General features: G+C 38.7%; 1 protein-coding gene and 1 long non-coding RNA gene across 27 annotated transcripts; both read right to left on the reverse strand.

Annotated features, from left to right (window-relative positions):
- Positions 1 to 46013: 46013 nt before the first annotated feature.
- Positions 46014 to 96825, reverse strand: LOC104153111 (uncharacterized). 2 transcript variants are annotated; one of them, XR_696148.2, is made up of 5 exons: positions 96465 to 96825; positions 55001 to 55160; positions 50113 to 50241; positions 48541 to 48622; positions 47628 to 47924 (listed from the first exon to the last, which is right to left on the reverse strand). It is a non-coding gene; the product is annotated as an uncharacterized lncRNA (long non-coding RNA). The 2 variants fall into 2 exon arrangements; XR_696146.2 differs by lacking the exon at positions 48541 to 48622 and having other exon boundaries at positions 46014 to 47924.
- Positions 96826 to 106884: 10059 nt separating this feature from the next.
- Positions 106885 to 236110, reverse strand: EPB41L2 (erythrocyte membrane protein band 4.1 like 2). 25 transcript variants are annotated; one of them, XM_068938292.1, is made up of 23 exons: positions 235974 to 236110; positions 231880 to 231961; positions 186512 to 186997; positions 185313 to 185525; positions 166775 to 166879; positions 160294 to 160336; positions 154590 to 154665; positions 152577 to 152795; positions 151242 to 151329; positions 149504 to 149656; positions 147735 to 147832; positions 142533 to 142705; positions 138272 to 138453; positions 133775 to 133837; positions 130823 to 130969; positions 126247 to 126375; positions 125077 to 125130; positions 124307 to 124867; positions 122191 to 122313; positions 121527 to 121625; positions 119447 to 119527; positions 116770 to 116906; positions 106885 to 108149 (listed from the first exon to the last, which is right to left on the reverse strand). In XM_068938292.1, the coding sequence occupies exons 3-22, from the start codon at positions 186980 to 186982 to the stop codon at positions 116799 to 116801; spliced, it is 3186 nt and encodes a 1061-aa protein (XP_068794393.1). In that variant the 5' UTR covers positions 186983 to 186997; positions 231880 to 231961; positions 235974 to 236110; the 3' UTR covers positions 106885 to 108149; positions 116770 to 116798. The 25 variants fall into 25 exon arrangements, with proteins under 25 accessions (XP_068794393.1, XP_068794395.1, XP_068794397.1 ...); XM_068938294.1 differs by lacking the exon at positions 126247 to 126375 and adding an exon at positions 129356 to 129460; XM_068938296.1 differs by lacking the exon at positions 133775 to 133837 and adding an exon at positions 134031 to 134063.
- Between the last annotated feature and the right edge of the window lie 8879 nt (positions 236111 to 244989).

Consider the following 244989-nt stretch of genomic DNA (forward strand, 5'->3'; position numbering starts at 1 on the left):
CAGGAGTGAGTGAGCTGTGTAAACTAGACATTTTTACAAACTGTGGGCTTTATCATGGGAGGAAGCTGAGCTACTTTTGCCAGACCCAAGAACTGCAGGTCCATCATCCTATGGCTACTCTTTCAGGATCTTGATATTAAAAAAACAGTGATGGTAAAACCTGAAAACCAGTGTACACTTCATGAACTAGAACGCTCCTTTGATTCTCTGCTTTTTGGCGAGCCTAAGCCCTAGTTTTATATTAATGCCTCTAGGGCAGGAGGGGTTGGCAGCACTCTGTCCTCATGCTGATTATGGTGCACAGGCTTCATATTTTGATGCTTCTGGAAGCTTTTGTTCCAGTGTGTTTCAAGCAAAGGAAGAGTTGCTTTGAAGTATCTGCTACAGATACCAAATTATTTCTCAATGCAGTCACCCATCACTGTTCCTCAAGCTGCCCAGTGCACCAGGAGTCATCACATATGTCCTCTGATATCAGCATGACAACCTGAAAAGGAAACCACATCAACCTCTTCAAAGTGCTAATTAAAACTGACGAAGAATACAGGCTGAAGAATACAGGCTATTTGCTGGAATTTGCTAATGTGAAACAGTAACACTTTCGGCGCAAAAGAAATTGAGCAGATAATGTAACTATTGAAAGAACCTGAGAGCTGCACTCGCTCTGTGTTATAACATCTGCCCAAGCTGAGGGAAGGCAGGGAGAAGTTTTGCATGGATGTTCAAAGTACCTGCTGGTTCCTGGTCTGAAACCGCCAGGTGTGGCTCAAAGGTAATGAATACATAGCAAACAGAAATGAGGCTCCTTCAGGAAACAAGAAGAGAACTAGTTTTTAGAAAACACTTTACTTTCTGTGAGGTATGCAGTCGCAGGCCAAATCTTAAATCACACAAATACCAACCTGAAAAAAACAACATAAAATATTGTCCAAAGAGAAAAAGAAAGTGAGCAAGCAGCAGTGGTTTGGAGATAAGTATGTAGAAAAACTAGGCACATAAATAGAGCTTTCAGCAAGACTGGAGAGCTAAGATGGGCTCAACTGCATGTGCTTGAGGCAGCTGGACAACTAATCTCCGAGAAACGTGGGCTGGAACAGACCAGGCATGGTGTTTAACACTTTTCCTCCGCTTGCTCTGTGTCTGGGTAAGTGAATAACACTTCCACCTGGCAGAAGCTGTTGTGATCTGCTCTAACCAGCTGCTGGTTGCAGACATGCAGAGAGGAGAGAGTCACGGCAGACACAGCTGGGGCAAGGCACAGCTGGGCTCTGCACACTTCCGTGGCGGCAATGGGGAAGGCACCCTGCAGGGACCTGCAGGTGCCTTGGCTGTGGGCTGCCTGCCTGGCAAATTATGGGCTGGTACCAGGGGTGTGGGACCTGGTATGGGATGTGGGAGCCTGGGGAGCCCAGCTAACCCAGGGAGAACCATCGAGCTCCTGCAGGGGAAATGTCTGTGCAGGAAGCGCCCTTGAGAAAGGTGGCATACAAAAAGAAAGAATGAGAGAAATCAGCCCATCCTTTCAACAGGAGGTCCCTCATGTTTACTTTCATCTAAGAAAGCTATCTTAGGACAAGATAAAGACAAGCTCTCTAAAGAAACACACTGTTTCATTTTCAAGGCTAAACACTGTGTATGTATGTACCAGAACAAAACTAAGAATTTAGAAAAGCAAGTATTTGACATTTAGGGGAAGCCTGCACAACCTTATTTCACTTACTGCCTATGAATTATGATACATTTTTATAGTATACTTTTTTAAACGTCCCTCCTATTCAGCACAAGGTTCTTATGCTGCCTGCAGCTTTGCAGTGTTTTGTTTTCATCTTGTTTTCCAGCATGCAGCTCACCAAATGCTACTTACCGTATACTATCTATACCCTCCTTGAAAGTTAGAATTAGTAATGTCTCTGTAGGCTTTTCTGTACTTCTCCCCACTATAGTGTCTGAATACTTCATAGACCTGAATGCATTTCTGCGACATCCAGGTGAGATAAGAGGGAATTGTTATTTCATTTTTAAAATTGAGAACCAGTACACCATAATTAGTTTCCAAGGAGGATTTAGGGTGTAATTTGTAGCGTCTATTTTTTAAATACCTTGCTATTTTGTTCCTGAGCAAAGAACCCGGTGAGCTGACTGAGGGAGTATGCTGACATGAAGGGTGTAGATTCAGTGCTTTTTTTCCAAAAGTGAGAGGCCTCCATTCTCCTCAAGATTCACAGCCATTGAATCTCTGGGATTAAATGATAGAGCACAGGGATGATGGAGTCGGTGCCATTCTTGCTGTGCTCTGTCCATAGGTAGTATCTTTTGTCTAGATTACAGAAAACAAATTCAAATCCTTCTTCTGCCTCACGGGATTTAATTTGTGCAATCCAAATTGGGCCTGACAAGATCGAAATTGAAAAAAAAAAAATACCATATCATGAAACCACTAGGTATTGCAATGCTTGTAAAATTTTTGGAGAAGGGGTTTCAGAAAATGTCTCTTCTCTCCTCACTTCCCTGCTGCTCTCCTACTGCTCTCTTCTTGCTGTGGAGCTGGGACCTGCTCTGTGGTTTTTACAGAACCGGGTTTGCTACAAACCTCTGCTCTCCTTCATCTCCTCAAAGGCATAGGATTTTCAAACTGAGCAGAGACCTCTCCTGGGACCCTGACTGGCTCCGTGCACTGTGGATTCAGGGGAAGACAGTCGGGTGTTGTGACTGTACGGGGAACACTCCCTTCCTTTCCAGGGTGCAATATGGAGAAGCAACGGGTTGAGGTTGGGAGCCCTGTGGGTTTGGGCAGTGCAGTGCTGGTCTGAGACCCTAAAGCAGGGCATTAGACTAGCATTGATGACATTTCAATGCCACAGCAATACTGACACGCAATAAGCCTGTTATTATCAAACACAGTTATACTAAGGGTATTGGTATATTGTCCACCATTAATCTGAGCACTACATCTTCAACCTCAAAGAATCTCATACTTTAAACCATGGGATTTAAGGCATTCTTGGCTGGAGAGCTCTCAGTCTTTTCTTATGAAGCTCACTTTGTATAAATACCTCTTCACCAGAGCAGGTGAAGGGGTACCTGCTTTAATACCTACCTTTTCTGTCTCCCTGACGCTCAGCCTTCCTCGCCCATTTTAAGAAGTTTTGAATCAGTTAAGCCTGTTTTGTGAATCCAGCTGAGGCTAACCTACGGGGAGGGAATCAAGCAACTTTGAGCTATCAAGATGTGAGTGATTCTCTGCATATATGTAATAAAAAGTAAGGGGCCTTGCTATCCGTTATATGCTATACTTGTAGATGGCTTTTTGTACATTCCCCTTATGAATATGGGCCAAAGATTTTGACGTCAAGAGAATGTACTGGATGACCAGTCTGTATTACCTAGAATCTGCTTTTTTAGCAGTGCTTGGCATTACACATTGACTACTAGCTCCCATTGACATCACATCACCCTAATGTGCAAACCAGGAAAAAACACAGTGAAATAAGTGGAGTTACAGGTGGAGATGAAAAGAAAAACAAGCAATTGGGAGTCTCATGCAAATTCTCACAAATAAGTCCAGCTGATGATTTCAGAGACAAAAATAGATGTGTGAAAAATTACTTTCAATGTAAGCTAAAGCTCCCAGGTATGCAAATGGAGAGTCCCATACTGCCCCGCACTGTTTATTGCATAGCAAAGATCTTGTCTGTATAGTGAATTGGAGTTTTAGAACATGTAGTGATGAAGATTCTTGAAGAAGATACTTGAAAAAGAATAAACTAAAATCAAAAGGAAAGAGTACAGCATGAGTACAAGTCTGAGACTAGGACCATGGTAATATGAGGTGTGTCAAGCAACTGAGAAAAGGGCCCTAATTTTAAAAGACAGTTGTAAAAAATAGAATCTGAAGATTTTCTGCAGACTATTATGTTACATGGCGTTAGGCTCATCCCCTGCACAAAGTGTCCTTGGGATCTTGGCTGAAGGAAGACTCAAAACAACATTTTAAAAAAGCCGTCAGTGAAGAAAATGCCACTTGCTCTGCAATTTTCCAATTGCCCCTTTACATCAGTGCTTTTTGACTGGAATAAAAATGGTTTCACTGGTAGAAGTATGCTACAACTGATGGAGGGAGCCTCCTGGAAAAAATAACTGGTAAAACTGTTTGGAAACTTATGTATTTCCATGACAGGCTTATACAGCAAAAAGTGAGGTGCAACTATAGCAGTACAGGCTCAAGTGTTTTATTTCCTAGGCACAACATGGAAATACAAATAGAGCAGACAAGCCTGCGGCAAAGTAATACAGTCTTGTTAGAGTGTAAAAATAGCAAAAGTGATCATCTGAAAATAGCATCTTCTTACTTCTCCAAGTTGTTCTATGTGTGTTTTCTGCTGATTTCAGTGACACTTTATAAAGTTTTTTATTTTGTTTTGTTTTTCAACAATGCAGAGCATGGACAGCAACATGAGCACAAACTTGTCTATCACCCATCAGTAATACTTCAATCATGGATGTAGACAGATGTATTTTCTACCAAGGCCTGGGGAAGAGATAGATAAATAGAAAGAGATAGACCAGTATCACCCTCTGGGCCTGCACTTGGCTGCTTCTGACCAACGTTTGGTCAGGAGTTGTGGTCTCCTCAGACCTGAGGTTCACACATGATAATTGCATCAAGAGGAATCAGGTTAGTAAAACCTACTCCTTAAACTGCTTGAACTAGTTTATTTTGACTGAAGTAAATTAAGGTGTGCTTACACAAGCAGTTCAGACAACAAGTCTTACGGGCAGTAATATCTAGTAGAGGACCAGTGACAGGAGAAATGAGAGCTAAGTGGCTCTTCCACTTCTACCACTACCACAGCTGGATTCAGAAGAGAATATCTGCTCACAGCCAAGTCACCTAGTGCACGGTTGCATGGTTAGTTATGTCACTTTCAGAAAGACGTGTGCCTTAAGATCCTGAGCGAGGGTTTTAAGACTATCAATTAATCAGTTTGGGGAGATATTTTCACACAATTATACTTGAGTCACTGAATAACAGAAAATCCATCTCCTCATACGTCATTTTTACAGCACAAATCTGCATTTCACTACCATGAGAAATGTTCAGAGAGCTAATGTGGTGTGACAGCAGTGCAAATGAAATTAATCTGCAAACTGAGCTCGTAGCTTGAGGTTGACAAGAATTTCTTCCCAGCTGGAAATCTCTTAGGGAGAGCTTCACAGCTCACTGGGTCAGCAGCATGCCCTATTAAGCATCACTGACTGATATCAGTGAAGGCTTATCAATCACCAGAGTCCCAGAGACTGCAAAGAAATTAGGTATGGTGCAATACAGCATAGAAAACAAAATCCTTAGGGGATTTTCTATACCTTCCAATCTGCTTTGCTTTGTAGCGAAACTTTAAAAGGAGTTGAGAGAAAAAGTGTAAGGAAAAAAAGGTCAGAGTCCAAAGGGATGAGGGTGCATTATTGCCTCTTCTCTCTCCTGATTCCTTCCATAACTCTGCAGGAAAGTGCTAACACACGCAGATTATCAGAACAACTGCTCTGTAATTGCAGCTGCAAAAGCCAAGACAGCTTCCTTTGGTCTGAAATGCCCACCTTCCACCTGTGCTATGGACAGATGTGGCTAGAAACTTGTCCTGCTTTCAAACATTGAGCTGAAATCAGGATATACTGCTGTGATGCCCTCGCCATTTCACGTAACCATAATGATTAAAGTTAACATAAAACCCTGCCATCTATTGATTGAAGATGATGAAGATGCTTTTTCTCCTGATCTCACAGATAAGCTATCAACAATGAGACAATGACTTTGGCTTCTGTGATAGCAACAAGTTAGGACCATTTAATTTCCTAGATAAGAAGTTGTTTTCACGCTTAAGTGCACTCTCACGTATTGATTACTTTATTCTTTGCAAAGTATAATTTAGATAGAAAACTAAAATGAAAAGAAACCAAAAACTAAAAGTTTCCCAAGTGTAAAACAAAATCTATCCTTTCATCTTTTTAGTCTTTTAAAGTCTTACTTTCATACTTCTCAGAAAGTTAACTGGAAGTCAAAAAACAAAACACTTCAACTAATGAAAGATTCTAAGTGTATAGCAATGAAACATTAATCGCATGTTTAGAAAAGGTCAGAAGTCTTAAACCCCCAGATTAGCTAACAGTTTCTTGCTTGTAAAGGAATTTTATGGACCTTATTATACATGAGTTTGCATACCTGTAGTATCGACTTTTAATATCAGATTCATTCCTACATGAATAGGAATGTGAACTCCTAAGATCCAAATGTCAGGGCAATGCCATTCTGTACCAGTGACAACAGCTTCTTAGGGAAGATTAAGCTCTACTCCATGTCAGCAAGCAGAATGACCGCTGACCTGTTAGCAAGTTAGTTTACAGGCAGCCTAATGGCTAGGCAGGCTATCTATCAAGAATCACATTTAACAACTGAGAAAACATGCTGAGTGAAAGAGAGTACATTCTGATGTCAGTAAATGACTCAGCATATTATAAATCACAGAATCACAGAATCGTTTAGGTTGGAAGGGACCTCTGGAGATCATCTAGTCCAACCTCCCTGTTCAAGCAGGGTAATAGCTTCCCAATCACTGCTTGGGCAAGACTTTCTTATCTACAAAGTGTATGCTGTGCATACTGACATAGCTGCATATCTTTGAAGCCCATAACATACCATTTTATCATTCTAAAACCAAAAAACAAGTAGGAGTCTTTGAAAAAAAATGATAAAAATTAGGTCTGATAGAAATGGATGGACCTCAACTGGTTTAATCTTTGTATAGAGAGTAAATTTTTAATGCCATTCCTAGTTTCAGTTTGAATTTTATTCTTCAGAATATTTTCAATAATATCAATATACTCAAAATTGAAATGATTTGTAATTTAATTCAGCTGGGAGGGAAGAAATCTTTAAAAAATGTCAGTTTTTTCATGGTAAAGATGAAGCATGTTTTGAAGATCAGTCTAGAAAACCTGAGTAAATAAGCACCTTGAAGTATCCAACTATTCCTTTTAACTTCAGTGTTATTTTTAAATGTATCCTCTTTCCATGAAGGAGGTAGGCTGTGTGAGTATTAACGCAGGTAGCATAAGCAGATGCAGGTACCTGAGATCGTTCTGGTCCCGTACCAAATACGCAAGTCCATCCATTTCAAGAACGGGCACACAGTCTCATCATTTGAAGCATGTTACTTCTATGCTTGATATCGTGCAATGACAGCAGCTCTCTCAATGGTTTTGGTGACAAGGCAAAGAGGTGTCTCTCCTTCACAGCACACAGAGAATGGAACAGGAACTGAACTGACTCCCCTCAAATTTTCACAACAATCATCACTTCAGAAAGTTTTGACCAGATTTTCTGAAGCAACCCAACAAGACTGTGCTTTTAAATTCAACTCCAAATGAGCTCACTTCAAGAAACTATGAGCAAGTAAATAACAGAAGTTAAAATTCACGTGACTGCCTGATAAAATAATGCATAATTGCCATGAGTAAAGCAGCTGCTCTGAGCATTCATTTTATGTAATTTAGAAAATTTATAAATGTCTTTTTAAAAGTCTCCCTTTTTTTCCTAGAAATATGTAATCAAGAAATACTTAAACATGTAGCTTCAAGCGTGACGTTACCTTTTGCTCCATTTATACTTACTGCTTTGCAGAGATTCTTTCTAAAATGTGCACATGCTTTCTGGTAAGCATTGCAGAAGCACTTGACATTTGAAAAGTTCTTCCAAATAGATTCACGTTTGATAAAGTACATTTTTAAAAGGATAATTAAATTTAAAATATTCTTAGGAACTATTCTCCCATTTTTCATAGTTCTCTTTAGACATTAGAATCTCATTTACCTCTTCACAATAAAGGTGATATAGCATTTCTACATATAGCCGTACATTTCAGTTTATTAAGACTAGATTTCCTGGTGTACTGAAGGCATAATTTGTTATAATCAAAACACAGCCATGATCTCACCTATTTCTATCACTTATAACTGATTTAGAAAAAGCAGTTGGAAATTAATGGTTGGCTGTCTAGGACTGGAATCCCAAGCCTTTGGTGTCTGGTCAGCTTGGATACGTGTAGGAAGCAGCAGTAGTGATATCGCATAATTACACCTGGAAAAAAAGGCCAAGTATATGTATTTACATATGGGATTCCCAGCCTGACTAGTATGTCTGCAGTGCTCTGCTCAGGTCCTCTTGCAGAGCAAGCGGATAGATATAGCCTGTTTACTTTCAAAAATTGCAGAAATGCAGCATTTCCACTGCATTCCAGGTCACGCATTCTTGTACAAGAATTCACAAGTTTTGGATGTGGGAACGTGTTAAAATTCACAGTAAAGATGTACTATTCATCTTTGCCTATTGTTCCCTCAATCCTTTGTTAAAAACTATTTGAGAATAAAGAGAAAAATCTAAAGCCTTTGAATTTTGCTTCAAGATGACAATAGAAATTATGAGAAGCGTTTGAATTTCAGTCACTTTGGCATAAATCTGGAAAAACTTCACTGACTAATGGAATTACAGTGGATTTATATCAGCATAATTGAGTGGAATCCGGTCCTGTGCATTACAACGTAGGCTGATCTTTTTTTCCTAAGTAATACATTAAGGCTCACTCAATTACACTGTAACAGTATACTGAGTATTTTCCTCTTTCTAAAAAGAATTAATGGCAAGTAAACTTGCATGCATTGCAAATCAATAACAGTTAATAAAAGTCTGGTACAAGAAGGTCATTCACTGTCTCTTTGGCAATTATTTGTAACTGGTTGATAACGCTAATACCAAGTGAAATGTTCCAAGATACAGTCTGGGTGAAAATATTAGTCTGTACTGAACAGAATTATTAGACTGTCCATCATTATGTCTTCAGATGGGTTTATTACATTTTATGCATGCACGCTTGTTATGTAGCATTTAGCTGGAAGCTTTCTTTGGGCAGTATTGAGAACGAGATCTGCGCTGCAATGGTCACTTCACCCGCACAGTGAAATACAGAAGTAAGAAGACAACAGAGCAAGAGGAAGAGAATTAAAAATACTTGAAGTATTTCTTGATAAAGGGGTGCCAAATGTTAAAACTGTAATTCTTTGAACTTTACCTGTCCTGTTCCAGGGACATATTAAATACTCTGACTGAATCATCTGCTATCCTGCACATATAAATTATTGAACGAATTTTTAAATATTAGTCCCTATTAACTATTTAACACAAAATAATATATGCATGTAGGGCATATATACAAGAAAATTTAAGAAAAATCAGTATTTTCACTGAAATTTATACTACACAAAAGTATTGGTCAATTATTGTACATGTGTATGTAATTTCATTAAAAGCTGCTCTGCGTCTTTCAGGATAAGCATAAAAAGATCTATTTCTGCTCTAGCCTAGCATTTTCTCTGAAGATCTTTTATTAAACTGTTAATTATTTCTAACCGAAAGCATCAACATGTCGTAAAGCATTTATCCTCCGCTGAGATCTGGCCTATACAATCTCTCATTTACAGTGAATGAAACCTTAAAACCAGTTATGTAAATACAAATGCAGAGGACTGGCTCCTAAAACTTACTCTTTTACTCACTTTAAAATCTTCATTCAAAGACAGGATGTGGCTTGGTATAAGAATCATTTCATGACTACTGATTGCAAATGCACGGACATAGGCGCACATTTCTGAAAATGTATCCGTTGAAGTTTTTCCTCACTGACTGAGTCAAGGCATTAGCCAGTGTGTGTCGCCCTAGGAAATTTTAGAGTTTAGTTGGAAGAAAAAAATCTCCAAATGAAAACTCTGACTGAGAAGTGTAGCCTTTGGATAATTTCCAGCTTGCTTTCTTTTTCAGCAAAAAGTTAGATGTGGAAAAATGTGGAAATTCCTCTTGGTTTGCCATTAGTCAGCAGAACGATTAACAGAAGTAGTCTCAATCCAACCTGTGTCACATCAACAAATGTATTCCCAACACCACATGGAAGCAGAAGAAGTGACAGTATTATCTATCTCAAATAGGAGAATACCTTGATTTATGTACTTAACTATACATTCATGTACAAATATTTTAGTGTATATACCTTCCTGCACCTAAAGTGATACTTATATCTGGGCCAAGTGGGATCTAGCCCCTGCACCAGAACTTAGAAAAGTGTGGTACAAGACAAACTGTAGGCTGAATTTTATTGCACTGAATATTTGAATGCACATGTAATCCTCTGGCAAGCTCCAGTCTCAGAACTGGATGGCATTTCTAAGGTGTAAAAAAACTATTGAAGCAGCCCCCAAAGAAAACCTCAAAACCTCTCCACAGGCACTGATGTCAAAGTTGTGGGAATCCTGTGTGCCCAAGCAATCCAAAGACTGTGAAGAACACACATACGCAAGGAACAGATTTGATAATAGACTGCAGTTCCTGGGAGCCTAGACAAAACCTTAAAATTGCAAAACTTGTACGATGTGGCAACAGAAGGCAGTCTTTTTTTATTCATAGGAGGAACTTCTTCTTCCATACCTGCATGACAAATGAAATGCAAAGGAAAAAATAAGATTACTAAGGATTAAAAGAGTAGCCTGAAAGTCTTGTCAAAATACACAGTTCACAAATGGCTTCTGCAGTGGTTGAACCATGAACTCAACCTTCAGCTTCCTCTGAGAGATACGTAGAGAAAGCCTCAGAACTAGTAAGAGTGTGATCTCAAACACAGACACACACACACACAGGATGATAATTTCTTAAACATCATACAGATGACAGGGATGAAGATAATTTATTCTACCAAAGTTGGCTCTGCATTGTAATTTCCAGTCTGAAAAATACACAGAAGTAATCTACATATCCTCAAATATCCTTAACATGCATGTTTAATAAACAACTTGTTTTCTAACCAGTGTTTCTGATACACCAATGCAGTTATTGTAGCATCTTGTGCAAGAATAGTAAAAGGAAATAAACATATTTTAGATGTATTTCACCTTTTTGATAGGAGTAAATTAAAAAATTATTTGAGTACTAGTCGATGATATAGTATTTCAGATGTAGCTGCTGGAGCCCCTGTGTCTGTTTTAGGCTTTTCACTAATGCTCATTTCTGTAGCTTACTTTGCAAGCTCGTCAGCTGTGAATCAGAGTGCTTTAATTTTTTAAAATACTGCTCTGTGTAAGTGGATACTGATGATTCTGTTTGATGATCCTGTTTAATCAGTGTCCAAATGTTACAGACACAGGATAAATTCTAGGAGCTTTTCTAAATGTTGTGGTTTGATGAGAGATTTCACTCCTGAGCAGGAGCTATATCAGCAAACTGGCTAGTAGCTTTCTTAATCTTCTATGTCCTGATACTGTGGGGGAGCCATTCTGGATTGGGAAAAAGCACACCAACTCCTTTTGCCTGTGCAGCGTCCTTGAGATTAATCCATCCACTCACCTGCTTCTTTGTAGTCATTTCATGTCTTTTTCAGGTCCTTCCCTTGGGTGCATCACCTAACCAATACATGGTCTGCGGAAGTTGTTCCCAGTGGCCCACAAAAACTTGTACACTTTTCCCTTCAATTTATCAGATCCACAGTAAACTCAATAGCATGTCAGAGATGCTGTTGAAAATTTGAGCTGTAAGTGGTATCAATTCAGATTATAGAGATAGCATATTGGTAAATTAATAGTAAATAATAACACTGGTCTTATTATATATCACATTGAATTGAAAATGTCTGGTTTGAACTACCCCAGCTATGAATCACTAAGTGGTATAGCTGTTCTCATTCAAAAAAACAATCTGTAAATGCATATGCTGCTGACTTACCTTCTGGACAGTATTTCATAGCTACACTATAATTGCAAGACAGTTTTAATAACACTTCTGGGAGCCACAGTAAATGTTTAACCTGTAAATCTCACTATATAATATCTATGATGCAGTTACTGTTTTGAGAGATCCCCAAGACACACTTACTCTGACTTCAGGTAGATAAACCAACTAGGACATTGCAGCTGCCTATAATAAGGCAAAATAAACAGCTGAGCTCTTCTTGTATAGGGTTGCCTGTTTGTTCTAGATACTTGCCTGATCAACTCACCAGTGCAGATATCCCTGGACCACTTGGCTCTGGCCAGTCCCTAACCAGGTTCTTGTAAGAAATAATTTTGGTATGAACAATTCATGTAAAACTACAGGTACCATATGGCCACTGCACAATAATTGTAACTCCAGGCAGTGCTATTACAATGCACAGCTATCTTAAATAGTTAAGAGCAATTGCCATATTTTCTGAACTGTTTCTCTCCAGAGGGAATACAAATGAAGCACCAGTGGTAATTAACAAGACTTCCGTTAGTGAAATTCTGTTTCAGCTGTAACTCATTGGGTCCCTCCTGCAAAGGGAAGCTGTTTCACAGCCAGATCTGCAGCAAACAATACTATACTAAACACCCTGAATTAAAGTGCCAGTTGTCTTAATCGCAAAAGCACCGGTATAACTCCTGAGTATTCCAACAGGCCTATTGAACAGCAGCTTTTCTAATGCAAAGTCATTTCTTTTGCAGTCATGCGAGGTCTTAGTAAGAACAACACATACAGACTAAAATTCGAATCAACTATTTGTGTGGAGAAAGACTTGTTTCCATCTGATTATCAGCAAATATGCATTTCCATAACTTTATCCGTTAGCCTAATTATGTTACACAAACTGACCTTGTGTGCAAGTGCAATATCCTGAATATTTTCTTTTTCAGGATTCCTCTTCTGCTTCCACAGAATGAATCAAGGCCACTGAATTGGCTTCATTCTTTATAGCTGCTCATAAAAGTGTGGGCATACTATGAAATATGTGTGGGATTACAGGTTATTCTTGCCTGTATGTGTGTATCCTATCAGCCATTCCAGAGACTAAAATAATTTCAAAAAGACTAAACAAAGTTGTTGTTTGGGGAAAATTTTTGGCTTAGAATTTCTTTTAAATTGCAGTCAGGATGTTTGCAAACTTTCCACGTACCGCAGAGGGCACATTCGGGTGAAATCAGGCATAAGAAACTGTATTTCCACATAAATAAATTGCAGACAGGTCAAAGAGAATATTTGCCTTGAAGTACATGAGTCAAACTTCCTGTCACTCTCACAGCAACGTAATAATGCACTTCTATAAATATCAGGAAAGGAAACTTCAGCACAAGGTCCAGCAAGCACAGAAGTTCTTGTCTTTTTGTTTCCATCGCTTTTTGTAATTGTTTACTTTCACTTTTTTTTTTTTAAGTTTACACACTTGGATTCTACTGTGTGTCAGATTTCTAGAAAAGGGCTTTTCGTGAACACTGCCTTCATCCAGGGGCCACATAACTCCAGGTCATACAGGTGATTTTAACAAAGATGTCTAATGTAGCAAAACAACTGCTGAAATAAATGTAATAGCCATTACTAACAGTGGACAAGAGCCTTGTTCAGGGAAACAAGGGAGGGGACACTTTCTGTACTGTACAGTGTTGCAGATAGACAAACTAGAATAAGGTTGTGGTGATCAGTGAACTACAAGAGACCCCCACGTCCTGGCTGTTTCACTCCCCCAACAGTTGTCTTGGACTTGTACAAGACAGATAATTAACCAAAGAGTGCTCCACAACAGAAGCGTCGTCCTGGGAGCATCTGACTTCAAGACCAATGCAACCACTGTGACCACTATGAGCAATAAAAGGCTTGAATGTAATATACATCAGAGAAGACCTCTGGAATCTATGAATAACTTCTGACACTTTGATATTCTTCATGGATTATGAGTTTTAATTTTCATAATGGTGATTAAGTGACACAAACAAGCTCATTGTCTTCCACTGTCCCTCATAGGCAGCTATTTTCAGTCTTCATCAGCCCCTGTTAGGATCTAACTGTGGCAGTGCTGTGGCAGTGGACTCAATGGCCAAAGCTGCCCAACAGGCTCACTGTTGCAATCCCTCTGCCTCTCAGAGCTTCATCCTCATCTTCCTGAGATGCTGAAGTTTATATCTCTTTGCAGCCCCAGATACTGCCATTGTTAAAGGACGAGACCTGAAATGAGGAGGACTGCACTGTCGCTTGGGAGTATCCTGCAAGCTAGCTCTGGCGCAGTAAAAGCTACAGCATTAGTATGATGCTCCACCTAGATGTCATCTCAGCAAGGCTAATTAACCTAGGCAGATTGCTGCGTTAATGTTGCTGTACTAATTTTGGTGCCCGAGGTAGCTTAGATGTGCTTCCAAGGCACAGAATTATGTTGTGCAGACATACCCAGTGAAGAAGAAAAGAGAAAATATATGAGAAGAAAAAAGAATTATGAGGGATGAAGGAGCATTTTGCTTCCAAATGCCATGATCAATATCACTCAACGGAACAAAGAACAAGAAATACAGTCTTCCATTTTCAAACTCACCACACTTTCCAGGCAGACAAACGACTGTGTCACTCAATAGAACTGCAAACAGCAGCACTTCCTAAAGGTGGGGGAAGAATGAGTTTGGAAGGGAGACAACATTTCAAACCGGTTGAATCAGACTGAGGGCAAGATATGACCTTCAGGAAAAGATTTTTATAAACAGGTTCTTCTCTCGGCAAGAAAAAAAATTAAACTTTTTCTTTATTATGGCTGAGCAGTAGACTTCCACAAAAAAACAAAAATATACCTTTACACCTCTAGAATCACAGTTGAAGTTGATCTTTCTTCCTAAAACTAACAGCAGAATGTGACAATTGGGATTTTTCAAACAAAGAACTAAACTGCTAGTTTTTATCTGGTGTCTATTTTTCACTTTGTGTAGCAAAAAAATTACTCTTGAGATGGAACGATTACACCACAAGGAATAAGCAATTGATAAAAAATGCACTTCACTTTCCAGAACTATGTGTTACAGTGAAAGAGCATTCAAACTGAGTTTTGAATGGTATAATCTGTCAAAAAATTCAGGGCCTGATGATGCAACTGCTTACTCATTTTAGCAAACCCACCTGCAGATTTTACCTGCAGATTGAGAAGTGGGCTTTTAATTCCTGAAAATGAGATCTGGAATAAAGAAGCTTAGAGTTTTTACTATCATTATCCAGGAACAATTATTCCTTTCCTTTCTTAACATGGTCTGGTGTGTGATTTGATAAAGATCTAGGGGGAAACATTTTTCTTTATGAAAATTTTGCCAGTAAATACTGCTTGATTTGTAGACTACTTAGCATTTTCAAGGTATTCATTTTTATACATAATGAGTTAGATTGTAGCAGAGTAATGTCTGGGTTAGAGCAGCTATTATGCATTAAATTACAGATTACCTGTATTTTTGGATAATACAGACATTTTTTCTTTTTTTAACATTGTTTCAATCCATCTGAAATCCATTTCAAAACTGCTTTGCAATCCATTGTTTCTATCTACTCATTAACTAGAAAACTTTATCAAATATTTCATAAAAAGATTAACATTCCTGAGAGTCCATTTCTTTTCCATCCTAATCCTGTATAAGCCTTAACTATGGAACTTACACTCTTAATTCCTTTTTGCTTAGACTGTCCAGGTAATGCTAGTAATGAATGATGACTATTTATTAATATAAATATTTTGCACTTCAATAACACCTTCCGCTGAAAGATATTACTCCCTCATTTTAAGTTCAATATTACACTTGTCATAGGGAGTAAGTGCAAAAAGGGGCTTTCAGAAACTGATCTCTGTAAAAAAGGAAAAAATCTACAAAACCAGAAATCAGACCATTTTATTTACAGTGCTTTGCTTTAACTGAATTGAAATGCTTTCACACTATTTTAAATGCACACATGCTCAGTCATTATTATTTTCCTTGTTCCACCTGCTCTGAAATCTTAAAAAGTAAGAAAATAAAGATTTCTGTACTAGTTCTGAACATGAACTTTAGACTAAAAATGAATATATGAACCCTTCACGCCATACAGAACACTATTTTCTTTTGTTTTGGGAATGAGCTAATTCTTTTTTGTTTTAACTTTCATTTCATGGGCTATGCATCAAGCTTCCAATCACATCACTTCTTTAACTTGCTTGCTCTATGAAGGCTATAGAAAGTCTTGAAAACAGAGATTGGTCATCAAAAGTGTATAGAAGTTAACTAAGCTTTCCAGTACCTTATGAACTTTTAAGTAATGCAGAAAAAGGATTTTTTCTGTTTTTATAAAATTAAGGCACATTTAAGGTTCATTTAAAATACATTTTGATTCTAGAACTATTCCTTGGAGGAAGACTGTCCCCTGTTCCAACAACAAAATGCAGTGAATTTATTCAAAATGCCTAAGGGTGTGGCTACACAATTCTTTGGCAGGATTACGGCCTTAAAAATGCTGGATAACTGAAAGCAGCCTTGGAAAAATCCTAGCAAGATTAACTGGAATTAATATTGACATTAAAAAACGGAATAGTTTGAAAGAGGGAAATGCCAGGCAAGAAGAAATCTCAGGACAGCAGCAAAACTCCCCAGATGACATTGCAAAAATTTCCACCTGAAATTTCAAACCACAGAGTGGGGTTTTCTCATTCTCATATTCTTAAAAAGCAGTAATATTTATTCATCCCCAATTTGCTTTGGAATGGGGTATTAAATGAACATCTACAAATATCAGGATGACATATTTAGTAAGTCTGCAACAATAAAAATTGCAGCCTAAGTGCTGGACTGAATATAGACCAAGCTACATCACTCATGCTGTTGCAAGCAGCATACTGTGGGCAATAGCAACATCCACTCACATTATTTAGTGCCCATATACAATTAAGGAACTCATTTTAGTTTTCAAATATTATTTGATTTGTTGATGATTTAATCCTGAAATAAACTTTCTTTCATTTTCTCCAGGCTATAGAGAACTTCACTTGTAATTATTTTTCCTCTTACAAGATGGCCACAGCTATTTATTTGGGTCTGTTGTGTCTATCTGTGTTTTTTCGTAACAGTTGCATTCTATCAGAGGAAACTCTGCCTCTGGTAAGAATAGTAAGGAACTTACAGATGACTGTTCTTTGATCCATAATCCCTGTAAGCAAAGGATGCTGGTCAAATGCACCATTCATAGAATACATGTCAATATAAAAGCTGAACAGAAGAATGGAATAGAATTTATAGTTATAAAGAAATATGCAGACCAAATTTCAACACAAATGACCAGCCTGGAAGTAACAAAACTAAAAATCTGAAGAAAACCTTCAGTGCAGGGTTAAGTTTATGCGGTATAGCTCCTAATATTAATTCCAGGTATGAGTCTTAACAGGACCAAGATCTGAAATAATTCCTACTTTCCTGAAGCATTGATGCTGTCTGCATTTTACATATCCATATTTATTCGCTCTACCTATTAGTGCATTCTTATATCCCTGATTAATTGTTAATTTACTGCGCAAGTATATCTAACTAACTACAAACCATATACCTAAAAATCACACTCTGTATTCCATTCTTCCTTTGATGATTCCAGGATGTGACTATGTTTCTCCTATGGGTCCAGAACACATTTTAAATTAGTTTCTCTGCAAATCTTACTGTCTTATTTATCATTCTGACCACAGAAGTTATATCTGTAGATCAGGAGCTAGATTCATCCCAACACAGTAGCAAAGTGACCACGCATATTTAGTATCACAAAAATTCTGAGCACGGATGTATCCTCAGACCACACTGCTTTTACTATGAATTAAACTCAGTTCATAATGAGTTCAGGATCTCCAGAAAAAAAAATTTAGGACTGATGTAGGCCTACTTTAGTTTTCAAAACAATTGCTTAATCAATTTTATTTTCATAAAGTAATGCACACCTCATATCAAGTATTTATACAGCAGTACTACAAAGATATGTACAAATGCCATGCAGTGAGTGGATGGTCAGTAACAAACAGCCTACTGGTCCCCTGAGAAACAAATAACAAAGCCATGGGAGAAGATAAAGCCAACAAAACAGGACGAGTGCTGAGCGTACAAAGAGATGTAAGCATAAGAGCTTTAAAGTGTATTGTGCAACTGGATACTCAGAAATGTGTTAGCAATGAAGAGGGAAGGAAATGGCCACTAAAGGTGGCTGTTGAGGCAGAATAGGCAGTATGAAAGGAGCGATAACGAAGCCAAGGCAAAATGAGAATTGGGAAGATTTTGAGAGGCTCAAAAGAGGAATTTGGCACTCATCTCCCACTGGTTTTCTGTAGAAAATAGATGTCTTAATCTCTTTTTGTTGCACTGAAAGTACCCACACCTTGTCCAGGGCTACCATACATCTGGGTTTCCCTGAATATGTTCTCTTTTTCAACCCAGAAATTTTGTTCACATAAAAAAGTGGGCTTTGGCCACTTGTCTGAAAATTCCCAATGTCCGGCAGCCCTGATGAAGGAGTAGCTTTGGCCAGGCTCCAGACATCTGGAAATCTCAAGCAGACAGACACTACACATGCATAGATGAAGAGCAAAAACGCTTCAGAGTTTAATGTGTTCTGGATGCACTGAACTCACTGCACAATGCTGTCTGGCACATGTATATTCGTTTATATTTAAATAATATGAACAGATACATGAAATCACTACTTTCATATTAATGAAGTACAATAGAGGTTTTATTGAGGTAAACATGGGAATATATACATATTTTAGGGACTAGGCGATCCTCTAATAAGCAAGAAAAAGGATAAAGAAATCTGTTTGTCAGCCCTGTAATATGCACAGTGAAAATGAACTAGATTTCTAAAATGCAAATGAGGAAAGAGGACCATTATCCTGCTTTGATTACAGTCAGTAGTAAGACTCCCATTGAGTTAAGCTGACTAGCTGCAGTTCAAGGAAGTCAGTACTACTCCTACTAATATCAGAGGAAAAGATCGTTAATATCGGTTTCAGTGATGAAGAAGGAAGATGGGTAAGCTGAGGAAGACTATACTTTTGCTCATGATTGCCCTGAGCATCTATATTCATCAGTCCTGTCAATCTGTCAAGCAGAACCTGAACCAAATTGTCCATTTGGTTGGCCAATCATTCATTAGCAGCGAGCGTTTGCAAACCAAGAAGATTTGACATCAAGAAAAAGAAAGTTGGAGATGGTCAGTCAAATGATAAGAACCACCCAAGGGAATAAAGAAAATGAGCAGATAGCAGGTTATATGCAGGAGGCATAAGAAAGTTGTGGGAAAGACAGAAATTGCTCAGGGGATGAGACAGAAACAACACTCAGCCAAGCAGGGGAGTGCATGTTCTCAAGTCTCCAAAATGTTCTTGGCAGGCCTGGAACAAGCCACCTGTTTCCTTTTTTTTCAGTCTCTCTCTCTCTCCTTTTTTAAAGTTTCCTTTCTGTCTATCTTTGCTGTTTTTTATCAACATAGAGACTCATTCACACTGTTTATTTTCAATATACATTTGCAGAACGCATCATTCTTGGATGGCACCTTGCAGAAACAGCTACACACACACACACACATACACACACACACACACACACACACACACACACACACACACACACACTCTCACACTCACACTCACACACATATATATTTATTGCAGCCCAGTTCGTTTTTAAAATACCTTACTTGCTAACCTGGGAGTGTTAGAATGAAAAGAATAGGCAGAGGGGAAACCTGGGACCTGTGTTTCCAAGGGCTGCTTTTTATCAAGAAGGATAGTTGGACATTTCTTTTAAGATATGTTCAGGTTAGGGACAGTTGGGTCATTGTGAAGAGGTAAATGCAGTTAAAAGCTCTCTCGTATGCCATTAGATCAGTTAGAAAGGCAATTGTAGTTTGATTCCTTGGCTCTTGGTAGAAATGTTCAGTGAAGCGTGATGTAGAAATTCAAGAGATGTTTTCAGAAGGTTCAATCCCAGATGTGACAATTGCAAAAGAAGACTAATCTCAAACTCTAATGACAAGAAAACTCAAACTAAGAGAAAATATTAGTTGATCTTGACTGCAGCCTCCTTTAAGCTTCCTCTGTAGACTTATTTCATATAAATATATTTCCAGATCAGTTCACAAGGGTATAATGGCTTACCACTTCTCATGCTTTTCATTCAGTAAATATGTTTGGGGTCCCAGAAGTGCTTTCCAAGTGGGATAAAGAATTTATAGAAGAACAATGTTTTTGAGATTGTGCCTTTAGCCAGGAAAAGATAGAATTACAAGATAGCAGTGTGGTGACCTTGACTACCAGGAGGTGCTGAGTTCAAAACCATTCTTACGTCCTCTAAGGCTTTAGGACAGTTCCCTGAAGCCTCTAATTTGCTCTGGCCTCAATTGTACAGCATGAACCATAGTGAGAACATGGGAGTTCCAGCCTGTAGAAGGTACATTTTAACTTGTCGTGTCCTTTTAAATCTGGCCATATTACTAACGCTCCTCTGGCACAGAATTTGGGCAAGAAAATGTTCATTGTCTAGTCAAGGAAAGAGGGCTGAGCAAGAGTGAATAAAGTGGAGGAGGTCGGTCCCACAGAGCCTCAGGGCATGGGAGGTGGAAACAAGCTATTTTAACCAAGACAGCCTTCCGGTGCTGCCCAAATTACCCCCGGGAGCCCCAGCAGCCCCTGGGGCAGTACAGAAATGGGATATTGTCATGGTTTACTCAAGCAGCACTGCTAGGGATAGAGCAGGGCAGTGACAGAGCTGGGGAAGGGAAGCAGCCCAGCCACAGTAGGGCTGACCTCCCCACCGTCCCCTCCCGCATGGGGCTGGCACACGGTCCCCAGCTGCCTCTGCACACAGACCAAGGCAAATCTCCTCAAACTGACCTGTTCCTCTGGACGTTGAAAAGGCTCGCCTACTGCTTTCTGTGGATATTTTCATCCTGAATGGAGAAATGTACCCATTTGCACCCACCAGTACACCAGTCCCTGGGTGTAGTTAAGAGCCTGTTCAAGCTTTGCTTTAAACAGTGCAATAAATTAGCACAGCTGTTTGTTTCAAAACAGCCTGTTTACTTGCCCAAATGTGACTGTGTAAAGATTACAGGTAATCAAAACATCTAAAAATAGAATGAGTGTGAGGGTAGGAAACAATCAAAAAGTGCTGCATGACTCTGTGCTGCCCATTCCTACTACCTCTGAACCATATTATGCTGGTCCTGCTTCCACCTTGCCACCCTCATTGCTGAACTGCTCTCAAAGGGAAGGCTTGACATCAAAATCAACATATCCCCTTTTTATTCTTTTGATGAGAGCAGTGGAAACAGCCCTGGAGCCTGCCAGTCTGTCCCTGCCGTGGTGGCCACGGCGGTGCTGTGTGAAGATGAGGAGCGATTCCCAACTCTGCAGACATCTGCTGTGTTTCAGGCACACGCAGGAAGGTTAGCCTGAAGGGTCCTGTGATCATAGTACAGAGTCAAGTTTTTCATATTTATCACTGCAGCTCTTCAAGAAATCAGATCGATATTAATTCTCAGCAAGTCTATAACCTTTCATTGTTGGATTATGGGCAAAGTGGTTAAGTTAAAAGGAGATTAATTGAAATGAACAGGATTAATTCAGGTCTGACATAAGATGCACTGTTAGGAAAAGTCTGGAATGTGTCCAGTGATTGAGCATTGGCTGAATCTGATACCGGCTTCGATCTCTTTAATCTAGAAAGAAGCACCCTGACTCCAGGCCCCTGACAGGGGCTGTGACGGAGCTTTGCCTCGGTAGCAATCTTCCAGCACAACGTGAAAAACTGGGAGAGGCTCTTAACATAGGCTGTAAGATGGGATCCTGGCAAGGATGAGAAAAGAGTAGCAGGTTAAGGAAGGCTATGGCACCTCAGCTGAAGAGACTTCAAACAGTGCTGCTGGCCTTAGAAACCTAATGAATTTCTAGTTTAAATTCTCAGGGCTTTCAAGATTTCTCAGGCCTAGCTTAATTTCTCAGGCTTTATCTAGATGATATCTTTTATTCATATGATAGGGCATCCCCAGATCGGAAGGGTACAAAAGTAGTTTAAAGGCCGCTCTAGCTCCTGGGATGTGAGCACTGAGCTACATCTCCGATGGTCTCAGCATACGTTTCCTTTCCCATGTTTCATGTTTTAAAAGCTAGGCAATGTGCAGTGTGAACTCAACTTTCTGCCTGGCTGTGCCATTGTGAAGTCGGATGCAAAAAGTGATTAAATAAGAAGATACTACAGATTTTGTGTCAGATTGGAAGCTAGCAAAAAAGTTTGTGGAAAATATTTTGTAAACAGTATATCTGGTTGTTTTAACTTTCCCTTAAAAACTCAACACACCTACCATACTTCTGAAAAATAACACCTATCACAGTTGTACCTTTTTTTTTCCTTTCAATTTAATCACATCTTATTCTCCCCCACCTCATTAGCAGCGCAATGCTTGTATGTCCTGTAAGAATACTTGTCATAAACATAATCTGGGAATTTCTTCCAAGGAGAAACTTGCTTCATTATCACCATAACCAAAACATAGGACAACAGTTAAAATGAGTGGCTGCCTGGGCACTTCTGATGCAAGTAAGTGAGCAGGTTCTAATTCCCTTGAAGCCTTCTGGTTGAATTTATCTCATCTAACTTTGGCCATTCAAAAGTCAAACCATTTGTAGAACCTAATTTTCTAGGACATCCTCGTTGATTCAGTGGTGGTGGAAGGAGAGGGAGAGATATCTTAAAAGGGTGGTATTTTAGACATTGATTTTAGGGATGTATGGTACCCCTTGGAGCGGTATCTGTCTCTTTCCATTGGCTATAGAGGACCTTACAAAATAAACAGTCTAAAATGTAGGCCTTTGATCCGACCAAAATTTACATGAATAACAATATTGTTTCTTTATTTCCCTTCTTCCCCCTGAATCAACTTGAACTACACCTACACTTTCTAAATTTCATTTTCTTTTTTTCTTTAGGAATTGCTCCACAGATTGAATGTTTCTTGTATTAGATGCTAGATTTGTACCTAGTAGATCTAGGGCATTTGAAGAACTTGTGGTTCAGTGGGGAGATCACATGGCCTTTGGCCCATGCGAAAAGAAGTAATAATTCCTTTGCCTTGCGTGTTCATTAGCAGAACAAACACGAGAAGTAACCTACGCCCAGCCAGGGCTGCAGTAAGTCTGCAAGGAAGGCATGAAGGATGAGGAAGGACAAGAATTCAGTCACACCTGTTTCAGGACAACCACTTCCGCACACTTCTTCCGGCTTAATCTGTCTTTCCATTCTGATAGATTCTTCTGCTCTCTAATCAACTGACTGTTTTTAACTTTCAGGGGTTGCTTTAGTCTCCCATTCTCTACACAGGCCAGGCAAAACCTTGTAGACCAAGGAAAACAGTTCAGTATTTTTAAAACAATAAAATTATTGAGAAATTCAATTCTGTTATTAACAATTAATTTTCAAATAAATATCCAAGATGCAGATGACCTTATTTAGAGTTATAAATTTTATCTACATTGCATAAAACTTCTAATAATATTGACAAGATATTACTGTGATGTGAACCATATAAGATGAAGAATATCTGATTTACATGAGTAAACTGAGGTATGGAGGAGTTAAGTGACATCATCACTCATTCAAGGCAACATACAAATAACCTAGAAATAGCTCCAATACTGAATTAAAAATGTACATAACTTAAACTTTTGCTTCAGTAGGACCGTTCACATGCTTGAAGGTCAGCAATGTACACAAGAGTATCCTGGCTCAGAATCACAATGATGGGTGTATGAAGTGGTCATCCTAAAATTAACAAAGGAGAAAAACACATGTTTAGCAAGCAAGAGCCATATTTTTTAAACACAAGATAAAAGTCGCCTTACATTGCACAGAGGACAAACTGAACCTCAGCTAATTTTCATTCAATTAACAGTGCAAAGATAGTAGCAAGGCCTTGTAAATACATGACAATCAACTACGCTAAACTAGGCAAAGCACAGGGATGGCACAAATTGTGCTTTGAATATCAAATACCACCCAAAGGAAAACACAGGTCAGTCTTCATGACAGTTAAAAAAAGAGGGTCAGTGTCAACTGGAGTAAGGGCAAGAGGTGACTAATAACGACCTTTTCTCTGTTTGAGACAGCAGTACTCCCTCGCTGACATTCAATGAGCTGAACCTACATGATAGGAGGGAGCAGCAGTAGCAAAGTCTCAGCAGTGGTATCATGAGACAACTTTGGCAACAGACCTAATCTGCATTCAGAGGAAAAGTGCCTCAATTCACTTGTATAGACACTGCACCATCAGTAACCGCAGCATGTGGCTCGCCATGAATTCCTCTTCTTCGCCTTTGCCCAAGCTTGGGCAGACAACATAAGCCCTTACCTATATGTCCAAGCTCATCATAAGACTCATAAGGAAGGTACAAAAATGCTAACCCAGCATTGTGGTGAGGATGAAAAGGTAGTGAAATAACATTTCATGTGGAAATTTTTCTTCCACTGTTAAAACTGCATTATTCTAGTTAAGAGAAAATACTAGGAAAAGATGGGATAAGATCAAGACATCTGAAAGTAACAGTGAACTTCACTCTGGACTCCTGAAGTATTTGCAAATGCTGATGAATTCAGTCTTACGGCATAGTTCCGTCAAGTCAGTACTATCCTTATTTTACACATGAGAGAACAAAGATAAAGAGACTTTGGGGGTATTATGTTTTGCCATGCTCAAGACTGTCTTTGGATAAAATGGATCTTAGAAGATTTTCTACAATGCACAACCAAAGCACTTTCAGTCACTGAATTTTGGCACTTAAAACTTATTTTAATACAGTAGGTAACTAAATCAACAACAGTATATGGAGGTATATTTCAACAACATCTTTGTTGAAAATAACATCCATTTTACAATTTGCATGTGGTTTCGTATGAATGAAAGTGAAATTTGTTTTAGAAAGTGAATTTTAAAAGGCAAAATTTGTTACTTGTATTACCACAGAAGGTAATCCCTGCCTTCAAACTCTTTAAAACCCAGTGAGAAGACAAGAGACTGATGGAAAAGTACAGATTGGTGAGGAAAAAGAAATAGTAAAATAATACTGGTCAGCATGTCAGAGAGAGACCTCAGCATATCATTCACTCACATCCTGAATCCCTAAATCCTGTGAATTGTGCATTTAGCCTGACTTGGGACTCTGCACATAAAGAAAGGCAGAAGAATCTGGTTGGAAGCTCGTAACGCTTTTCTTTCCTTCTCCTTTAAAACACTTTGAGAGTCTATCATGACAGAAAACAACCCAAACACTAGAGCAATTCATGCCTTGAAAGCTTCAGATGCTAATCATGGTTTCATTAAAAGTATGTCAGTGATATGGGGTTTCAACCAGAATTAGTGTGATGATTTCATGTTAATGGGTATTTAAGTAAAATGTAAGACATTAGTCAAAGATTAGACAAATATATGCTAAATTATTGTGATATATGTATAACTGAAAAGAAGTGTTCAAAAGTAAAGAGATTTCTTTCTCAGAAGAACAAAAATCAAAACGTAGACCAAGATAGATTCAAGGTAAAAAAATGTCTGAAGCTGCTGAATGACTGCTTTTATTTTCTATCTGTATTTTTTTCTTCTCCTGTGGGAAATAAGCAATTTTACTGGAACAAATATTTAGAACCAGTAATTTGGTGCTCTAGACTGAGGATCCAAACGGCAATCAGTCAGAGTAACTCTGGTACCTGCAAAACCAGGAATTACCTTCCAAGTTAGAATAACTTGTTGTAAGTCCTCTGTATTAAAGCCTAAAACTTTTAAACATATCTGTGATGAGCAGTATACCAGTGAAATCTGATTTAAAGTTAAGTTCATGTATCAGGTGTTTCAGGAGCAGTGAAAAGAAAGAAATCAGATAATGCAAAGCAGAATAATAATTTTGGACATATCCTATAGCGCCGTTGGCTGTTTCTGTACCAGGAGAAAGATCAAACTCAAACTTAAATTATTCCTCTGTGGATTCAACTCTTTTTGCTGGAAGGCAGATGAGCGGCAGTCTTGGCCCCATGTCCCTCTGATCCCCGAGGGCCAGAACGGGCTACTGAGGGTTGTAAAAAGCTGAAGCAGAATAGAACAGCTTGAGACTTGTTCTGTCTTGTGTAAGACAAAGATCACCTTTGAATCACAGAGCCATAAAAAGAGTTTCAACCTACTTCTGCCTTTCTTAGCTTTCTCGTCTTACGACACAGCCTATTTGGGCCCAAAGTGAAGTCATTCTAGAAAGGAAAAGCTATCTCCCGAAGGCTCCGCATAGCCTTGGGCACTGAAAGCATGCTGGAAAAAGAGTGGCATGAGAGAGGAGATATTTATAACGCTACCTTTATCAGCTTCCAAGCCTCTGCCTAAGCCTCAAACAGAGAAACAAGGTAGTGGGATGTGAAGCTAACGCCCTTGGTGTGCTGCTGGCCCCCACCCTGTGCCTACCAGCACGTAGGTGACCACGCGTTTCCTGGCCATTGCTTCCCATACCCATGCAGGGAGAGAAACTGAAAAACTTGCATCTTATTTTTCATGCAGGTTGTTTCATTTTTGCCATAGAAGAATGCCTTGATCAGCTGTTTTTTTCCCATGTCTGCACTTTGCTGCACTTTAAAGATTTCCGGTAGCTTCCCAGCTTCCCAAAGAGACCGGTCACAGAGGCCTTTTTTTCAGCAAGTCTGGGCTCTCTCCTCATCCTGGACACAAACATTGCTCTCCCATTCTCATTTTTAAGGGTGCCACTTTCTTGTCAGAAATCCAAACCCGTCCTTGGTTTTGTGATTTGATCTCCTTTTTGTAATAGACGTTTTCCATGCTGTCCATTAAAATCTATGATCCATCCCTAGTTTATTGTCTAGTGGCTTCCTGACAAATTTGCTTGCTGCCTTAGTAGAAATGGTGTGGAAGCCCCTCAGCCACTTGTGAGCCCACTTGTGGTGAACAGCTCCAAAGCCTTTCATTAGCAAATCTATGGTAGGTGGAGAACTTGAGGCCTTACTTCTACCATTGTGAAATATCTTCAAGAAAAATAAGATTCAGTGTCACTACTGAGAACACAGGGTATTTTCTGAACACTGTCTAAACTCCATTGCTAAATTCATGAATCCACTTCAGGCAAATTAATGGCTGCTATTTTGTTTACCGAGCTTGAAAGGACTGAGAGCCTGCAGCGACACACTAGATTGTGTCGATCTCATTAGCATTTCATTAGTCCTCTAGTTCTTCTCATTAAAATCTCAACCTCTTGTTAATTTCTCTGCCTCTTTCCTGAGAGAAGCAGGAAGGATCAGCTGCAGAGAGTTAATGGAGTTAAGCATTTTCCTTATTTCCAAGGTACGCTTGCTATGGGCACTTGCTGAGCCCTGTCAAGCTGATATTTTTAATAATACACTATGTTCTTATTAGTCCTCATGTCTGTGAATCACATTGAGCTGGAAGAAATTTCCAGCAGTTGTAGGCTCCATGCACAGCTTGGTATAACTTCCCTAGCAACAGGGATCTAACGTGACATGGGTTTGTGAAAAATTTATGCCTCTAAAATCCTGCCTGACCTTTCGAAACTTTTGTGTGTCTTAGTGTGACAAGCACAGGGCTGCGCTGGCTCCTGAGAGACCCATCCTGCTCAAATACAGCAATAGGAGTCTTGCCCTCCGTTTCGGCTGCAGTGACGTGAGCAATCTGCTATTGCATACCAGATGGCAATAGACTCTGTTGCTCTTCTGATTTCTGGAAGTATATAAGAAACAGGCTTTGTTCTGATGTCCCCATTTCCCACAAACCAGGTATGAAAGCTTGTTTTCATAAGCCCTACAGCTTCTTCACCTGGACATATTAGAATATTTAGAGAGGCAGTACAATTCATCCACTGCCTATTGTGAAGTGTACAATAACCAAAGTCCCCCTCAAAAAAGTCATTTCAATAAACAGAAGATAAACATTTTCCCAGAAAGGGGAGACACAATATGAGGGAAGCAGCCTTTCTCTCTTCTTTATGATGTTGTCTGAATATCTGGAAGTTCAGGCAAAATTTTATAAAAGCAAGAATATTTTGGAGTCTTTTTGTAGCAATGTAAAATGTCTGTTAAGACTGAATTTGGAAAAAGAAGCATTTTAAAAGGATTTAAAAATGATTAGCAGAGTTCCTTACTTTGGCAAACATTTCTTACGGCTCATAAGCCTGCTATCTTTGCTGAATTTTCTGTAAGAAAGTATAGTGAGTGGTATTTTGCAAGTTTTGTAATAAATCGCCATCTGGTTGGTACTGAACAACAAGTTTAATGAAGAAAGATCGCTTCAGACTTGTTCTCTGGAGAAGAACGATAGATCATTATCTAGCATATTTCACACTAGGAATAATTTGTGGAGTTATGAGAACAATTTTCCTTAAATCTCTCAGAGTTGCAAGCTCTTTAGTCTGTAAGAGAGCCAGTTACAAATAATCAGTGAATACGTCATCACAGGCTATTTTTCTTACTCCTTATTTTGATGACAAAATGCTTGCAACCTCTACCCTAGGTCTGTTAAATGTGAACTCTCTGGAGTAAAACTGTTTATATCTTGTGAGAATAGATTTTGGTACAAAAAGATCCTGATTTCTAATAGCATTTTAAAGTGTTTCTACAATCACATTAACCAAAACAATAAGACTCCCATGTCTATGTTTGTAAATAATCGTAAAAAACAGGTATTTATATTACTCAGTAGGGAGTCATACCATAAATGTGTACAAGTTCAAAAGACAGGAAATTGCAAGAGAATAATGACATTTAACATCAGACAATTAAACATCTATCGGCATTTGCATTTTTTTCTTTGGTCTGCTACAAAGGATTTGGAGATATACATGAAATTTGTCTAGAAACACTGACATATTGGAATCAGTTCAAGTTGCTATTGCTAGAAAATGGGGAACATAATTCTTCTAAGTTTCTGATAGTCATTCCATCATTCTTTATAAGAAGGTCATTTTTCCCCAAGTGAGCAATGTTTTAATTCACAGACTGCCACTGATTTCATATTTCTGTATAAATAAAAGACATATTGCACTTGAAGGCAGAGATGAAAATACCTGCATGACAGCATCTGACAGAATGGTAGGAAAAGCCATGAATGTTTCAAAAAAGTCTACAGCTGAATGTGGGCAATTGAAGGGTAGTCGGAATTTTTTTTATATATCGATATATGGATATATATGTATAGAAATATAAAGGCAGCCCTTTGTGCACTCCAAATGATACAGAAATGTTCCTGTGACACTGAAAATAACAGCCGAGACAGTGGCAAACTGGTGTTCTTTGGAGCCAGCCATATATCCACTTATTTTGTTAAAAATAGCTTGTCAAATTAGTGCCAGCTGATTTTTAATCCTACAACATTTGCAAGGTTAATAACCACTATGGTTCTATCTATTTGTTGGATAAGACATTCAAATCCCTTCTTATACGATCTAGTAGTCCCTTTCATGGAGTTGTTCCATCCACTCCAAACTACTTAAGTGCCTAGTCTCAAGTCCACTGAAGTAATTGCAAAGAACTTTTTTAACTTCAGCAGGATTCGAAACAAGTCTGGAGCAAGTAATCATCTGCAAATGGTTCATAGTCTGACCCACAGAATTCATTTAGCATTCAGCTTAATGGGGTATTTAATTAAAAAGCTCCATTAAGGTTTAAAATAAGGAATATTTATTGTTAACTGGCTGGATTTCATCTGAACATATACAAAGTCAAGATCTGGAGAGTATTTGACTATTGTCTGTATTGGCTAATAACTAAGCCTAAAGATCATCTTTTTTCTTGATGTATGCCTAAAACATCAAAAACCTCATCAGACAGTCCAGAAATACTCATCTACATAAATCTTTTTATGTGGCATAATTTTCATGACAGTCCTCAGCAATTTATTGTGGTGCTTTGATTAAAGATGTTGTATGCTGGAAAAAAAAAAAAAGATATATGGTGTTTGCAACCTTCCCTTCTGTTTTTCAAGATTTATAAATTAGCTTTCCTGTCTATAGTGAGCGCAAGTGCTATCCCAGGGAGATCCCCTTGGTTTCAGCAGGGCAGCAGAGACGTACACAGCTAAACAGCAGCCTGCCTGATCAGGCCAGGCACCCTTACCACCATGTCTCAGCAGCCCTGTGACTTCCCAGGCTGAAGAGAAAAAGAAGAAAATTGGACCAAAGGGGCCACAGACGCAGGCAGGGTTTGCCTGCCCAGACGTGCAGAACTTCAGCCTCTCCCAGGACTCTTACCATCTTTGTGTTGGGTACTTCTAGTAGGAAGAGTGGTCCCAGTTTAAAATGTGGGACTGAACCCCATCAAGCTAGCGACTTCCTGGGTCATGGCTGAGTGCTGTAGGCACTAGAAAAATACATAAAAGCAGACCCGAGTGGTAGCAGCAGCTCTTCAGGTCGTATTTTGAATGAAAACAGCTGCAGTTGATGGGCCTGAGGTACTACCTAACACTTCCATGATGTGTGCTCTATGCATAGCTACCAGATAGGGTTTCAGAGCAGGTGGGGTAGGGTAGGGTTTCAGGTTTCAGTTTGTCAGTCATAAATTGGCATAGGAGTGAAATAAGCACTGAGGAACTCCGCAGTACTAACACAGAGGCACTTCTGGGCAGCACACTGGACTCCAAGAGAAGTTTTCCGGTATTTGCAGGGCTGAGGGGGTGAGGCATGAGTCCTGGGGACTGTCCTGCCTGTCGGACTAACCTCTGCCTATGTCCCACTTGTAGCACTCTTGTACCTGAATGAGTTGCTAAATTTGAAGAATGCCTCCAGTTTTCAAAGAACAAGGATTTTTCCACCTTTCATGCTATTCTTCCTGTGTGCTCTGCTTGATAAATATAATTGTTCTTTGGCAAAGCTGCTACAAATCACAAAAGGCAGAAAGCTGAAAGCCTGACCATTAATGAAACCAGTTCATTGATTTCTGGTGGTACATAGTGTTCCCAAATGCAATTAATTTATATGAACAGTACAATGGATTTTGTTCTCTAATCTTATTCTGTTGTTTCATGAAAGGCTAATGTGATAGAATAGATGGGAGCAGTGCTCATATGAGGAACAATGTTTCCATTTCTGAGTATTTTATGTCATCACCACAGACATAATGTAGGTTCTAATAAATAGAAGCAGCTACAGTCCATTTAAAATGCTTCTTCTGCTGTTGAGTTAGTTGCTTAATTAAGAACTAGCTTGTTTTTTCTGTTACGATATAGTACTTAATGACACTTACCAAGGCTTCTTTTCCAACCATACTGAACTGGAAAGCTTGTTCAGTTAACTGTAACTCAATCAACCTGACCACTTCACTGGGAGAGCTCCTGGGGATCTGGTTTTAATCTAATGACAGCAAAATGGCAATAACAGAGGCTTAATTAAGATAACATTAGCATAAGCTCCACTTAAGCAGAATATCTTTTCATATAGCATTACCACTGTAAGTGGTGCTTCAGCAGGCGTGAACTCAAAGCTTCAGTCTACGCTGCCACGTAAAGTTTCAGTTCCGTCCAAAATAGGAAGAAAGCTAAACAAAAGAAGATGGCAATTAATGTGTCTTTTTTGCCTTTGTATTTCTTTAATCCTCATGTTTGCCATATTCACAGAATCACAGAATGGTTGAGGTTGGAAGGGGCCTCTGGAGATCATCTAGTCCAACCTCCCTGCTCAAGCAGGGACCTCTAGAGCATATTGCCCAGGATGACATCCAGACGGGTTTTGAATATCTCCAGGGAAGGAGACTCCACTACCTCTCTGGGCAACCTGTTCCAATGCTCTGTCACCCTCACAGTGAAGAAGTTTTTTCAGATACTTGTACACATTGATCAGATCGCCTCTCAGTCTTCTCTTCTCTAGGCTGAACAGGCCCAGCTCTCTCAGCCTTTCCTCATAGGAGAGATGCTGCAGTCCCCTCATCATCTTTGTAGCCCTCCGCTGGACTCTCTCCAGGAGTGCCATGTCTCTCTTGTACTGGGGAGCCCAGAACTGGACACTGTACTCCAGGTGAGGCCTCCCCAGGGCTGAGGAGAGGGGCAGGATCACCTCCCTCCACCTGCTGCCAACACTCTGCCTCATGCACCCCAGGATCCCACTGGGCTTCTTGGCCACAAGGACACACTGCTGGCTCCTGCTTAACTTGTTGTCCACCAGCACTCCCAGGTCCTTCTCTGCAGAGCTGCTTTCCAGCAGGTCAACCCCCAGCCTGGACTGCTGCCTGGGGTTATTCCTGCCTAGGTGCAGGACCTTGCACTTGCCTTGGTTGAACTTCAGGCCCAACTCTCCAGCCTGTCCAGGTCCCTCTGAAGGGCAGCACAGTCTTCTGGTATGTCAGCCACTCCTCCCAGTTTAGTATCATCAGCAAACTTGCTGAGGGTGCACTCTGTCCCTTCCTCCAGGTCATGGAGGAATACATTGAACAAGACTGGAGCCAGGACTGACCCCTGGGGGACACCGCTAGCTACAGGCCTCCAACTAGACTCTGCGCCATTCACCGCAACCCTCTGAGCTCGGCCATCCAGCCAGTTCTCAATCCACCTCACCCTCCACTCATCTAGCCCACACTTCCTGAGCTTACCTAGGAGGATGTGATGGGAGACAGTGTCCAAAGCCTTGCTCAAGTCCAGGTAGACAACATCCGCTGCTCTCCCCTCATCTACCCAGCCAGTCATTCCATCCGAGAAGGCTATCAGATTGGTCAAGCACGATTTCCCTTGGGTGAATCCGTGCTGACTACTCCTGATCACCTTCTTGTCCTCCACATGCTTAGTGATGACCTCCAGGAGGAGCTGTTCCATCACCTTTCCAGGGATGGAGGTGAGGCTGACAGGCCTGTAGTTTCCTGGCTCCTCCTTCTTGCCCTTTTGGAAGACTGAGGTGACACTGGCTTTCTTCCAGTCCTCAGGCACCTCTCCTGATCTCCAGGACCTTTCTGAGATGATGGAGAGTGGCCTAGCGATAACATCCGCCAGCTCCCTCCGCACTCGTGGGTGCATCCCATCAGGGCCCATGGATTTATGGATGTCAAGTTTGGACAAAAGATCTCTAACCCGATCCTCCTCAACCAAGGGAGAGTCTTCCCTTCTCCAGCCTTCCTCTCTTGTCCCCAGGGTCTGGAATTCCTGAGGGCTGGCCTTAGCAGTGAAGACCGAAGCAAAGGCAGCATTCAATAACTCTGCCTTCTCTGTATCCTTCGTCACCTGGGCACCCGCCCCATTCAGCAGCGGGCCAGCATTTTCCCTAGTCTTCCTTTTGCTATGGATGTATTTGAAGAAGGCCTTCTTGTTGTCCTTGACATCCCTTGCCAGATTTAATTCCAACTGGGCCTTAGCCTTCCTTGTCGCATCCCTGCACGCTCTGACAACGTCCCTGTATTCCTCCCAAGTGGCCTGTCCCCTTTTCCACATTCTGTAGACTTCCTTTTTCTGCTGGAGTTTTGCCAGGAGTTATATTAAGACTTTTTAGATTGTGTTTAAATAACCTCATTCTTAGCAGTCATGACACAACAGCTGGTTTTAGAACAATAAGCCGTGAGCCAAGGTGACAACAAGGAAAGGTTATGTTATTGTAGTAAACTGAAGCACTTCAGTTCAGTGTTACAGGTAGGATCTCACAGTGGTTAATTAAGGAGGGAACTCACTAATTTGAGGGGGTTTTTTTGTTTTGTTAAACTTCCACACACCTATGTTTCAAAATTAGTTATTAGAGCTGATACTACCATAAGATGCTATACATTTCCACTGCATTAGGGAACCCCTCTCAACTCAGACTCAACTCTCAGCATTCATTCACAAACAGGCGTACTCCCAAATCTGCGGCTTACCTATACATTCTTGTCCATCTACAGACACAGTCCTCCTGCAGGAGCTACCTGCACATGAAAGATACTACACCAAAAGCAACATCTGCCTTTGGAAATCTCCCTTGGGCTGATGAAGAGGGATGAAACCATTTCCCTGTGTCTATCCCCTCATGGATCCCTCTCCTCCAGATAGATCCCAGGCTAGCAGAGGTCTCAGAAAGACATTTCAGCAAAGGCAGCTGCCTTCCACTTTCATGCAGCAGCCGTAAATAGTATGTGAAAGCGGGAATGAAGGTGCATTACTATGGTCAAGAATTTGTGTCAAATGTAGGATTGGATAGTCTGTTTTCTAATCCATGTTCCTTCCCCAAAGCAAGATCAATCGCACCTAAAACATTCTGGACAAATGTTCATCTAACCTGTTTTTTAGAACTATCATTAATGGAGATTTTATAATCTTCCTCAGCAAACCACTTCACTGCTTAATTTTCCTAAAATAAAAGTTAAGTTATATTATTGTTACTGTAATGACTCCGATTCTCTGATCATGCAACAAGTTATCTGATAATTGACCCCAGGCTGAGAACCTCCGCTGGAGAGCTCGTAGTACAAAAGGAATCGTACCTAGAGATTTAATTTTAAGAATTCTTCCTTTCTTTAAGTCTTATACAAAAGACTGATCCGAAACAAACCTTAGGGACTTTTTTTTTCTTACCCCCAGATAGTGCTTCAGAGATTTGGAATCTCATAAGCTTCACTTCATTTTGAGCAATGCTGCAGCTTAGGTGGGCAACAAGGTGGAAAGCAAAGGAAAGGAAAAGTATGTGGACTTACAATGTGCCCACCAAATGACTTCAAACAGAATTTAGAATTTAACACTAATGCTTCAGTTTTCTAACAGAAAAAAGACAGAACCAAATGAAAAAGGCATAGAAAAAGTAATATATGTCAAAAGTAAAGAAGAGGGGGCTTAAGGCAGCACAGAATGGGACATGGAAACATGAGAGAAACAGAAGAGTCACAACAAGAAGGGAGAAAGTAAGGGACACAAGCCAGGGATCTCAAGAAAGAACGCATACAGTGTCCCTGATGAAAAAGAGAGGCAAGCACTGAAGAAGAACAGCAGGTTTGTAAACCACATGAAATTCACTTTTGCGCTGGTGGTTATCAAAAGCTTTGTATACTACTGCTGGGATTTGAAATTCCTCAGAAAACAACTTGAGAATCAAGGATGGAAAAAATATTATAAAAATATCGCCTAAATGTTTTCTATATAAAAGCTACGTATTTTATAATTGCTGGAGAATCATGCAAAGATGTTGAGGTAAAAGGAGATTCAATGGTTTCTAAGGAAATGTGTGGCAGAATCAGAAACTCTCAACTTCCAATATTGTGTTCCTTCTAAAAGACCACAATGCTATTTTCATTTAGTCAGTAGGCTCTTTTTCCATAAATTTCAATAGGACAAGATGAGATCCTAGGATGAACACATATGAAAACACAGGCCATATCCTATGCGTATGCTTTCTATAAGATTAGAAATTCAGGGAAATTACAATTAAATGTGATTAACATTGCATTGGCAATAGAGTGATCTTTGTAAGCATTACCCACATCTGTCTTCTACCTCATGGTTATCTCAGTCAGATAATAGGACTTACATGCCAAAGACTGAAGAGTCTTTTAATTCTCAGTGGGAGATTTTCATCTCAAAAATCAAATCAGAAGCTCCACTGATTCTAATATAAAGTGTTGAAGGAAAGCGTCTGCAGTGTTTCTGCTCAAAATAAGCCACTTCAGGACATTTAAGAGGGTCCACATTTAAGGTTCATTTTGCCTTCTTGTGCTTAGCCGTGATGAAATAAATAGCAATTTGAAAATGAAAGGCAGAAGGAACCACGGGCACAGGAAAGTGAATTACAGCACTACTGCCCAAGTACAGCTCAGACAGAGACAGTAAAGATTCAGTACCACATAGGGAAGTTTGAAGCAGGTAAACAGAGCAGATACAAAAGTGGATGCGAAAAACTTTACCTCTTATTAAAGCTTAGAGGATAAATGCTTTTGCTCAAATGAATGAGTCTTTGGAAAAGGGAGCATGAGGCACAGGAGATAGTCACTGAAACAACTCCAGCTAGAAAGAGAAATAAAATGTTGGAAGGGAAAGAGAGGCCCTTGTGTGTCATTCTGCTCCGTTGAAACGTTCCCCTGAGCACAAAGGTTTAGCCGCATGGAATGGGTCCCCTCTGCTCTCCGTAGAACTGTTTTTGTCTATACCCACTGAGGATACGGCCCACACTTTTTTTTTCTTTTTTAATAACTGCTATCTTTTTTCCTGTGGTTTCTAGCAGTGGCATACAGCTGGCTCTCAGGCCACAATGTTCCTCAGCACTCACACGTTTTGTTGAGCCCTCAGAAAAACTAGGAATAGGAATTCCAGTTCCTAGCAGCTTTGGTAATTATCTGTTAACTATTTTTGCCCTTCGTAATTTACAGTGGTTACTGCTAAAGATTTTTGACCGCCAGCATTAATCTTTATGTATATAGGTAACTTTATTAGATCCAGAGAAGCACTTTGTAAAATGAATAAATGTTGACATTTTCATAGTCATTTTCATAGATTTGAATGTGCAGCTCATGATAGAATTTTGTTCTCAAATATTTTAATATTTCATTTTCCTCCTTTTTCATTCCTGGAGACCATCTTATGCAAGTCATCTAGGAGCCAGAAGCAAACTCATTGTTTTCATTACTGAGGAAAGTAGGCTTTCCCCTGTTTTGATTTTCTTTTCCTTCTTTGTGAGATAACTTGAGAAGAGTTCACACTGGAGTCATAAGATGACATAGGCAAAGTCAAGCTGTGTAAGCAGTGTCTTTGCGTAATTCCGCAAAAAATGCCTGCAATCTACTCCCATTGTAGCCTACTGGCAAAACTCCCATTCACCTCAAAAGAAGTGGCTTGGAAAACCAGAATTGTCCACTTTTTTTATGGCCAAAATGTCTAGTAAAAAAAAAAAACACATCTCCTGAGCCAAAAAAGCTATTAGCTGATTAATTTTTTAAAGGATTTTCATTTTGTCAAAATTGATGCAATTTTCTTCATTAATTTTATAAACCAGCTGTAAAAAGAAGAACCAGAAAATGCTTACCACTATAACGTGTTTGTAATATCACTTTCATCTTAGGTAAGTGTATTGCAAAGGACATTTGTGCTTTCACCCAGCAAAGGGGTCAGGTAGAGATGCAGTATGGTGCTCACATAAATGCAGTTACCCTGCTCTGCCAGCGCTCTGCGGCATGCACCACATGCCAAAGGGGAGGATGAGAAGAGACTTCTTTTCTTCTCCAGGCCTTTACCTCCCTGTGATGCACGCAGACGCAGGTGCCACAGGCTTGTGGCAGTGCCCAGCTGCCCTGGTTAGGCCGGTATCCTGACAGGTCTCACATCACTCTTCTTATTGCTTATATAGAAATGTATAAAACTAGATCAAAACATTAACTAAAAAGCGAGTGAAGTGCACTAGAAACTGAAAAACTGCTTTTGTCATAAAGGCCGAGGCTAAATTGCTGGCATCACTCTAAAGAGCTTAGCTTTAATCTCCACCGCCATCAGCAATACAGCTCACTAGAGTCAAAGAGAATTACTAAAACGGATCACTGAGGGTAGTCAAGGGAATAGAGTGCGCTGGGTATATATATTACCCTTCTCCTGTTTCTTGGCTTAGCCTTTGTTAGAATAGCTGATGGCTGGTTTGGAGAGGTTTGATTAAGTATGATGAAGAATGAAAGATCAATATTAGAATAGCAGATATTATTTGTTTCCTGGGTAGGAGAGAACATAAGGCTTTCAGGGAACATTGCCATTAGGCTGCAGACTGCTCAGGCATACTTTTTATTTTGTAATTTTTGCAAGCTTACATAGCTGTTTGATAACTTTGTCTCCTGGCATACATATGAAAAACAGAGCAAATACCTGAATTAGGTCAGTCCATTCTGCCACCCAAATATGTAAAATGTAGAAGAATTACAAATGTGGCCCAGACTCTGAACGGCCATAAATCAGTGTGATCTCACTAACATGAAGACCACTGCCATCACATCAGCTGCTATAAATTACCTTAACTCAGCAGACATCAGTCTTCAGCCCCATTTCATATCTGCCCAGTCTATCGACACATCAGTCTCTTTGCTGTTCGTTCTGGGCTAATGAATATAGCACTACAGCAGGGCAAGCAGCACCATATGTCTTACCACATATGTTTGCTAGATTAAATGGATGAAATCACTGGCTACAATCACAAACTGTGCGCACTTGTTTAGAATGAGCAGGTCTCATATGCCTTTGTGTAGAGGAGGCCCACCAGAGTGCTGTGTGCTCGGACAGAGGGACCAGATTCAAGTGTAGCTCAGCTAGGCTGGAGGCCTCCCTGGGGCATTGATCAATGTGTGTTGCTCCCACTAAGGCTTGCCAAGGCATTGACCCAACAGTGTGGTCTTGTCAGGGTGGGAAGCGGGAAACACTGGACCAGGCACAATTTGATCCAGATAAGGCTGGAATAAGCAGCTGTGGTGGCATCTCTGGTAAACAAGGATTCCGATGGAATGCAATATACTGTGTTGTCTGATCCTGGTATAAAAAAAGTCAAGACATGGCGATGACTGCAGTAGGTTAAGGGAACACCATTTAGTGTTATATCAACGATATTGTCACAGGAACAGGCTTTAACTCCTGATCTGATAATTATTAGGCTAAATATTGTGGCTCTGGCTTGTATGCAATAATCCTGGCTAAAATGTTGGCACCAAACCAAGCCTATGGCCATTAATTGAGAACAGTCTAAATGATGAGATCTCTTGAGTGCAAATTATCTCGCATTGCAGTTCTTGAAATGTCCCATGCCTCAGCAGCACCTTACAAGGACAGCATCAGAAATGATGAGGACTACGGTGGTTACTGGCTTGGTGACCATTAACAGCATGGATGATATAGGTGAATGTTCTCCGGTATGTAATGTTGCATAGTAACATACATGGATATAGCTGTGGATATATTTAAAGAAAATCATGATCTTGTCACTGATATTTCAGGACCAGATACGGAGACTAAATGTTGCAAATTATTTATCCAGCTCTATTGCACAGCCGTGAAAACAGCAATGAAATATTTGCTGAGTTAAAACTCTTGTACAATGCATCAGCAATTCTTACAGTACAACTAAAGACAAGAAGACATTTCCTTTAAATCAGCCATATTACGTGGGATTTTTTTTTTTAAGTACCTCCTGAGATAAACGTTTCCTTATGTTATCCCCTAGGAAAATTTCTTGACTAGATGGACCATCAGCCTCACTTAGTCTACCACTGTTCACAGTGTTTCGCTGTGCATCTTTCCCTCTGGGCCGACTGCATGTGCTGTGACCTGAACTGAAAGCCATGGCAACATGCTCACTTAAGTCACGAAGGCCATTGCAATACATAAAAAATACACGCAACTCAAAAAATCCCCAAAGGGTATATGAGGAGATCCCTTCTAAAACATTTTTAGGTATGTGTATGTTCACAGTCAATGAGATGTTAATAACAAAACTCAGTGCTATAAAAGAAACATACACGCTAAGTGCTACCATTTTGATATAGCTTACAGTGCAGATCAAAATAACTTTTCATAGGTATGCTCATTTCTTGGCCTATTAGATTGTCTGCCTTACTCAGATTTGTTTCAATAACTATGCTTTATTTTGACATTTTTAAAGATTTTTATGACATTTAGCATATTATTTGATCTTCTGCATTACAAGCTGTCACTGAAGATGTGCTGTGCAATAAAGTTACATCTAAGGCGACAGACAGGAGGATTTCTTTTTTTTTTTTTTTAACCTGTAAACTTCAGTTTTATGTAAATCCTGTTTCTCAGTGCCTAAAAGTCATGTCGACAGATAGCTGCTGTAAATGTATGGCAATTTTTTTAGATTTTTCCTTGGCCTATAATGGCTACTCATACAAAAAGTGTTAGCTGGAGGCAGCTTTTACTTTCCACTAAATATCCAAGATCACTGTTGGGTTTTCCTGACAGTTTTCAATTTGGAAATGTAAAGTGCAAAAGTGTTTGCCCATCTTTCTGGTATGTAATGAACACCTAAATGCCTTCCTTGTTTTTTAACCTTAATAGTGTATAAGCTTTTCTTCTTGAGACAGAAGGTTAAAGGCTTGATCCAAGGTCTGTTCAAATGGATGAAGAGGCTCATTACTTTCATCGGGCTTTGGATCAGACTGTAGAATAGCATTTGGCCTGCTACGAAGCAGCTATCAATGTCTGACCATCAATCTGGCAAGCCATGTTTTTCTTTCATAACTGGCCATAAGGTGCCTTCCCTCTAAATAACATATGTAATTTTCAGAAGGCAGTGTATCCACTTATTCTGGCCACTCTGGGTTCTCAGATGGACCTACTGGCCATGTCTCTGCATTGTATGGACATTGTACATAACAATTGTAAACAACTGGCACATGGGTTTTGTTCCATGCTGCTGCTGATTCTTAGCGCAGATATCGTCTTGAAAGATAAGTTTAAATTTGCAGTAATGAGGCTTCATAAAATAAGAATTTGGATGTATAGCAACTGTAAATTTTCCTTTTGCAGTTTGTCAGTTTCATTGTTCCTATCTCATTTTTATAATTCTCACTCCTTCTGTTAACAACATGCCTGTACCTCTCTTAGCAAGCTTTGTATCTTGCTTAAAATACCCTTTTCACCTGAAAAATTTAACCTAAGCTTTTCTTGAACCAGTTGACGGTTATTAATAAAACTTTATTGGATAACAAACAGATTGGCCTCCATTTTCCATATAACCACTTTCTATGTAAGAAAGCTATTCCCTCTCAATTTTCCTCTCTCCATTCTAAGGTGAGCCTTTCTCAGTACAGCTGTCTGTCCCTCAAACTAATGCATCTGATTATCCAAATCTTTTATCACAGTTGTCATTCTCCTATCAAGTCTCTCCAACCTAGCTGTCATTTAAGAAAAAAGGACACTCAGTTTTGGGCAACTCATAATGAAAGAACTGATTAGAGAATAAAACTAGATCAGACAGGAAACTCTTTTCCAAAAGTTTCCAAGCTTGAAGGAGAAGAATATGCTGTTGTGAATCCCAATGAAACCAAGAATGATGAAAATACCAGAAATAAGAGGCTGCTTGATGTTCAAAGCAGTATGGGACATGTGAAAGACCCATGTTGCAGACCAAATCCTGACTATTTTAGATGAGGACTTTCCAAGGTACTTACCTGAAACCTAGATCACCAGGCTTTTGTCAGTTTTAGAGTCTGGTCTCTCACCAAGACCTAGATCTTACTAATTTTCCAAATAAATCCATGAGATACATTTTCACAAAACAGCTTGATACTGTAGTATTAACATAAGAACAACAACAGCAGCAATAATACCAATTCTCAGGGTGTCTCTCTGAAATATCTACAGCTCTCGTTAAAATAGACTATTAGAAGACAAAAATCCAACACTTTGCAATGAAATTCTCTTTCACACAGATGACTCCCAAAACACAATCTTATGCCCTCATTTCAGGACTTAAAAGGGATTTAATATACTAGAAAAAGAGCCGTAGACAAGATGAAATACAGCTGCTCAAGAAGCAGACTTCCCTAAACAACTCAACGTACCTTATTTAGGCAGCTACAGCTCAACAGCTGGCTGCAGCTTGCATGAGGGAGTTGGAGGGTTGCGGAGGGATGAGTCCTCCCTCTTTCTTTCCCCTGTCTGTGGCGGAGGGGTATATGCAGAGGCTGTTCTTAGTGAAGTTTCAGCTGTTTGCAGGGACGGTGATATATCCCCAGATCTGGCTACTCCAGCTGCTGAGGCTGGACCTTAGGATAATATATATAAGTCCCTGAAATGGGGTGAATGTCACCATTTATAGGCCCTGCTGAGAGTTTTCAGGGTCGCCATGTCTGCATCAGCTTGTTTTTATTAGTTCTTCATAAGATTTGATGACTACTTTAGCTGAGGTATCTGAGGTCCAAGTTGCTCTCCTACTGGAGATATAAAATTTCACGCCGATTTGATGAAAAAACTTAAGAACCTGCATTATAAAAGAACGTTGCTGAATCTTTAATTCCATGACAATACAAATTCAAAGCATCCAAGGTGGGGTAGGGAGAAAGACAGGGAGAAAATATGAAAGATATCTACGAAGACTATAGCACTGCACTGCAGAGCTATCAGAAATTGACAAAGTATGTGTCATATTTATTCAAGCACTCCTATGTTTTTGGTCTTTTTTGGAAGGTGAAAAAAAGTTTGCCCTTTGTTCATCAGGCAATCCTCCAGAAAGAAATGCAGGCAGGTTGAAAGGCAGCTGGCAGTAAAGGAGGTCATTACCATCACCTCCAGAAAAGCTGGAAGTGGGGGTACCTCCCATGCTGATTCAAAGCCAGATTGCTCTCAGCTCCCCCTCCTCCATGACTGTTGCTGGGACTCAGGGCCTTTAACTCCAAATAGGTGCAAGTATAATGTGAAGCATCTTACAACAGAAATCCTTTTTGAAAAACAGCAAAGATAGTTTGGCCTGATATTTGGATAAATGTGGTAGATGAATGCCACCATTGTGAAATTAAACAACATAAAAAAGGAAAAAAAAATGCGTAATTATGCACAAAAGATATACCCAAAAGATTATCATGGAAGCCAAGGTTATTTTAAGAACAGAACTTCCTTGTGATCTTCTTGAGTTATTATTAGGTCTAACCACAGAAAGAAAAGGCAGGTCAGAAGTAGTGTAATTGGGTACATATGAGTAGCTGCACGTTCAATAGCTGTGAACTTAAATCAGTTCTCTTAGTAACCTAGAGTAATTAGGGTAATTGAATATGCAGTTTATTTATGAAAACAGGATCCAAAATGGCTGTTCCTCGTGGATTTTGAAGGAGATACTGTACATGGGAAGGAAGCATTCCAGGTTAGACTCATATCTAACTGCACTGGGCTGTATTAATTTTTGTTTTGATTTTAATTACTTTTATCTGAGAAAGAATACTCTTGGGATGACTGAAGGAGCTAAAGTGTTTCTGTAAGCAAGAGAAGGGTGAACATTTATATTAGGGTATCAATCTTTGAGAAGGAATCACAAAATCTAGACCCACTCTTTCACCCTTATCTCCCCAAGATTATGTCAAGACTGGACAAAAGTTGTGCACTTATATATATTTTCCAAAAGACATCATATATTGGTATTGAATCAGTACAACATATTACATAGCTCCTTCTGGTGCAGAGTACTGGCTTGTCACATCAGGCTATCTTTTCTTCTTTTTTCCAGTTGCCAAAGAGCTTTACTTTCGGTTCAAAGAACACTTTCCTAAATTGGTAACATCAGTGATTTCCACAGATTTTTCCCTCAGTATGTTCAGTTGCCGGAGACAAAAGGATCAAACACAGTTATGACTAAGAGAAGGTTTCCAGGAAGCAATTTTCTCTGAGCACTGGGGGCCAGACTAGAAATAAGTTAAGCATCCCTGTTGTAACACATTAAAAGGATAAGATTACATTGATTTTCAGAAGGCCATCTATACGGCAGACAAAACAGTCCCTGGGGTCCCTGCTTTAGAAAGCAAAATTAATTAAATAATTAAAAGAAGCCTCAGTTTGTGTTTGATTGTCTTTAGCAACATCCTGTGTAAATAATTCACATCTGGCTGGTGGAGAAGTATAGGTCACAAGGGATAGTTTTTACTCATAGTGAAACATCCCCTAATCAATCATCCTTCAGCTTCTGCTTTTTTTCAGACCAGGGTTTTCCTGAGCCTGTTGTGGTTTGTCTATTTAGTCACCTGCAATGGATTTCTTCCAATTGTCTGTCCAGTCTCCCCCAGAAGCCCTGTAAACTTCTTGCACCCATACCTCACTTGGCAGGGACTCCTTCAGGGCTGCTACGTGTTGCATGAAGAACAGTCTTATTTTTTGGTTTTGAATCTCCTTCCTGTTGGATTCATTTGATGGCCTCCAGTTCTCGGACACAAAAGACAGCAAACAATTGACCTCTATCTTTATTCTCCATGGCATTCATAATTTTGCAGACCTCTCTCATGTCCTCCTCAAGTTTATCCTCCTTTTCATCCCAGATGACTCAATCATTTCTCATATGGAAACTGTTTATTTCTTCTGATCATCCTTTCTGCCTTTCGCTGAACCTTTTCGAGTTCTTCTGTATCATGAGATGAGGGGACCAAAGCTGCCTACCTTATTCATCATGTGAGAGAAGCTTGAATTTATGCAACGGCAGAACGATGTTTTCCTCTTTGTTCACTATTTCTTTCCTAATAATTCCTAATACTTGATTAGCTTTCCAGACGACTATTGAGCACCGAACTGATGTTTTCATGGAGCAATTCATCATAATGAGTACATTTTTTATCTCAGAGTCCCCATGAATCTATTCCCAAGGGCTGCAAGACTACTGTACTGTTTCTGGGCAACTGCTAACCCTTTCCCTTCTGGCATATATTTTATGAGGTCTCTTGCATTGGAGCGAGAGAGATGGAGATTTTGCATTCGTGTGAATATGAGCGAAAAGTTTTTGCATGGAAAGGACTGTTCTGCTAGAAACTTCATTCTCATTCTAATACTGAGGACTGAATTCCATATTTTTCATATATTTCTATTTTTTCATACTGTTCCTTATAAGCTGTTTCTTTTTTCATCAGCTATTCTACAGACTAAAGTTATATCATCTCTTTTCTTGTTCTGCTTTTACCTGCAATTTAAGGAAATACTGCTGGAGCTAAGTAAATATCTTATCATTTGTTCTGCATTACTCAGCCATTAGGTCATGAAGAATTAAATTCCTTACAAAACGCCAATATTCCTTCCAATACACAATTTAAATCCTCATGAATATATCCTAGAGCAGAGTCAGCTGAAAGTATCTATGCTGCCAAGAGTAGAATGGGAAGATACTGATGTATTTGGCAGTCAGTCTTTATTTCATCCTCTAAGCTTCTTAAGGTATCCCTGTTTCTTCTCTCTGAAGAAATTTCAGAGAGATTAATGCAGGTAAAAACACTATCTCTCATTTGCAATTTTTAAAAAATATATTGAAATTGGTTCAGTGATGTCATTTCTAGTGCAAAATTTCTACAAATTTCCCTTGTAGCACGTCTTGCAAATGCTTCCCTTTCTAAAAGATACAATCATCCTTTTTAGTCCTTAAAGAATTAAGGTAACTTTTTAGATAAAAAATGTTCAACTTCCCTGCCTGTATGAAGCCATGCGGAGAACAGATAAACTGCCAAAGTACATCAGTCCTACAACTCCATTATATCAAAAATAAATAGCACCATCTTTCAGATTTCTCAAAACTTAGCAAAGATCCATACTTGGATGAAGCCTGAAAACAGGTAAAATAGGGGAAATTCTAATAGGAAGGGAAACCTGTGGAACAGTTTGTCTCTTCTATGATATCCCTTGTTATCAAAGGTGCCTGTATGTAGGCATATAGAAGTTTCAAAACTGATCAAAACTGGTAGCTTTCACCAGTTCCTAAGAGTTATGTAATCGATACTAAAAGAGCATTTAAATCTAAGTCTTCCTGACTTCCCCGGAATTTGTGCATAGGCTTCTCAGAAACTAAGGACTATTTCAGTTGTCTAATTGTCTGCATTGCAAAGTAATAGAAACAAAACAGTTTTCTCAACAACGCATACAAATTTTTGGCAGTCAAGTGCACTGTGCTGCTACAATGCACCAAAGCAAAAGTCTGTACAGTTTCACAGAGATCAGAAGAAATCATTGTGTCACCGACTCTGACCACCTCTGCAGCAAATCTTAGCCAGTCATCATTTCACTCGGTCATCATTTTCCCAAATCTCTTAATTAGTGTTTGTCCAGCCTGTCTACCTGAGAGGCACTGAAACTCCAATATAACTTCAGCTCCTGATAAAGTGGTTCTTATTCAGCTTTTCTTCATTACATAATATAAACCTCTGGCACTCACAATTTTCTTGTGAGAGTAAGCCTTCCACTATTATTTAGTTACCAATAACTCTTATTGAAAAACCAACAAACAAACAAACTACATAGGTTGAGGCCTGAGATCCTGCTAAGGAATTTCTTTGGCTTTTAGTTAACTTTTGTAGCTCCTCTATGCATCCTCTCCGATTTGCAAGATCACCTTCTAGAATATGTACAGCGGAAGTGAGCACAGTACCTCAGCATCAGTCTTACCAGTGCTGTATGTGGAGGTATAATAACTTTCCTACCCCTGTTTACAGATCCAAGGATCACAGTCAGACTGAATCCAGTATGAATTTGCATGATGATTTACTTATATTCACAGTAATGAATAACTTCAGAGAAGACAAGGATAAAATCAAAGTGCATTCCCATTCCCAGTCATCTGCAGCTTATAAACAAGTCCCGAGGATTTCACAAGGCCAAGTCTTCTTCTAATCAAGCATCACAGATTATGAAAACAATCACTTTACTTAAATTAGGGGACAAGAAATTCTGTGTATTTTGTATTTCAGTTATCTTTCTGAAAGCAGCCTTGCTTTCCCCTACAGACTGTTGTGGCACATTTGCTGTTAACTGTGCAGCAGCAAGTTGCCTGTAAATTTCCTGCCCTAAAATTTAAACAAAGACAGGATCTGCAGTGAAGGATTAGTGTACCACTCACTGCTTGTCCTGGTTGTTTTCCCATACAATATAACTTCACCATATCAAGCAGTGGAGGAGTTTGAGGGACTGATTCACTAGGGTCCCCATCTTGCATCAGTAAAGTCAGCAGTGGAAGAAATCCCACAGCGTTAAATGCAGTTTGTAAAACGCATAAAGTCGTGTTTTCCCATTGAGGTTAAATCGCTATAAAACAGAATGGTAACTTTTCCTTGCAGTGAGGCTCGCTATCTGCCCGTGTCACAGACAATGTCACCTTCTAGCAAGATAACTGTCTCCCACAATAAGAGTCAGAAATACCCTAGCTTTCAAGCACGTTTTGGAATTAATGGGAGGTAAAAAATGTCTCCTTCCAAATAGGTTTTCAGATATGCTGATTAGCATGAGCATGATTTTCTTTTAAGTGAAAAGTCTGATGTTCCCCTCATTCATAGAATTTGCACTAGATAGATGTGCCCAACAGGAGACAGAAAGGGGGGAAAACAGTCAGCTGAAGACGTTTGTGAACTGTGGAACAAATACTTGACAGATCCATTTAAAGGACAAGGAATGGAAAGGCTGCTTTGCAGATAAATTTCTTGATGAGTTTTTTTTTAATGGTTTGTAAGGAAATATGACTGTCTGTAATTTACAGCGTTTCATTATGAAATATTTCTGAGTATGTAATGAATATCTGCCATGCCTAAATATCCTCAGAGTGTCACTCCACAGTCCTCCCACGCACATCACTTCAGTTCAAGGCAATAGCGTGGCAAAATTTCCATCAGCTCCAGTAGGAAAGCAGCTCACAAAAGAACAGAGGATTTGACCTCAAGAGTGTAAGTATTGTGGGAAATCTAAATGATTTCTCCCATATTCCTGTACACTGCAAGTAGCCTGTAAGGACAAATGCCAGTTATTTGCATCAAGTTTATTACAAAAGAGAGCCAAGTAAATGCTAAAGCATATTTTACACCCTGTTTATCCTCTTTTCTTTAGATAAACCAAAATAAATTTTGTTATGGGACACCGGTTTTGAACTCTTTTCTTCAGTTCACAAAAGGGCTTCATATTTTGATAGAATTCAGGATTTTTCTTCTCATTCTATCAACACACACTGTAGGCTTGCACCCATATGCAAGAATTTGTGGTGCAAATGCACTCTTTGGACTCCACTGGAGCTGGTAAGGGGTAAAAGGAACAAAGATGAGGAAAATTGAGATGGGGACACAGCAGTAAAAATGTGGCTTTTTTTTTTTTTTAAGTGGAGCTGAGAAAGACAGTCTTGTGACTCTGTCAGACTTGTTATTGTCTCTTTGTCTACAAAGATTGATTACATTTGCCATGTGTCCCAAAGCAAAAATATACCATGAATTACGGTGGGGAAAAGTAGAACATTCAGACAAGAGAAGATACGGGTGAACTCAGGTTTCAAACCCCTCTGCCTACTTCTGTATAGTTTCAGATTATTTGGATTCAGGAATCATCTGTTTCTCCATAAGACAGGACGAAAGTTTGGGACTTCTTGCACCTGCTGGTTTGGGTCTTGTCCACTTCCAACCTAGACGGATTGAAGAGCAAAAAGCAAAGAATTTAAACATTGGTTTCAGCAATGCCCAGAGATAAAGGTTCATATTTCAGCTGTAACAATCCATCACCATCTCACACACACACACACACACACACACACACACACACACACACACACACACACACACACAAAAAGGACTGTAAGTACAACTCATGCTAATATAATAATTGCATTCTAAGAAGGGCTTTAGTGTAATGCAAGGCACAAATAAATAGACTTTGATCTGAACAGTCTGGACTATAATATATAAATTGTGGGATATAAATCCCATCCCCAGTTAGAGAGAAAACCCTTCCATAAATGGAGGGGAGGCAAATATGAAGCTTTCCAGTTGTCCAGTGTGTGGGTTTCTCAAAGCACTACAAACTCAAAGCTGAAATCTACAGTGCTCTGTATCTTCGATAATAGCTCTGCTAGTAACATTGTGATCTAGAAAAAATGACAAGGAATAAAAATTACATTGAGTTCAGCCCAGCCCTAAAGCAAGAGAAAACTTGTCTTGGACACTATAAATGAGATATATACCTATCTACTGGAACTTTAATGTTTTTACAGCAAAAACCACAGTGCTGGAAACAACAGATACCTGAGGAGTAAGGCAATAATTACAAAATAGTATAATTCCCGTTTCTGAAAATCCCTGGAGCACAATGTCCCATTAACGCAGCCTGAAATTACAAGATATGAAAACAGTTTTCATTTCTCTCCAGAAGGTTTATTTCTCTTACCACCCAGACGTATAACATTACTTAAAAAAAGAAAAAAACCCAAACCAAAAAATACCAACACAAAGTTTGCCACCACCTACTCACCCTGACATAAAATAACAAGAAAGGAGCTTTGTGTATGACTTAACATGGAAATAACCATAGAGCAAACGCAATATGGGAAAACAAGATTTCCAAGACAAATGAATAGAAGTCAAGATTCTTGGCTACTGTCAGTTCTGCAGTAACTTTGCATGTTCTTGGCTAAAATACAGACTCAGGACCACTCAGGAGTCCATAGTGTTTCAGTCAAAGGTCTGCCTACAGCCTATTATCAGAGGAAGATATTAAGGAAAGTAGCATATCTTAGAGAAGTAGGATGTTTACAGAGTAACACAGCCACCACCCAGCCTCTAGCTAGCCCTTTTTTGGGGACTTCCTGAAATGGAGATTGTATCAAGGTTATTGCATTTAACAGCCTCTGAGAAACCCTCTTCCATCAGTTTCACTAATCTTTTCTTATGAGCCCATTTAATCTCTTGGCCTCCAAAACCTCCTGCGGCAAGGAGCTGGCAATTTAGCAATACTGTACGGAAAATGTTTCCTTCTCTTTCTTTTAAATTTGCTTCCACACTCTTTAATTTGATACTTCCTTAACTTTGCACTGTGACAAACAGTGCATGGTTGTTTCCTGTTGACATTCTTCATACCAGTCCTGCCTTTACAAACCTCTGACAGATACCCTCTTTGTCATCTTTTCTAAGATGAAAAGATCAAATCTCTCCAACACAGAAGACATGCCCTACCTCCGATCACTATTATCATCCTCTCTATACTTTTCCTCTGTCTTCTCAGAAATGGAAGTGACTAGAATTGCACACAACACTCAAAGAGTGGGAAATACAAGAGATTTCTACACCGGCATAGAGCTGGCTCTCCATTTCTGCCTCTTTTCTTTTCCTAATGATTAAAAGGATTGTGGTTACCATTTTGGCTACTGCTGAGTAATGAGCTGATGCTTTCAGAAGCTTCCACAAGAACTACGATCCCTTTTCTGCCTGGTAATAACCGACAAGTTCTGTCATCACAAACACATCAATTCCCCCTCCACCTACATCACTTTATATTTGATCTGGCATTTTTTTATCCAGTCATTCAGTATCATGTGATTTTTCTTAGGCAGTTTACAATCAGTTTCAATTCTGATTACTTTGATTTTTCCATAGTCAGAAAATGTTATCATGTGTCTATTCATTCCCTCTTCAAGAGCACTTGCAAGTCACAAAAGTCTCTCTTAAAGTCATTATCTGACTCCTCTATGCCTCTACAAATATCTGGTTTTTATATTATTATGGTGTCACCTAGATTTGCTGGTATGGAATTCAGACTTAGTGATCTCTACTTTCTCAGATTAATGGCTGTTTTAAAATATTCACCTGTGTGCCACCTACCATTCCTTTCCGATTGGAACTCCTGATGCCTTTGGAATCAGTGACGTTTTGATACTGCTTTTGGTAGACGTGGGATTAAGAAATAAAGTTCTCCTTGCATCTTCATTTTTCATCTGTTAATTGGATGCTCTGTAGATAATAATGTGAGGTGTAATGAACGATTGTAAGTTCACAGCAATTACTTACAGCATTTGCTAAGCTCACACAGCTTCACACAGCTATCAATCGGCTGGAAAAAATGTATCCTATGTTAATGTGTTTTCTATAGTAATTCTGTCTAGAGACTGCTCCATCATTTCTGGCTGTAGTGTTAAAGAAGGGCTGCACCTGTTTCCACCTCTTGTTTGAATACACTGCAATGGAGCAAAGGTGACTAGTCTTAGTTTCTGAAGATGATACGCTGCTGCTGATACCTATTCAGGATAATGATGGATTTGGGCTACAGCAGAGTGGAGGCAATCTGGTCATTTTATTTTCTTGAAATTTTTAGGAGGCAGTTCAGCAAATTAGCACCATTAGCAAAAAAGAGGAATGGAGTTCGCAAGCAAAAATCTTTTTTTGGTGGTCTACTGCCATTATCCTCTGATCATGCACTGGCTTGAACTCCTCCAGTATCCTAAACTGCTTATTTTGAAGTTCACACAAAGACAGTTCACATATTTGATTTCCCATGTAAATGAGACTTAAATCGATGTATACAAGAAGTAAGGCACCAGAGAAAGTCACAGCCCAAGTACGCAAGATGAAATTTCATGCTCAATGACCATCAAATGTTAGAAAGCTTTCAAACGAAATGTTTTTTTGCACGAAAGATATTGACAAACAATCATTCCTTTGAATAACAGTATGTTTTAAAGAGGAACGTGTAGTTTTAATGAGAGCACTCCTGCTGTTTCACTGCTTTTGACTATTAAAGACAGTTTGTGCTGCTAATGTGGTGCTTGAAAATGTGATTGCCTCAGCTTCTGTTTATGACCGTGTAAACTTGCTGCTTTGTGAGTACTCAGCTATTTTGCTTTTGCTGTGTGAAGAATTCTAATGGATATTTTTATTTGGATTTTATTTTTAAAGGGTCGTTTTTACAATAAGTTGGCTACTTTTCATAGTGTCAGCAGTACACATTAAACTTCACATTTAAAGGCTTTGTTTTGAAGGTCATTTTCTCTTAGCTGATGTTTGCTGCTGACAGTGATATAGCTTACTGCAGTAGAATTTGAAAAACTAATTTTGGGTAATATTTAAGATCCAGACACTGAGACACCAGAAATGTACCCAGGAGTCAGAAGTTCACTACTATATTTTAGTTATATGACTGTTTTTCTGACACTTAATTTGTTACCAGTGTTTTCAGTTACGGTTGACTGTGTAAAATCCACAAATTAACACCTTAATAGATGTTAACCACACTAAATCTCACAAAGACACAGCAGCTCTTGTGAGAACGCTTTTCACTTGACCATTACTTGTTAGAAGAATAACTGGGTTTGATTGTTTTTATTTAGCCTCAAACACCTATACTGTTGAAAAAATTATAAGCTGCCATAGGCTAACTTTCAGCTTTCCAGGTGCTGCACAAACCAGATGATAATGGCTGCTCCTGCGGAGGTCCCTTTGGGCCTGTACTCGGACAGATTATTTTCATTCCTTTCAGATCACTGCCATTTTGAACTTATGCAGTTCTTTCCACACATACCTTTTCCTGGCCATGCATTTCTCTATCAGGATAGAGGCTCCCTCAACTTTCAAGCTCAGCAAGGCAAAAACTGATTTCTCTGTTTTACTTTCCCATCCATCTCCTTACTTTCCCTTAACTCTTTTCATGTAACACCATCCTCTTTTTCTTTTTATGCCGTCTGCATCTGCTGTGGAATAGAGCCTATTTTAAAAAATGTACCAACAACCCAACCCTTTCTACCTCTCCCTGTCCTCCTGTCTGCCAACCAGTCAGTCCCATCTCTGGCTCCTCCAATTGCCACAGTATTCCAGGACATCAAAAATGTAAAAATCTGCTTCACTACCCTCCCTGCCTACACGGGAGTACCTTGATTTTCCCCATCCACTTCACACATCAGACTGCCTTACCTTCAATGCACTGCATAGGGTTTTACAAACCTCTCTTACTCTCTTCTTTACAATGTCAACCACATGAACCTGTCTTTCCGCTCTCATTCTTTCCTTCTCCTCTTCTTGCTTTCATTTGTACCTCTCCACATACTTGAAGTGGAGAGGTACAACTTGCCACACGTTCATGCATTTTATATTTTTCACAATCTCTTCAAACATGTTGCTACTAAAAAACATCTTACATGAATAAATTGCATTGCAACTTCATCCATTCATTCTTCCATTAGCTTTTTTTTGTCATTCACTATTCAAGGGATGCAGGATTTTATCTTTAGCAATATTTTATTTCTACCCCTGCTTTGTTTCTTGCTTCTTCTACACAATGTTCTTTGATTTACACCCTTCTAATTAGCAGACAGCATAAAATATACAGCATATTCGTAAAAGGGATGCAGGTCTCATCCACGCTCCCCACTAACGTATTGGTATGGGTGAAAAGGCTCCAGTTTGGTGAACTCAGCATCCCCTCCTCAGCTTTGATCCCAAGCGTAAGCCTCCTGCCTGGGAGCGCCAGCCCAGGCTGGGATCACGGCCAGCAGCACGCGCCATGCCTTATGCAAACAGCGGCCTCCTGGACTGGCAATATTAACTCAGCACAATACTGAGTTATGTGCTGGTGCTTTCAGTCACCACAGCTAGGTTTAAATCACTGATGAAGAATAATTTCTCTCAGTAATAAACTCTCAGGCCAGCCCACTTCATTTTTCCGTGATAACATATTGTGAGAGCAGCAATATAAATACCATCGTGTAGCCTACAGAAGATGTGCAATGTGGAATGTGGGTTTCCTCTCAAAAAATAGGAGCAATTTTGCTTGGCTCAGGGGTCCACCTCTGAAGTGAACGTCCCAGTGATCCACACTTAGCCTCCCGCAGTTCCCAGCACAGGATGGATTTATCCGGATTCCTTCTAGGCAAAACCTAACCGGAAAATGTGCTCCAGCCTTTCATAGCTGCTCTATCCACAGGGCCAGTCACACCCTCAGAAATGCATGTGGGGTGAACTTTCAGTACTGAGCAACAACTGCTTTGCTCTGTAAATCTGCTCTTATTTGGCCATAATACTTACTAATATAGACAAAGCCTGAATGCTAGTAATATAGGGGAAATTAGCAAGTACACTGCTTTTCAGACATTTATCCCCTTTTTGAGGCAAGAGTCTTTCCAACCCTGAAAATTTCCCTCTGTTTAAAAGGCTGAGACTAATTACTATAAATTTTTTGATTTTAGCAGGAGATTTAATGGGACTCAAAGACAAGTGCATTGACAGGAGGAAAAAAATTAGAAAGAAAAACAGCTCTCTGTTCTGAATAAATAACCCCAGCTAGAAAAACCTTCTGAGTCAGAAGAGGGAATAATAATATTCTAGTGCAGATCTGAAATAAGATCTGCACCAGGGGGAGGGAATGTAACCACAAATTAAATCAGCTCCTAGGGCACTTGACCTTTACTGGCTATTATCAACTAAGATGCAAAGAAGCTGGATAAATGCTAGGTCCAGTTCTTTCATTTTCTGTACTAGCGACGGCTGTAAGGAAGGCAGTAGTCAGTAAAGTCACCCCCCACCTCCCCCTTTGGAACGAGTTTATTCCTTACATGGCTCTGCAGTGTCTCTTCAAACCAAGCAGGCAATAATATTTACACCGGGGGGCTCCCCAGGGGGATCCTTGCAAATCTCCTCATCCGAGAGAAACTCTCTGGTGGTGCCTGAATTAAGGCATTGCAGACTAAGACTTTGAGACTTCCCCCTGCTGGACTTCCAGCAAAAACCCTCTCAGGGGCCTCTGATTCTTAAGTGAGGAGCAAATACAGCAAAACTACAGAACAGATGCCATCAGCGTTAACCGCAAGGGAAGATGCTTGTTCTTCGTGCCCAAGGGCAGAAGTGCCATCCCAGCTGGCATTCTCGGTGTTGCGAACTTGCTAACATTCACAAGCAAAGTAGCGATGGGATTTCTGCTCTCTTGATACCTTCCTTTCCTAGGGCCACTGGGTTCCTCTCTCACTAGTCGTTTGGCCGTTTCACGGCATCGCTTTCAAGGGCCAGTTGCGTTATTTCTTAGTGCCACCAAGTGGCAGAATTTAATAGTACTATTTTCAGTTATTGCTTTTGACCAGTGAAGAAACCAGAGTCGATATCACTTGTACCAGCAGAAGAGCAAAAGAACCCTCAAACAGATCAAGGCTCCAAGATTTTGCGAATTAAAACAAAATTAAGTTTTACCTGTCTTGAATGGTAAATAATACAGTCAGAGGACAAGTTCACGACAGAGCAAAAATTTAAATGTGTGAAAATCTTTAAGTCTCTATGCAGCACAACATCAAATGCATGCTAAAAACTACTGAAAGGCAAAAGGGGGCTTGAGCACATATTTAATTTTAAGACTATCTGCTTAATATGTCCTGCTAAACAGGTGTGGATTGCTGAGCTGGAACCAATATGAATAACCTTTATTGGTAGTTAAGTCAATGAATCAGTGAGTGGAAGCTGAAATTTCCGATACGATGATGCTACGTTCCATTAGGACTTAATGGCAGAATAATTATTCATCTGTTCCTGGTACAACGTAACTATGAAATAGTGCAGTTCAGCTCCGTATTAAACAATGGCAGCAGTTTCATAAAGCACTGAACTCCATTTGCAAGCATTTAACTTTACCAGGCCACTGGAAAAATCTCAACAGAAGATACTGAAAAGTAGCCGTATGGTGTAGCCATCTGAAGTAAATATTTTCACAACTTTTTCAAGTTTATTTTAAACTTGCCTGCGAATACAAGGATGGTGTTATAGAGCCTAGTGCCACAACAGATACCATTCTCCAGGTTGATTTTCTTGCCATTTTCCTCCAGGTCTATACAGAAGCAAATGCAGGCACATTTCGGGAACATTAATTCATATTTGGAGTATTCTGCAAGCTGAATGACCTAGAACACAAAATTTTTGCTTTCAATGGAAATGTATTACATCTAGCAAGCTAACTGAAAATGTTGTAAGGATCAGAGGAGGAATATTCTAATATGTGAAGTCTTTCTTGACTGGAAGGGCCTGAGCAACATTTGGGAACAGAAGGGTTTCTGTGCAATCTACTTTGAGCAAGAGAGGGGCAATGCAGCTAGCCCACCTGCAGCTGAAGGAAGAGTTGGGTGTGTGCGCACAAACATGTAGTCTATTCTCAGGAAAAAATAAGCTTTTTATCATTTCTGGAGAAACTGGGTAGCAGAGTTTTCCCTCAAAGACATTCTTAATGCAAAGCATTGGGCAATTGTGTACTCAGGCTGACTGTTTATTCAGAGAGTTTGGGGGCAGCTCGCTCTTTATAAATAGTGGCATAAAATGAAGTTAAAAATAGGCTAACTATCTTCCTGTTTATGAACATGACAATAAAATGTATCATGCTATAAAACCACCACATAAGCACCATTTAAGGGTAGCTCACTGCTTGGAGAGCTTGCCTGTAGCTCCTGATGTGGGTTAGCATCTGAGCCTCTGTGCGGGACAGCCTGGGCTACGGGGTCCAGCTGGAGCGGACACTCGTCCTGGCTGCCTCAGAGGGCAGCAGCAAGTACTTAATTTGATTTTTCCCGTGCTGTCTGGGTCGTTTCTCTTCTTGTATTCCTAGAAGAATACACAGCTTCCATTCCCATGGGACACAGCAGCTGTGCTTTCAGCTCAGGGGACCACTTAGGGATCGATGCTAACAGATTCCCGCGCAAGACATGGTCTTTAGAAAAAAACAGTCAGATCACGGAGCAGTGAACAGCTGAGACATCTCAAACTGTAGGTCCTCATCAATACCATCATTTTGTAAGGCTAAGTTTAAAGAGTATTTAGATACTCATTACCAGAAGATTAAACTGTGGATATTATTAAAACATGCTAAAGGCATAATCTTGGGAGAGAAAAGATGTTTGATTTTAATTTAAATAAGGAGGCATTAACATTAGGAACAGTTCATTATCGTCTTTAGGAATTTAGTCCAGAATTGCAAGACTAACACTGTGTTTACATACTCACTCTAGCATTAGATTTTTTTTCAGTAAGTTGATGGTAGAAACAAGCCTTCCCAGCTTTGTAGCAGCAGCGAGACATACCAGATGGAGAATATATCTTCCTATGCCTGTTATAGCTCTGTTACATCAGGGATCACATAAGAAACCAACCAACTACCTTGCAGAGAATGCAGAAGGGTTACAAAGGGGCTGAAATAAGATGAAGATACTGCTAAACTTTTAATAACCCACAGGGAACTCATTTATTTAGTATTTTATCACCCTAGAGTAAAAGATCAATTGTAATTGCATTATATCTCTACACATTTCCCAAGTAGGTATCTTCCTATCCTTTTCCTCCTACATTCATCATGCACCTTTATAAACTGTGCAAACTTATCCTGGGAAAATTTTTCTATTGAAGTGCAATCTATCCAGCTAAATCTCTGTTAACCTGACAGCTTCTTCCAATTAGTCCATCCTATTTAAGCACATGCCCTGTGTGCTACTGCAGGCATATTCAATTAAGATAAAGAAAAAAGTGCAGTAGACAAGCTTGACACTAATATAAATAAATGAGTGCCTTTTCTTCATGCATAAAGATATCACAGCTCAGCTTTCAGTTGAGCTTTCAGTTCAAGGGGATTTAAATACAGATAAACTTACACCAGTACAATGTCTACTTGCAGTAAGTAGAGGAGAGGTGACATTAATACAAAGTAGAAATGTCTTCAAACATCATGTACCTTTATCTGCATCACTAGAATAATGAAATTAAGAGTGATTTCAGTGTCATTCTAATACTAATATTTTTTTATACTGACACCAGTGTTAAAAAGAGACTAATAATTTGATAACAAGCATGGACTGCATTTTTGCTCAGAGCAATACAAAGCTATAGTGAGCTAGGCCTTCTGCAAGATCAGAAAGGTGTAGCCTGCTCCCTCCCTCCTGATGCACTTTGCATCATCAGTCCAGGTCTGCTTAAAACAATAAAACCAGTTCTGTACATAAAATTCTATTAGAATGGATTCTTAGCCTTTAATCATTAGCCATTAGTACCTCTGCTATTTATTTCTCTCCCTGCCAGTCTCTCACTCCGTTCCAAAGGTACCAGCTAGTTTCTCTCTCAGGTGGTCTAAGAGACAACATAAGCTGAACTTGTCCTCAAATAGTATTAAACAATTACCACTTCTGTTTCAGATATCTTGTGTCATCAGAGCTTGTCTAATCTTTTATTTCATGGAATAATATAGTTGGAGGAAAGAAACATTTACTTTACAAACTTCAGCTGTTATATCTAAAACATTATGAGACACTATATCAAAGTACATGGAAATGTAATAATACATACTTTACCAGATGACAGATTATCTCTAATTTAGCTAAATATTACTATGACTTGTCTATTTAAAATGCACAGCTTTCCTCTGAAAGCACTGAACTATTGCCTCCCAGTTGGGAAGTATTTGTTTCACATCAAAGTCCTTGGTTGAACAGCCCAGAGTTCAGCCTAAGGGCCAATCCCTTAAGCAGCAGGGATTATCATCCTTTCAGAGAAGGCTAGTAATGGTCTTTGTTAATTAGAATCCAGTCAGAGAGATACTCAGAGGCGTTCTTCAAGGATGAGACTCATGACATGAAACATTATTCCAACTATAAAAAAGGGCAACTATTAGAAGGGTGGTTCTTCAGACCTCAGGCCAAGGAACCACATTTCTATCTTAAAATTATCAGGAACATTTAGGACACCAAAAGCTGGCCATGCACTCCCACATTTCTCTTAACAGGAAAGGCAAATGTTGGCTTCACACAGACAAAAGGCAGCATCCAACTTCCTTCATATGTTACTATATCATAAGCTAATATACTAAAAATAGGGGAAAAAAATTGAAGACTCATGTAAGAAGCATTATGAGTCATGTAAACATAGGTGCCAAAGATGTTAAGTTGAAAGTGTCCCAAATTAGGCATTTTAATAGTTAGTCTCAGAGCAAATTATGTGCGTACAGATCTAAATCAAGCACTGACCTGTTTTTCATAAACAAATACATCAGTTAAGCTTATTGCCATATGCTTACTTAACTAATTATATCAAAATCTACTTACATTTTTAGAAGGAAATGGACTGTGTCATGATAACACATAAAGCCATACTTAAATCCTGCTCTGTTACCCACGCAAGTAACAGAAAACATCTTGAAAATGGTAAAGCCAGAATAAAATTTAATTGGATTGAGAAATAAACCCACAAAATCAAGGATGCAGAGAGGCTCACAAACTATCTGTGACTTGAAATACGCTCAGCTGGTGGTTTGGAAGTATTACCCCCCATTGAAAAAGCCAAAAGTATGACAAATAACTGCCCTTGGGTGTTCAGAAGCAGAATGGGAAGACTTGCATTCACAGCTGCAATTTATATTTGGAGTAACTTGCCCTGCTTTTGGCAAAAATGGGAATGCAGTCAAGAACATATGTTTGACCTCACTGTCAAGCATGCTGATAATCTCATTTTCACCAGGGATGTGTCCTAAGGCCTTAAGCTCGCATGGAACAGCACTCCCTATAAGAACGGCAGTGGTCCCTTTGCAGCAACCAGTCCAGGAGATGGATAGCTAAGAGCGAAGCACGCTTCTCAGCTCTGTCAAGCTTTCATTTTTTGATACCTTTCTTTATTCTGAGATGCCACTGGATTTCAGAGGAAAATGTGAGCACCCTGAAAGCTGTCTGAAAATTGAACTTTCCATAAAATTAAACACAGCAATAACCGCCCTCCCACCTTGGTACCTAGTACTCCTGCCTTCAGAAGTATAGCACAGCCCAACTTTATCCAGACTTCTTCATATTAGGGGGCCATTCTAAAAAATTTGCTAGGTCGTCATCTCAACATTTCCGTTCTGCTAGCTAACTAAGTAAACCTGGACACAGACTGGGGTCTGTGAAAGGAGGCTTGTGTTTTGAAGATTGAATTAATCTGTTAGCAATTTGAGTATTTTTCTCAGGCGAAAACTGTTGAGCATTCCTTGGTTTGTGCAATGTTTGCTTTAATATTTTAGGCTTATTCAAAACCATAACACTATGAGTGAAATTCACCTCTTGAAACTACACCCGTTGTCTTGAGTTGCTTCAACTAACCCATTTCACTTCACAGCTGAGAAGGGAAAAGGCATACATGGTTTGATATCACAGCTCAGCTGATGATATAGGTGAGATGATTTTAAGTCAGTCATTTATGACCATGAGAAAGCACTCCTTGGCTCTCAAACCAGTGTAGACACTGATGTCTTCAGGGAAAGACTGTGCTAGCCAGCCTGGGCAGCGCTACAGCTGTCTTGGGGGTAGAAGACTACCAGTCACTGCAGATCTAATTCAAAGTGTAACGCAAACCTGCGTAAAGCCAAAGAGCCAGGTTGGCTTCTAGGACAGCTACATGAATTCTGGCAGAATTAGAGCCTGGATATCTTAAATACTGTGAATGTCTACTTCAGGAATCCTTGATTTGAGCCTGAGAGGGTTCATCTGGAGGGCTTTTACCCCGGAGCTGGTCTCCTGAAAGGATCTAGTAGAGCTGGAATCGAGGAGGAGACATCTCAGTCTGCCTTGCCACTCACGCAGGGTTCTTCCAAGGGAAAACGGAGGAAGCTTGTTTGGGTTGTTGCACTTGCCTAAGCTGCCCTACCACCATGGCAGTCATGTTCATGGACCCAGGCCTTCAGGTTGCATTGAACGCATCTGAGATGGATTTAAACATATCTTAGAAAATCTAAACTCTCTTCTTTGTGCTTTTCTCTGGCTGAGCTCATCTGTCTGGACACTTGCACATATAGAAGTGACTTAGATTACAATTTTCTTCATGTCTTCATTTAAATAATACAAACACTGAGCAGAGGGAGTGAATATTAACTATTTTAAAGATCCCTGAGAGAGAATTACAGGATATTTCTGTAGTCACAGTGGAGCTGGCACTTTCTTTTGTCAAAAGTCAGAAGAGGCAATGGTGGAGAACAAATGTTCCAACAGCAAAATATTTAACATAACAAACTGCGCTATTCCTTAAAAATTTACTTCCTATTTTCCACTTGTGCAAAAAAGGAAGGCCATATTTTCTAGGTCTTGTATAATGGAGTATTTTTCTGCACCTCTTCTTCTATACTATTCACATATAAGACAGTCCATGCTGTAGAGGTTTCTATAGCAACACAACAAAGTCTTTTGCAGTAGTAGCTGTTCTTTTCCCAGGTATCCTATCAGCTGGTTGTAGCTTAGCTTTTAAAATTAAGCTTCTTGTCTTTATGGAGCTGCACATATAGCGTGAGAAGCCATATTTTCCACTCAGCTTGTATGAGTAAACAGTGATGCCTCAACTTCAATTAGCAAACAGAGAAATGAATACGAGAGTTTAGTAAGTGCCAGAGAGTGCATTACTGTGTCTGAGTGCTTCATAAACTTTAATGTATGTATCCACATATCGCTTTCCTATCTTCATAAATTTATTAACTGCATTTCACAGGAGACAGGGAAAAGACAGAAGCACATGGAGAATAAGGCCTTTGCCAGAATCACACAAAAGGGCTGTGGCAGAGCAGATGGTGGAGTGAAGATTCCCAACTACCAGGATATTGCCCTTATCTGGTATATTATCCTGTGCAACACCAATGAGATGAAAATAATCGTTATTTTTCAGATTATACTCCCTACAACTATGCTATAGTTAAAATCAACTTCCTTTCCTCCTCCTTCATTTGCTCATTCCTTTTGCCCCCAGTGCCTTGTTTCAGAGCATCAAGCTTTTCCTTCAGCACTCATTTTAAAGAATCAGCATAACACACCGCCATTTCTGCTGCCACCACCACTTGTTTCCCAGTCTTATTCCTTTGACGCTCTTCTCCTGCACCCAGTGCTCCATGGGAATGACTCTGCCAAACTGCTAAGCAGTTCTCAGTTTTCCAGTGACTCTGTAAGGAGTGCCTATTGCCTAAGATTTTACCTGTCTTTTTTCATATATAAGGCTTCTTTTTTATCCCTTACTTCAAACTGTTATTTTGTTCTGGTTCACATAATAGCTCTTCAGAAGAGAGCATTTCAAGTTGCATTTGTTGTATGCTGCAGGCGCTTACACTACTAGAACAATATAAAAGCATAAAGGATCCAGATGTCATCCTTGTTTAGGGGAATGAATGTAAAAAGACAAAATTCTCACAGTTCTTCCAAAGAAAAAATAAGTGCTTGTTCTTTGCACTTCACTAATTTATTCCAAATTCAGACTGTTACTTCAAACTAACACTGTTATTCACACAAGAAAGCAATCTTTCTGTCGAATCAGTCCTTAGGAGGCAAGATACAGAATTTCTGTTTGTTCTAAGACAAAGATTTTCCAGGGGCTGGAAGACTGAATACAAACTCTGCCATCCAGCACACAAGCAAACAGAGCTCGTCCAGCAGAAGGGAGACACGTTACCCCTCCCTAGAGAGCAGTGGTGTAACTGTTCTCCTAGAGTTTATCCTAAAGAAGGCACAACTTTGCCAGCACTACCAAGCCTGGCTCAGAGAATTTAAGTCAACATTTTGTTCCAATTTTACATGTCTTCTTTGTTTAGAAGAAGCTTTTCTAAAGCTCTTGGGGTAACATGTTGTAATGAAATGGCTCCACTTTGAGTAGAGGTGGTTTCAAAGTAATTCACTCTGCCATGTAAAATATTTGGTTTCTGGCCTGTAACTCTCCAGGTTGGAATTTCCTAGCTTTGAAGAATGCAGATGTGTGCTTTCAGTGAGGTGTTTTTGTGGGCCCTCACTGACTTTATAAAATGCTGAGACCTTTTATTTCCCATGAAGTTAACTTACCAAAGTACCAGGCATGCCCAGTGGTTGAATTTGTGTTCCTTAGCTTCCATGAAAACCACAGCAAAATTAGCCAAAGACCCAGGGGACGAAAGAGGAGTCTTTAAGAATACTGATTTTATTTTATGGGCTACCAGAGCAGATACTCACATTAACATTTTCACCACAAATATTCACTCTAATTTAACTCAGTTGCTCTTCTGCAATTCCAAAGAAGACCAGTTGCACACCAGAACAAGGCACTGAAATGAGTAAATAAAGCAGACAGGTTCTGCCGCGGTCGCATTACTTCTGTTTTGTCATGCTGCACGTGTCACCAGAAAGCAAGGATTACTTTAATTACCAACTGCTTTAATTTCAGATAGTTATTATGGAAAATTGTGAATCATGTTAATTTACTTTGGCAGCATGACAATGGGATCACTTACGGTCCTCGGAGGTGGCTTGGGGGAGGCTGCTGGGGGAGGTGAAGGTGGAAGGAATGCACTTTCAGAGATTTTAATTTCAGAAGGGGTGTTGTCATTCAAAATGTTGCTAAGCTAGAAATGAATTAAGTCTCCCAACGTAATCTATTAGAATGTCTACACTGATAATCAGTAGTCCAAAGATGTTCATTATCTTCTGCTTCAACAGTCTGGAACTGATGCAGCAGTGGGAAAAATTTGTTCCTTTGACTTCTGCATTTCAAAATGTTATTCTGAACTTCTAAAAATCTTTGTGGGCTAACTTACAAATTGTACCCTCCTCTGCCCCAGTCACAAGGAATATCGCGGAGAAATGTAACTATATATGTATAGTGATTATAGCTTTTTTCAGACTTCTGTGTTTGACCCCTTCAGAGAAAAGATATTGAGCTTAAATAGTGTGACCCAGTACAACTGCACAATGTTATGTTGCACACTTCTCTCCCCCTCCACTTTGCTGCGTCCCTTTAAAGGTCAAGGGAAGTTGTAAATTCAGGCAGATAAACCTAGTTTTATGTACCTTTTCTTTATTAGCAAAACTTCCTGCCTCCTCTCTACTCTTTGCTGCCCTAAGTTAAATGCCAATTGTTTCATCTCTATCAAACAGAAAAAGAAAATAAAATTATTAGTTTTGATTTGTTTGCTCTTTAACTCCGACAATCTCAGCAATTCGCTTTCCGCTTCAGTCTCATAGACAGCTGAATCAGCTTTAGTGAGGACATGGTGAATAAATGATTGAGGACAAATCTCCTTAACTGGGTGTCTGTGCTCAAGATAATGCAAGAAGAAGGCTATGCTACCTCACAAAATGCTAACAAATGTCTCTTGAGATTGCAGAACATTAAGTGCCTTTCTTTGTTGACACAAGCACCATTTATCTGGGCTAAAAAAAATCCTTAAAGAAGAGAAGTTGCTAACAAGGATTTTTTTCCATCTTTCGAATCTTAAAGAAAGTCCAAATTTCATCCCCTGTAATTCCTCTGAGTTAATGGTTATTTCCAAGCAATTCAAACACACACTGAAGCTTCTGGAAATGAAGGGACGATCAGTCATCAGAAGCACTCTCTAGCTTTCTTTTTATCCTTGGTTGGAAACAAGAATACAGGAGGGAGCTTGCTTGTAGCTGTTGGAGTAAATTTCTGTCACAGGCTATCAGATCAAGACCAGGACAGTGACTGCCACAGCCCCTTTGCCTGTGAAACCAGAAATACCTTGCTGTTCACTCCGAGCTCATTAGGACTCAGAAGGGACCAACAATCTCCAGGATCAGCCCTCAGAAAAAATAAAGCAGTGAAAGGAAACAAATATCCCTAGGTGGGATCAAGGTTGTGTGGATCCCAAGGCAGCCAGCCAACCAGCACTGCTGAAGGCATTAAGGAAAGATCTTGTACAGAAGACAACACAGGACTTTCCCCTAGGTTAGTCTGGTCATCCTTCCCATCCCGTACAAGCAAGCTCATCATCAGGGACAGAGATAAGATGTCGTCTTAGGAGGAGACCATAGAGGACTGTGTGGAATTTGCAAGAGCTCAGATCCACTGAGCTGGCTGAAACCAAGACAGAAGGCATCAGTCCTGCAGAGCGCAAGGGGAGGGTTGTTTATAAACATTTTATTTCTGTTTTCTCCTCCCTAGCCACTGAGTTTTCTCTAACTAAAATGTTAAAGATCACTGCATGTTTTCTAGAAACATCTGGCTTTTCCAAGTTTGAAATTGCTCTTTTAGGGGTGCTCACGGTATGGAAAGGCCCAGGCAGTTTCACTGCAAAGTGCTCACCAGCTCTTCACACAACTGAAACATTTGAACCCATACCAGCAATAGATGTTGAATGCTGTCTTCACAAAGCACAGCTGGTATTTTCACCTAAACACTTCTGCAAGGCAAAGCTTCTCTCTTCTTGTCCTCTCAGTCTCCAGTCTCCTTGGATGGATGCTGGAGGCAGTTGCAGACTTTTCATGCAAACGTATCTGGGTACCAGGTCAGCGTGGTGACATTGGAGGCTCGGGATGCAGATCCCTTGCTGAGGCCCAGGCCCACCTGTGCTTAGCATGTCCCTGAAAGGGAGATGTAGAGCCAACATGGAGTTACTGGCCCACAGACTTGGCCCCTGTCAGTTGGCCCTGTTTCAGTATGGAGAGCCACTGTCATTTCGCAGCTTATCGAAAACACGTCCATAACCCTTAAAAGGCAGCCAGAATGTGCTGTTTCAAAGTAGCTACTATGACAATTACCTCAGCTCTGCAGTCACAAAAAGGTTTTCTAGTTAGTTAGTTTCTTTCTTTAATCTTAAACTTTTGTTGTGAGGACAATGGACAGGTTTGTTTTCCATGTGGTTTTCTTTTTTCAAAACAGAAATAAAAAAAAGATCAAAAGTATTTCAGAAATGATAATAAAATGCATTTCAGAAAACATATTTACATTTTAAGGCATCACTTTATAGAGAAAGTGTTTCAGAAGCAGAGGCAATGCAAGCTTGACAACGGCAAATGACACAGGTGCAAGTTACAGGTAGGTTTAATGTTTTCTGCGTAGTTTTGAGACAGCTTTGAACACTGGCTATTCTTTAATTTGGATTCCTCAAAATAGCTTCAGGTAGTCATAAATGTAAATTGAACTCTGACTTCCAAGAAAACTAGTTGGAATTGGTAACCTAAAAAATTAGTCTTGCTTCTGGCAAGGGTGGATTGCACAGGAAATGTTGTGACAGATCTGCCGTGTTCATTGTCTACTTCTGTTGTCTTCTGAAGATTTTTCAAGATTACGTTACCAGAAAAACACCCATAGAAAGCATTTATCTTTTAATAAACACTGTGATATCTGAGAAAAGTCCATTTTCCTTTTTTTGCCCCCAAGTATCCAGATGCTCCTACACATAAGAGTCACAGAAATAATTTAATTTCAAAAATGCCTTTTCATGCTATGATTGCCAGATATCAGTGAGAAAACTGGATTACAAACAGACCAAGCAGATGTGCTTATTTAATCTAAGTGCAGCTTTTATTGGCTTCAAGATATATCCTAATTTAATAATTTATTTTTAAAGCTTGTTGACAAGGCTGACACCTTAGGTTCATTAGAGAGCTCTGGTCACACTGGGAATAAGGAAAATAAGGAAAGCAGTTTGAAACATGGGGTTGTAGCTTGACTAATCACTGATGTTGTTCCCCTGAGATCAATGGAGATTGTAAGGGTGCTGGATTGGCCTAATAGGGACAGACCCTTTACACTATTTAATGGCAACAGAAGCTTACCTGTCCCCTCCACATGATTGTGCCTTGACCCCAAAATAATGACCATCACCAGGGAATGTACTTTCAAACTGTTCATTAGTCCTTTTTTTCAGTCTATGCACAGAACAAGAAACAAATGTCTATTTCACAGTCATTTTGTACTGTAGATGACAGCCAGAGAGGCCTTCTGTGGAAATGCCCCCTTCCAAATCATCCCTTGATCCAAGAGCAGGCATCATACTACTTTGGGACAGTATCTGATCAAGTACTTAGAGTAAATTGCCTGACTTGCCTCAGCACTAAGATATCAATGTGCTAATGCTGCCCTGGGAATTTATTTGAACTGTAAGAGTCACCCCTAAAACTTTCTAAATTGCCCTATATGTTATGATCTGTTTGCTCAGAAGTACTAACATACAATTTGCAACATGATCATTGCAAAGAAGCTATAACAGTATTTTATCCTTTTTTATTATTTCCTGTATGCATAATATTGACAAACCACATAAAACCCTGAAGTTACCATATCCACCAGCACATTTGGGAGACTTATTAAAGGCACTCTTCAGCATGGTAAAACTTGCCACGGCAGAACACAAGCACACTGGAAACGTATAGCAGCTTTTTTAAAACATCCCCCTTCATTCCTCGTGGAAAAAGTTAAGAGTTATTCTGATCAGTTCAAGTGGCCTTTGCTATCTTTGGCACTTGAAAGCGTCAGCAGGATGATAAATTCCCCTTCCTCAACTCTCAGGGCACAGCATGAGACTCATCTCTCCACTAAGGCAATATCCTAATGGATTGGTAAGGTTATTCGGACACCTCTGAGGGTCTCATCCTTCCTAAGTAAAAGCTTCTGAAAGGCAGCAGAGAGTTATTGCTCACAAACACATCCCACACCGTGCCATCATAAAAAGATCGCAGAGATTGCAGAGATGAGCTTTCTCATTTTTTATGGTAGTAAATATGTCAAGAACTTCTACCCTCACAGATTCAGAGTAATTATGTGCTGCAGAGAACCATATTTTAAGAGCTGAGAGCTGCTTCATGAACTACAGTAGAACGAATGAGTAAATTAAGAGCTGTTTTTCCCTCACAGAATCAGTATGCCAACAGAAGGAGAGCCAAGAAAGAGGTATTAGGGAATTTCCAGGAATGCAACTACCACTGAAGAGATGAGGGAGAGAGTCGTTTGTATCGCCCTGTGGTGGATATTTTCATTCGTTGTCTCCCTAACATGATGGCTGGAATCATGTCATTGCCAGGAAACCTCAGAGCCACTTTGCATTGGATTGCAGGTAAGGTGACTAAAATGATCACAGAAAAAAGGCAGAGGTCCATGCATCGTGCCAGTCTAGAGAAATGCAAAAGTTTTGGGTAGCATCGACTTTGCTTTCAGTCTTCAATTTGGGCCTGCAAACAGTTGTGGGAAAGAAGGTCCTCACATATATCTCACTGTGAGAGGAACAGGTATGACATTAGGGCAGGATGAAAGGGGAACTTTGCTGTAAGAGCTGTGGATTAGGAGCAGGGTCAAGTGTGGGAGTGCAGAGGACCAGAGCTCTCCTCACGTCCAATTCCCAGGCACAGATTTGTGAAGCTGAAACTCTTTCCCCTACACCTTTAAAGGGCTAATTTCCCAGCCCTTACACCACCTTTCACTTTCACTCATGCACTGTGCCGTATTAAGATGTAGATTAGATGGGGAGGAAGAAGCACACAAAACAAGGAATGCCTTAAATGATAATGTGGAATCAATACACAGGAAATCACACTTCCTGTAGAACAAAACATCGAGAGCCTGTTCAGTCCTGTATCTCTCAGTAAATCTAGCAGACTAAAGTAACAACAATCAGCACCACTTTGAGTTCTGATTGATACCTGAAGCATACTCAAAGAGTAACACGAACATATTTCATTATTGTGATCTAAACGTGAAATTATGTATGTGCTGCATATCCCAGCGGATAACTTGCTAAGGAAACTTGTGCCATGACAGTATTCTAATGGTTTGCTAAATTGGAGACTTTCTTTCGCGCAATTGTGCTGCATTTTTGTCAGCCTGCATTCAAATACCAATGCAAATTCAAAAAGATTAAATAGAAGTTGAGCAATGTTTACGATGAAATTATTGCTGTCCATATTGACATAATAAACTACTCCGTTTTTAAGAGCTTTATCACATAATCTTGCCAAGGCATGGGATTTCAAAGATGGATTTACAAAATAGGTCAGTTGATAGCTGCTAGATCAGAGAATGGAGAAAGGAGTTTCTCTCTTGGATAATGCAACACATACATAAAGGTAGAGCTCCTCTTAGGAAGTGGACACTCTAATTGCAGACTTTTTAGCAGAACAGATCTCTGCAGGCCCAGAGTTTATCTACAGAGCTGACAGGCTTCAGCTTTCATTGCAGTCATGAAAAAAATCGAAGGGATTATTTACTGATTCAGTAAGCACCTGTCTGATAGCAACTTATTAACCAAAATAAATCTCTTACAAGACCACCTTTAGTCCTTGACTACTTAACTGTGTGCGAACAACCTCATTTACTCTTCAGGAGACGTACAAGAAAAATTAGATATGCCAGTACTGCAATGGCTAACACCAGTGCATGGCAAAAAGTTTTACTTAAGCTTTAAAAATACTGTTATTTTCTTTACATGTAAAAAATAGAAAGGTGATAGAGATGAGGAGCGTTCTGGAGCAGTTACGTTATTACCAAAGGAGGGTTGTATTTCCCTTTACACGTTCACCTGTAAGCAATATTTACTGTGCCCTTGACATGCATTTATGGTTTTGTTTAACTGTACTTGTATTAGAGTAACCCATGGGGCCTGGACTACAAACCAAGCGTCTAAGTGGGGTGCCTGGACTCCACAAGTCTATTAACTTAGACTAACTGTGAGGTTTAAGGGATTTCAGAGCGAATGAAAGGACATCTTGGCATTTGAAGGAAAGAAAAGGTGAGGAAGCGGTACAAAGATAAAATAAGGTTGAAAATATAGAATGAGGGTATGAGACACCTTTTCATGCCAGCCTTCATGTTAATAATGATAGTAAAGGCAAGGAAACCATTACTGCACCTCTTATTCACAGATCCTCAAAGGTTTTGTGGAGGAACGTTTTTGTTTTGCACGTACAGAAGCCCTACCTGACCAAAACACTTGCCCAAGACAGGCACTAGGCCCGCAGCAGAGCTGGAAAGAGAGAGAGAAAATAAAAACCAAAACAGAATCTAATCCCCATCCAGGAAGCCACACAGTTTTCCACTAGCTGTCATATAATAATGATGCAAATGGTCATGAGTAATTGAAGAAAAAAAGACCTATAAGAGTTGGACAAAGCCTGCTATGGCGGAGCGCAACTACGGCCCCCCCCCTACCCCCCCCACCAATCGCAAGCCCAAGATGTGGTGGAGTGCAACTCCCTTATCTTCGGCTCCAACTGACTGCAAATAGGTGACAGCGCCCAGGGCTGACCAGGACAAACTAGGTGATACTGCTTGCAAATGGCAAGGCCAGAAAAGGGCGTGAGATCAGCAAAAGGGAGTATATTTTCCCCTATGCAAGCATGACATCAGCAAAAAAGTATCTTTCCACAACAAATATTGTATGAGCACGAGTCAAACTCCGTGCCCATAAACAGTGCTGCAGCCTAGAGCCCATTGAGCTCTCCTGCACGGCAGCTGGCTGCATGGCAGTGAACCTCCCCCTTGAGCTGGGATGCCTTTCAAGGTTGCTCCTCGAGGTGAAGAGACTCCTTACCCATGACAGATCCTTGGTAAGTGGCTAACAGCATGCTGAAACTTTGCAAACTTTGCTAAGTTGTATCTCGGATTGCTTGTGCACATAGTCCTTTAGACAAAAACCATTGACCAAGTCTGGGACTAAGAAGGAGTTTGGAAAGCAAAGGAGTCCACTCTGAATCCCATGACTCAATGGGAGGGTCTCCTTGACAATTTCATCTGACCCTGTCTTCTATGCGGTAAATAACCGAGTGAACCTTGCCATTGAATATCGTTAAGCCACTGTCTTATTTTACCATTGAACTTTGTTTAATCACTGTCTTATATCAATAAAACATATTGCTACTTCTCTCTTACAAGTGAAGTGCATCACTCCTCACTCATCTGCGACACCTGGAAGAACACAGAAAAGTGTTCAGGCCCGCTGTTATCCAAAACCACAGATGGATGTCCAACTATTCTCGGAGCTCTGCTGTAAGAGAAGGAACACACTGCTGTCATACTGCCTCCCTTAGGTAAGTCCTGCCAGGTACAGCTCAGCTCAAAAGGAGGAAAGAGGCAGTGGTACATGAATGGCTGATACTAGGCAGTAACCCTTCACAGCAGATCCTAGTCTCAAATATACTAACTCATCTGGCAAAGACTCTCATAAGTGGCCTTTTGCTCTTTGTCTTGTCCCTCTGGAGAAGCAGTCTGTCTTGGAATTGCTTTCCAGAACTTTTTATGACGTTTCCAATGCTTAGCAAGAGGAGTAAGGATGTTTTGAAACAGAGTTGGGAGGCTTGCCAAGAAGCTAGGGGCTTTCACTTTGTTTTGGAATAGCAGAACAGGTTCAACAGGTATTGTTTTCCCATTGCTGCATCTTGCAGAAAGTGCTGCCTTGCTATCTCACAGATCAGCCTGAAACCTTAGAATTTCATGGAGTGAAATGACCTTACCGCTCTCAAATTTTCAGGCTGTCTTTGACAATAGCAGTCAGCACTTTCCTACAGGCTAATGAGGGCGGCAGCTCACCAAAGAGGTATGCAGCTAGGGAAAGTACAGAAGAATTTGGTTGGGCTCTCTTATCCTTTAGGGAAAAGGATTGGATGCTGTTTGGCCTTACTTCAAGTTTGACATGGCTTTAAGAGGCAGAGCGTAGCCTCCATTCCTCTGCACCAAGTCTTCTTCCTCCTCTTTGCAGCTGCTTGTGGGTAGCAGTTGGAGAGAACTTGAGCTCTGGAGTCCAGACCTCACATGGCCAAGGCCTGGTGAGAGATGGCTTTAATTCCCTTGCTTTGTAAACTGGTTTTAGTTTCAGCCCTCATGTAAGCCATGGTGCATAAGTACTCAAGAAGATGACTGGCAGTGAATAGACTAAAGAACTGGGGAATGATTCTGAGCTGGGATTTTTCTCTTTTTAATACTACTGATTATTGATGATCAAATAAGTATCACTCCTTCACTTATGTACATTAGTGCTAAGCATGCCTGTAATTCCCAGACAAGTGCCTCTTTGTCCTGCTCGCTATCACACGCACTGCAAAGCACAAAAATTGACAAGGATCTGCCAGGATTGTATACCAGTCTAAGTAGGACAACAAATATTTTCCAGATGAACTTAAATTGGCATAAAATCTTCCTTTAACATCTGCATTCCTTTTCTGTGTGTGATGTCAAGATGTAGCCATTGAAACCCCAGTAGTTTTTGCAGTTACCCATTTTATGTCAAAGCTCCGGGAACATTTAAAAGCTTCTAGCTGCTCTGACTTCTAAAGAAGAAAGCCTAATTAAATCTCACTGAGGCTCTCACTCATTCTTCCTTATGTTGCCATAACTCCAGACCTTGGAGGCCAAGACCACGAGTGGAATGGGGGGAGTTAGTAGCACTGAAACCCAGAGATAGCTAATGTTTTAGTCTTATTGAAAGAACTTAAAAAATCTCTCTCTCCCCTTCTTTGCCCCTCTCTCTCCCTCCCTCTCTCTCCCCGTCCCTCTCTTCGTCTCCTTCTCCCTCTCTCTCTCTCTTTTTTTTAAATATAGCTTTTTTCAGCCCTGGGAATACCTCTTTAGGGGAAGGACCAGGCACTCAGGTGCTTAATCCCAGAAATAGCAATAGTTTATTCATTCAAGCGAAGGCACTATTTACAAGTTCTGTGACTTAGGCAACAGACCAAGCATACATTCATTAATATGCTGTATTGCACAATATAACTTTTTTGCTTCCGCATATACACTCATGAAACTGAATTTTCATATTCTGTCTAGGTGAAACAGCACTTCTTCGACTCATTTCAAAAGAAAGTAGAATTTTGCATGAGGGTCCAGTCAGGATGACTGGTACCTGTGAACGCGTTCATGTCACAACTGTCTCCACAATGATAAATGCACACAACACTAATTGCCAGAGAACTGCCATATGTTCTATAAGATTTTTCATGTCCATCGCTCAACGGAAACATGTATTACAAGATAGAGCAGATTTTCTGCAGAGCTTCCAGAAATTGCTCCCCAAAGTGATTTCATTTTTGTAAGGTCTTTGATGACACTCTCTAACATTGCATTTATAAATCTAAAGTCGTGGACAAATTCTTACCACCATTCAGAATTTACCAATTGCTATTTTGCCACACACACACAAGAGTTCAAGACACCGCAGTGACAGCTTTTCCTTAGAATAAGCAATGAATGTGATAAATGTTTGATTTAATGCTATTTGATAAACTCTATTACCTTTTTTTTTCCTCCTCAGAAGCACACTAGCTAATTCATTGCTTCAGGTAAGCATAATGTTAGGATTTCTTAAATTTGTATGTGCAAGGAATTCAGATATTGTTGCAAATATTAATGAAGCTATAGCTAGGATCAAACCAACATGTATTTAGATTGCACCAGAGAAGATGTACCCAATAGCATATTAAAACTGTCTTTTCAGTCCTATATATACACGTGTAATACACACGTACACACACACGTGGAACTAGGAGACTATCATAACCAAAGTGAGAGTCTGGACTTGCTGAAACTATGGATTTATGGTCTGCTCAGAACTGTTCTCAAATAAGTCCAGATTTACTCCATCTAAATAATTTACCCCACTTTAGATCCCCATCAACTTAATCAAAACACAAACAGCTCGAATTGTTTTATCTGTACTGAATTTCCAGAGGAAGACAAGCTCTGAAACTCTTGTTTTATGGCAGGAGATAGCAATTTTGGTTAATGAGAACAGTATAACAAACAATTTTTTTTGGATAGAATGCAAAGAGAAAACAAGCAGACAACTACCTCTAAATTAAAAGCATTGAGGATGAAATTCTTGGCATGACTGGAACAGTGGATAATTTATAGCTCTAGTAAAAAAGTTCTGGCAAGAGCTTTTGCAAATATAATTTCCTAAATCTTGGCTCAATTGTAAAACACTTTGCAAAGTTTTAAAAAGTGCAACTATGGCAACTTTTGTAAACACTATCAGAAAAATACTGCTTGAATGTGCAAGTTTCAACAGTTAAACTATTAAGGCACATTTAAATATGATATACAGTAGAATAGAATCATTTTTTAATGTGCTCAGAAAGAGTAAAACTATGATTATTAAAGCGGAACAAACACCTGAACTGGTTCAGTACGATAGAAGGATGCTAGAAGCCTTGAATGCACCTTAGAAGCCTGGCTAATTTGCTCCTAGATAATGTCCATTTACTTCAGAAACTAAACTAGATTGCTCTGGTGTATGGTCCAATTTACTAGTATTTTATTTCAAAATTTTTCCAAGTTTTCCTTTCACAACCTAAAAGAAAGTATACATTTGTCCCTGCTCTTGGCTATGCTGCAATTTGTATTGATATAACTAAATAGTGTATACATAGGCTTAGCACATGAACCTACAATTAAACACTTATACACATGTGTTGCCTTTGTTTTGAAGTTCTCCAGTACTACATATTTACCCAAGAAAAATTCTATATGGGGTTACTAGATCAAGAAGTACACTCGCACTGTGTTTACCAAGCTCAGGAAGATTCAGAATTGTAACAATGTAAGCTTATTGTAATAGATACACAGGGATGAATTAAAATTCCATGGGCATTTTCATTCTTGCATGTTGGATTTTGTGGCCCTTATATTCTAAGCACAGGTTGTACACACAAGTGGAGTAGCTATAGATTTTCAAAAATGAACTGAATTGTAGTGCTTCAGTCTACCTTCCAAATGGACAGGTTACTATGCCCAGAACTCTGCTGCTTGAACTAATGGAGAGACCAATAATGACAAAAGATATGTACCCTCTCAGAGAGATACTATGCCAGGCCATGGCACAAATATTTGTGGAGCTGGGAGCCCAGATTTCATTCCTGGCGTGGGTGAGGACTGCTCAGGTGGGCAGAAGTTCTCCCACTCCTTTCACCAAAGCACAGCTCTTGTCGCCTCCCCCTCACCTAACCTCTTGCAGACTTTTATTCTCTCCATATCCCATTCATTCAGTTTGAGACTAGCATCCGGCACAGAAACCTTTAGGACAATCCATTTCAGTGTTGCAAAGTTTAGCCAAGTAAAAACAGGGTTTGTGTAATGAGAAGTCTTTGGTGACTTTAGCACTGAACCGTGGCACCAGCCTATTACAACTTATCACAGGGACAGAGACTGCAAATACCTGCAGTGAACCTCTAAGCATATCCCATATAGAATTAAATCTTCCCAGAAGCCAGAGCCAAATCAGACTGAACTATGCATTTGTGCTGTTAATGAAATTGCTGTGTCTTTTCTACTGCTCAACTCAACCTCACCACTTATTGAGCATTACACATGGTTTACGCTATCTGTTATCATAAACATAGTATTTTAAATGTTTTTAGAACACATTCACAAACAAGTACTTCAGTCACTTCAGAGATTATGGGGCCTGGAGTTCTTTGCCAGCAGTTCTTAAGGCCCACAATCCATGCAAAACATCTCCTTTCTGATAGTTTTAATTCTAGCGCACATGGAAGTAATTAAATTTGGGGTTTTTCCAAGGCAGGAGGGAGTGAAAAAGAGGAACTAGAGTGACTTTCACCAAAACCAGCCAGCTCAAATCATACTGGGATTTGCAAGCTAATTTATTCGCTTCATGTTATCTCTCATTTTCATCCTTCTTAGCGCTTGCTTCTAACTGGAAGTAAAAATACAGGGACATACTTAAAGAAAAGTTCTTGTGAGACACCCGTTTTGCAGGCTCAGAGGAGTCAGAGAGTTTGAGTTAGGCTGAGATAAGGACTCAGAAGAATGAAGCCTTTCTGAAGCAAACTTTCTGAGGTTTTTCATGTTATAAAAAAGCATCTTAGCTGCAATCAGAGACATACAAGAGCAGGGACAGTCTCGTGACTAAGGGCTCCAGCCATCAGGCTTCTATTTTGGACTCCAGCAGAGTCCCTCCATCTGACCTTTGGCAACTCACTTAGCCTCTCCTCCATCAGTCGACTGTGTGTAAAATGGAGATAGCAGTATTTACTTTTCCTTCAAATATTGGTCTATGCTGTCTAGTCTTAATGTAGCCAGAATGGGGTTAGCTGCTTAATACAGAGAATTCTCTGTCTCTGTTGGGCCCCAAGACATTGTTACAACATTGAAAACATAATTAGTGAGTAGTGTTAGATATCGCAAACCTATTCCCTTCCTTGCCTCTTAAGGATTTTATTTACAACATGCTTTTAAGTAAAGAACTGTACTTAATAAAGCCATTCAATAGAGACTTTAGAAAGATGTATTTTAATTAAAAAGCTTTCGTGGAAAGAAATTCAAGCATGCTACTTTGAAGGAAAGATTTATGTTTAAATTGTCCTAATTTGATGCAGAAATTAAATATTAGCAGTGACTGAAGAACAAGAAAAAATGATTGCTAGTTTTTGATATTAAGAGAAATACTACTGTATCTGTAACTGAGCAGAGTATCTGACCGCTGTCATACATTTAAGTGGAACTTCTTTGAAAGACGTTTAAAAAAAAGTGCAGAAAAGCAAGGTTGCTGTGCACTAAAATGACAATTTCATATGCATGCTCTTGTCTCAAAGTGGTGGTTGCCAAAAAAATTAGAGAAGTTCCGGCCTGTGAATGCACCAGTTAGAAGAGATCTGTGCAGATTTCCAACGCTCATTGAATTCATACCAAAATTCATTGAAACTTTTCTGTTCCAAACATTCTAAGTGCATTGGAAGTCAGTACAAGGTAACCAGCAGTTAAAACTAAATGGAGCTTAACAGAAAGTTTTCACACTTCCTCTTGATTTGACAGATGCTATGATACTCATTAGAGGAGAGACCGATATAAAGCTCTTGAAGACAGATGTGACAACGACAGATGTAGTTGGTGTTCCAATATACATAGTCAAAATTTTGGTGTGGGGATATTATGAAGTATAGTCATGAATTTCAGCTCCTACGGCCTGTTTTTAGACTGTATCCAAGTCAATAAGCTAAGACAGGAATCCATTTGAAAATGTAAAGTTGGAAAAATTAAGCCAATGCAAGTCTTTAAAAATATCGGTTTGCTTGTTTTAAAGCCAAGACCTTAAAACATCAAGACAGATTGCTCAGACCTCGTCACCAATTGCATGTTTCAAGATGAATTTCTGCATTAACTGTGGTGCATTTTCCACCCAGAGGTAATGAAGTAGGTTGATGCCACTGGCATAAAGAAAAAAAAAGCACATTGTTAGAGACCTCTAATTTACTGCCAGCTTCTCTGTATTGCAATGGAAATCTCTGCTGGTTGTTGAAAGCAATATGCACATCTCGTGGGAGCTGACAAAATAACCAAAATAAAAACAAGAAAATGAGACCTCAAAAGTTCTATCTAATGTCAAATTTTCTCTAGTTCTATGGTTTTTTTTCCTAAAGCATTTTAAACAAACATTTTGTTTTGACAGACTAAGTAGCTTCAGTAAGAGAGAGTGTGCCCTACTCCCTCCTGCTGTATGACATGGTAGTTGGTGAACTTTCATAGGAGAAGAGCAGTGAAGATGTGACCCTTCTTGTTCTTGGGAGGGTCTAGAACACAACTAGTTACTAGACTACAGGCAAAAAACTTTGTACCTTCTGGGGAAAACAGTTTGCAGCACAGAAAGCTTGTGTAATCTCCAGTTTGCTTTGCAGAGCAATTTAGATATTGCCCCAAATTTACATTTTTCAAGAGGTATTTTTCTTTGTGAATCCCTTAGGATTAAGGGTAAAGCCTAAAAAACCCCTCATATAAAATCTCAACTTGTTTATGCTTTTACAGTAAAGTGTAAATCTAACATTGTGAGCTCATTTTGCCCTTAATAGTCTCTCCAGTGACAGCAGTTTAATCTGTAAAAGATTACTGAGACAGCTGAAATCTGCACTTTAAGCCATGCAAATCTAACAAGGCAGTTGTCACTCTGCGCGCTGGAGTGGAGTGAAAGGCTTTCATCTCCTTGCATCTGTTACTGCAGTATCCTCTTCCCTGGCTTTGACAAACACAATCTTGCCCTCTCCCTTACCTGTCTTATCCATTCAGAAAGCGTCTACGAGCAATGCCTTTCTAGACCAACAATTTGGTATCTTATCTTGCAGTCTATCTGTGCTGCTTCTTCCTATGCACTGTCCAGCCTTGGCTACTTATTTTCCTTTTTCAAGGCATCCCATTTTCTGTCCTACTTTGTTGACCTTTTTTCTAATCAATATCAAGAGATCAATAGGTTCCCAGTGCCAGCCTGCAACATGCACCCATGAAATTTCCAGCTACTGCACTTCTAAGTATGAAAGGTGACACACGGAGGGAACGCATAACAAATTGCCTCATTGACCCCCTTTGGATTATTTCTTAAAACTCTCCTTGCCCCAATAACTACAAAAAGTCACAGTTACTGTACTAAGTCCATTGTTTATTATGCTGACTAATGTGGTCTTTTGTTTCTTTGCACACACCTGACTCTCAGTTATCTCACTGTATACCTGGGTTATACAGTCTCTGAAGCAGGCTCTTTTTATTTAGCTCTGTTTCAAGCTTCTAGAACAATGGTTGTAGGCTCTGTAATCAGCAGTAGATTAATGCAACATTACAAAATATTTTCAGTTAGCAAAGCATGCTGCAAGAAAGCAACGTCTCTGAACGCTGAAATGCAAGAAATGAAGTCTCTGAAAAGTAAAGGCCTTGCTATTTTTCAGTAATACTTCTCTTTACAATACTAGAGAGCAAAACCAAAATACTCCATTTTCCACAGCAGGTATTTAGAGAAGAGATGAAAATGAGAATTGAGAAGGGCATCACTCCACGCTCAGGAAACAACCCAATAAAGTAAAAAAAAAACAATAAAAGTGAATGTGTTACTCTGCTGCTCACAAATTTACCAGCTGTTGGATATCATGACCATGATTCGGCTCACAACTGTCTCATATGTGTTTTTAATAGAAGCAGACCATCTGTCTATATGGAAGAACATAATTGATTTCTTTATTTATAAGGAAAGGCATATTTGTAATCGAAGATTTAAATACACTGAACTTTGCAAGGTACACCATGTAGTTCTATTATTATGCTTTCAGATTCCATTTTTTAAGTCTAATGCATTAGGAAAAATCCTTCTGACTTTCTGATGATGCATTTAGATGAATAAAGTGAGCCATGAGGGATAGCTGGAGGCCTGAGAACTAGAGAACACTCTATGCTTTTGTGAATACTTACATTTAATTAAAGAGCACCATATGCCATCACAAGTATTGCTGGCTGGGCAACATCCCTTCTAACAGATGTGATTACAGACATAGGGTAAATATTATGTAGGAAGACATAATAGTAACACAGTCCGTTGGGAAAGGAGAAACCTAGTAACATGAAAACTACTCTAAGCAGCAGTGTGCTATTTGGCAAGGACAGAGGCTTGCTCTGGAAAACATCTACCCTTCAGTCTTGCAAAAAAGAGCTCACAAGCTATCCAAGGTCTACCTGTTAGACTCATCTTGAAAATATACATTGTCCCCCTTTAAAGCACACAAACACACTGTGGACTTTGCATGTTATCTCAGAATGAAATTAGGCAGACATACAACTGATTGCTAGTGCAAAACAATCTGTATCAGATGCTTCCAACCCACTCACTTTTACCCTTGTATCCCATGCACATGCCCAGCTGGTTCCCATATCCGTCAGCAATAATAAAGCCCCTGCCAGCAACCAGCCCATGCACCAGGGATGCAGGCAGAGAAAGCTGCACCAGGTAATCACCTTTCCCAAGCAGGCAGCAACCAAACAGCACATAAGAGAGCACTAGGTTTTTCCAAAGTCTGCTGGGAGTGGTATAAAGACAGCTATCTCAGTATCAGGAGAGCCATTCCTCTGATTACTGGTACTTTCCTTCCTTCCACTGCAGCAGCTCAGGGAATGGACAACAGCCAAACAATTTATCTGAAAAACAAGAGGATGAGAATACAGTAAAGGAAAGTGAAACAAAAAGGAAAAAGGTGAGTGGGAAAGAAGTGAGAATGAAATTGTGCTGTGCAGTTAAGAGCTGTCTGAGTTTTAATGTTAAATCTTATGTGAATGGGAGAGTGAGTATTGTTGTGTGGAGAAACTATGTGCTAATGGAAAACAGGAAAGGCATATAATGACCATTAAATCCTTGCTTATTTGTTTTTATTTTTATAGTATATATCATATAAAATAATATATATTTGGCTCACTTGTATTATTAGTACAGTTTAATAACATGGATAAAATAACTTCAAATTCACATCAGTTACTGTAAGACAAAATAACTATTCACTGAACCAATGCAGGCTAAAACAGACTTGAGCTACAAGGTTCAGAGATTGTCAGTTGCAACTGCCAAGATGCAATATTGGCTGAGCATAATTAGTCTTTCCTGTTGGCATGGAAACATGCTTTCAGCTGCTTTTGGCTATAGCCAATTAGGGTCCAGGCCAGTTAAGGCAGTAGGCAATCCCCCATTAATGTCAATGGGCTAGCCTGCAGCTTTAGAAAATGGTTGTAGTTCAGCTAGTATATGTTTGACAAGAAATTAAGCTGGAGGAGGATGTCAGAACTGCATCTATCCAGAGAGATGAGTGGATAAAATCTACTAACTTTCTGTTGAGAAAGGCGATGCTCTGCTGTTTTGACTGATGTCATTGCAGAATTTCCAGCTCTGAAAGCATCCTTCCTCAACAATACTGTATTTGTCAGAAACAAGCTATAAGAAGTCCTTTCATCTCCTTCTCTGAAAGGATCAGTTGTCTCATGTAGAGGAAAGAAAGTACTGATGCAGCATGTCTTGACATTAGTAAGTCTTTAATACAGTCACAGTTCCTGTGCTTGCAAAAGAGCTGGGAAGAAAGCCTATATGAAAGCCTATAAGGTGGTTGCACATGAATATGTTAGCCTCTCTGTTTCAAATGGAGGTCATTCAAGTCATATCACACAGAAGTCTGTCCCAATACTAATTCTATTGCACATCTTTAACAATGACTTGGGTGATGGGTTAGTGTATAGGTCATACCAAGATGAGAAGAACGGCATACATATGGAAGACAGGATTAGCATTTAACATGAACAATTGGAAGAACAGTCTAACAATGATAAAACCAAAATCAAAAGTACAAAGGACCATGCTAAGAAGCAAAACTCAAAGGAGCCCATACTAAATGGGGAATAGTTAAGCTATGTTCTAGTACTGAGGTTTATTGTGGCTCAAAAACTAAAAAGAGTCCAAAGACATACTGCTGCAGAAAAGGCTCTTCTGAAAACTTACCAGCATCGCTTTTACCTCCCCTCACATATCAGGGTAGTGACCGTGGTTCTTCTTCCACTCTTTCCCACCTGTTATTCATTCTACAATCCATTCTGCAGCCACATCTGAGTTTTCTCTTTTCCCAGACAATGCTCAATTGTTTCTCTAGAGGTCTTCCTTCTAGAGGAATTCCTTCTCAAAGGGTTGTAGGGAAACCCAGACCTACCAATTCCTTCCAATCATAGCAAGAATTTTTCCAGGAACTTATACAAGTTGGGCTTTCTGCAAGACTCCTACTATTTCCTTAGACTGCCTCCCATTCAGCCTCTTCTTGAGAATGCTAGTTCTCTTCCATTTGCGTGGGACTAGTCCAGTTACCAAGGTATTCCTCCTCTTTCTGAGGCGTCTCTGAAGACAAATGCGCTCTTTTATCTGGGTGTAAGCAATGGAACAACAATTTAAGTGCTTCTAGCAGCTCCTTAGTATCCAGGCCACTTCCTTCTTGTGGGATCAACCTGCCCGTTCTCTTTCTTAGCCAGACTTCTATTACTGGGCTTGTCCCTTCTGAAGGCCAACACTTACCAGATGTAGCAGGTGAAACTAAATGAACACTTTTGGCCAAACAGAGACCTATATTAGCAAAAAACATTGTAAGATAGAAAGAATGACTGTACTCTGCACAATGCTGCAGGCTGCCAGCTGGAGTTTGAGTACTTCATTCTCAGAAAGATATGGAGAGTCTGGGCAGAATTCAGAGAAGAAAATCACAGCTATAAAAAGTTTGCAAACATGAGGTATACAGACAGGGCAAAAGAACTGGCTTTTCTGAAAATGGAACGAAAGCAGATATAAAGCAGACTACAGAGTTACAGAGTCTGTCAAAAGGGGATGGTCATAGACTGTTGTTGAAAGGTAGAACAATAATTGGCAGTAAGGAAAATTTAGGGTAGCTATTAGGAAAGTCTCACTACACCACTCTCTACATGGTAACCAGAGAGGGCAATAACTCAGGTGGTTATTGGATCCTCTCTATTAGAGCATTTTGAGAACGGGCTATTTTGACATGTTAGGACACATGTTCCCAAGCCTCTCCCAGAGGAGGGGTACTGGCTAGATAGTTTCTTGAGAGCAATTCCAGCTCTGTATTTCTTTTATTTCATAATATAACTCCCAAACGCTGACAACCATGATTAGGGTGAGAATTGTAGTTGTTTAGAGATTGTACCAAAGTGAACATCAGAGTGCAGTGTCTTTGAGTGACAATGTCCATGCAGTCTTGGGGAAGGAAAAGATAAGGGAAGAAACATTTTTGGGCAGAGAAAATAAACAATTCACCAAGGAAAAAGAGCATACATTTAATGGAGCAAGTTAACACACAAACTAAATGTCTTCCTCTTCCCTTCCACACAAACAAACTAGGAATTTATAAACAGGAAAGAGTACTCCATATTCACTGAGACAACAAGCCAAGAACAAGGTAGTAGTATTACCTTTTAAGAGCGTTTTAAAATAAGCCTAGTTTTTCCAAGTAAAATTCCTTTATAAAGTGTGCTGCTGGCCTGAAAGCTTGTCAGTACACTGTGACCTTTTATAAAGGTACAGCAAATTACCTCAATTAAGTCTTTTTTAGCCTGACAGTGCTGACTTGCTTTTGTTAAACCCAATCACTGCTGACTGGGAACATGCTGTTTACCTAAATGTCCTTAAGTTATACTGGAATACTGCTTATATCTGAGCAGGAGTAGTCCACCTGCATTAGTTTTAGTGTTACTTCTAGTAAAGACAAATTGTGTCCAGAGCAGTGTAGATAGAGTACTTAAAACTTGCTTTAGCAATTAACTCTGACAGCTTTGGTAACTAGTGTTTAAACTTGGTTTTCTTACTCCCAGCAAGCAGAGCTGGCTTAATGCAAGCAGCATATATATTCCTCACCCTACTACGGCAGGTTATTGGCACCATTCTCTTTCCCCTTCTTCACCTGAGCTGGTAGTGAACACATCCAAGCTCTGTTACTATCTGGAGAAATAAATTATTTCTGAGAAACAGGCCTCAGTTTAGCAATCAAACATCAGAAGGACCTTTCTTTGCTTAGAATTGCAACTTCCCAACAGCCAACATCATTGCCATCATCTCAGGCTTCCTCTCAGGCCTGAGTCACCAAGACTTCTACTCTTTCTCCTTGGATTACCTTCTGTCTTCACTTCTTTCTTTGTCCTCACACACGCAGACAGTCCCATCAAACTACATCAATTCCTTTCATTTGTGTCCCAGAGAAAACCCCTCATACCTCCTGGTCAATGCCCCATCCCACCTGTTCCACAATGATGTGTGATATGACAAATGTTTCTTCATTGTTTAGCTATTACCACATAGACAGAAGATACATTGTCTCCATCACTCTGATTACAAGGAATTCATCTCTGAGTCTGACCAGCTTCAGAGAAATCTGCCTGCCCACTGCAGGTTTTCTGTGTACCTTGCATCATGGGGACCTCAGGAAATGCTTAGAAAATAAAGAAGCTGTTTCCTTGCTGTGAATTTTTTTTAACACAAGATAAAATCCTAATTCCACAGCTGAAAAATGGGAATTCCTAATCCCTGCATTCCCAGGAGCTGTTGAAGTCCCTAACACATCTAGGACAGCGCTTTACAGAGTGCTTTGGGAACCCTTAGACAGAAAGCCCTATTACAACTTCAAATGCTGGTATTATGACTCTCTGCCAAATGCACAAATAAGGACTGCAGAAATGTAAGAACACATCTCTGATGTTATTGCTTGTAACCCATTATTTGAGTACCCCTGAGTGCAGTGTGCTTCTTCAGATCTACTGATTGAAGAAGATTGCTAGATAATAAATGCTGTTGGAAGCCATTGAAAAATCAGCAGGTTGCTGTCACACGACTAACTGTAAGTGAAGACAGATAATGCTACCAGGAGAAAAACAGCAAGAATGGAAGAAACAGTGTGTGAGAGAGAGATCACTGCAGGTGATGGTGGAAGAAAATGAATCAGAGAACTTAAATGTGTATTTTTTGCTAATTTCTCCTTTGCCTTTCAGTATACAAGAGAAGACACATGCTGTAACATAATTTTGATGATTGTAGATCTGCAGATGCCATGTTGTTTCTGCTGCTGTAAACAGTAAGACTGTCCAGACACTCAAGACTGATAAATCAGTCTTCAGATCCATGCATGCACATACACATACACAGAAAATATCACCAGGTAGGCTAGGCTATGGATTTGCAACTACTTGTGGTTACTACTCAGGCATATGCTCACTAGAAGAGGGATTAGCCACTACCTGTTGACAGGGCTGGTAAAAGTTTGCACATGAGAACATACCCACAGAGTAGCCAAAGTACTAATAGTTCATACCCTTGCTTACTTCACATGCTGATATCTTCAATGCATAAGAACTGAAGCTTATTTGATAGCACACTGTGATTTAGAGTCCTCTGTATGTTTAGCACATTAAACGTGCCTGCAACTCTTCATGCCCATCCCATTTGTTTGATCTTTGTGACATCTGTGACCTCTGTTTCTCTGAAGAGTCAAAGTACTCAATGTATTCTTAAAATAAAGATCAGATGTCCTTAACAGGGTACACCCTGACCAAGCTACTGCAGCGAAGCTAAATGAATTCCTTTTATAAGTATTCACTGTAGAAGAAACTGGGGAGATTCCCATGCTGGAAGAGAAGAGGTGGAGAAGAAGAGGTCAGCAGGTGTCTGAAATTTTAAGCAGCTGTAGAAGAAGTTATTGAACAAACTGAAATGAACACTAGCACACCTCCAGTATTCCCCTAGGAGTCCATCACTCAATAGTTGAGGTACCAACAGTAGCGCATAACTGTTTATTTAAAACTGCCTTGGTACCTCAGAACTGGATGGTGCAAAAAGGACACCAATTTTTAAGAGATACCTTGGAAATTCTAGGATAAAGAACTGGTAAATCTGAAGGCTGTGAGAGGGAAATTGGTAGAAACAATAATGAAAGAAATAAAAGGATAGGATTATGCACTTCCTGGATGAATATAATCTGATTTGGAAGAGCCAACCATCATGGCTTCTGTAAGGGGAATACTATCTTACAAACTTTTAAAGAGATCAAAAAAGCATGATTAGGGGGCTGACCTGCTAGAAAGCAGCTGTGCAGGAAAGGATCTGGGAGTCCTGGTGGACAACAAGTTAAGCAGGAGCCAGCAGTGTGTCCTTGTGGCCAAGAAGGCCAGTGGGATCCTGGGGTGCATGAGGCAGAGTGTTGCCAGCAGGTGGAGGGAGGTGATCCTGCCCCTCTCCTCAGCCCTGGGGAGGCCTCCCCTGGAGTACAGTGTCCAGTTCTGGGCTCCCCAGTACAAGAGAGACATGGCCCTACTGGAGAGAGTCCAGCGGAGGGCTACCAAGATGATGAGGGGACTGCAGCATCTCTGCTATGAGGAAAGGCTGAGAGAGCTGGGCCTGTTCAGCCTGGAGAAGAGAAGACTGAGGGCGGATCTGATCAGTATGTAAAAGTATCTGAAGGGAGGATATCAAGAGGATGAGGCCAATCTCTTCTCCGTGGTGCCCAGCAACAGGACAAGAGGCAATGGGCACTGAAACTGAACCACAGGCAGTTCCACCTGAACCTGAGAAAAAACTTCTTCACTGTGAGGGTGCCTGAGCATTGGAACAGGTTGCCCAGAGAGGTAGTGGAGTCTCCTTCCCTGGAGATATTCAAAAGCCAACTGGACACAATCTGGGGTAATGTGCTCTGGAGGACCCTGCTTGAGCAGGGGAGTTGGACTGGATGATCTCCAGAGGTCCCTTCCAACCTCAACCATTCTGTGATTCTGTGATGATAAGGACAGGACAATCTTTGTAGTTTCTTCTTGAACTGCACGTTAGTGTTTCTCAGTTTCTGGCTTGGTAACATTAAGAAATCATGAAAGGAATGAAAAAGAACCAAACTAGGGGTAGACTGCAATTATTTAGTCAAAATATTTTTTTTCTCCAGAAAATTGTTATTTGTCAGATCCAACTGCAATTCAGTGAAAGGTTTTCACAATGGGTTTTGAAGCCCAAGCTGAGTTGCTGGTCAAACCCAAAATGCTTCACCACCTTATCACGAATGAATGCTCTTACCACTATTGGGTGAATGCTTAATTCTACTCTAAAATTTAATGTTAAAAAGAGGACAAAGGGAGCGTTTTTGAGCTCAGATTTTACAACATAAGAAAACTCTGTCCTCACCCTCCCCTAATCTTCAGTCATTAAATATTTATTGCAATTTAAAGATATCTCATTTCCCCTCACTGTCATCCTTCAGGAGCTACTATTCAATCCACCTGTTGAAGAACACATGCAAATCAACTGTGTAGCCTTGCCCTCACTACAGACACATTTGCTAACCTTTTATTGATCAGCTCTTACAGGGCATACCAAAATTGTCCATATAAATAGGGCCCACAATCAGAATCAGAAAAGGCAAAGGAAAACTGATCATCAGATTTGATGATGCTGATCATCAAATCAGCAATACCTTTTTCAGAGAGGAAAATTTGTCTGAACTATTTTCCCTTCTTTCTAGTCTATCAGTTTGCATCTCCTCATGGTACTGCCATAGGTCTATGCGCTTAAAACATTCATGCTAGAGAAGCTGATGCCTACAGGGCAGTTTTCTGACATGGATTGGTTGTGTTTACCTTAACACACTAATTAGTAAAAGACCTTACAGTGCAGACCTCATTTGCAAGAAATTGCAGATGTTAATCTGTAAAAAAAAATGCATAAACTTCCCCAAGGCTTCCCCAATAACTATTTTAAACCATCAAGCAATTCAGGGTTAAAAATTCTTTCCTTGGACTTACATAGTTACAGAAAGGCTCTAATATGTAAATCAGTATTTATTGGTGCCAATGTCAGGGGTAAGCATACGGTTTTCAGGATATGTTACAGTATAAGGAAAAACATGAAGGACTGTCTGCCTTCCTGCTTTCTGGGGAGGCGGGGGAAGAAAAAAAGAGGAAAAAAGATCATTCATGGCAGCAGATGGCTACAGCTCATTACTGAGTAGTAGCATTCCGTGCTGTAGATGTACAGCATGGAAAGTGGAATGATAAATTAATTAGCATTCACCAGGAACGTGCGACGGAGAGTGATATGTGCTCACCCCATTTTATTTCATGTCACATTTAATCAACTGCTAGATAACTGACAAAAATGCGTTAAACTAATCACAGCCTTTGCTAAGACTAGTAGATAAGCTGAAAATTTCTCTCACACAGAGCGAAAATATTTTATTTCCTTATAGACACTGTGACAGAGCTTGTGGCTGTACACACACGCACGCACGCACGCATGCACAAACTCTCTAGCATCACTAACTAACTTACCATAGTATTCACCTCACTGTAAATTATTTTCACACAGGGTTATATTAGTCTTTAATCCAATAAGTTTCTGGTGAAACCAGACCTCATCCTTTTTTTAACCAGCAATTTGTCTCCCTTGAGGTTTGGCTGCAAAGAGGAGGACTCTCTTGTGTTGTAGGGGAGATAACAGGTTGTGAGCAGTCTCTTCAACAGGGAGGGGTCATGCACAAACTGCTGCATGCAGTTCGCAGTTCAGTTTGTTATTAGGGCATGTGAGCAGTTTAGCTTACTTCTTCACAGGGAAAACTACATAAAATGCTTGTCACAGTTTTAATAAATAACTGTAAAAGATGTAGGTTACAGACAATACTGACATAGACATTTTGATCTGGATTTGGGTTTTCTGTAACTATTAGTTCTGTGAAAACCTGTATTTCAAGTGTTCTTTTCAAGGATGTCAATTAAGGACCTTGAAACTGAAATACGGAAAATCCTCAGCCATTTTTGAAAAGCAGCTGAGGAATCATAGCCAACATCACTGTTATGGCATGCAAGTAAGCACAGATGGCTAACAGGTCTTAAAAAAGCACCCTGATATGAGAGATGTTGCTTTTTCACCTTGCAGAGATGTGCTACAATTTCAATAATAGATACACATCTGCAGATATATAGGCACTGAATAAAAGGCAGCTTTTACATCAGTGCCACCCAGCGTAGCCTGTGCAGGGGAAGAAAAGCTGTGATGCTGGCAGCCTTCCCCACCAGCCACATTGCCTTTCCAACTGTGGCGTGCCCAGCTCTGCTTTACTTCAGCCTCTTGAGCTAGCAGAGCGCCCCAGCTGGCTCTCCATCCTCTTTTGTTGAGGGGACTGTGGTTAAACTGAGACTGAAAATGTCTGAGGTATGATGAGGTATCAGAGATGTTGCAAAGGAATATCAAGACGTATTAACCAACCAAGAGGCAAGGAACAGCATAACGCATTTGAAATTAGGCAGGATAAAAAAGTTAGCTAAATGTTTATAAACCTTTAAACTGCAGCTCCAGCATCAGCTACAAAACGGGTTACCAGATCAATGTTGAATCTGGCCCAGTTTCTGGAAGTACACTTCAGTAAGCATCTTATTTTGTTCATTACAAGGTGAAGAATGATCTGTTAATGACAAAATACTCATACCATAAAGCCCCTGGTGATGGCAGTTCACTGTAAGAAAGACAAACAGCACAGCGGTACTACTGCACAATTATTCCCTGTGCAACCTTGCTCTGCCTTTCTGTGATATCAGAGCAGCACATCCTTTTTTACCACTGCTTTAACTGCACCTTCTTAATATTGCACTGATTTTCTTTTTACTGATTAGGAAGGAGAACACACCAGGAGACAGCTGCGAGCCATCTCAGAGGGGCTGGAAAGGCACTAGACTTGTTTGGTAGTATCCAGTTTGTTTGGAAGGGTTTATCCAAAAAAAAAAATCCATTCAGAACAGTGCTGCTTGAAGTCTTATGCACAGAGTATTAATCATATAGTTTCTAAAGATCAATGATCTGCTAACAGAAATGGGATTCAGCTGTATGAAGTGACTGTTCAGGCCTGGGTTATGAAAGCTACTGGTGAACTGATCAGTGCACTGGAAGTGGTGAAGTTGTTTACAGAGCAGTGATCAAGAATCAGTCTGATTAAAGATGAACAGTGGGCAACTCTAACAAGAAAACACACACACACACACACGCGCGCACACACACGTTTACTAGAAGTAGGTTAATTTCCAAAAGCTTGTGAAAATTTATTACCATAATAAAATATGTCACCTACTATGCCTCAACTTTTTTTTGAATTTAAGAGTTACTAGGGAGAACAACCAATGTGATTTCCTAAGCCTTATTTTCTTAGGGAGAAGACCAAAAGAGCAAAAAGAATAGAATTGCAGTTATCAGCTTATTTCATCGTGTAAAACGCTGTGGTCAAGGGACCATGAAGATTTTTTTTTCCTCTGTTCTCTTGAAATTGTACTAGAGACAAGAGAGATCTTCTCAACAGTAGAGCCCATATCTAGATATTTTTAACTATAACATATTGGAAGTATTACTGTTCAATAAATATTTTTATTTATACTTGGAAAGAAGGCTGATACACTGGTACCACTGCCAGATGTGGAACAATGATGTGATTAATAACAGGTGACTAGTAATTAAGCAGAAATTTAAATAACCTGCACTGACCAGAATCCCTTTGAAAATCAGGAAGCCTGAAAGAAGGCTGAAAGTTAACCAAGCAGGTCTTTATTTCACTGATGTTAATTTTCCATAAATCTTAAGTATAATATCCAGGAGATTAGAAACCCATTATTGTCATACCAATGTTCAAATGATCTGGCCTAGTTAGAGGTAAGAAAAATAAACCCAAGGCAGGATAAATGCAAAGATTTTTCAAACAGATAAAGAATTGGAATATAAATAAGCTGCTTAGCATAGCTTATGCAAAATAGCTATTACTTTTTTTAATGAGATTACAGGTTTGTTTGATAAAGGCAACCACAGCTTCAATATACTTAGATTTTCTAAGGCACTTGCATTAATAACACACAATGTGCTCATTAGAAAGTAATCACTTTTCTGTATCAACAGAGCACATGAGAAATGAATTGGGAATTACTGCAGAGATCTTAAAGTCATATCCATGGGGATTCACTGCACACAGGGCTTCTAAGCTATGGTTAGACTTCTGGGAGCAGAGCTCTTTTAATCTACCGCTCACTTTGGGGAAAGAGACCCTTCCTAAAGGGGCTCATTACCACCTCTGTATGACTTAACAAACCGTGCCAGCATCCCCTTTTGTGTGTCCACACATTAAATCAGATCAGAAAACTGATCCAGCTTAGAAATATTCTAGTTGCCACCTTTCCCTCAAAGGTCTCAAATAGTTGATGCAGCTTTCTCAGCTGGATCAGTTGCTTGCACCTATTCATCCTGCTTGTACTAGAAATGCAAAAAAGTAGAAAGTAGACAAAGCAGGAAGAAAAAAAAGGAGAAATTCATAATAAGGTCACCGCTCCTAGAATGTGCAGATGATCAAAGGCTTGGTGGTAGGCAATAAGGAGAACAAAGCATTTATGCTGTGTGAACTGGATCATTTGTGAAAATCTGGGCTTATTACAAGAAAAAAAGCATTGCAACATCTCCAAAGCAGCATTTTACATCTAGGAATAAGGATAAAGGCAAACAAGACTTCCCTACAGACTGGAGGACTGGGTCTTGGAAAAGTACAATCCTGAAGAGGACCAAGATCCTGAGCAGGTAGGCAACTCAGCAATTGCTGCTGAAGTGCTTCAGCAATGATGGCTAGTAAGGCCTTCTGATGAGTGAACAGCAGACTAGCAAGCAGGAATAAAGATGCAGTTATGTTTATGAGTAGCCCTGGTGACAGTTACTATATTGCAGCATTCGGAGTGCCCCCATTTCAAAAGGAGTCCTTATAAATTGGAGAGCTTACAGAAAAAGCTGCAAGGATGCTTCAAGGACTGAGGAGGTGAAAATCCTAATGTAAAGAATTTAAAGATCAACCTGTGTAATTTAACAGAGTAGAGATTGAAAAGTGACCTGATTACAGGGCATAAGTATTTACACAGGGAAAAATATCAGGTCCCAAAAGCCTCTCTAATCCACTGAAGAATGGGTAATAACAACCAGCAGCTGTAAGCCAAAGCATGGCAAATTCTAAATTAGACAGGAGGCAGGCGTTTTAAATCATGAACAAGTTATGGAAAGAGACAGAGGAAACATCTCTTGATGGTTTCAAAACAAGGCTAGATACTTTTTGGGAAAACAAACCTTAAACAATCTCCCAGACTCTACAAAGGAAATGGAAGGAAATAAAATTGCCCATAATAATGAGGATATCAAAGTAGCTGAACTAATAGCCTTTACTGACTTTATGCTGAACATGGAAGGGTTTTGGTGTTCCAGCAAGAAGATCCAGGAGAAATAAAGTAACTTATTTAGCATTTAAATTTAATAAAATTAATATACTGCTCAGGAAACCTTCTTGCTCAATAGCTCAGGAAACTAAAGCCCTTCTGCCATTCAAAGGCATCTGTCTCCCGCACAGTGGCCCCAGCTTACCCAGGCTCCCAGAAATATCCTGTCCCAGCAGGGCTCCTCACTCAGAGAGAAAGAGGAGCCCACATCTGACCCAGTGACCTGCTGCTGACAGGCTCCGTTGATATTAAGCCCTGAACCAACCAGCTTCTCTTCCCACCATAACTACAGAATTTTTTTTTTTTAAAAAAAGAAGCCAAATGGATGTAGCCACGTTTCAGTCTTGCAGCAATCTTATTAGAGAGTTTTCCCTGAGAAGGAGCAGTCCCAAGAGTGTCAGTTCACCAGCTATTTGGCTGACATATGCTTTGGCAATGTGCCCTTGTGGGACATTTTCATTTCGGTTACTGCCCAAAACGCCCTCAAACACCTGCAACAACTAGTTTCTTTTCTTTACTATGGTCGAGTCTTCACAGGCAAATCTTACTCCTTCTCAGGTCCAATAGGTATGTCATTGCCTTTATTGACACCTAATAAAAAGTCATCCAGAAATTTTAAAAGAAAGTTTTCCTTTGGAAAATGTGATCAAATCAAAATATTCTACAAGAATGTGTTGATTTAGGCCAAAAAAAAAAAAAGGAAAAGGAAAACTGATGAGAGGTTATGAAAGAAATTTCTTTCAACAGGGTAGACGTTCATCAATTCTACTGTAATTTGGCTAGTTTTGGAAATGAAAGTCATTTAAAGTTTGTATGAATTCCTTTATGTTCATATTTTATGAAAGTAATCACAGTGATAGAACTGAAATATGAGCTTTGGTACCTATAAAATTAATGTTCCCTAAATTCCATTTCACAGAAAATTAAGTTTTTACTTCTGATTCAGGCCAAAAGGAACATTTTGAAATGGCAGGGTTTCCCATGAACCATAAACTGAGCTTTTACCAGGTCTGGCCTGTACCACAGGACTGGCAACACCAGCAGGGTGACAAGCAATCAGTTGCTTGGTCTCGGCTCATGAGAAGTCAGTGACATTTCAGCAAAGCTCATGAATCGATTTATTTTCCAAAATACACTCAAGCGTCACAGATCACCTTGGAAACCATATGTTCCCGCACAACTAAACCATGTCTGGCCCAAATCTTCCAATTTTCTTTTGACTCTGATAGAAGTGTGATCACACAGCAAAGGCACATGTAGCATCATCCACTTCAGATGGATTTGCGTGGATGCTGAAACCCTGCTTTTTGAAACAACAGTGCAACTGCAGTTACAGAGCTCCCCCCAGCTTTACGAACACCTGCCACTCACTTCAGACAATGAACCTGAGGTCAGTGCAACTGTGAAAGGAAATGTTTAATTTTACAAAGAGAGGCTTACTGCGCATTAGCTGAACAGAGGCAGTGGACAGGAGAGCTGTTAATATTACTCATGTGACCTTGTCCCTTCATACATAGTCTGTCAGATTGTTTGCAATTACCTAGTCTGACCCACTGCTAAACTGGCTTACCCAAATTCACTCTGGTTTGGGCTGTATCTCTCAGAAAAGTCATCCTGTCTCAGATTTTCAAATTGCTAGGGACTCAGATTCTCCTACAGTCCTAAGCAGAAAATGTATTGCCTTCATTGTTTAAAAGGAAAAAAAAGTTAACCTTGCTTCCACCTGCATTTGACCTGCTTCAACATGGAAAACTTGTTTCACATCTGCTGCACTGAACAGCCATTAGCAAAGTTTTGTTCCTCGTGTAGGTACTATGATCAGAGATATCATCTGTCATTTGACAAACAGATTGTACAAATGTGGAGGATGGAGAATGTTCTTATTCTTCTAGGCAGAAACTACCCAGTCAAAAGCTGTCTGCTTTACAAGCCATCATCTGTCTCTCCCCAGAACAATCAGATGTGACAAGCACAGTAACTACATACTTGATCATCATCTGTGCCGCATGTTTGATAGAAAAGAATTTCTCGAGTGCACATGGAAAACCAATTAAAAAATCCAAAAGACTGTTTTGCCCTTGTACTTAGGTATTTAGCTCCCATTAACTTCACCGTGAGCCATGGAGATGTATCAAAGAAAGAGAAGTACTCCCCGACTCTTTCTGTAATGCCACAGAGCTTGGAATTCTGTCACAGGTTTCACTCATTCAAACAGAACTTTTTGGTTGCGCATGATTTTTTTTTTCGTTTTAAGAACATCAGTTAGGAAGTACTTTTTAAAAAGATCCAGAAAAGTGTTCATCAAAACATTACAAGATCGCTTTGCATGCTGGAACACTAACATTCATCACAGTCTAAAATAATGAATTAATTTTGTATGGATATAAAAATTTTAAGGAGTTTATTGATCACAGCTGACAGGTATCTGTACAAGGAAGGAATTTTATGGTGACAGATGGGCCTATAATAATACTAATATCCTAACCACCTGGCTTTTTTAGTCCATGCTTTTCATCAGTACATCATAAAGCACATTACAAATGAGGTCAAGCGTCTAGCGGGAAAAGGCAGAATGAGACCTAATGGTTAGAAACTGAGGCCAAAGAAATATAAACAAGAAAGAAGGCACACTCGATTTGTCCTTCTATTAAACACAAAAGCAAGATGATTAACAAAATGGGGAATTTGCCTGCGAGTGCAAACTTCTCCATCGCTTGTCACAATAGGAGGATCTCATACCAAATAGTTCAAAGAAAATTACAAACTTACTAAAATGCTTACTAGGTGAGGTTCTTTGCCTTTGGAAACAGTAATACTTCCTTGCCTTGAAAATCTGCAAACCTACTGTACTTTTCATTATCTCCAGCCTACCCATCTACCCAGTTAGTCAGACAAATCTTGTACATCTTCTGGATGTCAAGAGAGAATTGCTCTCCTAATGGTAGTTTGCACTTCTTTTCCATGTCATAGCAAGCAGCTGAACCCCTAAAACCACCATGCTGAATGTTACTTGATGTCTTTGTCATGGAATGAACAGGGCCCACTCTGTTAGAGAACTATTAACCAATTTATTAACCAGCAACGGTATTCAACAGGTTTCGGAGGTCAGTATAGGAGCTGAGCAACTGCACTGTGGGTTCATCAGCAAAATATACCCCAATCCTCCCCCACTACATGCTATCACTCACACAGACTTGGGAGAGGGCTCTCAACCGTGAGGAGTTGCCTCAGGCAGGTCCTGTCCCGAGGGAAGCGTTCTTCCCCCGCAGACCCGCTGCTCCCAAGGAGAACCTGGCTCAAACTCAGAAAGCCCAGGGCTAGTTTTATACTCTAAGTTGAATTTGGGTGCGGTCAGCAATGTTTTGAGCTGGAAGGACCCCAGTAACAGGTGATGTAACGGCTCTTGAGAATGTTCTGGGCTTTCAACTCTGCCTTCTCAGCACTGTGTTGGTGGGAAGAAGACATGGTGTACCTGCCAGCGAGGATGTACACTGGAGGTGGGGGTCGTCTAGTCGACCCAATGATCCAGGTCTCACTGGGGTTCAATGTGCACTTACCGCAGCCTTCATTAGGAGGATTTGATAGGAGAAAGACTGGATGTTCAGGCAGACTGACCATATTTCTAACAAGGGGAAGTATGTCTATGCTGGAATTCAAGCACTCAGGCAGGTCAATCAGGGAAATTCTGCATCGCCCCCAAATCAACTCGGTGTACCCTGTGTGCATTAACAGTTTCAAGATGACACTTAAGGATGACAACAGTTTTCAAGACCTGACACTTTTAGAAATCTGATGGTGTAGGAGGATACTGAAAGGGTAATCTTCTGTTTAAACCACTCTAGACACAGTTCTGCTGTAGACTGGCAGCCAGATCAGAAAAATTGAACAGCATGAACACCTCAAACCCAGTTACTTACTTGAGTGTTTGAAAGGTACTTGAATTCCTTGGCAAGCCTGGCCCCAAAATCACATATTTGCAGAAAATGTTGGTGCTACAATATCCATTGTCTCTCTTGCTGTCTCGGTGCTTCAAACTGAAAACTCTCAAGAACAGATAGTACATATTTCCTAAAAGGCGCACCTTGTATGTATGAAAGGGTTTTCATCTTGAGTAAAGCACTTTACATCTATTGTAAAATAAAAAATAACATTTCCAGAAAATGGATGCTTATGATCCAGATTGGCCTGCACAACATTAGCAGACGAAAGAAACCATAATGCTGAAAACATAGCAGCATTTCATATGGAGCCCAACCCAGCTCATCTTATCCAAAGGTTTCAAGTCCTAGATTACTTCACTATGCACTTTTAAACTTTGTGGTTGAGTGACTTTGCAGCTGAACTCCAGTCCTATTAGGAATCATAGGCCTATACAAACAAACCAAAGTCCAAAAAGTGATAATGGTCTGAGCAAAGGGCAGAATGTGGATGCAGAAAAAAGGAAGAAAGATAAAATAAGCTCCACGTTTAGAGATCTGAAGGAACTTATTCAGCAGGGCTGTTGCAGAGAAAACTGAGCATGAGTTACCTACTCTCAGTGTTTGTGAAGGAGCTACCTGGCTGCCTTCTCTTTGCTGGGATTTTTTTGCCTGTGACTTTACTTCTCCTGCTGCTAATTGCCTACTTCAGGATCAAATTATTAGAAGGTAGGTCAGGACTCAGGGGCAATGAGTGGGTAGAAAGACGGAACTTTGTGTTTAACAGACTGCTGTTAGGCTTGAGCCAATAACTAAACTGAACAGAATTATGATCATAAACCATTTTCTCAAGTTGTGCTGCATTTTAACGTACTTTTCAAAGAGAAGATGCTCTATAAAAAATGTTTAGCTTGAACCCTCACTTAAAACTCCATGGTTTTACTGACTGTGCAGCATTCATTATGGAAGGGCAACCAAACTGAAAAAAAATTGAGTAGCTAAAGTGCCGATCATTTTCCTCTGTGCTTTCACTGCGTGAGTGTGACAGTTAACAGCAATTGCACCCTAAAACTAGTTGGTTATTGAGTATGTCTGTCTTTTATCAAAGGTATATTTATTTGCTTTTACTTGGATTTAAATGTATGTTTGGCACATTGCCTTTTCGATTTTAAAGGCAGCTTATATTCACATCAAAATCTATCTTCAGAATAAAAAAAAAATCCATCCAATTTCAGATATCTTAATACACGGTGAGTGCAACGCACTTAGATACAGAAAAGACACTGAGATACAGCTTTAGCAGGCAGGGAATTCCTTTCAGAAGGGAAACCCCTGTATGTCAGACCATGCTGTTTTCATGGGATGATCTTCATGTCTTCTGGATTTGAGTCTAGCTGCAGCTTGAATCTCAGGTGTAGCGGCAGACTCATGCATGTGCTGCTCTCATTTTAGGTTTCCAGCCTTAAACCCTCAAACAAAAACTGCTAACCTCTGCCCCAGGGCACACGCAGATCAAAGTTCTTAACTTTTTTGGGGGGACTGGGAGTGGAGAAAATGATCTTCACAGAAAACAGAAGATATATCCCCGTTATCTCTGATGATATAGGGATCTGGAAGATGTGGATTAATTCAAAATACAAACACTGAGACAAAGTAATAATACCAAATATCAGAAATGAAAGGGCTAGACTGGCCAGTGAACAACAGCCAAGCCCATCATGACCAGCCCCAACTCTTCTAAGCCGAGAGTGCCATGAAGAGCAACACGGTAAGAGAGACTATTCCAGCACTCACTAAAACTATCCAGTTTTCTCTGAACATAAGTGAATGAAAACAGTTGTACGCATAACATGGTCCTGAAAAGAACACCTCATGACAAAATGCTCAAAATACCTAGCTTTTGAATTTTTATGCCTGGCCCTATCTCACTTCTGTCAGAAAGCTTTGCTCTAACTGCTTTTGACTTCACATATATCTAAGGACATTGTCAGAAACACTGCTACCAGTCATGCATACCTGAATGACTGAACATAGCCAGCCCTTCCAAGATCCTTTCTCGTAGACATGAGGTTAAGCTTGTTCCTGAAATTAGCCGCCTTTTGAACTTCTTCTCTATGAGAAGAAGCTTCTCTATTGGAGAAGCTACGATGATATCCTAGATTGCCTCTGTAAAACCAGATGCCTCTTGGTACATCTTGATTAGACTCCTGTGTGGGCCAACAATGCGTAATGCAGGTATTACAGGTTTCAGCTTCAATAGCCCACCCGTGATCTTAAAAGCAGAGAGTTGGCTAAGGCAGGCAGAAGAAAAATCCTGACCACGGGGTCTGCAGATGACAAACTGAGACCTTCACCCAGCGCTGACCCAAGGCTAATCAGCCCAACAGGGAAAAGGCAGTTTTACTGAACCAATACATGGTTAGAGTTTTATCTTACCTTTGCCTGGATGCCAGATCAAGCACTATAATTTGCATATTCATAAAGTTTGTTCTATCCTGCAGCCTTCTGAAATTCTGAAAATTAGGCAATTTAACATAGTTTTAAATGTAAGAAAGGCCACAGTATCCAGATATGTAGAATTAACTCATTTCCTATTTTACGTAACATCTCCAGGCATCTAGACCTGAGGCTTTAACATGCAGGATGGATGTTTGCTTACAAGCACACACCGCAAGTAAGCTTCAGGCTGCTAAAACTCAAATATTTCCTGTTCAAGATGTACTTTGCAGATGCTGCATTAATCAACTAGGGAAGCCTGTTCTGCATTCCCAGCTCAGCTCTGCCTTCACCCTCCTCTAAGGATAATTTATAACTGCTGACAGTTTTCACACAGTAGCAAACAACAACAAAAAATGATGTGGTGCCAAAACATCATACAATTCAATAAATATCAAAGAGGAGGAAGCCTACGTGTTGATAGTTCCTTCCTGAAAAAGGCTGTCTTGGGAAAATCAGAGCAGGAGGTAAGGTAATTATTGCATTAAACTTGGGATAAAAGCACGGGGGTCTCCCTTTTAGCAAATAATCATCTATGTCCATCTGTCTTAGTTAGACATTAGCTATTACGAAATAACACTGAGGTACTACTGAACTGATTCCTACCTGGCAATTCTCTTGCTTTTCTATTTCAGCTGAGACCTAGCAAAACAGGAAAAGCAGGTGGGTTACAGATCCCAAGAGTTCAGATATTTTGGTAGAGGCTCAGATAATATTTTTGTTAAACCAAAAAAACATATCCAAAAAACCCCAGAGACGTTCGCATTCATGCTATGTGATAAACTGCTGAAACAAACTGGCCTGCTTTGTCTTAAAGCTTCTACATCCTCCTTAGCTGCGTTTTCTGTAGGTCTGTGAATATTACATAAAACCAGATGTTAAAAGGTGCCTCTGCTAAAGCACAGAATTCTTAGTTTTGGATTTGAAATGAGTTTAAGTAATGATTTCCTAAATTTTCCTAGATCAGCAATCAAGGCTTTAAGAGAGAGGGGTGAACAAACCATTTAGCAGAAAAATTTGTCAAAGGAATCTTTTTTCCTGCGGTTTCCCCTTTCATAGCTAAAAAGGATGACTGAGGCGGATCACACGGCTATCCAAAGCCTCAGGGCAAAAATTCAATTTCCAGGCAATAGGTATCCTGGGTGGGAGTCTCAAGAGGAAGTGAGACAAATTCCTGTCTATCTGATGCTTTGGGCATCTCAGCGCCAGCTCTAGCTCCAGGCCTTTCCTTTGCCTGATTTGAGACTGCCGGTCACACCTATCACTGAAGCCTCCAGACAAAACACACAAACCATTCTGCACAGCTCTCCCTGTACGGGCAAGCTAATATCATGTGATCCTGTCAGCCAAGCCAGGTTCAGTTTTAAGACCATCAGGTGAGCCAAATAACTAAGCACAGATAACCCTGAAAACTTACAGCACGCCCTCTCTTACGAAAGCTCAGAAATTCAGTAGGCCTTTGGTGTCTATTTCTTTAGATTTCTTCCAAAAAAAAAAAAATTTGCATTACTTGCATGCCTTGTTTCCTTGTTAGCCAAGCACTTGTCCTTTTTCAACGTGAAGCATGAACATAAACACATAAACATACCAAAAACCATCTCGTTATTGTCCTTCCAAGACCACTTAAAAATAAAACCAAATCAAACAAATCATCAGCCTTTCCTCTGAACAACTAACAACGACAAGGGAAGCTAGTATCCTGTGACAAAGCTTTGTACACTAAATGGGTGGGAATCCCCCCCCGCCCCGTTTCCTCATCCCTCTCCAAATATTCTCCAAGCCTCTGATGACAGTGTCCTGTTTTGAAGATGCAAGGCTGTGGGGCAGAGATCATTCTTCTATTCTGTTTGTATCACAAACAGCACAGGGAGGATCAATCCAGTGATCAAGGCTGTCATGGTACTGCCACAACAAAATAGAATGCTAATTGCCAGTAAAAGGCTAATTGCTCTCCTTGCAATTTTAAAGCATTTTATTCTGATTGAAAGCTGATGGAGGCAGATGAGAATAGAATATTTCTGTTGATGTCAACAGACTTTAGGTGAGTGCTTCAACAGGCAGAGTCATAATCCTTCTTCTCTACTCGGAGGACTTTCTTGTAGAAGCACAAATAAATCGATATTAACTTGCTACTTGTGCACCTTCAATTTAATTTGACCTGCTCTTTCTAATATATGCCAGCTCCTTTTCTGTATGAAAATTCACTACTGGGAAGTACTGCATTCTTACTGAATTTTTTGTTGTTTGGTTTATTTTTCAGTTAATAAGGAACTGGCCATGGTGCACGACCCCAGAAACACCCTCTTGAATTACCATGTCCAATGCCAGAAACTGAGAAGATCTGGAAAAAAAGCGATCAAATGCAAGAACTGAATGACCTTTAAGGGAGTCTCACGCCTCAGGAAGCAAGCTGAAAACCAGCACTCAGCTCTGCAGGTTTAAAAATAACCAGCTGTAGATAAATACCACGGGGAAAACAAAATGCAGAGAATTTAGTGTTGTGCTGTACAAATGAAACAGCTGCTGCCATTCAAAAAGGCCTTGTAACAGTTTTGCTTTCTCACAGGAGGCCGGGTAAGCAGTACTTTGTTGAACTCATTGGACACCAGAGACCTCCTGCAATGTAGTGTATCAGTTTGTTTACATGACACGGGATTTGGGGGGAGGGAAATCACCTTGCTCACTAGCCCTTCACTAGCCTGCTGAGAAGAAAACTCTATAACAAGCTCCCGAGAGAGCTGAGCAGGCACATGCAAGGCAGGCAATCTTATTACACTGAAGATGCAGAAATAGCAAGCTCGTATCAAATACTGACATCTGGGCAACTGAGAAGGGTGATGGAGGGGAAACGGACTTTTAATTAGCTTTTATACTTTGGGAAAGAGCGTAGATCTTCTGAAGTATATATCCCATAGAATTTGGGAACAAAAATATAACAGTGATGATATAAAAGGACTTCTCCCTGCTGTTAGATCATGACTAAATTTCTGAAACCATGAAAAGATACCACCAATATTTTGGAAAACAGTTCTTATTTTTGTCTGAGTACTTTCATTGAATAAATGGATGATTTTTCAAATACCAAACATAGGCATGGAATTTTCTATCATTTTTTCCCATTAGCTGTAAGTGTATAACTTTCAGTGCATTTCACATTGGCTGAGGCAAACTACCTAAAAAAACATAACTCAAATTTTTTGAGTGTACTGTTGCCTTTTGGCTTCTCTGGTTCTTACTCTCAAGTTTAAACCCAAACTGAGCTGAGTGTTACGACTGTCAGCAAGTCAGTTCTTACAAGGAAAAGGAATGAGAAGCGACTGGGATTCCTATCCCTGAATGCTTCCTATCCCTAACTGCTAGCAACCGCTAACTGAGATTACCTTTCATTACAGGTGCTTGTCATTACTCCAGCCTGCAAGAGATTACCTTTCGTTACAGGTGCTTGTCATTACTCTAGCCTGCAAGAGCAGAGTGGATAATGCCATGTCTGACATATTAACTACATTTTTGCACAGTTCAGGTTCTCATAGCCTTTTGAGAACTCCTTTGAATCATTCTGTAAACCCTAATAAGGCCATGACCACAGTTTTAAGAAACACAGTAATTTACCAAAGGCTTTGAGAAGAAAACAAGAGTCAAATGTCAATTACCTTTACTATACGTAGCTGTTCCTCTATCATATTTTAATACTATTCTATTTTTAAAACACTTAGTTCATCATACAGTTCTACATCTATGCAAATAGCATACAATAGGTGGCACTGAACAGACAAAGAGCTAATTATTACTTGGCAGGAGCTACATGGGCGTTTTGTAAAGAAAAAGTAAAGGTTGGGATGCTGAAATACAAGCATCTCTAATGAGATGTCTGACAGTCTCTATTTAGGACTCCTAAATAAATTACCTGACTTTTGAAAGTGCAGAGTACCTTGTAGTTCCACTTGAAATCAGCAAAAAGTACTGGGTGAAGAAAGCCAGACCTTTTTTCAGAAGTGTTTTTGATGTGAATAGCAAAAGTTAAATACATGACAGACACATGGACTTCGACCTCAAAGGCAGCAGTGCCGTAACAGAAACACAGCAAAACATGGAAGAGCAAAGACAGTAAAAACAAGTTTATCCCAGTTGGCAGCCACAGAAATCTATGGTTCAATTGTAGGCTGGAAGTTCACTCAAGAAGCCCATTAACAGTTTCTCTGTGTTTCAAGATGCCCTGTCTGAACTTTATAAGATCGTGCCAGAAGTTCTTTTCAGTAACTTGAAAATGAAAAAGGATTTTCTCCTTCTTATTTCACTCTTCATATAAACTTGTTCTTCACAGTAAGAGCTAAGTGTGCAGTGCTTCTGTTCTTATGAACTTCACACCAAAAACTTTACTGGACAAACAGCAAATGACAAATATGCTGTAATTTAGAGGGCAAAAGCAAAGGAGCACTGCAAAGGTAGTGCTCAAATTGGAAATCATGAGAGCTGCCTATCACCCGGACGTTCAATGGATCTTACATTTCTAGCTACCCAGGGCCTTCAGGAGCACCTGCTGCCCTACCTCCTCTCAGAACCTGGATATTCACATTACCTGGTTGTCCTTGTACAACACAGTCCATAGCAGGGCACCATTTCCCTACACCCAGTGTATCCAGACTTGCATGTAAAGGTGAAGAGTCTCAAAAGCTCTTAACATTGGCCTAGCTTCCACCTTTAGTGAAGTCAGCTGCTGTTACCTTAAATGCTGGCCCTAAGCATGGGTCAAACAGATAAAACAGCTTTCACTGCAAGATCCATCATGATCCATCGTGATCCCATGAAGGTAGCAGTGGTGGAAAAGAATGTGATGCTTTGCTTCATTTTTAATGTTTTTAGGCTTGCGTTTATGTTATTATGTAAAATACTTAACGTTCACTAAGAAAACGTCAAGATACAATTATTAGGGAGTGTCGAGAACGTATTTATATACTTATGCGATATAGAGATTGAGACCAGGCTGTAATATATAGAGAATCTTAATAAAAGTGTTCTTAACTCATACGTTTATTATTGACCATATAAACAACATATTCAATTGAGAGAGCTTCCATAAAAAGTCTGTTCCCCTGATTATGCAGATGAGGGCTTCTTCAGTGTCAACATTCCTGTAAGCTGATTGAAATGTTCAAGATCAAACATACTTCAAACAGTATAGATCCAAAAGTTAAGGCCAGATAGGATGTCTGAGGTGAGAGATCTGTAAGTTTGTTTCTAATGATCTGCCTCTACCTCCAGCTGTCTCATCTGAAAAGCCAAGTTGCATAATCAATAAGTCTGACCTACTGGCCTCCAAGTATGACTCTGCTCTGTTTACCACTCCACATCTATAGATAATTTTTCTTTTCAATACTGTGTGCTCCACAGATCAGCTGCAATCATGCTTTTTCCTCCCCACTCTCAACAAAGCACGTAACAGAACATACAGAGTCTGCCCTGGCATGCTGAGACCATGTCTTATTCTACAAGCAATGACTGCTTGTTGTTCCTCTGTGCTTTCCACCTGTCATCAGGTTGGAGTAGTTCAACCTCAGCAACTGTGAGAGATAGATGTGCGCTTTAATTTCCCAGCCTCCAAACTTGCCGTGCTGCGTGTTTAACAAAGCTAGACTCCTGAAAAGGGAGGGACTTCCTGAAACTACTTGTTGCATCCCCCAGTAGCTAACCTACCAGCAAGGAAACAAGAAATAAGCACAGCTGCTAGGAGGGAACAAGCCATTCACGTTTTGGGGATCAGACCCTGCTGTATCCCCATTCAACGTCTGTTTTGGCAGGGAGAGGCAATCAAATCAGGTAGAAGCAGGTCATAGGCTTGATTCAGCACAGGCCACATTTGGGTCTTACTCAGACTGTAAACTGTTTGGTTTGGGGACCATCCTATTTTTGTTCTGTATCTGAATGAATGATGAATGAATAAGAATCATATCACTGCCTAGTGTCTTTGTTCAAGCACTCTGCCCTGTCTAAAGCTCAATTTAGAACTCTAGGCAGAGAATTTTTACCTTTGGTTGAGCAAGATGATGTTTGTTTGCAGAAAAAAGATATCAGAAATACAAATTGCTCACTCTTTTCTTTATTAGGATACTATTAGATGCCAGGTTCTTTAGCACTGTGTGTGTTTTAATTCTCGTGCTTTACATGGCAGGGCTAAGGACTGTACGGGTTACTGGAATAGAAAACCCTCACTGCTTGATCACAGTTAAACATGCAAATAATGGACCCCACAGGGTGAAATCATTTCCAGAAGTATATTCTTTTATCATTTACTTATTTTGAGTGTTCTACAAATTCCTCAGAAGCAGCTGGTAAGATCCTAGCAACATGCAGGACTTACCACCAACCGATTCAGTACCCTGATTCCATAGAACATTTCCTATTTTCATATGTAGTACTTGGATGCAAATAATTTTTGCTTTCTGAATAGATAAGCAAAGAAAAGGTGCATTCTTTGGCCATGACAATGAAACTATTTTTTACCTGAGTACATAAATTTCTGTGATTATGGACCCCTTTCAATAACATCTTTAAATATCTTCTGCAGTATACTCTTTCCTCTTATTAAATACAATCTAAATAATACACTGCAGGCAAGTTGAGACAGCTGCTACCTATAGGGAAAAAAACATTATTTTACATTAAAGAAACATGTTGCCAATAGAAAAGCAGTGATCTTGGATACTGATCCGAGATTAAAGGAATTGTCAAAACCCCCCAAAATTCCAAACACCCATTTCCCCCCACACCAAGAAAAGACTGGCCTGGACCACATGTCAAAACATATACACATACCTAATCAAAATTTAGTGTGTCTTACTACAACATAAAATTGGTTTTGTTATTTCATAAAATGTTTGACAATAGAGATTTAAAGTGTTGAAAAGTGGTGTCACTATTTAACAGTATTTTATTATAAAATAGTCTTATAGCTACCAACAAGGATACCATAAAGATATTAGGTAAGACATATTAAAACAGAAAAACACTAGATGCCCTAGGCTCAAACTGCGTATTGAGCTGTAACTGCTAACATGTAGAGTGATCTGGCATTCAAGATTCAGTAACATGTCAACTCCTGGCTGTGTTCAGTCTCATTAGTGAATATTGTCAAGGACTCTGTTTTCATGCTGCCTAGCCAAGGTTATCTTACATCATTTCCTTGACTGAGAAAAATACATATTTAAATCTTCCTTTTGAAGAAATTGTCTTGACAAATTGTAAAAACACTTCCTAAATATATATGGAAACAGTGATTGCAAGGAAATAGTTTATCTTCAATTATCTTTATAACTGAAGAGTCCTCTATCTTCCTCTCACCAGGAATCACCTCGAAAGTAAGATACTATTCCCTCCATTTACAACCGGCAAGCGTTTTAAATGTGCTTCTCTTCTTGCCTGTCTATGATTGCTTCCTCTTCCTGTCCCAGAAGAGGATTTAAGGTCTCAATCTACAGATAGAGAGAAAGGTAGCAAGAATGATGCAGCTCTGGAATAGCTTCTGTTTGGGGAATGTCTAAACCAAGTGTCTCTTCTAGTGTCTAGCGTGGAGGCATGAAATGAAGCTAGCAGAAGGCAGGTTCAAAAGAAATGAAAGGAGATGTTTTTTCCATAAAATACATGTAATGGTGAAAATGCTTGCCACAGGAAGTTTTTAAAAAGCAATAAGCAATTTCATAGAACAAAAATCCATCAGGCCAGAAAAAGAACACTGCTGATGGACCAGTAAGTCTTAGAAAAATGTTGAAAGACTTTACTACTGTACTACTTCCCGGTACAGTATTTTGTTCTTATACACATCCCTAGGCATCTGTCATTAACCTCAGTTAGAGACAGAGCTCTGGAGAAGGTAGTCATTTAGCCTGGCCCCATACAGCCATTATTATATACTTACCTCCAAAATCCCTTAAATGATTTATTTCTTTCCAAACAGAATAAAGGAACACTCCAAGTATTAGCAACATTGCTAATGCCTGTAACTTAGTATTATTAATCCAAGCACCTGTTTTCCCAAGTGCAATGTAAAAACCAGAGCATCCTGAAAATCAAAACGACCTCAAACCTTCCTGACTTGCACAGGCAGGCCAATAGTGTGGTGTACCAGCTGCTCTAGGGAGCCCAGCTCCTCAGTAAACATGCCTAAACACTGAGAAGTTCCCACTGCTTCCTGGCCAAATGTATTGAGTTAAAGGTCATTCTGATCTAGATCAGATCTCAGACTCTGACCTCTGTCTTAATATTTCATTTCATCTAGAAGATTTCTTTCGTGGCTGGACTGAAAGCTGTCATTCTGCTTGAGTTCTCAAGTAGAAGAACATTTCAAGAAACACTTCAGGTTGCAGTTGCTCATAGCTTTGGGCAATAGATCTGTTGTTTTTTGAAACAATCTGTCACCTGAGTTGCTTGCTTGTCTTTTATGAAACAATTATTATGAACCCTTAAGTGATCACAACTGAAAAAAAACCCACCATATATGAAGTATTTTTATGTTGGATGCACATGACTCATTTTTCTTAAGCAGTAATTTAAGCAGAATTAATTACTGAAATGCCTTCTCCAGATTTTCATTAAATAAGACTAATTATATTTGAAATTGCTTACATATTGTAAGGCTAGCTTATGAAGTGTGTTGATCACAATTTCTTTTGCTGCATGTGTTGCAATATTCGCTACAGATAGAAAAAATGCAATAAAACTTATCATAATTGCACAATATTCTAGAACATTTGATTAATTACATACAACTAGAATCTGTAAAACTTGACTCTTTTTAGGACTGGCCACACTTGGGGGCTAGAGTTTTTCTACATGTCAAAGATGGTTTAATTAGTATGTGTTTAATTAATGGAAGTGATGGCTACACACAAACTATGCTGACCTAAAGGCACCATTCACTTGTCCCTGACATAAGGTTCAGATTAGTATTTGAAGAAATACAGGTCTCAGTGAAAATAATTGTTTAAGAATATTGTATTTGCAATTTTAAGGATTAAATACAATTAAATACAATCTAGTGTCTAACAAATCAAAGATCCAAATCAATAAGGAATTGAGGTCATATGCTTTCTTCCCACTAAACAAGTTCTGCAACTAATACTATACCATATCAAAAACACCTCAAAGATGCTACAGAGCCTTTTCTTACGTATTTTTGTATGAAAAACCCACTAAGACATTCCCTTAAATGCATATATCTCCATTTTGAACTCTTCTTACCTATGCATAACTTGATACTTTCTTGACAATAATCTTCCTATTCATGCACAGTGGTTTTTGTTCTTTTCTCATGTTATTAGGTTGGTTGGGTTCTTTTCCTTTGTTTGAAAGAGAGAACAACTCTATTTTTGAAAAGTAGATGAATTAGGTTATATGCTATTTTTCAGGTTAACATGGAATATAATTAAGAACACAAATATGCATATATAAATCAACATCTTGGTTACTGTTGACTTCTGTTATTCAACTCATATGAAGTCAAAAGTAATAGGAATTAGTGTTAAGCAAGCTTGCTGACAGATGGCAACAAGCAAAACTGAGAACAGCACCAATAATACATTGTTCAGAGGAGATAAACATATTGAGAAGTATTATGATTTGGTGTTACTTAAAGATCATAGTGCACCCTCTCTCAAAGAGCTCGGTAGAACCACTTGAGAATGAGGAGCATTTTCACATGTGGTGTGTCGTCCAGTGGCATCTAAAGATTTATTTTCTGAAATACAGAAACCAGGACATTCTCTAGAAATGTAACACACACTGATACTTTAGCAGGAGACAGAAGATCATGCCACCCTTCAGGTAAACCTGGAGACTACTTTGTATAAAACCCCTACTTTTCAAGGTTCTGAGGCCTCTAGAACTGTAGTTATCTCAAACAGATTTGCTCATTTTAAGTATTTTCCAAATTTATGCCTGAATGCCACAGTCAAGTAGAGAATAAACAACTTTATTTTATAACAGAATTACAGAAAGCAAAATATCACTTAATAGAACTTCAAGCAGCTATAAATCTAATTTGGCATTTTAACTATACACAGAGTCAACAGCAAAAAAAAAAAAAAAGAAGAAAAAATACCCCCCAAAATAAAAATATAATCCAACATCATGAACAGGTTTTCTCAATGGCAGTCTGTATCAAATCATGTTACTGTCTCATCACTTTATGAATGCAATCCATCACTCAAATTTCCTCAGTATACAAAAAACCTGCATTATTCATTAGACAAAGTATCTGAAACATATACCTTTTCAATAACAGAAATGTCAGTTCTAACATATAGACAGTGAGATAATAGAAAAGTGAGCATTCTATACATGTATTCAAATAATGGAAGTGCTGAAGTTTGGACACAGTAAGAAAAAAAGCACTAAGGTTTTAAGCTGCCTAGATGATCTCTTGTTGGAAGAAGGAGAAGATGCTTCGTTCTTCCTTCTTTCCTTATCTGGAATGTTGCAGTCTGCAAAATGTCTACAAAGTTGAGCATTGGCACCAAAGTGCAAAAAGATTTTTAAAACACAGTGCTCAGTCAGAAGAAAATTTTCTCTACTCCTTTTCCTCTGCAAACTGCCACACTACCTCTGTCCCACAGAGAGAAGGAGATCCTTAGAACAGAAGGAGTTACAGATATATCAGTAAAAAAAATTTATTCAAAGAAATATATTTTGTCAAATTTTAGGAAATGTTTTACTGTTATAAAAAAAGCTTTGTTATGTGATACCATATATTTACCTGAATAATCCGAAAAAAAAATTCTGTAAATTACTCCAGTAAGAGATTTCTCTTGAAATACTTGGAAAAAAAACTATATCTAACTTAGTTAAGATCCTCTTTTCTGCACAATTACCACCTGCTCCAGTGAGCAATGCTTACCATATTATATTTTTTGTTCACTTTCATATAATCAAGAATCAGCTTCAAAAAGGGCAAGTATCCGTGCAAAAAAGATGAAATCTTCTAAAACTTCATAAAAAAAAACTAAGATTGTTAAGAAGTGGTTATAAAAAAATAAACAAGAAAGACTGTAAGGGAATATAGACCAAAGATGCTAAATTCCTGTTTGGTATGGGCATTTCGGTCTTCAATGTCTGGTCCTCACTGCTAGGCTTGGTGAATTTGGTAGAGTAGTGATGGCTTGGAATGGTCACAGTTCTTCATGGTCATGATCATGGTCAGTATTATTATTTTTACTTCTAGAAGAAAAAGAAGGGAGAAGATTATATAAACATTCCTGAGGGACAATGTGTATCTCACATTACCAGATTCCAGGAAGTCATTTCTCCTCTAGAGGGTGCATCTGCCTGCCTGCCTACCTGTCTGTCTGCCTGCCTGGGGTGGGGGGGGGGGTCCCCCCTCCAAAATTCCCATGGTGTTTTAACAGCTCACCTCTAGCATAGCTTACTGAAAACTTTAATCTACAATCCAGTGAATAAGTAAAAATAAAATTATTCTTTCAAATGATAATCCTTGAGCATCCAAGTGTATTAGAGACAGCAAAGCTCTACAAAGAATATTGCTGTACTTGTAGTCAGGGCAGTCTTCATTACCTTGGAAACCAATAGTCAAAATTCACGGCATGATTCAATTGCCTAAACACAATTATCTAGAACTATTTTTGCAATCCCATCTAGCCTCCAGTTGCTGCTCCAAGAGGACAGAGGTCTCTGGGTAGTCCTGTGTTATATCTGCCAACCCTGTATGCAAGTTGCAGATATCCAAGGCATTTCAGATGGCCGGTGTTAAGCCAACTATATTTCTTCCTAGATGTTTAACTGAAAGGTATCGTTCATTCAAACGAGTCACCAGGTCTCAAGATACAAAAGTAACATAGCAAAATGTCTTCATATTAGTCCTATTTTACTCTCCAATAAGCATTTCAGACCAAGAGCTATAAAGCAGCCGGTAAACTCAAATAAGAACAGCTGACAGCGGCTGACATATTGCAAACACCACTCCACAACGTATATATTTCTCCAATAAGCAAAGCACGCTCTCAACAGATGGAAATAATTATTTGAATACTTTTCTCTGAATAAATTTTTACCAAGTAGCAAAATATTTGATGAGGGAAGAGAATCAACTTTTCAGTTAGTTACTACTATAGAAATGCAGTGCAAACCTTCCAAGATTCTTCCTCCCATGACACAGTCCCTTCATGAGAGATGTTACTTACAAAAACTACATGGGATAGATTACGTTGAACACTGATTTGAAGAACACCTTTCTGTGCTGAGGCAGCATGAAGAAACCGGCATATTTGGTACAAACATAACAGAAGAGGCAGTCCTTGCTCCGAAGACCTTTACATTCACATTGATAAATAATAAATGAACAATGTGGTGGTGCCACACAGCCTCTCCTTGTAAATCAGAATGATTTGTTCTATTCTTTCACTGTATATTTATACCTTAAATGTTCCAATGTAAACAGCAGAAATACGAGAAGGATAGTCTGAGCGTGCCTGTTAAGTGTTACCCTGCACACCTAGGGATTAGTGAAATTATCCAAACTACAGGCATCCTCCCTCCTGTAGACCAAAAGCTCTCTCAAAAAGCAACGTGTATTTTGCGAAGCTCATCTGGATTATTTATGTGATATGGGGCCTCATCCACCCATTACTACCTCACAGTTCAGTGCGGTTCCATGTCCTCTCCTGTGTTTTCAAAACAAAGCTGGAGCATACATGTTATACCTTCATAGTTTCCAGTGTCACTAAGCAACAAAGCTACAAAGCAAACTTAGTTGAACACTGAAATAAGAAATTATAGTGACAGAACATACATGGCATTCTGAGCAATTCTTATTTTTGGTGACTTGGTCACCTTTACTAAAACAAACAAGCACAAAGAAAACAAAACAACCAAAACAACCAAAAAACTCCCCATCTGTTCTATCACCCTTCAACCCATTCATAAAGTAAGCTTTTCTTCTCTAAATCACTTTTATGCATCTGGCACATGAAAACAAAGAAATGGTTGCCAGGCACAACACTGTTTTGCGTTACTGACAGCTGGATCAAGGAGTTGAGAGAGGCTGCAGCTTTTGAAATTCTTTCCAAAAAGACCAGAACCATTTATTTCCGCCAAAAGACAGCCCTTTGCTACTTCCAGTTTATAACATTAACATTTGGGTGAAGAAGTGCTAACCTAATACTTCCAAACCTGATCCATGTTTTCCCGATTTGTATAAATTACGAGCAAAAAATATTCATTACTTTTTCAAACACACAATAATCTGTCCAACACTGAAGAAATTTTCAGAGGGTAGCTCAAGCTTAGCTCCAGTTCCTTGTAAAACCTACAGTTTCTGAGCAAGCTCACAGGAAAACTAGACAAAAGGTAATTTGTAACTTCAGGTTAATTGAAGCAAACATTTTAGGTCTAGCACAAGGCCTCTGCACAAGACCAGGAAACACAGCTGGAATCACATTAATGGTAAAGGCAGATAATTTTTCTGTCTGCAGGCAGAGGGTAGGCATCCTATTCTTATCCTCTTGGACCTCTCCATAGTATTCAGTCCTGTCAATCCATGCAATGCCGCATGTAGCAGAATTTCAGGGTATCTCCTGAAATGGCTAATGACATCCAGTGTGTAGCTATGGGAATCAATATTTCCTCCAATAAATCTCTCACAAAACATCTCTCCGCCGTACTTTTCAACATGCAACCCCTAACTCTCATTGTGCAAGTACCAGCAGTTGGAAAATGATACAAGCTTTCCTTTTCCTAAGCCTCATGACTCTCCACTCCTATCCAGGTGGTGAAGGAGAATAAGATGCTTTTAAAATAAACTGAGGCTTTAGTCTGTCTCTTTAAGCTGAAACTATGCAGCTGTGATTGCTTAGGAGTTCAGGAAGATTAAAATTCCTTCCTAATCACAGAATCGTTTAGGTTGGAAGGGACCTCTGGAGATCATCTAGTCCAACCTCCCTGCTCAAGCAGGGACCTCTAGAGCATATTGCCCAGGATCACATCCAGACAGGTTTTGAATATCTCCAGGGAAGGAGACTCCATTACCTCTCCGGGCAACCTGCTCCAGTGCTCTGTCACCCTCACAGTGAAGAAGTTTTTTCTCAGGTTCAGGTGGAACTTCCTGTGGTTCAGTTTCTGCCCATTGCCTCTTGTCCTGTTGCTGGGAACCACGGAGAAGAGATTGGCCTCATCCTCTTGACACTCCCCCTTCAGATACTTACACACATTGATCAGATCGCCTCTCAGTCTTCTCTTCTCCAGGCTGAACAGGCCCAGCTCTCTCAGCCTTTCCTCATAGCAGAGATGCTGCAGTCCCCTCATCATCTTGGTAGCCCTCCGCTGGACTCTCTCCAGCAGTGCCATGTCTCTCTTGTACTGGGGAGCCCAGAACTGGACACTGTACTCCAGGGGAGGCCTCACCAGGGCTGAGGAGAGGGGCAGGATCACCTCCCTCCACCTGCTGCCAACACTCTGCCTCATGCACCCCAGGATCCCACTGGGCTTCTTGGCCACCAGGGCACACTGCTGGCTCCTGCTTAACTTGTTGTCCACCAACACTCCCAGGTCCTTCTCGGCAGAGCTACTTTCCAGCAGGTCAACCCCCAGCCTGGACTTGGGCATGGGGTTATTCCTCCCTAGGTGCAGGACCTTGCACTTGCCTTGGTTGAACTTCAGGAGGTTCCTCTCCGCCCAGCTCTCCAGCCTGTCCAGGTCCCTCTGAAGGGCAGCACAGCCTTCTGGTGTGTCAGCCACTCCTCCCAGTTTAGTATCATCAGCAAACTTGCCAAACTTGCTGAGGGTGCACTCTGTCCCTTCCTCCAGGTCATGGAGGAATACATTGAACAGGACTGGACCCAGCACTGACCCCTGGGGGACACCACTAGCTACAGGCCTCCAACTAGACTCTGCGCCATTCACCACAACCCTCTGAGCTCGGCCATCCAGCCAGCTCTCAAGCCACCTCACCCTCCACTCATCTAGCCCACACTTCCTGAGCTTCCCTAGGAGGATGTGATGGGAGACAGTGTCCAAAGCCTTGCTGAAGTCCAGGTAGACAACATCCACTGCTCTCCCTCATCTTCATCCAGCCAGTCATTCCGTCACAGAAGGCTGTCAGATTGGTCAAGCATGATTTCCCTTGGGTGAATCCATGCTGACTACTCCTGATCACCTTCTTGTCCTCCACATGCTTAGTGATGACCTCCAGGAGGAGCTGTTCTATCACCTTTCCAGGGATGGAGGTGAGGCTGACAGGCCTGCAGTTTCCTGGCTCCTCCTTCTTGCCCTTTTGGAAGACCGGGGTGACACTGGCTTTCTTCCAGTCCTCAGGCACCTCTCCTGATCTCCAGGACCTTTCTGAGATGATGGAGAGTGGCCTAGCGATAACATCCGCCAGCTCCCTCCGCACTCGTGGGGGCATCCCATCAGGGCCCATGGATTTATGGATGTCAAGTTTGGACAAAAGATCTCTAACCCGATCCTCCTCGACCAAGGGAGAGTCTTCCCTTCTCCAGCCTTCCTCTCTTGTCCCCAGGGTCTGGAATTCCTGAGGGCTGGCCTTAGCAGTGAAGACCGAAGCAAAGGCAGCATTCAGCAACTCTGCCTTCTCTGTATCCTTCGTCACCTGGGCACCCACCCCATTCAGCAGCGGGCCAGCATTTTCCCTAGTCTTCCTTTTGCTATGGATGTATTTGAAGAAGGCCTTCTTGTTGTCCTTGACATCCCTTGCCAGATTTAATTCCAACTGGGCCTTAGCCTTCCTTGTCACATCCCTGCCTACTCTGACAATGTCCCTGTATTCCTCCCAAGTGGCCTGTCCCCTTTTCCACATTCTGTACACTTCCTTCTTCTGCTGGAGTTTGGCCAGGAGTTCCTTGCTCATCCATGCAAGTCTCCTGCCCGCTTTGCTGGATTTCTTACTCAGGGATGCACTGATCTTGAGCCTGGAGGAGGTGATGCTTGAATATTAACCAGCTTTCTTGGACCCCTCTTCTTCTAGGGCCCTACCCCAGGAGATTCCCCTAAGTAGGTCCCTCAAGAGGCCAAAGTTAGCTCTCCTGAAGTCCAGCGTTGCAATCCTACTCATTGCCCTGCTCCCTCCTCGTAGGATCCTGAACTCCACCATCTCATGGTCACTGTAGCCAAGGCTGCCCCCAACCTTCACATCTCCAACTAGACCTTCTTTCTTTGTTAGTACAAGGTCTAGCAATGCACCTCTCCTTGCTGGCGTCTCCACCACCTGGGTCAAGAAATTATCATCAATCCTCTGCAGGAACCTCTTTGACTGTTTGTGCCTAGCTGTGCTGTCTTCCCAACAGATGTCAGGGTGGCTGAAGTCTCCCATGAGAACCAGGGCCTGTGATCATGAGGCTACGTCCAGCTGTCTGTAGAAGGCCTCATCGATGACTTCCTCCTGATCAGGTGGCCTGTAGTAAACCCCCACAACAATGTCACCCATGTTACCCTGCCCTTTAATCCTTACCCATAGGCTCTCAACTTGCTCTTCATCCACCCCGAGGCACAGCTCCACACATTCTAGTTACTCCCTCACATAAAGAGCAACTCCACCACCTCGCCTTCCTGGCCTGTCTTGCCTAAAAAGCACGTAGCCATCCATGACAGCATCCCAGTCATGTGAGCTATCCCACCATGTCTCTGTCACTGCAATGAGATCACGGCCCTGCGACCGCACACAGATCTCTAACTCTTCCTGCTTATTCCCCATGCTGCGTGCATTGGTATACAGGCATTTCAGAGAGCCAGGCAGGCAAGCATGCAAGCTTCTCAGGAGAGGTGCAAGAGGATCCTCCATAGCCATGTTCCATGCTGTCTCCCCTGGCTGTATGCACCCGCTGGAGGCATCCTGACTTGAGCGGTGTTTTACTGACTCCCCTGCCACTATACCACTCCCCTTCCTCCATCTTGCCTAGTTTAAAGCCCTCCTTACCAGGCTGGCCAATCTGTTGGCAAAGACGTGTGTGCCCTGCTTGGTAAGGTGGATCCCATCGCTCCCCATCAGCTGTTGATCTTCTAACAGGGTCCCATGGTCATAGAAACCAAAACCCTGCTGCCAACACCAGCGGCGCAGCCAGTTGTTAACTTGGAAAACTCGTCTACTCCTCCTCCCATCCTTTCCCCTCACAGGCAAGATTGAGGAGAAAACGACCTGGCCTCCCAGACCCTTGACCACCATTCCCAGAGCTCTGAAGTCCCCTTTGATGGTTTCCAATTTGCCTTTCGTGTCGTTAGCACCCACGTGGAAGATCAGCGGAGGGTAGTAGTCCGATGCATGGACAAGCCTTGGCAGTCTTTCCACGACATCTCTTACTCGAGCCCCCGGCAGGCAGCAAACCTCTCTGGACAAGAGGTCAGGTCGGCAGATAGGTGCCTCTGTCCCCTGCAGCAGGGAGTCACCCACAACAATCACTCGCCGCTTCTTCCGGGGGTTCCTGCACGGCACAGGGTCTGCCAGGCCAGTCGCCTCCCTTGGAGCCATGCCCAGCTCCTCCTCAGCTTGGAGGGCGCTAAACTTGTTCTTCACAGGCAACTCTTGAGGAGGAGCAAGAGCCTTTCTCCTTCTACGAGAGGTCACCAGCTTCCACCCTCTTCAACAGTGTTATGATGCACCTTTACACACGGTGCTGAGCCCTCTGACAACTCCGCTGCAGTGCAGGGTGGGGACTCCTGGAGCTGAACAGTCTCCGAGAACGCCCTGTCAATCTCCTGCTCATCTTCTCAGATGCTACACAGCCTACTAACCTCCTCCCGTAACTCCCTTATCTGGTGATGCAACTGGTCAACCACAGCACACCTCACGCAGGAGAGCTGACTGTCAGCCCAGGCCCCATGGAGAGGCCCCAGGCACTCCCTGCAGCCTGACACCTGCAGGGCTGCATCTGCTGTCTGAGGGCCTGTCTGGGTGGAAGCCTCAGACACAGCCGATGCAGCACCTCCAGCAGCCACTGGGGAACGTGCTCTGTGGCGTGTCATGACCATGCCCTGGGGAAGGACACACCACTGTGCAAAATGGAGAGGGGCCTTCTTTGCCTTCTGGCTCCCTTCTGCACAAACTGCTGCATCTGTTCACTGCCTCTGTTGGCTGCGCTCTGGGAGCTGTGCTCTAGGCCTGGCTCTTATATAGGCCTCTGCCTAGCAGTGACTCACAAGGGTGCTTGACCCACCCAATCAGGAGCCACCTGAAACAAAAGCCCCAACTCCCTCTGACCAGGGCAGCCCAGAGAGCTCGTTAGCAGCAGCCCCACCTAGCTAGAACTTCCCAGGAGAAGTTAAGCCAAGGCCCCCTGCAGCAGTCGTCCTTGCCCAGCTCTCCCTTCCTGCTAGCAGCAAGCACTGTCTAGTTCCTCGGGGGTTCCCAGAAAGCCTCCACAACTTCCAACAAGGCCCACAAAAAGCCCAGGCAGAGCCCAGACACTGCTGCGCAAACTGCTGCATCTGTTCGCTGCCTCTGTTGGCTGCCCTCTGGTAATTTGGTAATAATGGTAATAACAGTAATAATGGTAATTTGCAGATGATATAAAACTAGGAAGAGTGACTGATAGACCAGATAGTTCTGCAGCCTTTTGGAGGAACCTCAACAGGCTGGAGAAATGGGCAGAGAGGAACCTTATATATTTCAACAAAGGGAAATGAAAAGTCCTGCACCTGGGAAGGAATAACTCCAAGCACCAGTACATGCTGAGGGTGAACCTGTTAGACAGCAGCTTTGCAGATCAAGACCTGGGAGTCCTAGTGCACAAGCGGAACATGAGCCAGCAACGTGTCCTTGTGGCAAAGGTGGCTAACAGTACCTTGGACTGCTTTAGGAATAGTGTCACCAGCAGGTTGAGGGATGCAATCCTTCTCCTTTAGTCAGCATAGGTGAGGCCACACCTGGAATGCTATGTCCAGTTCTGGGCTCCCCAGCACAGGAAAGACATGGACATACTGGAGTGGGTCCAGTGAATGGTCAAAGATGATCAAGGGATTGGAGCACCTCTCATATGATGAGAGACTGACAGAGCTTGGAGTGTTTAGCCTGAAGAAGAGAAAGCTCAGGAGAGATCTTATCAATGCCTGTCAATATCTGATGGGAGGGTGTAAAGAAGAGTACCAGACTCTTCTCAGGATGGGAGGCAATGGGCATCAACTGAAACAAGATTTTTTTTTGTTTTTGTACATACATCAACAGGGAAAAAACCTCTAGCCCCAAATCCAAGTGTGCTAGCAGTAAAGAATATACCAACTGAATGAGGACCTAGTAAACTGACATTCCTTCAAATATTCTTTCAGCTGATAACAGGCTTTAAAACCTCAATTTGCAAAGCATTTAACTCCTTCCCATGGAGAATGATAAAAAGGTTAAATATTTTAATATGCTTAACATTGAGAATTATCTGACTGAATGAAAACGTCTGAGCAGGGAACTGCACATAATCTTCCCAATAAAATAAATAAAGTGTAAGGCAAGGACTGTAATTGTACCGCTACACAAAAAAAACATGACACATGCTTCATATTTTGCAGAAATAGCCCAAACTCACTTAAGATAAACTACAATAACTTGAGAAAATGTCATAGGAAACGCCATAACAAGAGTACTGTGAACTGGAAGACATTTAAATTTGAAACTTAAATAAAAAATGTGAGAGTTGACTTAAGATAAAATTCTTACACTTAAGTGCCTGTTCCACTGCACCAATTTGTGAGAGCACATACCAAAAAATCCCAGTATTTGTCAAGCCTGTTAAAATGCAGAATACAAGAGAAAATTGATGCTACTTTTTCAAACTATGTTATTTATGCATATATTTGTTATTAAATCTGTTTCATATTGCAGACTTACCTAAAACACTTGCTTGATGGCATTTGATTTTACTCTTCATCTTCCTCAGCAAGTTCAGTTTCTTTGTGCACCACTACTCTTGTGACAGACATGTCAGGGTGCTGTTCTTTGACTTCTTTGATTGCCTGTGCCAGGGCCTGCAAACATATTTGAAATATGTAATTCAGTGACGGCAAAGAGACATTAATATGGGGCAGGAAGATGGATGAGTTGCATTAGAAATTTTCGTAATAGTTGTTCAGAACTCTAAATTCCTGAACTTGGAAGGTTTCAGGAAAACTAATGAACAAAAGAATGCCCTCTTCTCCCTACCCTCCCCCCCCAATATTAAAAGAAAGGCTTTGTAAATTTACTGAAATTTCCAGAAAGTAGCAGAAAACTATAAAGTCACCCTATAACTTTTTTAGTTCATTCCAGAGGACAAAAAGCACTCCTATATCAGAAGTTTTAGAACTTTTACAAATGGAGACAAAGCAGGAACATACGCAGTACTAAAAATAAAAGTTTCCCTCAGTTTCCTGAATAAAATGGAAAAATACATTGCTATCTGGTCTAAGTACAGTGCTGAAACTTCAGGAGAAGATTGTAACAGAAATTTTTTCCTCGACATAAGAATCTCCTTTTCCTCCTGTTACTAGTTTAAGATAGTCTTCTCTAGTTTAATTCATAGAAGTATAAATGCCAGTTAGTTTCTTTTTAAACCTTCCTCCACGTTTTAAGAAATTTTGTCTTCTTAAGAGATGTCTCAATGCACATAAGGCTTCACAGCCAACCACAGAAGTGCACCTTTGAGGCAGACTATGCAAAAGAGCTCCTGGGACCTACTGTTCCTTACCTTGATCTGAAACTTATTTCAGTGAGCTGTATTACTGATGGAACAACAAAAGAAATGATGAAGAAACTGGAAGGAGCTGGAAAAGGTACCATATGGCAACAGTAAACTCAGTCAGTTTAGCCTTAATCACAACTTTAATAATACTAGAAACAGGAAGAAAAATGAGACGCAAGAAGTTGCATCATTTCAAAATATGACAAGTTCCTGAGCCATAGGTCGTAAGTTAGAGAAGAAATAATGAATTCTGAAAAGAAATTGGAAGAACGCCAACATTTGCCACCTTAATGATTAAAAGATAATGAATTTGAAGTCCTATTAAGAAAACAGGTATAGAATAACACATAATGCACTGGTACAATACTGATGTTTACTCATATATTAACTGTAACAATTTTTTTATTAGTTTGTGTTTTAAGGTATGGCAAACGTAATCTATGCAGTACAAATGAGGATTTAAAAGCAAGTGGCTGCTCAGATTTAAGAGTCACTGTTTTTAATCAAACCACAAACAATGATTATTCAAGTCTCTAACCTCTAAATCGCAGGAAGTGTAAGAAGCATTTGTATTCTGAAACTCAAATTAAAATCTCTTTCTTATTGAAAACTAGTCAGTGATGTAGGGGGCAGAACAACAAAAGAATGAACATTGATTAAATAGTCTGCGAGTCCAGGAACTTCAAATCCACTGAAGAGACTGTGGTAGAGGTTTCTTAAATCTGTTAAGAGCAGCTCACTGTGTCAAATTTCAGTGATTTTTTTTTTTTTTAATAGATTCATTTTTTACTTCATTACCACTTACTTGAAGAAGGGCTAGGAGAACAGTTTTACTAAAGCAAAGGTATTTTCTGACCTTTTCAGACATTCCAAATGCATTATAGGTGTGTCAAGGCAGAAAACAAGCCATGTCTAATGCTAAACAGCACTGCCATTTAATTACAAGTTTCAAGAAGAGATTGAACTTGTCACGAGCCACTTTCTGGAGGCACATCAACATCTGAAATTAGATTCACTGAAAGGTCTCACTATATTAAAACTGAGAAGTTATATTAAACCCTGTTCGTTTGTGTAGCTACCATAAAGTTAGAACTGGATTCACTGCAATTTTATGTAGAAGGTAGGCTTTTTCATTCATATTATTCCACTGATTGTTGATTGACTTTGCCACTCCAAAGAGTAGCTAATTGCACTTTCTTAAATTTTTTCTGTGTACTTCTCAAATTCAGCCAGCCTAACTGGGCAGGTAAAAGTGATATTAACTCTCTTCTCAGACCATAAAAAATTGCAACTGCTTTTGTGCTGATAAAGATGAAAGGTACTTATGCTTCAGCGGATCAACTTTTTTTTTTTTTTTTTAAACACACAACTTTACACATCCAAGGCAAAAACTACTATTCTTAATTCAAGTAGTTTATGCCTTAATATATTTCAAAGGTTTCAATCAAATTAAGCTCTGCATTCAGATGTTGCTGAACCAAAGCAGTAGAGACTCCTGCCTATCTAGATTAACGTTTCAAAATAGATTATTGTAGTAATGCTTTTCCTCCTATAAGCTAAAAAAAACCCCAAACTAAACAGATTGGCTCCCTTCCAAAAAAAAGCAAGCTCCTTAAAAATAGCAGGAAATGCATTCATGTCATCTGTTTTTTTTCCTCAGTTATACTCTAAAGGTTCTCCATTCACAAAACACGATAGCTGACAACTTTGCTGCAATGAACAGTCTCAGCATCTGATTCTTCCTATTCAACTTCTCTACTTTCTCCTATTTCATATTTCTGAAAGAGCTTTTAGAGATCACTGGACTATCACCAACACATTATAAAGGTTAACAGCTTACATACTCACCTCATCATGGTCAATATCTGCATCTCCAGTAATGACAATGCGCTTCTCAATTCTTGTTTCTGATACTCCACCTTTTACCATCTACAGATGGCACAAAAACAAGAAAACATCTTTACAATTATTCCATATAGCCAGGAGAGGATTCACAAAGCACTCCTTTCTACTGCCCTGAAGCAACTGAATTTCTGCCAATGGATTGCAGTTAGTAGCAAATATTCTTGGTCTGAACTAAGGTCCTCCTTTCTTTTTCCAGTTATGTAGTTAGTCACATTTCAGTGATTGCTAAGAAAAACTTGGTAAAAAACAAGCAAAGACAATTCCTTCTGTTTTTTGAACTGAAGTTTGAACACATCTAGAAGTGTACACAAATGGGAGTTCCAGTCTCCTTCATCAAATAAGCCTGGCAAGAAATAGATTGCAGGAGTCTTCTTTGGTTTCCATCCCTCTAGCATGGACCTCTTCTCAGTCTCCGAGTAATCCCGTACCATCACATACAAAGATGTTCTCTTTTTCAGTTTGGAGTTCATGCACCTTAGTGTCATGTTATTAACATATTTCACATCTCAGATGGGAATAATTGTGCTTTGTTTCTTCATTTCTCACTCTAATTGTTAAAGCATTTTAGCTTAGAGAAATATTCTAAAAAGAAATAAAATTGTATGCTTTTTTTATAGGCCTGTATTACAGAAAAGAATAAAGTAGTTCTTAAGAAACACGGATCATATTAGAAAAGTTTCAACATCATTCTTTTAAGAACATCTTTAGAAAATTTTAATTTTAACTTTGATAGATAATGAAAAGCCTTTGAAATCCTAAAGCCTTTTGAATCAGTGATCACCAGTATATAAGAAAAGATGAAGACCTGCTGCATTATGGTCATCCCAGTCATTTTTGAGAAGAAAAGACTGAAATCAATTTTTTTTAAATGCTTCCTTCCTAAAAGGAACATTTTTTCACATCTGAACTTAGCCAGAAAATTCCACTTTTCAATTTTGAATAGTTATAGCACAATTTATTAAATAGGACTTCTGCCTAAAATGCTGTTGGCTAATGAATCTAAAAGGGAGTAGGAGAAGGAAGAGGATCTGTTGATTGATCTGCCTAATAAAACATTACATTTTAAGGTCTAAGCTCAGTTTCTTCTAGGTGACTTTCAGCTTACAACTTTCCAACATCATCTCTCCAATTTCCTTCTGCAAATGCAACTCTCTATTTTTTAGAATATTTGGTTGCCAAATTAATCCACTGAGCAGCGAGTTACTGTTCCATTCTGTGATGATATGAAGCTTCTTGTCTTGGTGGGAAAAAAACTCCCAAACTTACAGCTTACATTTCTCTTCTTGACTTTTTCTTTACTGTAAATAAATTTTTCTACAATCTTCTTGGAAAACTATGTTAAGAGTTCAGAGACATGAGATGAAAACTGTGTTGCTGGTGCACGCCTTTTAAAATTGTAGAAATACTCATATAAGTAATGAATAAAAATAACACTTTGGTAGCTCTAACACACTGTGAAGAGACATATGTGGAGGACATAATTCAAACCCCAAAATATATTTGTTTGCGCAAGTAATCTAACAGTATAAGCTGTTTTAAAATGTGCTTTAAAGCTAGCAGTGCAAGGATATACAATACCAAGGCTGAAAAAACATTGTGTCAGTACATCCTTATGACAGATTCTATTAACAGGGCTCCTGCGGACCCCACACAGATCAATTTTGTTTTCAAAGATCCTACAAGGTATCAGTGAGTGAGTGCAGAATATTGAGACTGTAAAGGTCTAGGTCCAAATTCCTTGCCAAACACCAGAAATGAGACCTATATGAAATACTTAAATATCTAATCACATTTTTCTACCCTTCCCAATCCTGTTCCCAGATGTTCTCCCTTACTTATTCGGACTTCTCTGTTCAAAATTTGCTTTTGGAAAGTCAGCTCTCCCCATATGCCTGGAATGAATCCAGTTCATTTTAACTATATCTGCTAAATAAAGATGAGAAGTCTGAGGAACTACCTATGAGATTTTTCGAGGGTTTTTGCTCATTTATTTTTCAGTTCAGAGAGACATTATCCATTTTACCTTTGTGATGTGTGTAGTTGTGGTGGTAGAAATTGATTCTGATGTAATTGTCTGTGCACTCAGCAGCACACCAGCATCACCACCTGTATTGGCATCAAACTGTGAGAAGAAAAATAATATTTTCATATTTTGGCATTTAAAAGCTTTACTTTAACGGGGAAAAACTTAATGCAATTTTTATTACTGAACACATACTTAACTTTTCAGTTCAAATGGAAAAGTTAAAAACCAAAATCTGAATAGAAGCCATCAAGTTTACTGAGCTATTTAGGCTGCTGTTATGTTTTACTCTTGGATAAAATTTATGATCAAAGTTAAGTGTTCTTTTCAGGAGTAATAAGATTTAAATCAAATTTCCAATGCTAAATATGGTTTTACATTTGCAGATAGTCAATTACAAAGCAACTAAGTTTTTATTAACAAGAAGAAGAGGAAGGCACTTTTAGAACTTTAAGAGTAATAGTACTGCTTTTTTCTATAACCATTTCAGTTCAACTATTCCATAGTCAAAGTATAGTCTTAGCGCTGCTAGAAGAAAGCATAGGTTTTTGAAAAGCATTTCTTGGACATTATAGCTCTTTAATTTGAGCTAAAAATGGCGGGAATAAAACTCAACTTGCAAACCATACACTAAACGATATACCAAACTACCCAGCCACTATACCTGTGGAGATTCATACGTGATGGTTTTAGTTTCTGTTTGAACAATTGGAACTTCCTTAGTGGAGATTTCAGTTCTCTGTGCAGCATCTGAAATGGTTACCATCTCCGTTTTCACTACTGGAGGCTGTGGTGCAAGAGACAGAAACAATCAATTTAAAAGACCATCAATTTAAATGAGGAAAAGGTTTGTGAAGGGAACCAAGAACATACAATCAAAAATCTAGGAAAAGCACAGCAGTTTGATAAATATTTAAGACTATCTTTCCAATCAAGAAGCAAAATAAATAAGCAAAATGGAATGAAGACTAATAAACCAGTATTCTAATTATCTTATCTATCTGTGGTAGAGAAATCTAATCTCCTAATAGCCTTTGCCAAAGTTCTGTGTTTCAGCTAACAGCAAATATTTAAGAAATCAATTGCTAAAATCAACCTGTAACACAGGTATTTAAAATGTGTGAAACAACATCAGTAAGAAATAAAATCTTGGCTTGTGCAAAGGTTCTATCAAACAAGAAGGACATAGCTAGCTCAAAGGGAAAAGCTTCACACTAGTATTCACCTGGGAAAATATTTATCTTAACTAGTCAAACTGCAAACAAGGACTAAAAATTTCAGGAAATACTGTAAATTTTTTCACTTTTTAATAGGTACTATTTCTGGAACAGAAAGACAACTCTGACTTTTGAATTTTAAGCACTCTACATTCAGTGTAATAAGTGTGAATATCAATGGCTTCTTTTGACCTCAAGAAAACCATTTCACCCATTGAGAGGTTTGCTAGTGGCGTTCTCTGCAATGTCAAAAAGGCAGTGATTAACAAGGGGTCCTTAAGCCAGTGAACTTGTGACTTGCAGCAGATTTCGAAGTATATTCAATAACTTAAAAAAAAAAAAAAAACCCACACAACACAAGTAAAGCCTTTTGATCTTTTTTTCTAGATGCAGGAGTTGCTTTCTCCTATTGATTTTAAAGGCACTTAGGAAAAACTCCTAGACACTTATCTTTATTTCACACACACTTGCACACACACAAGCCTTTCTTCCCTCCCCCCAAACTGGCTATGCTTCTAGGAAGTGTGGGTGCAAGCATGTTGTGCCTGCAACTTCTAAAGGTCTTATAAACTAATTAGGTGTTCTAGTTAAGAACATGAAAGAAGACTGTGTATGTGAAAGATAACAAAATTAGTAAGGTAGCTGAGAAAAACACAAGTATGCAACATCTGCAGAACCACCTCTGAACTTATTTTCATTTGGGTTTGAGTATAAAGCAAAAAAAATGCCATCCTTGCAAGAAAAGGCGCATAGACAAGTAGCAAAAAACTTCACCATATTGTCCAAAAAGTCAGCAGAAGATCTTGCCAACTTTACAAAGATGCATCCTTGCATTTCATTTTTTCCCCTTCTGCTTCTTTAAAAATTTTACCCAACAGTGAACCCTTTAACCTTGTTTGGCTTAAAACAGTTGATCAGGTCTGGAACCAATCCATGCTTCCCTAAATATCTATTGCACTGGAAGATTTCACACTAAGATAATTGTATGTGCATTCCCTTTAAATACAGTGCTCTTACCTAGCCAGTTCCTACCTATACTTATTTTAGTCTCTAAATCCATAACATTTTTTCAAAAGGAGGGGGAGAGGGGAGGAAAAAAAAGGGGGGGAAAGAACAGCAGTGGATAATAGGGCAAAAAAGGTGAAAACAATTCGTAACTGACATTTTCCAATTTCAAGTGTTTTCCAATCACAATTACAGGTCACGGACATGTCAAAAACAATTGACAAATAGACGAGACGAGACTTAAAACATTAAAAACATATAAGTAATAAATATATATTATGTATGTGCATATAAAATAAGGGGGAGATAAAAAAGGAGATGGTCATCTTCGGAAGGTTTGCTTTACTGGTGATGCACATCCAGTTCTAGCAAAAAGCCAGAAACCATAACTGAAGGAGACAGAATTTCTCTGCTCTCAGTGGTTTCCCCTTCCAAAGGATCTGAATCTTGCTGAATGCCTGAAGAGCTGGAAGAATAGGAGAAGAAGAAAGCCAAGTATATTTTCACCCCAATAAATCTCTCTGCTTAATCTAGTTGTCAAACTGTTCTACCATTTACCTCTGAACAACAAATTATTTGTGGTGCAACATCAATGTCAACATGAGACACATCTCCATTCAGTCTGAGCTGCTCTTCCTCTTTTTCTTCACCTAAGTTTTGCTTCATCTCATCTGAGAAATTCTTCTCTTCTGTAGCTATTGTAACTGCATTTTCCTGGACCAAAGCTGCAGCTGTAACTTGTTTGCGCTCAACCGGTACATTTAGTTTACTGCCTTCTGATGTTGCTTCTACTTGCTGCGTTATCTTTTCTTCATGCTCTTTTTTTCTGCTTGTATCTTCTTCTTCTTCTTGTTCTTCCCTGATGACCTCCTCAATTGCCCTATGATGTGGCTGGTATTCTCCCACCTCTTCATCCTCACTCTCACTACTACTGCTGCTACTATCTGATGGCAAAGATGATGAGTCTTTTTTTGACAGGTGCTCCACCTTACATGTTTCCCCAGCATCAGTGGCAACTTGCACGTTCCCTTTGTTGGTTTCGTCTATGACTACTGTTTCTTCTCTCCCAACCTCTGCCTGCTTCTTCTCCTCCACTATGTCCAGAGTCTCATGTGAACTCTGCACAAAAAACATGGATGAGGAAAAACAAAAGTATAGTATATGATTAAATTAAAATGATGGAGGAAAAAAATTAACGTATGGCTGGTTCATGTCATGTAGAAGACAAAAGATGGTTGTGATGGTTAACTGAAAAGGGAAAGAAAGAAAGAATGAAGATGGATTGGAAGCATTAGAGCCAAATTTAACTACGGAAAAATCAGTAGAACCTTATCAGCATCGCTGACTCCAGTGCAAGGCCCTTCTGCTCTGGAAGCATGTCTCTGTGAAACAAAAAGCAATCAAAGGACACAAATCAATGCATTTTCTAAACAGCAGGAGACAAATACTTAGTATCCTATACAAAACACTGGCACATCCCTTTTCAACAGCATAGCAGTCTTAGAGCAAGCTTTAAGAATGTATATTCATGAAGCTAGACAGGTACTGTGTATTCACTGCAAGACCCACAAAGAACTATGCTCTTTTCCTTCCACTTCATTAAAATATTCCACTCAAAAGTAGGCAGGAATTATGGACATTATTAATTAGGATAAAACAAGACAAAGCATGAAGAAAGCATGAACACACTAGTCAGTCATGCTACTGAGACAATTATCTCAAATCAAGAATTAATAATAAATAATATTGCTGGAAAGCAAAAACTGATTTAGTATTCTACTATCAGGTTATCATCACAGAAAATAAAAATATTTCATTGTAAGCTTTTATTAGTTCACTTTTGGTCTGTTACTTTAAGAAACTTAACAGATCATAAGGAGGAGACTGTTCAGGATGGTATTGTTATTGAAGTAGCAATACGTGACTACCAAGATGATCCTATTAGGATTCAGTGTGGAGCTCAAATGGTGAGGTTAAAGAAATTATATTAGTATCTTCCGTGACAAAATGATGTGATGGGATATCCCAGAAAGCCCACCATACATTAGATCTAAAAACTACATAATTCATTTTCAGAAAATGGTTGGCAGCACATTAAGTTCAAATAGTAAATATAAAAGTGAACACATCATCTGTGACTTAATCCTAGCTTTTATTGCTTGTTTTACCAAGCAAAGCAGCTACAGAGTCTAAGCTAGCATTCCTGGAGAAGCTAAACCAAGAACCAATGAGTACTTCTTAAGCACTGCAAATAGAGAATTCAGGTCTTTAGCTGCATCGCTCGCCCCTAATACAAGTAACCAGCCCACCTCCTCTGACGCGGCAGAAGTTATATGCCACCTTTGTGGTTTTTTTACTGCATTGTGGGTCGGTGTCTAAATCTTTAAAGCGGACGCTGGTCTAATCTCCGGCAGTAATTCACCTGTCCCCCCGCTACCATTTTTAGGGCTGCACGGCCCGGGTGGGTGCCGGCGGCGGGGAGGGAAGCGGACAGGCACCTGGGGCGGCGGCGCGGCGGCGGCGGCCTCGGCCTTCCCGGCAGCGCCCTCTGCTGTCCGCACGCCGGCTGCGGCGAAGGAAAAGCCCTCTTTACTACACAAAATTGACGTTATTTCTTCTTCTAGGCTCTAGACAAGTTAAGAGAACGGAAAGCACAGGATTAAACAGCGAAGGACAAAGCAGCAGCGCCCTACAAAGGAAAGGTCAGGCGAGAAAGAAAACACGACAAAGAAAAGGATTCAATTCGGAGAAATCTGTGAGAGCGCAGGAGAAGCGGAACGTACTCCAGCTAAGGGGAAAACGAGAATATGGCAAGATAACAGAAAAAATTGCTGACGCCCAAAGTAATCACAAAACACAGCAGTGCTCTAAAACTGTATGCCCACCATTTACTCTATTTCACACTAGAAAAATTAAAAACATTAAGTGGAGGAAAAAAGCAGTAAAGATTTTGTGATTTTCAAAGCGAAAGTAAAGTTTACTTATAGATTAATTCCATATTTAATGTTGGGATTATTCCCCTTTAAAAAAACAGTTCTTAAACCCTTCCAGCTTCCTCTTCCCAGGCAGAGGGTAGTCAAATACATTCACTTTGAACATTACAAAGCCAGAAGGCAAAGGAGGATTTATTCATTATAACTTTTAAAGGTTGCTTTTCAAGCAACTACTTAAAAAAAAAAAAAAAAAAACAAATCCCACTTAAGCAGATTTGTATTTATTAAAGAATCACTTACAAAAAGCCTTGTCCATTTTATTAGAAAAATCTGTTTTAACTAAACATGTGCAAGGGCACGTTAAAGCCCAAATTATATTTTGTCTGATCTACTTTCTGTAGTACTATGAATCTGTGCAGTAAAACAATAAAAATTTAAAATTTGTGTGGGCACAATCCCCTGAAAAAGTCATAACTCTCATTTCAGTTCTTATTCCATAAGCTCATGTATCACATTACAAGTACACAGTTAAAAGTAAAAAGCCAATAACGTAACAAATATCTAACATAGATATAGCATACCTCTTTCCAATGTTAAATAAAATACATTTCTGTCTTAGAAAACAGTAATACAGACAATCAAGGCAGAAACACATTTCAGAGGAAAGCCAAAATGCAATGCACGTAACTACAGTACGTGTAGACCTAGTGTGTACTAGCACTGTAGAATCTGAACGCTTATTTAAGTAACACTGTGCTACTATGTACGTAGTACTACACATACGGCACGCAGAACAGAAAAGAAAAAGACAAAAGGACCCCTATATTTTTCCCCTACAATAACATCTGAAATATATTTCAAAGACGCCTAAGAAAATTTAATTTGAATGCAAGTTGGTAAAATCTGCTTGTATGCTATATTTGACCTCCATCAGGGCAATGTGTTACTCATCCCCGCTTCTTTCCCTAGTTCACTATACCCAATAACAAAAAAATATTCTATTAATAGTTTACATCAAAAGGCAAAAAGGCTCACGATACTACTTCTGCTGTACTCTGACACCACATTTATTCTAACAACTCAAAAGAGTAAAAAAGAAAAAAGGTCTTTATTTCTGTATGTGGTCAGACTGTGCATCTCTCATCACAGACAGGCACATACTCCCCATCTATTTGCATTCTACCACCATCAGTTTAAGTCCTCTAATTTTTTTTTAAATCTTTTACAAGGAAAACACAAATAACAATTTGCCTGATAATACACCCCCTGTTTCATGATGCAGCATCTTATACACATTACTAAATGCATAGATAGCATTGGCAGTCTTCAAATTACTTTATTTACAATAATATATATATCATCCTTTTCATCTCTTTAACTTCCTGGCAAACAATCTTCAGGCACATATGCGCACACACGAACATGAAATACTGTTTATAAGCAGCAGCAGGTTTGGCGGAGAAAATAAATAATATTGTTGATTCTGGATATCCAGAACATATTTCAAGTATTTATTTGTGACATACATACCAATGTGTCACAGTTTTGTCATAATTAAGTCACAGATGCTGTGCCTTTAAGAAGTATGGTGGTAAAAATGAGATTTAGCCAAGGTAACGTTCCTCATACACAGAAAACAAGACTTATTGGCATGTATTTTCACTAGAGTAAAAGGAAGGAAAGAAAGAAAATTAGCAGTGTATCCTTGCATCCAGCAGCTTTACTCATGTCTATTGTTCAACTATCCTAAAAGACAGGCATGAAAACACTGCATTCTAGGAGTAAGACTGAGCAACATCTAACAATAGTAAGACTAAGACTAACAATACTAGTGAGGCTGAGCAAAGTCTACAAATACCAGGCAAGTTTAAGTTGGGGGTAAGTAAGGACTTGAACCCCAAATTCTGTATATTCATCAACAAATAATTCAGGAAGAAAATATATAAACACCAGCTTTGGAAAACAGCACATGCTACTGAAATAGGACTAATGGCTTTACAAGCCATTTTCATTCCAAATTTTAGGTGGTGGAAAACAGTTCAAAAGTGATGTCAAAAAGCAACATCAAATTGCTACCCACCATCATTATCAAACTGCTAGTAACACCACTAACTTTTAAACTGTGCTTGCACTACAAAAAAAAGTCAAATCTGATTATGAAGGGAGACAATTTCCCCCTTTCCATGGGTGAAAAAAAGAGGTACAGAAGCAAGGAGGTATTCAGAATCAGGCTGCATTTGAAACAAAGCTGTTTCTACTACAGCATTATTGATTTGGATAATGACTACATAATAAATATGTAATTACAATGCAAATAAAAATTGTGTGTGAAGTGTCCAATAACTGCAAAGAATGCAGACAATTATTTCCATCTGGAATGGAAATATATATTTTGCTGTCATCCTAGTCACATACAATATATACAGTAATTTTCCAGTGAGAGTTTTGTTTTCTTTTCAAGTGGTAGCCATTCAGAACTTCACACCTGGCTTGGTGTTTAAGCAGAACGTTGCTGCCATTCTATATATCCAGATCTTGGTTTACAGCTCAAACTTCTCATTTCAGTACTGGCTTAAGCAAGTTATTTCCATCAGGAAAAAAAGGAAAAGAAAGAAGTGCACCAGATAGCCCCCAGCAGATAAAGCAAAAAGGCAGTAGGTCTCAGGGCAGCCACCTTGTCATTCTCCTCTGGTTTTGCTCCAGCAGTCCATGGCATTGCAGTCCATTGCTTCTCCTTCGCAGGCAGCGTTTTCACTTGGAAAATGTAGTCTCCTTTTTTCTATTTGTTTTTCATTTTGTAAAACCAGTGTAAATCGATAAGCAATGAGACAGACACATACTATATATAAACATAAAGCCAAACCGGTCTGAAAGCAACACAATATACTAGGTGAGAAAAATAGAGATAAAAGTGCAATACCTGGCAGGGCCTCAACTTCAACACAAAGAAATCAACATAGAAAATACACACAACCACATTATAAAAAAAAAGTTACACTTTTACATGAATGCTTACTGTAACAGAAAAAAAAATTGCTATTAAATGAATCAATGCTTCCGGAACAACTGAAAGACTAACATTTGTGTTTACACATATACTACTTCACTCAGAAATTTGAAGGATAATTACCTGGCAGTGATCATATTTTTAAAAATAGTAATTAAAGAAGTAACTGCAGTATCTGCACACACATGCTTATAGTTCAGAATGCTTACGTATCTTGTTGAAATAACAAAACAAAATCACAAGCCTTAATAACAAAAATCATTTGATAGCATCAAGGAAGCTTAATCTGAAAGTTCACCTCTCTGGTGCCTGAAGATAATGCTGAACAAGTATAATGAGATTAGGATAACAACACGTTTTGGGGGCTGAGGGGGGTGAAGTAACAAGGAAAAAAGGATAACAAAGGATAAATTGATTGCTCTTAAAGACTGATTGCTTTTCTGCTCAAAGAACTAGCAAATAACTCCTTGTAAAACTAAGTTTCAGAACAGCAACTGAAATTTCTTTGGGTAGATTTCTGGCCACAAACATTTAGGATAATATTTTTGAAAAACTGTTTTCCAAACTGTTCTTTTAAGGTTCAGTCATATAGGAGATAGGGGAAAAAAAGCAAGTAAAATCTTTTTAAGGAGTTTTTGAGATCAAGATGAATAGATTTTTAAGAACTACACTAAGTACTTCTCAAAGAAGTCATCACTGTCAGCTATTTAATCATGTAGAAGTCCTTCTGAAATAACATGCACCAAATAGCTGTTTGTGTACAGCCTGCCTAAGAAGAGTTAAGGATGCAAACGGAGGAAAAGTATTACTGTTATGAGAAATTAAATTTCCTAAGAGCTGTGTAAATCAAAGTGGATTTTAAGCTTCACTTAGCAGAGCAAAATATGGACATTGTTTCAATTTTTTTTTTTTCAAATGATTCTAGCTCACAGCTCTTCTCACAGAAGAAAAAAATTCCACACGTTACTGAAGTCAGGTCCAATGGTAAGTGGTAAAAAGTTAACGTACCCTTAGTATAAACAAATATTACATTAGCTAAAAAGAAAGTGTTAATGTACAGGATGAAGTACATTTACTATGTTGCCTACAGGGTTGTACGGAAACGCATGCAGACAAGCGTCGGCAGTGACATACCCCGTGTGTCTGTAGGGACAGAGGTGTGATACGCCGCTTTTCCCACTCATTTGGACGTGGTTCAGGTGTGGACTCCATGAAATTGCGCTTGAGCTCACTAATGCTAGCCTGGTGTTTCAGTAAGTCGTCCTGGGTCTTATCCAGGTCCTAGGCAACCCGCAATGTAAAACAAAGTAGGACAAAACACGACAACAAAAGCAAACTTAACTGTAAAAAAGAAAAAAAAAAGGAATAAAACCAAGGAAAGTGCCTTGTGTGTGAAGAGCCAGTCTTCTTTGAAGTGCCTTAAAATAAAAATGTTTAAGGCTACAAGGGAACTAAGATTTTGTTCTTTTTAATAACAAAGGGCCAGTCATACACTATTTCTTCCACATTTTAATGCAAAGGAAAAATAATGCTGTGAATGGTTATTTAACAGAGGGCTATTTTGATCCAAACAGGAAACTACTAGCTCTTTGAAGGGATTATAATTTCCAGTAATTGCTTGCTTTCATTGAAAATTTGTAGACATGGAAGCAAACTCATTGTGGTACTACACAAATGATTAGCATTACTGAAGGCAGTTGTAAGCAAGAACAATTTAACGCAAGGAGCATTATAAAAACGTATCATTCCTATTACAGGCTCCAGAAAAAAAAGACTTATTTCTGTGTAGACATTATGTCACGGCCAAACATGCAAGCAACTAACCCCTGCTTAAGGTCAGAGGGACTACTTATTAAGCCTATCACGTAGGCTTAACACTATTAGAAGAATCAGATTTAAAGACTGATATCCATCAATAACACATTTAAGAACCTGACTGCAGACAGAGCAGTCAAGCAGGGATAGTCTTTGTGTATGTCAACACCAAAGAGACATTTTCTCTAAACTGCACCTACACAAGTAGGCACCAAAGGGGACATCACAGCGTGAATCTCAGGTTATATTTCGCAGTGAGCCGTTGAGGCTAAGACACAGCAACTTGGATTTAATAATTGTAATCTACTCTTCCACTTTATAGCAGATACAGGAGCAAGCATAGGGATCAGGAGCTATGCAGAAACATAGATTTTTGCCTACTTAACCAAGAAAGTTGTCATCTTAACTCTCTTGGAAATTCATTATCCTTTAAATGCAATGCTGGGCTTCTGTGGAAAGAGCAGATTTCATTCTCTCCTTTCACCACATCAGGTGTTGTGAAAAGCCTCTGTTGCATATGCACATTCAAACACAGGAATACTTGTTCCATATTCAGTGGTGAAAATCAAGTTTAAGCCTCATACCCATTTTTAGTATGGAATTAGAAGAGTCATCATTCACTGAAGTTTAAAATGAAATATCAATGTAATCATAATTATTACATTCTTTTCCCAAAACTTGAGCAATTAGATATAGTAATTTAGACAAAGTATCTAGCTTTTATACAAAGATTTCATGTACTTAGTAAAGGAACACTTTGAAATTTTACTTTAACAGTTTGGATAGGATTTTTATGTTCTTCAACGCTTACAACACAAATACCTGTATTAAATATTAAAAAAAAAATACACACAAAACTCCTCAGTTTCTAATTTATCTTGAATGGTTTGTTCAGCATGAATAACAGCTTGGTGCTGCAAATTTATTTCCTAATTCTGCAAATGCTTATACATGCACTTCACTTTGAATGTTAAGAACCCCCCTTCTGGCAACTCAGTAGGTTTATATTGTTACAGGACCAGTGCTTCACTTTAAAGTAGGGCTAACACACAGGGAATGTTAAATATGTCCCCCTAAAGTACCTATCTGTTGAGTGAATTAGAAAAGTATATCAAAGAAAATACATTACACAACTGAAGCTAGTAATAATTCTGATGACATAATTTTAAAGCCTATCTTGGCTTGAGACAAGGCACGTTTCTTGGACTTGTTCAAAGCAACGTTATGCAATACACATTTTCAGTGCTTTAGTAAGTTATACACAAGTAAAGTTTGAATAGTGATCAAAAGCTGCAAAAAGCCAACAAATGTGTTAGTTGGGTTACTGTAATTCATACATCTCCTTATGACTAATCAAAACCAATGATTAAAAAGGACTGTTTTTTGTGACAAAGGGAATTATTTATAGCCCCATTTGGATGAATAAAATAAGCTAAAGACAGGATGGGATTTTCGACAGTTTCTTTAGTTGCTAGCTTATGTTATTAACTACAAGTTAAAAGATACTAATTGTAACTAAAGACAAGCTATGATAAAATTCTCCAGATTAACAGGCTATATGAAAATTCTTATAGTAAAAATCTCTACTTCAGTAATAAGTAATAGCACCACACATCAGAATGCTGTTCAAAGCTCTTTTACTGTTGCTCAGTCTTCAGTGAGAATCAATCTTTAGAAAATAAGAATTACTTCCATTTCAAAAATGAAATAAATAAAGGTATTATAAGCATAGCTAAGCATTCACTTTAAAAATCTGATCCTAACAAAAGTTTCCCAAAGCTCCTAAATCAATGAATGTCAGAGCCAGAACTAGTTTTTCAATACTTCTGCCAGTGCTTGTGCCTTCTTAACTCCATTTATTCAGGTAATGTATTTGATAATTGTTGATTAAACTGGTGGAAACTCAAAACCCTGCTCAAAAAAAGATGCATACGTTTAGTAGCAATGTATAAAAATGCCATTTAGGATGATGAATTGGACCACTGTGTTTGATTTATCTAAACAGGGCTATTATTCCCAGTTGCCACCTTGAAAACATCTAGCAAAAATACACGTTCAACATCCAAGGCAAGGAATTTCTTCTCCCCCTCCCCCCAGCCTTCTTATTTTCTTTTTGGAAAACTCAAAAACTAGAACTATAAACATGCAACATTTCCAGCTTTCCCCATGCACTTCATGCACTGTGTCCATAACAGCCTGCAAGTGACCTCCCATCCCGAGCAGCCTGGCAGCCCATGAGAAAGGAAAGTTTTCCTTATGTTATATACAAACCTCCAACATTAAATTGCTATGTCTGACATAAATATTTTCCCCGTCTACTCTCAAGGAATTGTTCTGTGAAATTAAGCCACACAGACAAAAAATAAAAATGAACACAAAATGTAAATAAAAATGACCCTTACAATTAGACAGTTAAATAAAATAAAATGGTAAGGTGAAAAGGCACTATCAGACAAAAGAAACTTTAAGGTGCTAACAAGGCAGGCAGCTACAGCCAGATTTAATTGTTAAAAAAAAAAAAATCCACCTTTTGCTGTCCTTCCTCCTCTTCAGATTCCAGCTACGTGAGCACATGGCAAATCATTCAGAAAAGGAACCATTAGCATACGCTTGCAGAATAACAGAGGTTTCAGCTCATTTTAAGTGCTGCAAACTATGTGCTATATTTACAGACCTTTACTGTTTCGGCCCCAGATGTTGCTGAAATTAAGTGACTTTGGTCTTCCTTCACCTACGTTGCTGTAGAATGGCTGAAGTAATATTTGGCATAAGTGGAATGAAAAATGGAAATTTCAGACTATATCCCTTTCTTGCTGTGCTTCTCAGCGCTTTCCCCATGGACAGATAAAATTTAAGAAAGATTAAAGAAAAAAGCTGGTATGTATAATTTCTATGGTAAAAGCCTTAAACTCTGTCACAAGCTGATGGGAAAATGGAATTTAATGTATGAGCTTATTTTGGTAAAACAGCCTAGGATTCAAGTCAAATAAATAACTATTCTATTTACAAACTGTCTTGATTACTTTCAGAATATCGCTGAGGGGGGGGCTTTATTTTTTTGGTGTCCCCTCCCCACCTTTTATATTCCTCCTCAAACTGCAACGTGCTGTTAGAAATAACAGCTGATCTTCTCACCTTACCTACAAGGATCCTGAAAGCACATTTAAGGACAGGCATTCTTTAAAAAGGAAACAACCTTCCAACCTTCCCGCAAGTACAAACAATTGCCAATCTTTGAAAAGATGCATTTAGAAGTCAACGCTACGCAAGTTCATAAATTTGAAGAGTGGTTTGCTTATTACATGTATTGTTATATTTTTGATTTCTGTGAGAATGCGGTGTGGCACATATAACTTTCATTCATCTCTTGCTTATTTGGGTTGTTATATTTTATGCAAATTTATGTTATAGGTGATGGATTAAATCCAGTCATAGAAAAACAGATCTTTCAAGGCATGTTTTTTCATTATTTTAGACTTAGATTTGTGTCTTTTAACGGCATCATGTCACATTTAGGAAGTATTTAATATATACATTGTATTGACTGAATCAGTTTAACAAACTGCATTAAATATAACATAGAACTGGGCCCCCTCTTTTTTGGTTCTATTTTTTTTTTTTTCCACATTTCCTTTGGAGATTGAACCACCTTTTCTAACACACAGTGTAGTTATGATAACATGCATAACAGACACATGGACAGGAGGCATTTTCTCAACTATTCCAGATGATCACAGCAACATATGAGTGTAACTGAGGTTTCTGTAGAGCAATTTTAATAGTACATTTCAAAGAATGTCCAGACTTCAGCGATTAAAGTCTGACACGGAACCTGCAATCCAGTCTAATGAACCAAATCATTCTCCACCCTAACTATTGCTAGAGATTAATGAAAGCAGTTAAAAAAAAGTGCTTTCGACAGACTTAACTTTGCACAGACCCTTGTGGAACAGAAATATCTGAAATCTGGAATTTAAAAAGTTCATTTTAAAGCATTCACAATTTTCTGAATTCAAACAGCTTTTAGCGTATCAGTTTTCAGATCTAAACAAAAATTTTGAGACATATATTTCAAAGTCAAAGTACTGAAGAGACATGCATTTTAACCCACGAATAAGCTACTACTGCAAGTAGCACAACAGAAATAGTTATTACCAGGCAATCATATAAATACATCTGTTATTTCACTCCTTAACATTTTGAACCGTAAAGTAGCTCTACCTGGAGCTCAGTATCTATGTAATCAAATGAAATTATGCACGCTGTATGATTTCAGGCAAAAAGAACTCAGGTATCTGTTGAGTAAAAATCCCTTGACAATATTACAGGCTATTTTTGACAAATGAGAAAAGTTACCAAGATACAAGTGTGTGTGTGTGTGTGTGTCTGTGTACACACATACATACACACACACACATATACTAGGAAGTGTGCAAAACTGAGAAACCTCTGGGAGAACTGCTTTGAAAGCTATGTGCAAGTGTCAACATTTAAGCAACAAAATTACACACCTCCTCTTCCTCTGCTTTGTCCTTCAGGTCATTGTCATGAAAGGTATTAAATGAAGTTGCCTTAGGCTCCAGATAGCAGAGGGACAGAGCAAGAGGAAGGGAAAATGTGAGCGATAAAGGAACAGACTGGAAAGCAGAGAAAAGTAGCACAAATATAAGGAGAAAAGAGGGGATGAAGGAAGGGGAGGTAATAGGAACATAGTCCTGAAGGCCAGGTGGAAGGAAAGAGATGCAAACATCAGGAAGGCTAGGAAAACTGATATAACCATCCTCATCAAGCAGCGAACGGAAACTAAAAGGAAAGCATCTGATAAAGCTGAATGAGACACAAAACTTAGTGTTTTTGCAGTCTGTTTTACAGATCTTTCCCTCCATTATAGGAGGGCATTGACTAGCTGGGTGTCTCATAGATTCAAAAATATTATCTGGTGAAGCTATTTCTTTTTTATTATGATCTGGTGTTTCTTTCATGGAACTGCACTCCAAGATGTCTGGGATGGTAAGGATGGGCTCCCCAAAGGGATCTTCCTCTGAAATATCTGAAAGCATGTCCATCTCAGGGATAGGTGACAGGTTTGTGAGATGGGATGACATATAACGAATGGCTAGTGATGGTGGATGCGTGTGAGTGAGCTGAAGAAATAAATTCTGTGAACAGTGGAAAATGAAAACACAATAAAATGTGAGTTTGTAGGCACAAGAAGAGGGGAAGAAAAAGAAATTAGTAGTTAGTGAAAACTTTTACTTAGAAACAAGGATACCTCTAATAATGCAACATAAACATCAAAAAAAAACAGACCCCCCCCACCTTGTGTTTTACCTAACAGCCAACTTGTTTACTTCCATGGATTATGAAACTGAACCCATTATGCATGTTTTGTTCTCAGGCGGCAAAGAACTTTGTACTTTTGAACTGCAATAGTCACTTACAACAGATGGGAGCAGACAGACATTCAAAGCTTTGGCAGAAAGGTCAGGGGACAGTACAGTACGCGAAAGACAAGCTGGCACTTTGATTCTTGGATTTACAACCATCTCCTCAAAGACGTAAAGAGAGCCAAAAAAAGAAAAGAAATATCTGCTTTAGGAAGAAGAAAAAGCTGTTCATAGAGCTGGCGTGTGTAACAAAACCTTACTGAACAGCTTCATGGAACAATTTCCCAAAATACTGCTCCCCCCTGGTGGAAATATTGAAAGATACCACTGCTTTGGAACCAAGGAACTATTATTATTTTACCAAGCCCAAAGAACAAAGCATAATAATATGTTTAACTATTTGCCTCCCATCAAGAAAAAAAATGTACGTTTGTATGTGTGTGTGTGTTCCTGGTCTAACTCAAAGTTATTCGAACTTGCTAGGAAAAAAAAAAAAAAAGAATACATGCAGCTGCTGGTATTTATTCCCTTCCTATACTTGAAAGGAGTGGGAGCAAATAAACTGCACTGAGAAACTCAGCAGACCAAATTTCATCCCTAAGAATTGGACGGGTAACGTGAAAAAATGTTTGAAAACAAAATTACTTTTTAAATACGAAAGAAAAAGTTTTGGAGAACTGCCAGCAAAAAAAAACCCAAACAGATTGATATCTAAGAGAGAAAAGCCACAGATTATAACCACACTCCAAGGTTTTAGCTGACACCTTGGAAGGTAATTTTTAAATGAAAGTATGCAAGATCCAAGTTTAAATTAGTGACCTATTCCCTCAGTAACCCCAAAAACAAATAAATCATTGTTTCTGCAACATACTACAAAACTACTTAACTTTCAAAAAAAAAATCTATACTTCAATATGGTAATTTTTAAAGGATAAAATAGTTACTGAACTAAGAATATTGCTATCATAATTACTTAAAAACAGTCATAACGCACCCAACTTTGTAGAAGGTACACAACTGTGGATATACTTTTTTTTTTTTTTTTTTTAAAAAGTCTGAGCACACTGAGAAAGAATTGCATAAATTCTTACTTATCCTTTGGGACATTTTTTGCACGAACTCACGTAACCTTACTGAGATATTCTATTCAATCAGTAATAACAAAAGAAAAAACCCTAGAAAGACTCAATGCCACACAAGTTTTCATTCTCTTTTGCTTGTATATCCATGCATTAGGTTGAACATACAGAAAACATTTGAAAGTTATCCTTAAATATTGAATACAGTGTTCTGTACACCTTTCAGAAGTGAAAGGCGTTAAATAAACTGCACACATACACATTTCATTAACAAAAAACTTTGGAGTGAAAGTCAGCCATACCTTTCCATCCTGAATCAATTCTAACTGTGGAGTCTTGACAGGGCTTCCATTTTCTTCTCTGCTGCCTTCTTTTAACTTGGCCTGACCAGCACCTTCAATGTCAATGATTTTATCTCCAGCAGGCCCCGCTCTGGCAGAAGGGAAGTCTCTTAGCAGACTTTGGTCTGAGATACCTATGGGAGCTATTAAAGAATAAAATACTTTTAGTCAATTGGGGTAAGTTGGAAAATTTTGCTTTCAAGACTTCTTAACAAAATGATTTTATGGTGACGTATGCAACAAGGAACACAGGCTAGTTACTGAAGGATACAACGTTTTTCAGCTTCTTGTTATTTGATGCTCTTGCTATATAATGTGCACGTACCATGCAAGTAAGTGCACATCATACCACAATATCAAAGTCAAGTAGATATTTAAAAATCAAGTTTCTGATTGTTCTTGGAAGACAATTTGAAGATATTATTCTTGTGGTAGTGCAAACCACCACAACAAAAAAAGAGAAAGATACCGCACATGAAATAGTTGTGTGGAAATTCACTCTTTTGAGAGAACTTTTAATTCAGTACGGAAATACCTAGGCATATAACTGTCTCAGTATTTTTGATGCAGAACCTTAGCAAAATTAGCATTGTAGAAATAACAGTTCAATGAAAGGAATACTTTTTCCCCTCTACGCTACCAAATAATGGAAGGAGGAAATTACATGGAAACACCGAATATATAAACTTCAATGTAATTAAACCACAAGACAGTGAAACACTAATTCTGTTATGTTGAACCAAAATTTAATGGCAAGACAATTTTTTTTTTTAAATAACAAAGGCTGGCTCAGTCAAAATAGTAGGAATTTAATGGATTTTCCTGCACTTCATTAAGAAGCGTTAATAAGTACAACTTTGACACAAACTTCATTCATTTAGCAGTCTTCTGTAGTACCTCCATAGGCCCAAGAGGTCTTAACTTTAAAAAGCCAAAGTGCAGAAAGTTGAGGACAGGTGTCTCTTCGAGTATCTCTGAAGGATGTCCTCTTTTAAAAATAGTCCTAGCCAGCTCTGTGTCACATTCTCACTTATGGTGCTGGGAGGTCAAGGCCAGCTAATGACAACTGTAGGCTCCTGGATGTTGGGTTTCAGGGCTTAAGCAATAAGTTCTGGAACTTAAGCTTCTGATCCTTCCTTGGATGGCAAATGGAGCATCTGAAGGGTATATGACTCTCTCAAGGTCCGCAAAGGCAAGAGTAAATTTTGATGAATCACAGAATAATTTAGGTTAGAAGGGACCTCTAGAGGTCAGCTAGTTCAGCTCCCTGCTCAAAACAGGCCCACTGCAACCAGGTTGCTCAGAGACATGTCCAGTTGAGTTCAGAGCATCCTCAATAGCTTTTGAAATAAAATTTTTCTTACTTCCAACTGAAATTTCCTGTGTCCTAACTTGCATTCACTGACTTGTCAGGGCACTTCTGGAAGAGTTTGGCTCCATCTTGTCTATACCTTCCCATTATGTAGCTATAGACAGCAATAACATCTCCCCTTAGCCTCCTCCTCCTAAGGCTGAACAATCCCAGTTCACTCAGCCTCTCATGTCATGTCCCTCCAGCCATCTGACCAGTTTGGTGGCCCTTCACTGGACTCACTCCATGTCAATGTCTGTCTTATTCAGCGGCCGAAAGCCGAATACAGTACTCCAGATGTGGCCTCATAGTGCTGAATAGACAGGAATAATCATTTCCCTTGATGTGCTGGTTACATTCTTGCTAATAAAACCCAGTACAGGGTTGGCTTTCTTTGCTGTAAGGGCACACTATTGATTCATGTTCAACTTGTCCATCAGCACCTCCAGGTCCTTGCTCTGCAAAGCTGCTCTGCAGTGGATCGGCCACAGCCAGTCTGTACTGCAGTGAGAGGTTATTCCTGCACAGCTGCAGGACTTTGTACTTCCCTTTGTTGAATATTTTGAAATTCCTGTCAGCCCACTTCTCCAGCACTTGGAAGTCCCTCTGAAAACCAGAGGTGGAAAGAGAGTAACCCTTGCGTAGATGAAGTACTCAGCTCAGTGGATAGGAGGAACTGAAATGGCACGGGGCACACTTTCCCTTGCATGCCCTCAAAGGAGAGGCAGGGAGCAAGCACGCCCTCTATAGGATTTCTTCAGTTTCAAGCGGCAGCGCATGGGTACACACACAGTATGAACCTACATCTGGACTACTGCCTGAGGAAAGAACAAAATAGTTAAGTCTGATTTTGAACAAACACAGTTTGAAACTGTTATAGCCTGTAGATGGCAACACCACCAAGCTGCCTGAAATGCTGCTGGAAATAGCTGAGAATACCAAAGCAGTGCTTCCAAAAAGAGTTGAGAGCGTGTTTTTTTCCTGGGCAAGCTACTGTAAGAATCATCTTCTCGTTGGTCTTGCCTAAGATACTAATTTCATGTTTCCTCCCCTCATGCATTTAAAATGAACAGCTACAATTTGCACTTGCATATAACTGCAAAAAATGGCTATGCAGGCTTCACTAGATACATGTAATGTACATTTGTGAAACAGAGTGATGATTAGCAGGCATACAGCAACAGGAGAAGTCTTCAGAGTTCACTATATAGAACTTAAACACAAAATTTTTGAGAAAAGATGTCTGGCGGAGTTCAAAGCAAAAAAGTTGCAACAAATATAACATCTTACTCAGTTTATAATACTAGGGAAAATCACTTTAGGCTGCACTAAGATGCATACTTCTAAAGTGAGTAGTATCATTTTGTCAGTTCCTCTGAAATCAGCTATTACAAATAGGAGCAAAGGCATCACAGCACTGCTGTTATACAGAACTTTATACATTCAACTGGCATTTAATGTATTACACAATGTGCAATATAGATGCAATACATGTACCTGCAATATACAGAACAAGCACCTCCTTTCAAAAAACCCACCACCAACCAAAAACCCAACAAAACAAACGAACCAATCCTTTTTAGCACTTTAGCTCATTTGGGATGAAAACAAGCATGATTAAGGGAAACAAGACTAACCAACAGCAAAGTTTGACTTTTGCTCAAAATCATGATTGTGAGAGCCCCGTAAGGGTAAAAGTTCAGGCATGAACACACATGTACACACACATGCAGATTATGCGCAAGGGATCCCCTAAAAGGCTTGCTGAGGCAACCTCCAAGAGTTGAAGAATTCTTCAAGTTATTTCTAAATTAGAAGCACAGGAACTAAAATAAACTGATGCAGACAGTAACAGTGATGTAGTGACAAGTTTTTTGGTTGCCACCAGGACCCATCACCAGCTACCAGTGAATGTACTTTTGCCTCTTATTTTTACATAGGACCCCAGAAGGTAAGACTATTTAGGCTATGTATGTATGTTACAGCCTGCGATTTGTCCCAGCACAGAAGAATGAAGTTTTGCAGGAATAAAACCCTTAATGTAAAAGATTTTGGGGGAAAGATGAGATAAATTTAGCAACTTAATCAGAACTAAATTCACACCACTGTCAGAGTTCACTTTTATTCTAGTAAAATCTTGTATGGTTGAATCTAATGAAAACTTCACTTAATGTTTTATGAAGAGCTTTTCTTCCTTATATATCTTTATACAGATTTATACACGTTTCTACATCTCTCAAACTGCTGCTATACCTGCCTTTGGAGAGCACATCTGTTTGCCATAAAGGATACTGGATTGTGTTCCTGCTTAGTCAACGACAGCAGACTCCAGTAACCATACACAAATTATAGTTATGCAAACAATTTCAACAGAAAATTTGTGAACTAAACAAAAGTAACTTAAGTAAAGTAGGACAGCAATATACTAAACAAAATGATACAAAACTAGAAAAAATAAGGAGATTGCTTGCTCTACCCAGTCTTCTTTGGTAATAGAGAAGCCCTAAGGCTAACCTAGAGCTCCAAAAATGCCACTGACCTAACAGTTCTAATCAGCAGCATATGACACATGCCTATCCAATAAAAGTTAGGAACAGTGAACACAGATGCTATATGTCCAACACATAACCCTCCACATTTTCATAGCAGCGCCATACAATTTAGGCAGCGACTTAACTTACGTTCGGGTCACCTAAAATTAACATACAAGTAACAGAAGCAGTTACTTATCACATCATCTGTCAGAAACTGAAATTCACAAACTTCTGTTAATTAACATTCCAGTCATCCATGATGTCAAAATTTTTGAATGCTACTGACATCATATAATGAAATCATTACAATGAATAAGTCAATCATCAAATTTCATACCTCCATCAAGGCTTCTGGAAACACGTTTGCTTGAAGTGCGCTCAAAGTACGGAGCTGGTCTGTCTATGAGGTTGCTAGCCTGTCGCGTCTGCGCTTGTGTACGTCCACTGTAGCGGAACTTTGAACCCAAGGTTAGAAACTTTGCTTTTGGTGGCTGTTCTGGTGATATAAGTCTAAAAAGCAAATAGGAGAAAAGTCAGTCAAAAAGGCTTTGTTTCACACGTTTTATGACATACTTTAAAGCTACTTATTATATCATAACTTTAGTTCACCAGGCATGATTTGTGCACCTCAACAAAGGATTCTGCCAGAAGCACTGAAAATAACTGCCAAAACAGAGTATATTATTTGATTTTTGCATATGTGGAGTTGAAGTAACGCTGAAAATCATCCCATATTCCACGCTGTGACTAAGCCTCTGGGATCCTTGTCTTTTGGTGGTGCTTTCTTGGTTAACGATATTTTTTCTGCATAGTTGAGGTCATTATAGGTCCATGTAAAATACCTCTCAGATCTTTTTGCTTAGAATATTACTTATGGTGGTAACTACACATTCCACTGTCACTCTCCTTCCCATATTCTGAGGTACAGATAAGGCAGCTGCTACTCCTCATAGTTAGCAAATGACATCTCAAAGACGCATAAAAGATCGTATCAAGTGAAAAAAAAGATTGGGATGGTCCCCTACAAATGACTAGAGAGTTGGTGACCCAACAGTAACAAGTTTGACAAGCTAGATTCAGATTCCAGTTTCTTTACAATGTCACTTATAGATTTATTTAAGTTGATGCTTGCTGGAAATTGGGGGGGGGGGGGGGGGGGAGAGGGGGGAGAAGTAGCATATCCCGACAAAGGTGAAGAAGAGATTCAGATATGAGTACTATGAACGCTGGGTTCTGTGCTGACTGTATGTGTTTGTATCCAGGTGTTGGTGTTAATATCAGAGAAAGCACCTAGTAAGAAGTCTGGCAAAATTTGCTATGATGCACTCTGCTTCTTCCCACAATAAATTTGGAGAGAAAGGTCCTCTATATTTCCATGTATTTCATTCAGTATAAGGACTTCAAGCTCCTGTTCATCCTATCCCTCATGGTTTGTACTTTCTGTTTTAACATCCAAGTTTAACATCTGAGGGTACTGATCGCTCCAGTGCCATCCTTGGTGATAGCATCAACACAATCATCATTGCAGGCTCTTTCCCCTGTTTCAGTTTCTCTAGAAAGGTCTTTAATTTTGCTCTCTGGATCAACATAGTGCTGCAAATACATGCTTACCCAGGATGGGAGTTTCCATGTCCTGTTCTCCTCTGTATAACACTGAGGCACTACTCCAGAAAGAGCTTCTTGACTTAAGGATTTACAAAGAATGAGAAGCTCACTGAGCAAGTGCTATGCTCCTTATATTTAGGGTGGCACAGATGGATAAGTGAGACACAGCATTCTGACTTTGTTCTACTCTTTGGAAGCATTTTGCACAGGGAATATCTGTGTCAGACGAATAAGATCCAACATACATTAAGAGTCTCCAAAGGTAGGTTCTGAAATATGACAGTCATTCTAAAGTTATTTCAAAAAAATGAAGCACTTTCAGATATTTTAGCAAAAAGAATGGTGAAGTGAGGTAGAATGCTACTTATTTCCTCTAAAAACAGTTATTTGTGGCTTTGTCAGACCACTAGCTAGAAGAATCCAAATCTTGCACGCCTGAGACGCATATGCATATCCTAATCTGTACCAACACATTTTTTTAAAAAGCATAATTTTTAAGATTGACTAACCCATCCTTCTGCAGGAAAGGCACTTCCTATGATAAAATTACAAAGTATCTAGAGCTTCACTTTCATTGCTTGTGTAAAACAGCCTTGTGCAATCTTTTTGACAATTTCTGCACAGTGTTTCCAAATTCAAGTATATTATGCACTGAGAGAAAGAAGGATTAGAGTGTTTTTCCAAGGTTCTTTCTGTTCTCTATTTCCCAGTCTTGGCAAGGCTGCAGCATTAACTGTCCCCCCCCCCCTTTTTTTTTTTTTTTAATCTTCCACCCTGCTGAGATAAACTTTTAATCTTTTAATAAGGAAAAAACAAGAGAACTAATTACTTCCTGATTAAGGGCAAACTGAACGGATTTTTTGTATTATAAGCTTAACTACATAAAACAACTGAAAACTACGCTGGCATCATTTTAAGATATTCTGCAAAGACACTAAAACAATTACAAAAGTTTCAAATAAATTAACATAAAGTAGTTATAAACAGGTTTCTGGTGCCATTCATTAAGATCCAAAGTTGCAGACTAAGCTTACCTCAAATGATTAACGTTGAAACATAGTCTTACAGTATTTCTTAAAGCAGATTGTTGTTCTTTGAAAATATTACTGGTATCCTACAAGGTGGAGCTGATAAAAATGAATCCAATGCCTTTTAGTTGTCATTTTCATTATAGCTTATGTACAAATTTTGATAAATAACTTCTTATATTATTTGGTAAATTAATCTGGCATACAAAGATGGATCTTAATGTAATTATTACTTAAGAAAAAACTGAAGAATTGTGAAGGTAAAATACAATTTTTATATAACATCTTCTGATGTTACGTAAAGCATACTATGAGATCTGGAAGCTAAAAATGTACATCTGGATTGCATACTATTTATTGTGCTGTCATACGCAAGCAATACGTATAAGCTCTGAAAAAAGCTACAGTTTCTTGGACTGCAGCAACTGCTTTCTGCTGTTTATCTTTGGAGATAAATAGAGCTGGATTTATTTTACTGTTTTTAAAGTAGGATGAGAGGTTCCGAGGATTTTCTGTCTGACGACATCAGTAGAGCAGATGGATTTTACAGAACAGTTGAAGTATTTGTTATTTAATTTCTTGTTATAATGTCATTCCTGATCAGGAAAAAACTACTTCTGATTGGAATGAAATTCAGTTAATTTTGCTATTTCAGAATTTCTATGGAAAGAAAGTCACTGAAAACATTTATATTTGCAAATGCTAGTTCTCAATTTAGGATTTTTGACTTCCATAGGATTTTTTCCTCCACTTAGATCTATTTTTTTACTGCAAAGTTTAGAAATAAAGTTGCCTAGCAAAGCAAACTACTGCATACATTATTTCAAGAGTTCTGATTTAGCTGATTGACCTTCTATCGCAGACAAGAATCGCATGCCATTTGTGGTAACAGACTTCACCAGCCAAAGCCGATTTCAAATTTTATGAAAGTTTGGAGTGGCGGACTATATCTCTTTACAAATTTAACTAACGAAATCTATCAAAATTAAAAAAAAAAAATCTTTTAGACTTTTCAAAAACACGTGCTTCTAAAACAATTATTTAGAAACCAATTGTCAATCTCTGTACAAATTCTAACATTGCATTCAAGTGTATTCTACATTTAGTGAAAAACTGAATTGTTAAAACTGTTCAGTGAAACAGGTCCACTAACGAACTGCTTTTGGGTTCTGCACAACATTTTTGAGCTGTGTCACTCCACTGCCATTTTGTATCAGTCACTTTGAAACATTACATAAGCGCTTGAAAAAATATTTGAGGACTACAGGTATTTCAGATTTAATAATAAAGAAGGCAACAAATTTTTATGAAATTAATGTATTTGATAACCATTTTTTCCTTACATACTGCACAATGAAATATTGCATGTTTTCTAAAATATATGTTTCAAAAAGAAGTTTTACTTTTACTAGAGAATAATGTAGAAAAACAGAAGTTGCCTTTTCAGCAATACATTTAGTGTTTTTATCTAGAATTGCACTATTGATGACATACAGCATGGCCTCTAATTTCTATGTTAAAAAGTGCAAGCTCTAAAGGTAAAACAGGACATAGATTTTTAACAGATATATTTTACTGCACATTGAAAATGTAGCGACCCCTTTTTAAAGCACAGTCATTCATGAGCATGCGTGAGTGATCGTACAGCATATTTTGATCCCAACTATTATTACATATAGTACCTGTGACATTTAGTAAGAACTCACGTCCAGATGTTGGTTTGGGACCAAATGTACTTAGGTATAGTTCCTATACCTATGTGCCAAAACTTAATACCAAGTACCAAACATGCTTAGGTATAGCAAATTCTCCACCCAACCCTTTCTTTCCCTAAAACTTATTAGGTCTGTTTCTTGTGAAATTTATCTTGCAAGCATCAGCTGATTCTCAGCATATCCCAGTTTTAGGTGGGAACAGTCTGTTCAGCACAGCAGGTAACTCCAGTCAGAAATCAGAAATTAGATATTATATTCCTCAAGTTCTCTCAAGGTCTCTACCTAGCTCAGGTTTCTACATATGCTCAGCTCAGAGCTAGTATGCAGCAACAAGATTGGATCTACTGCAGAATACAATTGCTTCTTATAAATAAAAACTAAGCCACTGAAGGAGAAAGCTTTCTTTTTTATATACTCTATATAAAATGAAATGAGAAATGAGAAACCCTGATTCAATGCCTATTCAATGAATAAGAGATTCAGTCTAAATCTGTGACTCATACACTCCTCATTGAGGTTGTGCTATTGTAAAAGTTGAATGAAGATTTCTCAAATTACTTCTGAATGAAGGAAGTAAAAAAGAGAAACAATTCTGTAGCTTAATGCTAAACTGCTCACTTGCAAGTACACCATAGTTTCAATGACCAGTTCAGAGTTTCATGCTCACCAGTTACTGGATAAAATGCAGAGAAAGTTATGTATTTTTAGATAAACAAATGGCATTCTGTTCATTAAAGTGATTCTGTTCTTTAAAGAACAAGAGTGGGCTGAGTCCAGTTTATAAACTTAACACGAATTCAGCTCTAAGCATTTATATACTCAGCAGAAGATTCTGAAAAGTGAATAAAGGTTACTGCCAAACCTTGAGAGCTTCCTTTGAAGGAGCATATGGGTTTGTAGGAGATCATTCTGAAGAGCTGAGCTCTAAGCAAGTACTGTATATGATCACTAGTTTAGTTCCATGTGATTATCACTCTGAAATTTTAAATGAAATGATTACTGCAACTTGAGAGCTAAGCAATTAATAATTTTGCATCAATGACTGGTAGCGTGTCTTCTGTCCAAGAGGTTTTACTGGTCTGAGAAATTAGGGGGAAAGAAGGGAGAAATCATCCCTACTTTCCTCATATCTTTTCCAAAGACAGATATGAGCATGCTTGGCAATAGGGAAAGCAAAATATTATCACTTACCTGAAGAAAGTATGGTGCTCCACACAAACCTTCCATAACCTTTTAGCAGCCCGATGGTTTGGCAGTTTGAAACCAATAGTGCTCTCAAACTGTTCCAGCTGGAAACAATCCACAAATTAACACATCTCCTTAAATTTGCTATTAACTAGCAGGCAGAGTTCATACAGTTCCGCTACTGAAACAAACAATAATTGTCCTTTCATAACATTTCAAAAATATCAGATTTTCCAGCCCTTTAATATAATTATATTGGCTGGACTAGTCATGAAGGGTAATAACCACATTATCACTTCCTGTACTAATGACTCTTTTGTGAAAGCCAATAATACTTTAGTGTTCTTCGCTAGTTTGCGGACTATCAGCCCAGTGTATTTATTTTTAAACTACTAGAAGTAATTTTACTGCAGGTTGTGCTACACACTTTCCCTGAATTTAAAACAAGTCTGAAATCCATATTGCAGTGCTAATCTTATCTGACCTATTCATTAAAAAATAATTTCTGAGCAGAAACATTACATCTACATACCATCAGGGAGTGTAAGAACAATACATATGTGTCTGAAAACTACAAAACTACTATGTTATTTTACTGACTTGTAGACGTCAAATTAAGACGCTTCACCTTTTGAAATGGAGGAATTATCCCTGTTGGTGCAGCTTCTGTTATGTCACATAAAGTCTACCTACACTAAAATATTTTATTGACTTCTCCACTTAAGAAAAAACCCTTTTCAACCAACAGGCTCTGGAAATTGATTTGTGAACTTTATGTGTGCACACAAACACATGAGAAAATGCTTTGAGAAATTACAAGCTGTTTATAAAGTTGTGTGGGCTAATTTTTTTTTTTATGGAAACTTCAACAAAAAAGCATAATTAATATACTTTTAAAAGATATCTTTAAAACTTGTCTCATTGTTTCCAAGTGCTACAGTTGATTTTATATCAGGATAAAGTAAGTACATTCGTTTTATATAACGCTACAGGGGGGAAAAAAAAATAAAGTGACCTGCCATTCGAAATTTTCACCCATATAGATCAGAGTAGCAGACAATACATAGGCTTCCCAAGGCAATTCAGGAATAAACTTAAATCCTTTTCCTCAGTCTAGCCCTGAAATGTCATTAGTTTTATTTATTCTTATAGCAAAAGCCACCTTACACATTTCTGAGTATAATTTTAAGAGCATTATGCAATTCATTATTTTGTTATGTACAGATTTCCAGTTAAAATATTTTCAAAATGTAAACCTCACTCCCTCAGTGACTCCCGTAAACTCATTATGGCATCTGAAAAGCAGGATGAGTTCACAATTTCCACTCTGTCTTACAGAAAGAGTTATTAAGTTCTACAGGATAACTCAGGCCTTTGGTTACACCCATACAGCTTGATGCCTTGACATTTAGTGAACAATTATACTCAAAGAGGAATAGAGGCTGGCTCTCCCCCAGTACTGTGGGTTTGTACAGACAGTAAGAGTGTGGCAGTGTAATTAGCTTTTCTTGTAAAAATAAGCTACAGGCATCTCCTAACCAAAAAAAAAAAAAAAAAAGAATTTTCTGATTAGTATTCATTCCCCAGCCAAAATAAGTAAGTACTAAATATAAGCAGTAGAATCTGAAGAGGAAAATAAAATGCTTATCCCCAAGCTTAAACACTGCTCAAAATCCAACATCAGCTTGTCAGGACATCTGGAAATAATCTGAGGATGTTATCTTGTTGGTGGATAGAAGTGTTCTCACAAAGATATGAAGAAAGGCATTACTTACTTCTGCTGGCCTGACTTTGATGTAAAAATTACTTCGCTTGTAGGAAATTTTCAGAATTTTTGGCCAAGCAAAGCGGTTGATCCGGAGTCTATCTTTGTAAATGAGCAGTCCATTAGCACATACACCCAGCATGATATCCACACCTTCAGAATCCTACCAAATAAGAAACAATTTCATAAAAATCAGGTTAATAACATTCCAAACAAGTAATTATCTCCAGCACACCTTAAAGGAAGAATGCAATTGGGATTTGTTTCATATTGAGATCTGAAAGACTGATAACAAGATTCTTGAAGCAGAAATAGCCAAGGAAAGGCTTGGGACTTCAGTAATGGCTTTGGCACTATCTGCATATGCCACAGTTCTGGGACACTCTTCAATATTTTGACAAAAGGGACTAAATTAACAGCTTACAAGCAAGGGAAGTATGGTGGTTGTGCAATTAAATACTTCAACAAATATTAAAAGGAGATAAATTTAAAACAGAGGCTTTTCCAACTTAAAATATTATATGAAAATCAGAGCAACTGGGTGATCATAGCGATGTTTTACATACACTTATTATTCCAATAAGGATATAGAAAACAATAGATAGTTGGCTGAAAACATCAATATAATCACTGCAATCAAAGTGCTAGCTGGCAGGGTTTCTAAGCATTCTCGTTCTATTGACAGTATTTGAGCTGAATTTAGCAAGCTACAGAACCAAGCACTTATTGAAAAGGCTCGGATACACTGTATGACCACACAATAACACAGCAGAACCCGTGTCCTCCCAAACAACAAATCAACCATATGAAATGTTGACATCATATTGTCATTAAAAAGTTGCTTCACTGGCAGATCTCCAGCAGCTGCAAACAGACCCTGACAAACAGCAGTACTAATTCTTGCAGCTACTTCACTGTGGTAAAGGAAAGTTCCAAAAAACCTCTAAAAAATGAGAATTCGTTATAGCACTTCAGACCAAGTGAACTGCCATGCTGCACTTGGGTTAGAATATGAATAAATGTTAAAGACATATTTAATGTATGTGGAGAGAAATAAGCATATTTCTTTCAAATATTTCTAAGAGAACACAGGGAGAAGTCTAAGGAAAATTACAAAAACAAGTGTGCAAGAATACCCATGTTTATACTTAGCAGAACTGAACAATGTTTCTCATGTATTTAAAAGCTGTTGTTCTTTTTTAAATATAGGACTGATATTCTTACCATGCATGAATTTTCCTAACGACTTGAGACTCTGGATGTGCAGAAGAGGCTAGGGGAGTTTGGTTAGTTGGTTAGTTAGTTAGGTTTTTTTCAAATTAGAAAAAAAGTCCCACTGGAAATGTAAATTTGATTTCACCTATCAAAAGGCCCACCTCCCACCCCTTCCTTCCTTCTGTCTGTTTTTAATTCTCATAGTATTACAAAAATGATTAGAGATTCTTTTAGGCTTTATTTTGTGTTCCCAAGTCTCCTCAGCATCAAAAATTTGACATTTAAATTTAGCTATACTTATGAATAAAATACACTTTCCAGGCTGCAAGTATAACCATGTATTAAATAAATCTAGACTAAAAATAAATACTATGAATGTTAGATCTGTAAACTGAATAATTATTGTGACCAAGAGATAAAAGGCTTATACCTAAGATGGCAGGCAATGAAAATTTTAAATAAAGTAATCATATAGACTACATCTTTAATAGTAAGTATGTCTATCCTAAAACAAACAAAGAAAAATCCAATACCTTGGCATGATGTAAATCCACTCCATACATGGAGAGTCTCTTGGCGTTTTCTAGGAACTGGGAATCTGCCTGTGCTGGTGTCAAGCCCCTAAAACCATTGAATAAGCCTTGAGTTAATTGACAAAATAATTGAGATTCATAGAACACAGTGAAAACCTGAAGTTCAGACGTGGAGAAAAGCTTCAGTTTGGAAGGCAGCAAAAGTCTTTTTGCCCTGAAGAGGGATTATTCCTTCAAAACATATTATATCCCTTTAGTAGAGGTTTTCTATCTGTAGTGTTCCAAAATATTTGTAGATGTTGTCTAGCACTCTAATTCATATGCTGGGATAAACAACTATTTTCTCTAAATGTTCGTTTCTGATGTCTGACTTAGTGAAGCTACTATTTCTAAATTTATTTAAAAAAAAAAGTAATGAAAGAGAGATGCTCTAGATACTTAGCAAAAGACTTCCAAAGCAACAATAAACTTAATTTGAGTAGTTTTACACATCCTTTTAACAGAAATTTATAAAGGAAGTGCATGTTTCTGCACCTAGGGAGGAACAACCCCATGCACCAGTACAGGCTGGGGCTGACCTGTTGGAAAGTAGCTCTGTGGAAAAGGACCCAGGAGTCCTGGTGGACAAGCTGACCATGAGCCAGCAGTGTGCCGTTGGGGATAAGAAGGCCAATAGTATCCCGGGTTGTATTAGGAAGTGTTGCCAGCAGGTTGAGGGAGGTGATCCTCCCCCTCTACTCAGCCCTGGTGAGGCCACCTTGGGAGTACTGTGTCCAGCTCTGGGCTCCCCAATATAAGAGAGACACAGAGCTACTGGAGCGAGTCCAGCAGAGGTCTACTAAGATGATTAAGGGACTGGCGCATCTCTCATAAGAGGAAAGGCTGAGAGAGTTAGGACTGTTCAACTTCAAGAAGAGAAGATGGGGTGTGGGTGGATTTTATCAGTGTGTATAAATATCTGAAAGGAGGCCATAAGGGACATAAAAAGCCAGACTCTTCTCAGCGATGCCCAGTGAAAGAATGAGAGGCAACAGGCACAAGCCAAAACAACAAAGTTTTGTCTGAATATAAGATAACACTTTTTTCCTGTGAGAGTTACTGAGCACTGGAACAGGCTGCCCAGAGAGCTTGTGCAGTCTCCATCCTTGGAGATATTCAAAAGCCACCTAGATAGGGTCCTGGGCAACCTGCTCTAGATGACGCTGTCCGAGTAGGCTGGTTGACCTAGTCATCTCCAAAGGACCCTTCCAACCTCAACCGTTCTGTGATTCTATGAAACGACATAAACGTGACAAAGCATGATGATTTAGTTTATTCCCACTGTATCTGACACACCTATGTGTTTTGTGTAGCTCAACTACTTTCTCTTCCATTTCTTGAGTTTGATTGGGTGCAAATTGGAATTCACTGATATAATCACTGCGGTGCTCCTCTGTGTCATGGTCACCTAATTCAGCCTGCAGAGTATATGAACCAAGGAGGGCATGAGTCACAAAAGAACATGGCAGTCGACCGGAAGCAATATCCTGACGAAGCTGCAGGCACAAGAAATATCTGCAAGATAAAGGAAAAGAAAACAAACAAACAAAAACAAGAACAGAGAAAGGGTTACCAGTGGCAAGATTTATAGGAAAGATGGCAGAGTTTCTTCACATACATGTGGTAACATATTTTTAAAAGTGAATGCATTAATATTCATTACACCTGATTTTATTTTTGAGCATTACTGCCACATAATAGATTGACTTCACATTTTGAAGAGTCAGTATTATTTTCATAAATAACCTGAAGAGGAAGAATTCTGATTTTCAGTCGAAAAAACCCACAAACAAACAAAAACCCCTACACATGTAGCTTGTAACAGGAGCTGACTTAGGAACTCCATGATTTCAAATTCCAGCCTGCAGGTACCTAAGGTTTACAAATACAAGATGACTATTTCCCTTGAAATTTCCCTTTGGCTTTAAAATTCTAACTTTCGTACTCTCCTGTAGTTCACTAGCTAATCAAGTCATAGAACACAAGAATTCTGTATTAGTGCAGCAGTTCATATTAATCTTCTTTAAACCATGCATGTATGCGTATTAGAATTTAATCTTTCAAGTACTGCACACAGCCTTTTACCACGTATGTCAAGTTAATCCTAATAGACAAACTATTCCCAACATAGATTTTAAATTTAAAAAAAAAATTACAAGCAAAACTCAAATTTTAAAGGAACTTATCTTTAGGCTACAATCGTAAGAATTATTTTATCAGTTGAACATGTAATTTAAAAGCCAACTGACTCACTGAAAATGATTTTCAAATTAAATACGGACAGCTTCTTTTAAATTTGCTTGAGTACTACAATACAAATGCCTTAGACTTTTTGTAGTTATGTATCAACTACAGGCTTGTGAGCTATCTTATTTTATGTACAAAACTAATCAGATGTGATGTGTAATCACATATACCCTGTCACAATGGACTTAGCTAACTCTGACCCAAAACTACTTGCTTAAGGTTTCTTTAAGTCCTGAAGAAAGGAAAGTCTCAATTTTGTATGCTCTGCCCATTAGTTCCATTAGTTTTAGAACGGTACCTTTTTAGGTGTTTGGAAGGTTCTTAGCATGCAGTGGGTACCACTGAAGAATAAAGGCAAACATTTTTTTCCATGTTTCATTATGTTTTAAGGGTTTATTTAATGTTTATGTAGAAAACGTTATTTTCAACAACCTAACTTAGATAATTACTAAAGTACTTGGGGCATTTTAAGCTTTGCTCTTAAAAACAAACCTCCATACTCCCATTCGCTATATACCAAAGCGGCAGTCTCACAATAAACCACTGTCTTCTTTCAAAACGATCATTCTCATCTTACCTCCTCCTCCTCCTTCTTTCCCCCAGAAATCACATCCCCACTTATTAAATTCCTCTTTCTATGGTTTCTTTCTGCAACTTTTAGTTTGCCTTTAGTCATTTGTGTTGACCTCCTTTCCCAATATGTGTTTGTCCACAGTCCCTTACTTGTACTCAGCAGCAGTTGCCACCACAGCTTCATCCCTTGAAAAGCTATTCACATTCACTGTTAACCAGACACTCATAACATAACCTTGTCCAGGTCATTTCTTGCAACGTTGACAAACGCTCTCGTTCCAACTGAATTCATTTCTGCTATCTCAGGATGCCTCTCATGCCATGGCTCTCCTTATCTCCCCGTTCCAAAAAGTGGCTGATAAAAGAACATCTGCAAGTATTCTACAGTAATAGTCAAATCTGTTATGGCATCCAGAAACCAAAGAAAAAGGTCTGTTATTTGAAGGCCTTAAAAAAAAAATTAAGTTTAAAGTTATGAACTATGCATACCTGGTGATGTCTTCGGTCAGCTGTGAAGGATCAGGAGGATAAAACTTCACATTAAAGGTGAATTGCCAAGGTAAACCTAAACATGGGAAATGCCTGATTGTTATTCCAAACAAGTTTAACCAAAAAGATAATCTTAGCAAAAAAATGTTAGGGAATCATGTAAATCCCATTCCTCTTTTTTCAGAGTATTAAAATCTTTTATTATTATTTTTTAAATAACACCTCTAGCAGCTTTAACAGCAACTGCACTACAAACTTGCTTTTATTCTAATGTTTTGGAATTGTTAACACCACCTGTATCTTTTCAGTAAAAGCATGCTTAAAAACAGAATAATTTGACAAAGCATGAAATGCTCCCTTTAGTCATATTTCTGGTTTTAATATAGCTTTCAGATTTTAAAAATTTAAATCACTCATAAATAATAAAAAACATTCTTGCAATATTACTTCATCAGTATTGTAATTTTATGCACAAGAGGAATATTTCATTGGAAAGCACCAATAACTTAACAAAAACCTTCCAAATTCAAACAGATTTTATTTACTGCAGTGCAGAGATACATACATAATAGATATCCTAAACTGAGAATTAAAAAAAAATGGTTCGTTTTTGCATGCTGCTTCAAAGCAAATACAGTTGAGCTTTTCCATATCTTGCCAAACATAAAGGTAGCACTACAATATAGTTCAGTCAAAAATAGCAAAGACAGATAAGAAAAGAAACTAAAACATTATCAGAACAATTAACTAGCTTTTTTGTCTCTCTTCCACTCCTCCTAATACAAATAATATTTTGTTAAAGGACTTACTGAAAACAATCTTCTATTAAAAAGGGGTAATTGTTTTATAAAGCTTGTTAATGATTAATTTTGAACAGTAAATAAGATTTTAAAAACCTGTCTTAACACACAGAAAAGATCATGCTTTGAAAGATGTGCATTTTGACAAGAGATTTGACTGGTTCCATTTTCAAGATGATGCTAGGGAAGAGTGCTGACATTGTGTAAGGTTATTTTCTTTTAAATAAAACCACTTCAAAAGTCCAAAGCGGTTAAAAGTGAAAAGTGCTTTATCTTGGTCAAAGTTTCTAATGCATTTCAACACTTCAAAAATTAATTCAGATTTTCAGATTTAACTATTCACTGGAGCATTTTAATTTCTGTAAAATTAGAAGGTAAGGCAGGACTCCATAAATGAGAAAGCCTAATTTATCCAATGTACATATAGTAATTTGCTAAACATTGCCTCATTGCATATAATCTAGTCTACTGTAAGACAGAATTAGAAAAAAAATCTTGAAAAATTATATCTAGTAGCAACTTACACATACACCATGAACAAACAGAATTAAAGCCATAATAGATTAGCCCACTTCCATCATTGATTTCCCAGGGAGCTAGCATTATTTAAGGAAATTCTGCTAATTTTGAGTAAACAAAACTGATAAAGAAAAATAATTGGGACAAAAAAGTGTAAGGAGCACTTAGGGGAATGAAAGATGACTGACTAGTCCTTCCACAGAGGTACTAACCTGTTTTAACACTGTTTTCCTGAATGGTAAGAAGCATTTTGCCTGGTCTAAGTTGCAGTTGAACTAGTCACAGATGAATTGCTGGTTAACCTGTTTGTTTCTTCTGATTTCTACAGTTACTTTTCTGAAAGAACAGTAACCAGGAGACCTGGACACTGTTCAAAAAATCTACATTCTCTACAAAAAACTGAAAAGAGCATAAATCCTCTGAATCTACAGACTGAAAATTTCAGATGTCTACTCATACTAATTCCCATAACTAATCCATAGATAAAATGTTTTAGTTGACTTTCTACTAAATAATCTCTGGACAGTTGGTAGACTTATATTTTACCTGATTACTGAAAGCACATTTATCTTCTGAAAATAGACTAGCAAGTATATTACACTGTTAGCATACAGTCTATTTTTGTGCTTCTCACTACAGCATAACAGTTAGAGTCATGTAACAGAGCCATACAAAAAAAATAATTGTCCTGATGTAATAATGCACACTATTACTGGTGCTTTGAACTGGCGGTCAAGACGAAAAAACAGATCTGATATTTGAAGTGACATTTAGCATTCTGTCCCTGATAAGGCTCTCTGGATGCTTAACACCACGGGTTACAGAAACATCAAAAATTTTACTAGCCAGCTTGTTACCTCAAAAATGCTTCTGAGGCAACTTGAGGAACATTCTTAGAGAAGAATGCAATATAACCAACTGACAGCCTACAATTAGCATGATTCATCCCATTCAAACTGGGAAACCAGTGGGTTTTTTATTCCAGTAGAGGCTTTCTGCGTCCTTTACTCATGATATTTCTTTGTCTCAGCTAACATTTCTAGGGTACTGTGCAACTAGGACAGATAAACTGCACATAGACAGATGTAAAAATGCCCCTCAAAATTAAGAAAATTACCACTTCTAAAATTTGGCTTAAATCACCTTTAAGAACATAAACAACATAAGGAATATCCATATCCAGTCCACACTGTCAAAATTGTGTAAAGCGTGTAAATCTCAGAGTCCAGCCAACCTTATATCACACTGACAGCATTCAGCTCAAACTCGGATATCTCCATATTGCAAAAATCTTTCTGTATAATTAGTGGAGACAGAGGCACTTCCACAGGACAACTATTCTCTTAGCACATGGTGTTGCAAAATTCTCAGATCATCCTCACATGACTTTGATGAATTTACCACCATTTGATACGCTGCCCAATTGGAAAATACACATACTTAATTATACCATTAGCCTTCCATACCACCTTCTTTCCTGAGCAGTAGGATGATTAGGCTGTATTGCACAATATACCATAGATGCAAAAATGTCAAAGGCTTATTTCAACTCCACTCCTAGGACTGCTTTAGTTTTTGGCTACATATGTCTCAAAGAGAAGGTCAGTATCACATCAGGGTGTTTTTAAGTTCTCCAGTATGAATGACTGCCCATTGACAATAAGGATGTAGAGCACAGTCTTCAGAGTGAATGAAGAACAACGTTTGAACTCATATCTCCAGATTTGCCACAAGCTGCTTTAACTATTATACTACTATATCCTTTCCAATCCACTTTCCATAGAATCACAGATTCCCCTCATTCCTTCAACAATTAAACTGAATCAAGCAACAAGCAAATAAAGCTTTCTGTCTTAATTGCTTCATTTATCCCTTCCTTACTAAAAAGGAAACAACCCATCCCTTTTCTGTCACCACCACAATTATCTCTTTTCTTAAGTTCTGAAATGGATCCTAGTGGGCACAACTAAATTTCAGAAGTCTACGGTTGAATAAAATTATCTACATTGGACACTACTGGCTTCCTTTATAGCCAATGAGTGAAAACAGGCACCTGCAAAGGGTGGTTTTGTTCACCTCTCAGGTACCTATCTTAGAATGAGATCAGTCACTTCCTAGAAGTGCTATTTCTGCAGAAAATAAGAGCAATTACCTTAGGTGGACACAGTTAACATTAGAGTACTCTGTGTACTTCTAAAAACTTTCTAGCTAAATAAGTATTCATTTGACAAAGGACAAAGTGAATATATTTTATAGTTACTTCAATAGCAAAAATAGTTAAGTGTATCCCATATCAGGTGATAGTGCACAATAAAAGAAAAAAGCAGTCTGTTCCGCCTTCCGAACATGCAAATCCTCTCCATTTCTTGTCAAGTGTACAACACAAGATACGCAATATAGAAATTTTTCTTTCATAATAGAGGTTTTTTTTGGCAATAAAAACACTCATCCTGTTGCAGACTAGAAATAAATAGATTTAACGGACTAAGATTAACTTGGATTTAAAGAACTATTCTACATACACAAATTTAATTCCTGCTTAGAAGAGCATGAAATATAGCCACACACACAAAAACAACATGTCCCAAGAATAATTTCAAAGTTTGTGTGAATAAAAAGATAACTGGCTCTATAAAGAAGTTGCATATAATTAAAATATTTTTTGTGTACACTATATTAATATTAAAAAAAGGTTATGTAAATATATCCAGAAAAATTTCTGGCCAGCTGTCACTCTTCAGATTCATTACACCTATTTGTAGGCAACACAGCATGCATATCACCAGAGATGACAATGACAGAAAAGAATCAATGACCTCAGTCTTTTGATAAATATTAAAACCAAACAGAAGTGCCTTCAGCCTGCATGCCTTTACAACAAACGTGTTTACTGAAGAACCAACAGTTATGCTGAAGGAGAAATTGCAATGCCTGCAACTTTATTAAAAATAAGTTTTAAATAAAAATAAATTTTAATAAAGAATCTTTTATTAAAATAATTATTTTATTAAAATAATTTTATTTTCTATTAAAAGAATATTAAAAGACTACTTCATTAAAAATATCTTTATTTATTAAAGGTTTATTAAAAGAATAGTTACAGTTGGCTTCTACTTGGATAAATATATTAGTACCTTCAACATTTTAATAGGACTAGTCTGCTTGTACAACAGCATGTTCAATTAAAAGAAAAAAAAAGAAAAAAGTCTCCAATGACGCTAAAATAACTTACATTTCATTACTGAAAACATAAATCATACCTTCCTCAAAATAATAAGAGGTTTTATCAATTTTGAAAGGTCTACAGAAACAGAATTAACAGCACTACCATTTTCTGAAAAATACGGCTGTTAACCATTATAAAGAGTCCTTCTGTTCTTAGAAACAGGTGTTCCCGCAGGGTCATATGCCCACAGGAAGTTCAAAGTCCATTTCTCAAGTAACTTGCATTTTTGTGTGTGTTGGAAGTGTAGACACACAGATCTTATCACCATCATCTCTCTATAAAATTTGCATTCTCTCCCCATTTACATTTCCTACTAGGCACTAACAAAAGGATGCTTCCCCTAAGAGAAAAAAAAAAGGAAGAAAAAAAGTGATTGGCTGTAAGGGCTGTCTAGCAGTTCTTAGTGGCTACCTGAGACTGTTAAACCCAAGAAGAGTATTTCTTATAGGCTTACTTTCCATTCACTCCCCTGACTACTACAAAAGCTATCTGGCTAGTGAAGTACTTGACAGTTTTATTTAAACAGAGTTGAAATAAATTACTTGTTGTCTACTGAGCATGGGAAGCAACAGCAGCTCTCTCGCATGGATTCAGTCTGGAAAGAGTTGTGGGGGGCAGGTCAAGGTTCCAAGATCACGCTCTGTGACTTTGGGGAATGATGCACACAAAGTCAAGGCTGGACTGATCGGGTTTGAAAAATATACATTTTCTGTAAGACACAGATTCTCTTTTTATAGCTTCATATTATTCTGGTGAGTCTTTAAAAGTTAGCAAGTCCTACAGTGAGGACCATGATCATCTCTGCAAGATGATGTTCTCCATTTCACAACACCAATATCAGGATGAAAGCTGACAAACATCTGCTATTTCAGGATGCAAAAAGATCAACTGATTACTTGCATACAACACAGGAACACGTTGGTGGCAGCAGCTGGTATACTGATTAACTTCTTCAGCAAAATTCTGAGTGATTATTTCTTTCCTTCTTATAACAGAAAGCAAAATTTCTATTTCTGTCCAAGGCTGAGCAGGTTATCAGATATGAGATCTTTTAACGGTGTAAGTATACAATTTAGTCATCAATCAGACTACTAACTTTAGAAAAAAGTATTTCTGTGCAAAAATAGAGGAACATAACAGCTGAATACAAAGTACTTACTTCGAATTTGTCTTTTAATTTCCTTTGAAGGATCTAGCCAGTTCTGAAAAAAGAAAACCAAAACTATTTAAAATCATTTCAGACTAAAGATGGTGATGTAATTGCTTACATCTCAGTTAAAGTTTATATTTTTCACACATCTGTTCTACTTAAAAACAGCCAAAGAATCCTAAAATTAAACATTATTTGCTAGTAAATCTGCTTCCATGTGCATGTAATTGATGCTATGTAACAGTTCATGGTCATCTTACTACCTTAGACTATGTTTCTAATACTGAAAACTGGATAGTCTTCCAGTGAAGGTCTCCCAGCAAATCACGTTTGACAAATGCCATTTTCTCATAGACTCCTTTTATTGACCCAAGTAAGCATTTCCAGAAGTTTCTAATCTCTGAAGTTACTGAAGATGAGATTTCTCTTGATCTCCAGAGATTTATTTCTCCTCTCATTTGTATGTACATTCTAGCTCCGATAGCATTCAAACGAGCTTGGAAAACACTAATCAAACTACAAGTTTTTTTTCTGACCTCCCCCAAAGCAAAGTTCTCTGAATAAGTATGATGTCAATATTGATGCACACACAAGGTTCAAGTCTAGATGCTCAGCTCTACTTTAGGCAATGCAAATAAAGTTGTCTTTTTTTTCATATTTATCTATCTCACTATTAAATGTTGTTCTTTAACACCAGAAATATTTTGCTGTAATTGCTACAACTTAAATAGCTCACAGCATTTCAGTTAAATAACTTTTTTTGTGACTGATCATCCAAAATATTATTTTGGGAAATAGGACCGAGAAATTAGTAAGGTATATTCATCAGTAATTCAACCAAACTTGTTTACTAATTTTACCTATAGGTTTTATAAAAAAGATTGGGTAAGATACTAGAAACATAGGCCTTTCAACTGCAGTTACTGAGAATTTATGCAGTTTTATACATTTATTTCCACCAGCCAGACACACATACACATGAAACACAAACATACACACGTAGTAAGCCCTGCTGACAAACTGTATTTCAAGAACAGATGCACAAAGTAGAGAAGAACTAGCAAGTAACTTCTACAGTCAGGGAAAACGTTTGCATTTCCACAATACACTGCACATATTAGCAGCTTTAAAGCCAGAGGGGACCTCAGTGCCAGCACAAATGTTGCCAAATAGGATCCCTCTAACAATATATTTCCTGCTTAACAATGGCCGGTTCCTTTATACCCTTTATATAGGGTATAATATGACTCACCTTTCACACTGTGGTGCCATATGACTCACCTTTCACACTGTGGTGCCAAACCCCAGACTGCAACAACTGTATCATATTCTTAAGAGTCTTTTCAACTCAAGGTTAAACTATTTCAAGGAGAAAACTAATTTCAAGGAGAAAGGTTTTATGGGCCTCTATAGATTAGAAGAACATATAACTATTTGATAGTTTTGCCCTAGTGCAAATCCTTAATGTAGATAATCTCTCCTGGTAAAGAATGAGGCTTTATCAAAATGACTCCGTATACTAAGTACCTTGTTGTAAATGACTTTGATCCAAGCTAATTTTGTCATCAATGCAGCATGTCTACATTAGATAAATATTATTTACCAATTAAATTAAAAATAAATTATTTAAATATCTAAGTAAAAATACAAGAATAATTCTACGTTTCTTACTTTCAAAAGCCTGCAGCTTCTATATTTCATAGCTATTATAATTCTCCCAGAGCTATACAGCCATAACATTGTTACATAACAAGAGATACAAAACACTTCTCAGAAAAATCTGGGCATCATTCAAGTTACTTAAAACAGGAAAACTTATCTGTTGGAAGAGCCTTGACATGAAAATGCCTTAGAAGTCAACAGAATTCTTCAGATAATTTTAGCTGAGACCCATTTCAGCTACAGTATCATCCTAAGTTTTCAGTTAGAAAGCCATAGTCAGAAAGTCCTTTCAATTACCATGAAACGGTAAGTAGAAATACCTTAAATTTTTGCCTTTTAGATAACGAAAATAAGTACAAAATAATAGTATGGCATAACTATAGCTGAAAATTAGGATGCATAAGTGTGTGACTTTCAGCACTATCATTATGAAGTAGGACAAAAGATCATGCAATGCAAAACATGCTGCAAAATGAGAAGGCTAATCCTTTCTTTATAGGAGCTATACAGTTGATTTTCCGTTTCTGAACCTGGAATCAGCTTATTGGAAGCAGATTTTGCCACCAACTTTCATTAATGCCCTGTCAAATAAAATCAGATGTTCATATTCAATTTACATGCATAATTAGAGCCTTTTTTCTATCTGTGCCATTTGTTATGGATAAAATAAACACTATTGAAAGAATTTACCCTGACATAGACCTCTTAACTGCAGGATAGGCAGATCTGTCTTTCAGCCAAGAACCTGCAACGTATGCGCACTATTTTGCTACAGTAGGGAAGAAACTATCTGTTAAATTTGTAAATGGTGACGTTACAGATGAGACAAAGTGTTCTCTACCAATATAGAAGTATTTTGTGCAAATCCAGAAAAGGAGCATTCCATCCGGTGCCCAGAAGATAAGAGCATAAGCTTTCCAGGGCTTCAGCAGACCAAGTACAGTGTGAAGGAAACATTTATGAACTTTAGTGATTTCTCCTCCTCCCTGTCATGTTTCACAAATGTCAAATTCATTTGTTTAAAGCTTAGACAGTGATTTTATTGCACTACACTCACAAAGCAGTGTTAATGGCTTTAAAATGTGTATTAAAGCTAATGAAATTAGTCTGGTTTGATGAGACAATACATCTCTGCCAGCTGCACAGAACACTGATATGGAAAAATTAATAGGATTCCTCTCTCCAATGGTACCCTGATGGTGCACTAGAGAGCAGCTCTAATTCAAAAGTGTGCCTGGCATTCAGTTTCCACACCCCACAGCTGCAGTCTAGTATAACAGCTGGCTCATAAACGGATAGCTGTGATAAGTGCACAAGGAGGAAAAAACCCTACATCATTCATCAGCATTCAGTACTAACTGGGCTGGAGGTCAGAGATTTGTGGCATTTTAATCTGAGAGGACAACAGCCATATCGTGGGGAAAAAAAGCATTAGAAAACTAGTGCTGAGACCAAAAAAAATTCAAAAAATCCTAACATAGAAAGATGAACAGAGAAGGCCAGTCCCTAAAACCGGTGAAAATTCCAAGCCTCCAAACCTTATTGGTGGGAACTGCTGAACGAAATGAATCACCCACGCATCCACAAGAAAGTTATAGCTGTAAACAGTTCCTACCAGCGAGATCAAATTTCCTTGAATTTACTCTTTTTCTACTTGTCTGTCACTTTGTGAGCTTTAGAATTCTTTTAATACTGCTAGACGATATAAAATTTTAAGCGCTTACGAGCGGGGAAAAAAACCCAACTTTCACAAAGAGCTTTAGCAAAACCATATGAAATATGACTTGCAAACCTCTTAACTTTACATTTTTGTTTGCCAAAAAAAATTTCACTGACATTCTATTAGAGTAATCACAGTAGGAAAATAGAAAACTGGTTGCAGATGGTCCATGCATGCACCAAGATTAAGTAAAAGTGAATGACAATTGATCAATGTCTCAAAGAATCTGTCAAGTTCTGAGAAGTCTAAGAATTGCTTAGCTATTAAAAAGTTCCAGAAAACTCCAAAATTATGGGTTTTTTTCCATTTTTGACTTCAAGTCGTTCTACAGCCTTGAGTCTACCTCAGCCTTTTTGCACCTGACCTGCAATTTCCCCATCTCTGTCTTTTTCCCCCCACCTTATCTCTTATCAGTTTATCAACATAGTCAATGTGTGGCACAGGAGGCTAGATACAAAAAAATAGTCTTAGAATTTTACTAGTTCTCTGATGAGTTGTTGCTGCTTATGGGTAGCGATCATAGCATACAAGTTACCGAGGAAAGAACCAATTGTCTGATTTTACTCTCACAAAAGAATGACTAAAATCAAAGCACTAAAAAATACAACTGTCATCATCTCGTACATATATCTAAATTTGTAAAATATATATCAATTGCACAAGACAAGGGCTGTCCTAATAGCTTTGGAAATCAAATTAAAAAAGAAAAGCTCATTAATCATCAGCAACCACCAAACAGGCAATCCCTGTTTAGCAAGCACCAACTGCTGCAGATTCAAAGAACAAAATTACCTCAATTCCCCCATTTTAATATGGGGTACCTCCTTTTTCCAATCCACAGCTAACCTTTCTTTCCTTTTGCTTCTCAGACTTTGGAAGAAATCTGAGCGAACGTTCCAAGGAACATAATAGATTGGAAATACAGATTGATTATCAAGCCTAAACCAAGTGCCCAAAGTAGACCTAGAGGTTTTTTTTTCCCCCCATCAAATAAAGATCTTTCTAAGAAAGCCACAGGTTCATCTGAGTTTCTTAGGAAGTCTGAATGGGGAAAGATATTTCAGTAACTGTCCTTAACAAACCACAAATGCTTCACAGGAGCTTCAATAATTCGGACAAATAACTTCACATCATTCTCAGTGTACCATGTAATATTTGAATCCCACTGCATGTAGTAAATATGATACAGGCAGATATGAATGGTAACTACCATATATACACATACATGCAGAGACATACATTTATATTTATATAAAAATACCCACACAGCCACTTTTCAGGGCATGGTACTGGGTTCCCCTGTTCCCATGACTGAGGAATACCAGGAAATCCTTTAGTCCAACTAGAAGTGCATTAGAAAAGAAAAATTTGACATAATTTATAACAACTCAGATTTTCCTGGTCTACTTTTAAAAGTGGAAGGCTCCTGATTCCATCTATTCCATCTCCTAGGACCTACTGAAATGGACTGTCTCCTAGTATAGTACAAGGATCCCAGGTCTGCTATCAGACCTTTTCTCTCTTGCCTGCGGTCAGATTTTTTCTTTACATTGTGTTACTGTGTACATAGACCTTTAGACTTCCAAGAATATTGATCTGTAGCACCAATAAAGGGACTGTAAGTGATCATAACAGTAAGATTATGGTATTACTCAGAAGGTCAGCAGGGAAGTTCTTCCTTGTTACACTGAACATGGTCCCCTTTCTATAAGTGGTTTACAATAAGGAACAAAAATAAAACACGTCAAGTAAAAACATATCATCTCCACTTTATATATGGAGATCTTTAACAGAGGAATTAAGTATTTTGCTCAATGCTTCACAGCAAATCTGCAAAGTAAATAACTCAGTCTGGGAAATAATTCTATTTGAATAGAAGTTGTCAAAACTTTAGGTTTATTCAAATGGCTAAATTAGACTTCATTTCATGCACAAAAGTGGCACAAGAAAAAAAACAGTAAAAAAGCAAAGCCTTCTATACCAAGTGCCGTATTCATGCAATGATGTTTCCTGCCACAACAACAGAGATCAAAATTAAAATATTACAATTTTTTCCACTTTAACTTGCAATTGTTAGTCTGTTTTTTCTATGATGGAAAAAAAGATGACAGTGGGTATATCTTTAGTTTGTGGGCAGAATGACAGCTGGTCCAAAACTAACCATAGACAGTGGGAAAAGCTAAATTGGCACTTGTAATTAGGAGAATGAATGCCACCAACTGACTTTAGGATTTTTCTCTTCTCAGTAATCTAGGTGTGCTTGACAATCCACCCTGTAAGCAAATGCAAAAGAAGGCCAAAAGATACTAACAAAAGGTACTTAAAAAGTCCTACTTGAATGTAATCATATCAAAGCGTCTCTTCCAAACCAAGCCTTTCTGAAACAAGCCTGCAATACTGGTGACGAGCTAGCTCTAGTCTCATCTTTACAGGATGCCAATATTTTCTTTAAGCTTAAAATTAATGGGAAAAAGAACTATAAGACCTAACAGTTAGGAGTTATAGCCAAGATTTCCTGCACGTTTCTTTTTCAGAGTTTTATTAAACATACATTAGAAAAGGTAGGAAGACTACTGGAAAGTCAGGTAGAAGTCTAATTTTTTTTTTTTTTAAATCTTTAAACACTAAAATTTGGGGGGGGGTTGTTTTTTTAAGCACAGGGTAAAAGGAAAGAGTTCAGACTTTGAGGAGCTGCCAGACTATTGAGGCACAGTTATTAGTTAAAATTTCTTATTTCACCTGCATGGATGGATACTATTTTATCATTCCAAAATAAAGCCTAGCAAACACTGAGTTAGTTTTCTCAAAACTGCAGATATTTTAAAGTCTTCCCCTGCTCTAAAGCAAGAAACGGAGACCTTGTCAGATGTTTTTTCATACATGTCAGTATCTCTCACACATTGCAAGCTTACAGCAGACTAGCAGTGACAGTTTGTGACTATTTATTCAAACATTTGTGACAGAATTCATTCAATGCAGCCTAACTAAACTATTTGAGTCAATAACAAATACACACAACCCCCCCAAAACAAGCAAAAAGCCAACAAACAACAAATACCAAAACCAACAAACCAAATAAAAAACCCAACAACAACTCCACAGGCTTACCTTCTGATCTGAATTCTCATGAAACAACAGACCAAAATAGTCTTTTTCCAGTAAATTAAGATGTTCACATACTCTGTCAAACAGCACTTGACCTTTTGCTCTTTTCTGAAAAAATGAAAAGTATTATTAGTAAGTGCTTAATTTTACAAACAGATTCAGTTGACAAAACAGATTGCATAACAAGAGTACTGTAATTAGCAAGTATTAGCAAAATTTTAAATATCAATAAAACATTATAAAGCTTTCTTATGATACATTGTTTATAATATTTTGAGCACTATACATATCACTGACAAAAATAATTTTTTGAGGCGGCGAAAATTTATCAAAACCTGACTTGAATGTGTAGGTAAAGCTCCTTACCATTTTTATACAACTTAAGTGGCAAGAAACTCACTAAAGAACATGTGCAGAATTAGAAATGTACTTCAAAACTACTTTATGAAATATCATAACCATAACAAGCTTTATCCTTTTCAACTCAAAGGGGATATCATTCTATTCATGTGTAAACATAGAGAAAAGATGATTTCCTGCCTTCAGAAGAACGGCTAAAACAATCACAGAAAATGATCATTATGGTATAAGTTGGTGTTAATTCTTACAGTGGGACTGCCCTGTTGTAGCAGAGGAAAATTATGTTATAAAGAGTCCTCATTATCCATGATCTGCTTTCTCTTCTTTAGAGAAAGCATAAGGATTTTAAGGGAAAAATTATTTCAGCATTTCATAACATTAAATATTGCTAAATAGTTCTAAGATTAGTTTTTCTGCACCCTTATTTTTAAATTAGCTGAAGATTTCTTCATGATGAGCCAACTGTTTCTACATTAATACATTCTAGAAAATTAATATGCTTCCTACACTATTAACTCCTGTCAACTGTGGCATTTCAGCATCCCTTCAACTACTTTTACAAATCATGGGATATAAAATCTCAAGAAAGCCAAAGCACCGCTACACTATCTTTGAGAAACAAAAAGAGTAAGACCACCACCATGAGTTAGTCAGCGATTAGAGCCTGGAAAATGAACTGCCCTATCTAAAACCTCACACAACTGAAAACCGTCATGGTGAACACTGCTTCCCATTTCCTATTTTTGAGTCAAAAAAGGAAACAAAGCAAAGCAAATCAAAACACCAACAAAAAATTGCAATCTCTCCCACACATTTCTCATGCAGAACATGAATAACTTATGTCTAACAGTCAATACTGCAGAGATTTTGAGGGGTAAAAAAAAAAAAAAAAAAAAAAAAAAAAAAGACGGCACTGCCTTCCATCTGCAGATTTGTGATCTCCCATAGTACCTGAAACACTCATCAGATACTCCAGAATAATAATAAGTCTCTCAGAAGTTTAGTCTGCCTAAAAATAATTTCTGCGGTATTCATTAATAAAAAAATGAAAATCAGATTTTAGTTGATGTTAATTTCAATATTGTAGTCAGCTACTTCATAACACTAATGAAACACAGATCATCCTTTTAACAGACACCCCTCAAAAGGCTGCTCTCTGTAATTCAGAAGTATTACAGACTAAACAAATTGCAATTAATCCTGAAGTTTTATCCGTCTTTCCTGTAGCAGTAACTGGTAATGTAAACAAGGTTATCCCATCTCTTCCTATTGCTGGTAATTAAAAGCAGGCGTATGTGCTATTTCTGGGTGCCAGACTTTGGGGAAAGGATTTGTTCTACTGGAGAGGGCAGCTGGCAAGAGACAAAATGAGGTTTTTTGACCCAGACAGCTTACAGCATATAATCGGGGGCGCGGAAGACTGGAATTTCTCTCCAAACTTAAAATACAGTCTGTTGCTGGAACATGAAGGGCATGCAGTCTCACATTTTGAGCCGAGTCCTACATGATCACGCTGCTATTTGTGGCATTTATCAATGTGGCGACAACATGGCATTTCTGGAAGCCTGACCGTTCAAAAGAATTTTTGTATTTGCTTACCCTACAGATTTCAGTAGATGCCATACGTTACTGCGATTCCAAAGAAACGCCATCAGCGGCCTGTGTGTAGGCTCTGGCCACACTGGAGTTATTGTGTCTAGCAGATAGTGACAGAGCACCCACAATATGCCTCAACTGGGTATTTCACTATAGCTCAAAATTACACTGTATAAAATATTAATGCTGGGAGAGCAAGGAGGGAAGGCAAGAGAAAAGAAGGTATGCACAAAACAAATAGTGAAGACATTGTTTTCTTCCCCTCTAAGAATCCAAAGCCTTATTTGTTCAAGGTTGCATTGTTCAGCAGGCATTACAGTTTTGAAGAATAGAATAAAATTTTCAGAAGATACATTCAAAAATCGAGTATGTTACGTAGCCTAAAGCATCATACAAAGTCACTGGAACTTAGCAGTCCAAGTCACTTTACAAAAAGGGAGCTGGGAATCTTAAGTCTGTTTGACGCTTTCAAAAATTTTATGCTTCAGAAAGACAGGTGACTACCTCGCTATCAAGTAATCATGTAGTTTCCTTCCCAGCCTCAATTTCACTTGAGGAAAAAAATCAGCTGTACAGAGAAGAGCTAAGCTGAAATTAGAAATAAGCATAAGCAAGAGAAGTTTTCAAGAATCTTAGCCTGCTTGATTGCATGCAATATTTATCATTTTTCTCCCTAAATCACTGTGTATGTCAACGACCAAAATTATCAGAAGCATGTTCCAGGTAAACGTATTTCAGTAAAAGCAATCTGTAAATTATTGCAGAAACAGCACATGCCATCATTAAATCTCTCTCTGGAGTCACTTGCTAATTATGGAGCTTTTCTTACTGAGGTAAAAAAAGTTATCCACACAACACATAGTATATGCACTTAAAACTAAGAAAAGTGTAGACAATACCAAGCCTTTGACACATGCAAACCTAAAGCAGCCAAATTTAAATGAAAAATACTTTGAGTATAGCAGTAAGATAATGCACTTTTTTCCTAATATTAGGAAGTCACCGAGTCAACACATAAATTGGATACACAGGCAACACCCAATTGCATCTTTAAGGATTTTTAAGTTTATAGCTCTTGCACATAAATAAAAAATCTAGAATATTGGATAAATATGCCATGAAGGAAAAGTTATGTCAGTCCACAATCTGGACAACAGCACAAAGCACCTTAGTATCAGAAACACGTTTAAGAACAGAGCTTTTTTGTGGTAGATTCAAAAGCATAAACATCTCACTATCAACAACCGTTCTCACAATAAATATCCTATTCGTAAAATTGAAATATTTGTTTCTTTAAAAGAGTATGTTTTATATTGTGATATAGTTTTAAAAGTCTACAGAAATATTTAATTTGCAAAATCAAACATTTCAAACGCAATTTGTTTGCAGTCCCTTTGGTAACAGGCATTACTATAGAGTTTTAGTTATATGATCCCAAAATTTTTCTCCCAGACCTCATGCCCATAGGACAGTGTCTCTAAATAAAACTGAAGTTACACAGAACATTGCTATGACCCAGAAGTTTCAGAAGTTAGAAAGTATTTGTTAAAACAGCACGGAATTGCAAGAATGCAGCATCATGGTTAGCAGTTTGATATTACTCTCAAACTGGATTCTACTTATTTTTCTACCAATTGGTTGAGATATCAAGTGATAGTTGCAACCACAGCGCCAAATGATAGTCACTAACTGTGTGTGTACACGCGCGTGCACATGTGTGTATGTGCATGTGCGTGCACACAAATATATATACAAATATATATATATATAAAGATATTTATACACACACTCGTAGCAAAACTTTCTGTTCACTTCTGGGATCAGAATTCAAAAAGTCACATATAAAATGATCATGTATGAAAATCATGTAGGAAAAGGTAACAATATTACTTTAGTTTTTATTAGAATCTATAAAACTTCAGTTACAGCTTGCCTATTCTCAGCTATATCATCTACATACTCATTACTATGAATAAATTGGATAGTATGGAGATTATACAACAGAAGTAAAAAGGAAAAAAAACTATTTTGTTACCACAAGGTCTGCATGGTGTCTAGGTTACACAGAATGAGAGGGATGCTCACTGCAGCCTAATGAAAATAGCTATTTTAGAATTTGCTTTCAAAAATAAATGAAAAATTTTTAATTTCATTTGATAGAAGATATGTTTATTCCTAACTAGGTTCATCAGCAGGCCTAACATGAACAGCCCAGACACAAGTCACTTGCACTGAGTAATCTGTAGCAGCAGATAGGTTAAATAAGTGGATCAGGTACATATGGGTTTCCACAACCATTCAACACCACCACCAAAACAGCAGCAGTTAGGACCAACTTCTACAGAATTTCTTTAGAGAAGTCAAAAATTCAATCCAGTTTTATTTCTGTGTCTCCTCCCTGCTTCCCCTCTACGCTTTTGTCCACTTTCTCATTCTTTCCCTTTGCTTCTATTCTTCCTCAAATCTTTTTCCTCTGTGTCAGTCTTCCCTTTCTTCCTTTCCACACTAAGTAGCTTGCTTTCCCTGATCAAAGCCCAGTACAGGTAGCACTGAACACAATTAAATCTTCTTCCAGTTTCCAGTTCTGTAATGGCAGCAAAAGGGAAAGTCCATACTCAGCCCCTACCACCCTAACAAGAAAGGAGCACGTACAGCCTAGCTAAACAAAGAGGCTAAAAGGGAGGATTGACTGGTATAGCCTGTAATTTAAAACAATGCAGTACTCAGAACAGCAGTATTCTATTTTGCCCCCAAATCAGCTTTTTCTTTAAGTGAGAACACAGAAAACACATATTTAACCAAGGTTATTCCGCTGCTAATTTCAAATCTGTGTTTAGACTAACAGATGTCCCCTCATAATACAACCACTTCGGAACAGGCATACCCAGATTCCCATCCTCACCTTCTCAGGAGGAAAGCTAACCAATTGCAACAGGAACACAGAATGGAAGATTTCCATCCAGCTGGGAAAAGAAGAGGATATAATGGACACCTGTGTTATAAAAGAGTTGCCATCTACAAATACACTGTTAAGGACTACAACCAAGGAGAACAGTCCCGAATGGCTGCACTCATATCTGTCTCGACGTAAGCCAGCATCTCTTTTCGCTTTGAGTTGACTACACACAAATACTACTTTTAGTGGTGCCTGCTGAATTGGAACAATGCTCAAAATGTATCAGATTTAAAGCCTCCCTCCCCCTCCACAAAGCCATAACCCTTCGTTTCATTCAGACTCTAGCATGTACATTTGAGAAGTCAGAAGATTAAGATTTGCAAATAAAAACTCAACTGCAATTATTTAAGCATTTGTTTCTTAGCAAGTTCAGGCAGACTTTTCTTAATTCAGGGTTTTTCAAAAAACTGATCTTAACTGTGTGTTAAGCAAAAGCTTATTTTTACTTCATATCAGCATGTTGTAAGTAGCCATATAACACTGATGGCAACTTCAATATATTTCACTTGTTCATATGTGCATAAAATACAGTCATGCAGGCATCCTTTAAATGCCTTTTGTTATAAATATTTAATTAGACTATTGGCTGAGTGTAGTAAAACAAATCCAGTAGGGTCTTCATCTGCTTCTAACTCACAGCCATACAGTTAATACCTATTTTATTGAAGATGTGTTATCCTCTATTAAAAAGGCAGATTACATTTAAAGTGGAAAACTGGAAAAAGCCTCTATAAGTTTAATCAAGAAATTTCCTTTCAACTACTCAGGAAACCACAGAACAAGAAAAGCAAGTTTATTTTTGTTTGTTTGTTTTTCCCTGAAAGCACAAGTAACATAGATCACCCTAAAAGAATGAGAACTTTTATCTCCTCTCACAGATAATTATCAGAAAGAGAGCTGGTCAAAATCACATAATATTTGCTGTAATTAAAAAAAGAAAAAAGTTCCTAGAAATTAATCACAAACATTTCAACACTCCACTTACCCGAATTACTAGAACTCCATTGCTATTACATCTCACAAATAGTACAATATTGGATCACAAAATTGAGGGTTTTTTTATTCTTTGTGTTTCTGTCATTTCAAGCAAGCACACAGGTTCAGTGATTACTGCTTAAAATTGTTGTCAGATTCCACTGCATATCCTTCATCCTCTCATACTCTGAACGGTCTCTCCGATGCATTTACATGTTATCGCAGTAAATGAACTTACTCACTTTCCAATACCTTTTACTACTTTCTTTAAAGTTACTAACAGAGTTCTAGCCTGTGAAAGCTGTTTGAAGTCATGCTCCTCCAAAAGATGAACTATTGAAACAATAGTTTCTTCCTCTTTCCTCATCTCCAGTCATTCACACATTACAATGAAGTTAGTAATAACAACATCCACGTATCCTCAGAGTTACAATAGTTTTAAGGTTAAAATAAATTAAGTGAATTAATTTCTAATGTTCTCCATATATGTACATATAGCATATACTTAACGCATCTCTTTTAGCATAATGCTTCCATATAGTATTATTCTAGTATATACTTTAGAAGTTTCTTAGAACTAAGTAGCTTCAGAAATTTTTATTTTTAAATTATAAGATGCAGAAGAACAACCTATTTTGTTAACATGAAACCTTGTGGAGCTAAAAATTATTCTCTGGGCGTAAGTAACTTTTTGCATTTTAGACTAAAAGTTAAAAGCCTTAAAAATAGCCTTTTAATGGAGGTTATTTTGATTCCTTATGAAAACTTTCCTAGTTCCCAAAAGAAACAAAGTAAAACAAGAATGAAGAGGCCTGGTATCAAAGCTTGTAATGGTAGAACGCTAATCCCACCAAGTTTTAAATTTCTCAGAACAGATAGCCAAGATACAGAGCAACCAACCATTAACAAGACTGGAAAGACTTATTTTACCAATTATCCAGAATACCAATGTTTACAGAGATGCTGGTATGACTACAGTTCATTTTTGGCAAAATCAGAGACCACATATGAGGAAAACAAAACACCTAGAAGAAAACTGATAGCAAAAAACGTCTGAAAGATAAAACATCATTTAACAGGTTAAAATTGTAATGAACTGAAAAAGAGATTTTGCTTTCCACAAGGCTTAGCTTCGTTACGTTAAGAGGTCATGGACCTGTCTGGATGATAGCAGAATACCTTAGATGAGGTATCTACGCTGGTGTGCGGACAAGCAAATCTAGAGAAATTATATAAAAGAAAAGGATGTCCTTCACATTTGCCTCTATTTAAAAAAAGTAATAGAAGTATAAAGATGGACAAGAATAAACAGAAGGAAGCCATCTCTGAAAAAGCTGAAATACCTGTTTAAACAGTTCTGCATAAAAAAAATTGACTCAACATGCACAGTTCCAACTGGCAAGTTGACACTAGTCAGAAAGACCTATCAAGGCAAAATAAAAGTCCCAAGGGTTTAAAAACATAAACAGATTCTTTTCTAATGTGATAAATCAATTTACAAAGTAACTTTCAAAAAAGAAATATCTGAGATGCGCTTTATGCAAGAAGCCAAACATCTACCATGCCAGGTATGCCCTGAGCAACTAGAAAGGCATGCAAAAACAAGCAAAAGTAGTAATTTCTTTGTTAAACAACACTAGGCAGCTACAAACAAGAACCCGCAGCAGTTATCAATATACATAAGAAAGTGGTAAAGAAACAAAGACAAAGTACAAATGTACTCTAACAGCACCATTTGATGACAAATTCTGAACTATGAAATAATAGCATCAAATTATATGGTCATTGGCAGAGATTTCTCTCAATCATAGTAAAAATATCCTGATTTGCTCTAAGAGTGAAATGTTTGATCTTTTTCATAAACAATCTCAGATATAAGCCTACTTTCTCAAAAGATAAGAGTTATCTTTTTCTAACAAAGTAACTTCTCTCAGTTTCTTTTCCAGGGCACACACCAACAGATAACATGTTAGAGAGAAGGTACACATAGGAACTACCTTTCAAAAACATATTAGTATTTTAATATGGGTGCAGAGACCAAAATAATTAGGATTTCATTTACTCTGACGTATCTCTCGATATATTCGGCATGTCACATATAAACACACCTAAGCCAAAAGACAGTGCTTTAACTCCATATAGATGTTGAGAGAAATGTCTTGTTATGCAGTTGTGTGAATCAATTTTAACTAGACTTTCAATTGCACTAAATTCTTATTTTATTTATTTAGTAAAGGCTTAGTTTCCATATGCAGCTAATCCATTCAAAATAAGCTACAATAATCCCAAACCAAAATGCACATCCATGCAAATTTTGTATGACTTAAATATTAAACAGCACAAATTCAAATGCAATTATAAATTATCTAGACTGTACATAGATTCAGGAGATTTCTTTCTGAAAACTTGTATCTTTATACTGGATTTGAATTTTGGGAGCAAGGAAGATGTAGAAATGACACGGAGTAAGATGAGATTCCCAAATACAAAATCTACTTCTAAGTTTCCCTTCTACCTCGACAACAATGTAACATTAATCTTCACAAACCACTCCTATTTTTCCTGTGGAAATAGTAGCAGTTATGTTAACTAGTGTTTTGCAATATCGTTATGGAACTCCAGAATCAAACAAAATCCCAGAACTTCACAAATTGTTACTCAGCTGCAAAGTCAAATAATAGAAGAGCTGGCAAGACAGCACAATCTAGTAACTGTCATGGCATACTGGTTACAGTCACAGACATATTGAATGTTCACTTCTGCAAATTGTATGCCTTTTATTCTAGCCCTTGAAAAATCAGCTTCGATCTCCAACTAACTGTGCTGCCAGGGACATGCTGGGTGGGGGGCAGGGAGGGGAAGGGAGGAGAAAGGGAGAACATTCACATGAATAAGCTGCAACAAAGCAGTATTTTCCCCCCTAGATCTAACATTAGCGTGTCTTAAAAAGATTTTTTTTTTTCTCCTTTACTATTGAAGTGCAGAAGTTATGCCCCTAAAGCAGCTAAATCAGGCCATTCAAGAAACACATATACTCAACTTTCTCTGCCTAGCAGCCAGCTTTTTCTTTGCTTTGTCAGCTTCTCAGGAAGGATTACTTAATGATGCCATCCACGAGCACGAACACCTACATAATTAGTCAGATAGAAATAGCATTTCTATGGCATATAAATCAATCTTCCAAGCATAAAAAGATGAGAAACATTCGAAGAAAATAAGTTACAGATGCATATCACCCACTCAGAATGTTAAGCACTTCAGCATCGAATCATCATCTTTGCAAGAGCAGCTTTGCTATTCACTGTACTAGGGTTATAATCCAGAAAGCTGAAATAAGTAATACCAGTATCTCCAAAAAGTATCCTTTACCAGAGGCATAAAGGAGGCTCACGGTAACAGCTAACACAGTTGACCATGATGGAGCCCTCCAAGATGCAACAGGGATGAGATAGATCTGATTAGTTCCTAGGGGGTTGTCTGTTTTTGTTTGGCTTTCAATACACTGGCATAGGATGTGCAACGTATTCAGGTAACTTCTGAGTCTCTTTTGTACCAGACAAGAGACTTTGAGCTCTTTTCTCTATACATTAGACCCACGGTTGGTGAGGAAATTATTTTCCACTCTCCCTCGCTTATCACATCTAGCTGATGTGCATTACTCCTCAGAGTCCTGTTACTTTCTGACATCTGAGCTTACTAGATTTATACAGAAGGATGGAACACAGGTACATGTGGAAAATAACAGGAGTAAGTAGACGGTGCAAAATTTGTCAGAGCCACAGACTTGATGAAACGTGTCAACTTTGCTTGAGGTAATATACTTCCAAGATCAGTGAGAGCGATCCCTTGTTCGTTTAAAAGGCAAAAAAAAAAAATTTCAAACCATACCACTTTCATTTTTCCCACAAAGGAAACAAAATTTAAAATGAAACTCCCCCTCCCCCCAAGAGGATGACATAGGACAAGCAATATATATTGTCAGTATACATTCAATTCCTTCAAGAAAAAAAGTAAGATTGAAGAAAATGAGAATAGGGGGAAAAAACCCATAAAATTGAGAAAGACAGATAGTGACCAAATCTATACAAAGATTACTTTATAAAATAAAGAAAAATAGAGAGAAGTAAAGAGGTAAGTGTCAGACTAAACAACTGGATAACTTGACTAAATCATGACATTCAATGAGCAATCATAAAAAGAGATTTGATTTTTCACAAGCACTTTAATGGGGACTGCCAAGGCTACTATGCTTAAAATGATCTGCACTTCCCCGGCAGTATAAAGCCTCAAAGAGCAGTCTTCCAGTTGTAAAAGCGTGGTTCAAGAACAAAAAAGTTCTTCATGGTTTAGGGATTTGCGTGATTTCAAAAAAGCCAGAGAAAACCGGACATTTGGGCAACAGTGAGAACAGGCTGAGATTTTAAAGAATTGCTTTTTCCTGTAATCAAAAAAGGAAAATGAGAAGTCACCATTCTTCTAAAAGGTCCACATATAAAACTAATAGTTTTGAGAACACAAGAAAATATGAAAAACAGAACAAAACCAACCCCTCCCACACTTATAGTAGAAAGTAAAACTAATAAGCCTAAAAATATGAAAAATATTTTATACTGAATTTTATACTGTTTTCACATTTGCATTTTTCAGCAATAGCACCTTTTTCACGAAACTGAAAGTTATTCTAAAAGTATCTTTCTAAAATGAGAAATGTAGAGCACAGCTAAGTACTGCTGTCATGAGAGTTAAAATTTTATTGAAGTGCCCAAGTCAGAATCACCATTACACCTTAGCAAGATACCACACTGCAACATGTAGCAAACAGAATGGTGCTAACCTCCCAAAACAATGGGGCTACAATCTATTGAAATAAGGTACAGGAAAAAGGATTATCAAGCTAGCGCAGCATTAATTAGAGAGCAAAAATGACCAGATAGTAGCATCAATCAGTTTTCAGTGCAATTTATCTTTTGGTATTTCACATATAGTCACCATGAACATTCTTTTATTAGTCAACTTCACAGATTTATATCTATGTCATTGATTACATTTTATTAGTGACTATATGCTAATATAATTCATGCTGTTCTCTTCCACTAATTTTTCACCAACCAAGAGAACGCACATATAAAGTTACACACCGTAATTATACAGTTTAATTTAAACTACTAACACAGCTAACACACATGTTCAAAGTACATGTGTGCTGCATCATACTCATGCATGTGTCTGCATCATACTCCTACAATTGTGAAATTACAGCTATAATCACATTTCTCGTAGAATAGTTGAGGCTGGGAGGAACCTCTGGAGGTCACTTAATCAAACCCACTTCTCCGGAGCAGGCTGCTCAAGGCCTTGTCCAGTCAGGTTTTGAGCATCTCCAAGAATGGAGACTTTACAATGTCTCTGGGCAACCTGTTACAGTGCTCAGCCACACTCATAGTTGACATGCCCTCATATTCATATGCTTAAATGGAATTTCTTGCACTGCATTTTGTGCCCATTGCCTCTCATTCTGTCACTGGGCACCACTGAGAAAAGTTTGGCTCCATCTTCTTTACTCCTTCAGCCATCAGATATTTATACACATTGGTAAGACTCCTTCCGAGCCTTCTCTTCTCCAGGCTAAACAGCCTCAGCTCTTTCAGCCTCTCCTCATATGACAGATGCTCCTGTCTCTTGATTATCTTTGTGGCCCTTTGTTTGACCTGCTCCAGTATGTCCATGTCTCTCCCGTACTGGGGAGCCCAGAACCGGACACAGCACTCCAACTGTGGCCTCACCAAGGTGGAGCAGAGGAAAAGGATCACCTCCATCAACCAGGAAGTGTGGCCCAAGTGTCACCTGCTGTTAACATTATTACTAATGCAACCCAGGATACTGTTGGCCTTCTTTGCCACAAGGGTAAGGTGAACATAAGCTAGCAATGTGCCCACCAGGACTCTCAGGTCTTTGTCTGCAAAGCTGCTTTCCAGTAGGTTGGTCCCCAGCCTGTAGTGGTGCCTGGAGTTATTCCTCCCCAGGTGCAGGACTTTCCATTTCCCTTTGCTGAACTTCATGAGGGTCCTCTCTGCCCATTTCTCCAGTCTGTTGAGGTTCTTCTGCATGGCAAAATAACCATCTTGTCTATTAACTACTGCTCCCTCTTTTGTATTATCTGCAAACTTGCTGAAGGTGCAATTGCTGAAGGTGCACCTGAACCACTGTTCAGGTTATTAATGGCCTCAGCATCCGCCCCTGCGATAAAGCACTAATGACTGGCCTCAATCCACCTCACTGTCCACTTTTCTAGCCTATATTTCATTAGTTCATCAATGAAGGTGTTATGGGAAAGATCGTCAAAAGCCTTGCTAAAGTTGAGATAACACCTACTGCCTTACCCTCATGCACTACGCCAGTTAACTCATTGTAGAAGGCCACTATCAGATTTGTTAGATATGACTTCCCCTTTTTTAAAAAAACTACTCCCAATCACCTTCTTGTCCGTCATATGTTTGAAAATGGTTTCCAGGATTATTTGTTGTCTTCCACTTTGTACCTCTTCTTCATTAATTTTTGCTTCTGTTTTAACACAAAACTTTTACTTACTACCAATAATAAGGAAACAACTAGATTACTAATTTAATTGAATCACAATGGACTTAAAATATTGCAGATCAGAATATTTTAGTCGTAAATGCAAAATGGTATTTTTTTACACATGTAGTGACAAAGCAATAACTTCATTTATGCACTCAGTCTTATTTTCGGATGGGGGAAGCCAGGCAGATCAAATTAATACAATTTTTAATTTACATAGAGATGCTATTCAGACTTAAAGCACCTTAATTTATGTCAAAATAAAAGTGGAAGTATTGGAGTACTACATCATTTGTGTCAATTATTCCTATTTAAAAGAAAAGGGAGGGAAGGGGAAAAAGAAAGGTATTTCAAGACCTGACAAAATTCTTGCAATTTCAGAACATAAGTATATAAAGCTCTACGCAATTTGTTCTGGAGAGCAAACGCTCTATAGAATATTTTTCATGTTAATATTTGGATTATAATATTTGGATTAATATAATTTTTTCTTCTGTAAACACAGCACAAAAATTAAGTAGACTTAACTAACTTTAACGGAGGCTTCACTATTCCTTCTCATAGCCGACTTAGAGTGAACAGTGTACAATTAACACTGCCAGGAAGAGATCCCTGTAGGGCTGAAATATTTTCCTTTAAGAAACACACACCAAAATGGTTTGATTCTAATAAAGGAATAGGAATTATGTAACAAATGGAGGCTTCAAGAAGCTAATGTTACTAACACTTAAAATACAAACTTAAAAGATTCCGGCAAGCTGTGGCAAAACATTCCCAAGGAAGATTTCATATTGTTAAATAACTAATAAGAATTTCTGAGCTATCTGATTCAGACAGACATTTATTAGAGAATAGCTTTGAAAAAAGAGCTACATGAAAGCATGAAATAAGAGACTTCAGTTATGTTTCAACTTCTGAAAGTCTGAAAAACAGATCTTTTATAGTCTCCTCCTTTACTAGCTTTACCCAAAAGATCTCAAAGGAGAGGCAGACAGCATCTGTCCAACATTATATTACATTATACAAGAGGACTACAATAAGTAATTAAACTGCTAGAAAGTCTATTGAAAAGGGAGAAGATGGTAAGAAGGATGCGGCTTTCAACTATGCAGCTTCGAGGAACCCATGATCACACAGTGCAGGGACAAGGGAGAAGTACAAGAGAAAAGAAAGAATGTGGGGTGAGGGAAAAAGAAGGTGGTCTACTAAGGGAAGATGTGTGACTAGACAGCACTAATATGTGTGAGCTATACTGAAGGGAATTGAAAGGGCAGAATCAGCGAGAACAATCACTCTACCCAGACGTCTATGAATTTTGCGGGAATTAAAAAACGGGAACTTTTGGGGACTAGAATCTAAGTAATGGGAGGAAGTAAAGAGATGAAGAAATAGACAAGAGGTTTTGATTCATATTAGGTATTTAATTGAACATGGAAGGAGGTGGCAGAGGATGAGGTTGAAAGATGTAGTAGGACAAGAGATTTAGTATGTCAGGATGCAAAGCTGCAGGCCAAACAAGCCAGTAACTGCATCAAGTAGGGAGAAATTTGCAGAGAACCCTTTCCTACCTCTTTGACCCACTAGCAGCTTATGAAATAATGAATCATAGGATTTCTCCAGGCTTGGAGAGATTAGAAATGTGTACTGTAGAAGTACTGATGGTTCCAATTCTAAGGACAGAAATCTTGCTGCAAAAAGAACAACTTCTCCTCAGTACTCACTGGGACATTTTTGCTCTTCAGTCGCTTTTATGCTGTCCACGCACCTAAAAGTTTTCATATCTAATGCTAAAACACAACAGCAGAAATTGACATTGCATTACCAATACAAATGATGCTCTCCCAAACAATTTAAGTGATTAGAGTTGGTTTGGATAATTCAATGGTATGCTGACTTACCAGTGTCAGCAAGCAATGAATGCTTAGCAAGTCCTCTCTGTTTCTCTTTACAGTATGGGAAACAGTAATAAGTCTGCTGAGCAGCTCATACCTAATGATGACAGTGCAATACAGCTAAGGCATATAGTACTATTACAATCCATCAAGGGAGACACTGAAAACATGGATGCAGTACAACAAAGCAAGGCAGAGGAATACCCTCTGTTATAGCTGGACATTCTGAAATGTTAGATACCACAACACGCAGAATACAAATTCAAAAGCCAGTAAGGCTTTTGACACTGTCTCCCATCACATCCTCCTAGGTAAGCTCAGGAAGTGTGGGCTAGATGAGTGGAGGGTGAGGTGGATTGAGAACTGGCTGGATGGCCGAGCTCAGAGGGTTGTGGTGAATGGTGCAGAGTCCAGTTGGAGGCCTGTAGCTAGTGGTGTCCCCCAGGGGGTCAGTGCTGGGTCCAGTCTTGTTTAATATATTCCTCCATGACCTGGAGGAAGGGACAGAGTGCACCCTCAGCAAGTTTGCTGATGATACTAAACTGGGAGGAGAGGCTGACACACCAGAAGGCTGTGCTGCCCTTCAGAGGGACCTGGACAGGCTGGAGAGCTGGGTGGAGAGGAACCTCCTGAAGTTCAACCAAGGCAAGTGCAAGGTCCTGCACCTAGGCAGGAATAACCCCAGGCAGCAGTCCAGGCTGGGGGTTGACCTGCTGGAAAGTAGCTCTGCCGAGAAGGACCTGGGAGTGCTGGTGGACAACAAGTTAAGCAGGAGCCAGCAGTGTGGCCTTGTGGCCAAGAAGGCCAATGGTCTCCTGGGGTGCATGAGGCAGAGCGTTGCCAGCAGGTGGAGGGAGGTGATCCTGCCCCTCTCCTCAGCCCTGGGGAGGCCTCCCCTGGAGTACTGTGTCCAGTTCTGGGCTCCCCAGTACAAGAGAGACATGGCACTGCTGGAGAGAGTCCAGCGGAGGGCTACCAAGATGATGAGAAGGCTGGAGCACCTCTCCTCTGAAGAAAGACTGCAAGAGCTGGGCCTGTTCAGCCTGGAGAAGAGAAGATTGAGAGGGGATCTCATCAACGTGTACAAGTATCTGAAGGGGGGTGTCGAGAGGATGAGGCCAATCTCTTCTCCGTGGTTCCCAGCGACAGGACAAGAGGCAATGGGCAGAAACTGAACCACAGGCAGTTCCATCTGAACCTGAGAAAAAACTTCTGGACTGTGAGGGTGACAGAGCATTGGAACAGGTTGCCCAGAGAGACTGAGGAGTCTCCTTCGCTGGAGATATTCAAAACCCGTCTGGATGTGATCCTGGGCAATGTGCTCTAGAGGACCGTGCTTGAGCAGGGAGGTTGGACTAGATGATCTCCAGAGGTCCCTTCCAACCTCAACCATTCTGTGATTCTGTGAAAAAACCTGTTGTCTTCTATACTAAATATTAATGCTGCCCATAACTGCCAGTGCAGTGTGGCTCTAATATCCACTTACAAGTCTATTTGCTGTTGGTGTCATATTAGATACTATTTGGCAGAACAAACCGAATAATATGGTGTTGCTTGGTCACATCTTTAAATTATTGAACCCATAAAACGAGAACTATGATATTCTAAACTAGTGGTCATCGAAACTTCTCATCACCCAAGAGCCATCCTGTACAAGTAGAAGCAGCAGCAGCAACAAGGCAAGGAATCAAATTCATCAGCGAAAAAATCAACATACAGGTTTGCTGACTTTAGTAGGACTCAGTCAACATTAGGCTGTTGCTTCATTTCACAAAGAGAAATGACTGGAAGCAGTAAGTAAAACATCAGAAAATTAAACAGACTTCACAAGCTGTTTAATTCACTGAACTCTTTTTCTGCCCCCATAGATAACAAGTAGTGGAGTCTAAGAAGAGCTTAGAGCTCCTGTCCTTTGAAAGCAGCCGCTGAAGAACTGAAGGTGGTTTAGGATTGGGACACAGCTGTGCAACATGCCAATCTCATTCTGTTAGTCCTTGGTGTTTCCAGCCCACCAAGCAAGTTCCACATCAATAGATTCTGCCTTTGGCACTGCTAGCTGGAGAAACTTTTGAAAATATCACCTACATAAACTTTTGAGATACAGAGCAAAAGTCCTCAGATACCATGAACATGGTTTTCAAGTGTTTATAAAGTTTATCAAAACGACAAAATAGAACTAAGCATGTTTTAATTTGTCTTACCACCAGCTCGCTGGAAATATGGTTTCCAAATACATAGTGCCCTACAAGACACATTTTATGTGCTCCAAGGGAGCACCAAAATCCAGTATTAGATAAATTAGTTTGCTCCTGTGGTGTCCACCAATCCAACAAGAAATGGGGAGTTTCTACAGTTAAAGCAATTCATAAGCCTTCGGCAAGTGATGAATGTGATGTGATGAAGTGACAGCCTGAAAAAGTGATGCAGTTTATGATAATCAGCATTTGCATCTTCTACTGGCAAAGCTCCCACAATCACCAGCAGTTACAGTTAAACTTTCTAATACAGAACAGCCTCTTACATTTTTTAATGAATCAACTGGCATCTTTTGGGAGACGGTATTAGCCTAAAGTCATCTGTTGATAAGGTCTACTTATTATCTTGCTCATACAAAAATGCTCCTAAGTTCATCTAGACCAGTGCCCTGTATCTAACAGCAGCAATAGCAAATGCCAAGGGAAAAGTTCAAGAATATGGGATGTAGGAATACTCATACAGTCTTAGTCATCAAGAATTTTCAGCTCTAGGGTTTCCTGAGCCAAAGGAAAGTGCCTATAGATTTTTCTTCCAAGGATTTATCTAATCACCTTTTAAAGCCATGTAAGCCTTTAGTCTTATAAAAGGACCTTTAACAGCATCAAAGTGTTACACATAAAAAATCCTCTTTGGTCTGAATCTACCACCTAAAAAATTAAATCAACAGTATACATAGCCTGTTCACTACTCTCTTGAGAAAAACTGAACAAGCTTTAAATTTGTTCATACTTTATCATGAGCACCAGTACAATGAAATATGAATTGCTAATTTAGTGGTAACATTTTTCTTGACAAGAAATCCAGATGTTCAGAATCTCTGTTGGAAGGTGTCCGTGACGGTCTTCGCCTACTTCTTTCATAGCTGCCATCACCACAAGAAAATTTGAGAGGAAAATCAAGGACAGACTTCCTTCCCTCCAGGCACAAGTAATACATTTTCCTTTGCTTTTATTTTTAAAAAGGTTTTCATATATGTGTGTTAAGCTTCCAGTTTAAAAAGTCCCAAAATGTTTTGAAAACAAAAAATATTTACTTTAAGCCACAAGCCAAGCAAACTCTGGAAGAATTTGGTTTTTGAGAGGAACTGCTTTGACTGGTCTAGAAGCAACAAATTACTAAAAATTCTTCTGAGGAGTTCCCCTTTAGAAATGCCGGTAGTGCATCTGCTATACTTTTGATCATTTTCTGCATTGTTCTAAAGTAACCAAGAACGGAAGAGGAGGCAAGCACCATTGTTTTCTCTAGTGAAAATGAAGATTAGCAGGTAGCAAGAGATCAATTTTCTGATTCTCTCATTGCTTTTGCAGAAGGATGTGGCTTTACTGTTTCTTAGATAGTGCAGTTATTTGTACTGTTAATTCTTAAGTGCAACAATTGTCGTGTATAGATGATCCTGGAGATTCATATACATATACAGATCCTGGAGATTCAAACATGGCCATTGCTCATCACACTCAAGTAAGGGATGAGCTCTAAGGAGAATGATCTGAGACTTGATGCTATTACTGAAGAAAATAGAGAAAAATCTGTTATAGGAGAATAAAAGCGTGCACTGTCACTACTCAGCTAGAGGAATAGGGAATATACTTCAACACTTATGACAGAAACTGCTCATAGAAAATTTGCTAAACATTAAGGCAGGCTCACTTTCCAAAGGATTTATTTTGTTGTGTTTTATCTTATTTGTTAATGTATGCCAGAGTACATAACTAAGGATGAACTAAGGTCTTAAAGACTAGATTCTAAAATGAAATGCTAACTGACCCTAAATGATAGCTGTGTGAACGTAACATTCTAATGAACTCATTAGATTAATTAAAACAAAAATGCATTCATTAAACTCTCACTGCAATGAACGCATACAGTACTCATTGCCCCCCCCGCCCCAATATATAGAGAAAGATTTCTTAAAGACTTTATGTCTTACCTCTAGATCACAGCCGTATTCTGTACCGTCCAGAAGCACCACTTTACATTGCACAGTTTTAATTTTCTTGGGAGACTTCTGGGGAATGTTCTCTGTTTTACTTTCACTTGTCTGCACCTCTTTGGTCTCCCTTTTTTCTTTTTCTACTTGTTTTTCTTCCTTTTCCTCGGCAACTTTTTCAACTTCCATTTCTTTACCATCTTCCTTGGCAGGCTGTATGAAATAAAGTTAAACAACGATTCCAACTTAAGAATATGGATTTTCTTTTTAATTTGCTCATTTCTTTCATATGCCACCAATAAGGCATTAACCTTTCATTAAAGTATGCAGGCACTGGAAGCATAACAACCAGTTTCAGCATTAAGGTTTTCCATTTGGGGACAAGATACTGAAAACCAGTTTTTTCCTATTCTTTTCTTGCTTTCGGCACACATAGGGTGCCATTTCCCTCCTCCCACCCCCTTTTTTTTTTTGAAATGAGAATTTAAATGTTTTATTGACACCCACTCGCCCACCCTAACAGAAAGGACCTCAATGAGAAGCTGCAGAAATTATGCAAAGCTAAGGAACACTGCTTATGAAAATCAAGCTATATGGAATGTGAGGTCTGAGTTTAAAGAACTGACAGGCATTTCAAAAAGCAAGACTTTGGAGTATCACAGAAGGTAGCATTTGCCTTGCCAACTCAGCATCAGCCTCCCAGCATCTATCACTAAGGACAGCAGCCACACACATGGCTTCTAGTAGAGATAAAGTATAGCATTAAAAAAAACTGAGATCATAAGGACTCTGAGATAATTTAAAAAAGATAACAAATGGATTAAGTTTCGCAGAGGTATTTGTGCAGTACACTGACTTCAGAGACAAAGCTGACTTAAGAAGTTTCTGCTCTCATTCTTGCTCATTTCCGCTTCAGTGATACAGCCAACTGCCCCTTGGACTATCCTAAAACAAGTGTTTGTGAGATTACACTATAATTAGATTGCTAAAATGACTGCAGTCAAAAAATAATCTGTCAAAGTAAGAACTTTTAAAGCTAGCTTTACTACTCATAACTATATCAACCCATCTGCAAAAAAAAGATAAACAGTTGGCCTTCCCTTACATAACCCCTATTAAGCCTTACATGTGTTTTATAAATTATGAAACAGGACTCCTTAAAATTGTTCTGAAGTATTCATTAGCTTTTCTGCATTTACCTGTGTTTCAGCACTGCTAACAGAGTGCTTTTCCTCCTTCTCATCAGCTTTAGCATTATGCTGATTTTCAGTTGCTGCTTCTTCTAAACTCCTTTTTGGCTGAGCTACCTCCTCTGGAAGCTGACATTCACTTTCTTCAATTGCTTGGTTTTCCTCTACAGCCTTTTTCTTGGCCTCATCTTTGGGCTCTGCCAAGGTGTAGGATTTCTGCTTCTTAAGCCATGGGGGCAGGAAACGAGAAATACCCTTGCTTTCAGAAAAATCCTTTTCCTTCTTCTGAATACTTGGGCTGCTTTGGCTAGTTGGCACTGGGACAGAGGAAGAATCTACAGCTTCTTCGGAGGATGCTTTTCTGAACTTTTGATTTTCTGGAGTATCTGATGCTTCTTCAGGCTTGTCCTTGGCTTTGTCTGCTCCCACCTGCTCAGAATCTTTCTTTACTTCAGTCTCTGAGCCAACCTCAGTTGTCATTGTCACAACTTAACACTAAAAAGAAAAAAAAATTAAAAATCTGTTTACTGGCTCTTACATTATTTGTAGTAACAATCTACACGGGTTGATAAATTAAGCACATCAGGATTAAAGAACTACTCTACTACATCCTCTTCAAACTCTCAGCTCCAGAGCAAAACAAATCACTAAGCTAAAAATTGATGCCATATAGGTAATAAAGATTTTCAAAAATACTCAGTTCTGTGAGCATTGCAATTACTTTTGGACACATCTGCTACAAGGAAAGGCAAAAAGTGGTGCAGGTTCATTATAATAGCAAAAATGGTTATGTAAACGCTCAAAAAAAGTAATTGCCCAACAGCTAAATATTTGAAAAACTTAAGATGGTTATAACTATGGAAAGGGGAGAGAAACAAATACAAATGAGTAAAGAGGATGGGTTAAAAGGAAAAAAGGCAACCTAAGTACAGAGCATGACAAAGGAACTGCTTCACAGGTAAATGAAGAAGACTACAGAAAGATCAAAGCAGAGAACAAAAAGTACCTAGATCCTAGGAGCTAACTCAAATTTGTCTACGTCCTGATGCAGAGATTCTGCAGTTCAGGGTTTTACTGTCCCTATACAAGCTGCACACTTATCCCCGGGGGGGTGGTGGGGGGGGACGGGCGGGTGTGTAGGGCTTATACGGTGAAACAAGTCAGAAAAAAATGAATGATAAAAACTACTTTGGGAAGAGCAACCACTATAGCAAATATCAAAGGGAAACAGTTTGGTTCAAAACAGGTAACTTTTCAACCATTCTTTATATATGGAACTACAGATAAATCTGACTTAACTATATACACAGTCATATACGCTCCTTTGACTCAAAGTCAAAGTAAACCCATCAGATAAATGAAAAACAATGAGGTTTTACGTGTTATTGTGTCCCCATGTACGGCAGACACACAAAAGCACCTGAGAGGAATGATAGTCTCATTAGAAAACCATGCAGATAACCAAGCTGTGAGTCTGAGATAATGTAGATGCCAATCAGAAGTACCTGAATTCACTGCTTGCACATAGAGCTATTGTGTATCGGAACAGACTTTACCTTCTTTTATTAAGAGTTGCAACAATCTCACTTCACACCTGAGAGTAAGGCAGAACACTAGATGATGCCTTCCTTCTCACTCTCTCCTCTCAAACGTTCAGATTTGTCAGTTAGTTGATACAGTTCTTCAAGTTCCTAGGATAAATTCTTGAAATGTAGCTGTCTGAACAGGATTCTGGCACCATAGCTTAACCCTACTCCCTGCGAGAATCCATGATTCGCTAGATGCTTTGCCATATTACCTATGAAATCATTTGCTCTCTCAATATCACATCTCAAATACTTGCATTAGTGATACTACTATGTATTGTGAAAATATGCGTGACTTTGGAGGAGTCGGCCATCTAAATCTCTCCCACAAATCAAGGGCTACGAGAACTAATTTAGATAATCAGTTTACCTGCTTTGCTGCAAAGGAACCATAACATTGACTAGTTCATAAAAATAGAAGGCTCTTCATTTTGTTTTACCCTAGCCCTATATTGGAGGAACTCAACTTTTAACCTTTACATTCTAATCTCCAAAGTCGTCTTGATTTGAAGTCTTAGAACACAGGATCCTACTTATGACAAGATTCGTCTCACTTCCATTAAGGACCACTCATGTTTGCCAAGGAAAGCTTCAGAACGCAGTTGCGTTTTTCCATAGGAACCTGGCTCACATCCAGAAAAGGAAAAAATAACAAACAGTCTAAAAGAAAAAAATCCACAACACAAGAGAGTGCAGCTCAAAATGATGGCTGAACATCCTGAAAATTTACAGATATCAAAATAGAGGGGAATATGGAAGTGAAACACAAATCCTAGAAAGCTTCTTTTCACTGCAGTTGATAACCTGCATCTTAATTCACTGCTTCCATTATGGCCTCTCTTATTAACCTGTACAAACAAAAAAATTCAACACTTCAGCAACTCATTTGTCCAAATACTTCTGTATTTCATTTTCAAGATGAACATCTGAGTAATTACAAGAAGCAACTGACAGTCCTAAACTTGTTTTCTTTCTCAGTTTTTTCATTCTGAAATTCACAGCAAACTCAAGAAATCAAAATTGCTTTGATAACTGTATCCCTACAAATTGTTCTACTGGGATTCCCAGAGAGAAAGCATCATGCTGTAGAAGAAAAAAAAGCGATCATCCTGTTTACCTTGAAATAACGTACACCTCGGTCCACTAAAAGCCAACATGGGTGTCTGCACAAGTCATGCAATGACTTATTAAAACTCCCTTAAGTGCAATTTTTTGGATCACCATATTAATTCCACTTCAGAATCATTATCTACAGGAAGATTAGCTAATTGCATACTTTCTCTTCCAGAAGTTAAAAGTCAGGAGATATACATAAAAGATCAGAAAGGGAGCAAATAAAGAGTTTAAGACTTTAAAATAACTTCTAACGTCTGAAAAACATGTAAGAAAAACTGAAACTAGGTCATAGGCACTTTAACTGCATATTTGAGAATTTTTTTTAACATAAACAATTGTTTTATGTCTTGTAGTTTTATTGATTTAAAGCACAGTAGAAAACTAGTCTGCATTTCACAGTTCATTGGGATAGGCCATCTACTAACTACCTACTCACTGGTTTCAACATGCAAAATGTTTACATCAAAACCATAAAAAAGTAAAATCCTGTCTGAAACAGGCAATTTGTACGCAGTGCGAAAGTATCTATTTTAACTACTAAGTAATACCCGAGGAACTTGTTGCTACTCTTTTTCAACGGCATAACCCAATTAGTTTCTATAGAGCATAACCTCTTATCCTCATAAGAGTTAGGCTGAACGTACTATCTAAAAGTAGTTTTATTGTTTTGTTTTTGAAATATATCTGTCAAAATTTAAAGCTTGTATTCTACCAATAGCCACATGAGAAAATTCATGGTATCATGCAGTTCTGTGCAACACACCATTTTGCAGCAGCATTTTGTTGCTGGAGGTGATAGAACCTACACACACCCCATTAACAGACAAAGCAAAAAGTAAATCTAATTTCTCTTAGTTATTATGTAGGTGGACTACTATAATTGCAATGACTGAAGAAGCTCAAAGAAACAGATTAGCAACCAAAGGGCACTGTTTTCATCTTGATGGATGAAAGATCCTTAAGGTTGAAACAAAAACATCCCCCACATTGGCTCAGTTAAATCAATCTACTGCATCATCATATTATATGGCCTCCAACACACCACTGATCTATAGTGAAACATCAATTCAGATACAAACCAGTTTGCACATAGAAACTTGCATCCTTTTCTGTATGCATACACACACATAACTGTGTACATATACAAACATATTTTGATTAACCAATCTAATAATTCAGATATTCTTTAAAATGTGAAGTTAATTTCTGAAGAAATGGATGAGACTAGAATTAAAGATTAACAGTCTAGTGAAGCATTGCGTCTATGTTTTAGAAAGTTAGAACAGAGAACCTACATGAAAATATATTTTATATGTATGAAATCTAATTACCTACTTTCAAATTAAGATTATCTTTAGCAATGGAACCAAAATCTACATATTTACAAACTAAAGGTGACAATAAGCCCTAGGTTTGTTCGTTCCCTGTGACCGTAACGCACAAAAATCAAGGTTAACTGCACAGGCTGAAAAGAGACTGCCGATGCTGCCTTTTTTTTTTTTTTTTTTTTTTTTTGGGCCCCAACAACAGTCACATAACAAAAGCTTGTCAAAACCAATCAGTTTCCCATGCTGTGACAAGACCTCCTGAGCTGGGGCCTGGCCTGATCTCATGCCATCAACTCATCCTCTTTGTGTGCTTAGAGGCTAAAGCGCTGATGGACAGAATACCAGCAACAACCCTATACAACACATAGTCTAATTACAAAATATGATTTCTTTTAAAGAGCTCCACAGTTTATAAGAAAGGCTTTTGCAATAATCCGGGTCACTGGACAGTTAAAGCTATGTTACAATTCAGATGTTTTGCATTGTAGTAATGTCTTCTGCTAAGAATATTTGTCCCAAATATAAGTCAACTTAAAAAAAAAAAAAACACACACAAGACCACCACCACCACCAGACTTTTCTCCCTATGATTCTGTTCAAGCTACCCCTTAATGCTAAATGGGAAGCTCATTTTTGACTAAGCAACCAGGTAAGTAAATTAGCATTGCCAGTTTTGGCATTGGTCAGCAGATGGTGCCATTCTAGTTCTAAAAATCAGTCATGTATTCCAAAAGTTAAACTCACAACAGCAACAATCTTTCAATTTCAAGTACATTTCCCGAGTTACAACAAGTAATTTTATGTCACTAGAGAACTGTTAACATAATTTTTAAAGTATATAGAGTTTCAGAGCCAGACAGATTGAATTACTGCTCCATAATGCTAAAAGTTAGAATTCTATGTGTACATGCATGTGTGCGTGTGTGTACATGTATATACACACATAGCCTCTAAGCATATCTCCAAGGTCAGAAAAAACGTAAGATAATGTCTTCCCAAAAGATATTATGCCTCTAAAATCATATCTCCAGAGAATTCTAAGAATGCACATGGTGGCTAGTAGCCCCAGAAAAAGATTAATAGGAACTATACTCAATCATTCCCTTTCCAAGATAGCTGAACTCACTAGTCAAAATTACATATATCTGGTTAGTCTACACAACTACATCCATTCCATCATATAGCTGAATATTTGGAAGCATATAATGTTTTCTTCCCAATTATAGTAGCTTGCCTGTATTATCAGGAAAATATTTTTGTTATATAAACGCTGAAAGATCATTAAGTCTGTAAAATTACATTCTGTAGTGCCAGAGAATTACTGCAAACGTGCCACCATTCCTTTCAGTACACAGAATACCCATGATTTATCATAAACTGGAACAGAAGATGACATGATCTTAAAAGAGGCTTCTGAAACAATGATATTTATAAGACAAGTACTACAGCAATTTGTCTTAAGATCACTGCAAAGACAAAAAAAAAACCCCAAAACAACAAAAAAAAAGGCTCCGGAGAGCAAATGAAGTGATATACAGAGAAGGATTTTTCTGGCTAAAACTGCAAAACTAGTAACAGCAATCTAGAGAGACTACTTGCATCAGAAAACCATCATGGTGACAGATTTCTGTAAAGTGGCTCCAGGAAAGTTACTTCAGCTCCTCTTTTTAAAGTCAAAACACAATCTGTGAACAGGACTATTTGTCGGTATCTCTGACCCATTGAAGCAGCACAATTGCATGTATATATTACCTATCATTCATGCGCTCCCAGCTTTTCATATAACTTAGCTGCTGGCCCTCAGTTTATTTTGTCTAGTAAATAACTCAGAGTTGCTGCAATATGTATACAACTTAAAATGAATTATCCTCTAAAACTAATACTTAAGAGGCCTGCTCTTCAGCAAGGAAAAAGATATTACTACTAGGCATAGAAACATGTGAAGATTCTTTAAATATTTCATATCGTTAAAACAATTTTGTTTGCTGATAGTAGGTACCAGCCTAAAATGTGTAATAAGTGTTATTTTCAGAATCTTAAGTGAAATGTATTGAGACTTGCATCATTTGTGTAACAGGACCCATATAATATATAAAGCTTATCATAAAAAAACACTTTTCAACAAAAAATCAAAACAAATACCCTTAGACAAGTGTCACTTACTTTCTGAGTTCTGACACTAATCAAAACTTCTTTCTGAGATTAAATTTAAGCAAACATGCATCTTTTAGCTATCTCAGTACTCTCCATATCGTATTCAAAGGAATCTGAATTCCTCCAGAATCCTGGAACAGAAATCTGTTACTTCCATATTTACAATCTACAAATATACTGATATATCACGGTAAACATCTCAAAAAGTGCAACTTAATTCAACTCTAGAAATTTCTTCCCTAGAACATGTATGCATATCAAGCTAGTTCTGTACTGTTCCCTCTGACTGCAAAAATGTTGCAAGCTGATGAAAATCCAACAGTCTTTTTGAAAAGCTTTAGTGAACAAGAGCGACCCCACCCAAGCCCTGACACTGCTAGAAAAGGACATGTTCAGTGGAAAAGCACAATTTAGTCCCAATTCATTTCATTCCAGCTGCCAGAAAACGCCATGGCTCAAGAGACAGCTCTGTTTTCCTGTTATCTGCTGAAATGAAGAACAACAGTTTGAGAAAATCTCTGCAACATCTTTGAAGTCAACATTGCAAGTTTAGCATTGTTTTTTGATTGTTCATGTTATCCTCATGGTAACCATAATTTTATGGATTAAGAACAGCAGTAATGACCATTTATTCTGAGCAATACTTTCTCTCCAGCCTCCATTCCCTTCCTTTACCCCCATCCCACCCCACCAAATGCTATGTTCTATATAGCAATACATATAGTAATGCCACAATTCCAAGCCTAGCCCAACATTGCACTTTTTCCAATTCTTAAAGAAATTTGAAAAATAATAATAAATTACAGAACCCAAATAGATTTTTATTTAGCTCATTCTGACTTAGGGTGATTTATTTCCAGAGGTTGTGATAAATTTCTAATTTCCAGCTTTCATTCTTTCCATTCATAATATGTTAACAAGATTAAAAACAACTTTAAAAATACTTACAACATTAAGTTTACTCTTACATGAATTCTACTTCCAAATGTGGAATGTGGTTAAATCAAAGCATCTTTCAACTCGGGTTGAAAAAATAATGTACTAGCATCAGAGATATTTGCCATTTAAACTGAGAGGCCCCAGAAAAGTTAAGCTTCTGGATGCTGGAATCCCAAACACACAGCATTGTTTTGATAAGTATCCATTTCCTCTTCAATGGAAGTCATATAGACCATTATTACCATTTCACATGTTTAGGAAATGTACAACAGCACGCAAAAAAGGGAAATAACTGCAATATCACAATTCAAGGTCAGGAAAAAGAAGTGAGAAGTGACTAATCTGTGCTTTTGATACAACACCAATCACAGAACCCTACAAGCAGAATCCATCTGCGAGTTCCTTTCATAAGCAGATCAACCATTAACTTTTTTTTATTTCATCAGTGTGTCAAGGCTGAATGTCACAGATGCAGATAGTGCTGAGATCGCATTCAAAATGCCTGTTTGCTTCTTATTTTAGTCTGTCCAGCTTATGAATGATAGCCAGAAAACAACTGGAAAAAGTACTAAAAACAGTTTGCTCTGTCACATACAAGACTAGAGTTTAAGAGACCAGCATTGTTTACATAGCTTCAGCACATGAACATAGCCACAAAAGTGCCTTTTTCAAGCATCAGTTCTGTATGTTAACTTCCATGTCCGTTTCACCATTTTTGCTGTTGTCAAACATGAGTACTGCAGAAAGAACAGTCCTCTTCGGCAAGTGAGTTTAACATGTTGATGTTTGCACAATAAAGAGGGAAATTGAGACAGAGAAACTTGGAAAAAAGGGGCATTAAACAAAGACTTGTAGAAATTTTCACTTACTAGTAACATCTGCATAAAATGAATTATAACTTTAACGTGTCTTAATTTCTCTGAATTGGGATGCAAGCTGAAATATAAAAGTGATGCTGCCCCCACTCCCCCCCAGTAGTGAAGTCAGTTTCAAATTCTTGGTTAAATGGATCCCTGGCAACTAATCTTAAGCAATCTTAATAAAAAATCGAAATAAGTGACCAAGCTTCAAGCTACACAGTGAAACATTTCTAGATTTCTGCAGAAAACTTACAGCTCTCTCTTCTCTGGCTACGTTGCTGCCGATACACAAACTAACTGTTGAAGGACCAGCAGAGGTCTTGACACACATGCAAGAAAACAAACCCAGGCTATTAATAATATAGCATAACAAAACCCTCAAAATATTAACGGAAAACTAGAGTAGCTAAACATACAGTGAATCACAAATTGCTGCTGTAATGAATAAATGCTATCCTATACCCCCTGCTAGTGCTCCAAATCTCACATGTGTTAACCACCTGAGATGCCTCGTGTTGACATTTTAGTTTTTATTTTGCAACTAGCACAAACTAGCCGAGTCTTTTGCATGCTACTGGAACACAAGCATTCTTTTTAATGAGCAGAACTGATTCGCTCATTGTGCTTTTTCCTGGTCTGTTAAAATGCACATAAAATGATTTATGTTGGAAAAAGCTTGTAGTGTCCTGCTTTACATATTTATGCTTAATGCAGTATATAACAAAGTAGTGAAACAACAGATAACTCCACTCTTCAGGAAGTTTGTATCTACTGCTCCTGCGGGAGCATTACTTTGCCAATCCCAAGCAACAAAAAGCATTGAACAAGATGCCTCTTAGTTGAGCAAATAAAATTAGCAGCCAAAATTTCATTGCTCCCTTAGGCTCTTAACACTCATATTTGATTAGGAGAGTAACAACATCAGCGGTTTTCCTGAAAGTTATTCTAGTGGCAATGGCATCACCACTAAATCAGTCATGAAAAGAATCCCATCAACATTTTAACCACTGTAGCATCTCCGAGCTAGATGAAGTGAAATGATGTCCTGTAAGTCACAAATGACTCTGGTAAGACTGCCACATTGTTGCACAGACTGTAATGCAAAAGAGAATTTTATGCTAATAATACTGTTTTTGAGCCTGAACTTTAGCACTTAGCATGTTTGTTAGTCATTTAAGTGCTTTAGCTGTTTTGTGCTTTTTGGAAGGACATTCCCAGCATGAAAGCTTATAATATAAAACAGACAACAGGATATGCAGGAAAGCCCCAAGGGAGTAACTATTTAAACAAAGTTTTCTTTGGAGAGTTAGAGAAAGAAGACAGATAAGAAAGATTTACAAGAAGAATTCATTTGTGAACACCAAGAACAGTGTGGGGAGGAGTATTTAGGACAGATTGGGCAGGGGGAAGAAGGGGGGAAAAAAATGGTCACTTTCCAAACCATGACTGCCATGACATTCCTATGTAAATATACATCACAAAATACAGTTTACCAAGGCAGCCTCACCCATTCCAGAAAGGCTTTTAAAAACCACGTACAGATGTAGATGCTGTGTCATTACAGTAACTTTTCAGTTCAAATTAACTAGAGGCTTTATTCTGCCTTCTTGAGTCACATTTTCAGTTCTCATTCCATACATCATGAAAAAGCTTTCAAAGCTTTTTTTTTTTAAAAAAAAAAAAAACAGACATACATTTTCAAAACCAAGCTGACAACAACAAATTATTATGTTAGTTTTATTCAGAAACACACAGAGCAAGACATCACGAGCTATATGCAGAAAGACCTACTTGTATAAATAAAATTCCAAATCTGCATGTTTGGATTCTGGGTTTTTTTTTTTCCCCTCCCTTTTTGCGGGTCGAACAATTTAGGTGCAGATTTACCAAATGTGTAGCAGCATATTTAACTTCAGGTGTACAGCTAATTCTCTGTAGGTATGTTATGCTACATTTAAACTTGGAGCCAAGACTATATTTGAGCTCACAGTTGTAAATCTCCCCAAGCCTTATTTCTGGATTCACCTCTAAAATATTTCAAAATACAAAGCAAAGAGAAATTAAAGGTTGGCACAGGAACATAAACAAATCAAACATCTCAAACTTTCTGGACCATAACATACTAGTTAATAACTGCTTTTTTCAAGAGGATATTCCTTTGTGGATACCACAGAAAGCACATACTAACAAAAAAGACAAGAGACTCAGACTCTTAAGATTACATCATGTTCTCGCAGAAACCAAGGCCAATGCTTTCCAAACGTCAGAGACCAAGAACAGGAGGTTTGGTTTGGATCGGATCAGTCCAGGATATGATAGTCTAGGAAGCCCTCTGAATTGCCTAAACCTCAATAAATAAGAGACTGAAAACTTTTGGCATTTAGGAAATATGTACATCTATATCTCTAGGTAGAGAGAGAAGTAAGGTATCCTCACAATAGACTGCAATTTTAGGGAACAGTGTGAATGACTGTTCAAATTACTGTTTTACATAACTTGGGTAATGAGTATGGATGTAGAAATGCAGTAAAAGGGAAGCTCTCAGTTCTCCCTCTTCCTGACTTTAATTATGACCTAAAAATATTTGGGAAAAATAAATTATCAATGCATAAGTTGGTACACACAAGGATAGCAACATCACTTTATTCTCAAACAGGAAGTCTTCCCAACCAGGTATTATGGGATTCTTTTGAATCCCTGCTCCCTCAAAGGAGAATTTTTTGTCTTGGAGAACAAAGACAAACGAAAAGTATGTTTAGAAGATCAACTACAAAAGATCTGAGAGGGCAGATAGTGCATCTTAATGAGATAGCTAAACATACAACAAAATACTGGAAAATGATAGTCTCCCACAAATGAGAAAATGGATCTCAGTGAGAAAAGCATAAGCAATATTGGGTCAGGTCCTTGTTTTTACTGTATGGAAGAAAAATGGCAGCAAAAGGTTCCAGTTTTGTGTGTGAGTTCAGTATTTTTATGCAAATGTAAGCAGTGACATTCACATCAAATCCCCAGTATGCAAATATTTATACACAGATAAAAAAAGCAGTAAAGCAGGCACTTTTTTTTCCTTTACATTCCTAAAACCTGAATGGAATTGGAAGATGGTTTGAAGTTTAATCTGATGCTTCAATCAGCTAACTAATAAGAGACATTATTATTACAATAGAAACTGTTTTTCAGGTTACTTCACAATTGAGATCATACCCAGTAAGCATGATGCCGAGTTTATTTTAAGGGTGGCATCCTTGAATAGCAGGCTTTCCAATTTTCCTATCAATCCCTGATTAGTAGTTTCCAATCTCTGATTATCAGGTTTGATGAAGGCCCTGTAAGAACAGAATGGATATGCAGATATTCACAGCTGCATAACACAGGTGGCATGGAAAGATTATGAAAGAAAAAGTTAAGGACACACACTGGAGAGAAAGTCTGGAGCAAAAATGGGGGTGGGGAAGGGAAGGAGAAAACAGGAAACAGGCACTGAACACAAAACAGGAAGAGAGGTCAGGATTTGTGTAACAGGCAAAAAACTGCAGTGAAGCCCGGAAGGGGGCCAGGGCAGGAAGATACTAGAAGCCAGATACAGGCTAAATTACATTTTAGAGACTACTAGACAGAATATGAGATCTCCAGGTGTTAGTCCTTCAAGTTCTAAGGAGAAGGATCACAGGAGATACAACAATAACTTCACCCTCACATATTAAAGAAGAAAAAACTGCCTACCAAAGTTGTTTCACCACAAAAGAATTTGTGCAAGAAAGGTCAAACGTGCAGCTATAAGGCTAGCAAAAACAAAATCCTTAAATCATTTTGCTAAGTGACATGTATTTTCCACAGAAGATTTTGTTTTCAGGAGCTGAAAATCTCTCCCCTAGATAAGTCTAATGAATGCCTCTCAAAGGCAATGTATTAAATACTTTTGTCAGTGCTTTCTTGATATTTGCATATTAAATTTCATTAAAAGTGTTAAGATCTGTCCCAGTATGGTAAAGTTTAGAGCGTTCATTTCTTTTCACTTGTTAAAAAACAAACAAAAAAACCCCCCACACACTACTGAATGCTGACTTAGGATTGTCTAAAGGATTAATTGAAAAAGCTATACTTCCTGGAAAAGTTACAGAATCACAGAATGGTTGAGGTTGGAAGGGACCTCTGGAGATCATCTAGTCCAACCTCCCTGCTCAAGCACGGTCCTCTAGAGCATATTGCCCAGGATCACATCCAGATGCGTTTTGAATATCTCCAGGGAAGGAGACTCCACTACCTCTCTGGGCAACCTGTTCCAATGCTCTGTCACCCTCACAGTGGAGAAGTTTTTTCTCTACGTTGCTATACTCTAAAATTCCTAAAGTGACATTTGTGAAAATTCACATTAGTTATCATTTTGTTTTGCATACGTATCCACATGTCTGAGTGATCATAAGCTAAGTTCTATTCAGTGCCAAGATTTGATGTGCAGTATTTCCAGAATTTAACTACATCTTCAGCTCTCCGATTCCTAAGTAATAAGCTTCTTTTGGGATTAAAGACTATGAATTATATCCTATCTACTTTTTGTTAATAAGCTCATAAAGATCGGACACTCATCCAAAAATACATGTCTAAAGACATATAACCTAGGTGCTTTGTAGTATTGTTAATCTATAAAAGTATACCTAATTTTGGCCAAAAAGTCATTCTTCAGATGGAAGAACTTGGACACAATGAGGAGAAAGTTATACACCTAATACACCCACTAGCCAGTAGCAGAATCGCAATAAAAAAAAAAGTCTCAAGGGCTCCTCTCTCACATACTGGCATCAGGTACTTCCAATTATTCCATATAAGAGACAATAGAATAGTTTTTCTTTTTTTTTTTTTGTTTTTTTGTTTTGAAGCCCAGAGGTCACATCTTTTCAAAAAGAAAGAACGTGAGTGCACAGGAAATGTTTAGTTCCGTTTTAGATGACAGAAATACTTCCAAATTTTGTATAGAAGAGACAAGTATTTTGAATCTGTTTACTTTTATTAGATACTCTCCGTAAAAGCTGTATGGAGATGGACAAAGTGTCAGTACTGGGTTACATGGAATTATGAAAATGATACAAAAAGTTACAAAATTAACTTTTTGCTTTTAAAATTCTAATCTAGAACAGAATGATCCCTAGATCAATTCCCACTGAAATGACTAAAATACAATTTAAAAGCTTGTTCTCATGAGGGAATGATGTAACATTTTCCTGTTGAACAAGCCAAGTTAATTAATGCTTGTATGACATCACTAAAAATTCGAGGTCAAGTCTAGGAGACAGACATCACTAACTATACACTAGAATTCACCAGAATTCACAAATGAACCGAATTCTCAACTGTATCAGGTCAAGACAGAATTGTGTTTAGATTCCTCTCATGAGTTACTACCGTCATCATGTGATGCCCTGCAACTTCATTAAGCATCATGACTGCATTTACACAGGAATAGTTTGATACTTGCAGTAAAATGAGTATGCAGTCTTTTTTCAGCAAAGAAAAATCTGCAGCATTTCTTATGCCGATGAAAACAATGTTTCCTTGTCTTCTTTAACAAAAGAAATGGATTTTAGGACTGCACACATCTACAGAATATACTGCAGCAGTTAAGGTAAAAATTCTAAAGATTCAAGTAAGCTTACTGGGAAGGGGAAGCGGAGAAAAAGGCAGCTTAGGTCATTTGTCTTGAGATGTACTGAAATACAATATAGCATGCTTAGAGTGGCATCCAGATCAGAGTTGCAAATTTTTGAAGAGGCAAAATTTTTATCACATGAATATGGTGATGATTTGGTTCATATAACCAAAATAATGTACTTTACATAAAATGTCAAGCATACTAAGCTATTCAAAAAGATTTCTAAAACACCTAGATGCATCAGAAGTTGTTTAAATTTTTCTTATTCTGAAAAGGTATTTCCAACTTGCATAGACAAGTCTTTCTAGAAAATAAATAAAGAGACATTTAGAAGCAAATGATGAAAAAAGATTTATTATGTTGGAGTACAGCGTTCCATGTCCCTAATGGGAAACAGATTCCCTAAAATTCCTAAGATATAACAAGAAGACTGTTTTAAAGCTGTGAAATTTGGGCTTAACAATTTGTAAAACACAGATACCTCTCCTACAACGTTAGTTTTATGTATAAACATCTCTTTCATCCTCTTGTCTTCTCCCTCCCCTCTTGCACCTTCCCTTAATCTTATTTACTTTTTTTAGAATCTCCCTGATTATCAATTAAGTACTATGTCTTTCACTCCTAATTCCATAACCATTGCTAGAAAGCCAGGGTGCCAAACACTGTCAAAAGCCTGGCTGACATCCAGCGGGATTAAGCATCTCACCTGTACAAAAGAAAATAAGTGATTCAAGATGCAAGCAGGATGTTTGCTTCTGGATCATATCCACATGAGTACCTATAGTCAAATAAGCTGTTTGCAAACTTATGTGAATGCCTTTATTTGCTAACTCATCGTGATCAAAAAACAAATAAAACCCCACACACTACTTAAAAGCTGTTCAACTAATCTGAAGCTATTATGTCACAGCCAAATATCTGATATACACACAATGGCTTCAGAAATACATACAGCGTTTCTGCAGCTAATTTTTAAATCAGAATTGTACTGCTGTTTACTATAGTGGTTTTGTTTCTGTACAAAGCAATCGGAAATCAATATAGCACAGAAATGTCCTGGGAGCCTGAAACAGAATTCAGTTCTTCCTCCTTTTCTGTATATCACACCTTCCCGTTACAGTGTTCTCAAAACTCCCAATAATTGAGGGAAATGACAGAAATCCTCTTAAAACAAAACAATCATTAAATCTGAGACTGGTATAAATCACCAAATTATTCTGCTCTACACTCCCAATCAAAATTTTCATTCTGAAAGGTGTAAATGGATTATGTTCTTGGTTCATATTCCACAAAGATCTTGCATTCCCTAACTGAAGGGATGACGGGCATCAGAAACCAACAGTAGAACTACTTTGATAGAGACGCTCTTCCAGAACAACCCCTGATTAATAGAGATGAAAGTGGAAGGCCTTAATACTTCTGAAAGGAAGACTGCCTGACAAAAAGTCCAAGCCAAAGCCTGTCTAGAAGAAAGGGATTGTATGCTGTGTTGACGTTGTCAGTGACCTCCTTTAAACTGTCCTGGATGGGATGAATAGCGTAAGTCACCAATCCATTTTATGACTGCTCAATCTGAGCCAGGTTTTAAGTAGCATGCTCTGCTGCACAGGCTATGCTAATCTGTCTGCAAGCTAAGATACAAAGTACCGCAGTCTGCTCATGCTGAGCAGACAAGTAAAGAACACTCATCTTTACTCTATTCAAATTCTACCCTTATTTGAGGAATGAAGTTTCCAGTTCAAAGAATGAATTAAGAGTTTCAGTGTTTTTAAAAAAAAAATACAACTAAATTACTCTACTTAGAGCAGGCCTTATTATTTAGAATCTTCATGCAGGGATGGTAGAAATTTCACATTCTCTTTCTATTTATTTTGACCATTAATCTATCCAAAAGAATTAGCTCTGTATTACTTGACCATATATAACTAATCCTTGACATATCCTGTAGTAAATGAAAGTTGATTTAGCAGGAACAAAAATCAATTTGCAAATGCAAAACTGTAAAAAGACAAATGCTATTTGTCTTTTCCTTAATTCCTAGCATTATGGGCCTGAGGAATGAGAAGGAATACTGAAGTCTCTTGGAAGCTGTGCAATATTTCTACATCTTAGTGCTCAATCCCTTCCAGAAACACAGTAAGAATAGAAGGAATGCAAACAAATTTTAAGAAACTGTGTGGGAGCAAGTTTTTCTTCCTCTAGTTTTGAGCACTTTGTTAAGAGTGATCCAAGAAAAGCTCTTAATGTTCTCCAATTAAGTTGATGGAAAAAAGATAATGTTTATGAATGCTGTGTAGAAAAAAAAAAACAGGTAAATTTTGTAAAGAAGTAATGTCACTTGTATCAAAATATGTTATTAGGCATCATTCTTTTTTAATTTTTATTTTAGGTTGCTTTAGTCTCAGATCCTTAAGACAGCTAACTTAAAAAAATTAAAGCCTTGAAGCTCACTAATGAAGTAACCACAAGATTCTGTGAAACTACGATCTGAAAAAGATCAAAATTGTTATATAAGACATCTGGGAAGCCCTTACAATGTATTTAGTCTAATCTTTCAGGAATAATTTTTTTCCTGAAGAGAATAACCAGAAACCATGAAGTTCAGTCTATGACAAAAAAACCCAAAAACTCAAGGACAGATGCTAACTTTATAACATTCTAAATAGAACTAGTACCAACTACTTCACAGATTGGAGCAGAATTTATTGTGGTATTTCTTAACCTAAACAAACAGAATAAGTATCTCTATGTACTATACATCCCACTTTTAAACTGATTGTGCTGTATTGGGCAGTATTCAAAGACTAAGCCCATCAATAGAAGTATCTACCTACTTAAGGTGAGGACAGTCTGTGGAAGGGCATTATTTCTAAGGGATGTCTAAACACACAGGATGTACTGACGTAAAGATAGATTTATTTTAGGTAGCTTTATCTCCTGAATTCAACTGGTTGATAGTGATGCTATATCATATATTTCTCTATATGCTTGCATGTGCATATACATGTTTTCATGTTTTTTCTAAATGAATTTCTACCTCCTTGTATCCGGTAGTTGTTAAAATGGATTTATTTCAGCAGAGCAAAGCATTAGTACTACATTTGGCATTGATTTTTTGATAATAACCTAATTAGTCACACATGCTCAAGTTATATACTTAAAATATACTTATTTGGATTCTTCACTGAATGACAAAAATAATTTTTCGTTTGTGATTATGCATCATAGTATTTAGATTTAAGTTTAAAGTCATTTTCAATGCACAACACAGAACATTATTTTATGTTATATCAGTTTAAATAAAAATAAGAGGAAGATAACCAGTTGTTTGGGGACACGATGTGTAGAGAACGCATCATTACCCTCATAACTGATTTCAAATATAATTAAGCTTGTAAATAGAAAAATAATAATGACTTCGTAATTTAGATGTGTCAGACCTAGCTTCTAAACAGGCTCTGAAGGTAGGATTGCTTTTCAGGCATTAGATGGCCCCATAGGTTCTCCCTGTTTTCCCTGTTACTGTACTCATATATTCAGTTAGGTCACCTCAGTCTCTTGCTAGTAAACTAATCTGATAAACTAAACAGGTTAGAGTCCTTAAAAACGTATTACGTAAGACCACTTTTCAACAGCTTTAAAACATTCTCCTTAGTTCTCTCCACTTTTCAGCATGCTTTGAAGCGTCAACACCAAAAGTATACATTGTATTTTAATATTATTCTCATTTACATTATACATGGAAACAAATTCCCACACTCCTGTCAACACTTCAGAAGTATTTAGTTCCTAAACTAAACTACGCACAGCTTAAAACAGACGGTCGCAATTCACAGTGCTACTGTGAACATATATGTATCAATATGCAGACACTGATACACATTAGTACCTAATAAACAGCATCAATACTTGACATACTATTTCCTGAAAGATGGTTAGATCAACAAAAAAAGTATTGTTGAAAGTAAACTAAAAATGAGGAGAATTGCTCATCCAAAAGTTTTCTCTTTTTAAATAACAGATCTCTAGAAAAAATGGTTCTCAGCCACCTGTCTCTATTTTATCAAAGCAGTGAGTACTTTTCTGTACACACCCAAACTACTCCAAAAAACTAACAACTGTGTTTATAAAGGAAGAGCTTTAAAACTCAGACATAACAGTTAACATTTTTGGGTGGGTAGCCCGAGCATTACAGCATTTTTGGTATTTCAGCCAATTCACCTAGCTACATCAATAGCAGCTGCAGTCATTCTTTAGACTGTAAACAGTGTAAAAATATCCAAAAACAGTGTAGACATGGCCATTAGAAAGAAGCTCCCATCAAACTTTTCCTTTCAGAACTATATTCGTTAACACTGCAAAAACATACATATGTAATCAGCACCAAAAAAAAAAAAAAAAACAGGCTGAAACTAACTCTAGGATGAAATTGAGTACTTCACCCAAATCTTGAATATAAGATGTGCTTTGTGAATCAACAGATTTCTGTACAGTATGATCAAGAAACCTCACTACTATATGAACAACACACCCTCCCTAGCTTTAACCTAGATAACACCAGCAGCAAACTGAATGAGCCAGAACGATAGTGAGTTCTGATCCCTAAAGAATACATTATCAAATCTTCATATTGCACTAACTTAAACTTTCAATAAACTTTCAATAAACTTTCAAGCTCTAATATGGATTATCTTAGTCATATCTTACCTAAATTCACTAAATTTAGCAGCACTCTAAATTTTTTCCTTAAATACAGGGATTTCTCTTCACACTTAAATCATGAATGTGCTCTTAATGGGTGAATCGTGCAAGAAAAAGTAATGATCAAACAATTACTGAACCAGATCCTCCATACTGAAAATGTCTCAATGGGTAGGGTAAAGTTTCAACAAAATTGTTTATTTCTTAATTTAAAATATCAAAAGACAAATCCTACTGTCCTTCTTGTGAATCTCACAAGAAAATATATTGTGTTTTGCTACTTTAGGATGACTCTCAGGAGAAAAAAAAAAGAAAGAAATTTGCCTATAGCATTTCAAAGTAAGTTTGGTAGTTCTATCTTGCCTCACTTCTTCCTTTTTATTGTAGCAACGTAACTACAGGCTGAACACAGATTGAAGATCAAGAATCCTTTATTATGAGCTGGTGTTTCTTCAACATCTCATCGCCTGTTAACATTGTTCTTGTTTTGCAAATCAAATCGTTAGTTAAAAGAATCAACAACCTGTTTTTGTGCTCAGCACAGAGCCACAGAGATTATTTCCTGTGCACCAAAGTTTAAATCTTTCCTGACAGCTGTATCAAAATGCATTATAAAACCACCAAATATACCACTAGCATTAAACATTTTAGACAAAATGTTAGTGAAGGAAGGTCTTTCTTTCTCCTTACTGTATGCCTTTCCTCCATTCATGTTACCTATATCTCTTCTATTTGCCATCCTCTTGAGATACAGACTCCAGCACAAGCCTTCACAAGGCTGGCAGATCCTGCAAGCAGTACAGCTCTGCTCCAGCACTTCGCTGGAGAACACGGGAAAAAAAACAACTCTACTCTTAAGAAATTTGAGTAAGGGAAAGGGCAAGGCAATAACAGCAGGGCTCATCTTTGCCTTTCCTTTTTCCTGCAGGAACCAAGAGGCTGAGCGTCAGGAAGTGAAGGAGACACAGAAGAAGTGAGAACGTGGAAGTACTAGGCCAGGCCTAGCAAACTGACGCAGACTTAGTACCATCAGTATTGGTTTTTTATTGCATACTTGCATGATCCATATCCTTGCAGCAACTAGCTGCAATTAACCAAATTCTTTTAATTTAGTTGTCCGATTTTAATAGAGAACCATAAACTGGAACAGTCATTTCACAAGAGGGACATCCAATATCAGTCTGCACAAGATTCAGAGCATGAAAAAAGTAACGTGAAATCTGCAAACCTGACACTTAAACAGCATCTGCAAAAGACATATAATGGCCTGTTATAAAGTGTGCTGTACAATAACACCTTCTAATTCACTCTGACATAAAACACAGTGAAAAAGTAATTTCTTATGAAAAGAGCTGTTCTAATGTTTTGGTCAAAACCTACATTACTTCGCACAGATAGACGTGTAAACACAGTTCTATTTTTCCCTCTCTCCATCTCCCAGGCTAAAAACCAGACAAAAACACATGTGTATGAAAAATGGGCATTTACAAATGCTTATTAAGACGACAAAGTCACATTCATGCCAGAAACACTAACATAGTTGTACCATATCAACTCAGTTGCCTACTCACTAGTTCTTACAATAATCTCTACTAAAAACTTAAAATATTTTTCATTTTGGGTAGAACTTCATTTGCTCAGTTTTCAAAAGTTTCATGGTAAAACTGAATAAAAGCTATACATAAGTGATAGTTGCCATGATTCTGCTGTACTGAAAACTCCAAAGATTAGTATTCATACTGCACTATTGTCAATATTATGCTGAAAGATACTTACTAGGTAGCATGGACTACCCTTTGACTATTCACATTCACAAAATGAGTACCCCCAACCACCTTGCAGAAGTTTGCATTTTGCTAGTTTATATAACAAACTCTTGCAGTGTGGTCACATTCTTTGGCATCATTCAGTATTCAGCTTCACTGACCAAAAGCTGAACAGAAATTGAAGTGGTAAGTTTGAGTCGACCACATTATTGACAACATGTTCATCATTAAAAAACACTATATGTTACTGTAAAAACTATTGCTGCTAAATGAAAGATTGTCATATTTTAATTTGAAAGAACTTCTAGGAACCTACTGGTTAAGAACAATTGATTTTTTTACCTATAGTCACCACAAAAAAAAAAAAAAAGAGCATTATTTAGCAGTTTGTATATTGTGGCACCCAAAATAAAATATAGATTCTACTTGTGCACAGGAGAAGAAAAAATAAAACTGATCAGAACTACTCAACAAGTTAAAGGTGATTAATGCCACTTAATCAAGTTGCTAAGTATACATTTGAAGTAACAATATTCTGTATTGCATCACTTCACAATTCTAAATAAAACTGATATTACCATGCAAATGAGAAAATTAAAAAACACAGATTATACTCCAGCAAAACAAATGCAAGTAACAAGGTACAATGGCTTTCACAGTTCCCATATCATTGGATGAGGAAATCAGATCTTATACAGTAACACCACAGGAGAAAGAAATTGTAAATAACTTAACTGAGAAATTCTGATGCAAAACGAATGAGCATAAACTGACATTTAATAATTTTAGTCCAAAAATTCTCATAATTTCTACTGAACAAATGAATGAGATTTGGGGACAGCTTTCCGAAAAAACAGTATGATGAACAAGCCTCACCAATATTAGAATGGCACTTGGAAAAAAATTTTGAAAGAGGTGCATTGACTCTCAATACTTGATGACCCAGGGGACCTATGCAGAGTCATTAATAGCTAGCAATTTAAGTGTTACAAATTTCACCAAAACTAAAACTAGAAATCTGTTAGCTTACACTGCTGTCAGCGTGCTGTCTCCTTTATGCATTATTTTACTCTTTTAGAAAAGGAACACAAAAAACGCAATGTACTTTCCCTGCTGCTTTCAACAGACAACTTACTTTGTAGCCACTCAAAGAACGTGTTCTGCAATCTCTTATAATTTAATCACCGTCAGTCATAACAGCCTATTGTGAAAATATAATCCACTCATTTATTTTATCATTAGGGCACTCAAGCATGTTCAATTTACGAGCAACAGTCACATGTATCAGCCACAAGAGGTCCACTACAGAGCTGCTGGAAAGTTTGTTCACAAACAAGTTACTTTTCTCTGGATTATCTGTAGGCTGAATCTAGAGTCTGACAGTCTTCCATGCTATTTTCACACAAGAAACAAAGGAAAACATTTCAGTCATGGTCTTACTGTTTACTTCAACACATGCCTGCACAAAGAGTAGGCCAATTACAGACTTCAGCATATATTATAATAAAGATCAGATTAGGATCTGTGACAACCTGAATAATCTTCAAAATTTTGAATGAATTTTCACCCAATAATAATTGTTGAAAAAATAATTTCAAGGAGTAATTCACTGAATCCTGCTTTTCTTGCACCATAATGCAGGACACCTGAATCCCACTTCTACAGGTCTGTCGAAATGATGCAATTTCAAACATAACAGCAGAAAAGCCCAAATTTCCAGTGTTAAAGTTTTCAGTCAAGACATGTAGATAAAAGTAGAAGCTGTCTACCACTAAGTTTAAAAAGAAATCCAACAAAAGCAGCACCACTGAGCACTCAGCCATTGAGAGGCTCTTTGGCAAATTCTACAGAAGCCCCACCCACCCATCTTTTTAGCAGCAGTGTGATGCTATGGGATAATGTGCATGGGAGCCATGGCAAGTTTCACAGCACATTCTGCCAAAATCCCACATATTTATCTGGAAAAAATTACAAAAGAACTGCAGATGCTAACAATTTAGAACACCCTGTTAATTGTATTATGCTCCATTCTACAGTTCAGCCGACAAAGACAGCAATTCAATTATCACAAGGTACAAAGATAAGGTATTTACAGAAATATAACTTTGCCAGAAAACATTCCCAGATAAATCAGAGGAAGTTTATTTGGTTGGACTAGATGATCTCCAGAGGCCCCTTCCAACCTCAATCATTCTGTGATTCTGTGATTGTTTACTGCAGTGAGATGTGAAGTGTGCGTTAGAGTAAAGTTAATCCTCCACACAGACACTCGACCATTTAATACAGTACATTCTGATTAGTTAATAGACCCAAAGTATTAGGCAACTGTTTAGCTATTTCTTGCCTTGAAGAAGATTTTTGGCAACTAGAAGAAAAATGCTTTGAATATATCTACTTTCACAATGAAAGTTATCAAGGGACTTGCATAAGAAACCAATAATGTACCAGAGATCACAGAATCACAGAATCATTTAGGTTGGAAGGGACCTCTGGAGATCATCTAGTCCAACCTCCCTGCTCAAGCAGGGACCTCTAGAGCATATTGCCCAGGATCACATCCAGACGGGTTTTGAATATCTCCGGGGAAGGAGACTCCATTACCTCTCTGGGCAACCTGTTCCAATGCTCTGTCACCCTCACAGTCCAGAAGTTTTTCCTCAGGTTCAGATGGAACTGCCTGTGGTTCAGTTTCTGCCCATTGCCTCTTGTCCTGTTGCTGGGCACCACGGATGAGGACTGGCCTCATCCTCTTGACACTCCCCTTCAGATACTTGTACACGTTGATGAGATCGCCTCTCAATCTTCTCTTCTCTAGGCTGAACAGGCCCAGCTCTTGCAGTCTTTCTTCAGAGGAGAGGTGCTCCAGCCCTCTAATCATCTTGGTAGCCCTCCGCTGGACTCTCTCCAGCAGTGCCATGTCTCTCTTGTATTGGGGAGCCCAGAACTGGACACAGTACTCCAGGGGAGGCCTCCCCAGGGCTGAGGAGAGGGGCAGGATCACCTCCCTCCACCTGCTGCCAACACTCTGCCTCATGCACCCCAGGAGACCACTGGCCTTCTTGGCCACAAGGGCACACTGCTGGCTCCTGCTTAACTTGTTGTCCACCAGCATTCCCAGGTCCTTCTCGGCAGAGCTACTTTCCAGCAGGTCAACCCCCAGCCTGGACTTGGGCATGGGGTTATTCCTCCCTAGGTGCAGGACCCTGCACTTGCCTTGGTTGAACTTCAGGAGGTTCCTCTCCGCCCAGCTCTCCAGCCTGTCCAGGTCCCTCTGAAGGGCAGCACAGCCTTCTGGTGTGTCAGCCTCTCCTCCCAGTTTAGTATCATCAGCAAACTTGCTGAGGGTGCACTCTGTCCCTTCCTCCAGGTCATGGAGGAATCCGTTGAACAAGACTGGACCCAGGACTGACCCCTGGGGGACACCACAAGCCACAGGCCTCCATCTCGACTCTGCGCCGTTCACCACAACCCTCTGAGCTCGGCCATCCAGCCAGTTCTCAATCCACCAATTGAGTTCCAATTCTTAGTTCCAATTCTTAGATGTCTAAGAATGTATATATGTATAAAAACTAGCACCAAGAGCACAATGTTTATGCCTCCATTTTAAAAAAAAATCTAATGTAACCTCTAAAAGCGTTTAGTGTCATCAAATATGACTTCTTCCAGTTACTTGAAAGTTATATACTGTAAGTTCTTTAAAAGTGAGAAAGACTGATATAGCAAAAAGACTGCTTATTGTCTCACTAAGGTACAAATTGCCATACTATTCAGTTTTCAGATATCAAGACTTTGGCATGACAACTGCCTTTATGAACAAGAAATCGAAGTAATTTTAATTCGAGCCAATACTTTACAGGAAACCTTTTCAGGCTCCAAAGGTTAATATTGACTCCTTTGGAAAATTCAACACTGAGAAGCAATTTCCTCAAGCAGAGTTCAATTTTAAAGTCTGCTGAGAGCTCAGAAAAGGTCAGGAACAAAGCTGGAATTTACTATCCAATTAGGTCAGATACACTACAGCCCCAATAACCAAAGCAAATACACCAGCAAATACAGTATGTCTTTCCCATAGTTAGAATCTCTTTAATTCAAAAACACTCATATCTGGGATTTAAGTAAATCAGCAGCTGCATTGAAAATGTAATTTTGCCACTTGCAGACTGATAGATGTCAATTCTGAATAAGACAGAAAGCAACACAAAAAAGCAATCCCCCACAAAAGTTAAGCTACTATCAAACTTCTCTTGAAAAACAAGGGCTTTTAAAGAATTTGTTATTTTATATCCCCTATTACCTCCGGATCAATAAACTGATTCCCACTAGAAAGCAGCACTGGCAGACAGACTATGTACCTCACTATATATACCTTATACAGTTATTACCTATAAACCCCAAGCAACTGCCAATTGTTAATACCATAGAAGTATTGAGTTTCAGAATTAAATCAGAAATTTAAGGTTGATTTTTTGAAATACCTCTACGGACTTCAGCATAAGGCAAACATAAGTCTTTAAAAGATGTTTAAAGGCCTAACTAATTAACTCCACTTTACCTCTTGAGCAACAACATGGTCATGGCCAGCCTGCTACTCAAGCAAACATGGCTTGCAGGAAGCCTGTAAGCGGTCCCCCTTCTGGGCTGATTCAGGTGACCATTATTAGGGCATCACAAGGGCGAAGAGGGTCACCTGAATCCTCAGGTCACAGGGCTATCACAGCATTCTTCCTCAGATTTAGTAATAGCCCAGTGGGTCTATGTGGAGTCACTGAACCCTTTCAGTGATTAGCTGCTGCTGCTGCAGGTTCCCTTTCCTCCTCCTTCTGAGAAGTGATGTGCGATGCTGCAATTCTTAGCCAAATAGAAGTTTTGGTGTGAAAATACAGGATCACCTCTCTTGCTTCAAGAGAGGTGCCCGCTACTTTAGGATGGTTCTAGACAGCTAGGAACAATTCAGTTTTCCACTGAATGTTAAAACTAATAGACACATCAATTTCAATACCTGTTTAAAGTGATGCATATTTCCAAAACAGTTTACCTTAATTTTCAAAATAATTATATTAAAGGAATACATAGAAGGAGGAATAAAGACAACAGTGACTAGGTCTTGGCTGAAAATAAGAGAGCTTCTCCCCATATACTTTTCAAAATTCTAACACACTGACACAATGCAAATTTTTATACCAGACTCCACAAGGCAATGAGAAAATTATTGCACAGAATCAAGGCTTTCAAGGAATACGCAGAAGCTTATTTTACAAAGACTGACTCAGTTACCTGAGGCTCCCTTTGAAACATACTGTAAGTACATAATTAGTTACAGAGTTTGAGGTATACCGTATTGCTGAAATAGAAATATCCTTTCGTTACATGGAGTGTACTACAATGTATTAAAAGTTGCAGTAGGTGCATTAGATTTCGGAACTCAGCCTCAGGCTGCCTCAAGACTTGTATCCGAATAAGATATGTCGTGTAGAAAAATTTAAGGGTAAGTTCTCTTCAAATAGCTGTACCATAAAACAAGTGGAAAATGGTTTCAAAAACAGATGGTCCCTCCAGGAACGTTAGGAAAGAGCAAACTTGACAAATTAAGTTTTCAGTATTGGAAAAAGTTTTCAATTGTCAAGATACAGTTATCTTTATTCCTGTACTAAACAACCTATTCTGCATCCACCTTTGCCAAAAAAAAAAAAAAAAAAGACTTCATGTTAGTTAACAAATTTACTTACTTGATTTATTTCTAAAATATTTGTTAAAGGAAGACTTTTCCAGAATGGCTGTTTTCTATACAGTGGATTTACTGGTTTGACTAGTGTATCTGATTCCAGCAGTAAGGTAGAGCAGTATCAAAGGTCAGGAACCACATTTATCAGATTAACTTCGCTTTAGGTTCTGTGCATATGTTACTGAAATACTAAAGTCTTACAATATTCTTTCTTCCTTTTCTCCTAGTTCTAGCGCCTTGATATTCCAAAGAATTAAAAGGAAGTTTTACAGGAAAATCAGGCCATCAGAAAAGATCCATCATATCATTTACTATGAATGCATTTTTACAAGCAAGTCACAAAGACTTTTAAACATAACTGATATTTAATTTTTCAAGATCTGTCCATTCTGTTCAGAGATACCAGTTGTGCAGCTGGGTTGAAGACTGCTAGCCATTCAACTCACAAGTTTAGCGCAGAACAGGGCAAATTCAAGGCATCTCAGCAGCACGGATAAGACTAACTTTTTCTATTCCAATTACTTTTTGCCACAGTGCCAGTGCAAGCCCCTGGTTCCACCCTTCTTCCCCTGATGGCAACTCAGGAGCCCCCAGGGCCTCCCCCACCTCACTGTGCGGTGACCCTGTCCTACTGCCTTCCTACCACGCTCCTGGTTCCCCTGTGCTCCTATTTCCTACCTTTGGCAACGTTCCACGAAACTGCCAAGTTTTATGGAACAGAAACAAAGGTAAGGTAAGGATATCTTAAGAAGTAAGCTTCCCTCTAGCTTTCCTCTGTCCCTTGCAGCAGAGAGCTAATGCCAAGATATGCTGTTACTTGTCCTCTACTACCATTAATGAAAGCAGGCATAGTACAGGATGGGGATAGATGCACAGGTAGAAGAGCAGGCAGGAAGCTTTGCGCAGTCTCAGCACTCTGAGCCATCCGAGCAGTCCTGTGCCAACAGCAAGCACAACACCGAACGTCCACCAAAAACTTTCACCTTCGTTTTAAGCTGAGATTTTAGGCCCTTCTCAGCTTCTCTTCCTACACATCAGTTCCATGACAAAAGCCAGTTAAAAAAAAAGTGTGTAGGTGCATATGTATATTAAAAAAATAAAAACAAACACACACTCAAAGGCAATCAGGGGGGTTGCACTACGTGATCTCCAGAGGTCCCTTCCAACCTTGGCCATTCTGTGATCATTTCTCTTTTGCATATAAATGATTTGAACAAACTGTGCTAAAGACAGTATGTTATTTACAAAATTTAATTATATAAGACCTGTAATTAAGAAAACTCATCTTTGCTGAATCAAGAAATTATGCAATTTGAGCTTCTCCTGTGCAAAAAAAAAAAAACAACTTTAAAAATGATTACTAAGGGAACCACAGCCAAGATTGTCTTCATTCACAAAAAGGAATCATATAATCTTGGGACTTAGTGTTGGGGGCAAAGTCAAGTTTGATATGAGTAGAGAATGAACTAACATTTGGCAAAACAAAAAAAAAAAAAAACCCACACAAAGAAAGCAAAAAAGCTTAGCTTTCTTGCAAACTTTACGACAGTCATCCCCATCAGCTTTCACAGTGGTTTATTTTAAACTAAGCATTGAAGCTGAACTTTACTTTCATTAGAAAAACTAACCTAATATTACTACTGAAACAAAGCAAGAAGAAATGAGTTTGTTTCCAACTACAGTAAAATTCATTGTGAATTATTTCACTAAAATCTCCTGAAGTGCCTCAGGAGATTTTCTTCCTTATTAAAGTCTGAATTACTATACAAGCCTGCACCACACATCCTTATTCTCTTTACAATTGTCCCTCCATTTACAGCTATATTTAATCTTAATTTAACCAAACTGCTGCCATGAGCTCCCTACATTCTATGCACTCAGGTATGTATATTTTTAAAAACCATTGCATGACATCTACATTTTCCCTTCAATATTGCTCTTCGATCTGTTGGAGGTTCACTCTTAAGTGTTTAAAGACTATTCTCCACTATTCTCTCCACAGTCTCTCTCAGTTATTAGCAGCTCTGATGTACATAAAACATCAACTTCATCTAGATACTGTTTTAAGCATCCAAGTTCTTGACAAGCATAAGGAAGACAGAAAACGATACCTGAAGTGTTCTTACAGCTTCTTTAATCTCTCCCCATTAACGTTCACTACACTTACAGAGAACGAGTTTCTCACAGACAAAAGGTCTTACAAAGTATTTCTAAACCATCTCAATAGCAACCTGTTGTAGAAATGTTACCTTTAACAGCTGACAGTTTGTAGGAGTATAAGTAACATAACAAGAACAGCTTTCAAGTGGCACTACAGATCTGTTCCTACCAAGTCACCTGCTTCTTTAGACTCTCCCAGCTGTGTTTCTGCAAGTAAATAACAGGTGAGCTAAATGTGCTGGGCCAAAGTCTTGAACACCTACAAACTAGCTAACTCACTACTATAACCCACAATCAAAGTAGGCCTGATTACTAGAAAGTTAATGCTAAGATTCACTATATGACAACATACACAATAATCAGAGTAAGCCAAAGTGATTGTAACTGAATTGCAAACCAAAGATTAAAAAAAAAGTGACTTAACAAGCTTAAAAAGATCTCAAATGTAAACTAAAATTCAGAAACTTCTTATTTAACCTTCTATTCTAACACCAACCACCATTATATTCTTAAAAGCTTTTGTCCTTGATTAGCATAGTCATGTCCTAGGAATTACTTCTAGATTCAAAGGATATCCTCCTCTTACAAATGACGAAAAAAAAAAAATCCTGTTTACTGCTAGAGTCAAGAATTTTACAACAAAATCCAGAAGATGACATGTGATATTGACTTTCTTCGTATGGATTAAGTGAGAAGACTGCAAATGTCGACTGCATGCCAGTTTGGAAAGTGGTGTTTTAGCAGTCAGCAAGGTCACTGTGCAGACAAAGATTAAGAAAAAACAGATTCAAAATCAAAGCAGAATAGCATTTTTTTTTCCTCATTACCTTAGAACGGAGTGCAATATGAGAAAGAGTGATCTCAGTTAAGGGCTCTGCCATTCAGAAATCCTTACAATTCAGAAACTACACATAGCAAATTTTAGGACAAGGTAGCGTTATGGTTCTCCACCTTCCTAATTAGGAGTACAGATATTTCAGCAAATAACTCTGGAAACCATTAAAATTTCAATACTATTAAATCTGCTACTGAAACTAGAACTAACTACAAAGCCAGGGACTGTAACATCTAAATACATTTTACTTCTAGCCTTGCTAGAATTCTGTTCATAATCAAAAAACATTGCCAGATTCTCACAGAAATTTAAGGAGAATGATTTCTGATCATGAGCTGAAAAAATCTGTTTAGGGTGACATTGTGTCTTAGTTGTAAGCTTAAATATATTTGTCTAAATAATAATTAAAAGAGATCTTTAATTATACAAAGAAGGATGAGAAAGTGTTGAAACCCCAGAATACCATCATCTCCTTTGAAAGCCTATATAATTTTGTTCTAAGGCTTTAGCTTACAAGTATTTAGCTTTCAAAGGTCATTATGTTACTTCTAATTTGTACAGCATTGAAAGACTATTTCCTTTGTCAAAAGTGAAGGAACATGCACATTTATGTCTAATCTAAAAATAATTATTGGATGCACGGGATATCCAATTTTATCATCTAGTTGTATTTTAAAAAGGAAAATTAATTGCAAGACTATACAAATCTACTGGCGCTCAGCTAAACAGCTGTAACTATATGATTTCCTAACTACACAAAAAGAAAAAAAATACATCTGCATATACTTTAAAAGTGCACCATTAGAAGTAAAACATTATTTCTAGCCTTCAAATGCATAAACACAAAAGGCATCACTGAAGGCTTGCAAAGTTAAGCATGACGATTATATCATAGGCAGAAAATAATATTTTCAACAGTAATTAGGAAGAACCAAAAATAGCTTTTTGCAAACTAACACATATTTTTCATTTCATTCCAAACCAATAAATAGGTGTAGGATAGCAATTATTTAACTATGGTATCTGGCCAGTGAAACCTATTATCAGCCAAAACCCCTGACAAAAAACAAAGTTCTCTTTCATTCAATTTTTCATTGCAGTGCACAGCAACTGTATCCACTCCTGACCATACTAAATCTTAACAAGTAATGACCGAATGAACATCAGGTCCATACACAGAAGACTGATGTTACATACTACCAATTAAGGCTGTAATTATTTATTACTATCTTGGCTCAAGAGGTGTGGGGCTCCCTGACTGATGTCCAAAATGAACCATTTACACATACGGAGAGAAGCCACCTAAACAGCTTGCTGAAGCAAAAAAGGGTAGCATCTCTGTCTTTGTAGGAGGTATAGAAAAAGATGAAGCAGCAGTTTTGTATGCTGGAATGGTGAGGGGGAAGAAGGGAAAGGCATGTGCAGTGGCAGAAGTTTCCTAAACAAGGACTGCTGCCAATGTAATTACAACAAATAACCAAACCTTTCTATTTGTTTTTATCCTATAAAGACAATAGATACTTAATCTGCAAAAACCACCCCTCCCTTTTCTGCTAATTAACATCGGCTTAATAGAAGGGACTATGCTGCTGCTTGCCTTAATCATATCACAGTAACCTATTTTGCTTTGCCTACGGCTAAAACAGCTTGTGAAATATCAAGTCCTCAGGAATAAGATTCAGGATCCCCGGCTCAAGAGAAACACCTGGAGATAAAGACCAAACCTACAAGCTGTGATACTGGCTTTGGGGCTCTACTTCTTGGCACTCTGTACAGACAATCTGGTCTGCTGAATGTCTTTGGGAAGTAGCACAGACATATCAGTGACGTTAGGAACTCAACTTTTAGACTTCACAGTAGGTCCTCCGCACCCCTTCAAAAGAGCCACTCCTTTATCTTCAAGACTAAGTAATATTCAACACGGAGTCTTGTAAGATATTAAACACTTTGCATATGGTAGATATAATTGGGTCTATGGGGAATTCTATACAGCTATTTCAACAGTCCTTCAACTGGCAGCACTTCAGAGCTCCCCTGAAGAGAAACAAACACATTGTTCTGTTAATCCGAAACAACTTTCCTTTTGTCAAAAGAATTGATGTGCACACTAACCAAAGCTTTTCCTCTCTGTAGCTGCAGGTGTCCTTGTTACAAACTTAAACTACATATGAGATCAAAACTGCAGACTAACAGATATCCGATATATCTGACCTAGGCGTACCAATATCTTGTTACGTCAGCCATTTTACACAACTAGATATGAAGATGGTAACATTAATCACATGCCAGAAAAATATAACACAATACATAGCTAATATGAAGTTTAAAACACCATTGGTAGACAAGTTCCCACTTCATTTTAAATGAAAGCTTGTTTCTCTATTGTATGAACATCTTCTGTTTCACAAAAAAAAAGATGCTATTCAAAAATCTGAACTTCTGAATATTTGAGGGAACTGACTGGCTTTAAAATTTGTCTTCAAAACCGTGTTTTAACCAAAAAGAGAATATGTATTTAACTTATTTGACTGTAAACTGCCTTTATGGAGAAGTTAATTGCAATGTTCCTTATACATTTGTCTCCAGTTTCCCCAAAATTAACTTTAAATCTAATCTATTCCCTTTAATATTAAAGGTGCAAGTTATACACATTTTAAAGCATGCTTTATGTACAAGAAAATTTTCTTGAAGAACGAACTCTGAAAGAGACTTTTATGTGATTCCATAATCTGGTACTCTTCACACTAATTCCACAGAACCATAATAAAATGTATTTGTAAGTGAAATGTATTTGTAAAAATTTCAGAACTTTACTCTTTTCAAATGATTTAGAAGAGCAACAAGTTTACATAAAATACTCATACTATGTTAAAGTTACACTTCAGCTGCCTGAGTACATTAGTTTAATTTAGGTAAAATAAGCTTGTCTTTAGAGCTGTTAGCTAGACAGCTAGAGCCTTATTTTAACACAGTTTAAATATCTGAACAATTTGCAATTTCTTGAAAAACTATGCATAAAAAACAGGTACCAATCTCCTCCTGAAAACCAAGGGATGTTGGACACCCAATCCTTCCCTCAGAACCTTTTCCCATATAAGTGCATCTACTCATTCGTATCTGTTCATGCTTTGGAAGTTTTATTTTGTTTAAAACACGTAAGTCATATTTTAATAGCACATTCGTCATTATCATACAAACTCATAACAGAAGAAGTAACTATGTTTGATTGTATTTTTGCCCGTTTTGCGTGCATGGGGACGCCATCCTCCTGTCAAAAGGCATAGTCATCACCACATGTGTGATCATTGACTGAGGACTAAAGTTCATAACACTGTTTGACCTCAGAGAAACTTCACAAAATGTTTAACCATATACTAAAAAAAACTGGAAAATAACAATTGATTTCACATTTGGCAAGCAAGCAGGTACTGTCTACAAAATTTCTTACATGCTTGTGTGGGCGATGCTATTTGTATTTCTGGCAGTTGGTGCACTCAAACAATGGTTTAAAGAATAAGTTTCAGATACCATTAGATTGCACACCATTGGTTCAGTCACAACCAGCCTGGAACATGCTCCAAGTTCGACAAATATTCACAGGACATTCAGCTAGGATGCAGAGGGGTCTGCTAGCAAAGTAACCATTGCCTTCACTTCTGCTTTTCCTCCTTAACCTCTCTTTTCCTAGTGCACTAGGAAAGTGCAATGTGCCAAGGAGGTCAGATAGCATCCATCCCCATAGAGCTTTCGCCCCTACTGCATGCACTGGAATTTATAATCAAAACTGTCTGGGACACAGACTGCTGCTAGGGTTGCCTGCAATGTTGGCAGGCTGTTAAAGCTACAAAGAGAGACGTATGTGCCAAACTATGTACTCCTGCTTGCCAAGCATATAATCATGATGCATACTTCCTGATAGGAAAAGGAATTAGTAAATATGAGACAATTTCCTTTTCCCCTTGCTTAGGAACTGTCTTCTTTCCCACATACTTAAGGTCAGGAAGAAAGAAAGGGCACTGCTTCCACACTTAGAAGCAGCTCAGTTAAGTCTCTGCATGGAATGTTCAGCTGCATTTGATCAATCATATACCATATTCTCTTGCCAATTCAGATGACAGCCACCACTTACCAGTTTTTGGGACCTATCATAGAATTTTTGTCTCCTGCTACTCATGAAATTCTTCAAAGAATGTTTGACAGTTAGATTCATTTAGTGGATATGGCCTCAGTTGTTCTCCAGCCCATACTACTTTGCAATCTGCTGCTAGGCTTTTCCTGGTCTGAAGCAGTTGGGGAACACCTGTGAAAGACTGTGGGTTTTGTACCTGAGTCATGGCATGCATTTGGTTAAAATCTTCATGAGAGGGGAAGTTCTAGAAGCCCGTCTTTGCCAGCAATTTTAATTAAACTGGAACGGGATGCATATAGAATAATGGATAGTTTCTGATGCATAAAAAGGCAATGGGTAAGTAAAAGGGCAAAACATACGGGTCAGGGAACCAAATAGCAGAGAGCATTATAGCACTAAAGCAAATTCATAGTTTGCTTTATTACTATAGTGTGAGAATGTTCTGGTAATCAATTAATATTAATGCCTTATGAGCAATACTAGCAAGATAATAGCCAAACCAAGGCTAGGATTTCAAAAGAGTCCTTGTTACAGCAGAACTAAGGATAACTTCATAGGTCTTGGTGAAAAACAAATGTGAAGATATTCAGGCATCAGATGGCTCTTTAGCTAGTATGCTAAGAAAAAGATAACGGAAATCACAAAGTGTTGGATTTTTGTTTTAGAAGGAAATAGAGATTAAAATTATTAAAATATTAAAATATTGTATGTATTAAAATATTGCACCAAAATAATCTAAACAAATCTAATAAAATTTTGATTTTTCTAATACTAAGGCTTCCAGAGTAACAGAGAATCAGTTGTCACTTAGGTCTCTCAGAGCTGAATCTACATACCGAAAGACACCCATCAAATGATTTAAGTGTTACTAAAGTAACTACCATGACTGTATTTTACCTACTTTGCTACATCCTTCTGCTACTTAACATATCTTTTCCTATTTGCAAAAAAGGAGGAAGTAAGACCTTTTACTCATGATAAGTTGTCACATATTTGAGTTGCTAAATAAGACACATTCAACTGAGTCAACTTAGGAGCTTAAAGAGGATGTAGCAGAACAGCTGAAGCGCTTTTAGAACAAAAGTCAACAATGCACATAGTGAGTTTGTATTGCAGCCAGGCTGCCCTGACAGCAAAAGGCAGTTTGCAAATACTCAGTTTCAACAGAAGTACTAGCCATTTTCCCCCACTTTCTTCTGCTTTTTGTTTCAAGATTTTGGGGTGGGGGCAGGGGAGAACTGCTAAAGTAATTCAGAAATTCCAACTGAAATTGGAAACATTGCTTTCTATCTCCCAATCATAAGCTTTCCACCCCCATTACTACCACCTGAAATACAGTCTACAAGCCTGGGAGCTGGACTTTAGAACCAAATACAATCCTACGTTCTTATTAGGAGTTTCAAGGTAATCATTAGCAAAACGTACACAGACTACAGGTGACAGAGCGTTAAGAGACGGAAACCACTGGAACCTCTCCCATACATAATAGATGCATATGGATTCACTGTATGTTTTTCAGCATCATGACCCCGTAACATACTATACAGATTTGTTTAATTCAGGGCTCCTCAGTACGAGAGGGACACGGACTCATGGAAGTAAGTCCAGTGAAGGGCCACTCAGACAGCTAAGGGATTGCAGCATGTCAAACTGGGAGAGAGAGAGAACTGGGACTGTTTAGCCTGGAGAAGAGAAGACTGAGGGGGGATCTGACCAATGTGTACAAATACCTGATTGGAGGTGGGGGCAGGGGGGTTTAAAAAAGACAAAGCCAGGCTCTTCTCAGTAGTGGCCAGTGACAATATGCAGAAACTGAAACACAAAATTCTTTCTCAACGTAAGAAAATACTTTTTCACTGTGAGGACGACTGAGCATTGAAACAGGTTGCCCAGAGAGGTTGTGGAGTCTCCATCCTTGGAGACATTCAAAACCCAACTGGACAAGGTCCTCAGCAACCTGCCCTATGTAGCCCAGCTTTGAGCAGGGCGTTGGCCTAGACCATCTCCAGAGGTTCTATGATTGCTGGTACAAATAAAAATTACTAAATCTGTTCTCCAAGAGAAACAGAAAAAAAGAGATATGTAACGAAAGAACATAAAGGTATTCCTGTCTATGACCACAGATGCCAAGTACTTCACAAAAGCAAAACTAGAATCCCTACCTCAAATCAGTTTATAACCTAAATCAAACGGAGACCAAGAAACATGGACCACCATCAGATGTTTTAGCAATAAGAGGAAGACGACTATTTTGAACTCCAGCAACAAAGCATATGTATTGTTGCCTGGTTTCCTATAGAAAAAAGGTTCATGTAATCATATTGCCTTTCCCTAATAATTTAAGTTCAATAGTCAGTCTTAACAGAATTTGGCAGTGGTTCAAAGCTCTCAGTAATACTCAATTCCTACAAGTTTCATGAAAGCAGATAGGCAGAAAAGAGATCCAAATCAGTTAAAAGTCTCTAGTATTACTCTAGTAGTAATCACATTCTCTTTGGCTTACTAGCTTTACAGTCAGCACCTGATCACAGGCTAGACCAAATACACACTTACTTAGTAATATTTGGTAGCTAGGGCATAATGGAAAGAAACAAAGGAAAGAAAGCAACTGACAGCACAGAAACCTTTTTCAGGGGGACAGAAAGAAAGCTGGCATTCTATTATAAAGGAAGACAGTCACAGAAAATCATGCTTCACTAGATCTTTCATTAGGACGTAGTTTAAATATTTGTATTCCTGATGCTTACAAGTGCTTTTCAAGGGAATACTGAGGAGGTTTACAAGAAAGTCAATAACTTACTTGTCATTGCTAGCTAAAAGAAGCCTATAAATAGGAAACTCATAACTTCAGGAACTTGCTGATTCTGGTACCTGGATGGTTAGTATGCTGACAGAACAAGGATTTTAGCTTCTTTTCTTAGTTTCATGTATGTAAATGTTAATATTCCCATACTACTACTTCCAGAACTACCACATTGTAAAGCAGGGAATCAGATAGGGAAGGGAAGAAAAAGGTGAAAGAACAAGAGGGAAGCAGTATTTCAAATACATGAAAAACTAATTACCTAAAGATGCATACTAATCTTGTCTTGCTTTTATCACACTAATACTCCTTTCTTTAGAAAGTTTTCAAAAGAAGTTAGCAGAACCAAATCTCACAATATAAATCAATTTCAATCGATATTAGACAAACTTGTAGGACCTTCATGACAAATTCTGCCTTCTCTTTTTTTTTTTTTTTTTTTTTTTGGAAACTACATAGTTTGTGCCCTTAATCCAAGCTCTTCTGCACTGAGAAACACATGGATAGGTTAGTTGACCAACATATGAAAACAAGAAGCAAGGAAAGCTCTGATTACTGCAGGTATTTCAAGTGATAATGCAGAAAGGATGATGTAAATAGAATTCTCATCTCATGAATAGCTACTCTAAATTTTGGTCAAATAGTCACAGTGTATTCGCATGTATTCAAACTTAATTCACAAAGGCTTCACAGATAGTCATCCTGTTATTTTGGTAGTAGCAATTCCTCAGACTAGAAATACCCCAGTCACAGGGACACAGACTTTGTTGCAGTTTAGTTTACTGGGCATACTGACCTGTTAGGCTGGAGGCAGAGGTTATACCCACTGCGTATGTCATGTCCTGAACAAAGAAATTACCTTTCCTCACAGCTGGGTAGTTCACCTGCTTGTGGTTTGAGCAATAACAGACAGTTTTAAAGCTGCAGCGATATTTTAGATACAGATACACATTCAGACATAGATTATATATGAAGAACTTTGGTCTCTCTCAAGAGAGACTCACTGTACCAACTTCCATAGTTGGTTCTTCAAGAGAAAATACCTCTTCAGCAGTTTATGTTAGAAGTTTCTATTATACAGCAGTTCAGGAAAGTTTATTTGCAGCCTATGTAGAATTTAAGTTGCTTAATTCAGCTTCTTGACTTGGAGGAAGAGGAAAGAAAATACCGTATAAATCAGGTTGTAATCCGCATGACACTGTATGAGGAAGGGAAAAAGTGAAGAATCTTTGGCATCTTATTACAAGAACTCAGCAGATCTGATTTAGAACTCTCATAATGGCATCTCATCCTTTTCCGAAAGGTCAGGAGATCCCTCATCTTTTAATGACACTTTCTTAATACTTAGATAAGCTACAGAACAAAACAGATAGAGTCTGCATAAAACCACAGAAAAAAAGTCACTTAAAAAGAGTGATTTAAAGGGCTTAAAACTTATAAGCTTTCAGAAGTTTATACCTAGCTTTTCATATGAGGAAATATTCTCTAACACACATTTGCACTTGGTTTGAGGGGTGGGAGGACGACCCCCCCCCCCCCCCCAGAAAAAAAGTCTTGCTAAAATAAATAAAACATGATATTTTCCACCTGCTTATCAACTGCTATATTTCAAAACCCTCCCTGGTATGAATTCCTGGTAACGGTTTCAATAAATTACTATAACTAATCATTTTGATGCTATAATTTTTTCAACTGACAAGTCACACAGTTTAAAAATATGATATTACTGGAAGAAATGGCAGTCTACCATAAGCAGAGGAGGAAGAGATCAGTTCTGTGAGTTAGTACTGCTGTATTTCTTATACATTCTTCAAATTTAAGTCAACAGCAACAACTGTGAGTGAAGACGTTCTACAATTATTTTAGCTTTACAGATGGAGTTAAATGTTTAACAGTTAAAATTGCCTATGTAAAAAGAGGAAATAAAACTGCCTACAGGAAACAAATCAGCATCTTATTGATCATACATTCCTATGTTGACTCAAATATCTTGTGAGCACAAAACCACAATAACGCAGTGTCTTTGCATTATGTCAAATTGCAAGCCCTTTTACTTCTCATAACTTCTTTTTTCTACTTCACACTATTCAAGAACTATCTGCTGGTCAGACCTTTGAATATCACCATTCCTACAATGATGCTAGGTATACAGTCGCAAAGCCTGCTAGCTGTAGAAAGATTAGCAGCATATTTCCATGCCCTGGAACAAGTATACCTTATCCAAACAGGGTACCAGGCAGCAGGAAAGAGAATAGAGCGTATATGATCACGTTTGGGAAAAAAAAATGGAGACTGGAGTTCGTTATGACTTTAGATTCCTCCTTTTCTCTTAGTTCCCTTCTTCAGAGTTAGGCCCTCTTTAGCACCCCAAACAGAAAGGAAGGCTAGTCAAGAGGCTAGTCAGAAGGAGGTCAAGAAGGCTAGTCAAGAAGGAGGTCAAAGCCTTAGGCACTTGTGCCCGAGTACGCTCTACACATGCATTAGCGACTTTTCTCTTGCTATCCCTTCTTACGCAGTGACAAGCTAAGAATTTTAAGATCAGTTTGATCTTTCTGGTTAGTTCCTCAAGACTTCAACACTAAAATTTGCAAGTGTGTTTTAAACACTAATAGCAAAACAGCAAAGTGCTTCAAAAAAGTAACTACAACCAAGTCAGCAGATCAAACTAGAAAACTAAATATAGTACTCCTTTACCTAAAAGCACTGAATTGCTGAGAACTTCTAGCAGAGTACTTTAGTTCTCTGCAGAATTAACAGCCCTTCAAGGTATCACGAAAAACAGTTTTGTCATGTGAACAATCACATACTCTTGAGAAGTAAAGGTAGACTACGGCAGTGCTTTCAAGCACAGAGACACGTCAGTAAATTGAAATGTTTTTCATGCAAAGGGAGGATATACCACAAGAGATAACAAGGCATCTCCCTTTAGCCTAGCAAGGTAAAAGGAACAAGAACCGTTTCCAAAGCAACAGGTTAGAAGTGCTGGGAAGGACAACATCAGCTTAGTCTGATGTTGCAAGAGAAATTGTAGTCCTTTTGATATAAGGACTACTTTACATTTGCAACACTAGTTATGTTGCTATTTTTTAACAAAGAATTCTGGGTGGTTTCTACAATTTCAGTTAAAGCCCTGAACGTGATTATTTTTATATAAAGCAATAAGAAACCTTTCATACTTGAGTAGCGTAGCATTTAAAAATCCCATCTGTGGATCAGGTAACATTTTACTGCTCACAGGAGACATAAGAGTTATGCACACTTTTGCAGCATATCACCATCAGACCACATTCAACCCATTACATATATGATACCTCTTAACTACGAGTAGCAGTCCAAAAACCATCTTCGAGCCTTTAATAGTCCAAGACTTCTCAAACAATAACAACATTTACTTAAGAGTTAATTCAACAGGAGAAATGAAAAAGGCAGGCGAACAGCAGAAGAAAGAAAGAGGTGGTGAAGAAATGGTTATACAGAGCTTGGATCTTGGAAAATAAAGGGAATCACAGCTTTACAGGATAAACCAGAAGGTGTGTGGGAGGGGAAAACAAAAAACAAACAAAAGAGCCATGACACCTGTTGAAGATGAAAGCCTGACTTCAGTTACTTAAAGACTTCCTACATAACCTCCACACACAGACTAAAGATACTCAGCCTCAATCAATTTTAATTGATTGCATATCATTTCAGACTAATAATGTTCTGCAGAAATATGCTTAAAGAAACTAAATTTATGTTGGCTTTAAACTAAGCTGCTGAGAAGTGAAAATAATTATAACTTTAATCCTGCAAAAATCTCATGGCAAAGTAGGGTTTGTCATCTTTTTTAAAAGATCACCAGTAATGCTCGTAACAACAGTAAACAAACAACTAAAAAAAAAGACACAGGTGGAATGCCCATTACATCAGCATCTTGCTGTTTTAGTAATAATATTTAATACTCATGAAGCTCTGTTTTGACAGATGTCAAAGCTGCATTTTATGATTCTTCTCTCCTACATTTTACAGGAAAATTACCTACTACCAAGCTTTCCTCAACTCTGTATCCATACAGAAATCAAACTAACATTGTTCTATCACGTAGGAAAAGTACTCAATCCTCTACAACACCAAAAAAATTAAATAAGAAGTTCTGCATAAGTATTAAAATACGAAGTACATTTTGAAACTATCAGAGAATACCGTAACTCGCAGCATCTGGAAAAAAAGACATTAGTGCATAAAATCAGACATTCTCATATTTGCATAACAGAGTAATCTAAGGATCGTATTTAGCATGAAATACCCTTGCAATGTATATGTATATAAAGATCCTTTCTATCAAATCAAGATGAGATCTATTCAAGAATTTAAACATCATCTGACAGTAAACCAGTGCCATCCCAACACAGTGCTATCCCTCATATTCCCACACACTTATATGAGTGACTGGCTCAAACACGCAGTGACAGGCAGAAACTGAAGCTAGCTAGAGAATAGCAGCTTCGGCTAAAGCAAGTGAAGAACTCAATACCCAAGATAAACTTCGTTTCTCCAAGCAAAAGGGATCTTCTTTATTTCATTTTATATAGGAAGTGAGGGTGAGGAAAGAATAAACAAGATTTGACAAGCTGCAGAAACCCCAGGCAACAGGCTAACTAGTAGGGTTGATAAAGCAGGATATGCTTCTAACAGAAGCTCTAAGTGCTCAGTGTGCTACTAATTTTCTGCTCAGCTCCTTACTGCACATAAAAATCAGTTAACTTCACTGAAATTCAGAAAACTGTTCTACTGGAAGCTGTTTTCCGAAAAAAGGAAACTGTAAAATCTAATTCAAAATGGATACAAATTTAATTAAAAAACAAAAACTTCCGAACACAAAGGGTAGATTGCAATAAAAAAGAGCGCTCAAAAAAATGTAATGAAACCCTGTTAAGGGAAAGGAAGGAAAAAAGTGTTTTTACTAAAGTTAGAAGGAACTGAAAAATTCCACATCATTATGTTTTATAATACCGACTTGCACTAGCTCCTGATTTTTAAAAACTCAGAGCACTTTCCCTCTTATAAAAACTGGAATAGCTTCTTTATATACACTGCACAGTACAAATTCTGACACACAGAACCTATCTTCAGTTTAAAAAAAAGCATTATTGCTGCTATACAAAAAAATCAGAGTACTGCAGCTCTGCTCTGATTTTCATCATTACTCAAAGTACAATAATTTCACCTTGAAGTGGCAGTTAATCAGGTGATCACCAAAAACTCAGTCTAATGCCAGAGGAGTGCGGTCAGAGCAAAGATTTCACCCCCAATGTGAATATATGAAGAAAATATTTGTATAAAACTTCTTATATCTTCTATATAAAGTTTTTACCAATGGCAATTTCATATCAGCTAGCTACTTTAAGTTCTTAAGTATATTAGTTATCCACCTCTCTTAATGGTGACCCATGAAAGACACTATCAACTTATTTTTGTTAGGTTTGTTTTCACACCAAACTACAGGGTAGGGTCTCCTCTACATCTAGATGGTTTCTTCCACTAAAATTTCTCTGAAACACCGAGAACTTCCTGAAACCTTGAGCCTTGAAACATAACTCAAAATTTAAAAGTGCTCTTCAAGAACAATGTATCTTGGAAACTAGTAATTAGGAACAGCTCTAACAATAGTTTAACTCTACTGTGCTCTGGGTTCATCCTTAGCTTTGGTTAAAATTTTTTTTTGTTTTTGTTTTTTTTTTTGCAAAGAATAACGTTATCTTGAATAGGATCTTTGAAAATATGAATAAATTGTTTTCCTTTAACTTGACTTGCCTTTACAACTACATGATCAGTTTATAAAGAGACACCTATGAATATACTGCCCGAGATATCTGAAACAAAGCTTCAGTCAGCAAAATCAATGAACCAGCCACAGGAATAAAGCATTCTTCTGGAAGAACGGCCTATGTTTTTACTTTTTTGACAGAACCAAAAGCCAGAAAATATTCACTGAATGCCTCTATTTGTTGTGTGTTGTCCAGTTAAATTAACTGCTTGTATACTGATTCTTCTAGAAAGCATTCTAGGCCATTGTTTATCTTGGGAATGGTACAACATAAAAACACGCTTAGAACTTGCGAACTTGTAACAATTGTGGAAATGTCTTTTTAAGGTAAATTCATAAATGGAGTCTTAAAACTTTAACAAAAAATTATTTGCCAAGTATATTTAAGTCAGAGGAAAAAAAAATGACTTCTTTTTAAATGAAGAAAGTTAAAATATCCATGCGAACCTTTGAACAGAAAGGATCCAGGCATTTTCAATGGCATTTTCAATCTTCAACCCTTTGAAAGCAAATCAAACACCATTCACAAATAAAAGAACAGGTTAATTTTACCTTCCATTCCAGATTCTAATTATTTCATCTTTACATCTAAACTGCAACATACTTATTTAAAAACAAACAAAAAAAAAAACTTTGTCAGCTAAATTAATATTCCCACAATATTCAACCATTTGTTTACGGATATACGATGTTTGATGCCAGGAAACTAGGGCTCATGACAGTGACCACAACGTTCAGCCAATAACAACTGTTTTCATCTGATCCCATTCTGAAATTATAACACTGCTATGCATGGCATATGCCATGCAGACCTCACAACTGGGGAATCCTATGGTAACTCAACCTTCTTCATGGCAGGTATTGCCTTAGAATGCAAGTAAAGATAATGAAAACAAAACCTTAAAATCACAGCTAAAAATTATGAGCTGTGAACACAAGGGCTAAAAGATACATAGAAGCCACATTTTATAAAAAGCATGTAATGTTACGTTGTAAGCAAACCCCATATTCAAGACGGGGAAAAAAATATCTGCAAGCTCATCAATCCCAACCACTTCTAAAAAAATTAATTACTTTCTGTAAGACACACCCTCTACCACACAAAGAAAAGAGAAAGCATACAGTGAAATGAGTTCAAATATCCAAAGTCATAAGTTAATTAAGATGAGAGCTGTGAGAGAATTAGAGGTGTAAGATAGGTTTAATGCTAAACCATTTCCAATTTGGGTCGTAGAGAAAGACTACTAGCACTGATTTGTATTAATCCTAGGTTTGATCAGAACAGCTGCATCAGATCACCATGTTGCTAATGTCTTGCCAAAGATTACTGCAACACATAGGTGTTGCCTAGAGAGGGGACAAAGTAGCCTTAATACTAAGCACTGACAAAGCTTCTTATAACACATTTCTTGTGTTTCTTTTATAGATGTTGGGTTTGCTACATATGCATGGTCCAGTAATACAGCATCCTACCAGAAAAAGGACTCAAAAAAGCTATGCAACAAAAAGGATCAAGTCCTCTCAGAGAAGATTAATAAGCAGGCCTATTACTTGGCACCTTTATTTATTTATTTATTTATTTTTAAATCGATCATCAATGCAACAACAGCAGATACAGATCTATTTTAAGTACAACTTCAAAAGAGGGACAGAGAACAGGTGATAAAAAGACAAAAATAAGCTTCTTTCAACCTAGGAAACAGCAAAGAGTGTGATTAATTTACAAATAGTGTCTACAAAGTCCAAAATACTGCACTGGAAATTGAAGAAGAGTTTTCAGATCCAAAACTTAAATAAATTCAAAAGAGCTTATGTTGCGTTTTTCATATCTGTAGGGTGTACTCAGTATATCCTAAAATGTTTACTAAAGAATTCTTGCTCTTGTGAGTAATTGGAAGTAACAACTATTATTTGAATAAATGTGAAACCCAAGTACCTATTTTTATAATCAAATTTTAATTTTGCTTTGTTTTTCCTGAAGTAGTAGGAAACACGCTGAGTTAAAACAGTCAGAAGTTAAAGGTCTGCCTATTACCAATTCAAAGCTTGTAATAAAAATATATATATTTTAAATCCCAAACACAGGATAACAAGAGTACGTCAGATTTGAAAAGGCTATTTTAATTTTCCATTGCGGTAAGAGATCACATCACGTATTTTAAATATACACTAAAGAATGCTATTAAAAATACAAAAACTATGTTCTTAAAAATGTTGTTGTCAAATTCTTATCCAGGCCACTAAAAAGAATACCACAGTTGTACTCTATACTTCTCAAGCCACAGTAATGGGATAGCAGTAATTCACAGTAAAATTTGGTGTTACATTTAGCTGTACAACACTACTAATTACAGAGTAATTTCAGTAATAAATATTTGGTTAAACTCTGCTTTGTCATCAGTGCAAGTAGCCTAAGCTGAAACCGATCTTTCAAAATCCAAACCTCTCTTTTAAGAGTCTATTTTTATGTTCTGGTAACTGGACATCTTTTTCCTACAGAATGTTTCTCTAGAACTAGTGCTTTGCAAACAGAAAGCTGAATAGATGACATTAGAGGCAAAAGAGAAGAATCAAAGCTAGAGCCGCAAGGCAACTCATAGTCCCCTTTAAACTGTCCTTAGCTAACCCTCTTGTGCTTCTTCTAACAACAGCATTACAGAGCACACAGGCTGTTATCACTTAATAACAGCAGAGAGAATTAAAGACAAGGGAAGTATCTATGAAAGGGGCCAACTCAATGGAAGTCAGGCCTTCTGAGCAACTCATACTTCAGTCCAGTCTCCAAACATCATGCCACCACTGAAGGAAGTTCTGTGATGTGCAGAAAAAAGGGCAAGCATCTTGTGAGGCCTTGGAAAGGAGAATTTAAAAGTCACCTAGATTTGAGACTTCTACTCTCATAAGAATAAGAAAAGATCCACCCCCAGTTTCCTTCCAGAGCTAGAAAAAAAAAAACAAGGTCCATGGGCGTAGAAGACAATAAGGTAAAGAGAATTATTTGGGAAGGGAAACAGGATTTAGAGGCCGGGGGTGTTGTTAGAGTAAGTTTCACATACCAACTGCACAGATTTGTTGTGATTTTGTTTCTGTTTCCCTTATTGTCCAAAAAAACTTTAGGAAGTAGTATATTAGATACAAAGAACTACATAAAGAATATAATAAGCAGAGATCAAGTCGTGAGTTGTAAATTGAAATTAGAAAATGCTAAGCATTTTTGTCAGCAATGCCTATATAGCTTGTCGGGCAGATAACAGCACTTGAGGAGATGCTGTAATGCAGTATTTTGCATTGCACTACTAAAAATATCAGCCACTACTGCAATTGAAACATTTTTTTTAATCTTGTAAAATAAACAAGTCCATATTCTTACTGAGATTTGCCATTTGCATTACTTGCAACTCTAATCTCATATGACACATAGAACATGCTTTTCACATTTCACTAAACAAGCAGAATGGCTATTGTTGCATTACCCAACAATAATTAATCCATATTCTCTTGCTACAGCTTTCACATGGGCTACAACCCAAAGACACAGTGAATTCTGCAGAAGAAATAAGTCACTGGTAGAGTGACTTCACATAGCAATCATACCATGAACATTTTTATTAATAATTTAAGCATTTACTAAAAACCATAACACTTACTATATCACTAAGTCTTTCCTGTGCAATACTGCAGAATTGCAAAGTTAATATGATAAATTTACACAGTTTAACAGCAAAAATATTTATTAGAAGCTGAAACAGAACACAGAACTTATCGTACTTAGTAAATTCCTACAGTGCATCTTCTGGTATTAAAACAAAAATCACAAGTTACCTTTAACTCCGATAAAAGTCTTGAAGACTGGTAAAACGAGATCAGCTATCACAACTGGATAGCAGCACACTATCTTCTTTACCTATAAGAAAACCTGGAATTAAATTTGTATTCAAATTATACCAACCATCAGCACTACCAACCAAGTGATTTAGGAAAAAACAGAAAAGTGAAATTGAACTATATTTAAATGAGAAATATTTTTAAATGTGAACACCCATCCAAATACTATAGAAAAGCCACTAATTTATCACTTCTATAATAAATTGTCATACACATTTTTTAAAGTCTAACTCCCTTAAATTGAAAGAAAAGATTCCCCTTGACTTTAAAGAGCCAGACGCAACCTCTTATAATGCAGTTTGACTTCTTCTACAATGCAGGCTGCAACATAGTTTCATGGTATGTTTCACCTATCAACAGAAGGGGCAAATCTATTCTCCTCCCTCAGTCACAAAATCCCATCCTCTCTTTTATGTCCACCAACTGGGTGAGCATACAGTGAGTGGTTTTCCAACAGTGCTTTTCCTGCGTTAATCTTCCCCAGGATGAAGAAAACCCACCTTCTCCCCCAAATACCAAGATCAGATCAGTTTCAGAATAAAACTGTCATTTGAATCAGTACATCTTTTTCAGGAAAAATCCAATCTAGTTTAACCCCCCCCCCCCCCACCAGCAACAAATCTAACAACATGGAATACATTGCAGCCTTTGGTAAATCATCTTACTGTATTAATATTTATAAAAGTTAAACTACTATGTACAAAATTTGTTTTTTCCCCTCAATAATTAGTGTAATAGTTACTTCTATAATATACAATATTACACTGTTAACTATTTAGTTCTGTTTCCAGCTACTGAATACTTTCACAGCTTGATACCTTCCTTTAGTATATTTTCCTCCACATTATACGTACAACTATCCTCCTTTTCTTGTTGCCCCCTCCCTTTTTAATACTTACACGGATCAATCTTTTCTACTGAGACAGAGCTCCGAGTTCGTTTAGCTCTAAATTCTTTGAAGTTATTGCTATCATCTCTCTAAGGTTCTCAATACCAAAAACGAACATAGAATGCCAAAAGGAGTCCCATAATTAACAGCTACAGACCAGGAAGACTATTATATTATCTTGTCATATCTTTCATACGCTGTTTAGTATTCCTAGTTTGATTTTTTGACCAACGATCTACAGAAAATATGTTCAAGTGATTATTTAATTATAACCCACAACCCCTCCTTTCAGTGTCTCTACTTCTCAGAACAGTCCCCCATCCTCTGTGTACGACTCATGTTCTTCATCCTCAAATGTATGCCTTGAGAGTTGGACACATGAAAAATGCATGTTTTGCCTATATCCAACCTCACTAAGTGATTCAGACCAACTGAATGAAGTCTGCAACGCAATTACTTTTCAGGCAACCCACTCTAAATCAGAACAATTCAGTTCATGGTGGTGTCATTGTGAAACCCCAGTAATAGATATCAACAGGCCAGACCAGCTTCAGAGTGCTGTCTTTATTCGCTCTTACTTACGAAATTGTAACAAGAGGAAGTGGAAATAACAAACTGACTGAACTGCTGGAGACATTATCAAATCAGAGATGGAACAGAAGGTATATATTCCAAAGTAAGGAGACCCATAAGCCTATTCCACGCATCCCAGGCTGTTAAGAAGCTTGACCTCTCCCTCTTTTCCACTTTCAATATGATTACACGCATAGTTTGGAAGGTTTCGGTTACAGTGTTCTAAATGAGCTTGTTACAAAACAAGCTTGCCTGCAATGGATACATACTGTTGATATAAACTCAGAGATCCATAACCTCCAAAAACCAGGAAGGAAAGGTCATGTTCTGAGCCCAAAGAGTGAGATCAAGCACAGCAGAAAGCTGAAATTCCAGCAAGAGAGAACAGCTCAACTTATAACTGTTAAGGGTAACACCAGATAGAAAGCAGCATGGCAAGCAGAAATGGAACGTTGTTGGAAAGGATGAGAGCAGCAATTGAAGCAGAACGCTTCAGCCAAATACCCTTTCAGGCCATTACTAAGTAACACAGGGTGGCACAAAACAGGCTCTGAGCAGGGGCTTTTCTATAACTGGCTGCCTCTATAGGTTAGTATAAGGACTGAATTTATCTCTGCTCTTTGAGACTTAAAAGCATCATGCCAAAGGATGTACCTTTGTTTTTTATATATATCCTATTAAAGAAGTAATTTGTCATCTCAAAAGCTCCAAGTCTGGAAACATGCAAGTTCATTAGAATCTGCCGAAGGCTAAGTTTGCAGAGTTCTGTGCTTGTAGCATTTTTTCTAACACTCTGGTAGCACACACGCTAGCAAAAAGGAAAATGAGGTAGTAAAGCTGAGTGAAGTACTATATGTCACTGACAAGTAAAGCTATAAATTACATGTTTTTAATTAAAAATGGGTCTTACGACAGTTTTACAAGAAGAAAAACCATCCCAATTAAACTGTTTGCTATCCATTACCACTATCAAAGCATCTTAACCTAAGTTTACTCCCTAGTTGGCTATTCCCAGTGCTTTCAATTCAGAAGCTGTTTCTGGAAATTATAATCACTAAGATGAGAAAAACCAAAACCAAATCCTTTTATGTCAGTCAGAGATGATTTATAAAGTAACCTCCTTTAAGCCCCTTCTAGTCATACACATGCATGCACAATACTATTAACTTCAAGAGGGATTAACTTCAACCCAGTGGGATCTTCATCTGTGGAAAAATGCTGCATTAAAATATGTACCAGTGTTTATAGCTGTTCTGAGAGTGTTCAGACTTTGCAGTACTGTAATCAAAGCCCTACAAGAGAACAATAATAGGAAAAGAACTTTGGACTCACACTCAAATTTATAAATAACATCTCAATTTGTTTAAAGAGCTTATGTATAATGTTCATCCAGAGGCCAAGTCATCACATCTTGAAAGGCAGACTACTTCATAAAAGAGCATATAAAGAACATACAACAGGATTCTACCCTTTTTTTTTTTTTAAATTCTGAAGAGAAAGGAAAAAAGTGAGGAATGTACAATCTTCCTCAATTTCATCCCCTACAGAATTACTGAAAACCAGCTTCAGTGCAGGTCCCAGTTAGGCTCATTCTTCTGTAGCTGTTAGCTTACAACTGAAAGAAAGAAGAAGTCCAAGATATGAACAGAGTGAAGCTATGAAAGTGAAGAGTGGTGGTCCAGGGAAAAAGAAACCCAACAAAGAAAAAAAGCCCGAATTCTTCTCTTCCTCCCCCCGTATCCACACTATGGGCACAGGCTACAGCCGCTTAGCTATTGTGTGGCAAAGTGACTCACAAGAATCTGCCCAGTTTTCTTGGGAAAAAGAAAAAAAGTCTGTCCTTTGCCTCACCGACTCAGACCAGGAAATGGGAGACCCAAAAAACGCCGCAGATGCAGGAGGAGCGCGACGCCAGAAGCATGTCCCCCGGGCGGGCGGGCGGGCGGCGGCGCGCAGTTCCGCGGGGCGCAGCCCCCGCCGCGGCCCGCCCTGGCCCGGCCGCCCCGCGCCGACAGCGGGCGCTGCCTCCCCCCCCCCACCCCCCCGCGGCCCCGCGAGGGAAGTTTGAAAGTGAGCGCCCAGCTCCCGGGCCCCACGGGCGGCGGGGAGGGGAGGGGGAGCGCGACTCCCCCGCGCCAGGAGAGGGTCGGCGGACCCCGCAGGACGAGCACCTCCCGCCCGCCTCGCCGCCGCCGGCGGGGAGCGGATTTCCCCGGCCGCGACTCCGTACACGCTTCCTCGGGGCCGCTGCCGCCCCCTGCCGTCCCCGCTCCTCCCACGGCCGCGCACCGGCCCCGGCTCTGCCGCCGCCCCCCAACCTCCCGCCAGCCGCTGCTCGCCCCGCAGCCGCTCGGGCGGGAGGGGGCAGCTGCCCGGGCGGACGGAGCCGCGCCGGGGCGGAGAGGGGGAGGCACCTACTGGCCCGGGGCAAAGCGGCCCCCCCCGGCGCACGGCCAACCCCGCTGCCCGGCGTCCCCCAACGCTGCCGCCCCCCGCTCCCCATCGCCGGCGGGAGGCGTCGCTCCGGGCAACGCTCCCCCGGCGGCGCCCTCCGCCGTCCCGGCTCTACCTGTCAGCCCGCCCGCCGCCTCGCGTCCGGCCCGCCGCCGCCGCTCGCGGTCACATCCGAAATTGAAGTTCCCCGACCGGAGCCGCCAGCCCAGCCCGGGAGGGGCCCCGCCCCGGCCGGCCCGGCCCGGCCCTCGCCCCGCCCGGCCGCCGGCCTCCGCGCTCCGCCTCGGCGGCCGCTGCGGCGCCGTCCAACCGCCGCTCCTCCGCGCCAGGCCCCGCCCCGAGCCCCTGGCCGGCTCCGCGCGCCGCCACGGCGGAGCCCTCGCCGTCATTGGCTGAGGCGCCGCTCAATCGCCGGAGCGGGTGCCGCCCCCCCACGCCTGCCCGCCGCGCCCCGCCCCGCGCCGCGCCAACGGCCGCGTCTCCCGAGAGGGGCGGCGGGCTGGGGGCTCGGCTCTGGGGGCGCGGGTGGCTCCGGCCCGGCCGGCTCCGGGAGTGCTGAGGGGTGGTCGCTCCCGCCGGAGGGCGGGCGGCGCGCAGCCGGTAAAGTGCTGTCCGCCAAGCCTGTGCCCCAGCGGTGTCTCTGCGCTTACTGGCTCCAGACGTGACGATGTCGTAGGAAAGGAGCTGTTTAATCTGCTGAGCGCGCGTGCTCTGGCGGCCAAGGAGGCCCGCAGCATCCTGGGCTGCGTGAGCGGGGAGCGCAGCCGGGAGGCGGAGGGATTGGGTTTTTCCCCCCCTCTACCGCACGCTCCTTGGGCCACATCTAGGTAGTGTGTCCAGTTTGGGACCCACCAGTGCAGGAAAGATAATAAACAAGCAGGTTTAGCAGAGACTTACCCCCCTTTAAGGTGGCTAAGGGCCAGAGTGCTCATCCTGTGAGGAGAAGCTGAGGGTCCGGGGCTGCTCCAGCCTGGGGGAGAGGTGCCGTTGGGGAGCCTAACAGCAACCCCCCAGAACCTGCGAGGCTGTCATCAGGAAGATGGAGCCGGGCTCTTCACAGTGGGACATGTTGGGAGGCCTACAGACAACCGGCATCAATTGAAAGAGGGGTTGAGGCTGGGTTTAAGGAGATGTTCATCATGAGGACTGTGAGGTAGTGGAGCAGGCTGCCCCGAGAGGTTCTGCGGACCTGACTGGGCACAGCCCTGAGCGACCTGGTCTGACTGCAAGGCTGACCCCGCTTGGAGCAGGAGGTTGGACTGGAGACTTCCTTCCAACCTGAGTTTTCTTATGATCCTAAGAACTGCGGTCGTGGTGGGGAGTTGTCCTTCAATTTGTTGAAGATCTTTTGATGCTTTTGTGGATGCTTACCACTGACGGGCTGATGGAGCGTAAGCTGCTACACTGTGCAGGCTGCAGGTGCTTGGAGCGCTGTGGGCGGTCTGCCCGCAGCGCCTTCTCCACCTAAGGGCAACTCTCTTCCCCCTAACCCTATAAACTATTTGGCTTTTCATTTTCTTTTTACTGCTTCTTCTAGCATACAAAAGATGACTCAGGTTCAGGGTCAACAACAGGTACTTTCTATCAAACGCAAAAAGGAGAAATAAGCCTCAACTTGCTGTGCTGTGAAGAGGGAATGGAGGTGATGATCTGGCCTGCAAATTGTGCATGCACGTACAAGAGAGAACTAAAAGGCTGGAGAAGAAATAGAGTACTAACAGGTGTAAAAATATCTATTTAAGAAACCAAGGCCTCTTCTAGCTTTGATCTTTCTTCTCATTAAGACATTACATATATTCTCATTTGCATTACATATAGTCACACTGAGTTTGCAAAATTCAGCACACAGTGTAAGTTGCCTGTACAGCTTCAATTCATCCCTTTTATGCATTATGACCTAAAGTTAACCGCAGACTTTTTGCCTCATCCTCATATAAACACAGAACCGTGTCATTTTGTAGCGGACAGAACGGACTTTCTGATACGTAGCGGAGCTGTGCATTTTCTATGTGTATTTTCTGTGTAATCCCTGTGTCTCTCCTGGGAAAATTGGAAAGAATGTGGAAAAAAATACAAAGAGAAAGAGTAGGATCATCTCTAAGGCTGGTGAGTGTTTTTTAGAGAATTCTAAATAACTCTTAAATTCTCTTTGTTGAAAATTTCTGTGTAATGTTATGTGCCACATCACTTGAATCAGATTTTTAATAGGGCTGGGGGATGCCCAGTTGTGTTTTCACAGTGCCTGCTTTGAGGTGCTGGGATCCGCTTTAGGATGGCTTACTATTGAAACTGTAGTCAACAGGCAGAATATAGTAAATATTCTGGGTATTTCATAATGCTTAAGACTCAGAAGTCTTACTAGGCACCTAGAACTGATGAATATCTTTTCTTTAATTGTGGTGTTTCAGAAGCGAAAGCAGCCCTGCACCTCATGGCAGCGCTGTTAAAAGAAATTAATGTAAGTACACAGAAAAGCAATGAGCCACCAATGAATAGAGAACAAGCAGTATTAGATATCCATGCTTAATTCAGCATTGTTCATTCTGCATGCAGTGAAAGAGGTTAGGGACCAATAATTAAAGACTGAATTATAATGCCTGTGCACAAGCAGTTTTAATTCTGGCATTTACTGACTATATTGCTTAATGTTGTAATCTTTAATATTTTATTATAGTGCATAATTTAAATAAATCCAGTTACTGTTTTTTTAGTATCTCCTGCTCCACACACAAAAACTGCATCAAAAGACATTTGACTCTTTAAAAAAAGAGGAGATGCGGTATCATTTTTCTTTTTCACGAAAATCAGTCACTGTGGTTCTTTGTTTTTAAACAGCAGATGCTACAATTACCATAGCACCAACTGGGTTAGGATTTTACCTCTAGATGCTCTTTATATGCAGAACGGTCGCTCAAACTGTATATGTGATCTTCCCCAACTTATTTCTGAGATGCTTTAATGTCTCTGAGCACAAAGCAACGACAGCAGAATATGCTGCAATTCATCCAGAAAATAATACAGCAATCTCAGGCGCCGTCTTAAAAACAGCAGCTACTACCTTTCAAGGCTTAATTTACAGAGACAACGGAGACGCTCAGTCTGCACAGCTTTCTAAAGCTACCTGAGTTTATGCCGTCCAGTTTGCTTTTTCTTATTATTGCTAGCACTTGTGTGGCTGCCAGTATTTAATACCATTGGCCTGAGTAAGTTTAATTGGCACAGTACTAAAAACAGCTGTGCCCATAACAATGTTATCTTCGGTAAGGTTCCCAATATTGCTAAAACCAGTGGGAATGTCTGTAGTGAAATTTCCCTAGGTTAGAAAATTCAGCAAGACTTTTAAAAAAACACCTACAGACTCAGACACTGCTCTTTCGAACAGAGCAGCCCCCTAGAGAGTTTATTCACTTGGATATTTCTTCTCATGCTGGTTTTAGGCCATTTGTTTCCAGAAAAAATCTGCTGCCTTATGACAAACTTTCCTTTTTTCTGATTTATAACTTTGGAAAAGAAAATAGCCTGTCAGTCTTATTGGTTTAAAAAGCTGTGCTGCATTTCTTTAGAAAAAGAAAAATATATGTAAAATATAATACAATTTTTGATGTATGCTTTTTCTTAACTCTTATTATGGGAAAAAGGACATATATGGGCTAACGAGTCAAAGGTTATAGACAAATTTGTAAACAGAGTAATGATACGTCTGGGTAGCCAAATGAAGTCTAGGTAATTCTGGCTACAGCACGTGGAGTAGTCATTTTTTTAGACTGCTGATTTTTACAAAATATACTGCTGCAGCTCTAGCACCAGAGCAATGTCATAAATCCACTTTTAAATATTCTCCTCCACCCCCTTGTACTATCTACATTTTGTGTAGGTGCCACTGTGATAAGAACTGTTCTGTTGTTGAACACACTATGCAAAATTTCTTGAAAGTGCTGATATAACCAAAGCACTGTTTAACAGAACTAAACATTGCAGCACTACAGCTGAATGTAAATGAGGCAAATTTTGAACCTCATATCGGAGCTGCCCTCTGTAGAGATTAGAGCTCCATCGTCAAAATGGCTATTTGTTTAATTCTTTTGCCACATAAACATAATAACAATGAAACTGCGTAATTTGTGCCTAGTACAATAATGTAACTGATTTCCGTTAAACTTAATTTGATGATAGATGATATGTTCTTTCGTTATTCAGCATCACCACTGTGGTTTTTCATGAGTAAAAACCCTGAGCAGTGTAGAAGCTGGTCCTGAAAGAGTACATCTTGCCTTCTTCCATAAAGCTTTCTTATAGGTGGGAATAAGCACCTAGAAGTCTGCTTTCTGGAAAGAAAATGTGTCTTTTGGAAATGTGTCGTCCAAAGGTCAATCTGTGGGCAGTTCAACAAGGTCCAAGTCTTTTTAAAGGCATCGGAAAAGTGGGCGAAATACCTTCCATAATGAATAGAAGATATCCTACAGCATATACGTGTGGTCTAGGAAAAGTTCATTGTACCTGAAATTTTACTGTAATAAGCTTGCACACAGTTTGATCAAGTTGTTCTTCATGGTCAGTCTTCTCAGTCTGTTGGCGTAGGAGGTTTCATGAGTCCAGTGATAAGATTTGTATGCAGTGTCCCCAGGTTATGTGACTCGTTCACATGCGTGAAGTCATGTGAAAGGTACCCTTCACCATCACAGGAGCGGATCTTGCTACTACGTGTGATTGCTGGTCAGGGTTTTTAACGTGTCCTTCTGGCCTCAGATTTTGACACATCAGATAATGCCCAAAACAAGAGACAAGTTACATTGCTGCGGTGTGAAGGCATGAGTTTTCTCGCTCCCCAGCTGTGGTGCTGACAGGGGGACAAATGCAAAAATCTCACTCTGACAGTTCTTATAGGCTGGTTATAAGTTGATAAATGTAATTGTGGGTTTTTTGAAATACTTAGGATTCCAATACTGCAGATGCTACTGGTGAAGGGACTCTTTACTGTTAGTGCATCTCTTGAATTGCTAAGATTCTTTTTGGTTACTACTATACTGATTTGAGGATTGTCCTCAAGTTGTAACATGTCACCTCTGTAGAGAGAGATATTGATTGTCAGACCATACCATTAAAGGAAATAAGCTTTCTTTTATCTCTGAAAGAAAAGGCATGCCTTATGTGCTTTTGCCTCTTTTATGGCAATAGGAGTTGTAGAGTTAGCAGTGCTAAAGGCAAAAAAAAAAAAAAATCCAGAAAATGATACAAGCAGTATTTGATGTAAGGTAAATACATTGCATTTAAACTCTGTACTCAACTGGAAATATGAGGGGGAACAAAGAATTGCATATGAAGTTGCATGTTGGCAGTAAAGTTGTAAGCTTTTGTACCCCTAGGTGATATTTGCGTTTTATCTCTAGATTACCCATTTGTTGGATTCTGTAGTGATGTCAAGTGTCAAAATTAACCCGCAACATAAATTTTCTTGAATGGCAAAACCCAAGTAGTAGTTCAAAGTGGCTGCCGATGTGAAAAGCATGTATTCTCGTGATGCTGCTGCTTGTCATTGCTGCAGACTGGGTAGTGAAGCGGATAACAAATATTGGCATGGGTAAGTGGCAAGTGTTGCTGAAGACCTAGTTTCTTTGTGTAGAGCAAACATCCACAACACGTGGAAAGATTAAACCTGGCAGACCAACCAGGACCCAAAATCAGCTATGCCAAAAGAAATGGTAGTTGAAACCTTATTGTGTAGTAATGAAGTAGAGGGTGAAAGGCATCAACAAAGCAGAGTAATTCACTTATTTGGCAGCTGCACCACACTGACTAATAGAGACTCCAGGAAAGCAGTAATATTAAGAATAGCAAAGAAAAGGAATGTCTTTTGCATCTTAGTAAAAACATGATTGCTGCGTATCTTGGATTTCTATTCAAAGATGATAATTCCCAATTTAAACATAATCTCTGTTACCATCTCACAGTTATTTTCTAAAATGTTTCTGATTCTAATTTATTTCAGTACTTATGAAAGCTTCTGGACTCTGAGGGAGAGAGCTTGTCTTCATCAAATCAAAAGTTGTGATAGATAATTTTGGCACATGTGCACTAGCTGCAACATTTAGGTGTAAAGCCATAAAGTGGAAAGCATTTGGAATGAGAGAATCAACACCTTGTAAAGAGGGCAAAACAGCTGGCCCAGTCTCACATAGTAGGACAAAAAAGCTGTATGTAGAAGAGAGGGTAAGAAGGAAGTATTTTCTGCCCAAGACATCAATGTGAGTGTGGAAAGGACAGATAAAATGGGTACATGCGCATCCATAATAATGATATCCAAACTTGCTGAGGAACATCCTATAGCCATCCTGTTAAGGTAGTTCAAGAAAGTAGCCTCCATGGTCTTTTTTCAGGGCTGTGAAGAGCTGCTATTGCCTATCAGATTTCTGTGTGCCTGTGTGGACTCTGATGTCCAGTCCTGCCCTAAGAATACTTGCTCTAAGAAACCTGCAGACAACTCTGCTCTGTTTTCCTTCTGCAGATAAAGATTTTCTTGATTTGAATTTTAGTTTGCAGTTTCAGAGTGGTAAATGGGCTTGTGTGAGAAAGAACTCTCACTGGGCTGACAAATGCTATCGATAATTATCACATATCTGAAGGAAGTTTTCATGCTGCTGCTCAATACAATCCTGAAAAATGTAGGCTGGAGGGGATCTTCTATGGGAGCTCCATGAGAGCTGTACCAAGTGGGCTCAGGTCCGATCCTGATCCATTATCCTCTGGTAAAATGAATACTGATATCACCAGTGTAACATCTGATCATAGGTATTTCTAAAAATCATCCAACTAAAAAACCTGAGACCAAGTTGTGGGCAAGCTTACCACTCAACTAAGTTCAAAGACCTAAGGCTGATTATTACTTGGTATAAATCACTTAGTGCCTCTTAGGAACAGATTTCCCAGGATTCTTTAAAGTAGTTGTTTTATCACGGTATTCTGTGGTAGGAAGATAAGCCATTAACTAAGAAAGAACATATTGCAATGACTGCTCAATGAGAGAAGATGACATTGATTAATTAGATGAGTCACATGTTAATCCTTCAACTCTTCATGGGAGTCTTGACCTCTTTATTCCACCAAAGACAAACAAATCAAAATATGTATCAAAATACTTGTATTAAAATAGGAGTAAAAGCAAATTCCTGTAAAAGCCTTGGACAGAATATCTAAGTTCTGTAATACTTTCTAAAATGTTTTAATTTTTACTGCTCACTTTATTTTCCCTGCTAAGCTTTTGAAATTTTTCAGTGTTAAGAAGTTAATAACAAGAATTCACAACATAGGCACAAAATCAAATCAGTAACTCAGTTTCCCCTGGAAAAAAAAATGGCAATGGAACTTACCAATTTCTTCTCCTCACTAATTTTAGTAAAGAAGGAAAAATACAAATCTGATGCCATATCCAACCACCTACCCATTTCCTGAAAGCTCAAACATTTTTTAAAACTAAATAAGGAAAACCATATTCAGCTTCTGCTATGTTTCTGTTGTTTGGGGTATGTGCTGAGGATCTTTTTTGCAGGCTTTCCCAAGGCATAGTGAGGACCACAGAGTATTTTGGCTCGGGTCACGTCCCATTTTGTTTGACTGGAACAAACAGGGGCAACCACAGTAACAGCTCTAATGGAAAAGTAACATTAAAAAAATACTTAGTCATTCCTAACTGTTCCATCTGTGGTTCTGGCCTTCACTTCCCCTGAGAGAATAGTGCATACTAGAAGCAGTTAAGACACTTATTTCTGTGCCGTTCCAAGCGCCTAAATAAGATTCTTGACTTTTCCTGGCTACTCCTCTAGCCAGGAGCAAGTTTCTGGGAGCAAGGAAGCAGCACTATGCATCCTATCAATTATCTACAGACCATTAGAAAATTGTCTCCTGACCCTGCCTTGGAGTTGCTGCTATAGAAAACATTAAAAAGGGGGCTTGTATGTAACTGTAATAATAAATCCAGTTCACTTGGCCATGGCGTAAAACTTCTCCAGTTGTTCCAGTTTATCAATATCTTTCTCCACTGCTATGAAGGGTCAGACATCGTTTTCTCACACCAATACCTGAGTGGCAACAACCCAGCTCCTCCTCCCTCAGGACATGACTGTGTTTCCACATTTATGCAAGTCCTTCACAGAGCAAAAAAAAAAACCCCGTAATTAATAGGGAATACATTTGTACCAGGTGAGGAAGATGAAAGGAATATTCAGGTGGCCGTCAGTATGTAAATATAAGCTAAAGTTTCCTGATCAGCAAGGATTTTATTTTTATTCATAAGAACACGTCACTGGAAGTGTAGCGCGTTAGGTGTATTTTGTAACACTTCTTCACAGCTAGGAGAGAACTTTTTCTTCGAAATAACTGCCTTCCATTAGTATAGTCCCAGTGTTCCTGTTTTAGTTTATCCACATATTTTTCTACAATTAAGTGTGTTTTTGCAAGCACACATTTCCAGTATCTCTGAACTATCGGTCAACTTGCTTCTCAGGATATGACCCAATAATTAAGGCTGAACTAGTCAAGTGATTTACCATACAAGGATTTCAGGTAGGGTGTAACCAGAGGAGGGAATGCAGCCCATCCAAGTTTGAGCCGGTGAACGCCAAGTTTAAGTAAATTTACTAGCAGGCTTTTCCCCTTTAAACCCCTCAACAAAACATATAATCTGAAGGTGAAGAGTTCAGTTATGAAACAAACAGGACTATTTTAAAAATATGTAGTTGACTGTAGCCAAAGACAAACCATGATGTAATTGGGTGGGAACTTCCCCTCTCAAATGCAAGCAGCATTTGAGTGATGTGATGCAAGATGTGGGTAAAATCACAGGGGTCATTTTAGTGTTTTTTGAGTTATACTTGTTGCAGCTAATTTACAATATCAGTGATTTTCCTTTTTATATCTTTTTTAATGTTGTTCATCTGCCAGAAATCGCAGCCCACACAATTTTCCATTCCTAGCCATCCTACTCTTATAAAGAGACTAAAAGCTAATCTGATTTGCAAAGCTGTCAGTCACAGCATCGATTAGGTGGTAGATAATGGTGTTAATACAATCATTAAATGGCAAGCAGCTTTTGCAATGTTTTCTTTGACTAGCTTGTAGGGCCCCATCTATAGTACAGC

This window comes from Struthio camelus, chromosome 3, assembly GCF_040807025.1.
Source record: "Struthio camelus isolate bStrCam1 chromosome 3, bStrCam1.hap1, whole genome shotgun sequence".
Classification (NCBI taxonomy): Eukaryota; Metazoa; Chordata; class Aves; order Struthioniformes; family Struthionidae; genus Struthio; species Struthio camelus.

Excerpts from the sequence above, each read along its gene's own strand:
- EPB41L2 (XM_068938292.1), bottom strand. The coding sequence starts at position 186,982 with ATGACAACTGAGGTTGGCTCAGAGACTGAAGTAAAGAAAGATTCTGAG. Across the intron at positions 124,868-125,076 it reads GAGTCAGCGATGCTGATAAG|AGTTCACATGAGACTCTGGA; the intron begins GTTCTACTGATT and ends TTTTTTGTGCAG. Across the intron at positions 122,314-124,306 it reads AAATAATTTGTTGTTCAGAG|CCTCCAGTAGTGAAAACGGA; the intron begins GTAAATGGTAGA and ends CTTGCACCACAG.